We start from the raw sequence: 288,358 nt of genomic DNA, 5'->3' as shown, positions 1-288,358 counted from the left end.
GAATAGTCTCTTTATTTCTAACATCCCAACTTCAGTTGGCTTCCCAGAAATTTTTATAATATCAAAGTGTAGATAAATTAAGAGCAATTAGAAAATGAGTAATAATGGCCATTTTATTCAAGAAAAAAATTGGGGCAACTTTCTATTTTTATTAGATGTTTGGAATATTACTATTGTTTTCATCTGAAAAAATTTTCCGTTATCTTTTCAGGTTATGCAAAGTAGGTTCAAGTTCTATTTCACTGGGAAATTATCTGTTTAACAACTGTTGCCTTGCTGGTATTCATAGTGATTTTAGGGAAATATCATCAGAGAAATGAAATAATTCTGCAGTCTCTAACCTGTTTCTTTAAGATGTGCAACAAGGGCTAGAAGCAAAGAATCTGCAATATTCTTTATAATTTCATGGGGTCTTCTGAGGAAATGTGCCAATTTTATGGGGACTCGTAGGGAAAAATTTTGATTTCATGTGGATTCGAGTGAAAAGGTAAATTTCATGGGATTTCTAAAAATGGCTGGATTTCTCAGGATCCATGAAATCTATGACAGCCATAGAGAAAATGCACTGCTCTTGTCATGGAGTAAATTTCAGTGCAGTTTGGCAAACTTTATTTCTTATACACCTGCTATGACGTACATTATATATTTTAAGTCATTTTTGACCATTTACTCTTTTATAAATGTCTATGAATACTAAGGGTGGCACTTTGTATACCTAACAACAAATAGAAAAATGTAGTTGTTTTGTGAGTTGCTTAGAGCATGCTTGTGTGATCACTAACACATAAATGACTCATCTGGTGACTTATTTGGAGTCAAGTTCAGGATGGTGGTGCTCAGAGTTCTGGTGGGGCTAATCAGGAGACAGAGGGAAGCCTCTCACTCCCATGCTATAGTCTTCAAGGAATCATAGAATGTTAGGTTCAAGGAGACCTTAGACAGTGTTTTGGTTCTCCCAAGGTACTCCAAGATTTAATCATCTGCAACAGAGTTCCCTGGGGAACTTGTTAAAAATTTAAACTCCCTGGCCTCACCGCAGACTAGCTGACCCAGATTCTCAGAGAGTAGAACTTGAGAACCTGACTTTGTAATTCAACTACCTGAGTAATTCTGATGCTGATCCACACTCCAGTTTGAGAGCCATTGTTCAAATCCACTTTTCTTCCCAATTCAAATTGTCTACGATGTTGTCTCTCATGAATTCTAGATCTCTATTGAAGACCCCTCCTCACAGAGAGCAGGATTGAGACGCCACTAACTGGTCTTGTGGCTGGGACTGGGGCTGGGTCATAGGCAAGGCTGTTGGGGAAGAAAAGATGTCTAAACCAATTCTGGAAGCTTGTGCCTATGGAAGCACTGTGAATACAACAGCTACAAGAGCTGACTGATACAGGTGTGCTGTATTGGTAATAAACAATGTTTCCTTGGTGCATTTCTTTTTTTCTGAATGGGGTACAATTTTTGACAAAGTTTGAAGAAAAGCAAAATTTTATCTTAAATTATAAGGTACCTGCATTTATGTATAATTCAGTATATATTAAAACAGTGGAAAATGCTTTGTTTTAATAAGTAAATCAGTGTTAGATTCTAATCGAGATCATTAAAGAGGTTTTTCTATTCTTGAATGTGCAATGGAACATTAGAAAGCAATGCTAGACACACGAATAAGCTCTTCTTTCCTCTGGACAGCAAGATCTCCAGCATTCCTGGACCCCTGCATTCTGAATGCTCATAATGCCTTCTTATAATTGTGACAGCAAAAATTTTTCAAAATGCTTCCTGGTGTAGTATTTATTGCCCCTTAGAGAACCATTTCCCTGATTTTCTTAGTCACATCATATTCAGACCTTTCTAAAATGGAAGTATGCACATATGATTCCTCTGCATAAAGTCTTTCCATGTTTCCCCATTTCTTTCAAGGTGAAGTTCAACAACATAGTACTCAAGGATCACATTTTTGGTAAGGCCTCTTGGGCAGTTTGATTATGTTGTGTCTCTCCTGTGCTCTTGTAGCAGTAACCTATGCATATACTATACTGTAATGATTGCTTTATTCAATCTCTGAAAGTCAGGACTTCGATAGTTTTCTGAAAAGCGTTTATATTTCTCAGCCTGGTCTACCAAATCTTCAAGATATACTCGCACATGTTTCTAGCCTTATTGCTCAGGGTTTTCCACTGACACTCATCATTTCAGCTGCATCTAAAACATGGCTTACAATTTCAAAATCTCATGTTCTCTACCGTTTCTACTCCTGGGCATACCTGACACACCATTCCTTCCTCTCATCACCTATATAAATCCTGCTCATTGTGTAAAACTCAGTTCAGTTGTTATTAACTTCATTGAGACTCTATTAGGGAACAGGTATAGTGCCTGGTACAGAGGATATAGGATATAGATGTTATGGAGACATGACCTTTGTTTATATGGAGCAAGTAATCCAGTTACAAATCTTCCCTCTCCCCTGAGGTTGGATTAAGAGCTCTTCCTCTTGCCAATCTCTAGCACAGCACTTATCTCACAATATTGCATTATGGGCTGTAAGCTTGTTGAAGAAAGACAATGAACCATCTTTATGTTTGTGTGATCAGCACCCAATATAGTGCTTGACTCATAGTAGGCACATGAACAGTGGGGTGGAAACCTGGGGAGCTCACCAATTGTCAATACAGCCAATACAATATTTATTAGAAAGTTCTGGAGTGGCAATCTTGGGGGTACTTGTTTCATGTTTTGAATTCTGATTATTATCATGTACAATATTTTGAAATAGGTCCTCATATAGTTTTCTGGAGATTTTTCCTTATCTTAATTTCTCAGAGTTTTCCTATAGTTAACAGCCCCAGAGCTCTGACTTGGCACTCCTGATCCCATCTAATTCCTGGAAGGAGAGGCCAGGGAAGGGAGGTTAACGTTTGTCCAAATCACCGTGTATTAATCTTGGGTGCAAGTGATAGGGGCCAGCTGTAGGTCCCTTCCACTGCTTGCCAAATTAAACAGCAGAAAGAGAATGTCATTTCTTCAATCTCTATTTCCTAGTTAACTAAAATTTTAAAAGTAAAACAGAAATGCAGGCCTGGATCCTTTGCTATGTATATTTTCTTAATCCGTCGTAGAATACTGGTTTTCCAGCTATACAATATCTGATATTGTCTCTCTATACATAAATAGGCTTTTGATAAATATAAAATAGATGTATAAATTCTGAAAAAAATCATCTTCAGATATGTAATTTTTATTTCTAAATCACAAGACTATGTTTACAAGCAGATGCTCTTTTCCAAATGAGACAAACTGAACAATGGAATGTCTCATATTTTATTATTCTGCTTAGTTGAATGAAATAAAAAAACTCGGTCTTGTTTTAGCATAGTAAATGTCATTGGGAAAAATTATATACGGCTTTCCATTCTAAATATACAGGTAACTTTCAAAAAACAAACAAACAAACAAAAAAACAGAAACCACCTTTTGTGAAGAAATATACCTAATGTACATTTTAAAATACTATCTAAGTCCAGGCACAGTGGCTCACGCCTATAATCCCAGCACTTTGTGAGGCCGAGGCAGGTGGATCACCTGAGGTTGGGAGTTCAAGACCAGCCTGACCAGCATGGAGAAACCCCATCTCTACTAAAAATACAAAATTAACCAGGCGTAGTGACGCATGCCTGTAATCCCAGCTACTCGGGAGGCTGAGGCAGGAGAATCGCTTGAACCCGGAAGGTAGAGGTTGCAGCGAGCCAAGATCGCCCCATTGCACTCCAGCCTGGATAACAAGGGTGAAACTCCATCTCAAAAACCAAACAAACAGCAATAAAATACTATCTAAAACAGTTGTTATTTAAAATATAAAAACGTAATAAAGCTAAACAAATTGCAAGCTGTAAGATGTTTGGATAATGATTTGAAAACAATCTTATCAAATTCCCTTCCAGTAAACCTTTTTACTTTTGTCCCTGAATTATAAAATCAGAAATTTGAGACGTATGTTAACCTTATAGTATAAAGAAAAAAGGAAAATACTGACATAGGAGTATCATAGGTATGGGACAAAAATGGTTTAAAAAAAAAAATCATTTAGCCTGGGTACCTGGCTCATCCTCGTTGCCCGCTGGCCTAGACCATAACTCAAAGGGCCAGAGGAATTGCCAGCTGGCCCTGGCTTTACTATCTTCTAGCTATGTTTTTACTTGGTAAAGAACCTTTAGCTCTCTGGGCCCGAATTTCATCATCTGTTAAAAGAGGGAATTTTTTAAATAAACATGTTGTTATGTAAAAATGAGAAACTATATTGTCTGTAAAAAATATTTGAATGAGCTATAAGATACTATAAAACAGAAAAATATTATAATTATTGTTCATTTCTCATTCTTTCCCAATGTAACTTCTAATCCTTTGTATTTTAGGAAGATAAAAATTGCACAGATACATTTGTTATATGGAAATACACTAAGCTTTTTAGAAATCTTTCCGAATGCATTACTATTCCTCTTGCTAGATGCATTCTTAGGACACCTCCACGATATCATTAACAATTTTGGGTGCTTATACAGTAAGTGATTGTCACAAATCAAACCTTTACATTTCAATAGATAAGCAATGTGGATAAATAAAATTTCAAAATAGAGAATTTAAAATGAATTTCCTTAAAATTAGAGCCTAAAGTTATTTTGATGCCTTTAGACATATTTTAAATGAAATAAATTCAATAAAAGCTATGTGGTTTGTTAATATTTAGCTCTAGTTCCCTTTCAAAAGGACCATAGCATGATTTTAAGAAAATATTTATTTCATGCAGCTTCAGAGTTGTTGTTGTTCTCCTTCCTTGTATAATTGCATCCATCTTATTTTTTCCTCTTAGAATCAGAGTTGCTATTTTTGCTAGCTTGTGGTGCAGATTTTACTACTAAACACTGGGAATATCAAACTGGGCAATCAAATAAGCTTTCAAAGCTCCCACCCCCTTGAGACATGAGCAGGACGCAGGGCTAAATTTGGGGTTCCAATTCCTACCCCTCAAATGGTGGCAGGCTGAAGCCACACTTAGCCTTCATACAAGATTCATGATAATCCTGGGACTGGCTTGGCTCTGACACTGTATTAGATATGTGAAGATCCAAGCTGCTCTCTACATAACTCAGGGCAGAATAGGGATTGCTTTGTAGGCACCCTGGCTGTTTTAAAGTTTTCTTTTAACCAAGTGACTTTGAAATTTCTCAGTATTTTTTTGTGTGTCAGTGAAAAGAGAGTCAGACAGAGGAGAGCTGACGTTCCCCAGGGGCAAATCGTGTTTTCGGTTCCTCTTTATACCAAAGTTTTTCGTGCATTTTATCTTATGTCTCCTCCTAGAAGCTAAAGATTTGAGCAGTTCTTTTCTTACCAAATTTAAGGGATGAACACTGCAAGGACATGTACCAACCATTGGATCTTAAATGCTTTACTCAAGGTATAGAAGGTAAATGCAGAAGTTTTCATTAATCCCTAACCACATTATTTGACACCTAGGTCTTTTTTATTAGAGTTTTTTTGAGAAATATTTGAAATATTTACTTCAAAAACAAATAAGATGTTATTTTAACAGTTGCAGCCTTTATCAAGAGTTAGCTGAAGTACTTTTATGTTTTTGTTTTTGTTTTTATTAGGGGAGAAGGCAATAAAGAAGGAAACAGACCTTCACAGCTCAAGACCATTTAGGTGGTTTATGACATAACTTAATTGGAACCCTACAAAAGTCCTAGGGAGCAGATATTATAAATGCAATTTTAGATGGGCAGAAACAGGATCAGGAAAGTTAGGTGGTATATTCATATCACACAGCTAATACATAGTAGATCCAAAACTTAAAATCAATTTTGTCTGATTCTAAAGTTCACGCTTTTTCCACTGGCTACTAATGCCTCATAGAAAGGAAAGAGATTGAGGTACCTGACCTAGCCAGAAAACAGTGAGATTTATGTTCCAGTTCCCTGGTTTCTGAACAATTCTTCCATGAAATGATGATAACACCACGATATAAGGTCCTTCTGAAGCCTCTGCAAACACTTCCTCTCAGGAGAGTTCCACCATGCTTTGCACTGTGTTAGCATTTTCTTATTGAGACACCTGCCTCCTCACCTCATTTTTCCCATAGTGCTATGAAACAGAGGCAAATACATTTTTAGAGAAAAATAAAGTGAATAATAATAGTTAGGACCTACCTTCTTTTGGATGAAAAATGATGCACGAGGTATTTTTGTGATACGAGTACATTGCAACTTCTAGTGAAACAAACCTTCCCGGGAAGTAGATCACAGATAAAAAGAATCACATTCTACACATGCCTAAACTCTAATTCTTTTTTTATGCCTGGTTCGAATCAGGTAAATTTTAATCCTTTATATGCCACTGAAAACAAAGTTAGCTACTATCTGGGTGGAAGCAAAGGTAGGGACTCCTGTAGGTGAGAGACGTAGTTGGATATTGATTTGATCAGATTTACTTTACCTTATTTCACAATAGAGGACTATATTTGGGGTTCCTGAAAGGGTCTAAAGAAATGGAGTAAAAACATACTAACCCCCAATTTTTCACTGTAAACTGTTTCTTAGGAATCTTTAGGAAGTTTCCCTTGCTTTTTAACATGAGTTAAAAATCTATGAGGGCACAGAATCAATTTTTCATAAAACTTGCAAGTTTTGAGGCTTTTGCTGCATGTCATTCTAAGTATTGAGAGCAACAGCAGAAAGCAGAGTTTGGTTTAAGTAGCTCATATTCGTGTGTGTGTGTGTGTGCGTGCACACACATGTGGCGAGGGAGTGTTTATGTATGTGTGGTAGGAGGGACACAAATAAACAGACACATATTAAATATATAAGGTGGCAAAAATAAATCCCAATGATAATAAGTGCCACGAAAAAATAAACCCAGAAAGAGCTAGAAATTGGCTGGGGTTGGGGTGGGTAGTTTCTCTTTTATATTGAATAGTAAAAGAAGGAACCTCTGGTAGGTTATTCTTTGAGAAGAAACATGTTTCTGACATTTTTCGGAAACAGTAAGGAGGTCAGTATGACTTGAAAAGAGAAATGAGGTGACTGGTAGGGCAAGTAACAAAAAGTTAGACTGTACAGGACCTTTTAGGCCATAGCAAAGACACTGCATTCGACTTTGAATGAAATGAGAAGCATTAGTGGGTTCTGAGCAAAGGCTCACTCCAGCTGCTGTATTCAGAAAGAATAGAGGAGCAAGCATGGAACTTAGTTATCTTTATTAACTGCCTCTGGACACACTTAGAAGGTTGTAGAGGGGATTGAGTGGAATAATTCATACAAAGAGTTATTGCATGAGTTAATACATCCTAAGACCCTAGAATATGAAAATGCTCGGTGTCTTCGTTTGGAAGCCAGCATAATTAAATTGTTTAGAGATGGTCTTGGGCATTTCCCTGTCTAGATTCAATCCTTGCTCCATTTATTACTTGTTTGATTTTCTAAAAGTTACCTAACTCCTTCATTCCTTGAATTTCTCATCTGTAAATATGAATAATATAGTGTCTACCTCACAGGATCATTGTGAGGATTAAAATTAGTCTGTGTCTATAAAATATCTATGGCATTACTGTGCACATAGTAAACATTCAATAAATGTTATCAGTGTCACTATATAGCTTTTACATTTTACAAAGTGGCTTCAGGTTTTCCATCTCAAAACCTCCTTATGAAGTAAACCACATAAACACTTCTATTTCTGTTTTGTAAAAAAGGGTATTGTGGTTCAGAGAATTGAAATGACTTGCTCAAGATCACTTAGCCAGAAAGCAGTGGAGTGGAATCTAGCCCAGATCTTCCAAGTATTCTTTTCATTATATTTGGCTGCATTTGAATGTTTACGTACATGTTAGAAGAACTCAAGGTCAAGCCTCTGAGCTCTAAATTGATGAGTCTTTTTCTTTTATCATAGGTCTTAATAAAATATTTGTTTAATGAATGAATGTATGCATTAATAAAAGAAAGAAATGAAACGAGAAAGGAGAATCCTTTATAAAGAGGACAAGTTTAGGTTGCTAGAACGTGCAGCGTGGATTTAGGAGACTGGATACCAATCAGTTGTTGACACATTGTATAATTCTGAGAAAATTGCCTAACATCTTGAGTCTTTGGTTTCTTCATCTGCTAAATGAAATCTCAGTATATTCTCATATCTGCTGGCTAGATTTGTGAAAATATATGCCAAGATAAAGATGGAAACACTTAGGAAAAAATGCTCCATATACCACATGTGTTGCTACTATTAAACTTCTCTAAGAAAATTCAGATCTAGACACCTCTAAAATACCTTCTGGGGTTGGTTAGTAAGCATTTGCTCAAAAACTTGAATTTTTGCACTTTTTTTGGTGGGGGAGGGTGAGTATGGATTAAAAACTTTTTTCTACTGGCTTAAATTCATGGTAATTTTCCTAACTACCTTAGAAAACGTTGTCCAATCTCACCTTCTTCTTGATTTTTATGGTAAAAGTAATCGCCTGGTGTCTTAGTCCTTTCAGGATGCTATAACAAGATACCATAGACTGGGTAGCTTATAAACAACAGAGATATATTTTTCACAGTTCTGGAGGTGGGGAAGTCCAAGCTGGAGCTGCCAACAGATTTGGTGTCTGGTGAGGACTTTCTTCTGTCTTCATAGACAGCACCTTGCTATGTCCTCATGTGGTAGAAAGGGAAAGAGTTTCCTTGGGATCTCTTATAGAGTCAGTAATCGCATTCATGAGGACTCTGCCCTTGACTTGAGCATCTTCCAAAGGCCCCATGTCCAAGTATCTTCACATTGGAACTGTTTCCACATATGAATGTAGGGGTACAAATATTGAGACCTTAGTACCAGTAGGCTCTCTTTCCTAACCATCAGCAGCCACCCTTATTGGGAACAGTTAATACAACTTTATTGATTTTGATAAACATTTATTGAATGTCTATTATGTACCAGTCATTCTACTAAGGGAGGCCAAAATGATAAGACATCATTTCTGACCTTATGAAGTTCAGAATTGAATAGGAAAGGCAGTCTCACAAACCATACAGAGATCACATGTAATATAAACTCTAATGGATACTGTTAAAAAATGCTTTGGGCATGTAGTCCAAAATATGCTTAGCCATGACTAGTGTTGGATGGAGAGGATTGCATTGAGAAGGTACACCACAAATGATGTTCAAACTAAATCTTGAATAGAGGCTGGGGCCTAAATGAGTGCTGGGGACTTTGAAGAAGCAGAGTCTGTGAGTCTGTTCCTTTTATTTTTAAAAAATTTTATTAATTATTTATTTATTTTACCACAGAGAGAAGTTTTTTAGAGGGATGGGATATAGTTGTTACTACAGGAGGAGTTTTTTTCGGAGGTATTTTAAAACATTTACAGGTTGAAGGAAAAATGAGGTTGACATTTTCGAAGAAAATTAGCAAAGCAATATCTTGTGGATGCAGGAGGGTTGAATTAGTTTGAGGGGAGAAAGACTTTTTGTTGTGATACTGCCAACCTATGGCTGCACTGATGTGACACAAGCACCCACTGTGGGAAGGCTATTTTCTGAATTTCTATGCCTTTAATTTTTGGGGACAGTGTAATGTAGGGGCATATATTTTCATAGAGCATAGTAAGTATTGGTTTGACCCTGAATGATGAGACATTTGAGTGTCAAAATATTTTATAACAGTAGTAGGCAAAATTATGGTAAAACTGTGGCTTGTATAGATCGCTTTTAAAATTTCTCCTCTACCCTGAGCGAACGAGACCTAGTCAGGTGATTGAAGAAAGGTCACAGGCTTTATGGGACTGAGCAGTTTAGATAAGCAGTCAGTATTATCTGATATTTATCAAGACTGAACCTGAACTCCAAACATGGAGCTTTGCCCACCGGCACATCCTATCTGGCTTATGCTTTTTCCTATAGGCAACAAAGTCAGGATCAGATGGGTGGCAGATACCAGGCCATATGCATATTTATAATATTGCAAACTTGCCATCAAGCTGACTAAGCCAAATTAAGCTTATAAGAAATGAAAAGTTTAGATGGAAGCTGATGTTTTTAGGATTCCAGGATGTGGCTCTGCCAGATCAGTGTGTTAACTTAATGAGTGAGAGCAGCTCGCGTTTCAGGAAGGAAAGCAGCCATGTCGTCCTGATGAATCAATCCCTGTATGTAGGTTCTGTGCCTGATAGAGTATCCCCTCTCCCACCTCCGACCCACTACCCTCCCCACCGAGTCCCCCCTACTCCCACCTCTCACAGCCATAAACAAAACAAAACAAAAAGCAAACGAAAACAAACAAACAAAACCCTCCTCTGACTCATTGTAAAAATACACTCAGGGTTTGAATATTGCCCATCTGATATCAGTAGCCTTTTCTGCAGACCATAGTAATTACACTCTGCAAATACATTGCTTCTGAATTCCCTTTAATGCAGTCTTTTGTTCCTTTCTGCTCATGTTCTCTTTTGCTTTTAAGCCATTTCCTGTCTCTCCTTTCTCAGTAGACATCAGAGTTTTAGACACCTCAATAATTATCTCTTCTAATCTCTTCCTTTCTAATGAAAAAAACCTATTTTTTTCCTACATTTTTTCACAGTTATAAACATACATACATTTATCATTTTGTTGTCATTTCTGTACCTTTCAACTCTTTGATATTTTTCCTGTAATAAGATGTTGAAACTTTACACAGTATTTCAACGGCCTATCATACTGTGATTAGTGTCATTTGCTAATTTTTTATCATACTTCTAGTTTTATGTAACCTTGTGTTTTGAATATTATAGATGATATGAAAGCAATGGTTTTGAATTTCTGCTTCCTTTGGGCTCTTGATCTCTCTGTTGGTCCATATATGCTTAATAGTTAGTGAGCATTTTAGGTTTACTCTCTGTTGCTATTACATATATTTACTTTTCTATCTATATTACCATGTTAGTAGGTTGGAATTATACCTAAAGTACCCCATATTCCCATTTTTAGAAATTCGATCAATCACTTGTCCCAAGCTAAGTGAAAAGCGTGTGCCATATATATTCCATTTGTTTCTTTCTTATATAGCCATCTTTCTAAGAGCTCAGGCAGAAAATAAAAGAATTCCCTTGTCAAAGTATGAGGAGAAAGGGGAAATGTCAAAGCTCTTCCAGAGAATATATGGTTGGAGTCCATTATATCAAGAGTTTTCAAAGGGAAATGGGGTCTCTTTTAATCTGTTCCCCTTTACCCAGTAAGCTTAGAGCTCCTGTCTATTCTTGTTTCTTCCACCCTCAATTTATTAACACTGAAGTCAACACCAAGCTGCATAACTAGATGGGGGAAAATCTCTAACTACGTCAGATTACCATCTACCATCTATTACCATCTGGCACAGGTAGGAGTCTCTGATTTATTTTATCCCCATGTCCCTCTAAACTTACTGCATATTGAGAGACTTTGGCTTGGCAAAAGACTAAGAAATTGCCTGGCCTGTTCTAGAACCCCCATATTTTCATTGCTGGTATACAGCAGTTAAGTCCCCAAACAGATTTACTTCCTGTTAAAAGTATTAATAACGTTGTACTTCCCTTTCTGTCTGGGAAAGGAAGCTTTGTGTGGGGCTTTCCACTTGCACATTTGGTAAAACCAAGCTCCTTGGGAGACAGTAACATTTTGCCTTTGTCTCATTTGAGTGAGACAGGGAAGGAAAGAGGTCCAACAAAGGAATATTCTGGGAAGAAAGTCTATTCCCTAATAGTTCCAGTTTATATATAGAACCCCAAGAACCTCATGAATTTTAAAAGGAATTTAATTTGGAAGTATGTACATATTTTATCTTCCAAAGATATGGTGGTGTCTTTATGCAAAAACCCAAATAAAAGGATACTTTTAGGGCAGTAACTGTAGTGATTTACTCAAATTGTATCTTTTCCATTGCAGAGGAAGCCTTCCAACAGAAAGGGTCTAACTGGCTACAGGAAGACTCTGGGGGAGGCAGCAATCTGTCCATTTAGCTTGGGGACAGTGGAGGGTTGGTAGTGTGAACTTGCAAGGTAAAGAAAGATTGAAGTAGTTGAGGGACATTTGCTACTACTGCACAGAGAAATTTTGAGAAGCCCATTTTTGCGGGAAGAGGAGATACTTCCTAATTTAGTTAGGCCCATAGGAGAAGTGGAGACAGAAGAGGAGACATGCACTGCACTGCAGTTTGTCAAGAACACCAAGATACTGCATCTGGAGAAGGGTTCCCTGATAGCAGAGTCCTCACTGCCGTCCACTCTGTGCCCATGTGTGCTGAGAGGGAGGAGGAGGCGGTGGCTAAGGTAGCACCAGGTGCATCTGTGAAAATGAACCTCAAGGGAGCTTCATTCTTGTTTTTACCCATTAGTTTTCCCTTTACTGGTGCTCTGATAAGTATTATTAATTATACAGTTAGGCAGAGAAACTTAATCTTATGCAGGTCAATTTAATAAACACTTATTTGGCCACTCTTTTTAGCAAAACTTTGTTAGATGCTGGAAATACAGAGGAGCAGCACGCGGTTCCTGCCTTCAAGTTGCGTTTTGGAATTGTTTTGCTGACGTGAGGAGATAATTGTTTTTCATGAGGTGATGTGTAAGCCCGCACACAAATGGTCTCTAGCTAATTAAAATAACAAGTTTATACAAGATTCTGGTGAGGTACTATGTGTTCTATTTTCTGTCCAAACATCACAGATGGGGATTGTGTGTAATAGAATATATTCAACCTGGTCAAACCCTAAGAAAAACTTGACACCACAAGGCATATATAATCTGTTGCCTGAACTGGTTGTCTCCTTAAAGAATATATAACTGCATACCATTGTCATAACAAGAATAAAGGATAAGGCTGTTTAATTAGATCTTTCCAGTGACTTATTTATACCTGGAAAGCATTCAAGTTCAAAGGATATAGAGAGAAAACAAATAGAATTATGGCAGCATGAACAGAGTGTCAAATTTGTGACAGAAATTGATAGGAATATAACATTGTTACAGTTAAGGTAAAAATCTTGCTTTAAATCATACTGAGATGTCTGTGATTCTTCCAACTACCATTCCCCATTTCTACCACAATGAAGTACTTTTTTTTCAGTTCTTCTTTTCCATAAAGAGAAAAGAACAGACCCAAGGACATAGAACCCTGTATCGGAGCCAAGGTTAGAGCTGAGATATTTTTGGCTCCTAATTCTCTGCTGAGTCCATTAGACTATGTCTCCTCTTCTTTCTATTATTTGATTTTCTGTTCTCTGAGTGTTTACATACTCAAAGTGATAAAATACATTTTTGTTCTTATGTTACTAATGCAGTAGAGGTATTTGTTCAATTTTGCCAAACTGCAACACACTAAACATGGCAAATAACTGCTTTCAACAAAATGTTTTCAAGGCATGCCTTGAAATGAGAGTTAAAAATAGGAATGCAAATGCTAATAACAGTATTGATAAAAGAAACTCTGGCTTCAAAAGTGAGAAATTCAATTAGATAAAATGAAGGTGACAGTATTTGAGGAAAATACTCCACAATGTCTGAGAGTACTAATGGAAACCTTAATTCCATGGCATTATCACAAATTAGATAGAGTTTTTCTCAATGTAGTTACTTGCAGGTCAGCTAAGATAATAATGGGAGTGTTTCTGGGACTGGCCATCCTCCTTATTGTTGACCCTGAAGGTGATATGCCAAAATTTAGATTACTTTGATATCTGTAAATAATGAAAAGCAGAACTACTAAGTCAATGACCCACTGGACCCAGTCTAAGTAGCTTCTTCATGTTCAGACGCACATTCCAATCATAAACTTTATCTGTCTGCCTCTCAAAGAAGTTAGTGCTTCACTGACCATGTACTTTAAGGTCGTATAATTTACAAATGCTTACAGACGTAGACAAAAACATTATTATATGCAAGTACTTTATATTTTATATGATCTTACCCAAAGGAACTCAAGAAACTTACCAGACTGCCTGTCATTAATTTTCACAGCATCTCTGTGAAGGAGGGAACAAAAAGCATTCTGTTCACTGTTGCTATCAATATTTTTAGATGATGTTCTCTTAAGATACTTTGTAAAACTAAGAAAGCTGTTGTGTCTGTCCACAGGATGCTTACAACCTAAGAAAGCCTGATAAGGTCCACCTCACAGATGACAAAACCATTTTTAGCCATGAAAAGTCAGATGGTCTTCAGAGCCAAAGATTCTATCTCTCATCTGCCTCCTTAACACATTCCAGTTAATAACTGGAATCTTAATATTTTATGTTTTGATATAAAGCTGTTCACTCTGGATCTTTTATCAATGGACATGGAGATCAGTCCATCACTATACTTTGTAAAAGAGACCTGAATTTTTATCTCTAAAAACTGAGTGAGCAGGAAATGTGTGTATCAGATAGGAGTTTTGTAGAATCTGAACAATTTTCCGGAGTTGGAGTGGGGATGTCAAGGTAAAACTAGCCTTTTGAATACATATGAAAATTTGGAATTATATACTCTATACAAATAATATATATGTAGATAGTTGATTGAGGACTAGCTTTTAAGCCAGGATTTTCAAAAGTATCTATTATGTAACACTAGCTGTGTAAGATATTCTTGAAATAAAAGGTCAATGAATATGATCAACTCTTCATTATTACTCATTTTTAGATATTAAGCATATTTAATAGTATATTAAAGGCTCTGATAAGCATTGAAGTAAAGAAACATGCTTAACTTTGTACAAACCACCCAAACTTATTTTAATGCTAAATCCTTTTTCAGGTAACACTCATAAGAAACAAACATTGGGAACATAACTTTAACTCACTTCATCTGGGTATTTAACATGTTGGGGACATTCCCTCTTCACTAAGAGAGATCAGTAAGCCATGGTACTTTAACTCAACAAGATCACAATCTAGAAGAGCTATTGTATATGGTGTTTATAACATTAAGAAACTTAAAAGGCCAAATAAAATTGGGAATGTTAACTTCCAAATGACTGAGATAGACAGAAATGTGCCTTAGGAGTTAGGAGAAACATATAGGGAGTAGGAGTTTATAGAAGGTTGAGTACTTGGGATTTGCAGAAAGATCCAAAGCAGTCAGGGTATGTGATGTGCAGGTAGGGTGAAGTGGGAAAGGGGAGGCAGAGCATGGTATTCCATCTTAAAAGCATGAGCAAAGAATGTTTGATGAACTGTATGAAGGGTTAGTAATGATGGGTTAATGAATATAGACTTTATTCCTCAATCTTCTAACTTAAATTTATTGATAGATCTTCAAACTTTACCTCATAGACTCCATTGTGGCTGTTGCCACCACAATTGCTAAAGCTTCTGTCTCTATTCATGTCTTATCAGATTACTCAGGTTTCTTTCTAGGCTCATCCACTAGATTTTCAAGGGCGGGGCAGGAATACAATTGCATATTATACCTACATACATAAAATAACAAACTAGGAAAACAAACTGTTAAATATAATATGTTGCATTCTCCGACATTGACAAATATGTCCTCATAGTAACCTGCAAGACCAGGTTCAAATTTAGACTTCTAATGGTAAGTAGGATTCTAAAAATAACCCCTGTTGTTGGCTGAATAGTGTTGTTACAGTCTCTAGTTAAGCACTTTTGTAACCTCAAACACAGCAAGAGATCTCAACTGATTTTAAGTTAAGAAATTTTATTGTAACAAAAAAATAAGATTTTTTTCCTTTCAATCAGAGGAATAATATGCTACAAATGGAATTTAATTCTTTTAAATTTGAATATATTAATAAATTGGATTTGAGGTACAGAAGATTGAAGGAAGAATTACCTGATAGGAATACATTGCAGTAATCTGAACACAAGGTGAGGAGTACTCAGATATTGGTATTATCAATGGAAACGTGTTTTTAAAATACCAATAAAAATATTTTCATACAGTTGGGTTTGAAATTGCAATATCATTTTGAAGTAGAGATATGTTGTATGCAGTTAATGATATGAAACAAGGATTCAAGAAAAGATCCACATAGAAACAAAGAGGCACTTAGCCATAATTAGTATTATAGGATATCTGAAATTGTAAGAAAATAATTTTCAGGGGGGAATGCAGAGGGATCAGAATAAAACCTCGGAGTATTATGACAGATCAGGCACAGAACAAGGAAAATCTAGAGACAAAGAAAGCCAGAGAAAGGAAGTGCACAGAACAAAAAGCTTTTCCAGAAGGTCCCTGCTGAGTTGGACCTGAGTAAAAGGAGGGGTGAGGCTCTAAGTACAATCAGGTGAATATGAACATGGAACATCCTCTCTTTCCTTCCACAATCTGCTTCTCTCTTGTATTTCTCATCTTGGAACCAACTTCTTTTTCTCTGTCTGGTGTTCTGATGTGGTTTAACAAACTTGTTTGGTTTTCTTGGTCTCTGAGCTGGTTCCTGTTTGCTGACTTTGCTCCCATATAGGCAGATTAGGCTCGCTGCTTCTGATCTTGTCTTTACCTTCAGCTTGACTCCATTAGAGCAGATTGAATTGGAGGGTTTGGCTCCCTGGCTATGCAGGATGTTCTTCAAGGTTAAATGAAACAACAAGGAGAATAAAGATTAGGAAAAGGAGTAGAGATTAGGTGGTTATAAGTGGCCTTGAAGAGACCATCTCTTGTCAGAAAAGTTAAAAGAATATTAATTGATGAATCAATAATCTAACCTTAGTGTCATGACTTTGTATTACTGATTTTTCTAGGGAGTTTGAAGAGTACCTAATATGAAAATTTATTTGGTACTCATTATTTGAAGGAAGAAGTAGCACCAGAGTTCAGAGAGTTTTGTTATTACATTTCTTATTTGTCAGAATGTCAGAAATAAACCCGATTTCATTCGTCAGGACAGGAAACAAACAGCACATTAACACTTGGCTGAAGATGCTGCATAAACTATGAGGATTCCTCTAGTCAGGATCTCAAGCATATGCAATGCACAGTCATCCATCCCACACACATTTACTGAGTTCTTAGTCTATGCTGGGGACTATTCTATGTGCTGAGATTTGAGTGGTAACAAGAATATAAAATCCTTGCTGTGAAGAAATGTATGCTTTAGGGATGTGAAGTAGACAAAATTAAACATAAAAACAAATAAAATGCCTGTAAATACAAAAAATCACCTATATTGTAATTTCTTTTTTTTTTTTTTTTTTTAGATGGAGTCTCTGTCACCCATGCTGGAGGGCAGTGACGCAATCTTGGCTGACTGCAACCTCGGCCTCACAGATTCAAGCAATCTTCCTTTTCAGCCTCCTAAGTAGCTGGGATTACAGGTGCCCACCACCATGCCTGGCAACATTTTTGTATTTTTAATAGAGATGGGGTTTCACCATGTTGGCCAGGCTGGTCTTGAACTCCTGACCTCAGGTGATCTGCCCTCCTTGGCCTTCCAAAGTGCTGGGATTACAGGCGTGAGCCACTGTGCCAGGCCCTATGTTGTGATTTCAATTCAATTTGCTTTCTCATATGTTCTCCAAATTTATTCTAATCTTCACTGCAACAAAACTTTTTCATGAATTTTGAACCTAGGCTGATAATTAGATCTTTGTTAGATATTATTTATTTACTTCCTAATGACTACTGTATATCTTTAATCTCCATTATTGTCTTTGATTTTTCCACTAACCAAATCAGAGACCTGGAATCACTATAGAGTTCTTTCTTGGCAAGAAAATCTGTTGGTCTCCCTACTTTGTCATTTTACCTCTTCAGTACATTTAGAACCCTCCTTGTCTATGCCAATTCCATGGCTACTTAACTAAATAGCATTTATTGCTTTGGGTGATTTAAATTGTCTACTAACAGGTCTCTGCCTCATAATTTGAGTGAGTCTCTCCAATTTATCCCTTACCCGGAATGACCTTAAAACACAAATATGATCATGTCATGTCTTCATTTAATATCTTTCAAATACTTCTCATTAGTCAAGAATAAGTCATAAACACCCTAGCTTTGTTATCACAGCTTTTTGTGACCTGGACTCTGTTCTACTCAACAGCCTCAATTCTACCAGTTTTCCTCCCATCACCTCTGATCCTGCTATGCTAGTGACCCTAAGAATTTAGACAGGGCACAGACTTTGGGGATCCTTCAGACTTGGCTTCAAGTCAGGCTCTGATATGTCATAACTATAGTGGATTACTGAAACCTTACCTGGCCTTCATTTTGTCTTCTTTCAGAGGAAAGTAATGTTACTTACTTTGTTAGATTGTTGGGAGGTTCAATATGTTTTTATTTAATAGTTATGTACCTTGTACATTAGGTGTCTAACAGAGTAAATGCTATAAACTATAGCTATAATTGTAATTACTCACCCTCTGTCTAGAATGCTTTTTCTCCAATGTTTACCTAGGTGTTCATAAATGAGCCTTTAATTCTTTCTTCAAACTTTAACATAGATGTCACCCTTTCTGAGATACTTTCCTTAAGCTTACAAGGATTAAGTTCTGAAGATTGTTAGAACTGGGTTCCATCTTATTTCTGCTACATTCTACTTGTATAACTATTTTGCAGATCCTCAGTTTTCTCATTTGTTCAACGAGGATAAAAAAAAATCTTATCTTGTAAGTTTCTTATTAAACTATTCTTTTAAAGGACAAATAAGTCTACCCCTTCTTCCTCAACACATAAATATTCTCTTATTTCTACTTTTTCTCTCCATGTTATTGGTGTTCTCAATATTTCCAATATTAATGGAAAGGTACTGATCTTATTCTCCCAAATTATAGGTTTATTATGAGGTCCTTTAATCTTTCTTTGAAAGGCCTTGCCACGAGACAGAATCATTTGATTTTTTTTTCTACAGTCCTTTTAGAAACAGGAAGGCCTTTATTTATAAGTTTGGTAGAATCCAGGCATAAGCCCATATAAACTTATTTGTTTACATGTATCAGATATGAATGCATGATGTCGCATAACACTTGCACCGCTAGACCCCAACACCTGTGGAAATGTCCCTGAATAGCAGACAGAATCAATTAATGAAGAAGATTTGGTTTGTGTTGGGTATTGGCAAGTGGAGTGCAAGTCCTATTTAGGGTAAAAAACATGTTTTCCTGAAAAAAAAATATTGTTTAGTGGGGTAAAAGAGTTTCTTTAAAGGCAAACTTGCCAGTACTGGAAAAGACACATGGTCATGAGCACAATAAATTTTAAATAGGTACCTTTACAAAATTACTATATGGTTACTTCTGTAAACACGCACAAAATATTCATTTACCATTACCTTTTAAATACTAATGTAATAAGGTAAAATTCTCAATTTGTGGTATTCATGCATTTCATTTTTGTTTTTATCATCCTCTTCAATATTACAAATACACCCCATTGCAAATCTATCCACACAAAACTCCAAAATCTCTGTGCAACCATGTTATTTAAATAATACTATTTGAATGATCATATCAGAAGATGAACAGAATTGATAGCAATGTCTTCCTAGACATACAATAATAGGATAGGAGTGCTTACATTTCCTGGTATAGACATTTTTTTATAACACTTAACAAATGGTCACTAAATGAAATCTACAGTAGGCAACCCACAGTCTCATTTCCATCTGTCTCTCTCTTTCTAAACATAAGTGCCTTCAATCAGCTCTTGCTCTATGGGTTTTTTAAAACTGTGTAGAAGTGCTTCCTTGATGAATACAATATGGAATATCTCAGCTTTATTCCCAGAGATTGAGGCATATCTGTAAAAACCTTGAAAGTTTGTCGGTGTTATACTAGCAACTGATTGCTGGAAAGTTACTATTTACCGTACAGCCTTATAAAATGTTTAGCTTTCTCTTGAAATCTTTGCAAGCTATTTGGACCATGCTGAATGATTTCTTGAATGAGTTGACTCATCTTTTGCTGTTCACACACATATTCCTGAAAGGGATGAATCACCAAGAAGAGTGAACCTTGAGCACAGACTGAAGCTTGGCCAAAGTGAATACCAAGCCAAATAAATCAGCGTTTTCTTCAGCTGGGTCGCCCGTGAGGTAAGGAAGAATGGGCTACACATACACAGACCTCAGAGTTTCACTGAACAGAGAGTAGAGGGGAGTTCCAGGGATGAGGAGATCTTGACACAGCCAATCAAATCATTCTGGATTGGAAAGGCTCAGAGAAGCTAGGAGACAGAAAATGCCATAAAAATGCATCAAGTTAATTTCACGCTTTTCCACCTTCAACTTTAGCACAAATTAAATTTAATGCTCCTCAGCCTGAGTGGTCTGCATGCAAAATGGTACCACATGGTTGAGGCTGATGGAGATAAAAAGACTTTAGTGTTATATACAAAACAGTATGAAAATATTTGTTTTATGATTATGAGTTGCTTTACAGTAATTGAAATATCCCCTCCTCTTCTTCTGAAAGATACTGAAACTCTTGTAGCTTACACATGTTAAAATTAAACTGTTTACTGTCCCACAATATTAGATACCAAGTTAAAGTGCTTCAATTTCCACATAAAAATGAGTGGTCTCATTCATTAGATGATCTCTAAAACATCTTCTTGTACTAATGATTTAGAATCTAAATAGGGTCCATCTTTCTCTCAATGTAAATGTTAGAATAAAACTCCACAGGACAAAAAGACACCATGTGTGTATAGTCTTTATATCTGGGAAACAAGCACATTTCTAATATTCTGTAGAACTGCTGACACCAGCTTTCAAACCAAGATGAAACAAATCCAAGCTAACCCTGCTGACACACGATAGCCCTAAGCGGTAGCTAAGGATTAGGGTGTTTGACCTGTAAATATTTGTGAGAAAATAATACAAAATTTATCCTGCCTTTCTTTTCTTATTTTCTTGGTCTGGAATATAATATCAACCTACCAGGAACCCTGAAGAATTTTTGGGCTTACAGAATTTCTGCCTTCTTCCAGATCTGTTTCTTCAGGAATAAAGAGATGATACAAACCCACAGGAACTGGGTATTCGTTGTAAGAGCTAAGGAGAGGATCTGGGGACAAGGAAGAAACCTGAAAAATTAGTCAAAAGTTATGTTTTGGGTCATTTTTCACCACAATTAACATATTCTTCCTGCTCCTTATCAGTCTTAGGACATTTTTCTCTGTTTTATTTTATAGTATGGTTACCTTTCAGGGCCTAGGGTTGGAAGTTTCTGCTCAATAACTCTTGAGAGAAGCTTTTCCCAGCAACTCCTGTGTAACCCAGTGGTCTTGTGAATGAATGTGAAAGGGAGAAAGTTGTGTTTTTGTTGTTTCTCATTGGGTGGGACCTACTTTGCTATGTTTCTTTTTGATGGGGGCAAAAGAGGTGGTAAAAGTCTTTTAAACTTTTTATTTTTTTTTTTCAAAAGCTAAAAGAAATGTAAAGGCATTGCAGATGTAAATGGGGGACATCGGGTTGCCATGGTCATCTTTTTTCTTTTCACTATAATGACACTCATGAGAGAGTCTAGTGCAGTCTACATATTGCACCAAAGAAGGCAGAAAAAGAATAAAAATATGTTTTATGCAAGCTAAACTAAACCTTTCCCAAATGATGCCTAAAGATACCTTGATAATTTTTGTTCACCACTGCATTTCTATAAAGTATGACATGAATCTAAAACATTTCAATTTTCCAGTGGGAATTATGATGAACCTGTATGTTCTTGGGCAATCTTATGGAATGTTTTTCTTCTAATTTAAGCAAAATATCCTCGAGAAATATTATTTCATTTTTTTTCCTGAATTTAATTTTTTTTTTTTTTCTTAAACCTCCCCCTAAAATCCTGCAGTGAAGTTAAATGCCCATGCTTTTCTCTACTGGAACCCAACCACCCCGTTTCTGCTCAGTGCTTCAGTCTCTGGTAGTTTTCTTCTCTTTCTCTTTTCCTTCCCTATCCTCACCTTCGTCTCCTGGATTGGTAATCCCCTTACCCACCTTTCTAAAAGTTGCTCAGATACCTCTGTGAGACTTTCTCTGTCTGCCCCAGAAGTGTTAGTTGCTCCCGAAAGTGCCATGGAAACCTTCCATTAGCACTTACCTAATTGTACTGCAGTTATCTGCTTACATCTCCTTCTCCCACTGAACTGTGATATTCTTACGGACATGACTATGCCTTTGTCAACTTTGTATCCCTAGTGTCCAACCTAGTACATGGGCACTCAATAAATGTTTGATAAATGAATGAATCAAGAGCTGGATAAAAGAGATGCAAGCAGAGCAGAGCATAAAAGAATTAGAGCAAGCATATAAAGGGCAGCATAAAAGGCTGCTGACTGTCCCACTGTCCCTCCCCGCATCCCTTGGGAGAGATGGCAGCAGTAACAATGTGGACGTGAGGTAACTTTGAAGTGGAAGCTGGACCTGATCAACAGGATGCAGTAAAGCAAGTGAAATCCTTGATCTGGTAGACTCTAGCTAAGGGGTAGTGGTTGTCATGTACTTGTGTGCTAAAGGACGAGTGATTTTTAAAGCACTTAAGCATGCTTGTAACTTGTGGATAAGTGATAATCTGCAACAGGTGTTAATACTAATGATGAGTTACAATTTATGAACTACCTCCTATGTAGCAGGCACCTTCAAGGCTAGGCACTATTCTATGTTATCAGCAGTCATCACAAGGACCCTGTGTCCATTTTATAATTTTAAATATAACGGGGTAAAAACTAAGAAATTTTAAATATTTCAGACTAGGTCACACAACTGTTAAGTTTTCAAACAAACTGAACTGCCTCCATCAACTGAGGCCAAAATCCGCTCTTGCCAGCGATTCATACCAGGAAAATGTCCTGGAAACCAGTAAAACTGTCACCTGAACAGGGGTGGATTTCCACTGACATGTGACCAAATCAGTTCTTAGTTGATTCTAAGAGTCACCAGAGTCCTGTGATTTGCTGCTTTTTGCCAGAAGGACTTCAGAAAGTTCTTAATTATTTTGTAACAGTGTTCTGTTGGAACTTTGGCCAAGGGCTACATTTTGCTAAAAATCAACAAGGTTATAGTATGTCAGGATCTTTAGCCTGCGGGAGCATTAATACACCATTCCTCCTAGGTTTCCTTCAGAGTTTTAGGGACATAAAACACCTTGTTCCTCACATTTTCTTTTTCTTAACCAAAGTCCATAAGAAAGCCTCATGTCTGTTCCTCTCATGTGCGCTCATTCTAGTACTATTAATACTAGTAATATCATGCAGTGTTTCCCAGACTCGCTTTCCCACTTCTTTACTCCCTTCCAACTCTTTTCTTTCCTTCTTCTGGGACCTCTGTATCATGATAAACAAAGCTTCCCACACCCTCAGTTTCTTCACAGAAAGCTCCTTTCACCTTCTTACCTACTGGGCTGAGGCCTGAATCTCGCTTAAGAACGTGGACCTTTCTCTTGTGCCCTTCCATGGCGGCGGTTGATTATTTTCTCAGTCCTGAAGAGCTACAAGTGAGGGCTTCCCTCTCTCAGAGGTTCCCATCTCTACAACCGAGCTGTCGTCAGCCTTTGTTTATAAATCTGTGCTTCCAAAATTCTATACTCAACTTTTTTTTTTTTCAAAAAATAAAAATAATGGCCAAATTTTTCTTTTTTGAGACTTCTTTTTTCTCTCTCACTACCTGTGTCTCCTCCTCATTGATGTGGATGTAGTCTGTTGTTACTAACTTTTAAAAATAGTTGGTTTGTTTGTTTTTGTTTGTTTGCTTTTTTTGGTTTGCAATTTGTTTATAGCTTCTTGCATGTAAAACATTTAAGACAAAAATTTCCCTCAAAGACTTACTTGTATTGTGTTGCAAAGTTTTAATACGAAGTGATTTTATTAGTGTTCAATTCAAAATTCCTATTTCAGTATCTTATTTCAGATATCTTCTTTATTAATGAGTTTTGAATAATGTTTTTTTTAAAAAAACTTTAAAGTATATGATTTAAAATATATCTTTTGTTTTTGTTTTGTAGCAATTTCATCACAGTCAGAGTATATAATCTGGATGATATCTATTCTTTGAAATTAGTAGAGAATTACCTAGTATTTGCCCCTCACCTGTTTTAAAGATGGTTCATGTGTGCCTGAGAACAATGTGAAGTTTCTATTTGTCAGATCCAAGGATCTATGTATTTCCTCTAAATCGAGCTAGTATTCTCACCACCTTTTTATTGTCATCACTCTTTTTTTTTTTTTTTTTTTTTTTTTTTTTTTTTTTTTTTTTTTTTGGTCTCCTTTACCTAAGAATAATATAAAAAGGTGTGTTGAAACAATGCTGGGATATCTATTTCTCTCTGTAACTCTAGTGTGGCTTTTCTTTCTTTTTTTTTTTTTTTTTTTTTTTTTTGGTTAATTTTAAGCTATTTTACAAGTTTTGAATACCTAGATCTTCTATATTGAGCCTTATCATTAATTTGTGATTCCCACTCCCTTTTTTATCTCTATGAGTTTTTTGGCATAAAATTAAACAGATACCCTAGCTTTGTTTTGATTGGTAGTTGCTCAGTATATCTCTGCATCTTTTTACTTTTAGCCTTTTAACAGCTTGTGTTTTAGGTTTGCCACTTTGAAAACAGCATAAGACTGGATTTATTCCCTGAGCTGAGAATTCTTGTCTTCTTTGAAAGGGAGTCCAGTTCATTTATCCATTTTTGATTGCTGATATTTAAACTTGTTTCTACCATCTTACTTTGTGGTTTCTAATTCTCATTTTTCTGTGATTTTTTTTCCTTTGCCTTTTTTCGATTGTTTCAATGTATGGACAAAGGATATAAACTCATTCTTCTTTATGGCTGCATAGTATTCCATGGTGTATATGTGCCACATTTTCTTTATTCTGTCTATCATTGATGGGCATTTGGGTTGGTTCCAAGTTCTGATATGTTTTCATAATTAGATCAAGGTTACGCATTTTGGGGAAGAATGCCACAGGAGCTTCATGCCTTCTCAGGGTGTCAAATAAGAGACTAAATGATGTTATATGGATACATACGATGATAATTTTAATCAGTTAGCTAAAGTGGTATATGTGCTTTACCACATTGTAAACTAATTGTTTTACCATTTGTAATTAATAAATATTTGGAGGAACAGACTTTGAGAATCTATAAATATTTTTCCTCTGTTTAAATTTTCACTGCTAATTTTAGCATCCACAGGTGGATCTTGCTTGTATCAATTATTACCATGCTGTCCCAATTGTGATTTTCTGTTTTCCTCATTCCCTTCATTTATTAATTGAAATTTTTCTATAAGGAAGTATCATTCTTTTTATCTGATTTCTTTATTCACTTATTTTTATCATGGTATCAACTCATGGATATTTATTTTCTCAGTTACAGTATAATACCATCATCATTTATTTTGTTGCTCAAGTTTTCCTGATTTTAGTGATAAGAAGTCAATGGGAAGTGATACTCTCATCTTTAAACAACTTGTTTTATTGCATGCCTCTTTACTTTCTAGTACAGGATGCTTCAGGTTGTTCCTGTATTTTTCCAGCCTTGAAATCAACTACTTCTTCAAAGAACCCTGATTGCTTTTATTGGAGAATGGTATTTAGATGCCCAGAGATCTAGACAACAATTTTGCTCATTGCATGGAGATATCCCTGTGTTGAATTCCTTTCAGTGAAAAGAGCTAGGAAATATACCTATGTATACATACCCAGACATGAACACAAATCTCTGACATCTATCATCTCTATAACATTGTTCTATGTAATGTATCTAAAACAAAATCCATGAGACCATACTGATAACTTTGACTCTAGCAACCCAGTATTCACACCAACCTTCTTTCTTTCTTTGTAACTTCTTTCTTTGACAGTAAGCAATCTAGTTATCATGATCTATAATATATTTGCTTATTTGTTCAAGCCTAATATACATGTAATTTTATGAATGCTAAATGATATACTTAGGAAAGGTACATTTATCAACTACAGTTTAGTTTTTGTACAGATCTTTCTTCTTCAGCCTTATAGTATGAAAGTATTTTGCCGAAGGTTACTGAAGTCAACTACTTTCTTCCTGACTTCCTTCAGTGTGGTTATGTAATTTACATTTAATACAGTTAGATTCTTCCTTATAGTTTGCATTCCTTGAGTTTCTCTGACATTTTGGTTCATTTCTTAAATTTATGTATGGTAAATCTCACTCTTTTTGGTGTACACTTTTAGAGTTTTTGGCAAAGACATAGAGTCAGATATCTATCACCACATTTTCTTACAGAAGAGTTCCGTCACCCCCAAAATTTTCTTGTGCTGTCCCTTTGTAGTCAAAATGCAGTACTGATCTTTCCAATTAATCTATTTTCTATGTATCTGTTTTTGCTTTTTCCAGAGTACCATATAAATGTACTCAAGTTATGCGTAGTCTTTGGGGTCTGGTTTCTTTCACTTAGTAAAATACATTTAAGATTCAGCCATGCAGAAAATTTTTTCTTTTCTTTCTTTCTTTCTTTCTTTCTTTTTTTTTTTTTTTTTTTTTTGAGACAGAGTCTCAGCCTCGGCTCAGCTCACTGCAACCTCCACCTCCTGCGTGGAAGCGATTCTCCTGCCTCAGTCTCCTGAGTAGCTGGGTTGCTGCCACAACCAGCTAATTTCGTATTTTTAGTAGACACGGGGTTTCACCATGTTGGCCAGGCTGGTCTCAAACTCCTGACCTCAGGTGATCTGCCTGTTTTGGCCTCCTAAAGAGCTGGCATTAGAGGCATGAGCCACCATGCCCGGCCTTGTTTCTTTTTATATTGTATGTATGTATCACATTTTGTGTATAAACTTACCATTTAAAGGGCATGCATATGATTATGAGAAAGCTGCTATAAATATCTATATAGAGATTTTTGCATGAAGTTTCCAATTCTTTTTAGTCAATAAGCAGAAGTGAGATTGTGGAGTCATATTGTACATATATGTTTGACTTTATATGAAACCTCTAAACTGTCTTCCAAAGAGACTGTACCATTTTCAATTCCCACCAGCAATGTATGAGGGTTTCAGTTATTCTGCATCTTTGTCGAGACTTGGTAGTGCCATTTTCCTCCAACCGCCCTCCTTCTAATAGATGTGGGTTGTAGCACATAGTTTTAATTTGCAGTTTATTTATTAACCATCTCTTCAGGTATTTATAAGCTATTCATATACGCTGTTTGGTAAAGTGCCTCTTCAGATCTTTCAGCAATTTGTTTTATTGGGTTGTTTGTTTTATTTCTGCTGTGTTTAGATAATTTGTTTTATAATCTAGATACAAGATCTTTGTCAGAAATGTGATTTTCAAATATTTACCTCCAGTCTTTTTACTCTTGGATCAGTGTATTTAGCAGAGAAGATTTTAATTTTGATAGAATTCAGTTTATTTATATTTTCTTTACAGATTGTGTTTTTGGTGATGTCTCTAAAATCTCATCAAGCACAGGGTCATGCAGATTTTCTCCTATATTTTCTTCTAGAAGTTTTATAGTTTTGAGGTCAATGATGTATTCTGTGCTAATTTTTGCACAGAATAGATTGAGGAATAGATTGCCTACATATATCCAATTATTTTAACACCATTTGTTGAAAAGACTAACGTTTCCCATTAAATTGTTTTTATATATTTGTTACACATCAATTGACTATGTGCAAGGGCTTATTTCTGGGCTCTATTCTGTTTCACCTATCTATATATCTATCTTTCATCAGTATCACACTGTCTTGATTAATGTAGTTTTATAGTAAGTCCTAAAATCAGGTAGTGTGATTTCTCCAGTTTTGTTCTTATTTTTCAGAATTGTTTGGCTATTCTAGTTCCTTTAGAATCAATTTGTTGGTATCTACAAAAGGTCTGCTGGAATGTTCAGTTGCTTTATGTTAATCTGTGGATTAAATTGGAGAGAATTAACATGTTAGTAGTATTCACTCTTCTAGCACATGAACACAGTATATCTCCCCATTTATATAGATTTGATATTTCTTTCATCAGTGTTTTGTAATTTTTAGCATATAGACTTTGATATTGTGCTTTTAGATTTATATCAAAATATTTCATTTCAGGTGCTATTGTTAAAGGTATTTTGAAAATTTTTGAATTAATTGCAAGCATATAGAAAACAGTGAGTGGTGGCTAACTCCTGTAATCCCAGCACTTTGGGGGGCTGAGACAGGCAGATCACTTGAGGTCAGAAGTTCGAGACCAGCCTGGCCAGCTTAGTGACACTCTGTCTCTACTAAAAATACAAAAATTAGCCATGTGTGGTGGCACACGCCTGTAGTCCCAGCTACTCAGGACGCTGAGGCAGGAGAATCACCTGAACCTGGTAGGCAGAGGTTGCAGTGAGCCAAAATCGCTCCACTGCACTCCAGCCTGTGCAACAGAGCGAGACTCCATCTCAAACAAACAAACAAATAAAAATCTCTAAACAGAGACAATTTTATTTCATCTATTCTAAGCTGTATGTCTTTTAGTAAGATATAGAAAAGGAATTATGAGAAGGACATTCTTATGTTATCCCAGATCTTTAGGTGAATATATTAAGTTTTTCATAATTCTATATTATGTTAATTGGTTTTTTGTTTTGTTTTTTAAAGATGGCCTTTTACAGATTAAGGAAGTTCTCTCTATTACTAGATTGCTGGGGATTTTTAAAATCACATATGCATATTGAAATTTATCAAAAATGTTTTCTGTGTATATTAAAGTGATCATATGGTTTTCCCTATCTCTTAATGTGGAGAATTATATTGTTTGGTTTTTCAATATTGAACCAGGCTTGCATCCCTGGAAAGAAGAACCCACTTGATTGTGATATATTATTATTTTTATATATTGTTGGATTTAATTTTCTGATATTTTTGTTGATAATTTTTGAGTCTGTGTTCATATGAGATGTTGGTTGGTCTATAGTTTTCTTTTTCTGCAAAGTCTTTCTGTGGTTTTGAAATTGGGGTAATACTTGCCTCATAGAATGCCTTGTGAGTTGTTACCTTCTATTTTCTGAAAGACATTATGCAGAATGTAATCCTTTTTTTTCATTTTAAATGTATAGTAGAATTCTTCTGGGTCTTCATTTTTTTGAAAGATTTTAAGCTATGATCTCAATTCAATAGTTATAGATTATCTATTTCTTCTTGAGTCAGTTCTGATAGTTTGTGTATCAAGAATTTGGTCCATGAAATCTATTTTTTGATTTTAAAATATGCCGTTATTTCTAGTATCTGATTTTATTTTACAGTTTGTGGGATATGTAGTGATATCATCCCTTTTATTCCTGATATTTGTAATTTGCATTTTATCTCTCTCTTTTTTCTTTGTCAGACTGGTTAGAATTTGTCAATTTTGTTGATTTTTCAAAGCACTGGTTTTTGTTTTCATTGATTTTTTTGTATTTTTGTTTCTAACCTTATTGCTTTATGCTCTTTATTATTTACTTCATTCTGCTTAATTTGTATTCACTATGCTCTTCTTTTTCTCGTTTCCTAACATGGAAACTTCGATTATTGATTTGAGACCTTTATACTTTTCTAATATAGTATTTCATACTGTACATTTTCCTGTATTTCTTTAGCTGCCTCCTGCAAGTTTTGCTATGTTGTATTTTCATTTTCAGTCAATTCAAAATATTTCCTAATTTCCCTTGAAATTTTAGCTTTGACCCATTGGTTGCTTAGAAGTGTATTGTTTAAATTCCAAATACTTGATAATTTTCTAGATATCTTCTTGTTATCAGTTACTTCTTTAATTCCATTATAATCCAAGGACACATTTTGAATAAATGTTCAATGTGGAATTTAAAATAAATTTAAATATATAAATAAAATTATATTTATTAAATTTTATTTTTATTAAATATAAAATAAATTTATATTTATTTAAAATTAAATTTAAAATATAAATATATACACACACACATTTGTATCTATGAATAGTGCTATTGCTGGAATGGTGTTGAAGATGCTCAAGGTTCCATTACTAGACAACATTTTTAAATCTCATTCAAACTTTTGGCTTCAACTATCCAATTTGATAATTTCAAAATCGGTGTCTATAGCATAAATATCTACTTTTATGTCTAAAATTTTGTTTTGTGCAAACATTTTGTGCACATTTCCTTTATTGGAGGACATTAAGTATCTTCAAAATCAATAGGTCCCAAATTTTAACACACACCTACTGTTCCTACCTTGGTCAGTATTATTTTCATAATATACCCAGTTGCCCAACCCAGAAACCTGGGGTTTATCCCTGGTTCCTCCCTTACATATCTCCTATCCTAATAGGTCATCAAGTCCTGCTATTTTTCTCTTTATCTTCCTTAAAAGTCCTTCTTATTTCTTATCCAAACTTCTTCAGTAGTATTCCAATTTTTCCTTTCTCTCCAAACTTGAATATAATCCAGTTTAGTTTCCATAACCATATTGAACTATCCTTTTGGAAATATAAATTTAACAATTGCCATTGCCCACCTCTCCTTAAATTTCACTATGACTTTTCATTGCCTTAGCTATATTAAAACAAACAAATGAACCAACACCTTAGCCTAGACTAGTAGGTTGTTCATAAACCAGCTCTTCCTCCTATATCTCAGTTTTATTGCCATTCTTCCATTCTTCTTGTACGTCACAGTTTGGCCACACTGAACTACTTACAAAACATCTTCTACCCTCATCTGAAATAGTTTTGTCTCTTACGTATTATGTTTGCTCCATAAACTTGTATTTAATGACAATGTATTGTCATTGTTTGCTATTTTGTATATCTCCCCTATTAAAGTATTAGCTCTTTCAGGAGAGAGAATGTAATTTTATCATCTACACATACTTGCCTGTACCCAGCAGAGTGTCTGATACATAATAAATACTTAATAAATCTTGCTCTGAATGAATGACTAAATGAATGACTTATTGAATAAAATAATAAGCACTTGAGCCAGGACTGGAAACAACATATTCTGCTTCAAAATGACACACTGACTCTGTTTTCAGTAGAATATTAATTAGTTATTGCCTTATTATATACCATGGCAGCAAATGGAAAGTCTTACTTATAAAAAGGCAAAGTAATGTTTGCACTTTGACTTTTTTTTTTAAGTCTTTTTGGCTATAGAAACAATTGCTCTGATGTCTTAAATAAATACTACCAAAAGATACTCAGGTCTAGTCTTTTTAAGCAATATAACTGATAGCTAAATGTGTTGCTTTGCACTTTCTCCCTGAGGAGCCTGGCTACCACTTTTATACCAACTCATAGTCTCAGGTTATCTTGCTATGTTGTACTCTCATCCGTTTACCTCTTCACTAACTGGAAGAGCTTAGTGTTGTCTGCAACTTCTAAACCACCTCCAGTTAGTTTATGAAAGATTCAATAAAAATTATCCCATTCCAGGTTAAAAATGAACAGTTCTTAGTAAACTGATGCTTATCCTTTGTTTTGTAAACCTCAACTAGTTTCCAATCTACAAAACAGTGGCCTTAACCTTTGGGGTAAAGTTTTGCCAAAAGTATTTAGAATATTTACACTGAATCTAATGTTTATTCCTTATATATTAATAATCACATTTTTTCCTCAAACATATTTACGGTATTAGTCAAACCTAAAATCTCCTTATAGACATTGAGTTGACATAGTATGATGAAGCTGCAGAATTTAACACATAGATGTTATAGGTTACTCAGGCAGTACAATGAAGTGTGGTTCTTGGGTACCTCATTAAGGAATTTATATAATGATTGTGTGATATAAATGTCTTGAAATACTGTCTGTGTCAGTTGGCAAAAATGAATTGAGGTGTTTTCTAAGGCATAAGGATAATCCACTGAACATAAAGGTTAGCACACAGTAAGATTTTAATAGATGCCAGTGTTTTTGTAAATTATTCCTTTTTATTTCAACTAACTCTTCAGAAAGCTGTAAAGATGAATGAATTAATTTCTATAAAATTCTCACAAGTTCTAGAAATCATTAAAAATGAGATATTGTTGCTATTTTACTTCTTATTAAATGGTATACTTATTTTGGTTCCTGGACTGTATTCTACTGTATTCTAGATTATGAATATTGAGGAATTATTTTGTCTCAAAAAGACTGTTTGGGAAGCTTTATTTGGGACCTTCCTATTTACGTCTACCCCAACTCAACATTTTCAGCACAAATTTTTAGAAAGATTAGTGTTAAACATTAACTTTTATGATTTCATTGTGTTATTGAGAAAAGTACTGTGTGTATAATGCTCTCTTTCCTGAATGAGGATAAATAGAATGATACATTTTCATTCATTGAATATGGCACATTTCCTCTTAGGGATTGAGTTAATTTCCTCTCAAAATGTCCCTCTTCACCGTCTTGTGGTCTTCCCCTAATGTCAGATGCTCATTCACACAATAAGGCAATATTCTGCATGGAGTAATAAAAATGAAATATAACAAAGATAAAAAATCAGATCTGGCATTTAGGAGACAGTTTTAATATGCCACAAGTTCTCACATCCTTAGACCGCTTCAGAGTTAATAGACTTAGTGTCTATTAACAATAAGGACTATAAGGACTATTCCATGTCCTGTGGAACCATGGAATAGAAATAACTGATAAGAAAACAAATTAGTTAAAATATAGTTAAGACATTTCCTTTGTAGTGATTGATTAAAATTTGGTTCACGAAGCATTATTTGCGACTGATGCAAAACACGGAGTCAAACCAATTAAGGTGCTTAAAGAACCCAGATAACTTTACTGCAAAAATCATGTTTACCATTGTTTTCAACTTGAAATAATTGTTTTATGTTCACCTGCACTTTCCACTTCACTCACCTCATTCCTCAGAAACATCTCTCATTATTAACCTTGCTTTGCTCGCTCGCTCTCTTGTCCTGCTTCCCCATCTGCTCTCCTCACCTCACCTCCAACCCCAGCAGAACTTTTTAGCAGCACTTTTATTTAACTATTAATTTAGCACCTTTTCTAAAGATTGTCAGTTGCCAAGAAAATCATCCTCTCCATAGCTCTACTTCCCTTTTCCAAAAAAAAAAAAAAAATCTACTTTCATAAATATTCTCCAGTAATAGTCAGGTGGTAATCCTGGTTTTTTTTTTTTTTTTTTTTTTTTTTTTTTTTTTTTTTTTTTGAGACGGAGTCTGGCTCTGTCGCCCAGGCTGGAGTGCAGTGGCCGGATCTCAGCTCACTGAAAGCTCCGCCTCCCGGGTTCACGCCATTCTCCTGCCTCAGCCTCCCGAGTAGCTGGGACTACAGGCGCCCGCCACCGCGCCCGGCTAGTTTTTTGTATTTTTTTAGTAGAGGTAATCCTGGTTTTGACTCTTCAAACTATATTGTCCTACCACTACCTTCCTTTGTTAAGCATGCAATGCATATGCACTAGGCTGTATTAAAAGAAATGCAGTACACTCTGGAAGGAAATCGCCCCACTGGACTCCATAGATGTCAGGGAATGCCTGAAGTGCTTCATTCAGTTCTGGGCACCACATTTTAAAAGAGACGTTGCCAAAAAAGAAGATAATCAATGGGAGGTATCCAGGATATTCAGCAATGTTAAAAAGATATCAGAAGATAGTTGGAGGGAAGTAGGGCTTGTTAGTATGGAAATAGGGATATTTAAGAGAGGTCATGTGTCCTGCTTTTTAAAATCTGAAGGGATTAAATCTATTCTGTATATCCTCCAAGAACCAAACAAGGTCAGTGGCTAAGATTATGTGGAGACCATTGTAAGTCAATATAAGGAAGCGAACCCTGTTGACTTCACTTCTACAACATATTCTGATCTTTCATTTTCCCTTCACATAAACTGCAGTCCAAGACACAATCATCACTTATGTCAACTGCATTGATAACCTTCGATCTGGTTTTCCTATTTCCATTCTTTTTACTTCTCCAATCCATCCTTCAAAGAGAATCCAGAGAGAGATGATATGATGATGATGATGATGATGATGATGATGATCATTTAAGTTCTGGGATACAGGTGCAGAATGTGCAGGTATGTTACATAGGTATACATATGCCATGGTGGTTTTCTGCACCCATCAGCCCGTCATCCACATTAGGTATTTCTCCTAATGCTATCCCTCCCCTTGCCCCCATGCCCTGACAGGCCCCAATGTGTGATGTTCCCCTCCCTGTGCCCATATGTTCTCATTGTTCAAATCCCATTTATGAGCGAGAACATGCGGTATTTGGTTTACTGTTTCTGGGTTAATTTGCTGAGAATGATGGTTTCAAGCTTCATCCATGTCCCTGCAAAGGATGTGAAATTCATTTTATGACTGCACAGTATTCCATGGTGTATATGTGCCACATTTTCTTTAGCCAGTCTATCACTGATGGGCATTTGGACTGGTTCCAAATTTTTCCTATTGTGAATAGTGCTGCAATAAACATATATGAGCACCTGTCTTTATAGTAGAATGATTTATAATCCTTTGGGTATATACCCAGTAATGGGATTGCTGTGTCAAATGTTATTTCTGGGTTCTAGATTCTTCAGGAATCACCACAGTGTCTTCCACAACAATTTAACTAATTTACACTCCCACCAACAGTGTAAAAGCATTCCTATTTCTCCACAACCTCTTCAGCATCTGTTGTTTCCTGGCTTTTAAAGGATCACCATTCTAACTGGCATGAATTGGTATCTCATTCTGGTTTTGATTTGCATTTCTTTAATGACCGGTGATGATGAGCTTTTTTTCATATGTTTGTTGGCCACATAAATGTCTTTTTTTGAGAAGTGTCTGTTCATATCATTCACCCACTTTTTGATGGGGTCATTTGTTTTTTTTCTTGTAAATTTGTTTAAGTTCTTTGTAGATTCTGGATATTAGCCCTTGTCAGGTGGATACATTGCCAAAATTTTTTCCCATTATGTAGGTTGCCTGTTCACTCTGATGATAGTTTCTTTTGCTGTGCAGAAGCACTTTAGTTTAATTAGATCCCATTTGTCAATTTTAGCTTTTGTTACCATTGCTTTTGCTGTTTTAGTCATGAAGTCTTTGCCCATGCCTATGTCCTGAATGGTATTGCCTAGGTTTTCTTCTAGGGTTTTTATGGTTTTAGGTTTTATGTTTAAGTCTTTAATCCATCTTGAGTTAATTTTTGTATAAGGTGTAAGAAAGGCGTCCAGTTTCAGTTTTCTGCATATGGCTACCCAGTTTTCCCAACACCATTTATTAAAAAGGGAATCATTTCCCCATTTATTGTTTTTGTCAGGTTTGTCAAAGATCAGATGGTTGTAGACGTGTGGCATTATTTTTGAGGCCTCTGTTCTGTTCCATTGGTCTATATATCTGTTTTTGTACCAGTACCATGCTGTTTTGGTTATTGTAGCCTTGTAGTATAGTTCAAAGTCAGGTAGCATGATGCCTCCAGCTTTGTTCTTCTTCCTTAGTATTGTCTTGGCTATACGAGCTCTTTTTTGGTTCCATATGAAATTTAAAGTAGCTTTTTCTAATTCTGTGAAGAAAGTCAATGGTGGTTTGGTGGGAATAGCATTGAATCTATAAATTACTTTTGGCAGTATAGCCATTTTAACAATATTGATTCTTCCTATCCATGAGCTGGAATGTTTTTCCATTTGTTTGTGTCCGCTCTTATTTCCTTGAGCAGTGCTTTGTAGTTCTCCTTGAAGAGGTCCTTCACATCCCTTGTAAATTGTATTCCTAGGTATTTTATTCCCGTGTTAGCAATTGTGAATGGGAGTGCACTCATGATTTGTCTCTCTGTTTGTCTATTATTGGTGTATATGAATGCTTGTGATTTTTGCACATTGATTTTGATTTGAAACCAATGAGAATAAAGAAACAATGTACCAGAATCTCTGGGACACAGCTAAAGCAGCATTTAGATGGAAGTTTATAGCACTTAAAGCCTCCTCCTTAGGCCTTACCTAGCTACTTTGGCTAAAGGAATTCTTCCTTCTTATTGTTATAGCTCTTTGTTTTATTTTTTCCCCCATAGCCCTTGCCATTCTTTAAAAACATTCATTCTTCTTGTGTGCTTTCTAATTGCAATGTTAGATTCATAAAAGCAGAACTTTGTTTAACTACTATATCTACAATGGTGAGGACAATGTTGGGCCCATGATAAGAGTCAGCAAAAATGTGTTAGACTTGTATGACTATAGCACATTACATTCTAAGATTTTATTATTGTAAGTCTCATCATTCTTAAACTCATCATGTCCATAAACAATTGCAGTGTGGCTTATTTTTTACATGAATGCTTATTTGCATTTAAATATTGTATCAACAGCATATTTTATCTACAACATGCTAGCATGGTGGTTTAAAGTATGGTCCCGAAGTCCCTCAGATTGTGTGGATTTCTATCCACGCTCTGTTGTGTGACATTGTGCTAGTTATACAGACTCTTTACACTTAGTATTTTAAAATATTTTTATACACAAATTATGGATAATAACATTGCCCCTGCCCTATAGTATGTTTGGCTGAGAAAATCAGAAGAAATATGTATACTACTTAATACAGTGCCTGGCATATGCTAAATCCTCAAATGTTAGCTATTAGTAATAGTACTAGTATTTAATGTTTTTACACAATGTGCAACTGTTAAGCCAGTACTTTTACATGAAAATAAGTCAATAGCAAGGTGAACTGAATATGACCAAGAATTTAAATGTATCTTCAACGTTGTTTAGTCCAGAAAAATAAATGTATACCATTTTCATGCTATTTTTTCCTAACCTTATGTGTTCATACTGACAAGTGATAAGCTTTCTGATAACTTCAGAGGGAGAGAGGAGAAAATAAGAGGGATTCAATAAAAGTGCATGTTCATCTTTGCATCCTAGTATAACTCAGAATTTTCTTATCCTAAAATATCCTAATGCAAAAATTAGAATTCAGAGTGATGGCAAATGACTGTATCCATATTGTATATATATTCTAAGTTGTTTCACTTGTATGTATCGTTCTTGGGATAGAAAAGGAAAAATATTACAATGATGTTCAATATCAAGTGAAATACATATTTTTAAAAATACCAGTAATGATGTAATCAACATTACTTGGCAGAAGAAACAAACTTTACATGCTCTTATCTGCTTTAATAAGGATATATAAAGTCAATACAATAGACACATAATTATGCATATCTACTGAACATTAAAATTCACCTTAAGTATTAATTCTTCATTCATATGAATAATTAAAATTTGCTTTATTTAAGTTTTTAAAAGTATTTTTGAGAACCAGCTTATTTCTAAGGACTGAATACCCTTGATATATGCTTTTGATCCTGATTCAATGAAATTGTTTTTCTATTTTTCTTTGTTCAGCATATAAAACAGGCAAGCCCACAGTTTGTACTTCATGACTATCCTTAACTCTTGTTGAAGTATAACAAAATTATAGTCCTGTCAAAACATATTAGTAGCTGTGGACAATCTTTGGCTACCTCTAGTTTTCATGCATATTTATAATCTTAATAATTATCTATGCAATGCTTTGTTGAAAGTTTCATTGGTCTGATTTCTATTTAGAAAAGCTTTCTTCTTTTAAGAATACATGATTACCCAAATAGTCTACCCTAAATGTTGTATTTCTTTGGCATAGTAAGTCTGATTTCCTTAGCATGGCAAATCTTCTCTGACTTGTGAGAAAAGTAAATTGAAAAATGAACCAAATTATTTCAATGAGAACTCAAGCAAATGTGCTTGTAGGAATTTCAACAAGTGCCCTATCAGTTAAAGAAAAATGATTTGAAGGCTGAGTGTCTAGCTAAGTGCCTGATTTCTCTGTGCATATTTATCATTAATTAATCTATAAATGTAGTTACCCATGTTTATGGTACATGTAGTGGTTATTGTTACAGAAGTCACGTGTTTCATCAAATATACTCATTTAGCACAAAACAAATATAGTGTCGGCCTCTTTCATTGAACTCTCAGCAACTAAAGCTAAAGTCAAGTATGCATGTTCCAAAATGTAATGAAATCCCCATCAAAACAGAATGTTACAGTGCCAGCTATCTCCTGTTTGGTTTTCTAAAGCTTTATTTGTTGATTAAGTGACCTGCATCTCTCCAAGGCCACCACTCACTTTTCTAAGGCCTTGATCACAGACAATTCAATAGGTTGGCTGTTAAATTTTCAGCAGTCACTGACTATTTGAATATTTTCTACTAAAAGTCAGATTTTCTGATAGAAACCACAGTAATTCAGTGGATAGATACTTAACCCTCCAGAACTCAACCTAAGGGAAACAGTTCTTATGCTTGAGGAGTTGTAACAACATCTGAGAATTGTTGCCGGGAGAGCAGAATATGCCTGTACATGGGTTATTTAAGCTTTGAATAAGTAAGAGTTTTATGCTGAAGATACCCATGAACCATGAGTTACATACAAAACAATACTACTAACCTATCCCACTGGTACCCTGCCAGGGAATTATTTTCTAGTAGGAGATGTTACATTTATGCTGATTCAAACACATCTGGAAGTTTCTTATATATTTGAGGCTTTCTGGCAGTGACATCTAGTACTTGACAGATGGGCAGTTCTGGATCACATAGTTGCTAGAACAGTGTCCCCTCCCTTCTTCCTGGCTGCATGGGCATTGCTTCATTAGCTGTCATCTCCTTTCAGGGTACCTTTATTTTGAACAATGGCAAGCATTTGGGACATGATTAACTGTGGTTGTAGGATTAGGGATAAAGAATTGAGGTGTTCCGTGAGTTGGTAAGGAGGGCCCATTGGAGTATACATACCCTGGTCTCTCATACTAATAAGGATGTATGCAACAAGGCACTGGCATTTCTTCTAACCCTAGTATCTTAGTGACATCAGTTTAATTTCTGCTCCAGCTAGGTAACAGAAGATGTGGGAATGGAAGAAAATGGAAGAAACCCAGAGAGAGAAATAAAAGGATATAAGCTATGGTGCATGTAAAACCTTCAGAAGAGAATATAGTTTTAGTCTTTTATCATGATTTAAAATAATAACGTTTACTATTTACCAAGAATGCAAATTACCATGGCTGAAATTTTGTGGGAAATAAATTTGTATGCAGAACAATGCAAAGATATTCAAGCACCAACATAAATAGTCAAATTCATGGGGACAGGCAGGTAAAATGGGGAGTCAGTAGAGGTAGCATAGTGACAATATCACCAGGATGAATACTATTAAAAGTGTTTGATTTTATTTACCATATTGATTTTTAAAATTGTCATTTCTACTATGGCAGAAAAATCCACCCTTGAATGACATTTCACAACTTATGGAACTGATTTAGTATCCAAATTTAACCCCTGTATCTTCTAGTTCCAATACCTTCTTTCCCTTTGGGGAATGGTTTGTAGTGCTATGGGTATGTTCATTTGCCCATAATCCCTTGCCACACTCTCAATTGCAGGTAAGACATGCACTGCAACTTAGAACTATGAAGCAATCTAACTGGTCCCAGTTACATGCTTTAAATCAGGTAAATATACACAGATATGATCAGATAACACTGACATATTGAATATTTGGGACATCTGAGTCATTAATGGAGATTCCCTATTCCACTAATGCATTCTAAAAAAATAAGACTTATTGTCTAAATAAAAGTAGGCTATCAAAATAGAGATTATAATCATCTATTGAAAATTTCATGATCAGTATACTATTAAGTGGCATGTGTTCACTGCAAAGCTGACAAATGCACCCTTTCAATACATGATCAAGATCTTCATGTTTGGCTTTGTGCAGTGATTTTTTTTTCTTTTTTTTCTTGTTAACTTCTGTTCATCACTTTCAGTATAGAACTTAACAGTTTATCCTCTGTTTATTCAGGTAGAATGTGGAGGTCATTCCAACTCCATATTCTTCTGTAAGACTTTTCACACTTACACTGCTATCCAGTTTCTCCAACAGCTTGACTTGCTCTGCAATAAACATAAATGCTTCTTCTTTTTCTTACCACTATTATCATAGGGATATCTGCAGATATTTTTGACATTTTCAACATCTTGATACCACAGAGCAGAGAATAAGCAAAAAAAAAAAAAAAAAAAAAGAATAATGCACATAGGTCTTGGTCCCATGGGAACCTTGTGGGGAACCTACCATAAGCAAGTCCAGCCTACACACATGCCATTCTACACACATGCCATTTGATTACCCTTTGTGGGCATGCTTGCATGGAAGAATATGGGTGTATGCTGAAAGGATATATCAGCTGAAAAGGACTGGGAAGGTCTTTTGTCCCTTGGGACACTGAGTAACTATGTGGTGTGCACCTGTGTTTTTGACTGTGAATGATTATATGAAGTTAGGTGTGGAATTTTCATTTCTGGTGTCACATCCACACTCAAAGTTTTGGATATTGGAACATTTTGGACTTCAAATTTTTGGATTAGGAATAATCAACTTGTATATAATATTTGACCAACTTTGACCAATATATATGTATTAGCATGTCTCTTTTAGACTTCATGTATATTTTAGCACATTTTAGCAGAGTCAAGAGCATACTGTACATAGAGTGCTATATCCTAGTTTTTGATTACCTTTTACTTTTAAACAAGTCCTTATATCATTAAAAGTCTCAAAACATAATTTTATGCTTATATACTATTGCAATTATATTTGTCCACTATGATTTATTTAATAGTCATAGGATTTTTTCTAACACTTCATTGTTTTAAATAACACTATCCTATATATCTTCCTTCTTTTCTTTATTTGCTCATTCATCAGATTTATATTAAACGGTTTTTCTCGGTCAGGTACTGTGTACCAGCCACTATGCTAGGCCTTGAAGTTATCAAAGTCAGTAAGTGGAGAAGATAGGCTATAAAAACAAATAATTATGATAAAGTATAATAAATGCTAATATAAAATATTAATATAAATATGTGTTTATATTTCTGATCACTAACTAAGGTTATATTATAGAAAGGGAATTATTGGGCCAATGTGGATAAGAATTTTGAAGGCTATAGGTATGTGGTACCAAACTGCTCTCCAGAATTATTCCATTAATTTATGAACACATAGGCAATGTGTTAATATATTTCTCACCACTATCAGCATATTATTAATATTCTATAAATGCTTGCTAATTTGGTAAGTAGAAATGATATTTTATAATTGACCTATATCACATTTCCTTTGTTACTGGCAAAGCTAAACTTTTTCATATACTAATCAGCTTTTTCTATGTCTTTCTTTTGTGAACCGTTAGTCCACTTTCTTTGCATATTATCTCACTGAAGCATTAGTGTTTTTATTATAATTATGTTTGTTTTCTTTATTAATTTATTAACCTTTTTGTGATGTAGTTTTAGTCAATATTCACTCTCATTGTGCGTGCACTTCAATTTATATTTTTGACATCCATTAAATTTTAAAATTTTAAATGGTTAATTTAATATTTAATTGTATGATTTTTCCCATATATAATTATATATTTATATTTGTAAATATATATTTGTAAATGTATATAATTATATATATATTTACAAACATTAGGTTGAAGGACATATTTTAAATGCTTTTCTTTCATGTATATTTTTTTCAGTTGTAAAAAGATGGCTACTCATTTAGGCCTCTGTAAGATATAGAAGGCTTATTTATAAGTTAGCAAGATAAAGAGGGCTTAATGATAAAAATTAGTACTGGAATAAATCAACATAGACATCAGGATTTCAGGAAGCTCTAGCAATCTTTTCACGATCTTCCCCTGGTAGAATCTTATTTATCTCTAGGTATTAGTTCCCCCTTATAACTTTGACTCATCATAGTCCCTCATGGCTTACTTAGATTTAATTCGGTCTTGTTCTCTTTACATATACTTTTAATATCAGATCCTATTGCTAACTGGCCATGGGCCTATGTTTCTCTATTTAGATTTCAAAGAGTATGGTCATGTTAATCTTTATATACAAGGCCTCAGTGCAGATTCTTGGTCAACATGTGGATTTGCTGTCCATTAGTTGGAATCCTCTCTTTGGGTGACTGGCTGGAGCAAGAAGGAAAGAAGTGGTGGTGTCAATGAGTCAAACTGAACAACAGTTGTCATTGGCTGGCCAGTATCTCTCAGAATGAAATATGGATATTGGAGTCCTATGACTGACCTTGCTGTGAAAAAGCTTTTGCAGGTAAGAATGTAATTAGGCATTCGGGAGCTTATAGTACTAACCTTAGCTCTGCTGCCAAGTAGCTCTGGATCCTCATACTAATGTCTTAACCTCCCTTAAAGCATAGTTGGCTCAGCTGACGAGTGTGATGGTTTTGTAGTCTTTAAGGTCCATTCCAATACCAAAATGTCTACAATTCTTATATGTAATATTTGATGATTTAACAAAGAGGTAAGGTAGTTCTCTCTGCTCTGTAAAGCTTCTGGCTTTGATGAGTAATCAGAGAGTATTACCATCACTTAGCTGTGAACTAAATGAAGTAATGTATTTCAGAACACTTAAGACCGGATGTATTTTAAAGAGCTAACATCCAAGAGAAACATGTGCAGAGTTGACAGTCCTTGGTTGATTACAAGGCAGTTTAGTTAATAATGTTGTATGAGCAACCTATTTTTATTTTAGTTATTTCTTTTGAACTCAATACTAAAATTGTCTAACTTGCAAACACCATCTTAAATTAAAAAATTAATAATGTCAACAGAAAACCTTTTAAGGGCCAGGTTGTCATTTGAGGTTATTAATGCTAGCTTTACATAAAAACAACTTCCTAATTTCACTAACTTAGCAAAATTACTGTTCATTTATGGGTAATACCACAGTTTATATATTTAGTGGATGGCCTTTTGCATGACGGTTGAGGAATCCTGGCTTTTTTCATGTCGTGACACTGCTGTCTCCTAGGCCTCCTTCAAATTCCCACATAGGCTTCTTTGCTTTTAATTGGCAATAGGCAAACAGCAAGTGAAGGGGGACTCTTGGCCAGTCCTGGAAGAAGATATGAAATACTTCCACTCCTATTCTTTGACAGAGCACAGGAATATGGCCCTGTCCAAATTACAAGGGAGGCTGGAATATGTAATCTTCCAGTGTGGCAAGAGGAGGATGCAGGGTTGCTAACATCTACACAGTCTTTGCCATAATTGGCAAAATGTGAAATATATACTAAAATGAAAAATCAAGGAACCAAATAAAATGAAATTTCTATTTTATCTGACTGAATCAATAATAGTTAAATTGTCAAAACAAATTTTCATATAGAAATACAACAATTAAGATAGTTTTGGGTAAGTTATTAATCACAAAAAAGTCAAGAAAGTTTATATCAAATAATTACACTTAGCAGCAGATTTTGGTGTTATTTTTCCCAAAGTAAATTATTTTTTCATTTATTCTTTACAACTGAATTTTCAGTTTCAGGCAAATTAAGGTAACAAATGGCTCAGTAGAACACTAAGAATTTTTACATAATATTACTTTTGTACACAGATATCAGTCACATTTTCAAAGATTCTTTTCTTTGTTTCACATAAGAAACCTAACAATAAACTATTTCTTTTATCTTCTAGCTTCATTGAAAGGACCACACTAAATGAATCATGCCATTCCTCAAGTCTGATTTTCCCCTTTTCTTCTCCTTATACTCATCTTCCATTTACTCTCCTGTATAAACTAGTCTTCCTTGTTTCTATTTTCCTCTTCTGCCTTTATGAATATTTTGAAGATTTTCAGTAAACTCAGTAACATCTTTTCCTTCAGATATATTTCTGTTCCCAGTACTGTTGTGACGTTACTATCAGTTATACTTACCCAATAATTCAGAGTATATTGAAAACTAGAACTTTCATTAGTGTTAATTAGACAACCTATACACATTCTTTCATGCACAGAAAATATTGTTGCTTGAACACAGGAGTACGTTCTAAACAGATTCAGTTGTGTCATGTTCTGCCATGTTAACCAACAACAACAACAAAAATGACTAAAATTCTACTAATTTGAAATGATTTTGATTTTTTACAGTGTTTTATTTTCTGACTGACAGACCAATATATGTATTAAATTCCTTTGTATTCTGAGATACAACTGTTTGGGTTCTGAAGACAACATTCTTTTACTTCAAATGCTTGACAAAGTGCTTTCCTTGAGCTGGATAGCCTAGAAATAGTAGCTTGTATCTCTTTTTTCTTCAGATACAACCATCACCTTGTTTCAAAAGTAAAATATAAAGCTGCTTTTCCGTCAGCATGGTTAGAAATTAATTTACCGATAGATAGTCTTGCTTAAGTTCTCCTCATTCTGTCACAATAAATCATCAACTATTTTAAAGAATGTTGCTATTCAAATATTTTAAAAATAATAATGGTTGTTATGGATACTGCTAAGTGCTCTACATTGTGGAATAGTGTATTATTGTGAGACTATCAACCTTTAACCCTATTAAGACTCTATTTGGAAAAAATATTATAAAATTTGCATTTCAATATGAGTTGTAAAATTCTGGATAATATAATCAAATAGTTTATAATGGAGTAATTTTTAATTGAACTTTTTTTTTTTTTTTTTTTTTTTTTTTTTTGAGACAGAGTCTCACTCTGTTGCTCAGGCTGGAGTGCAGTGGCAAGATCTCAGCTCACTGCCAACCTCTGCTTCCTGAGTTCAAGTGATTCGCCTGCCTCAGCATCTCCAGTAGCTGGGACTACAGGCACATACCACCACACCTGGCTAATTTTTTTGTATTTTTAGTACAGACGGGGTTTCGCCATGTTGGCCGGGCTGTTCTTGAACTCTTTATCTCAGGTGATCCACCTGCCTTGTCCTCCCAAAGTGCTGGGATTGCAGGCATGAGACATCATGCCCAGCCTTGAATTGAACTTTTGGTGAAAGAAAATATCGGTATAAAATTTACAAAGTTTTGTTATAACAATAAATAAATCCACTGGCTTATTCTCTCTTCAATTTAAAATCAGTGATGTAATGATTTTTACAAAGGACTCACACTAAATGAACACCAACTAAGAAGCATTGTTTATCATGCCTATGAGATCACAGGCAATAATATACACATTGCCACCATATTGTTATATATAGTATGTATAAATAAGTATGGACAGCCATATGATGAAATGCTAATTAACCAATAAATAATAATTGGTAAATTGGCTTGCTAATGTGGGAAATATACAATATATCTGTAATATAGGCAGTAATTACAGGTGATTATTTCTTTGTGGTTTTCTGTATTTTCATGATTTCTGTTTTAACTATGTCACATGTTTGTAATAACACAAAATGATAAGTGTAGTTGGAAAACATACCTGGTCACAGAAATGGTATAAATGTAAATAAGTATAATACTTTAAAGAGCTACAGATCTATTAAAGTGTACTGTTTCAGAGACTTTAGGCTAAGTGCTAGGGATGCATTATCCCTAGCCTCAAGAAGCCTGTTGATTTGTAGATAAAACGTTAGGGTAATTCAAAGAAGGACAGATTATTTTTGTTAGTATCCCAGACACCAGGTTCTTTTGAAACCAGAAAGCCTGGAAGGTCATAATACACTTAAAAAACCTCAACTCCCTGTAAATGACATCAAAGAGGCATCTGAAAAGTATTATAACTGGAGAAAAAGACTCAATTTGAGAATTTAGAAAATGATTAGACCAATAGAAAACCCATTTTTCTGTATTATAAATATAATGCTTGAAGAAGAAAATGAGGCAACTGGTACTATTTCAAAGACTTGTTTTAAATAATGGAAGTTTATAGTTAATAAATATTGATTTTCTCCTACACTTTAATGTAGTGTATTCTCTTGGATATAGACCATTCATTATAGGGCATGTTCCCATGTTTCCAATTTCATTAGAAGCAAAGAGGACTTCCTGTGTTCTATGGCTGTACCAGGTCAAGGTGGTAGAGGCTGGAGCAGTGTTAGCTGTCATTGTTCTCCCTTGGTGGTGATGTAGACTAGATGAAGGTTTCTTCTTTAGTGGCCACTGGAAGGCTGGGAATGTGAATGAAGGATGTCAACTTTTGGTGCAATAGTAGAATATTAACTTGGAATTTCTAAGTTTTTAAAACAAAATCAGTTTTCACAGAAGAGTAAAAGGGGGTATATAGCTCATCCCCTGTTATTCTAATTTATTATCCAGCTGGCAGGGATTTGTGTAAAATTATAATTTTATAGTTTCATGAAGACCTAGAAACTTCTATTTCCTGCCTAAAAATAGACTTCTTCATATCTTCTATGGCAAAAGTTTTTAAACATGGCAATTAAACATCAATTAAAGTGATTCAAGATTGCAAAATGACTGACTTAAAAACAATATTAGCGCATACAACTGGGATGCTAGCTTACCCAAAGACAGAGCCATGGCATCTATGATTTTGAAGTTCAGTGATTCAATAAAATAGATTTCATTTACTTGGTAATTTCAAAAGTTTTAATTGTTTTGATGTTTATAGACTTTTACAATATTTTGTTGCTTCTCTCAGTGATATGACCTGAATTTATCTTTTTCATGTAGATGCATAATCAATTTAATTTCCAGATGAAAATGGATAGTCTTTTGGATTTTCCGCCTAACATACAGGTTGGTAAAATTTCTGTCGGAGCATATGAGGATCAATATAAACTTCTAAGTGTTGTAGTGTGAATAAGAAATGACTCACTTGCTTTTAAACTAAACTCTTTGTAATTGGACTTTTTCTCTATGTTTTTTAAGGACTACAGTGAACCACCCAATAATGGTGCTTCAATATGAGCTTCATATAGGTTATAGTTTTCAGAAGGGATAGTAATATATGGTTGGAGATAGAAAGAAAAGGACTTGCCAAATTATACCAAAAGCTCTGTGTTTCTAGCAGAAAAAAAGGAAAGAAAAAGTTACCACAAAAAATAAATTGGAACATGTGATGGTAGTTGGTCAAAAATTTAACAGTAGCACAGACATGGTATGAGAAAACACTTATGAGTAATTGGGTGTTCAAACATTTGGCTAAAGATCAACATAGAGAAGCAGTCTGATTAGACGTTTTGCTATCAGTATGACAGCAAACAAATGTTCTTACCAAACACTCTTTTTAGCATTGTAGAATTGATATATCCTATATTGTCCATTTTAGGTTACATTTACTATGTGTATTTGAGAGAGAGAGAGAGTGTGTGTGTGTGTGTGTGTGTGTGTGTGTGTGTGTGTGTGTGTATTGTAAGGTAGATTATATAGATAGATGGATAGTTAGATAAATAAATAGATCAATAGATAAATAGATAAAAAATCAGGCTGTGAAGTTGACGACATTGAGACAGGACTCCAGCACACTGGTCTGGGCAATGATTTCTTGAGTAAGACCTCAACAGTGCAGGCAGCCCAGGCAAAAATGGACAAATGGGATCACATCAAGCTAAAAATCTTCTACACAGCAAAGGAAATGATCAATAAGCAAAGAGACAACTTACAGAGTCGGAGAAAATATTTGCAAACTACCCATCTGGAAAAGAATTAATAATCAGAATATATAAGGAACTCAAACAAATCAATAATGATAAAAACAAATAATATGATTAAAAAATGAGCAAAAGATCTGAATAGACATTTCTCAAAATGAGCCATAAGTGTTTTCCTTTTTCTCATTGAACATTTTTTCATGATAAACATATCGGGAAATGGTGAACAGGTATATGAAAAAATGCTCAACATCATTAGTCATCAGATGAAAATCAAAACTGCAATAAAATATCATCTCATATTGGTTAAAATGGCTTTTATTAATAGACAAAAAATAATGAATGCTGGCAAGTCAGGGGACCTCTAGTGATCTAGTGTTCAGTAGCATAAGAGGGCAACTATAGTCAACAATAATTTATTGCATATTTTAAGGTAACTAAACTAGTGGATTTGGAATATTTTTAACTCAAAGAAATGATAGCATTTTTCTATCACCTCTAGCTTGAGGTGATGGATATATCAGTTACCCAGATTTGATCATTACACATTGTATGCTTACATCAAAATACTACATGTACCCCATAAATATGTATAACTATTATGTATTTATAACAATTCAATATTTTTTAAGTTAAAAATATTTTTTATATTTAAGACTAAGCAGAATAACTATCATTTTTCTGGGTTTGTTGGAGGGTCTCCCTGAATCAAATGATATTCCTAATTTTTTAGGTTCTAAAAATGTATGTCTTAGTGATTTATTTCTCAGACCTAATATTCTTTTTTCCTAGAAATTTCACACCTCACTGTAAATCAATTTACTGTTAAGTTTTTTCTGCTTTGCACATCCAGTTAATTCTCATGAAGTGCCCTTTCCCTTACCCCTGTCTCCCATACCCAATGTTTCTAGACCTGATTCAAATGTGTTTTTCAATTCAAAACCTTCCCTGAACTATCTAAATGAAGTTGATAACTTACTTCTTTGATTGTGTTTATACAGAGTATTTAACCCTAATTATTGTGTTCGTCACATTAAATTGCATTTATTTTGTACCTTTCTCTCCGTTAGACTGTGAATTAAGGATATACCTTCTGCCTTATGTGTCTTGATAACTCTAGCATCTGGTATTTGGTCTTACAAATTGTTCATTGAATGAATACACGATAAAATGACTTCGTGTTGGCAGTGAAGGGGGAAGCTTTGAACCCTGAATGTCTGAGGGAGAATTCAAGGGGAGCGAGTTGAAGGAGAAAGATACCACTGTGTACACTACTGGGGTCCGTGCTGGGGGTGGTGGAGAATGAACAGACACAAAAGACAAAGACAAACAGAGAACATGGCGGCCGCGCTCAGAGCCTCCGCCTCACTTTATTTATACTCCATAAACCCCATGTCAGCAGAAAGAACACAATGCAAAACAAACTTTCTTTACCCAGATGTAACCTTCTACTCAGTTCCTTGTCTCTATGCTCTTCCTTATCTGCCCGCTTTCTTGGCGCCTACGGGAGTTCATTAAAAGTTCAATTGGAGATACTGTCCTTGAGCCCTATCTATTCTCAGCATACTGTTTTCAAAGGCCCCTGCATTTCCCCCTTTTTGTTTTGCCTCAGTCCTAAAAGGGTAGCCCATATTTGTTCCTGTGTTTTCTTTTGTTTTTGGAGGCGACGGAGGGAGCATCGAATCACCAAGAGAAGTAGACCCAATCCGAGTGCCCAAAGCAATATACTTCCAGAGATTGTAGAAATCCATGTTTTCATCTGGGTCCATGGGTTAAGGGCAGCAAGGCGTTGACCCAGCTCCTGCAGGGTTGCAGTTCCGAACAACACATGTAATTGTTGTCGAAATGCTTCGGAAATGTTCTGAGTGAGCTCTTGGATGTCCAAACTAATATTTTTATGGCCTACTAATAATTTTCGGATTTCGGTCCAATTCTAAGAGATATTAAAAGGCACAGGCATTACACAAAATTGAGTGGAGTTCCAATCACATTGTAATGTTATCCGAGTACTGAGGACAGTGAGCTGATCTCCAAGCCATGTCAATGCTTGCTCCATGTTGTCCAATCTTTCAGCAAGTTGAGAATCAATGTTTCGTTGTTGAAGCCATAACCGGTGAGATTGTTCGTGCCATTGCTGCACAAATTCAGCATTTTGTATGCTTTGATGAAGAGCGAGCCCTGCTACGGCCGCAGTGGAGGCGATGGCGACAAGGCTCATCACCAAGACAATTATAAGTCCAAGGGCACGGCAGGTTCGCTGGAGAGAAGTCCAAATATAAGTCTCAAGAGGTGATGCCCCCCACGGTCACGTAAGGTTAACAGGTAGCCAAATTTCCTAATGAGCCCTGAGGATACAAATATCCCCAGTAAAGTTGTGCCACCAGGAATGATTGAGGCAAGACAAAAATGTACACATATCTGTACAATTAACAATCCCCGTATCATTATCCCATGTCAAATTCCCCACTAATAATAGGTAGGGCTTACGGACACAAGCAATAATATATCGGGAGGTATTCCGATATAACTGAATATGAAAGGAGTTATTCGGGTTAGAAAGATTAAGGGACATATTCCCCACAAAAGTGCTAATGGCATCGCCTGCAGCTAACAACTTCCAAAGATGACTCTGTACTTGTAAAGAGTGTCTAAGATGAGGCATAGGTGGTGACAGGCCTCCTTCACGCCATACCAAGATTTCATTACCATTAGCGGCAATACTTTTATTTACCCGGTGCCATTTCAAAGGTATGTGACTAAATTTTGTTTGAAAATCACCGTGCACACTCCAATCAGTTATTTGCATCCCATTGTATTCTAATAAAATCCGGGGTTTAGTTCCCCGACATTGTTGCCACTCCAGCACCTCAATATTAGGGGAAACCTCTGGGATAGGACAAAAAGGTAAAGAACTAGGAATAGTCTCATTACTATATACAGTATGATTATACTGAAAGCTTCTAGTTACAATAATAACAGTATTAGCAGCCACATGACTATGATTATAGCGAACAGCCCAGGCTTCATGCAATTTTCGGAGACAATGAGGACTATTTCCCATGCATATTGGAAGTCCTTCCACTCCAAATTGGTATGTGTTGTTTATGATTCCCATTTTCCATTCTATGTTGTCCTTGTCTATATAGGGGGACGGCATCCAAGTAGTGTCATTGGTGAAAACCTTAATTTCCGCCTCCCCCCAGGTGACTCCCTGATACAAGGGTGGAAAGGGAATATAAGTCCAATATTCATACAAAGCCTCACTAAGGGAAATAAGTCCCCCGCCGAGGCACATCCAACAAAGGAAGAAATGCATGCTGAATCCAGTTTTCTTTTCAACAGGGTTTCGATCGTCTTGTAGGAAACCACTCAGGTCCGCTACCTGTAAGGACAAGAGCATAGCCCCGTCCCTGTTTTAGAACTTGCCCTTGAACATACTTACCTTCTTCATTAGGCTATCAAACCCTTAAATTGTCAGCGGGGACTATCACCGAGGGAGGTGAGGAAAGATGGGTTACGGCAGCGGAGTCTTGCAATTGTCTCCATTGATTCAAAAAATTTAAGGTAAAAACAACCTTCAGAATCTGGTTTCTGGGGGACTCATTTCCCCCCTTTTTTTTTTGCAGTTGAGTTTTTAAGGTTAAATTTGCACGCTCAATGATGGCTTGACCTTGACTGTTGCCCGGGATACCGGTGATATGTTGAATATTGTATTGCTGTAAGAAAACTTGTAATTTACGAGAGACATAGGCAGGTGCATTATCAGTTTTAAGTATAAGAGGAATGCCCATGATGGCGAAACAAGCTAAGAGATGTGTAATAACAGAATCAGCTTTCTCAGATGGCAACGGAGTGGCCCATTGAAAATGAGAAAAGGTATCAATGGTATGATGAACATACTTTAATTGTCCAAAAGAAGGGACATGTGTGACATCCATTTGCCAAATCTGATTAACTTGAGTACCTCGTGGATTAACCCCAGGATGGAAGGATGGAATGCTCAAAGGAGCACAGGAAGGACAAGCTCAAATAAGAGAACGAGCTTGTTTACGAGTTAAATGAAACCGTCATTGAAGGCCAGAACTATTAGTGTGATGTAGAGCATGTTCTTATTCTGCAGCCTGCAGGTGGCCAATTAAAAGCAAATCAATCTGAGTATTACCATGAACTAATGGTCCAGGAAGTTGAGAATGAGAATGAAGATGAGTGATGAATAAAGGAGTTCGACGTTGGCTCAAAGTAGAGGATAACAAAGAAAAGAGTTTTTGAAGAGAAGAAGTAGCACAAAGAGGTAAAGTGGTCTGAGAAATATAAGAAGTAACATAAATGGCGTATTGAGAATCACTAACAATATTACAACTAGTAGTAGGGAAATCAAGTAAGACCATGAGAATAGCAAACAATTCTCCCTGTTGCACCGAGGGATAAGGATAAACTGTAACTCGAGATTGATGAACACTCCAATATCCAGCCTTACCATTGCTACTAGCATCAGTAAAAAAGGTAGGACCTTGAACAGGAAATACAGAAATTGGTGAGAAAGGCAACACAGAATGTTGCCTAAAAAATGAAAAGATTGGAGACTTAGGATATTGGGTAGAAAATTGTCCAACAAATGAAGCGCAAGCAACTTGCCAAGAATCAGAAGTTGCAAGAAGATAAGTGATCTGACTATGAGTGAATTGAGAAATAATTAAGGAAGGATCTCCTCCCCAAAGTTGTCAACAACGATGCCGTCCTTTGATGATCAGTTCAGCTAAACGGTCGATATAAGTAGTCAAGCGTTTAGATGTTTTATTGGACAAAAACATCCATTCTAGCGGCCGATTGGTTTGATGAATCCTTCCTGTAGGAGAATGTAAAGTATGAAATAAACAAAGGGAAAGGGGAACGTCGGGAAGGATATAATGTAAATGGGCCTTTTGAAGTTGCTCTTCTACAAGCTGGAGTTCCTGTAAAGCCAAAGGAGTTAAATGACGTGAGCTGTCCAAGTGACTGTCTCCTTCTAGAATAGAAAAAAGATGTTGTAACTGATATGTTGGTATTCCTAAAACAGGACGCATCCAATTAATGTCTCCTAAAAGCTTTTGAAAATCATTTAATGTTTTTAAATGATCACGTCGAATTTGAATTTTTTGGGGTCGAATATTTCGTGCTCCCAAGGTATAACCTAAATATTGAATAGGAAAATCCACTTGAATTTTTTCTGGGGCAATATTAAGTGAGTAGAAAGAAAGCTGAGTTTGTAATGATGCAAAAGCATCTTGCTGCTTGTCTCTGGTGGGTGCAGCAAGAAGAATGTCATCCATATAATGATATAAAAGAACAGAAGGATGACGCTTTTGAACAGGATCCAAGGCCCGATGGACAAATTCTTGACACAAGGTAGGGCTGTTTAACATACCTTGAGGTAAAACTTTCCATTGTTATCGAGAAAGTGGCTGAGAATTATTAAAAACAGGGACAGAGAAGGCAAAACGCTCACAATCCTTTTGATCCAAAGGAATAGAAAAAAAACAATCCTTTAAATCAGTAACCATGAGCACCCAATCTTGAGGAATCATAGAAGGATTAGGAAGGCCAGGTTGTAAGGATCCCATGGGTTGAATACATGCATTAATAGCACGAAGATCTGTTAATAATCTCCATTTACCATTCTTTTTCTTTATCACAAAAACAGGGGAGTTCCATGGAGAAGTACTAGGTTCTATATGACCTAAGGATAATTGTTCCTGAACTAAGTTTTCCAAGGCCTCAAGCTTCTCACGTGTTAAAGGCCACTGTTCAACCCATACAGGAATATTAGTTTTCCACTTTAAGGGAAGGGCTTGAGGCTGCTGAACAGTGGCTACATGTTTAAAGACTTTTCAAGGGGATTGTAGCCCATGCGGAACATCATATTCTTGGCAGAATTAGAAACATGAGGAATAGAAACAAAAGCTCCAAATTGTTGCAATAAATCTCACCCCCACAAATTTAGGGCAATAGGAACAATATAAAATTGGACTTGGGCCATTTGACCATCCGGCCCTCGACAACTCAAGGATTGAGAACTTTAATACACCTCTGAGGCAGAACCTAATCCAGTAAGAGACACAGCAACAGGCTGTTTAGGCCATTGTAAAGGCCATTGGTTGGAGGCAATAATGGAAACGTCAGCTCCTGTATCAACCAAGCCCTGAAAAATTTGTCCCTCTACTTCGAGAGGAAACAAGGGTTTTTGTTGAGTTACTAAAGTTTCTCAAAAAATATGTTTACCTGTGCTTCCAAAACCTCCGGTTCTTTCTTGCCTCCGTGAAGGAAACTGGAAATAGGGTAGTAAAAGGAGTTGTGCAATCCGTTGCCCCTCTTTAAGGGATATGGGTTTATGAGCCTGTGCCATAATTTGAATTTCCCCTTTATAATCAGAATCTATAACACCCAAATGAACTTGTAAACCCTTTAGAATACTACTACTACGTCCTATAAGCAATCCAACAGTATGTGGAGGTAATGGACCAAAAACACCTGTAGGCAATTTAACAACTCCCATTTCTGGAGTGAGTTCGACGGCCTGCAAAATTGACACATCAGCAGCGGCGCTACCAGAAGTAGCAGAGAAAAGTTGAGTTAGTGAAAATTGGGGGTTAACATTGACTGATTGGCCTGCTGATGCTGGACCCCCGAGCTGATTGGAAATTGCAAATGAAGAGGGCTTGTATTGTTGCTGGGGCCCCAAGCTGAAGGGCCCCTCTGCAAGTTTCCCAATCCAGAGGTTAGAGGGTTACCATATTTGTTCACTTTAGAGTGACATTGATTAGTCCAGTGTCGCCCTTTGCCACAACGACGACAGGGCTCAGTGGGAAGCCTTTTAGATCCTATTTTGGGGGAGTCATTCTTATTAGATAACTTACGACACTCCTTTTTAAAATGACCGGTCTTTCCACATTGAAAGCAAACCCCCTTTTTTCCCATGAGTGCCTTAGATAGAGCTCCAGCAAACAATTGTGCGTTATAGGCAGCCCCTCCCACTCTGGCACAGGATCTAATAAAATCTTCTATTTGTAAGTTTCCAGCAGCCTTTAGAGGGCGCAACAACCTCTGACATTCTTGATTAGCATTCTCGAAAGCTTATGTGGTTATCAGGATTTTGCCTGCTGCCCCATTACCCACAGTCTTCATTACAGCAACTTGGAGCCGAGCAACAAAATCAGGATAAGGTTCATTAGCACCCTGCAAAATCTTAACGAAAGACAAAGCAGTTTTTCCCGATGGTTCTACTTTACACCAAGCTTTTAAAAAAAGTCCTTTAACTTGTGATAATGCTATATCATCGAGCCCAGATTGAGCCGCTACGGTAGCAAACTGACCAGTACCTGTTAATTGCTCCTCTGTTGGTCCTGGAGGATTTCTAGCGGCATTGTGGCGGGCCTGTTCTTTGGCATCTTCCAGCCACCAACTGCGTAACTGGAGCCACTGAGAGCAGTCCAAAACAGCCTTCCCCAAAGTCTCCCAGTCAAGAGGCAAAAACAAATTCTCAGAGGAGAAAGAATCTAAAAGCCCCATGACAAAAGGAGATTGAGGGCCATAATTAGCAACAGCTGCCTTCATTTCTTTAAGGAACTTAAATTGAAGGACATTATACTGCACATTCACACCTCCTTGAGGAAATTGATCATTAGGGCCAAAAGGTTGCCTAGTAATGGGGAACAATTGTAGAGGATCCTCATCCTCTTGAGAATCCAAACCTCAATTACAGCTTTAGCAGTAGAAGCAGGGACAGTAAAAACCATGCCTGAACGAGGCAGCATTTCCACCGGCGGTGGTTGTGGTGGAAAACTATCCTCCTTCTCCGCCTTGGGTGCTGACGGGGGTGGATGAGCCACGGGAAAAGTAAAAACAGGAGTGGGTGGAGGAGAAGGGTGAGGGGGAGATAACTGCAATTGTAAAATTTGTTGTAACAATTGAACAACGGGCTGAAGCTCCTTTTGAATTTCTGATTCCCTTTCCTGAGACACATCATTATGCAAAGGACCTTCCCCATCAGTTACAGGATTATCTAAAGGAGGGGAAATGGCTATTGGAGACTTCAAAGATTCCTCATCTCCACCCTCCTCTTTTTCAGAGTCTGTCTCTAAGAGCTCCAAAGCCTGAGTAATAGAGGCACAGAGGGCCCACAAAGGTGCCAACATTACATCGCCGCGCTAATGCGCTTGACGAAGGGTCTTAACAACCTGTTGCCAATCTCGTTTATTTAATTGCACTTTAGTTTGATATTGAAACCAATAGCAATGTTGTTCCACATGAGCAAACAATTTCCATAAAGTTCTCTCTTTGGTATCAACTCCAATTGAAAGTAAAAGCCTTTGTAATAATCTTAAATATTCTGAGGCCAAGGACCTGGAATTCCCCATAATGAAAGCTTAAGAAGGTTCCCCTTAACAATATCCGGGCTTTACCCGCTCCTAGGGGGTTCCCCTTCTTGTTCTCCCCTACTCACCCGTGCGAACCCTGCCCGCTGTGCCACTTATTGGGGTCCGTGCCGGGGGTGGTGGAGAATGAACAGACACAAAAGACAAAGACAAACAGAGAACATGGCGGCCGCGCTCAGAGCCTCCGCCTCACTTTATTAATACTCCATAAATCCCATGTCAGCAGAAAGAACACAATGCAAAACAAACTTTCTTTACCCAGATGTAACCTTCTACTCAGTTCCTTGTCTCTATGCTCTTCCTTATCTGCTCGCCTTCTTGGCGCCTACGAGAGTTCATTAAAAGTTCAATTGGAGATACTTTCCTTGAGCCCTATCTATTCTCAGCATACTGTTTTCAAAGGCCCCTGCAGTACACTGAAATGGAATTCACTTATTTAGAGTTTCATTTAGAGCTGACCCTTTGTGCCAGCGACAACCTGAGCTGAGCTTCATGTACCTAAAGCCAGTTCCTGGATTTGCAACTGGGGCTGCTGTTTGCAAAGCCCATGGGAGATTTTGACCCTTAGAGTCCTCTGAAAGCCTTTTCTTAGGAGCTTTTTTGCTTGTTACAACCACCTATTATGATCTATCTCTTGTGGTAATTTCACAGAAGTCTTCACCAAATTGTTTGTTCTATTAATCCTGGAAGAATTTTTTTTTTTTTTCGTGGACAAATAGATGGTTTCAAAATATTGAGGAGCTAAAAGAAATAGTGTTGCATGTAAGAGGAAGAAAATTACATTTTAGACATATAGATCTGAATGGAGAGGTAATTTACAGCACTTCTTCAATTTAATACCAGTCAATGTCAATAGATACAACTGTGCTGTCATATTGGAATGATCAAGGTAAAAGTCTCAAAGTGGATTTAAAAATGCGTATTTGTAAACATATAAAAATAAATCTGACATAATTTTTTTTCTTTTGGAATACTTCATGTGGAATTAAAAACTTACCTGAGAGAGAGAAGTAATTTTAAACCTATTTAAGTTAATTTACAAATGGACTCTGGAAAACTAGAAAGCAGTTCAAGGTGAGTGTTAAGATTGTCCTTCATCCTCAAAGAAGACGTTGTGAAGCTGTGAACTACTTCACAACATTTGTATGAAATAAAGGCACAGAAAGTCTCATGATGCTGTGTCTTACTTATCTATCCCTATTTATTCATAGAAAGCATTAGTTGGGCCCCTTAATTATTTCTTATCTACTTACTGCCTATATAAGTCATATTGAAGAATTTTAGCATTATATTTAGGATTTTTTTATTTGCAATTTAGACAAGTGTATTATTCCACAGAGTAAAATATGTGTGCAAATTTAGTAATAGATTTATGAAAATTGGCCTCCCCAGAAATATAGAAGTTAGGAATTATTGAAAACACTTTTGCCCATGACACTGAGCTAGGTACATAGAATCCTGTGGAAATGAATTAATTCGTAATAGCCAAAAACTGAGTCTTGAAGGAGATACAGCAATAATGTTGATCTTAGTTATAAGGGTAAAATAAGATCACTGGAAAAACCTCTCCCGGTTTTTGACAAATTAATGAGTATGGCTGTCTTCTTCCCCTTAATATAATTCTGTAGATGTGAAACAAATGCTAGTCTGGTTGATTCTGAGAAACAAAAAATGAAATACTGAGTACTCTTAGAAAGACACAAGCTGATTCATCATATATATGGAAGGAAGAACAATTTAGATATGAAAACAACTGGCTGCAAAAACAGCAGGAACTTGGAAAAGAACTTTTAAGTTGTAATTTCTGCCTTTCTTCACATTGCCCTGCGAGAATTATTTCCTACAGTAAGGAGAAAAAACAGTAGCACCAACCCAGCATCAGTGACAAATGGAGGAAACAGCAGAAAGGCACTCCAACCTAGCTGGGTTGGAGGGTGAATAACAACAGGTTCCCAGATATTTTGGGTGGATTCTGATTTTCTCTTCTCCATCTTCCCTATCAGGACTAGTGAGGAGAAAACAAGAGTCCTCAAAGTACATAATTGCTTACTGTGGGGCAGTGAGCACAGAGAGTGATTCTGTACAGATTGCAAAGTTAGAAAATCTCAGACTTGAGGTGGATTCCTTCACCTTATACCAGATAGAAGAGAATTGTGGAACAGAAACTTAAAATAAATATAAATAAAATGTTAAAATAAATATAAGTAAGAATTAAATATTCTCAAAGAGATAAGGGAGAATAATGGAAAAGATGAGTAGAATAATACATTTTGAAAAAATAAAAAATAACTCAATAGGTAAATTAAAATAGAATAAATACAATTGGGTAACAAACTAATAAGTTTGAAGATTAAGTAGAGGAAATTTTTTAAATGTCACAAGAAAAAGATAAAGAAAAAGAAGAAAAAACAAAATTTTGGAGAGAGGAAGGATGGATATATAATTGTTAACCTTCACATTGAAGGTATTCCAGGAAACTATATTTTTAAAAAATGAAAGAGAGGAAATATTTGGAGAAAGAGTGGCCTAATATTTGTAAGAATTAAAAAAGAAAAATATTGCAAAGTTTCACAGTGCCAAACCTTTCACATGATTTAAAAAGACAATACAAACATATTAAAGTGAATTTTAAAACATCAAACATAAAGAAGAGATTATTAAAATTTTCTAATAGAAAACAGAGTATTTATTTAAAAAACAAAAATAACAAGAAATGAAACACTAATATAATTATTGTTAATGTTATATGCATAATAGAGGAGAACAACGTTTTTCAAGAGTCATAACAAAGGGACTTTAAATCTGAAATACTATATGCAACTAACAATAATTTACATGCAAAGGAAACATAATTACATATTCTCAGGCAAACAAGAACTCAAGTTTCATCAAGCAAATGACTCTTGAAAATACTTTCAGGTAGCAAAATAGTAAGTTGAAACTAGAAAAATCTATGAAATATATGAAATATACAGGTAAGAAAACAGCATAGTAAATTTTCTTGTTGCTAAAACAAACTTAAAATCTATAAAAGATCCATAAAGCTCAGAGTTAAAAATGTAGAAAATGCAAACGTGGTGGCAGGGGAGAAGAAAATAAGAGACAAGGTAGAGAGAGAAGATATGAATATGGATAAGCTAAGAAATGGGTAGAAGAAAAAATTAATGTAGATATGCATCATTGTTTTACTGGTAACCAAACAATAAATAAAATACAATATTAACTTTCATATGAGAAGAAGAAACTTCTTGTATGAAATTGAATGGAAAGTATGACAGGCAAATTAAACTAATACACAGAAATATGCAATAAAAAATCAAATATAAAGAAATAAATGAATCCTAGTAACAATTACAATAAATGTAAATGTATTAAACTCACTGACAAAAGACAGAGACCTTCAGAATGGATTAGAAGAAACATTATCCAACAAAATATAAAATACAAAAGAAAACTTCAAAGAAAAGATGATAAAAGTTGAGAATAAAGGTAAAACTTTCAATTAAAAATATTGTTGGATTAGTTTAATACAACAAGTGTCTCACTGAGGACAACTATAAGAAGGGCAAAATTTTGACATTATTTTTATGCACATTGAAGAGTTTATGAGACCAGGCCAAAATTAAAGGGAACCAAGAAAAAAATAAACAAGTATGAAAGCAATTTTGACTATTATCTGGCAAATTGCAACTATGCCTCTTCTTTGAGAATGGTACTTTTTCTATGGGGGTTTTTAATCCACATATACAGAAATCTAGAAGTCCCTGAGAATTTACTCCTTCCACACAGCCCTTGACCAATGTCCCACAGAAGTAGGAGTACAGCAAGTTACCTTCTTTGCCTTGGGCAACTCTGAGGTTAACTTACTCCAACATTCTCCGGCAAGATCAGGCCAAAGCTGTATTTGCAGGACTTTATCTGAGACTGCACCCTGGCATGACTTTCTTCTCTTCCCCCTTCTGCTTTCCATGCTACCTTGCTGATCTCTACAGGGAGTATTGCGTTTCTAAATCACTTGTCCATGAATCCTTGCCTCAGGGTCTGCTTCTGGGAAAACTGACCTAAGATACCATCTCTCATATTGTCCCTTCCTCATTTTTTTCTAGTTTTTTTTTTTTTAATGTAGTACTCCAATGACATGTGTATTAAAAATTTTATGTTATTCTGTATGTATTTTAACTTCTCTTTAATATTTTCCAACTACTTGTGTTTACATGTTACATTATAGACAATTTCTTCAGCACTGAGTCTAGTCATTACATTTCCCATTAACTGTATCTAATTTGCTGTTTACTCATCCATTGAAATTTTTTACTTCAGTTACACATAATCTTATTTCCAGAAGTTCCATTTGGCTCTTTTGCAATATGATTTGCATTTGTATAGTTTTACTCTTTTATAATGTTTTATATATATATATCTTTTATTTATTTAGACAGATTGAAATATAATTTTATATTCTACATCTAAAGTCTTTCTGTCATCTGTTGTTTCTGTTGGACTCTATCAAGTGATTTATTGTGGGTATTATCTTATAAATTTTGACTGTAAATTCATGTTTCTTGGAACTTTATCTGTAGAAATCCTTTGAAGCCTGGATAGAATGTGTATTCCCTCAAAGATAATTTGCCTAGGTTTATCTGAGATCTCTGAAGTAACTACTATTTGGGACCACTTTAAACAGATTGTTGGATTTAGGTTTGTTAGGCCACTAGGTCAATGTGGATTCAGTGTACAAATCAGCATGAGGAGTGTTCTTTGGCTATGAATGTTCAGGGGAGATACTTTGTCTGAATTTAGCACAAAAATCATAGCAAAGAATTTCCCTCTCTTGTGCTGTGGGGTGGATTTATTACTGGTACACACCATACACAGGGTAGAGTCATTTAGGATCCCAGCATTATGTAGGTATGCGCTACTGGATTTATCACTTTGGTGAGCCATAGGCTTTGTCTTCTGTGCCTTCTGTCCTGTGGGACAGAAAAAAAAAATGGAAACTAAGATTTGATAAGATTAACTACATAGTCTAAAGTCAAAATAATTTCAGTGCTTTCTTAACTTTCTAAATAAGAATTTTAATTTAATTTTTGACCTTGAAAAGTTCTGTCCTGAGAGAGCAAGGATATAGTTATTAAATTTAAGAAATATATTTTTACTTAAATATAAAAATATATTTAAGTTACAATATATTTTTAAGTTAAAATATATTTTTATATTTATTTTAATATAAATTTTATATTTTATTTTAATATAAAATATATTTTTATATTTAATTTTACATATTTATTTAATTGATTTTATATTTTTTAAATGTATGTATTAAAACACACATTAAATGTATCAACACATATTTAGATATGTTTAACACATGACATTGGGAAAACACATGTGTGTTTCCCCCAGTGTCAAGTAAAGACCATGTTTCCTGATATGCCATACATTTATTTGTTTGTTTGTTTGTTTATTTATTTATTGGAGAGGTTATGGGGGGTTGTCCATGCATATTAAACATGCTGCTGACTTAAAATTCTATTATCCAGAAAGCAGCATAATTCAGTCTAGTCCATTTAAATTTGATAAAAATTATATGTATTAAACAATAATGAATTGATCAACATCAATGAACAGACTTAACAGGAAAGACAAATGTCAGTTAATACTCTCGCTTTGTGAACAAGTATTTGTATAATTTACCACAATAAATTGTATTCATGGCTTTTTAGTGAAGACTATATAACAGAGAATGCCAGTGAAATCAATAATAACAACAATATTGGAGCCTAGTATCAACTCAGCTATAAGCAAAATAAAGAATGAGTACGGTTGTTATGGAATCAGGAACATATTCAGGGAAAAGTTAGAGGAAATAGCACTAAGTTGTCATACGTTACTTCAAAAAATGAAAAAAAAATTTTACTTTCTTCCTTACATAAGGAGAAGGACTAACAATTTTCCTTAAGGATAAAGGGAAAAAACTTTTCTACCTTTTACCATCTGATCAGGACCTCTCGTTCTAGATGGAATAAAATATACCTCACCCTCGGAATCAATCATTGTGAAAAGAGGAGTTATGGAGGCAAATATAGCTTTAAATGAAATAAAATTGAGTTTATATGAAATTAGTGATAACCACTAATATCTTATAAGTAAGATAATTTTTATTGATTTCTTCAATTTGTTAGTTGAGATTTTAGGATAAGGGATTGTCACAGGTAGGATCATATCACATAAAATGATGAAAGTAATAGACAACAATCCCTGTGAAAAAGCTTTAGAATTCCTCATAGCTGCAATAGAGTCACTGAAAAGGATTTATGGTACTTGTATAGGTAGATGTATTTCCATTTTTCTATTATTTTCTAATATTAATGCTACCAAGCATCATTTTTATTAATACCCATGACTTGCTCTGGGTATTAAAAAATATTTTACTCCTCAAATTACATTGAAAAAGTAATTGTTAATTCACTTTTTTTTCTTTTTTCTTTTTTTCTTTTCTTTTTTTTTTTTTTTTTTTTGAGATGGAGTCTGCCTCTATTGCCCAGGCTGGAATGCAATGGTGTGATCTCAGCTCACTGCAACCTCTGCCTCCCGGGTTGAAGTGATTCTCTTGCCTCAGTCTCCGGAGTAGCTGAGATTACAGGCGTGCACCACCATGCCCAGCTAATTTTTGTATTTTTAGTAGAAATGGGGTTTCACCATGCTGGTCAGGATGGTCTCGAACTCCTGACCTCATGATCTGCCTGCCTTGGTCTCCCAAAGTGCTGGAATTACAGGCATGAGCCACTGTGCCTGGACTAATTCATTTTTAAATAGTCACAAGCACATATAATTGGAAATCAGATCAGCAAGAAATAACCAGTAGACAACAGAGTTGATATAAAGTGCAGATCAACCTACTGCTCTAATTTTTATTCATTCATTCATTCATTCTTTCATTTACTTTTTCATTTATTCTCTTATTCATTTCATACTTTATTATTAACTAGTTTTTATGTATCAGAAACTATGTGGAGCTTATGAGTTTTTATTGTAGTTAAGTACAAAGTTCCCAAGAGCTTTATTAAATATTAAAAGTAACTCAAGGCCCCCCTACTACAAACTTTGTAGATTTTAATTTTTTGAGGGGTTACTACTTATGCATAGAAAACATTGAGACCTAGAGAGTTTAAATGATTTGTCATAGATTGTACAGATAATTAATGGTGTCTCAGCACTAGAAGGCCAATCTTCTTAATTCTACTGAAAGTAGATAATATGATGACTTATATTTATTATGGAAATATTATAATTTATATAAACATGACAGTTCGTATTTACAATGACAATTAACATGAGGTATAAAATATTATGTGTTAGTGTTACACTGTTGTTGCCATTATATTGTATTACATTGTAGATATTCTCTCTCTTGGTGGCTGCATACAAATGAATTATAACTATATTAATAATATTTTTCTTTAAAAAATTTAAAGATGACATTTTTAAGTCCTCTCTCTTGAAATCTGTCATTACACTTGGCTAAAAAGTAGCTACAGATTATTTGTACTGTATCTTTCGACTGTACCAATTGGCAACAATTTTTCTCTTTAAACCCTAATCAATGAAAATAATACTTCTGACTCTCAGTCAATCACAGTTGCTTGTAAATGACCTTTGACTGATAAGTTTAATTGAAAACTGTGGTCAGGAAAGTCTGTCATCAAACATGTCATATAACACAAGATAGTTTGAAAAAAATGCAACGATGCATTCAATCTGTGGCAGTAGATTAGGAAAATTACTGCATATCCAGTGCTGAACAGAAGAAAAAGTAATAGGGTGTTTTCTATTGATGACCTCCTTAAGAACCAACCTGGATCAAATCTACTTGAATTTTAAAATCAGAGGAAATCAAGTGCATTCCATCTCTTTGTAGCTAAACTTCTTAAGTCCCTCACTTTTAGTAGCAGCAGACTGTGTTTTCATTACTTATTCATCCCCGGATGCACTTATAAATATAAAATATCATCATTTGAGTTTGTTATACCATTAGCTTTAAAATTTTATAAACTACTGAACAGGTGACAAATTGAATAAGTTAAGGAGATTTATTGTTGTAAGAAAAATGTATCAGTAGGAAATACCATGGGTAAATAGAAAAACTAAAGATTGTAAAATTTACTGAGTGCATTTGATAAAAAATATAGTTTTCAAGCTTTCAAAATATTAAAGTTGTCTTAATGACTGAAATGTGTTTTTTTTAAATCTTGTGTTTAAAAAAATTCTAGTGAAATTTGTTTCATTTTGTCTCTACAAAAATAGTCATCTCACTTTTATTTTCATGTTTCCATTTGTGGAGTATACTCCATGCACCTCAAACATTTCTGATGAGCATATTTTCTGATCCAGTATATATGTATAGTAGAAGATTTTTTCCTTTTATCATAAGAAACATTATTTTAAGCTTCCCCAAAAATTAATACCTCAGAGGTTCGACAAGGAAGATTTTTACTGAAAAAAAAAAAAAAGTATGAAGAAATCATTATTCTAGATTTACTTTCAACCACCAAGGAAACTTGATGTGGCAGTAAAATAAATCTTGGAAGAAAATATAAGAAAGAAAACAATGCTCAAAGTTAACCAAAAGGACCTTTACAGGTTTAATTCATTGAACAATTATTAATATTAAGCACCTATTTGGTGCCAAGAACTATGAAAATCTCTGCAGAAGAGAACAAGGAAAGATCCTTATCCTCTAACCACTGATAGTCAAATGGGGAATGCAGACATGCTAACGGACATTTACAATATAATCTACTAAATTCCACCAAAGGGCTATCATAAGGTATCATAAGATATAGGAGGGGCATCTAATTTAGCTTCGCAGGATAAATGAAGACTCCTCAGAGAGATTATTGCTAAGACTTGATGGATGAACAAAAGTTAGATTACAGAAAGTTTCAGAACAGGAAGAGTGTTCCCAGCAGAGAAAAGTACTTCTGCAAAAGCTAGGAATCATAATTATGAGAATATAGTGCATCAGCCCACTGTTTAGAAAAGATGATGAGAGGCTAACAAATACAGGCAGGAGGCAGAATTACTCTGCTCCTATTTTGAATCTGTCCTTGCCACTATGAAGAAGTTATCATCAAAATAGAACAGCTAGAAAAACACCATTAACAATGAATTGAAGTCCCAGAAAAAGTAAAAAGAAGAGATGATAGGAAGCCACCCAGACATTCTAAATGAATTCAAGTTTGCAGTCATAGACAAATTACATTCCAAGGTGTCGAAAGGACTTACAGTTGTAATCACAGAATGATTGGCAGTAATCCACAGAAATCACAGAGAAGGGGAGTACTGCTAGAAGATGCGATCTAAGCAAATATCACACCAATTCTCTCAAAGGGTTAAAAGGTAGATTCTGGAAACTATTAGATCAGCAACGTTGATCTTTAATAGCATTTTAGAATGGATTACTTTAACAAGGAATTGAAATCACTTAGAAAATAATGAGACAACCTCTAAGATCCAGTTTGAGTGCACTAAAAGCATTCCTGCCAAATTAGCCTTATTTAATTTTCTGTAGGTTGAGTAGCCTGGGAGATTTTAGAGGGTTGGGAGGTTGCAATATTTGTGTTTAGGCAGGGATTTTGATGAAATCACTCATATGTCCTTGGGAACAAGGGTGGAAATATGACTGAATAATAGTGAATGTAAGCAGATGTGTAAAGCTGATTGAACAACTGCATGTAATTATTAATATGATATTAGCTTGCAGGAAGGTTTCCCACAGTATGTCTCATGGCTTTGTCTTTGGCTTTGTCTTGGTCACATATAAAAATCCAGTCTGGGTGAAGAGGCATCTGTCTGCAAAGGGTAAACTAACGTATTGACTTTTAGAAACATAATTTGAAGTGTTTTAGTAGATAGAACAATGCATAAAAAAACAGAACACGGAGATTGAGGAGCCGAATTAATGTACTGTTTTGGTTTTTGCAAACAGTTCCATAAGAATGCACTTGGTGGGGAGGTTTTAAAAGTTCAACTCAAAAGCAGTATAAACTGAAATTTAAAAAAGCACTTTAGGTACTTCAGTAACCACAAACTCTAACAATTACACCTGCTTTAAAAAAGAAAATGAATTCAAGGTAAGACTATGTTAATAGAAGAACATTTTCAAAATGAAGGAAATGGCCATAAGACTAATTTCTAATATTTCACTGAACTTGAACATTTGTCAGACCCATCCTGAGTGTTACATACAGGTATACATGCATGGTGGACAGAAGCTATGGTTTTTTCCTCAACATCCATTACACCTTCTCTGTTGATACCAGTGATAAGGTTTGAGTGAACTTGACCTCACCCCAGCTTCAACAGTAAGCTATGCTCAGCTAAGGCCAATCAGGAAAATTCCATCTTCCTTTGCACTGTAATTGGTTTAATTAATACAGGCCTAAGCTTATCAGTGTGTGGCATTCCCCTGGTTTTACGGATTGGTTCAGGGGTGGCCAATTGATGTAAATCTCAGTGTTTTCTTTTTTTCAGCAGTTAATGGGTAGCAACCTGCCTTTCTTGCTGAATGAGGCATCATGCAGCACTAATTACTGCTGGCAGGCATCCAACAACCAGGAGGGAAGTCAGGCTGGGGAGAAAGTTAACACTGATTAAAGAGGAGCAGAGCAAACCACAGGAAAATGGACCCAGCGCTCTGATGGAACTATGCCTAAATTACCCTGGAGTTTTTAGTTATTCTTTAAGCCAACTTGAGTTTGATTTTTTTGTCGCCTTTAATTGAGAACATTCTAAGATTCAAGAACAAAATTCTAATAAGATTTTTGTCAAAACAGAGGGAAGTCATGCCATAAAAAGGAAGTTCAGAGGAACTTGGGAGGACAAAATCTTAAGGGTTGTATAAATTGTTCAGTTCAGTCCCATGGAAGAGGGAGCGGATTGTTGCTACTGTTTGAGAATTCAAAACTAGGGCTGTTGCTGCAAAGTTCTGGGAAGACAAATTTTGATTCAACATAAGTCACTGAGAAATACTCTTTTGAGAACATTTCTAATTTTTCGAGGCATTCCATTGTAGAAAGAGTTGTTTGCCAATTACTGGAAGTGCTAAAACAAAGAATAATGAACCATCTGTAAGTTCTATTCAGCCCCGAGATTTCATGGTATTTTGCCATCCTTCATTATTTAAATGTAGGTAAGGCAGTTACTTGTTTAAAAGAGTTTGATTTCTGTCTTGGCCCGCCCCATCTAACCTGAGAGATGTTTTCCTCATCTGAAGAGTGAATGGGTTGGAATACATGGTTTCTAATACTGTTTCTACAGCTCTAAAGTGTTTTGCTACCCAAGAGAAATGGCTGGTAGTATGGAAGTAAGGATCTTGGCCTGCTATTTCTCAAGATAATAGTAAAAACCTAAAATAAGATAATAGTAAAAATCTAAAAATGAAAAATTAGAATAGCAGCTTCAAATTAATCACATTCCTTCTCAAAGTTAGAATGAGGGATTGCCTTGGGAAATGCTACTCAGGTCTAATTCCTGAAGATATTATGTGCATATTTCAGAAATAGAAGGTTCTATTGAGTGAATTATCAAAAATTCAATCACTTAACAAGAATTTATTGAGCAGTTATATTCCCCAGCTTGTGCTAAACACTATGATGAAGAAAATCTTACCTGTCTGGCTTTGTCTAAGGTGGAAAGTATATCATAAGTTTTCAGTATAGAACAGTCTCTGTTATACAGAGGCCACATAACATCTTCCTTATCTTTTGCTTTTAGTACTAAATTCAGGATATTGCCAAGGTTCTCTGTATAGAAAAGAAAAGAAAGTGAGAAGAAATAAAAGTATCATTCTAAGTGCTTATTAGTTTGTTTTGAGAGTCCTGGAAACCTTTCTTAAATAGAGGTTATAAATCTATTTCATACTATACATGTATGTAATATTTTACTGAAATAAATGAAAGGTAAATATTTTATATTAATTATGTATTTATTTTTTAGAAAATATAAATAGGCAAAAAGGGGGTTCATAAACCTTCTGAGTGTCTATCTAATAAATTCCCATTATATGTTCATTACTGTGCGAGTGCCATGGAGCCTGTGTGAAATGCAGTTCCTGCCTCCTAGGAGGTAATGCTGGAAAAACCAAGATAAAATGAATGAGCTTTTGAATACTTTTGTGGACATGTGTTGATCTATGTGGAACATGCCATGAGTGCTACAGGACCATAGAGGGGAGAAGAAAAAAAAATGCAGATTGGGAAGTTAATATGGAGAGAGTAGGTCTTAGCCTTCAAGGATAGACTGAAACTTAAAAGGAAGCAGAGATGAAAACTGCTGCTTAGGTGACGGGAAAATACTTGAAAATGTTCAGAAGCAACAGATTTTTAAATAGCCATGAAGACACTGACCTTATTAGGCAAAAGAGTTTGTGGGAAACACGGATAGGCATTCTGACATGTCTTAAAAATTAAGCAAATAAATTTACATTGCACAGAATTTTAAGCAGGGAGATCTGGATTGTTTTCGAGCAGAGACTAACATAAGCAATGTTTAGGGAAATGTATATTGGCAGTAAGCATAGCATGAATTGGAGGATCAAGAGGCTTGCTAGGAAGTGATTAAAGTAATCCCTGTGTGAGTGATGATGTCAAGACATGGGTAGTTTCATGTAACAAACCAGCATATGTACTCCCTCAACCTAAAAAAAAAGTTGAAATTATTTTAAAAAGAGCAATTGCAACAAAAAGAAAAGTTGACATATGGGACTTAATTAAACTAAAGTGTTTCTACACAGCAAAAGAAACTATCATCAACAGAGTGAACAGACAACCTACAGAATGGGAGAAAATATTCACAAACTATGAATCCAACAAAGGTCTAATAACTAGAATCTATAAGAAACGTAATGCAACGAGCAAAATCTAATACCCCCTTTAAAAGGTGGGCAAAGAACATGAACAGACAGTTCTCAAAAGAAGACATACAAGCAGACAATAAACACTTTTAAAAATGCTCAGCGTCACTAATGATCAGAGAACTGCAAATCAAAATCCTGATGGTATACTATCTCACACCAGTCAGAATCACCATTATTGAAAGGCCAAAAAATGACAGATGTCGATAAAGCTACAAAGAAAAGGGAATGCACATATACTGTTGGTGGAAAAATAAATTAGTTCAGGCACTGTGGAAAGAAGTTTGAAGATTTCTCACAAACTTAAAATAGAACTACCATTTGACCCAGCAATCCCATTACTGGGTATATACTCAAAGGAAAATAAAACATTCTACCATTAAAACACATGTATTTGTATGTTCATCGCAGCACTATTCACAATAGCAGAGACATGGAATCAACCAAGGTACCTATCAATGGTGGATTCGATAAAGAAAATGTGGCACGTATACACCATGGAATACTAGACAGCCAGAAAAAAGAATGAAACCATGTTCATGGCAGCAATGTGGATGCAGTTGGAGGCCGTTATCCTAACCAAATTAATGCAGGAACAGAACATCAAATACAACATGTTCTCACTTATAAGTGGAAGCTAAACATGGGGTACCTATAGATAGAAAGATGGGAAAAATAGACACTGGGGTCTATTCCACTGACAGGACTAGATAGGTCATCAACACGAAAGTCAACAAAGAAGCATTGGACTTACACTATACCCTACAACAAATGGACTTAACAGATATTTACAGAACATTCTACCCAACAACTGCAGAATATACGTTATTTTCGTCAGCACATGGAACATTCTCCAAGATAGACTATATAATAGGCCATAAAACAAGTCTCAATACATTTTAGAAAACCAAAATTATATAAAATACTTCTCAGACCACAGTGAAAATCAACTTTAAAAGGAATCCACAAAACTATGCAAATACATGGAAATTAAATAACCTGCTCCTGAATGATCACTGGTCAACAATGAAATCCAGATAGAAATTAGAAAATTCTTTGAACAATAATAGTGATACAACCTATCAAAACCTCTGGGATACAGCAAACATGGTGTAAGAGGTAAGTTCATAGCATTAAATGCCTACATCAAAAGGTCTGAAAGAGCACAAATAAACAATCTAACATCACAACTCAAGGAACTAGAGAAACAAGAACAAACCAATCCCAAACCCAGCAAAGAAAAGAAACAACAAAGATCTGAGCAGAACTAAATGAAATTGAAGCAAAAACAATACAAAAGATAAATGAAACAAAAAGCTGCTTCTTTGAAAAGATAAACAAAATTGATAGACCATTAGTGAGATTAGCCAAGAAAAGAAGAGAGAAGATCCAAATAAGCTGAATTAGAAATGAAATGAGAGACATTACAACCAATACTGCAGAAATACAAAAGACCATTCAAGGCTACTATGAACACCTTTACGCACACAAACTAGAAAGCCTAGAGGAGATGGATAAATTCCTGGAAATATACAATCCTCCTAGATTAAACTAGCAAGAAATAGAAACTCTGAACAGACCAATAAAAAGCAGTCAGATGGAAATGGTAACTAAAAAATGCCAAAAAAAAAAAAAAAAAAAAAAAATCCAGGATCAGACGAATTCACAGCTGAATTCTATCAGACATTTAAAAGAGAATTGGTACCAATCCTATTGACACTATTCCAAAAGATAGAGAAAGAGGAAATACTCCTTAAATCATTCTATGAATTTAGTATCACTGTAATACCAAAACCAGGAAAGCACATAACAAAAATAAAACCACAGGCCAATATCCCTGATGAATATGAATATAGATGCAAAAATGCTCAATAAAATATTAGCTAAATGAATCTAACAACATATCAAAAAGATAGTCCATCATGATCAAGTGGGTTTAATACCAGGGATACAGGGATGTTTTAACATATGCAAGTCAATAAATGTGATACATCATATAAACAGAATTAAAAACAAAAATGACATGATCATCTCAATAGACACAGAAAAGACATTTGACAGAATCCAGATCCCTTTATGATTCAAACCCTCAGCAAAATTGGCACGGAAGGTACATACTTCAAGGTAATAAAAGCCATCTATGAAAAACCCACAGTAAGTATTATACTAGATGGGGAAAAGTTGAAAGCATTCCCTCTGAGAACTGGAAAACTGGAAAGGATGCCCACTTTCACCACTTCTATTCAACATAATACTCGAAATCCTAGGCAGAGCAATCAGACAAAAGTAAGAAATAAAGGACATCCAAATCAGTAATGAGGAAGCCAAACTATCGCTGTTTGCCGAAGGATATGATTGTATACCTAGAAAACCCTAAAAACTCATCCCAAAAGCTCCTACAACTGATAAATGAATTCAGTAAAGTTTCAGGATACAAAATTCATGTACACAAATCAGTAGCAATGCTATACACCAATAGTGACCATGCTGAGAATCAAATCAAGGACTTAACCCCTTTTACAATTGCTGTAAAAAATAAAAAATAAAATACTTAGGAATATACCCTACCAAGGAGGTGACAGCCCTCTACACGGAAAACTACAAAACCCTGTTGAAAGAAACAATAGATGACACAAACAATGAACAGACATTTCTCAAAAGAAGACATTCATACAGCCAACAGACACATGAAAAAATGCTCATCATCACTGGCCATCAGAGAAATGCAAATCAAAACCACCATGAGATACCATCTCACACCAGTTAGAATGGCAATCATTAAAAAGTCAGGAAACAACAGGTGCTGGAGAGGATGTGGAGAAATAGGAACACTTTTACACTGTTGGTGGGATTGTAAACTAGTTCAACCATTATGGAAAACAGTATGGCGATTCCTCAAGGATCTAGAACTAGATGTACCATATGACCCAGCCATCCCATTACTGGGTATATACCCAAAGGATTACAAATTATGCTGCTATAAAGACACATGCACACGTATGTTTATTGCAGCACTATTCACAATAGCAAAGACTTGGAATCAACCCAAATGTCCATCAGTGACAGATTGGATTAAGAAAATGTGGCACATATACACCATGGAATACTATGCAGCCATAAAAAAGGATGAGTTTGAGTCCTTTGTAGGGACTTGGATGCAGCTGGAATCCATCATTCTTAGCAAACTATCACAAGAACAGAAAACCAAACACCGCATGTTCTCACTCATAGGTGGGAACTGAACAATGAGATCACTCGGACTCAGGAAGGGGAACATCACACACCGGGGCCTATCATGGGGAGGGGGGAGGGGGGAGGGATTGCATTGGGAGTTATACCTGATGTAAATGACGAGTTGATGGGTGCAGCACAGCAACATGGCACAAGTATACATATGTAACAAACCTGCACGTTATGCACATGTACCCTACAACTTAAAGTATAATAATAATAAATAAATTTAAAAAAAAAAAAAATTAAAAAAAAAAAAAAAAAAAAAAAAAGAAAACACATAGTGGATGTGTAGAATCAATATTGTGAAAGTGACCATATTGCCAAAAGTCATCTACAAATTCAATGCAATTCCAATCAAAATACCATCATCATTCTTCACAGAACTAGAGAAAACTATCTTAAAATTCATGTGAAACCAAAAAGGAGCATACATAACCAAAGCAAGACTAAGCAAAAAGAATAAATCTGGAGGCATCATATTACCTGATTTCAAACTGTACTACAAGGCCATAGTCACGAAACAACATGGTACTGTTATAAAACTAGGCACAAAGACCAATGGAACAGAATAGAGAACCCAGAAATAAACCCAAATACTTATAGCCAACTCATCTTTGAGAAAGCAAACAAAAACATAAAGTGAGGAAAGAACACTCTATTCAACAAATGGTGCTGGGATAATTGGCAAGTCACATGAAGAAGAATAAAACTGGATCCTCATCTTCCACCTTACATAAAAATCAACTCAAGATGGATCAAAGAGTTAAATCCAAGATCTGAAAGCTAAAAATTCTAGAAGATAACATCAGAAAAACCCTTCTAGACATTGACTTAGGCAAAGACTTTACCAAATACCCAAAAGCAAATGCAACAACAACAAAGATAAATAGGTGGGACTTAATTAAACTAAAGGCTGTTGCACAGCAAAAGAAATAATCAGCAGAGTAAAAAGACAACCAACCCACAGACTGGGAGAAAATTTTAGCAAACTATGCATCTGACAAAGGACTAATGTCCAGAATCTACAAGGAGGTCAAACAAATCAGCAAGAAAAAAACAAATCCCATCAAAAAGTGGGCTAAGGACATGAATAAACAATTCTCAAAAAAAGATATATGAATGACCAACAAACATATGAAAAAATGCTCAACATCACTAATTATCAGGGAAATATAAATCAAAACCACAAGGTGATACCACCTTACTCCTGCAAAAATGGCAATAATCAAAAAATAAAAAAAAAAATAGATGTTGGTGTGGATGGAGTGGAAAGGGAACACTATTACACTGCTGGGGGGAATGTAAACTAGTACAACCACTGTGGAAAACAGTATGGTGATTCTTAAAGAACTAATAGTAGGTCTACCATTTGATCCAACAATCCCACTCCTGGGTATCTACCCAGAGGAAAATAAGTCATTATATGAAAAAGACACTTGCATACACATGTTTATAGCAGCACAATTTGCAAAAATATGGAACCAGCCCAAATGCCCATCCATTAACGAGTGGATAAAGAAAATGTGTATGTATATACACCATGGAATACTGCTTAGCCATAAAAAGGAACAAAACAAAGGCATTTGCAGCAACCTGAATGGAACCGCGGACTATTATTCTAAGTGAAGTAACTCTTCACTTTTGAGTGAGAACATGTGATGTTTGGTTTTTGGAATAAAATACCAAACATCATATGTTCTCATAAGTGGGAGCTAAGCTATGAGGATGCAAAGGTATAAGAATGATACAATGGACTTTGTAGGCTTGGGGGGAAGGGTGGGAGGGGCGTGAGGGATACAAGACTTCACACTGGGTATGGTGTACACTAAATCACCACCAAAGAACTTATTCATGTAACCAAACACCACTCATACAAAAAAACCTATTGAAATAAAAAATAAAAACCAAAAATAAATAGAAAAAAAGAATTGGACAGAAAATTGAAATAAATTATTTGATATTGTTTATATCAAACTATCTAGGAGATAAGCAGATAAAAGTTTGCTTAAGTTGCTCTTACATTTAAATGTTTTTTCATCTTTTTGTGTTGGTGATATGCAAACAGTTCCAGCTTTTCTCTTCTGGTTTGTGTTGTCACAAACACTGGACACCAGAGTATAGTTTGTTCTCTCTATAGTATATGTTCTATGTTATGAATGTGTTTTTGGACTATGTATAAGATTAATAATTTAGAAGCTCAATATGCTGAGAAATGCTGAATTCATTATGAGAATCCAATAAGAAAGTGATGATGCTACATCTATTACTTATTTCCACAATCAATCGTGTTGATAGGTGCACAATTACTTTGGGGAAAAGCAAAATAAAACCACAGGGATACATCCTGAGAGAAAAACAGTACTGAAGCTAGAAAAAAAAACCTCAAAAAAATTTGATATAGGTTCATTTGGTTTTCTTTGTTTACATTTTTGTAATACATTGCTGGATTTCTACATAGTAAAGTTAATTATATTGTGAAATTTTTAAAACAATGATTTTGGAAATGGGCTTGGAATACCATCCCTTTTGAAGGGAGGAGAGACAGAGTACAAATTCATGAATGCAGGTAGGTTGGAAGTTTGAAGGTGGAAGGATGAGGATGGTCACTGATTTATATTTGCTCAGACAATATTAGGCAAAATTATCACTTATACAAGATTAAATATGTGATGTTTCAGGTTTGTAGAGAAAGGAAAGTAAGTAAAATTCAGTTATGTTGTAGACTAGGAAAGATAACTGATTAGTAAAAGGTAGAGTTACTAGGTGGTGCTGACGTTTGCTTTTATAAATTTAAAATTATCATGACTTCATTTTCACTTCATGTTCAGCTGCGCAGAATTATGAGTGTAGGTGAAGAGCTAGATTCAACCTGGATTAGAATCCTGTCAAGAAAGAAGGATTGAGAAAGAAAAGGAAAAGGAAAGAGGAGAGTGCAAGGACATGATTGTAATCAGGCATGGAATGCAAGTGAGTGAGGAAGAAACGAAGTATGGTGTGGTAGAACAATCGTAGGAGTGGAGGTGCTAGAGTCTATAAGTGGAAGCATGAAAGGTATTATTTGAGTATTTGAGAGTGGGATTTGGGAGATGGAACAGTTATTGGCAATGACAAGATCAAGAGGACATCCAGGAGAGTGCATGATTGGGGGAATGGCATTAAGGAACCACGAGGCCTACGTGTTGAATTTTCTCCCCATCTATTGAAGTCACCAAGGTTGATCACAGGACCAGTAACAGAGGGAAAAACCATGGTTTCAGAGTGATATGGTTTGACTGTGTCCCTATCCAAATCTCATCTTGAATTTCCAAGTCTTGTGGGAGGGACCTGGTGGTAGGTAACTGAACCATGGGGGCAGGTCTTTCCCATGCTGTTCTCATGATAGTGAATAAGCCTCATGAGATAGGATGGTTTTTAAAAAGGGGAATTTCTCCTGCACAAGCTCTTTTCTCTTGTCTGCCACCATGTGAGATGTGCCTTTCACCTTCCACCATTATTGTGAGGACTCCCCAGCCACGTGGAACTCCAGTAAACCTCTTTGTGTGTGTGTGTGTGTGTGTGTGTGTGTGTGTGTAAATTGCCCAGTCTTGGGTATGTCTTTATCAGCAGCAGGAAAGCAGACTAATACAGTAAATTGGCACCAGTAGAGTGGAGTGCTGCTGAAAAGATGCCCAAAAAAAGGGCGAAGCAACTTTAGATCTGTGTAACAGGCAGAGTTTGGAATAGTTTGGAGGGCTCAGAAGAAGATAGGAAAATGTGGGAAAGTGTAGAACTCCTTAGAAACTTGTTGAATGGCTTTGACCAAAATGCTGATAATGACATGGATAATGAAATCCAGTCTGAGGTGGTCTCAGATGGAAATGAGGAACTTGTTGGGAACTGGAGCAAAGGTGACTCTTATTATGTTATAGCAAAGAAACTGACAGCATTTTGCCCCTGCCCTAGAGATGTGTGGACCTTTGAACTTGAGACAGATGATTTAGGATATTTGGTGGAAGAAATTTCTAAGCAGCAAAGCATTCAAGAGGTAACTTGGGTGTTGTTAAAGGCTTCAGTTTTATAAGGGAAGCAAGGTATAAATATTTGGAAAATTTGCAGCCTGACAATGCGATAGAAAAGAAAATCCCATTTTCTGAGGAGAAATCCAAGCTGGCTGCAGAAATTTGCATAAATAATGAGGAACTGAAAGTTAATCCCAAAGACAGTGGGCAAAATGTCTCCAGGGCATATCAGAGTTCTTCAAGGTAGCCCCTTCCATCATAGGCCTAGAGGCCTAGGAGGCACAAGTGGTTTCGTGGACTGGGCCCATGGTCCCTGTGCTGTCTGCAGCCTAAGGACTTGGTGCCCTGTGCCCTGTGCCCCAGCCGCTCCAGCCATGGCTGAAAGGTGCCAACGTAGAGCTCAGGCTGTGGCTTCAGAGGGTCCAAGCCTCAAGGCTTGACAGCTTCCATGTGGTGTTGAGCCTGCCAGTGCACAGAAGTCAAGAATTGGAGTTTGGGAACCTCCACCTAGATTTCCGAGGATGTATGGAAATGCCTGGATGTCTAGGCACAAGTTTGCTGCAGGGGCAGGGTTCTCAGGGAGAACCTCTGCTAGGACAGTGTGAAAAGGAAATGTGGGGTTGGAGCCCCTACACAGAGTCCCTACTGGGGTAATTCCTAGTAGAGCTGTGAGAAGAAGGCCATCATCCTCCAGACCCCAGAATGGTATATCCACTGACAGTTGCATTGTGTGCCTGCAAAAGCTGCAGACACTCAATGCCAGCCCATGAAAGCAGTCAAGACAGAGGTCATACCCTAACAAACCACAGGGGTGGAACTGCCCAAGACCATGGGAACTCACCTTTTGCATCAGTGTGACCTGGATGTGAGACATGGAGTCAAAGGAAATCATTTTGGAACTTTGAAAGATTTGACTGTCCTGCTGGATTTCAGACTTTCATGGGGCCTGTAGCCCCTTTGTTTTGGCCAATTTCTCCTATTTGGAATGGCTGTATTTACTCAATGCCTATAATCCCATTGTATCTAGGAAGTAACTAACTTGCTTTTGATTTTACAGGCTCATAGGTGGAAGAGACTTGCCTTGTCTCAGATGATATTTTGGACTGTGGACTTTTGAGTTAATGCAGAAATGAGTTAAGACTTTGGGTACTGTTAGGAAGGCATGATTGGTTTTTGAAATGTGAGGACATGTGATTTGGGAGGGGCCAGGAGTGGAATGACATGGTTTGACTGTGTCCCCACCCAGATCTCATCTTGAATTCTCATGTGTTGTGTAAGGGACCTGGTGGGAGGTAACTGAATCATAGCGGCAGGTCTTTCCTGTGCTATCCTCATGGTAGTGAGTAAGTAGTACAAGATCTGATGGTTTTTAAAAAGGGGAGTTTCCCTGCACAAGCTCTCTTCTCTTGTCTGCCACCATGTGAGATGTGCCTTTCACCTTCTGCCATGATTGTGAGGCCTTCCCACCATGTGGAACTATAAGTCCAATAAACCTCTTTCTTTTGTCTTGGGTATGTCTTTATCAGCAGCATGAAAACAGACTAATACACAGAACTAAGATCATCACTGCATCACAGGCCAGCAAGTGATGGGAGGCAAATATGACATAGTTTTTAAGAAGATGAACTCTGGAGCCACACTTCCAGGGTACAAATCCCCACTCTAACACCTCCTAGCTGTTTAACTGTGAATATTTCATCCAATGTCCCAGTACCTCAAGTGCATCAGTAGAATAAGGATAGGAACATATGTAACTCAGTGTTTTTGTGTATATTAAGTCAGATCGGTGCCTGGAACAAGGTAATCATTTTGAGCCCTGCCATGCTTGAATTTTCAGATTGAGTGAACAACAGGCATGTATATGCGAATATTCCAAAATCTGAAAAAATCTGAAATAGGAAACACTTCTGGTCCTTAGGATGAGATAAGGGATGTTCAACCTATGTAAATGTTAGTTGCTGTCAACTGGTAGTGTCATCAGACAGGGGAGTATTTTCAGTGTGTGTATGTGTGTGCATGAGTATGTATTTATTAGGAAGCATATAGAAATTAGCAAGGAAGGGCAAGTACCAGCAAGACATAAGGTATGGTAGAGAAAAGAGCAACCACTTGAGAAGGCTTCAGGGGAAGCTGTGACCTTGGGGAGGGCCAAGTTTCAGTGAGAGCCCAAAGGTAACAAGAATGACCAGAAAAAAGACAGAGATAAAAGGGTTAGCTGCAAGCAGACTATGAGTTTCAAAAGCCACAAAACAAGAATTTAGAGTGGTGTGGAGGGGAGGTAGAACTTGGTCAGATTTAAGGGCATATATAGAACTGTATAGAGATAAGTGTCCTCATCCTGATGGATAACTGGGAGGGCAGCGCTGGTCCTGCTGAGACAGGTAAACTAAAGAGATTAGGTATGAGGACCTTGGTCCTGGTTATCTTTCCTCCTGAGATCACTGTCATGTAGTTTTTCAGAAGATGGACTGTGGAACTTACGAAATATGAACAAAGTTCTTCTGTGGCCTGTGTAGAGTTTAGCAGAGTCACTACCTAACAGGGAAGCCAGACCACTTCTAAGTAAAAGAGGGCAAGTTTATTTATTATTATTAGTGCTAAAATCGAATCCTAACAGCCAATTCAGGTCTCCAAGACTAGGTCAAAGCCTCATTATAAGTTTTCAAAGCACTTAATTTCTTCTTCAAAGCACATATCATAATAGTGATCATATAATAAATTGCATATTTATTTAATGACTATTTCCCCTCACCTCTTTTATTCACTGATAGAGCATCAGAACTTTGCATGTAGTAGTCACTATATCTAATGCATATCTATGTATCTATATCTCTATTTACATATATACCTATATCATCTTTTAGTGGGTGTTATATTAGGGGTTAAGTTGCCAAATAGATTTATTGGCAATGATAATATATAATTTCAAAGGTTTGCTCTCTAAGCCTGGTGCCTCCATGTTACTTATCCATGGTTAATGAAGGCTGTTTTTGGAAGAGCAGCCCAGGAGGAATGGAATTCAGCTCTACAGCTTTCTTACGGGCTTTACTTGCAGCATCTTTATAGACTTTCTTCAGGAGAAAAACAATGGAGACAGCTTGAGAAATGAATCAGTCCGAATTGTTGAAACTTGAGTAACACAGTATTCTTGAGCTAGTATGAATAAGAGTTCGCTTGGGATGTCCTTTTCACAGTTGAATTCAATAGAGATTATTTTTACATTGTCTGGAATTGTTCAGTGGTTATTTCATTTTTCGTTTCTCAACTAGATCATAACTCTCTAGTGACAGGAGGGCGTGTCACTTGGGCTGCAGGCAGCTGAGCCTCGTTTGGCCAAAGCCAAGTGGTTTTTTGTTATACTGTGCGAGCTATGTTTGGGAAAATCAGACTGGCATTATGTAATAATACATAAAAAAGGCCATCTTGTGGTCAGGGTGCTGTGGTTAATGGGTGAGAAAACAAGGTTGCAAACCACTTGCCACCCTTTTAATAGGGCCTCCTTGAATTAATGAGGCCATGTTGTCAGGGCATAGGGGCATAAATGCAGACACCAGTTCATTTATTGCTGCATTCCCCATAGTACATAACTGTCTACAGCAGCTATGGTGTACACTTTAATAATTATTTTACTCAGTGACTGGAAATAGTATATATTTTTTTCACTGTCATACTCTCAGATAGCTGCCGTAGCATTGCTTTTTTGCACATGTAGTAGCACACTTGGTTGGGAAAGCTATCAGGGAACTGCTGAAATGAGGCGGCTTGTGGTCTTCCCCCCGCTCCTTACCCCTAGTTGAATTAATACCCAATTTAACAATTTAAACAAGTGTCTGAGAACCTAGGAGAGAATTTCAGGAAAAGGCAATAGTGCTTTGCAAACAGCTGGGGTCCAGCAAAGTTGAATCAGTGAGCTGAGCAAGAAGAGGGCAACAACACAGATTCAGAGCAAATACAGGAAGGTGGGGAAGAAAGATAGTGGGGGGAGGTAGGGTGGCAGCAAAAGAGTAAGGAATTTGACTTAGCGTCCCCATATTTTCATCCTAGCTTGGTCTGTTATTTGGCTGAAATCTGTGTCCTGAAGCAAACATTTTAGGTGGGGTTGATATTAGGATCCCAGAAAATCTTTACATAGAAGCTGGATTTAAATCCACTCCACTCTCTTATTCCCATCCATTTAATATTGTCACACTTTCTGACACGTTATACGGGCAGGGACTGAAAAGGAAGACTGACCTGCTCTTGGCCTTTTCCTCCCACATCCACTTTTTATCTGCACAAATAGTACATAAACATAATGCTTGAGAATTGCAAAATGTTCAAGGTGATTTTTAAAATATGGCTATCAGATGGAAATATCCAAAAGCATTTTATGTTGTCTTAGTTAGACTCTCGAGTAACTTGTGCTGTGTGATAACATTCTTGACTGTCATTACTCTTGGAACACAATAGCCTTCTTTCTGGTCTCCTTCCTGCCACTTGTACCTCTCTCCACACAGCAACCAGCGACTGGTATGGACTGAAGGTGTGTGTCCCCCCCATTCATATGTTGAAGTCCTAATTCCCAATGGGATAGTATTTGGAGATGGAGACTTTGGGAGTTAATTATAATAAATGAAGTCATAAAGGTGGAGCCTTCATGATGAGATCAGTGTTTTTATAAGAAAACACACCAAAGCGCTCTTGTGCGCTGTCTCCACTGTCTCTTTTTCTGTCTCTCTCTCGTATCTGCCATGAAAAAACACACTGAGAGTGAAGGGATGGCCGTCTGCAACCTGGGAGACAGTCCTCCTCACCAGAATCTGACCATGTTGACACCCTGATCTCAGAATTCCAAGCTTTCAGAATATGAGAAAAATATGTTTCCGGTTACACCACCCAGTTTACAGTTTTATGTTATGGCATCCCAAGCTAACTAGTATAGCCATCTCTCAAAAATGTACATTATATCTGAAACTTTCCTGCTGCAAACCTTTTAAGGACTTCTTATTTCTCCTGGAATAAAATTAAAATCCTTATCATAGTCTACAAGGTGCTGAATAGTCTTTTCTTCAACCTCATCTCATATTGTCCCATGAAAAGCCATTTTCCACCACAGAAACTTGGCACTACTCATCCCTGCCTGCAACGCTCATCTTCCACTGCTTATTTTATTTATTCACCTTATAAATATTTCTAGTTACTATGCCAATTATATACATGATAACTTTCTGCATACTTTTTTATTGTTTGTCTCTCTATATACTGTTATGTAATGAAGAACATAAACTGCATGAGGACAGATATGTTGTCATTTCCTTTCATTGATGTGTTCCCTGCACATAGTACAGCATTGGAGACATAACAGGTACCTATAAAACATTCATGCAATGAGTGATTACTAGCCTAGTATTCTCAGAGTATTTTCATTGACATGAAAAAACTCACTTCCTTCTTTGATTCTTTGTTATAATTTTGTTTTCTCTAGCTTGGGGTTCATTATAAAACATATTTACTTTTCAATTCCACATTTTTAATTAAACATGGGCTGGTTCATGGCTGGGAATAATCCTGTTTATATAATATCTATTATTTCCTCACATGTATCTAGATGGCTTCTCCACAATAATAACTTTTAACCTGGAAGACCGAGACCCAGCTTTAAGCCCTGAACTTAGAGGGGCCTACCCTGGCTCTCCAGGACCTCACCTCTTCAATGGGTCAGGAGTCCATGGGGCCAAGAGGATGCACTCACCCAGGACCTGCCCACTGATTTTATGATCAGATGCCATGACACACAGAAATCTAGAATCCCACACTCAAATCACCCAAGCCTGCTTCTAGGTCCTACAGTACCTCTTTTTCCAAGACTGGGTCCAGCATGTACCGCACACCTTGGCCTGAGGAATAGTTATTACCATAGGTGTGAGCAGAGTCTAGACAAGTATACTGGGGTGTCTACATGCCTCTGTGCAAGGCAGGACAGACCAAGTGTGGAGATGGGAAGAGAAATCAGCCTGACAATCAGTAATTCCAGAATCTGTCAGACAGACTTGGCCCCAAGAGTAAAGAGGCCTTGGGTTCAGGCATTCACCCCAAGACATTTGCTGAGTTGTTGTACAAGCTTGGAGTTGGAATAAAAAAGACTAGTCATAGAAAATTAAGAAAAGAATAAAATAAAGAAAATTTACTGTTAATAAAGAAGTTTTAAGAGTTAAAGAAACCCTAAAGTAAAAATTAAATTACTAGGAAAGTTTGTTTATCTATTAAGTTTTTTTTTTTTTTGGCTACAGTATGAAGATTTTTAAAACACTACAAGTTTCATATATTACCTTTTCTCACGAGCCAATTCTCGCAAAGGTAAAGAAAGTTAGTTACTTCCTGTTTCTTCATAAGTATTTTTGAAGAATTTAATATAGACTAGAAAGTGATTTTTAAAATGCTTTGTGCCAATCTTCCAGAAGTTCTGCACAGTTGTACTGATTGCCTCTGTAGCTATAAAATGGCAAAGTTTGTGACTTGAAAGCAAAACACAGACGTGTTCTGATCCTTCCCTGAACCCACCTTAGTGTTAATGGTCAGGGTAGAAGGATGGCTATGGATCAATTTTCATGGAGTAGCTTTGCTCCCTGCCTGAGGTGACATGAAAGCAGCCTTTTACCCTGAATTAAAAGAGCAACTATCTAGATTTATATCCACTCCTTTATTTTATTCTGGTTTATGCTCATAAGTAAGGAATTTAAGCTATATAAAATATGTATTCCCCAAAAAACAGAACCACATAAAAAAGAGAGCATATAACTAAATTATTATGACATTTGCATTTTTTAACAGACCCTAATGTGATTAATCTTAAAATTTTGTTATGGGTAACAACTATCACTGCACATATTTAAAATTGTCTAACTAGAGACAATTGGCTTTGATATTACACAATTGCCAGTTAGAAGTCCTTAGAAGTTTTATAAGCATAGAGAGGTAAAGTAATTCTTAAAAACCTGAATGAAATAAGCAAAGATGAGATCAGAAAGGTAAAAGTGAATTCAAAAAATAAAGGGGTTAAACAGAAATACAATTGGATCTATTGATGAGGGCAATAAAAGTAAACAATGAAAATTATTTTTGACCAGGCTAGTGGGATTCTAAGTGTTAAAAAGTACCTCTTCTTTTCTTTTTCTTAAAACAAAGAAAACAGTTTCCTTTCTCTGTCTATAAACTTATATGTGATCAGGTAGGAAAGAGATTTTGACAGTCAAAATATAGATTGGGGCGAGGACAATATGGTTCATAGATTTTATTAATAGAATTTTTAAAAATCAAAGTCTTCAATGAACATTCCATGCACATTCATTGTTCTCAAAGTTGCCCAAGTAAAACTATACGAAACCACATATTAGATTCATCCAGCTACGCTGCAAATTACATATTAAGTATTGGCTTGTATAATTTTCTTGTAAGATATGGTATTTACTTTATCTTCAATTAGTAAATACAGAGCTTATAAATATCTAGTGAATTCTGTTTATAGGGGGCACAAAAATCTAAACATTAAAAACTTGAATTATTACATGGTAGGGTTTGGACTAAGATGAAATGGTAGTGAAATGAGTATCTTTGATAGTGTTATAAGAAGCATAGAGTCCAACATTTTTCATAGTGAAAAGCTATTTTCAGGTGCTTTATTGCCAATCTGGTGCCTTCTCTCTGCCAAAAATTTAGGTACTTGTGTGAACACATATACAACACCAAAGTACAGATTGGAGAACGCACAAGGAATGTCATCCCCAAGAAATAAGCAACCATGGTTGGCATTTTGCAGAGCATATTGAAACAAAGTACACCTTAAATTTCAGTATCACATAGATATCAGCATAAAACTATAGGACCATAGAAAGACTGTTGGTGAAATCTGAAGTTTGAGCCTTTCTAGTAGAGATACTGAAATTAGGCACCATTTAATACAAATTGGCATGGCACACACATATAGATTATAGACTCAGAATATGAACATTCAGACAAGACTAATTTTGAGATACCAGTTATCTAATGTGAATGGCCTGGAAGTAAATACAAGAATCACTCTGGATATTGCTTGTAGTTTTGAAAATCCAGCCAGATGTATTATCATTCCTAATAAATTGTGCATAGTTCTTATTTCATGTTGTGGAATTATTCTTCTCATGTAATTTTGAGTTTAATAAAAAATAAAGTCCTGAAGAAAAGGATCTCAAAAAGCAGGTATTTATAAAGAGATTTATTTATCTGGGTAAACCCACTAAAATTTTAGTGAGTATTTGGGTGCTCAGATTTTAAAATCAGGCAAGAATTATTCCAGCTGAATGGTGTTTAAATAGAATAAGGCTTATTATTTTCTGAATGAGTTTTACCTAATCCTGGAATGCATGTAAGATAGGCTGTAGTCTACAGTTTTTGCACGTAAAATCATTCAGACTTTTACACAATGAAGTTGCCTTTTCATTCTTGATGAATATCCATTAAATACAGAGTCACAGAACAAGACAATATCAGAAAGAAGTGACTGGGCGTGGTGGCTTATGCCTGTGATTCCAGCATTTTGGGAGGCCAAGGTGAGTGGATCATGAGGTCAGATCGAGACCATCCTGGCTAACCTGGTGAAACCGGGTTTCTAATTTGGCTAATTCCTGCTCACCTGTTAAAACTCAACTCACCCATCACATTCTCCAGGCATCCTTCCTTATCATCCTTCTGCCCATTTCAGTTATTCTGGTTTGGACATTCTCTTTCTGTGTTTCCATAACCTGCCAGGTTTTGTCTGTCATAACACTTATCCTCCAATGTTATGTTCATCTTTTTGTTTTTCTCCTTTAACAGAGAATACCAAATGTATCTATTAATTTTAAATTATCAGTGTAAGCAGTGTCAGATAGATAATAGGTGCTCAATACTAGGTGCCTAAAAAATTAAAGTTAGTATAAGACATTTTGCAGCATATGGAGTGATGTCAGACTGCAAGGGATTCAGTTTTTGATAGACTTTGATGTGTCAGAAAGGAGAAACATCAACTGCCATCAGTGAAAATGTCTTATTACTAGTCATCTGGAACAGTTCACATTTTGTGAACCTAATGAGTATAGAAGCCGCCTAAAGAGCCCTCTATCACATGAAATGGACAGCCCTCTTCAACCAGTGACATTGTTGATCTCAGGGCTATTCAACCTAAAAAGGTCATAAAATAAAAGACTGTTGATGTGAGATTCTGAAACACTCTATCACTATCATAATTTTCCCAGTTAACATATTTTTAGTGCCTATTCTGCATCAGGTATTAGTCCATTTTCACACTGCTATAAAGAACTACCTGAAACTGGGTGATTTATGCAGAAAAGAGGTTTAATTTACTCACAGTTCCACAGGATTAACAGGAAGTATGACACTTGGAGGACTTAGGTAATTTACCATCAGGGCTGAAGGTGAAGGGTAAGTAAGGACCTTTTTCACATGGTGGCAGGAGAGAGAGAGAGAGAGTGAAGGGGGACATGTCATACACTTTAAAACCATCAGATCTCCTGAGAGCTCACTATTCATGAAACAGTAAGGGGAAATGTGCCACTATGATCTAATCACCTTCCACCTGGCCCCTCCCCTGACACATGGGGATTACATTTGGACATGAGATTTGGGTGGGGACACAGAGCCAAACTATATCAGGTATCCATAAGCATTTTATGTACATTATTTTTATTTAATCATTACAACTTAATTGAAATAGGCATTGGTATTTCATACATACTGCAGATGGGAAAATTGAGAATTTGGGGAATAAGTAAGTTGCTCAAAGTCAGACAGTAATAGAATTTCAATGCTGGTCTATCTCTAATGACCATGATCTCTACTGTTCAGCTATTCCGTTTCCATTAGATACAGCCTGGAATATTCACTGGTGTTTCATTTCCCTACTTATTGTCACCATCAGTTATTTTCTGACTCTTCCCCTTCACAACAGTTGACCCTATAACTGACCGTGACTCCTCAAGCACCCTCTTCCAGTGTTAATCTAGCAGCAGGACTAATTTATCAAGACTGGGGAGAATAAGAGGAAAGTTTGATCTTCTCACTTAAAACTCCTACTCTCCTCCATTTCCTTCTGCTAAAGTATTCATTATGCAGAATGGAACACAGAATTAAAACAGGAGGAAATGGGTGGGTGACATGACTTTGCTCTGTGCTCCCACCCAAATCTCATCTTGAATTGTAATCATCTCCACATGTCAAAGGCAGGGCCAGGTGGAGATAATTGAATCATGGGGGCAGTTTCCCCCATGCTGTTCTCGTGATAGTGAGTTCTCACAAGATCTGATGGTTTTGTAAGGGGCTTCCCTCTTCACTCCGCACTCATTCTCTCTCGCCACCCTGTGAAGAGGTGCCTTCCACTGTGATTGTGAGTTTCCTGAGACCTCCCCAGCCATGTGGAACTGTGAGTCAATTAAACCTCTTTTCTTTTTGAATTACCCAGTCTCGGGTATTTCTTCATAGCAGTGTGAGAATAGACTAATACAACAGAGAAGGGAATAACCTTAATTTTGCTTTTTCCATCCCTAATCCTAACACCATCACCACACTTCTTCTACTGAAACACTTACAATGTGATTATGTGATGAGAAGAAAAGAGACAAAGATGAGAAAAGGAAATCATGTGGAAAATATGAGGGTAAATACTGTCAACATTTTTTCTTCCATATTTACCAGTCAAATCCCCCCAACTCCCAAACTCACTTATCCCTTGTATGAATAAACATTTCTATTTAAGTATAATACATAGAGTGTACAAATCATAAATTGTATTTTAATAATTTTTTACAAAATGGACAAATTTATAATCACCACCCATGTCAACAAACAGAACAGTATCAACACATTGTGAATTTAAATTGCATTTTCCTGGTGATTAATAAGTTGCAACAACTCAGATATTTAATAGTCATTTGAGTATTTTATTTAGTGATCTGTCTTTTCAAGTCTTGCCTATTTTTAAAATTGTGTTGCCTGTCATCTTTTATTAACTTGTAAGAGTGATAAACACACGCACACAAACACACACATACATAACATATATATGTTGTATGTATTGCAAATATTTTCTTTCCCTTATTTGTTTGCCTTTGAAGAGTATTGTCTTTGATGAAATTAGGATTTTTTAAATTTTAATATAGTTTTACATAATTCTATATAATTTTTTAGTCTTCTGTAATCCATGAATTGTAATGTAATCCAACTTATCAATATTTTTTTCTAATGATTAGTACATTTTGTGGTCTGTTGAAGAAATCTTCGCTGCAAAATTATGAAGATATTCTCTTATGTTATCTTCCAGAAGCTATGTTTTATCTCATGTAAATTTTGATCTATAATCCATCTGGAAGTGATTTTTGAGTGTAGAGTGAACTCTGTGTTAAGAATCATTTTTTCTTCTGAATATGCAATTAACTCATTATTATTTTTTTGAAAAGCCCTCCTTTCTCCACAGCATTGTGTCACCTTTGCCCTAAGTCAATTGTTAGTAGTGGTGACAATCTGCTGTTGGACTCTCTTTTGCCCTGATTTAATTGTCTATTCAAGTGCCAATGCCATACTCTCTTAATTTATGTAATGTCTTCAAATTTTGTTCTTTTTAGAATAGCTTGGCTTCTTGAGACTCTTTGCATTCCATTAGTCCTAAAATCTGATTGCCCATTTTTACAAAAATATAAACAACACAAAATACTTGCTAGAATTTTTACAGGAATTGCATTAAACACATAAGCCAATTTGCAGAAAATTGAAATCTATTGAATACTGAGTCTTCCAGTCTAAAACTTGGTATATTGGTAACATCTCAGTTTTTTCAGGTCTCTTTAATGCTTCTCACAATAACTTATTGATTTGCATGTTTAGAACTTTTACATACTTTGTCATTTCCTACATATTTTATTTATTATGTTTTTTTAAATGTGAGTTTTTAGTTTTATCTCTAATTGGTGGTACATATAAATACATTTGCTTTTTAAATACTGTTCATCTGTGCAAAGACATTGCTTAAGTTGTACTGCTTTTAGTAAGTTATCTGTATTTACTTTGGAATTTTAAATGTATAAACATGTAAACCATAAATAAAAGTTTTATTTCTTTATTTACCATTCTTCTACTTTCTTCCTTCCTTTTTCTTTCCTTACCTCCTTCTCCCCATCTCCTGTCACTTTTCCATCTCTCTTCATCTCTCTTCTCCTTGTTCTTCCTCTTCTCTTGTTCTCTTTTTTTCTCTCTCTGTATCTCTCTCCCTGTCCCGTCCTTCTTTTACTTTTGTTTTGTTTTTTGCCATATTGTACTAGTAGAAACCTTCAAAATGGTAATGAATACAAATGGTAATACAGTACATTCTTATCTTATTCCCAGTCCCATGATGAAAACTTTTAATACTATAGCATTAAATATAATGTTTATTGTAGATATTATGTTATAGATACCTTCTATCAGATAAGAAACTTTTCTTCTAATCATAATTTTCTAAGATAATTTAATTATGGTCTTTAATCATTTCCAATGCTTTTCCTGCATCTTTTGAGGTCTTTGTAGAATTTCCCTTTTTATTTTGCTAATGTGATGAATTACTTTAATTTTATAATATTAAAGAAACCTTGCTTTCTAGAGTAAGTTCAAGTTTGTTGTAATATAGTTTTTAAAGTATATACATTTGAATTTTATTTGTTCATAATTTCACAAACATTGCATTCTATTTATAAAATATATTGACTTGTAATTTTCCGTTCTTATAATGAACTAGTCAAGTTTTAGTATCGAGCTTTCATTAGCCTTAAAAAATAATTAGAGAACTTTTACTTGTGTGTTTTAGACTAGTTTATATGGATGGTACTATTTTTCTTAAACAGCTTTGAAGAAATAACTATTACATTGTCTGATTCTTACCTGTCTTTGATATTGTTGGAAATTTTTAGTTCCAGTTTCAATTTGTTGTAAGCTCTTTATAGTATTTTTATATTTTATAATAAATTCTGTAAAATAAATCTACCTGTTTGTTTCTGATGTTAGTAGTTAGTACCTTCTTCCATGTATAATTTCAATTGTTTATTTTTATATGTAGGATATCAGTTGACTTTTGTATATTGACTTTGTATCTTGTGAAATTTCAATGCTCACGTTTTAATTCCAGAAATTTTTTTGTTGTTGTTGATTCTATAGAATGCTTTTACCTAGGCAATCATGTCATCTATGAATAAAGACAGCTTTATTTTTTTCTTCTCAACTAACATGTATTTATTTCATTTTCTTGTCTTATTGCATTAGCTATGACTTTCACTACAATGTTGAATAGAAGCGGCAAGAAAGGACATCCTTGTCTTGTTCCTGATCTCAGGAGAAAGGCATTCAGTTTCTTACTAGTAAGTATGATGTTAGTTTTTCTGTAGCTATTCTTTATAAAGTTTAGTGAGTTCCTTCTATTTCCAGTTTGCCGAGGGCTTTCTTTTTTTTTTCTTTCTTTTTTTTTTTTTTTTTTAAATCATGATTAGGTGTTGGATTTTGTCAAATGCTTTCTCTGCAACAATTAACAGGATCATATGATTTTTCTTCTTAAACCTGTTGATGTGGTGGGTTGTACTGATTGTTTCTGATATACCACCTAAATCCCACTTAGCTATTGCTCTGGTTTGAATGTTTGTTTCCTCTAAAACTCATGTTGAAATTTAATTGCCAGTGTAATGGTATTGGGAGGTGGAATCTTTAAAATATTGTTAGGCCACAACAGATATACCCTCATAGGAGTTTCAATGCCTTAAATAAAAAAGTCTTCAGGAGTGAGCTCTCTCTCTTACCCTCTCACCTCTTGGTATGTAATAATGCAGCAAGAAGGCCTTCATCAAAAGCAAGCAGCTTGGTATTGAACTTTCCAGTCTCCAGAACTGTATGCCAATAAACGTCTGTTTATTATAAATTATAGAGTCTTTGGTATTCTGTTGTAGCAGCACAAAAGAGACTGAAACAGCTACGGTGTAGTTGTTTTTTTTTTTTTTTTTTTTTTTTTTTTTTAATACATTGCTGAATTCAATTTGCTTTGTTGAAGATTTTTGCATCTAAGTTCATGACAGATGTTGAGCTGTAGTTTTCCTTTCTTGTAATGTCTTTATCTGGTTTTGGAAATATGATAATGTTGACCTCATAGCATAATTTAGAAAATGTTAGTGCTCTGTTTTATTGAAAATATTGTAACAAATTGGCATTATTTCTTTCTTAAATGTTTAGTAAAATGTACCAGTGTAACCATCTGGAACTGGGTTTCCTTTTTTTGAAAGATTGTTTATTAAAGTTTTTAAATAAACATATAAATATTTACATTGTTTCCCCTTGTGTGGGTTTTGATAGTTTGTGTCTTTCAAGGAAATTCATGGGCATAGCATTGTTCATAGCATTCCTTTGTCATCCTATTATTGTTCCTGTGACGAGTAAGGATGCTCTCTCTTTTATTTCTGATAAATTGCATGTTCTTTCATTTTTTTCTTGATTAACATGGCTAGAATTTTTTAATTTTATAATTATTTTTAAACAATCAAATATTAAATGTATTGAATTTGTCTATTGTTTCTATTTTCAAATTTTAATCATTTCTGTTTAATTTTTATTGGTTTCTTTTCTTGTGCTTGCCTTAGGTTAAATTTCTATTCTTCTTCTAGCTTCTTAAAATGGAAGCTTATATTATTGATTTTAGATAGTTTTTCTTTTCTGATATATGTATTTAGTGTTTTAACTAAAAATTTCCCTCTTAATACTTTCACTGCATCCCACAAATTGTGATTTGTATTTTTTATTTCGCTTAGTCCAAAATGTATTTTATTCATTTTGAGACTTCTTCTTTGACCCATGTGTTATTTAGAAGTGTTATTGCTTAATCTCCAGATATTTGATAATTTGCTTGTTATTGATTTATATTTTAATTTCATTGTCATCTGAGGACATACTTTGTATGATTTTTATCCCTTTAAATTTAAGGTATATTTTATGGCCAAAAATGTGGCCTATTTTAATGAATGTTCTATATGAGTTTGAAGAGAATGTGTGTTCTGCTTTTGTTTAAGGAACTATTCTTTAAATATCAATTAGTTGGAACTGATCAATAGTGCTGTTCAGAACAACTATATACTTATTGATTTTCTGCCTGCTGAATCTATCAACTACTGAAAGAGGGCTTTTGAAATCTCTAACTATAATAGTGGACTTGTCCATTTCTTTTTATAGTTTTAACAGTTTTTCTCTCGCATTTTGATGCTCTATTGTTAGGTGCCTACACGTTAAAAATTGTTATGTCTTCATAGAGTATTGACCTTTCTGTCATTATGTAGCGCTCCTGTTTATCCCTGATAATTTTCCCTATTCTAAAATCTGCTTTTGTCTGAAATTAATATAGCTACTCCAACTTTCCATTAATTAGTGTTAGCATGATATATAATTGTTCTTCCTTTTACTTTTAATTTATTTGAATGTTTATATTTAAAATATATTCCTTGTAACAACATTGCTGTCATTACTTTCACTTGTTCATGATATAATTATCCAATACAATGTTGCTATTATTTACTTTTTAAATGTTTTTAAAAATTTATTTTTTATTTTTGACATATTGCAATTGAATATATTTACAGGGTACAATGTGATGTTTTGATATGTATCTATGTTGTATCATGATCTAATCAGGGCAATTAGTGTAACCATCATCTCATGCATTTTCTGTGATGAGAATATTCAAAAGCCTCTTTTCTAAGTGTTTTGTGATATGGAATATTTTAATATTAACCATAGTCATCCTATTTGACAATAGAACAATCCAATTCATTTTTTTATTTAATTAACAATTTGTACTAATTGATCAACTTCTTACCATTCTATTATTCCTCCTCCCTTTCCCAGTCTCTAGTAACCACTGTTTTACTCTGGTTTTATATCAAGTTTTTAAAAAAAGATTCCACATATGAGTGAGATTATACAGTATCTGTCATTTAGTCTCTGGCTTATTTCACTCAACATGATATTCTCCAGGTTCATCCCTGTTGTCACAAATGACAGGATTTTATTCTTTTTCATAGCTGAGTAATATTCCATTGTGCGTGCGTGTGTGTGTGTGTGTGTGTGTGTGTGTGTGTATCTCACAATTCCCTTATCCATTCATCTGTTGTTAAACTTTTAGGTTGATTCCATATGTTGGCTATTGTAACTAGTGCTGCAATAAACACGAGAGTGCAAATATCTTTTTGACATACTGATTTCCTTTCCTTTGGATATACATGTAGTAGTGGCATTTCTGAATCATATAGTAATTCTGTGTTTAATTTATTGAGGAACCTACATACTGTTTTCCATTATGGCTGTACTAGTTTACAATCCCACCAAGAGTGTGTAAGTGTTTCCTTTTCTCACCATTTTAGCCTATACTTGATTTCTTTTATATTTTTGGTATTAGCCATTCCAACTGGAGTAAGGTGGTATCTCATTGTGGGTTTACTTTGTGTTAATGACACTGAGCATTTTTCATATACCAGTTGGCTATTTGCATGTCTTCTTTTGAAAAATATCTATTAAAGTTTGCCCATTTTTTTATTGTGTTATTTTTTCTATTTCTACTGAGCTGTTTAAGTTTCATATATTCTGGATATTAACCTCTTGTCAGACATAAAGTTTTTGTCTATTTTCTTTCCTTCTGTAGGTTGTCTCTTTACTGTGTCAATGTTTTCTTTGCTGTACAAAAGCTTTTGAGTTTGATTTAATTCCATTTGTCTATTTTTATTTTTGTTGCCTGTGACTTTGCAGCCTTATTAAAAAAATAAAACACTTTCCCAGCCCAATTTCATAAAGCTTCCTCTCTATGTTTTCTCCTAGTTGTTTCATAGTTTTTAGTTTTACATTTAAGTCTAATTTATATTGAGTTGATTTTGTATATGTTGAGAGGTAGTGGTCTAGTCATAGTCTTCCACATGTAGATATTCAATTTTTCCAACACTTATTTATTGAAGAGATTGTCTTTCCCTCAATGTATGTTCTTGGTACCTTTGTTGAAAATTAGTTGGCTGTGGATGTGTTAATTTATTTCTGGGCAGGCTATTTGGTTCCATTAGTCTATGTGTCTGTTTTTATGACAGTACCATGCTGTTTTGTTTACTATAGCTTTGTAGTATATTTTGAAGTCAGGTAGTGTAATGCATCCAGCTTTGTTCTTTTTGCTTAGGACTGTTTTGGTTATTCAGGGTCTTTGTAGTTTCATATGAATTTTACAAGAACAATTTGAACCCTCCTTTGCAATTTGGATGCCTTCTTTTTGTTTCTTTCGTCTAATTGCTCTGGCTAAGACTTACAGTATTATGCTGAACAGCAGTAGTGAAAGTGGGCATCCTTGTCCTGCTCAGCTAAATATCCACATCCTCATCTCAGATGCTGGGGCAGTGGAAGGGATTACTCAGCAGGGGATACTTGGCATAGAGACATGGTTCTCCTCAGTTAATTGGCAGTACCAGTGTGTGGGGGCTTACTTGTGAGGATAAGGCTGACCTTCTCCTTATCAGTAGATCAGTCCAGTTTGTTAAAATTCTTCCACAGTTATCCTGTCCCCAAAAAGATTACAAATCAATTATACAGAGTATGACTAACAGAAATAAAGTGTGCTGGCTGCAGCTTCTGTATCCATGGATTCCGTATTAAGGGGAACCATATTCTTAGTGTGTTGCCAAGGGCTTACAGTTGCTGTTGTTTCTCACATTGGCCATGTTCCTCTATAACCCCTGAACCAGAATATACAAAGCCTGGACTTAGATAACCATCTGACTTTTTTTTCTTTTTGAGCTGGGGTCTCACTCTGTCACCTGCCTGGAGTGTTGTGGCGTGATCTCGGCTCACTGCAACCTCTGCCTCCCTGGGCTCAAATCATCCTCTCACCTCAGCCTGCTGAGTAGCTGGTACCACAGGTGTGCCACCAAGCCCAGCTAATTGTTTTTGCATTTTTGGCAAAGACAAGGTTTCACCATTTGCTCAGGCTCATCTTGAACTCCTGAGCTCAAGGAATCCACCTGCCTCAGCCTCCCAAAGTGCTGGGATTACAGGCGTGAGCCTATGTGACCAGCCTATCTGACTTCTTAAAAACTGTAGAGCTTCACTTCAGTTATTTATTGTAGTCTTGTATGCCTATCTGTAAAATTTTAATAAACAAAATGTCCTATTTTTGTAGAAAATTTGTATTAAGTGCTCTGTGACTTTAATTCATGTATGTAGTTATCCAGATGTTCCAAGCACTATAGAATAAACATTCTCATCACTGAACTGTACTGAGTAAAATGCATGAGAAGAATTAAATAAATAATAGAAATTTTAGCTTATCACAGCAGAAAAAGATCCTCCTGATCATAGAGGAAAACTTGTTCAGCTCTTGCTCATTAGGCATGATATTAGCTGTGAGTTTGGCATATATGGCCTTTATTTTGTTGAAGTGTTTAATACATACTTTCTATATCTAGACATAGATAGATGTTTGTTGAGAGTTTTTAACATGAAGGGATATTGAATTTTGTCAAATGATTTTTTTATTGTAATTATTATATGTTCTTTGTCTTTTTTGTATTATATGTTCTTTTGTCTGTTAAAGTGGTGGATTATACTTATTAACTTGCATCCCTGGGATGAATCCCACTACATCATAGTAAATGATCTTTTTAATGAGAATTTTTGCATCTTTGTTCATCAGGAATATGAGTCTGTGGTATTTTTTTTCTGTTGTGTCCTATTTCAATTTTGGAATCAGGGTAATGATGAGCTCATAAATTGAATTTTGAAGTATTCTCTCCTATTTTTTGGAATAGTTTGGGTATAATTCATATTAGTTCTTTAAAAGTTTGACGGAATTTGACAGTGAAGCCATCATGTTCTAAGGTTTTCTCTGATGGAGATTTTTTATTACTCTTTCAATTTCCTCACTCATTGATCTGTCCAGATATTCTACTTTATAATTTAATCTCGGTAGCTTGTATGTGTAGAGGAATTTACCCATTTTTTATATGTTATTAAATTTGTTGACTTACAGTCATTCATAATAATTTCATGATTCTTTGTTTTTCTATGGTATCAGTTGTAATGTCTCCTTTTTAATTATTTTATTTGAGTCTTCTCTCCTTTTTCCAAGTTAATCTAACTGATGGTTCGTCCATTTGGTTTATCTTTTTTAAAAACCTAATCTTTGTTTCATTGTTCTTTTAAATTGTTTTAAGTCTCTATTTCATTTATTTGTGCTCTGAGTTTTATTCTTTCCTTTCTTCTACCAGTTTGGGGTTTTGTTTGTTCTTGTTTTTCTAGTTCCTTGAGGTGCATTGGTAGGTTGTTTATTAGAAGTCTTTATTTTTTTCTGATATAGGTGTTTTTGCTATAAACTTCCATCTTAGAACTGCTTTTGCTGTGTCCCATAGGTTTTGATATGATCTGCTTCCATTCTTGTTTGTCTCAGTAAAAATTTTAATCTTTCTTTTAACATTTTTATTGACCCATTGGTTGTATAGACCCATGTTGTTTAATTTCCATGTATTTGTAAAGTTTCTGAGGGGTTTGTTTATTTATTTATTTATTTATTTATTTATTTTGGTTGTTGATTTCTAGATTTATACCATTTTGCTCAGAAAAGATATTTGATATAATCCCTATTGTCTTAAATTTGTTAAGATTTGTTTTATGGACTACTGTGATTTCCTTCCTTTGTTTACGTAAATTTGAGATTCTATATTATATCACTTTCCTTCTCCTGCAAAACGTGTTTTAACATGTTGTAGTGGAAGTCTACTGAAAATGGATTACCTCAGTTTTTGTTTGTCTGAGAAAGTTCTTTCTTTTTTACTTTGGGAGGTTAATTTTACTGGATACAGAAGTTTAGGTTGGTGGGGTTTTTTTTAACAATTCAAATATTTAACTTTAATTTCTTCTCGCTTGCATGATTTCTGATGAAATTTTGCTATAGTTCTCATCCTTGTTCCTTTATAGGAAAGGTTTCCTTACCCCTTTTAGCTTCTTACAAGATTTTCTCTTTTGTGAAACTTACCCAGAAACATTAATGTTTATATAATTATTACTAAAACTCCTAAATATCATGACAATTTTTTCTCATGTACCTTACTTCATATTCGGTTTTTACCCCTATCTTAAAGATATTCAAACAAACACTGAGATAGTAACCAGTCTCATTTTAGATCCAGTGCTCTTTATTACAATGCAATTTTATATTGGCTCACACCGATAGTATCATATCTCTACTAAAAAGCTCTAGTAATAACATACGTTGAGTAATCAGTTTCATCATTTAGTGATGAGTTTCATCAAATCAAATTCTTGCCTTTCACTATATTTACTTCTTATTTCCTGTGTTCCATTTTGAATTCACCTTGGGTCCACCTCCTTGCAGCAAGGAAGAAATCAATGCCAAGCAGTGTGTACTTGCCATCAACAATATCTTACTTAATACATAGGTTGCATGTCTAAAAACAAAAAGAATATTAATTTCCTTCTTTTCCACTTGTAGCAAAATTCCGATTATATCTTCTGCTCTCTATTAACAGATGTAATGTTGCTTCAATTACACGAGCGCAGACAATTTCCCATTTAAAGAATACCCAGGTATAATTTATCTAATAACAAGAAAAGGCACAAAAAGAACTTACACAATAGAAATACTATTTGCTAAGTATACCTACCATTCATGACCCAATAACCTTACTGTCTGATTAGTGAATGAAAAAATGACATATAACTTCAACAAGTTTCCCAAAGAGATTCATCAATAATGTATAACTTTCATTTGTCTTAAATTTTCCCATGGTTAATGTCAAATTCATAGTTACAACATTTGTTTTTACATACCTTTCGACAGGGAGGCCACATGAGGTCATCCTCCATGCTGGAATATTTAGTTCTGATCTAGAATAATACATGTGCTCCCCTCCCAGGGGTTTCCAGGCTTCAGAGAGTTCCTTCATTTCTCCATGGAAATGATGTATTTCTCCTTACAAAAGACAGAAATATGTTCTTTTCTATTTAATAACTTCACCTGATTATCATGGTAACACTTGTAATGCATCTTGTTTAATAGTTACTCCAGTGAAGTCCATCCACACTGGAGTTAGAAATTCTGACTCTTAATCGGTGCTCTCTCACAGACAAATTTAGAAAAGAGCAAGGAAGTTTAGAATGTGCTCCTTCTCCCCACCTCTTACACACCAATATAACATGTAATTATTTCATTTAGCTAAATTTGGTAGAGTTTGGATTTTTTTAAAATTAAGCATATATTAGCAATGTAATAAAGCATTTTGCAGCTATTTTGAGAGCTCAAAATGTATGAACAAAAAGAGAAAAATAAGACTAACGAAAAACTTTATTTCGTCACCTACCTCTCCCACTGCCTCATTTAATATATTTTAAATCTGAGTGCTTTTGTCTAATTCTAATGCAGAGGTTAAAGAAGGAGTTAGAGCTCAGAATTCTAAAATGTGAAATATTTATTTATATGTTTAATGGTACATCAGGTTTTCAGTATAATGTAATATATTCATCAAAGACATATCATTTATCAAATGATAAACACAACTATGTGTAGATTAGTACATAGAAAGAAACCATGGATTTTAAATTCTTACATACAGAAGAAAAATTTATAGCAGTAGAATGGACAATGAAATCATTTACAAAAATATATAACAGAATAACTATTTATATTTAATAATCAGTCTTTAAAAATGACCCACCAATTTCTTCTCTTTAATGCACATCAGGTCAACAGGAGTGTTTATTTCTCCTCTTTTGAATCTGCAATGGCCTTTGAGCAACTGAATGCACAGAAAGGAGGCCTTAAGAGACTTTTAGCTTCTGCTTCCTTCCCTTCAAACGTTCACCCTTTGGGTACTCCTTCTCAGAAACCAGCCACATGGAAAGGTCATATCAAGGAAAACTTAGGAGATCTGCTTATTAGCATCTCTCAACCAACAGCTTACATCAGTTGCCAGTTATAGGAGGCAGCCATCTTGGATGTTGTAGGCCACCCATGACCTCAGATGACTATAGCCCTTGCTGACATCATAAGAAGCAGAAAAACCGTCCAGCTGAGTCCAAACAACTCAGAGATGGTGAAGAAATGTTAAAACACCATTTTGGGATTAGGTTGCTATGCAGCTAACAGATACTGAACTATCTATATAGGAAATAGTTAAGCCATATGTGAAATGGATAGACCAAAGTCCAGTATAAAAATAAACATGTTAGACTGAGGAGGAAAAAGGAAATTTAAGATAAATAATTGACTAATGTATTTTTGCTAAACAAAATATATTATACTATTGGACAGACATCTTTTACTGTATATATTTGAGTGAAGAGGATAACATTTTAGAAGGTAATTTATTTATTTATATTTTTGAGACAGAGTCTTGCTCTGTTGCCCAGGCTAGAGTGCAGTGGCATGATCTTGGCTCACTTCAACCTCCACCTCCTGGTTTCAAGCAATTCTCCCACCTCAGCCTACACAGTAGATAGGATTACAGGCACGCGCCACCAGGCCTGGCTAATATTTGTATTTTAGTAGAGAGGGGGTTTTGCCATGTTGGCCAAGCTGGCCTTGAACTCCTGGCCTCAAGTGATCTGCATGCCTTGGCCTCCCAAAGTGCTGAAATTACAGGCATGAGCCATCACACCTAGCCAGAAGGTAATTTTTTATACAACAGTTTTATACTTATATGGAAAAACAGAGTATGGCCTTTATCAGTTTTATACTTATATGGAAAAACAGAGTATGGCCTTTATCAGATATACCTATGTAATTTTATGGAGTGTTCTAATTCTCTTGGCCTGAGATTCAAAAAAAAAAAAAATACTGGAAAATTTTCTTTTCTAAAGATCCCAAGAGATTGACCAAAAATACATATTTGAAAAATCAATAAATATATATTCTGAAACCAAAGTTTTACCATACCTCTTAAAATTTCAAAGGAAGTAATTCTCAATGTCTCTAAATCACTTCCAGTAATTGTCCACTGACTATATGCTAAGCATTTGGTCTGAAGATATGAAGGTAAATACTACATAGTCTCTGCTCTGAAGAGGCCATGAGACATTGTGCAAAATTGAAATGTAAGGAGAAGGGAGACAGTAAGGAAGCAAAATTTTCTAAGTGCCCAATATGTGCAAGGATTATTCTAAATTCCTTTAATTTTATCATCATTTTAAAAAATCACTTATTGAAGAGTAGTTTTATTCCGATTTTTAGGTAAAAAAATTATGAATAGAGATATTCTGTATCTTGTTTAAGCAAACTGGTAAAATAAGATAGCTGATATTTAGAAATCTTTTCTTTTTTTAGCTCCCAATCTAGAAACCCAATACAATGCATTGAATGTATTGACGTAAAAGTTAATGAGGACAAGGGCAAAGCTCTCCTGGAAGGAGGAACCTCTGCATACATGAGATCCAATGACAGGCTCCCATCGTGACTGCACTCCCGTTCTCTATTGCTCTCCACTGGTGTGCTTATTTTACAATAGGACTGAATGGATAAGAGCTTTTAGAGTCAGACCAATTTGGGTTATAACTCTGGTAAATGTGGTAAATACGTGACTTTAGACAAGTTATTTATCAGAGACTTTTCTCTCTAAAAAATAGGAATAAGGACATGTACCTCACAGAGCTATTATAAGGATCACACAATGAGATATTGTGTTATATACTTAGTACAGTGTTTTGTATAAATACCCTTTTAGCAAATTATGGGAGTTAGTCTAATGAATTTTTCATTATTACTACTCTGAGTTGTCATTAATTGGTCTGGGTCAGTTGGTCTGAATGGGATTTTTTTCCCAGGCATACAATTTTTGCAGATCTCTTCATATTTATTAAAATAAGACTCTAGGAATAAATGTTGTGACTTGACCATCGATTTTGACCCTTTCATTTTAGACCACATCTCCAGGAATGAGGTATTACATGTCCTTTAGAGACCCTAATCCCACACTTTATGACATGTTTCTGTGCGTTTGGAGAGAGAGAAACATTCAGGGATAAATGCGATGATGCCTTATCTCATGGAGCAGTTTCTCCTCAGCCTTCTCCTTTGTTAGTCAGCTTCTACGTGTTGCTTCAGTGAAGCAAGCAGCATGGACCCTATCTGCAGATATGAAAACCAATTCCTAAATGTGTATTCTTCATAACATTCAAAAATAGAGAATATTTGATCAGTAATGGATAGGCACACCTATTGGCTCATACTTTCAGTCAGTCCCTGAACCTGAACAGAAATAGTTAATTTTCAGAGACTGTAAGTAAAATATATATATATATATATATCAGTGCTTACTTGTACTCCAATGCTGGCCTCCTCTCAGCCAAAGCTGGGACTTCAAAATTTAGAATATTTGAGGTCTGAGGGTCTGTCTGCAATTCTCCTCAGGCAACATGACAAGGAGGGAGGTCAGAGCTCAGAATCCTGACTCCAGATACAAAGGGCGGCACAGGAAAAATAGGAGAAAAGACATGAATTCATTATAGAATAACAGCCTGAGCAGGTACTTACCAAGTGAATTGGGAAGGAAATTTCTTAGAAGACCTTAAGAACGTGGAGGAAAAGGAGCAGTTAATCTGAAATACAAAATTGAAAGGCATGACAGATGCATGATTCTAGTCTTCCAGATAAGATTCCTTCTGGAATTCAAAAGCACCTAAAAGAAGTAAGACAATTGGCTGCTGGGTTCAATATGTAAACACAGTGCTGGTTGACACAGTGAAGATGTTTATTACAAAAGTTAATGCAATGTCAGGGCGGAAGATCAATGTTTAACCCGATTTTGTTGCAATCTGTTGGTCTGCCTTGGAATACAGAATGGAAAATTAGCAAAGCACAGAAAAGACTTTTTCACAAGCAAACTCAAATCACTGACACTGATATTTGTAATAATAAAAACAAATCAAGATTTACTTGTATTTGTAATTAATACATGCCCCTTACATTGCATATTCACAGTTTTTATTATTTTGAGTAATACCTTATAATTTTTATTTGCCTCAATATCCAGATAGTCACAGATTATTAGAGATTCTCTATGTCCAGTCCCCTGATTTTATAGAATAAATCCTAAAGAACAGAGTTGAAGTTACTTAGATCAGGAAGAAGTATGGGCAGGAAAGAACAATGGCTTTCATTTCACAGGTAAGAAAAGACAAGCATGAGACCCCTAGGAAGAATTTTGCCTATGCCGTGAATCTGGTATTGTATTACTAACAAATGAGCCTGAGCTTGATATATTAGGCATGCTCACTATAAAAATATCTTTAGGATTCTGTGATGTAAAATATTCTGCAAGCATCTAATATTCATTATACTGTAGAAAAAATAAAGATCATTCTTTATGCTATAGAAATAAAAATAAATACTTGGTTGCTGGACAGAGAAGTGAGTTGAAACAGCTTTTGATGCCATCACATGACCTCTAGCTTCCTTATAATTTGGGTAATATCTGCTGAGATTATTGCAATCTTCTTCCACAAGTATTATTAAAGGCATTTTTTCAGTTTGTATTTAAGAAATTATTACTTGAACAAAAAATAAATTATTACATGGAAAACAAACTAAAAAATGACTTTTTTTACCATTGTATTATACTTCAGAAAAAGAAGCTCTCAGAAAAAAAAAAAAAATGCTGTGTGTTTTCTGGGAGTGAGGAAGCCTGTTAAAAGACCCTGGGGAGAGTGAAGCATGGGTTTCTGTCCAGCAGCAAAGGGATGACCTCACAAAGGCTCTAGCTGCTGCAGTGGGGCTGTGGAGCTCGCTCCTGTCAAAGGCATGATTAGTACAACCCCCACCCCCCACCAGTGCAGCTGTCCATTAAGGATGACCAATTTAAAAAGAAGGAGTCAAGCAGTTAATTACTTTGTCAGTAATAAATAAAACAATGGGCCGTGGTGGCAGCCCAATTCAGTGATGCATGCAGGCAGCCATCTGTACATTTTCCCAATCTACTTGGCACTTGTTGCTGCAGAATTGGTTTGGACAAGTGGCTTACAGTCACATAACAGACAGGAGCTGTCTCCTCTTCTCTGGGAGGCTGTGTACATTAAGTGTCATTGTTTCAGAGGAATCAACTTTGGGTATAAATTGGGTACTCAGCAATAGCCCTGGCCCTGATGATAAATAAGGAGATTATTTATGCAATCTTGTTTTTACACATTCACTAACATTTCTTGAGAGATTTCTGTTTGCCGGCATATATCAGACAAATATGGGAAGAGAACTGAGTCTGTCTATATAGCAGAAATTAATATACAACAACAACAACATCCCTAGTAATTTTCTGTGTATTTTAGGGCCAGTGCACTGGATAGTTCTAACTGAGACAAATCCACTGTTATAATCCACATGGACAATTAAAGTTGCTAAGTTGACTGGCTCTTCCCTGTTTTTCTTTCTTTTTTGTCTGTTTATCCAACTCTTTCTGCAACTTTTTCTTCTTTAAACTCTTTGAATAATTTTTGAAGGTACTTATGTGAAAATAAAAGGCAGCACAGATAAGCTGTATCTAATACTTGTCCACTTAAATTAAGAACAATGGAAACTATTAATTTATGTTATTAACACCTGACTTATTATTCCTTTAAGTAAAGATAGTGAATTGCTGGTTTGATAGCCATATTTTAATTTCAGTTAGATTTTGTCAAACTCCAGAGGGATATCATTCCAGTCCTGTTCCTCAGTATTAGAGAATACTTTAGGATCCTGTAGACCTTTCTTCTCCTCATACCCAGAGGGGGATATTTAGAATTTAGGATTAAAACAGAAGTGCTATGAAGACACATTACTCTAAAGTTTCTTGTATTCCTTCTTTCCTTTGTATTGTCTACTTTTTAATCAATTTCTCCATTTTTTATCTTCCTCTTTTTTACCCATTGTTAACCAGATCTAGACTTGTTATCTCTAATTCCTATCCAGAAATATAAAGCACAAATAAATATTTTAAATAAATAATTACTTAAATTTCTTGTTCTTAATTTTAAAAAAGTAGATGAGATAAATATTCTATATTTGTTTCTTGCTGGAGGGTTTTTAGTGAAGAAGAAGAGCCTTTTTCTAAAATGAGCAAGAAGGAGAATAAGGAAGAAAAGAATAGAAATCCACCTTACTCTATTCATTCCATTTTGTCTCAAATAGGTTTTATGATGAGTTGGTGTTTTTAAATAGCCTGTTACTCTGATGCGTGGAAGAGAACACACTGACATGTGATTTCAAACAAAATGTAGATTTAGATGGAAAATGAGTTTTGATGATGTTATAGTAATTGTCTTGCTCTTTTAACATTCTCTTCTGAAAAGCAAAAAAACAAAAGTAACCTTTTTCTTTCTTTCCTCCCTTCTCTCTCCTCCCCCGACCCCCCTTATTCTCTTTCTTCTTTCTTCTTTTTTATTCTTTTATCTTATATCTTTAAGTGCTTAATATGTGCCAAGACTGTGCTAGGTCCTGGTGAAAAGGATGAACACAGTCTATGCTCTCTCGCTGTCTCTCTGCCCTTGTTCTCTTCCTTTCTTTCTTCGTTTTTATTCTTTTATCTTATACTTTTAAGTGATTAATATGTGCCAGGACTGTTCCAGGTTCTAGTGAAAGTGATGAACACAGTCTATGCCTTCAAATAACTTACAGTACAGTTTTAAAAATGGACAAGTCAAAAAGCAGTTTTAAGTGCCCTCAATCACGAATTTATGAAAGCTCTTTATAAGAGGGATGTTCAGCTTAGCCTTGAAGAGTCTGGGAAAGCTTCTCCAGGGTCAGTGTCCTCTAAGTAGAAATTTGAAGATGGTTCAGCATTAGTTAGGTGAATAGGAATAGAAATTGTTTGGGGGGCATTGGAAACATCAAGTAGATGACCAGAAAGCAGAGAGAAAACACAGAGTTCTTAAGATCACTTTTTCCTGTTCCCCACCTATTTATGGAAAACCCTGCAAGAGGTGTGTGTGTGCGCGTGCATGTCTGTGTGTGTGTTTCTGTCTATCTGGAAGAATTATATTTGGCTAGAGAAGGATAAGATGGTCTGAGAAGTTTGTTTAGAAATTTCTGGAGAGGAGAAAGGAACATTTAAAATATTAAAAATATAATAAAAGCTGCTATTTACTGGGTATTTTATGATGTGACAATCACTGCCAAATGATTATTGTAATTAATTTTAGTTGATGAATGTATTATTAGTAATAATATTATTCTTATAAATAAATAAGTTAATGCTTTGAGGGTTTAAGCAGTTTGCCCAAGACCCGATGATAATAAGAGTTTGAGGCAGTTTCTGAAATCAGTAGTTTGATTTGATAATACACCCTCTTAATATCTTATACTACCATGAAAATGTCAAAAACTGAAGAACTAAAAGAACAAAAACAAAGACATAAACAAAATATACTTGGGAGGCATGCTAACAGCAGCAACGTTAATACTTCTTCAGTACCTACTTGGTATAAGGCATCATGTAGGGCATTTTGGCAAATATAAGAAATATAATTATCTCTTATCTAATTATCTAATGATTCTATTTCTCATATAATAGTTTATCTCTCTCATATTTAAAATTTAGATAAGGAAACAAGAAATGGATACAAATTCATAATACTGAGTAGCAATAATCAAATATCATTTGTATTGCATTTTGTAATTTCTGAAATCATCTTCACTTACATCTATCATTTGTCTCACAAAAATATGTGAGATAGTCATATCAGTTAGCTTGTCCTGGAAAAGGGCTATATAAGAACCTCAAATATTAGTGGCTTATAACTACTACTTCTCTTTTTTTCTTCTGGTCTTTGATCTGTAGGTTCGCATTGGTTTCTTAATCTTGTCTGTTTGACTTGGATGGGTCGTACTTGACTCCAAGCTTCGAGTTGGAGTGGTTTCACTTCATACGTCTTTATTCCAAGGCACAGGATAAAGAAGCAATGACTTCCTCAGGTATGTCAACCTCAGAGTGACTTACAGAAGCACAAATAGACAAACTAAATCAGGGATGCCCATTTAAAGCCTCTGTTATGTTATGTTTCTTAACCTCTTATTAACTAAACCAAGTCACGTAGCTGAGGCCAACATCCATCAGAAACGAAGTTATATTTCATCCACAGTGACAGATACTACAAAGTTACAAGGGAAAGGATGTAGATGTATTATCCTACTATAGGAATAAAAATAAATTAGAGAAATAATTCCATTTACAAATAAAACTTCCCAAGAATTTAAGAGGTCTTTGCATGATCACGTAGTTATTAAGTAGAGGAGACAGGATTCAGCTCTTTGTCTTAGGATGTTGACTTTTATATGATTTACTATGACACAACAGTGCTCTAAAAGAAAAAATGATCACCAAAACTAAAGGCCATGAGTCTGAAAATTTTAGAAGAGGTGAGATTTGATATAGATGTTGAAAGTATGTGGGTATTAAGTAGGTTAATTGTACATGCCAGTTTACCTTGGGCAGTCTCTGAGTAATCATCCTTCCCCTCTTCTTTCTCCCCCACAAAAAGAATGCTAGTTTGATAGATAAATAGTACGGACACTTTAGACTTTAATAAGTAGATAGGAATAAGGAATGTGTTCCAATAAAGCCAAATCTTACACATAATTTCTGAAAAGGGACACAGATACACATGGTATATTCAAATGCAATGAAGAGATTAATTTGTTTGGGTGTAGAGGCTACATGTTAGGGAGCATTTTACTGGAGACATAGATTGAGGCCAATTAGTGGATTTTATTGGTTGCCAGACAGAGAAAATTGGGCTTATTTTTATAGTCAGTAGGAAGCCATTGAAAATGTTAGAGCAGGATAGTGATAGTATTACAGGAAGTGATTTAGAAAGATAAATGTAGGACAAATTGAATTATTAAAAAAGTATGGGTTAAAGGACCAAATCATTAAACAAATTCAGTAGCCTTGCTATGATATGAGGGCATGCTAAGCTAGACCCAAATTGAAGACAATGAACTATAAGGGATAGGTATGAAAGCTGTCACAAAAGAAGAGTATTAAACACTCAAATGGAAATGTAGAGAAAGTAGTTGGGTATATGGGAGTGGAACTCAGGGAGAGGTCTGTGTTAGAACTATAAATTTGAGAGTCTGGTCTTGACATTTACTCTGACTTTAGACAACTTACTTAACCACTTGAATTTCAGTGCTTTTTTCTAATTAAAAAATTGAAGAACAAAATAGCACATACTTCCATGCAACACTGAGAAGCTACCCTTCCAAAAAAGTTAGCTATGATTATTAATTTGTACATTAAGTAAATATACAAATTTGCTTAATTGTATGTTATTGGCACTGGAGTATTTTCTCTGATAAATGCAATGTTAATTAGACATAGATTTACCCTTTGGAGTTTATGGTCTAGTAGGAGAGATGCTCTTAGTCAAAATATACAATACACAAAGGCATAGAAAAACACTATTGAATTTTGGAGTGGGAATTATTTCCAGTTGTGGGAGGCATTTATAAAGAAGGAAGAAAATGAGTTGGAGCTTGACAAATTACTATAATTTGAATATATAAAGATGATAAATAAAATATATTTACCAGAATGATCAACATAATAATAACAGAAACAACATAATAATAATAACAATAACAATAAAATCTAACTTCCAACATTATATCCTAGCAAATAACAATCCAGTGGTTAAGTTTAGCTTAATTTATGGTTCTATAAAAAGAATTAGTGTGAAATAAGCTTGGGAGTGAGGTCATGGAGATTTGGATGCTTTAAATGTTAGGCCGAGGAATATAAAACAGCCACATTGACAGATATGAGGAAAGAGGAAGAAATGCATGACAATATCAGAGCAGTTCTTTGTTTAGAAATATTTTTACCATATTTTAAATGAATTGGTGCAAAAAAAGGACTTCAGTTAAGATGCTCTCATAATAACTCAAGAGAAAAGTAATGAGGACCTGAACTGGGACATAGGCAATGAGATTGGAGATAAGAAGGTGAATGAAGGAAACATTAAAAATGTAGATACAAAAGTACTAAGAAAGTGGTTGGATCAGAATGTGGGGGTACATGGAGCAAGAGAAATAAAACAATCATTGAGAGTGCTGAAGTTTCAAACCCAGGAAAAATGTTCACACCTTGGACAGAAACAGTGGTAACTGAGTCTGCATGAGAAAAACAGTAGTTTCCATTTTGGCTCATTGGATTTTAGGTGTAAGTAGAATAGCCAAGTAGTTGTATTTAGCAGACAGTTCGAAATATAGGGCAAAAATGTAAAAGGGAAATCGAATCTGAAGATATTAACCTATCAATTGCATAGAATTAAATTAATTAGACTGTTAAGGAAGAAAGTATAAAAATAAGAAAAATAAATTTAAGGGCAGAGATGGAGAATAATAATCTTGAAGCAGGAAAATGAGATCTAAGAGACAGAAAAGAAATAGGGAAGTAGAAGGAAAGCCAAAAGAGGTAGTGCTATGTACATGGAAGAGGAATATTAGCACTTTCTAAGAAAATCATTCATGAGGCTGCTGTGGGGACAGGAGAATTCACCCATTTTGGTATTTGTAGAATAAACTGAACTTTACCTGAGAGTGGAATGATTAGAGAGTGATGTACAGCATCAGAATGAAGTTGGCACTGTAGAGGGAAACACGTGGGTCTTGTTACCAGAAGGATCAGATAAAGCTGGAGGAAACAGGGAGTTGAGGAGAGTTAAACTAATTAGAGCAGAACACTGAGGCCTGAACTTAAGGACAAAAGGAAGAATATCCAAAAGGAAGTGCATCTTCCAAAAGGAGGTACATCTATTCTGTGGTTGTTTCAGGGATAAATAGGTTTATCCAGTACCTTGGATATAGTGAAGTAGTCGTATTTAGCAGAGAATTAGAAATATGGGCAAAAAACTGTCTACTGAGGTTTACTAGTTTTGTTTTGTTTTTGAGACAAGGACTTGGTCTATGTAACCCAGGCTGGAGTGCAGTGGTGCAATCAAAGCTCATTGTAACCTTGAACTCTTGGGCTCAATCATCCTTCCTCAGTTACCAAGAGCTGTACCAACTACAGGCGGGCACCATCATGTCCACCTAATTTTAATGTTTTCTGTTGAGACTAAGTCTCGCTATGTTGCCCAGGCTGTTCTCAAACTCCTGGGCTCAAGTGATCCTGCTGCCTCGGCCTCCCGAAGTGCTAGGATTATAGATGTGAGCCACTGTGCCAGCTACAGTTCACCAGTCTCACCCATGGCAGGTATTTAGTCTCACAGATATCCCTGGATCTGTGGATCAAAATATGTTATTTAAATGCTTCTGCTCTTCTCCACTTTATTTTTACAGCAATAAATGCTTTCAATCAACCTTTATTTTCTCTTAAGAGGCCATTTTTATGTCAATATTCTAAATAACAAATCTTCATAATTGTACTTTTTCATTAAATTCACTCAAAGCTCGGGTCCTTTTCCTTAGACTAAACTAGCCCTGTTTTTTGTTGTTGTTGTTGTTGTTGTCATTTTTGTTTGTTTGTTTTGTCAAGCCTGCATGTATTGATGGCTCAACTTTCATTTAGAGATGAGAGCTCAGTATCTGCACCAGTCCCACGGAGCAGGTGTGAGAAAGACATGACATCTGCCTCAGGACAATGTGAAGTGAACAACACATGCTCCGTCTTGGGCACACTTGTGCTCAGTTAATGCTAATTGGTTGCTCATTCCGTGTCCCTTGCTATAATATGTACTACTGGGAATTCTATGGCTTAGGAAAAATCTATTCTGTCCCTCCAAGGGATCTTTGAAGGGATCTGAAATCATCTGTAAGAATAGATACAATTGTATCAAGCTGTAAAAGAGGGTTCTGGATCTTCTGCCAAAATATTTAATGTTATAGAAGATATTAGATGTTCTTAAGAGGAGGAAAGCACAGAGTAGTGCCTTTACATCTTCCGGATTTTCCCAGAAGATACTATTGCTGAATCGTGTCGGTTTATTTTGTTCAGTTTTCTTCATTGTGTGCTGGCTTTAGAAGGTATTTTACTCCCAACTGCTCTGTTGGTGATAAGCAAGATGTTAGGCTGGTTGTAGCTTCTTCTAGATGTGTTTCTGAGGAGCTGCTCTTATTTATTCCTACCCCATCCTTTTAGTCAATTTAACATAAGTGACTTTTCCTAAACTAAAGCTTACCTTGTGTGGTGGCATTCTATAAAATTCTAAACATTCACATTCTTGTGGAAAATGACATGATATCATGGATATTTCTATGCATATGGAACTTCTCTGTTCTCCTAACTCTTAATTCTTTATTATTATAGTGACATATATTCTTAAGTCTCAATTCTGACTCTTCTACATGTGCAGATCTCCCCATTCCCTATAGGCTTTGGTAAATTTAAGGGAGGAAAATGTATTGTATAGTAGAAAGAAGTCAGGAGTGATAAATCAGACCTGGTTTCTGGTTTTAAGTTTTTGAATTTGAGTACATTTTGGTTTTCTGAATTTTAGTTTTCTCATCCACAAGATGAAAATGTTGAGTTAGATCATCTCTAAGGGTGCAAGCTAGATCAAGACTTGGAGTTCCTAGTTGTCAAATGACTTGGCAGTCCTTCAAACTGATAAACCTCAAACAGTTGTTCACCATGTATTTACTACAGCCAAGGTCAATAAGGTCAATGCTTCAAGGATTTTTCCCCTCACTTGAGATCCCTGACCACGTTGGCAGCAATGAGATCAATTCATATTTTGGCAGCTATACAAGGACTCTCCTCCTTGTGTTAACTGGCTCTCTATTTTTTCTGAACACCTGCCCTGTTTCAGCACCCTTTACAAATAAGTGCTCAAGAGTGCTCCTTACTCTATATCTGATATGGCCCCTTTGATTGTCTATCATTTTTATGATATGATGTTAATGTCTGATTTAATATTATATGGTATTAACATGGTTAATGTCTGATTTAACCAGCTGTGTTGTTTCCTGTTTGTATTCTCCTGCCTGAAATGTTCTCACTGTCTCTTTCCCCAAGATCCAAATGTTTCAGTATTGTTTCTTCTATGGACAATTTTCTCGTGACCTCTCAAGACAGAATGAGGCATTTTCAGCTATATACTCCCATATGCTTCTTCATACTTCTTTGCAAAATTTATTTTATTGCAATAGTGTATTTTTTAAATACACTATTGCAATAAATAAAAATACATATATTTTTATTAATAAACTGTGAGTCTAAATAGTAAGTCTATTTTAAAAGTTAAAAACTCTGTATTTGGTTTTAGGCCTGATGTCCTTATCTAAATGCCTATATTACTCAGCTTTGTGAAAATGATATCTACAGTGCATAATAAACAAGCCCAAACTCAATGGTTTTATTTATTTATTTTTCATTCACACATCTGTGGTTCACCTGGGAGGGCACTGCTTCAGTGCAGATGTGTGAGTTGGCTGGAGCATCTCTGTACAATGTACCATATACTGAGGCTCATTGGATAATGGGATAGCAGCTATTCTTGTCATGGCAATGATAAAAGAACAAGGACAATTCAAGCCCTTACTTAAGGCAGGTATGCTATATCCCATCGTTAAAAAAAAGATACATGGAGAAGTCTAAAGACAAGGAGCTTTATGTACACTCCTCTGACCATGAAGCCATGAAAAGAATGAGAATGTACATTATGCTACAGGGGAGTGAAGAATTAAAACCACTAATTCACGAACTCAGTCACCATAGTACTCGACGACATGTTTGCTGTTGAATGTTGTTGAATGAATACATATACATGAGTAAATTCCAAAATCACAGGTGGCTCAACAAGGATATTGTTTAAAAAGGGGGGAAAAATAAAGACAAAGTGCCAATCTGAGCTGCAGCTTGTGCTACTTTCTGAAACTGTTCATTGATTAATAAAATAGAAGCCAAATGGTATGACCCGGCCTTGCCCAGTGACAAGAGGCTCTAGAAAATAGCAGTTGTGATTCATTCCTTAATCCAGACTTAAGCTCATGCATAAAATCAGCCTTTTTCTTATCCTCACAGCAATTGTCTATAAGGGAGAAAAGTAAAGAAGAGATAATTCCTGTTAAATCCCTGACACTAAGGGTAGGAAGTGATGCCTTTCTAATTTCACCAGGCTCTTTAGTTTCCTGAGAAGCTTTCCTTCCCCATCCCCCCAAATTCTCATTGGGATTAGTTAGCAACAAATGATTCTTCTCTTTATTAAAGAAAAACCTGACACCTATCTTAAACCTATAATTATATTTGTTCTAAAATGGGAGGAAAGACATTGGGTCAGTAAGTAAACCATGAGTTGAGATAGAGGGATAACCTCAGATAAAGAAGAGCAAGTTAATCAGGAAAAAATCACCATGTAGGGTTTTCATATTTTACGTGTTCATAAAAGACCATAAGAACCTCCCACACAAAAATTTGTTTCATAGCTATGTGAGACCTGAAGTGAAGTCCTATGTGAGATTTTCAGAAAGCTGGTGTTCCATGAGAGCAAGAGCAGAGGAGGGAGCAGATGTGAGAATCCTGGAAGAATTAATCAGGAGAGAGCAAGCTATGAAATCAGCTACCAAAGGAATCTAAATAGAAGGCAGAAGAGTGAATCTAGGGGAGAATGTAAACCTGCAGAAAGTGCACCCCACCATTCTGCCAAGTTAGTGTGGGGGAGCAGGTGACAGCACCCACAGCTTCAGCCAGAAGCCAAAGGAGGTTCACCTACGAAAGAACACTGCTATGAACTGAATGTGTCCCCCAAAATTCATATGTTGAGACAATTGCCAATGTGGTAGTATTAAGAAGTGGGGCCTTTAGGAAGTGATTAATTCCTGAGGGCAGAGCCCTCATGGATGGGATGAAGGCCTTTATAAATGAGCTTGAGGACATGGGTTCACTCTCTTCTGCCTTCCACCATGAGAAGAAGCAAGAAGGCCCCCATCAGATACCAAATGCCAACTCCGTGGTCTTGAACGTAGCCTCTAAACAGTACAAAACAGAATTTTGCTCCTAGTAAATTCTCAAGTCTCAGGTATTTTGTTACAGCAGGACCAACACGATAGAACAGCACTATTTTTCCAGAAAATAAAAACAAGTGAGAGGTCTCGATTTGGAGAGTAGAAAGAGGCCAGATTAGCAGACTCTGTAGTCCTGGGCACCTCTAAGCTCCTGTGATTTAGGCAGAAGAAATAGAATAGAGAAGCCTATGATGGGTGTACCACTTTAAAACCTGAGCAGTGGGAGGCACGTTTGTGATTTTTCCTTCCTTATTTATGGTTTGTATATCAATATGCCCTGGTGTTCTGGAAAGTCATGAACCAAGTGGGGAATCCAAAGCCAGAGAAGCCAAAATGAAAGAAGGTAGTGAGCACTGAGAATGTAAGCCTCCTTCTCTTTCTTCCTTTCTTCTTTTATATTTTGTTATTTAAAAAAATAGCCATAATACTTATACCCTCCCCCTCAGGATTTTTTAAAAAGTGACTTATAAATTATTGCAAAGCACTTGGAAAGGGTAAAGCACTTAATAACGTTCCAAACCAGGCCAAGCACGGCAAATTTGCTGACTGTTGTTGGGAATTCCTTTAAGTTTTCAAGCCCCTGTGAGACTGTGAAAAGACCGATAGTTTGTTCCTTTATGTGAACTTCAAGTTAGTATGTACATAAATAAGTAAAGTAATGTTATTTGACTTTATCCAGACAGAGGAATAGAAACTCAGAATTTTACAGTTTTTATGGTCTTAACTGCACATCTCTTTCAGTCTCTATTTTACAGTATGCTTACTCATAGATGAAACAACAAAACAACAACAACAAAGCAAAAAGCAAAGGTACCTGAACAAACTTTTATATTAAATTTACTTATCTTTCTCTGTATTCCTTTGTTGAAATAAGCAAAAAAGAAAAGCCAGGAACAACGGGCAAGGATGCCAGAGTCAATCAGCACACATTCTGAATGCGTGTCTGTTCAGTAGTGTTCTAGGAACCTTGGAGCAGACATCAGTATAAGTAAAGGCCCGGGTCTTCACAGAGCTTACAACTCAGTGGTGAGACAGATAGATACAGGGGTAATAAAAATATAAAGAGATTTTAAAACTTAAAAAATATGGTGTGTTATTGTGTGTGTGTGTGTGTGTATGTGTGTGCGTGAAGCAAGTTTCTGATATAAGACACACCTGAGGAAGTTTTTATTTTGTTTTGTTTTGTTTTTAACAGTTATAGTAGCTGTAGATAGAAAGGAAAGAGATTTACGTATCAGGAAATTCTTTACAAAGCTGTTTTAGTTATAGTATTTGAAGCAAGAATGGCTTGGATTATGAAGATGGAAATGCGTGTTAGGTAACATCGGAAATGGAGAAGCCATATCAAAACAAACATTAATAAGATTTTATAAATGACTTAGTCATTTTTAGCAGCAGCCAGGCTGCAAGTATATCATGATTTTCCACATCAGTACTAAAGAAGACTTAAGGAAAATTTAGTATCTGCCTTTCTAGACTTCTTAAAATGCCATTAAACGAGTGAGGGTTAGTTGAAAGAATTTTAAACTAGGTTTTCCTCTTTACCTAGAATTTTTCAACTGCTTCAAAATGTGGAAACATACAGTAAGAAATAAGTATTAAAAATGAAGCATAATTGTGGACCCAATCTTTTGCCTTTCTAGGCTTGTCTTGTCTCATTCCATCTGCCTTGCCTGCCTGCTTTCTCTGTCCCACATAAATGTCCTGTTTCTTAACATCCCCAGACATGCACATCTTTATATCCATGTCTTTGCCCTTTTGCTTATGCAAGTTCTTATACCTGAAATGTTTTCCTCCCCCAACCACAACTGAATATTCACAATATGTTTTCCAAGGACCAACCCTGACAACAACCTCTTTGTGAATCAATTCCTGATGCCTCTTTGCCACCCAAATTTGCCCCCTTCTGGGATCCCCCAGCACATTAAACAGGTTTCCATTTTACCACCTACCAGATTGTTCTAGGTCTATACAATTAGGTGTTTATATGGTTTTGCCTACTACCTAGACCTGAGTTCTTTGAGATCTGACATGCTGTTTATTCCAACTTTTTATTCTCAGAGCATAGTATAGTATCTGGTAGTTAGCTGAGATTCAATAAACAATAAAGGACTGAAAGAATTTTTTTTTTTTGTGAGGCATTAATAGTCTAGAAAGAAAAAAAGGAGAGACAGGTCATCCCAGATTAGTATTCATACCAGTTTGAAAATTCACTTTCTATTTTAATCTTTTTTTCTTTGAAACTTCAAGCTAAAAAAGCAGAAATTTTCTAGGTCATGGGATTGGCAGACTGGCTATAACTGCCTGATGTTTTCTGAAAAATAGTTAGCAAGTATGTATTTGTACAAACATTAAGAAAATGAATAAAATGCAATTTTTAAATTAAACAAATGATAAAAATATAAATCTATAAGAAATATATCAATGTTCATCTACATACGAAAAATGAAAGCACAAAAATAATATAATCTTCATTTGCACAGGAGCAATCTAGATCATTCATTCTCTGGATCTTTGACTTTCTCACCTTTCTCCTTCTGCTGGCCGCATTTTGATAGTTTTACAATTTAGTACATATCAGAAGATAACACTAGAAAGGAAAAAAAAACAGAAAATGTTGAAATTAGTTGATGAGGTTTTCTTAAAAAAGAATTCGGTCTAGACAAATATTGAGAGTTTTAAATTCACTGATTAATTATGATGTCCACAGTTTCATAATCTCTCTGGTAATAGTTAGCTATAATTTAAACAATATATTTCAGTCATTTAGTTCTGAAATTATTGAAGTTGGGCACTTTTATTTTTCATAAGGTGTATAGACCTAGATGAACTAGAAATACTGCATTTCCTGCTTTTTCAGGTATTTCAAAAAATCCCAATCCTGCTGGTCTGGTGGGGTACTTAATCCTTAGTAGAGTAAAACTGAGGCTTCACTGTGATTTTATCAAACTTCCAGAATCATATACAGTGACAAGGCATTGGAGGTTCAGAGAGGCAGCCTTCCAGTGTGGTATCTCTTCTTACAGTTTATCATACTGACGTAGTCCATTCAGTTCCAACTTCAGCTGCTTCTGTACCATGCATAGAGAGTAGGTATCTTGGTAGAGACTAGAAAAAGACTCTCCAAAGAGTAACCAGCTACAATAAATGTAAGAATTGCTAAGTGAAAATATGAATTTATATTGTTCTCAGAATCACTAATCGTCGGTTGCAGACTCTAAACACAACCTGTATCCCCCTGAAAATGCAACAATTTGGCTCCCATGAAGAAATTAAGGAAACAACTGAAGCTGTATCAATGTTATTACTTCCATTTGTTTAAAATACAACCAATGATGTGTGAAATTATACAATTATTATATAAATATAATTTGTTAATTAACATTTTCACTAATAGTTAATTGGAAAGTTCTTGCTTGTCAAACATTTAATATTACTTTCCCTCCTTTAGGCAACATATGTGTCCCACTATTGATCATGTTTTTGGCCAGAATTATGCTTGTTTTGGCCAATAAGGCAGCTATAAACCTCATGATCAATTTTGTGTCATCATTGTTCCTTTCTATTAGGAATATTAGTCTTTGAAAAAAGTTATTAAAAAAATAAGAATTTTGAAGTGAAATATTATAATAAAAGTATCTCTTTTAAGATGAACTCAGAGGGGTGGAAGTGGTCTCATAATTTTACAGACAAGTATGAAGAGGCTAAATAAGTTTTTGAGTCAGATAACTTGTGATGGTTAATTTTATGTGTCAACCTGACTGGGGTAAGGGATGGTCACATAGCTAATAATTCATTATTTTTGGCTATGTCTGTGATGGTTTGCAGAATAGATTTTAGCATTTGAATCAGTTGACTGAGTAAGGAAGTTCTGCCTTCACCAGTGCATGTGGGCATCATTCAATCCATTGAATTGAACAAAAGAATGGAGGCAAGGTGAATCTGCTCTCTGCTTGAGCTGGAACAGACATTTTCTCCAACTTTTAGTCATAGGCATTCCTGGGCCTTTGGACTCAGACTAAGGCTTACACTATTGGCCCTCCTGGCTTTCAAGTCTTCTGGCTTGGACTTGGAATACACCATTGGCCTTCTTGGGCCTTTATCTTGCAGATGGAACATCATGGGACTTCTCAGCCTCTAAAATTGTGTAAGCCAATCCCTCATAATAAATGTCTTTCCATATATCTGTATATATCCTCTTGGTTCTGTTTCTCTGGAGAACTCTGACTGTTTGATGGAGAAAAAGGAATAAAACCTCTCTAATTTACTAACATCAGTGACATTTTAAGATTTATAAATCACTTTCCTATGTTGTGCATTTTCCATAAACTTCATAATTGTCTGAATTACGTCTTATTTTATTCTGATTCCATACATTTAAAAAAAACTGAGAATCATTTACTAAACAAGAAGCTAAAACCTAATAGCTAGAAAGAACAATAGGACTCTCTCAAATACTGTATTTGCAGTAAAGCAATAGAGTTTTTTCTAGATTATAGATTATAACTAGAGTATGTGACTGTCCCTTTTGAATACTATAATATAAAAAAAATTACTGATTTACCCAATGCCTACTTTGGTTATCCCATCTTCTACCACATTTACCCACACACGTCCTTCTTCAGCAGGACAATCAGGATGGATGGCATTTTCATGTGTGACCTAGAGTTATGCAGAATTATCAGTTGATACACCCTGATTTACTCTTTTCTATTCCCAACAAGAAAGTACACACAGTTAGCCATACTGTGAAGTTAAAGGTATAAGCCTCCAGATGGCCAAGTCTGCCCACAACTTCTGACAACAACTGCAAGGAATTAGAGTTCAACTACAAAACTAGAAGCAAGAGTCCACACAAGAACACCCTTAATTCTGACACCAACTGATGTTCAGGGGTATTCTTAAAACACCCTCAGATTTGAAAATCTGCTTTAAAGACTCACAGAACTCATTTGATCTTATTACATTCACAGTTATGGCTTATTACAAGAATAGGATATAAACTAGAGCCAGCCAAAGGAGGAAACTAATAGGGACGAGTCTGGGAGGATTTCAAATGCAAAGTTTTTATTGAACAGAATGCACTACCCTCCCAGCATTGACGTGATAATATACAGACAGTATTACCAACTTGGAAAGCTCATCTGTGAGTCCAGAAATTTTATTCAAGTTTCATAATTTAGCAGTGAGTGACTGAATAAGCTGCCACATAGTTGAGCTCAGTCTTTACTCCCCCTTCTCTAGAGGTTGGGCTAATATGATGTGAACCAAGGAGACTACCATGAGTTACCTCATTAGCACAATCTACCAAGTATGGTCTAAGGGGCCCATCATGAATAATAAACATACTCCTATCACTCAGGAAATTCCAATGGTTTGGAGGTAATCTTTTAAGAACCAGAGACAAAGGCTTGACTTCACTTTGGGCAAGACCGAAGTCTACTGTACAAAAGATATCAGAACTCAATTAGGGACTGATGTTATTTGAGAGAGAGCTTTGAATCCTTTTTATTTCAATGAGTGAATCATTCACAAACCTTAGTATGCTAATATTATTAGTAAGAAGTTACTCATCTGACACCTCACAAGCAATTTTCATTCAGCATAATCAGGTTGCCTCTATAAAAAAAGAGCACACAATTGCTTCAGTCATTCAGGAAACTCTGTGCATTCCCTTTCATTTGTACCCAGATTCATGCTAATCTTTATATGCAAAGACCTCTCAACACTTTCCACTACTTAAACTTTTATTCTTACATTCTTTCAGACCAGGTTCAATTGTCATCCCCCTTTTGAGGCCCTTCCTAATTTCTTCAGGTATAATTGTTTTCTATGAGCTGGACTAATACAAATATTGGCAAAGTAAGGTTCTCTTCTAAGATGTAATTAGTTCATTTGTTCACCTAGCAAACTATGAGAATTTGAAGGTAAGTACCATTTCTTATTGATGTTTGTGTCTTCAGTCTTTGACTCAGTGACTATACTCAATTAATATTTATCAAACTGACCTGTAATAATAAGCAGTCTTAATGTTGTGGGCATTAAATAACTGCATTATTTTGCTAGGGCTGCATAATAAGATACCACAGAATGAGTGGCTTAAACCATAGTAATTTATTCTCACAGTTCTGAAAGCTAAAAGTCTATGATTAAGGTGTTGGCAGGTTTGGTTTTTCCTTTCCTGGGCTTTCAGATGGCTTCCTTCTGCACAGGCTCATCCCTGGTATCTCTTCCTCTTCTTACAAGGACCCTAGTTATATTGGATCAGAGCCCACTCATATGACCTTGTTTAACCTTAATTATGTCTTTAGTGGCCATACCTCCCAAAACAGTCACGTTCTGAGGTACTGTGGGGTTAGGACTTCAACACATACAGTTTGGGTGTACATAATTCAGATCACCACAACAAATATTATAGATTCCTAAAGAGAAAAGTGACATGGTAAAAATGCAGCTTAAAGAGATCCATGTCACAAAGTATACAAGATGAACTTGAGGAGAATAATACTAAAGGAAGCAAAGTAGGAGGCTCCTGCAGGTTTGGTGGGCCATAGTCCTGACGAATGACATTTCAATGCAAGACCTCAGCCTGACTTGTGCAAATTGACAAAGCTAATTTATTAAATCAATATCAGTCAATCATTGGCCAAGATCTGCCCTCACTCATGTGGAACATAGATCCAGGATATCTTAGCTCCTGTTTTACCAAACACTATTCCCTGAGAGTTGTGAGTTGTTATTAGCCAACACTCACAGCAGCTGTGGGATGGGAGCAGTGGCTATTGAGGTGTGTCACCAAGAACATTTACTACAATCCACCAAACACTCAGATCCACTTGCTTCCTAATTAAGTTTACTAAATCCAGGCACAGCTTCTCTAAATTTTCTGGTTAGTCACAATTTCTGGGAAAACTTATAAGAATAAGAAGAAGAAAAACTGTCATTCTCACTGCAAAGTTTGTCCTGAGTTCAATATTGATACTCATCGTCTTCCTCATCATGTTGGTCTGTGTGGCATGCCTGGTCATTTGACCTTCAGCACTGACAGTTCTGAGCACTGGTTACCTTTTCAGATCATAACTGGGCATGGGCTCATCAAAAGATGCTGCAGTGGATGACCTGAGCATCAAATATATTCCTTCCTGTTATTATTATGTAATGTCAGTCCTACTTCCTCAAGATGATCAGGATCAATTCTTTCTGGCAGAGATATTAAATTTTTCTTTTCTTATCAGTTTACAGGCATGAAGAGCCCAAAATATTAAGATGGTAACTATACCTAAAGTTCAGTGGCACTAAGAGCCCTTTGATGGAAGCATTTCCCCACTTAGAACCAAGAATTCTAGATCTACAGAGCCTAAAGTTGAAGAGACAGGAAGCGCAAATTCCCCAAGTGGGTAAGCAGAATGGATAGTAAGCAGGACCACTTCTACTTCCACTCTTTGTTTCCTAGACCCATACATTGTATGTATTGGGTAAATGACACAATATAATGGCTTGGTTTAAGGTATATACCACAGCTCAAAGAATACTACCCCATCCTTGTGCCTCTGCTAGGTCTTGAGACCATTCTAGCACTCTATCAGGATGGCAGCTTCTAGATCAAGTTTGTTCGACCCACAGCCCGTGGGCTGCATGTGGCCTAGGATGGCTTTGAATGTGGCCCAACACAAATTCATAAACTTTCTTAAAGCGTTAGAGATTTTTTTTGTAATATTTTTTAGCTCATCAGCTATCATTAGTGTTAGTGTATTTTGTCTGTGGCCCAAGACAATTCTTGCTCTTCCCATGTGGCCTAGGGAAGCCAAAGGATTGGACATCCCTGTTCTTGATGATGTGGTATAAATGACAGAACCCATGAAATTATAGTCATGTGCCTATTGCCATGCTTCTTTTGCCATAGAATGAGTTCTCTGATTCAATGTATTATAAGGGATCCCCTGGCAATTGCTGAGATACTCTGTGAGTCTTTGGAGGGTGACAGCATGACACACTAGGCCAGAAAGACAAACTCATGTCCAAATACATGTCAATAAAGGTCATGATGAAACATGGCCCTTTCTAGCATGTAAAGGCCCTAATGTGATCAACTTGCCACGAGGTTTCTGATCAGCCTCCTTAAGAAAGTATATTATTATACACTTTCTTATATGGTTAATTCAGCATTGCATTCTGTTACTGGCAGGTTGGATATTTATAAGCATCAGTAGCTAGGTCAGTCTTTGTGAGAAGAAGCCTGTGCTTTTATACCCATGCATGGCCTCCATCTCTTCCACCATGCTTTCTTTATTTACTGGGGTGCCCAGTGAGAGAGACTGGGTGACATCTGCTGACTAAATCATCCTGTAGCTCTGTTATTTATTTTTTCTTCTTCAGTGGATATCTCTTATAAACATTAATGTGTGACACAGAGATCCTAACACATTGTACCTTTATCCATATGTCCCATCACTTGCTTCTTTCCATGAACGCCTTTCTGTCATCTTGGAATCTTGCCCATTCCATGGCCCTGACCAGCAAGCTAAGTCATTCACTACTGTCCATGAGACTGGAACTTTCCTTACCTTTCAAAGTAACTTTTCTTACCACTACTTTGTTCGAAGAAGATGAATAGATGTATAGCCCAAAAAATCCATCCTTTGGGAAGATAGTCTCTCATGGCCGTTTCAGGTTTACTCTTGAGTAGAAGCTATAGTGCAAGAGAAATCCATTTTGTGTTTGTACCTACATACCATCCCATTCATGAACCATGCTCAGGCTCTTTTCTCTGTGTATGATTACTTGAGTAAATGACTGTAAGTCTTTTTAAGAAAGAAAGAAGAAAACACTTCCAAATACTTCAGTGTTCAATATGCTATGGTGATATGGTTTCGCTGTGTCCCTTCCCAAATCTCATCTTGAATTCCCACGTGTTGTGGGAGAGACCTGGTGGGAGGTAATTGAATCATGGGGGCAGGTCTTTCCCATGCTGTTCTTATGATAGTGAATTAGTCTCATGAGATCTGATTGTTTATAAAAGGTAATTTTCTCTGCACAAACCCTCTGCTCTTGTCCATCACCATGTGAGATGTGCCTTTCACCTTCTGCCATGATTGTGAGGCCTCCCCAGCCATGTGGAACTGTAAGTCCATTAAAACCTCTTTTGTTCCCAGTCTCAGGTATGTCTTTATCAGCAGCGTGAAAATGGACTAGTACAGTAAATTGGTAGCAGCAGAGTGGGGCACTGCTGAAAAGATACCTGAAAATGTGGAAGTGACTTTGGAACTGTGTAACAGGCAGCAGTTGGAACAGTTTGGAGGGCTCAAAAGATAGGAAAATTTGGAACACACTAGAGACTTGTGGGATGGCTTTGACCAAAATGCTGATAATGGTATGGACAATGAAATCCAGGCTGAAGCGGTCTCTGATAGACATCAGGAACTTGTTGGGAACTGGAGCAAAGGTGACTCTTGTTATGTTTTAGCAAAGAGACTGGTGGCATTTTGCCCCTACCCTAGAGATTTGTGGAACTTTGAACTTGAGAGATATGATTTAGGATATCTAGAAGAGAAATTTCTACTGTTAAAAGCATTACATTTTTAAAAAGAAACAGAGCATAAAAATTTGGAAAGTTTGCAGCCTGACAATGTGATAGAAAAGAAAATCCCATTTTCTGAGGATAAATTCAAGCTGGTTGCAGGAATTTGCATAAGATACAAGGAGCCAAATGTTAATCACCAAGATGATGAAGAGGAAAATACCTCCAGGACATGTCAGAGGTCTTCAAGGCAGCCTCTCCCATCACACACCCAGAGGCCTAAGACAAAATGGTTTCATAGGCTGGGCCCAGGGCCCCTCTGCTGTGTGCAGCCAGCCTAGGGACTTGGTGCCCCGCATCTCAGCCATTCCAATTGTGACTAAAAGGGCCAAGGTACAGCTCAGGCCATGGTTTCAGAGGGTACAAGCCCCAAGCCTTGGCAGCTTCTATGTAGTGCTGAGCTGCGGGTACATGGAAGTCAAGAATTGAGGTTTGGGAACCTCCACCTAGATATCAGAGGATATATGGAAAACTTTAACTTGGATCCCCAAGCTAAAGTTTGCTGCAGGTGCAGAGCTCTAATGGAGAACCTCTACTAGGGCAGTGAAGAAGGGAAATGTGAGGTCAAAGGCCCCACATAGAGTCCCTACTGGGCACTGCCTAGTGGAGCTGTGAGAAGAGGGCTCCCATCTTCTAGACCCCAGCATGGTAGATCCACCAACAGCTTGCACCATGCACCTGGAAAAGCCACAGACAATACCACCCTGTGAAAGCAGCCAGACAGAAGCAATGCCCTGCAAAGCCACAAGGGCAGAGCTGCGCAAGACCATGGGAGCCCACCTCTTGCATCAGTGTGACCTCGATGTGAGACATGGAGTCAAAGGAGATCATTTTGGAGCTTTAACATGTGACGATCCTGTTGGATTTTGGACTTGCATGGGTATTGTAGCCCCTTTGTTTCAGCCAATTTCTCCCCTTTGGAATGGCTTTATTTACCCAATGCCTGTACTCGCATTGTATCTAGGAAGTAACTAACTTGCTTTTGATTTTACAGGCTCATAAGTGAAAGGGACTTGCTTTGTCTCAGATGAGACTTTGGACTGTGAACTTCTGAGTTAATGCTGAAATGAGCCAAGACTTTGGGGGACTGTCGGGAAGGCATGATTGGTTTTGAAATGTGAGCACATGAGACTTGAGAGGGGCCAGTTGTGGTGGGAGGGGCCAGTTGTGGAATGATATAGTTTGGCTGTGTCCCCACTCAACTCTCATTTTGAATTCCCATGTGTTGTGGGAGGGACCTAGTGGGAGGAAATTGAGTCACGGGGGCAGATCTTTCCTGTGCTGTTCTCTTGATGGTGAATAAGTCTCATGAGAGCTGATGGTTTTTAAAAGGGGAGTTTCCCTGCACAAGCCCTCTTCTCTTGTCTGCCACCATGTGAGACATGCCTTTTACCTTCTGCCATGATTGTGAGGCCTCCCCAGCCATGTGGAACTCTGAGTCAATTAAAACCTCTTTTTCTTCCCAGCCCTGGTATGTCTTTATCAACAGTGTGAAAATAGACTAATACATGTGGTGTTTCAGGATCCTTCTTCACAAAGATCTTGTTTCTCCTTTAGTTGATATGTTCAGGGTCTTAGAGCTAGTACAAGTCTGGAAACTAAGTGAGATGTCATGATTTTCCATTGGAACAGCTGATGGGAGTCTTCTGCTCAATCATTCTTGATCTCTTTTGAATATATATTAAGCAGTACTCTTGTTGGTGGTTCATCTTGTTCTAGAAACATCATGTTTTAGACCCACCTCAGTAGATTCTTAAGGGGCAACTCCATACACCATACCCCTGCTCCCACCCCCAGTTCTACCCTTGCAGCTATTTAAAGTAATTCCATTTGCTTTACTTCTGAAGCTAAGAGCTGCTGCCTAGTCTCTGACATTTTAGGTCCTATCATTCCTATTACTAGTAGACAGCCCAGTTTTATAACAGTATCTCCTTCTATTAGTCCAAGCCTGCAAAAGACAACCACTACTGAGTTTCCAATGTGTTAATACCCCTCCTCACTAGCACATTCTTTGTCACCTTGGTAAAATTTTGTCTGGCATGAGGTAATGGTTTTGGTGGCTGATAAATACTTGTTATTTGAGAAATTGGATTGAATTTATTCAGCATTTTTACAGAGAAGAAGAGAAAGACTCTGTACATTCCAATTATTAGAAATGTTCTCTCTATAATTGGACAGGGATAATTCATGAGGCTTTTTCCATGACTCAAGGGAAAAATTTTATAATAATATGTAATTTTATTTTCTATTATTCTAAGTTTAGAAGTCATCCTTCTGATTATTTATTCAGCTTTCAGAAACCTGGATATGAAAAAATAGTGCACAGAATACAAGTATATGGTTTTCTTTTTTGAAGTTCCCTAGTGAGAGGATAAATTCAGGTGTCTAGTCCTGAAAAACCTAGGGCACCAGCAACAAAAAGCTATTATATCAATATGAGACTGAACGGAGTTCTTTACTCCTGAAAGCATTCAAACAAGGTGAAAACCCATATTTCATGGGTGTGATAGTGGAGACTTTAACACTGGGTGGAAGGAGATTATGCCTTATGAGTAGTGTTTGCTGTTTACTCTGGAGCCTATGCCATTTGACAGGATTAAACAACCAGAATTGTAACTAGTATTTACAAAGTTGTGTGCTACTGCTAAATGTTCTGTCTTCTTTCGCTAAACATTCAAGAGTTCCCTGAAGCCTTCCCTGAGAGATTCCTAAGGTTCCACTTTGACACCAGAAGCCTCCTAAATGTTGCATCTGCATCATGTGTGGATTCTGCTGAATATAACGGATATCTGACTATGAGAATCTGGAGCCCAGCTGCCTTCCCAGCATTATAAGGAAGTGTGCTGCACTGTTTTCCATCAGGAAAAATTTGTGCAAAATGTAAATCATAGCTCTAAGACTGGATGTTTACTTACTATGTGGGTATAAGCATGTGGACAGTGTAAATGCTTTGAACACGTTAAAATTATGCACCAAGAAACAGAGCAGCTAATGGTGGCCCAGAAACAATAGCAGAAAGGCTAGGACATAGTTTTCAGGGAAGATGCCAAAATGTCAGTGAGCAGGGAGAAAGTCACTAAGAGCAGGGATGTTAGAGTCAGATAGGCCTTGATTCCATCCCTGGTTCTAGCACAGCCAGCACTGCAGGGTTGGTCAACAAATGTAACAGCTTCAAAGTTCAGTATCTTCATCTGTCAGTGAAGACAACAAACTCATTTTGTCCTGGAGATGACTAAATTAGATGATATAGAGGCATGCCTCATATTATTGTGCTTCACCTTATTATACTTCACAGATACTGCATTTATTACAAACTGAAATTTGTGGCAACTCTGCGTTAAGCAAGTCTATTGGTATCTTTTTTTTTTTTTTTTCAACAGCGTGTACTCACCTCATATCTCTGTCACATTTTGGCAATCATTGTAACATTTCAAACTTTTCATTATTCATATCTGATATGGTGATCTGTGATCACTGATATTTGATGTGACTATAATTATTTTGGAGCAGCATGGACCGTGCTCACATAAGATGGCAAATTTAGTCGACAGATATTTCTGTGTTCTGCGTCTTCACCAAGTAGCCTTTCCTCCATATCTCTCCCCTACCTGGGCCTTCCTATTTACTGAGAAACAACAATACTGAAGTTAGGCCTGTTAATAAACCTACAATGGTTTCTGAGTGTTTGAGTGAAAGGAAGAGTCACATATCTATTCCTTCTTAAATTAAAAGCTATAAACGATTAAGCTTGGTGAAGAAGGCTTGTGAAAAGTCAAGAAGATAGGCTGAAAGCTAGGCATCTTGTACCAAACAGCCAAATGGTGAATTCAAAGTAAACGTTCTTGAAAGAAATTAAAAGTGCTACTCTAGGAAACACACAAATGGTAAGAAAGTGACACAACCTTATTGCTGATATGAAGAAAGGGTGAGTGATCTGGATGGACAATCAAACCATCCAAAACATTCCCTTAAACAAAAGCCTAATCCAGAGCAAGGCCCTAACTCTCTTCAATTCTGTGAAGGCAGAGAGAGGTGAGGAAGCTCCAGAAGAAAAGTTTGAGGCTAACAAAAGTTGGTTCACAAGGGTTAAGTAAAGAAGCCATCCTCATAATATAAAAGTACAAATTGGAGCAGCAAGTGCTGATGTAGAAGCTGCAGCAAGTTATCCAGAAGATCTAACTAAGATCATTGATGAAGGTGGATATGCTAAACAATAGTTTTTTTTAATGTAGACAAAACAGTGTTTTATTGGAGGAAAATACCAATCTAGGATGTTCATAGCTAGAGAGGAAAGTCAAAGCCTGGCTTCAGATCTTCAAGGACAGGCTGACTCTCTAGTTAGGACTTCATGCAGCTGGTGACTAAGTTGAAGCCAGTGTTTGTTTATCATTCTGAAAATTCTAGGGCCCTTAAACATTATGCTAATTCTACTCTTCTTGTGCTCTATAAATAGAACAACAAAGCCTGAATGATAGCACATCTGATTACAGCAGATTTTGCTACATATTTAAGCTCACTATTGAGGCCTACTGCTCAGAAAAAAAAAAAAAAAAAAAAAAAAGAAAGAAAGATTCACAATATTTACTAGTGATTGACAATATCCATTTTGTAGCCCATGGATCAAGGTATAATTTAGACTTTCATGTTTTATTATTTAAGAAATACATTTTATAAGGCTATAGTTGCCATAATGATTCTTGTGATGAATGTGGGCAAAGTAAATTGAAAACCTTATGGAAAAGAGTCACCATACTAAATGCCATTTGTAGGAGGGAGACAAAGCAGGATGGCCAAATAGAAGCTTCCACCTATCACCCCCCAATACCACCCAGCACAGGAACAACAAATTTAATAACTATCTATACAGGAAAACCACTTTCATTAGAACCAAAAATCAGTTGAGCGCTCACAGTATCTGGTTTTAAATTCATGTTGCTGCACTGAAGATGGTAGAAAACAGTCTTAAATGTCTAACACCTCCTAACACCCATCCCCTGGCAGCAACTGCATGGCACAGAGAGAGGATCTGTGTGCTTGTGGGGAGACAGTGTGCAGTGATTGTGAGACGTTGCGTTCAACTCTATGCTGCCCTGTCAGAGTAGAAAGCAAAACTGGGCTGAACTCAGCCAATCCCTGCCCACAGAGGGAGCATTTAGAGAAGCCCTCACCAGAGAGGAATTGCCAATCCTAGCAAATCCTAGCAGTCAGAACCTCAGTTTCAGCAAGCCTCACCACCATGGGCTAATGTGTGCTGGAGTACACACAAACTTGAAATGCAGTGTAGGCCACAAGACTGCAATTCATTGGCAAGTCCGAAGGCTATGCTGGGCTCAGAGCCAATGTACCTGGGGGGCATGTGACAGTGAGACACCAGCCATAGAGGTTGAGGGAGTGCTTGCACCACCCCTCCCCCAACCTCAGGCAGCACAGTTCACAGCAACAAAATTGACTTTTGACTCCACTTGAGGAGCGGGGAGGGAAAAGTAAAGAGAACTTTGCCACAAGAGTGGCAATACTTCCTATGGGCCAGGAGTGATGGTGGCCATGGAGAGAAGCTCCTCTGCCTCTGGAAAAGCAAAAGAAGAGTGGCCAGAGCTGTGTCATGTGACTTGAGGATGAGCTCAGATGCAGTAGAATAGAATATCAGGTAGATTTCTAATTATTTTGATTCCAGTCCCTGGCTCCTGGACAGTATCTCTGGACCTGTCCAGGGCCTGGAGGAACTTTCCACCCTGAAGGGTAGGACAAAAACTTGGCTGGCTTTGCCACCTGCTGATTGTGAAGTCCTAGGGCCTTACATGACCATAAACAATAGCCAGATAGTGGTTACAGTGGGCCTTTGGTGAGACACAGTTCTGTGCTGGCTTCAGTTCTGATCCAGCACAGCCCCAGTGGTGGTGGCCATAGGATGCTCATGTCACCCCTCCCCCAGCTCTGCATGGCTCAGCACACAAAGAGAGACTTCATTGGTTTGGGAGAAAAAATGAGAACGAGACTCTCTCTCTGGTAATCCACAGGATTCCTCCAGATTTTATCCAAGGCTGCCAATGTAGTACTTCTACATTACATGTATGCAGGAATCACAGTGTTACTGGGCTTGGAGTGTCCCTAATGCAGATATGGCTTACATCACAACACCCAAGTCCTTTAGAATACCTAGAAAGCATTCCCAAGGAGGACAGGTACAAACATGCCCAGACAGCACAGACTAAAATAAATACCTAACTCTTTAATCCCCAGACACTGATGAACAATCATAAGCATCAACACCATTCAGGAAACCATCACCTACCAAACAAATTAAATAAGGCACAAGGAACCAATTCTGGAGAAAGAGAAATACGTGATCCTTCAGACAGAGAATCCAAAATAGCTGTTTTGAGGAAACTTAAAGAAATTAAACATAACACAGACAAGGAAATCAAAATTCTATCAAATAAATTCAATAAAGAGATTGAAATAATTAAAAAGAATCAAGCAAAATTCTGGAGCTGAAATATGCAACTGACATACTAAATACATTGGAGTCTCTTAGTGGCAGAATTGATTAAGCAGAAGAAAGAATTTCTGAGTTTGAAGACAGGCTATTTGAAAATACACACTCAGAGGAGATAAAATAAAAAGGAATAAAAGACAATGAAGCACACTTATAAGATCTAGAATATAGCCTCAAAAGGGCAAATCTAAGAGTTATTGGCCTTAAAGCAGAGAAACAGGGATATAAAGTTTATTCAAGAAGATAATATCACAGAACTTCCCAAACCTAGAGAAAAATATCAAAATTCAAATACAAGAAGGTTACAGAACACCAAACAGATTTAACATAAAGAAGATCACCACAAGGCATTTAATAATCAAACTCCCAAAGATAAAGCATAAAGGATTATAGAAGCAGCAAGAGAAAAGAAACAAACAACACAATGGAGCTCCAATGTGTCTGGTAGCAGACTATTCAATGGAAACCTTACAGGTCAGGAGAGAGGGGCGTGACATACTTAAAGTGCTGAAAGAAAAAATCTTTTATCCTAGAATAATGTATCTGGTGAAAATATCCTTCAAATACTAAGGAGAAATGAAGAATTTCCCAGACAAACAGAAGCTGAGGAATTTCACTCACACTAGATGTGTCTTGAAAGAAATGCTAAAGGGAGTACTTCAATCAGAAAAAAAGAAATCATTTGAAGGTACAAAACTCATTGGTAATAAATAGCAAGTACATAGAAAAACACAGACTACTATAATACTCTAACTGTGATAGATAAACTACTCATATCTTAAGTAAAGACTAAAAGATGAACCAATCAAAAATAAGAACTATGCCAGCGTTTCAAGACATGGACTATACAATAAGATATAAATATGAAAAAAAGTTAAAAAGTAGGGGGAGAAAGTCGAAGTGTAGAATTTTTATTAGTTTTCTTTTTGCTTGCTAGTTTATGCAAGCAGTTTAAATTTGTTATCAGCTTAAAATAATGAGTTATATTTGCAAGCCTCATTGTAATCTCAAATCAAAAGCATATGACCAATACACAAAAAAGAAAAACCAAGAAATTAAATCATACCACCAGAGAAAATCATCTTCACAAAAAGGACGATGAGAAGGATGGAAAGAAGGAAGAGAAGACCACAAAACAACCAGAAAACAAATAGCAAAATGGCATATTTTCATATGTCAAAAGCTCATATTAATCAATAATAACATTGAATATAAATGAACTAAAATTCTCAGTAAAAAGATGTAGAGTGGCTAATTGAATAAAAAGCAAGACACAGTGATCTGTTGGCTACAAGATACATGCTTCACCAATGAAGACACACATGGACTTAAAATAAAGGGATGGAAAAAGATATTCCATGCCAATGGAAACCAAAAAAGAACAGAAAAAATAGTTTTCAAGACAAAAACTACAAGAAGAGACAAAAAGGTCACTATATAATGATAAATGGTCAATTGAGCAAGGAGATGAAACACTTGTAAATATATATGCACCCAACCCTGGAGCACCCAGATATATAAATCAAATATTATTAGTGCCAAAGAGAGAAATAGATAACATTACAATGATAACTGGAGAATTCAACGCCCCATTTTCAGCACTGAACAGGTCTTCTAGACAGAAAATAGATTAAAAAATTGTTCTTAATCTGCACTGTAGATAGACCTAATTGACCTAATAGATATTTACCAAAGATTTCATCTAACAGCTGCAGAATACAAATTCTTTTTCTCAGCACGTGGAGTATTCTCAAGGACAGACCATATTTTAGGTCACAAAACAAGTCTTAAAACATTTTTTAAAAACCCTGAAATAATATCAATCATCTTCTCTGACCACAAGAGAAAAAAACTAGAAATCAAGGACAAGAGGAATTTTGGAAACCATACAAACACATGAAAATTAAGCAATATGCTCCTGAATGACCAGTGGTCAATGAAGAAATTAAGACAGAAACTGAAATATTTCTTGAAACAAATGATAATGAAGAAACAATATGCCAAAACTTATGGGTCACAGCAAAACAGTACTAACAGGGAACTTTATAGCTCTAAGTGCCTACATAAAAAATGAAGAAAAGCTTCAAATAAATAACCTAATAATACATCTTAAAAAACTAGAAAAATAGGAGCAAACCAAACCCAAAATTAGAAAAAACAAAGATCAGAGCAGAAACAAATGAAATTGAAATGAAGAAAACAATGCAAAAGATCAATGAAACAAAAAGTTGTTTTTTGGCTGGGTGCGGTGGCTCAAGCCTGTAATCCCAGCACTTTGGGAGGCCAAGACGGGCGGATCAGGAGGTCAGGAGATCGAGACCATCCTGGCTAACACAATGAAACCCCGTCTCTACTAAAAATACAAAAAAATTAGCCAGGCGTGGTGGCGGCGCCTGTAGTCCCAGCTACTCGGGAGGCTGAGGTAGGAGAATGGCGGGAACCTGGGAGGCGGAGCTTGCAGTGAGCCGAGATTGCGCCCCTGCACTCCAGCCTGGGCGACAGAGGAGACTCCGCCTCAAAAAAAAAAAAAAGTTGTTTTTTTTTTTTGGAAAAGATAAAGTGACAAACCTTTAGTCAAACTAATGGAAAAAGAGAGAGGACCCAAATAAATAAAATCAGAGGTAAAAAAGGAGATATTAAAACTGATACCACAGAAATTCAAAGGATCATTACTGGCTACTATGAGCAACTATATGCCAATAAATTTGAAAATCTACAGAAAATTGATAAATTCCTAGACACAAGCAACCTACCAAAATTGAATTGTGAAGAAATTCATAACCCAGACACAATAATGACAAGCAACCATATCAAAGCCATAATAAAAAGTCTCCTAGCAAGGAAAAGTCCAGGACCTGATGGCTTCATTGCTGATTTCTACCAAACATATAGGAAGAAATAATACCAGTCCTACTCAAACTATTGCAGAGAATAGAGGAGGAGGGAATACTTCCAAACTTTTTCTATGAAGCCAGTATTAGCAGATACCAAAACCAGAAAATGACATATCAAATAAAGAAGCTACAGGCCAATTTCCCTAATGAATATTAATATAGAAATCCTCATCAAAATACTAGCAAACCAAGTTCAACAACACATTAAAAACTCTTTTCATAATGAGTAAGCAGGATTTATCCCAGGAGTGCAAGAGGGTTCAACACAAACAAACCCATCCATGTAATACATCATAGCAACAGAATGAAAGACACAAACTAATCATTTTACGTGATGCTTAAAAGCATTTGATAAAATTCAACATCCCTTCATGATAAATCCCTGGAAAAACTTTGTATAGAAAGAACCTACTTCAACATAATAAAAGCCATATACTACAGGCCCACAGGTAGAATCATACTGAATGGGTGGCAGTGGAGGGGCAGGAGAAAGAAAGCCTTTCCTCTAAAATCAGGAATATGACACAGATGCCACTCTTACCACTGTTACTCAACATAGCACTTGAAGTCCTAGCTAGAGTAATCAGACAAGAAAATAAAATAAAATCATCCAAACTAGAAAGGAGGTTGTCAAATTATCTTTGTTTACAGATGATATGATTTCATATTTGGAAAAACCTAGACTCCACAATAAAACTATTAAAAATGATAAATTTAGTAAAGTTGCTGGATACAAAATCAACACATAAAAATCACTAGCACTGCTATATGTCAACACTGAACAATCTGAAAAATAATTTAAGAGACTAATCCCATTTACGATAGCTACAAATAAAATAATACACCTAAGAATAAACTTAAAAAGTTAAAGATTTCTACAATGAAAACTATAAAACATTAAAGTAAGAAATTGAAGGGACACCAAAAAATGAAAAATATATTCCATGTTCATGGATTGGAAGAATCAATATTGTTAAAATGTCCATACTATCCAAAGCAATCTATAGATTCAATACAATCTCTATAAAAATACAGATGATATTGTTCACAGAAATAGAAAAAAAAAAAATCCTAAAATGTATATGGAACCACAAAGCACCCAGAATAGCTAAAGCTATCCTAAGCAAAAATAACAAAGTTGAAATAATCACATTACCTGGCTTCAAATTATACTATATAGTATAGAGCTATAGTAACCAAAACGGCATAATACTGGCATAAAAACAGACACATGGGTCAACAGAATAGAATAGAGATTCCAGAAAAAAAAATTCATATGTCTACAGTGAATTCATTTTGACAAAGTTGCCAAAACCATACATTGGAGAAAGGATAGTATCTTCAATAAATGGTGCTGGGGAAACTGGATATTCATATGCAGAAGAATGAAGCTAGAACCCTATCTCTTGCCATACACAAAAATCAAACTAAAATGAATGAAAGACTTAAATTTAAGACCTTAAGCTATGAAACGATTACAAAAATACATTGGGAAAACACTCTAGGATATTGAACTGGGCAAAGATTTCTTGAGTAATACTCGACAAGCACAGACAACTAAAGAAAAGTGGACAAATGGGATCACATCGAGTTAAAAAGCTTCTGCACAGCAAAGGAAGCAACAAAGTGAAGAGTCAATCCACATAATGGGAGAAAATATTTGCTAACTACCCATATGATAATGGACTAATAACCATAATATATAAGGGGCTCAAACAACTCTATAGGAAAAAATATAATAACCTGATTTTAAAATGGACAAATGATCTTAATAGACATTTCTTAAATAAAGGCAAACAAATGACAAACAGATATATGAAAAGGTGTTTGTCATTTATAATAATGCCATATAATAAAAAATTAAATGATATTCAACATAGTTTAATATCAGAAAAATGCAAATCAAAACTACAATGATATATGTTTATATGGCTTTTACCCAAAAGACAGGCAATAACAAATTCTGTCATGGATGGGGAGAAAAGATAACCCTGGCACACTATTGGTGGAAATGTAAATTATTACAACCACTATGGAGAGCAGTCTGGATATTCCTCAAATAACTAAAAATAGAGCTAGCATACAATCCAGCAACCAAACTACTAGGTATACATGCAAAGGAACAGAAGTCAATATATGAAAGAGATATCTGCACTCTCATGTGTACTGCAGAACTATTCCTTATAGCCAAGATTTGGAAGCAACGTAAGTGTACGTGAACAGATGAATGGATTAAACAATGTGGTACATATATGCAATGGTATACTAATCAGCCAAAAACATGAATGAGCGCATGCCATTTGCCACAACATGGATGGAACTGGCAGTCATTATGCTACGTGAACTCAGCCAGGCACAGAAAGACAAATTTTGCATGTTCTCACTTATTTGTGGGAACTAAAATAGAAAAGAACTGAACTCATGAAGATAGAGAGTAGAAGGATGGTTACCAGAGGCTGATAGTGATGGGGGCTATTAAGGAGAAAGTGGGGATTACTAATGAGTACAAAAAATAGTTATAAAATATGAATAAGACCTAGTATTTGATAGCCCAGTAGGGCAGCTATAGTCAATAACAATTTAATTGTAGATTTCAAAAATAACTAAAAGTGTATAATTTGCTTGTAATAAAAAGGATAAATGTTTGAGGTGATTGATACCCCATTTACCCTGATGTCATTATTACACATTGTATGCCTGTATTAAAATGTCTCATGTGCCCCATAAATATATATACCTAGTATGTACCTTCCAAAATTTTTAAAATGTAAACAATGAACATTTCTGATTCATTACAGGAATTCAAAATATCAACATTAACAAGATTTTGGAAGAAGCAATTTTTAGTCTCATGGGGTTTGTAATTATTTATGCTTCTGAAATTTATTAACAATAATAATGACACTGTTGAGTGCCATTGAGGGGTTCAAGACTTTAGTGGAGGAAGTAACTGCAGATGGCATGAAAATAGCAAGATAACTAAAATTAGAAGTAGAGCCTAAATATGTGACTGGTTCACTACAATCTCATAATAAAACTTCAATGGATGAAGGGTTGCTTGTTATGAACAAAAAAGCAATGGTTTCTTGGGAAGGAATATTCTCATGGTTAAGATGCTGTGAACGTTGTTGAAATTATAGCAAAGGATTTAGAATATTACATAAAGCTAGTTCAGAAAGCAAGTCAGTGTATGAGAGGGTTGATTCTAATTTGGAAAGCATATCTACTGTGGGTAAAATAGTATCAAACAGCTTTGCAAGCTGCAGTGAAATCTTTCATGAAAGGAAGAAGTAATCAATGCAACAAACTTCAGTGTGGTCTTATTTTATAAAATTGCCACAGCCACCCCAACCTTAAGGAACCACCACCCTGATCAGTCTGCAACCACCAACGTGGTGGCAAGACCTTCCCACAGCAAAAATATTATGACACCCTGAAGGCTCAGGCTCAGATGATTGTTAGATTTTTTTTTAAGGAATAGTGTTTTTAAATTAAGATACATATATCATTATTTAATATATAATGCCATTGCATATTTATTAGACTAACATAGTATAAATAAAAATTTTATATGCATTAGGTAACCAAAATATTCATGCAATTCATTTTCTTGTGATATTAACTTTATTGTTTGAAAATGTGAAACGAAATTGCAATATCTTCAAGTTATGTGTATACTTAACACTTGAAAGAGTACCAGATAATAGTACAACTATATTATTAACATTCACAGTGCCATTATTATTGTTAATAAATCTCAGAAGCATAAGTAATTACAAATGCTAGCAGATGTCAGTAACATCTATAAGTCAGGGGTCTGATTGCACATTTTTGTATATATGTCAATAGGTGATCTATTTGTTGTATTTTTATTATTTTTAATGTATACTACCTGCTTGCAGATCTACCTTACTATCACTTTTGCTTTTAAATAGGAAATATTATATGTACATATATCTCTCACATGTCATACATATCATGTCATATATTATGTATGTGCATTATAGAGAGATGGAGATCTATAGATGTGTATATATACCACATAAATATATATGAGGTTTGTAAAAACAATGACCTTCACATCCATAGAATCAGCTTCCTAATCATTCCTATATCATAGCAGACTTAAAAAACTGATTTATTCAGCTGCCTGGGATCAGCTGGGTATTTGCTAAGCTGACTGAGTATGCACAAGAAGTTGGGGCACTCTGGGTATTCTGAGCACTCAGATATATTTGCAACCTGACCATATCTAGAATGTGGTGGAAACCCATAGAAAACATAATCTGAGGCAGAATCCCTACCTCAACAGAAAGATAGAATAATAGAAATTTTGAGTTAAACTGCAGCTTTTTTCTACAGTACTCTTTTCTCATGGTCATATAGCATTCACTAAAGTCCAGTAGGAGCAGGGAGCTTGCAACTTTCTAGAGCATTTATTTTATTATTTAATAAGTGTATTCTGTGGAAAGTTTCTTATTTTCAAATCTGCAACCGTCCTATATTTAACTTTCTACTTCACCTTTCTGTTGTAACAACTCAGATAAACTCTGCTTTCTCTTCCACTTATGTAGTGGATATTTTGTATACTTTCTTGACTGTTCAACATCTGAATTCTTCCTGTGTTTAGAGAATTCACTGAATTGTGAGTTTTGTAGGGGGTTGGGGAGAGGCACAGACAGAAATATTTATTCTCAGTCTTTCATAGCTCAACCAAACAGATGTAGTGGCTCTGAACTTTAAATCTGGTGCTGGTCACCCAAGAAAAGACACACCACAGACTATGCACTGTAGCAGGAAACAGTGGAGAGAGAGGTTATAGGGTTGTGTTTCTAGGGATAGCAGTACAATAGAGCAGTGATAGTATTCAGAGTTCAGCCCCAGGATGAGGGCAGTACAAGCTGAGAGATCAGATGTCCACTGTGGTGGTAGTAATGTATGCTCATTGGACTGGTTTTGTGGGATGATTTGGGATACAATCCTGGCTATACTAAGCCTTTCCAAGCTTGTTTCTGCATCCTTGCCAGTGATTTTGTGAGCTCTCCAAAACCTTCATAATTTGTTTTTCTGTTTAAATTATTCAAAGCCCATTTCTGTTGCTTGCAACTAGCAACCCTGACTGATGCAGCATTACAGCCATTCAAATAGTTGGAGATAGCTACAGTGTCTTCTTTTGTCAGGTGTTCACTCTTCTCCAGAAATATAAATAGCTAATACCTGTATTCTCAGCAACATGTATTGTTTGCATTGATATTAAAGTTTGGATGATATATTTTTAGGAAACTTTATAAATTGGAGAGTTTTGGAATTATTTCCAATCTGGTCATGTGTGTACATGAAAGGAGTTGGCTAACCTTAAAGATGAAATATATACTATGCTACGGTTTTAATGCTTTGGTCCTCTCCAAAACACATGTTGAAAATTAATCCCCAATGCAACAGTGTTGAGAATTGGGACCTACTATGAGGTGTTTAATTCGTAAGTGCTGTATCCTTATGAATAAATTAATGCCACTATAAAAAACTTGAGAGAGTGAGTTCAGCTTCTTCTACACTTCTGCCATGTGAGGAACAGTGCTCTTCTCCTCTGAAGGATGCAATGTTCAAGGCACCATCTTGGAAACAAAGACCAGCCCCTTACCAGACACCAAACCTATCAATGCCTTGATCTTGGACTTTGCAGCCTCTTGAACTGTGAGAAATAAATTTCTGTTCTAAATTACACAGTCTGTGTTATATTGTTGTATCAACACAAAATAGACTAATAGATAGTGTATTCTCTTTCTGAAAGTTCCTACTCTTCTCAAAGGAGAGCAGAATTTCACTGATAATTACTCTTTCATGGGGTATGCAGCTATGAAATAAGATGATACTGAAAATTGTTTTCCTAACAGTTAGCAATTAGGTGAGTAAAAATGGAAGAAAATTATAGGTTTATTGGAGTTCTCTGAAATTTTTTTAAAAATTGCTTATAAATTCTCTATGTAAACATTAAAAATAAGCTACAATAAATTATCTCAGAGCAAGATGGCAGAATAAGAGACTCCCTCACTCCTTTCCCTTCACAGTAACACAGCCATTTATAGACAAAAGTGTCTTTGTGGGAGCGTTGGGATTCACATAGGAGGTTATAAAACCCTGGTAGGGCCAAAGTCATAAGATGATCATTTTGAGAGAACAGGATTATGCCCAGGTGGCAAGCATGCTGAACTGGGGATCAGTTCCATACAGGTAAATGAAATCATCTCCTGTTGGTTCAGTTACCACCCCATTTGGCCTTTGTCTTGCTGCCAAATTACCTATGAGGAGACATTTCCACATGTGCCTCAGATGACAGACCCAGCAACCTTAGTCTCTGCTATCAACCCTAAAATATCCCTGTAACTCAGCTCCAGCCCTTTGTATCTGTTGTCTGAGAGCAGTTTTGCCTATCTAGGGACACACCAGGAGATCTCCTTATCCACGTCCCCACAAGAAGAGGTGAGCCAACATTGATATTGGCTATGAACCTTGATGCAGCCCTGTGACTCAGTTCTAGCCTGTCTCAACCATGGTCCAGGGTAGGTACTGCCTGATCTAGGACTCACCACTGACCCAGTGGGAGCCTTCCCAGGGACCTGGAGGAAGCCACATCTATGTGAACCTGGTAACAGGACCATGAAATGAACACTCCTCCTAGTGGTAGCTCTACTGACCAAGGTTCTGGAGTCAGTCTAGTCCACCTGTGGACCAGATAGGATCCAAGTCCATTTGAGTCCTTGTCAACAGGTTTTCAAACTGTGGTCTTCACCAAAGACAGAGCAGCAGCCAGATGACCTGGCTCCAACTTCACATGACCACAATCTTAGAGGCAATCCTAAGCCCAGGGACCCAACGGAAGAAGGTGTTACATACTGAAACTAGTCTGTAAAGTCCATAAGAGATGTTTGCTCCTTCCAATGCACAGACACCAGGCAGGGCTATGTGGATAATGAAGAATTAGGAAAACATGACACTACTAAAGGAAACTAACAAAGCTCAAATCAGTGACCTCAAAGAAATGATTATCTACCAATTGCCTATAAAATAACTCAAAATTATTATCTTAAAGAAGCTTAATGGGGCACAACAAAAACATAAACAACTAAACAAAATTGGGAAAATAATGCATGAGCAAAACGAGAAGTTTAATTAAAAAAAAGAAAACCATAAAATAGAACCGAACAGAAATCTTCTAACAGAAGAATACAATGATAAGACTGAAAAATTCGACAGAGAACTCCAATAGCAGACTTGATCATGCAGAAGAAAAAATTAACACAGTTGAAGACAGATTAAAGGAACAAAAAATAGAATTAAAGAGTGAAAAGAGCATAAGGAGCCTATGGGACAATATAAAGCACATAAATATATAGATTATGGAAGTTCCAGGAAGAAAAGAGAGAAAGTGGCAAAAAAATTAAATACTTTATGAAAAAATTTAAAACTTTGTAAGGGTATATAGAAATTCAGATTCATTAATCTCCCCAAGCAAGATCAACCCAAAGAAAAATAATCAGAGACACATTATAATCAAATCGCCAAAAGTCAAAGACAGAGAATCTTGAAAGAAGCAAGGAAAAATAGATTAATCACATATAATGAAACTCCCATAAGGCACTAGCAGACTTCCCGAAAGAAATAGCAAGCTGAGAGTACAGTGTGATGATATATTCAAAGGGCTAATAGAAAAAACCCTATCAACCAAGAATACTACACTTACCAAAAATGTCCTTCAAAAATAAGCAGAAATACACACATTATCAGACAAATAAAAGCTGAGGAGTTCATTTTGATGAGACACAACTTATAAGAAATACTACAAGGGGTGTGTGTGTGTGTGTGTGTGTGTGTGTGTGTGTGTATGCACCCAATATTGGAGCACCTTAAATATATAAAGCAAATATTAATAGATCTGAAGGGAGAAATAGACCATAATACAATAATACTAGGGGACTTCAATATGTTACCTTCAACAATGGATAGATCATCCCCGAAAGAAAATCAGTAAAGAAGCAGTATTCTTTTTTTTTTTTTTTTTTTTTTTTGAGACGGAGTCTCACTCTGTCACCCAGGCTGGAATGCAGTGGTGTGATCTTGGCTCACTGCAACCTCCGTCTGCTGGGTTCATACCATTCTCCTGCCTCAGCCTCCCGAGTAGCTGGGACTACAGACCCGCTGCCATGCCCGGCTAATTTTTTTGTATTTTTTAGTAGAGATGGTGTTTCACCATGTTAGCCAGGATGGTCTCGATCTCCTGGTCTTGTGATCCGCCCACCTTGGCCTTCCAAAGTGCTGGGATTACAGGCGTGAGCCACCGTACCTGGCCAAAGAAGCAATATTCTTAACTAATACTACAGACCAAATCGACCTAACAGACACAAAAAGAACATTCCATCCAACAGCGGCAGAATACATGTTCTTCTCAAGTGCACACAGAACATTCTCCAGATAGATCACATATCATGCCACAAGTCTTAACATATTTAATAAGACAAAAATCGTATCGAGTATCTTTTCTGAAAACAGTGGTATAAAACTAGAAATCAATAACAGGAGGAATTTTGGAAAATTTGCAAATAGGTGGAAAGGTAAAAACACACTAGTGAACAATGAATGAGTCAAAGAAGATATCAAAAGGAAAATTTAAAAGTAGGTTGAGGCAAATGAAAATGAAAATGCAACATACCAAAACTTACGGGGCACAGCAAAAAAATATTTCTAAAGAGTAAGTTTATAGTGATAAATGCTTCCATTAAGAAAAAAGTAGATCTTACCAAACACCACCTTTTCCCCCAGAAACTTTTGAAATTTAAAAAAAGAATTACAACTTAAATGATCAACTTGGACACAAAAATCAAAAAAGAAGTAAAATATCTCAAATAATCTAACTTCACACTTGAAGGAATTAGACAAAGAAGAACAAACTAAGCCCAAAGTCAGCAGAAGGAAGAAAATAAAAAAATCTCAGTATTAATAAATTTTACAGAGAATAGAAAGACAGTAGAAAGATCAATAAGTTGAAGAGTTTATTTTTTGGAAAAATTATCAAAATGGACAAACCTGTAGCTAGACTAACAAAAATAGACAGGGGACTCAAACAAATAAAATTGTAAACTAAAGAAGACACTACAACTGATACCAAATAAATAAAAATGATCATGAGATTACTATGAAGAATTCTATGCTGAAAAAGTGGATAACCTAGGGAAAAAAGATAAATTCCTAGAAAAATACAATTTATGTAGGCCAAATCACAATGACATAAGAAAATATGAAAAGACCAGTAACAAGTCAGAAGTCAAATCAATAAAAAAAAGGCTTTCATCAATGAAAAGCTCAGGACCAGAAGATTTTGTGGGTGAATTCTACTAAAGATTTAAAGAAGAATTAATGTCGATCCTTTTCAAACTCTTGCAAAAATTTGAAGAGGAGGTAACACCTTCAAACTCCTTTCATGAGACCAGCATTACCCTTACACCAGAGACAGATAAGGACACCACAAGAAAAAAAATTACAGACTAATATTCCTGATGAACACTGATGCAACAATCCTCAATAAAGTACTAGCAAATCTAATCCAGTGCCGCATTAAAAGGATTATATACCCAATAATCAAGTGGGATTTATTCCTGGGATGTAAGCATGGTTCAACATATGGAAATCGAAAAATGTCATTCTCCACATTAACAGAATGAAAGGCCAAAACCATATGATTATCTCAGTAGAAGATAAAGTGTTCGACAAAGTTCAATATCCTTTCAAGATTAAAAAGAAGCCTCTCAACAAATTAGGTACAGAGGGAGTGTATCTCAATGCAATAAAGGCCCTATAACACAAGCCCACAGCTAAAATACTCAAAGCGAATAGTTGAAACTTTTCCTCTAAGATCAGGAAAAAGATGAGAGTATCAATTTTTGGCTGTTCACGTTGGCTTATGCCTATAATCCCAGCACTTTGGAAACCCAAGGCAGAAGGATTGTTTGAGGCCAGGAGTTTGAGCCCAGGCTGGGCAACATAGTGAGACCATATCTCTACAAAAAAAATTAAAAATTATCTGGGTGTGGTGGCACGTGCCCATAGTCTCATCTACTTGGAAGGCTGAGGTAGGAATATCACATGAGCCCAGGAGTTTAAGGTTTCAGTGAGCTATGATTTTGCCACTACATTCCAGCCTGGGTGACAAAGTGAGACCCTGCCTATAAAAAGAGGCAAGGGGAGGCGAGGTAAGGCAAGGTAAGGCAGGGCGGGGCGGAAGGAAAGGAAGGAGAAGAAAGAAAGAAAAAAGAAAAGAAAGAGAAGAAAGGAAAGAAAGAAAGAAAGAAAGAAAGAAAGAAAGAAAGAAAGAAAGAAAGAAAGAAAGAAAGAAAGAAAGAGAGAAAAGAAAGAAAGAAAGAAAGAGAAAGGAAGAAAAGAAAGGGAAAGAAAGAAAAGGGAGGGAGGGAGGAAGTAATGAAGGGAAGGAAAAGAAAGAGAGAAAGAAAAAGAAAGAAGAAAAAAAGAAAGAAAAAAAGAAAGAAAGAAGAAAGGAAGAAAGGGAAAGAAGAAAAAGAGAAGGAAGGAGGGAAGGAAGGAAGGAAGGAAGGAAGGAAGGAAGGAAGGAAGGAAGGAGGGAAGGAAGAAAAGAAGGAAGGAAGGAAGGAAAAGAGTAGCAACTATTGACATTTCTATTCAACATAGTACTGGAAGTCCTAGTCAGGACAGTTAGATAAGTGAAAAAAATAAAAGGTATCAAATAGGAAAGGAAGAGGTTAAATTATTTCTGTTTGCAGATGACATAATCTTGTGTGCAGAAAACTCTAGACTGAAATGATTAGAACTAATGAACAAAATCAGTCACGTTACAGGATCTGAAATCAAGATACAAAAATCTGCAGCGTTTCTACATACTAAGAATGAACTAGCTAAAAAAAGAAGTTAAGAAAACCAACATGTTTAGAATGGCATCAAAAGAATAAATGACTTGGGAATTAAGCTAACCAAGGAAGTTAAAGATCTGTACACTAAAATCTATAGAATATTGATGAAACAAATTGAAGAAGATATAAACAAATTGAAAGAAATCTGTGTTAGGACTAAAATAATTACTATTGTTAAAAAGTCTATGCTGTCAAAAGTGATCTACTGATGAAGTTCAATTCTTATCAAAATTTTGATGTAAATACAAAAAAAACTAAAATTTATATAACATCACAAAAGATCCCAAATAGCCAAAGCAATCTTGAGAAAAAAGAACAATGCTTAAGATCACACTCCTCGATATTAAATTATATGATACAACAATAGTAATCAAAACAGTATGGTAATAGCATAAAAACTGACACATAGACCAATGGAACAGAAGAGAGATCCCATAAATAGGCCCATGTATATATGGTCAACTAATCTTTGACAAAAGTGCCAAGAATACACAGTGGAAAAGTGATCATCTCTTCAATAAATGGTGCTGGGAAAACTGAATGTTCATTGCAACTGAATACAAAAAAGTATAAAATGTTTGTCTTATACCATATAGAAAAATTCACTCAAAATTAATTAAATGATTAAGTGTAAAATCTGAAATCATAAAAATTCTAAAAGAAGACATAGAGTGAAAGCATTTTGACATTAGTTTTGGCAATTATTTATTTATTTATTTTGAGTATAATCCCCAAAGCATGGCAACAAAAGCAAAAAGAGACAAGTGCGATTACATCAAACTAAACAGCTACTGCACAGCAAAGGAATCAATCAACAGAGTAAAGAAACAGCTTATGGAATAGAAGAAAATATTTATAAACTGTAAATGGGGTAAAAGCTAATATCCAAAATATTTAAAGAACTACACAACTCAGTAGCAAAACAAAAAATAATAATCCAAAATAAAAATTGGCAAAGGGGCCAGACACAGTGGCTCACACCTGTAATCCCAGCACTTTGGGAGGCCGAGGCAGGTGAATCACTTGAGGTCAGGAGTTCAAGATCAGCCTGGCCAACATAGTGAAACCCTGTCTCTACTAAAAATACAAAAATTAGCTGGGCGTGGTGGCACATGCCTGTAATCCCAGCTACTCAGGAGACTGAGGCTGGAGAATCACGTAACCCCGGGAGGCAGAGGTTGCAGTGAGCTGGGATCACATCGCTGCACTCAGGCCTGGGTGACAGAGTGAGACTCTGTCTTAAAAAACAAAAGACAAAAACAAAACAGAGAAATGGGCAAAGGATCTGAATAAACATTTCTTCAAAGATATAAAAATGGCAGTAGCTAAATGGAAAGGTGTTCAACATCACTAATCATCAGGACATGCACATTGAAACAACAATGAGATATCTCATATCTGTTAGGATGATATTATAAAAAAGATAAGGGATCAGTGTTGGTGAGGATGTAGAGAAAAGACAATTCTAGTATACTGTTAATGGGAATGTGAATTGATATAGATGTTATGTAAAACAGTATGGAGTTTCCTCAAAAACATCAACATAGAACTATAGTATGATTCATCAATCCCACTTCTGTGTACACTGTACAACCATAGGAAATGAAACTGGTATCTGGAAAATTATCTTCACCCCCATATTTATTGCAGCACTATTCACAGTAGCCAAGATATGAAAACAATCTAAGTGTCTATCAATGGATGAATGTGTAAAGAAAATGTGGTGTATACATACCTTGAAATATTATTCAATCATAAAACGAAGGAAATCTTGCCATTTGCAATAGCATTGATGAACCTGTAGGACACTATCCTAAGTGAAATAATCTAGACACAGAAAGACAAACGCTGTATGATGTCATTCATACGTAGAATCTTCAAAAGTCAAACCCATAGAACAGAAAGTAAAGTGGTGATTTCCAGCTTCTGGGGTGGCTGGAAGTGGGTAATGGGGAGATTCTAGGAATGGGAATACTACAACCTTTCAGTTATAAAATGTGTAAGTTCCGAGGATCTAATGTACTGAATGGTAACTAGAGTTAATAATATTGTAATATGTTTACTTCAAATTTTAGAAAAGAGCAGATTTTAAGTATCTTACTACACCACCCCCCCAAAAAAATGTATTAGTCTGTTTTCACACTGCTATAAAGATAGTACCCAAGAGTGAGTAATGTATAAACAAAGGAGGTTTAATTGACCCACAGTTCTGCGTGACTGGGGAGGCCTCAGGAAACTTGAAATCATGGCAGAAGGGGAAGCAGGCACTGTCTTCACAAGGTGGCAGAAGAGAGTGTTAGTATGTGAGGGAGGAACTGTCAAACACTTATAAACTCATCAGATCTCGTGAGACTCACTCACTGTCATGAGAACAGCATGGGGGAAACTGCGCCTACCTTCCTCGACACATGGGAACTACAGGTCCCTCTCTCAACACGTGATGATTACCATGAGAGATGGGATTTGAGTGGGGACACAGAGCCAAACCATATCACCAAGTAATGATGGGTGGTGATGGATGTGTTAATTCGACTGTGGTAATCATTACACAATATATATCTATATAAAATCATGATGTTATATACCTTGAATATAACATCCTCCTATGCAACATTGCTTCCTAAATGTGATAAACTTTTAAAATTTTTGCTCATATAGAACATGAACTAAAATAGATTCTCATAATCGATATCTTTTCTTAACAAAACAAGCTAAATATACCATTATAACTGTATATGTATGTCTACGTGTAACACTAAGATATTTTGGAACTGTTTATATGTATAATTGTCAGACATACGAATTTACGCACAGGCATGATAAGGCATGAAAAGGCATGAAATCTTTAAATTGCCCCTGAAAATTCAACAAATCAACAAAATGGAATGAGAACACAAGATCAAAACCTTTTTGCAGACACAGCTTTATATATAACATATATTTTTACAACCATGAGTGCCTTAAATTGCTTTAAAGGAAGCCACATTTATTAAAAAGATATTTTTAAGTTTTAAAGGGATAAATCATGTCCTTTAAAATTAAAGTTACCTTTACAATTTCAAATGATGTAAAGCAAAGAATTTCAGAAAAAGAAGTAAACACTATGTGGCTCTTTTATATAAACTATGACCTTAAATGCTCACAATACTCATAACACTGACTGTTAGGGACTAAATGAGTGAGCTTGGGTAGTTTATTAATTTAATTCAAGTATCTTTGAACTTCAGCATTTTTATCTGCAAAATTAATGGGTTAAGCTCACCGTAACCTTAAACTCCAGGGCTCAAGCAATCCTCCTACCTCAGCCTCCAGAATAACTAGGACTGCAGGCATGCACCAACACACGTGGCTAATTGTTTTAATTTTTTTGTGTGTAAAGACAGGATCCCCTTATGTTGCCCAGGCTGATCTCAAACTCCTAGTTTCAAGTAATATTCTTGCCTGGGCCTCCCATATAGTATTTTGTTATAGCAGCGGAAGGAAATAAAACATTACCTCTTAGATCCTTCTTTAACCTTCCTTATTCTGAGGGTCTTTCTGAGACTGGACATATGTGAAAATTAAACTTCTCATGTGAAGGTATATTTTTAAAGACTTCAGACATCTAAAAAGACAAAAGTGATACACAGTCTGAAAAATGTGATGTAACTTTAGATTTAGAGTTTACAAAGTGAGTCCTATGGAGTCTCATTCAAAGTACTCATAGATATTATAACTAAATACAGTTCACTATATATTCTATAGAGATTCAACTGTACTACGTCAGCAGTGTATATTTAATTTCAAAGCTGTTCTAACAACAATATCACACACAAATTAAAATCAGGTTTAACATAGTATGACACACAACTCTTTGTGTGTGTGTGTGTGTGAATGGACTTATGTGTGTGTGTGTGTGTGTGTGTGTGTGCGTGGATGGACTTAAAATCAATTTTCACTCACATTAAAGGGCTTAATATCAACTCTAGACCATATTTTTTCATCTCTTCTAGACTATTCCTAGCAATTTTTTTAAAAATATGGCTGATTTATTTTTCTACTAGAAATTAGAGCTTATTTTTCCTCAGTCTGTTTTCGTAACAATTGACATTTGGAAGTAGAAGTTGAAGACAGACTCTCTCTATCTATCTCTCTACAGCCAAATACTAAAAATTATGAATAATTTATATACTTTTTAAAAATATTGTTTCAAAAACAGTTTTGAAAAATTGAAAAAATAGTTTTGAAATATGTATAAAGCATTTTTTATTTACCTAGATTTAACCTTTGAACAAATCACTTCTTTTTTGTGATATACAAATATTGTTCCATTTCTAAAAATAAAGTATTGTTGCTTGACAAAATTATAGTTAAATATCCAGTATCTCTATGTAGAAAGAAAGTGTACATGAAATTGGAAAAAGATCATGAAATGATCTCTTGATGAAAAACCATATTTTGAAAACCATATTTTGAAGAAACCAACATACATATAGTGAGGCATCACTCTGGATTTGCCCTTAGCAGCAGCAGTGATGGCCAGGGTTGCAAACAAGGGAGAGATGTAAGAGAGATGTTGACAATAGGTGACAACTTTTCTCTTATTATAGGATCTTTTCTTTCAGAAACCATGCCAGAATTTGTATCACTATCTCAAATATTTTTACTTTAGTAGTTTGGATTTAGACTTCATTCATTCCAAGGAAGACTCTTTTTAGTTAATTTATTAGAGTACAGTAGTGCGCTACTCCATGTGCAGGGGACATGTTTCAAGACCTCCCCAGGTGATTCCCTGAAACTGAGGATAACATCTATCTGAATGTTTTTCCTATACATACATATCTATGATAAAATGTAATTTATAAATTAGGCACATTAAGAGATTAACAATTATAACTAATAAACTAGAATAATTATAACAACATAGTGTAATCAAAGTTATGTAAATAGGGTCTCTCTCAAAATATCTTGCAATGTTTTCAGACCAAGGTTGACCACAAGTAACTGAAACTGTAGAAAGTGAAACTGTGGATAAGGAGAGACTACCGTATTGTTTCCAGAAATGTTCATGTGTCTCACAAGAATATATATCACTGATTTAAAGTAATACTATTTATATGGTGCTTATTTCAAAGTTATTTTTAATGTTTATCTCTTACCTTTGAGCAATTGTTTGGAGAACAAGAAATTCTTATTTCTATTTTTAGAGGTGTGGAAAACAAATAGACATGGATCTTAATTGATTTGCCAAAGGTCAGAAAGCAAGTCAAAGGCAGTTCTTGGCCCAGAATTCTAATTTGCTGAAATCAGCTGTTATTAATTACATATAACTATTGATCAATTGATAACTATATTCTTCTATTACCTCTGATAATTTAAGCAACACTTAGATCTTATTTTATTTGCAAATGGTCAATCAATTAATCATTCAATAAATATTTAATAAAATTTAGTATTTTGTTATAACCAACTTCTGGCTGTGCAATTACACAGGTAAGCATAGAAATAATTATAGGTGGGATACAAAAAGAACTTTTCCTTTCAGTAGAGACCCTACTTGCAGAGTCAGCTAGATGAAATAAGTCACTTTTAAGTATTAATATTTACAAATATGGACATCCCGTGATCCAGCAACTAAAATGTAAACACTGGCCAATGTGCCGCAGTCTGCACTCCAGCATTATGGCCAATCAGGTACCAGATGTTCAGTATTTCTAATATATTTACAGAGCCCCTATAGACTTCATTGCATCCCCTTCCTTGTTCCCACCTTTTCTTTAGGCAAATCTGTCTCCTCTGTCCCAGTGTTTCTAAAATTCCTCTCTCTGAAGACTAAAGATTTTTCTCCTATAATTAGTGACAGCATAATAGAAAATAACTTGCATAAATTTGCCACACCACATACTAGGAATAAATTATTATTAGAGGCATTTTCCCCAAATATCAGAGTTAGATGCATTGTAGCAGGGAAAATAGAGCAATATTAAGCAAAAAATGTGGAGGAGGTAAAAAAATAAAATAAAATAAAAGACCTGGGGATACTAAAGATGTGTTTTCCATTTTCTGGGAGTACTGCTTGGTGATGTTCACTGAGATTGAGGAACATGAATTAGTACAGTGACTCGTGGATTCAGGTGAAGAAGGTAAGTAAAGAAGAAAGTGAAAGCCAGCAGAACCAGCTTCCCAGCCAGGACTCCACAGTAGGCATAGGAAGAGGAACAGTGGATGCACATTCAAGTCTTGAGTTGCAACACAGCTTTAGAAATAGAGGTGATTTGAGTGATTTTTAGAACATCTGCAAGAATAATTTCATTGGTTTCTAATGACATGGCTTGATAAGAAAAAAATTAGATAGTATTATTTTTATGATGATCTTCATATAATTATCTCCATGTTTGTACTCTGGTTCATATTACCTACTGTGCTCTTTATGAAATATGGTTATGGCTAGCCTAGCAATATGATTTCCCACTTTCCTGCATGAGTTACACATGTTCTGTCCGGGTCCACGGAACCTAATATATTCAGTCATGTAATGCTGCCACCTTTCTTCACCACCCTTATTTCTTTTATCTTATTTTTTTGGTAAGCAACAGAAATTTCACTTTTGCATTATATGACTCCCCCCAACCCCAGGTAATTAATTAAAAAGTTAAACAAAAATGTATATATTTCTGAAATTCATGAACACTTTTAGTATGTCCTTTTCCTAAATCACCCACCTCTTATTCACTGTGTTTCATTTCCTGCTTTTACTCTTTTGTTTTTAAGAAAATATAAGAAATTAAATCTAATGATAAATGCAGTTCAGTTAGTGTGGTAGGGTTTGACAGAAAAGAAGTACAAAAATTAAAAATTAGGGAAACAATCTGGTCAAGTCATTTTGAAGTTTACTTCATTGTTCCACCTCTAAACTCTTGTAAGTATACTCCTTATATTTGAAATATCTGTCCTCCTTCACTTGATCAACAGCTGTTGTCTTCTATGCCCCATTCACTCCTTGACTTGACCATGGCTGTGTTATGTACTTCCTTCAGTAGTTCTGGACACCCTGGGCTTTACACTATTTTAGCCTCAATCACACTGTTGTCATTGCCATTAGATTGGGGATTACTTCAGGGCAGTAGTAACACGTTTGCATGTTTTTATTGTTAAATCTTACAGTCTGGTCTAGGAAATTCAACGGACATTTGTAGGAAGCAAAGAAAGAAGATAGAGAGAGGTGGGAATGGCAAAAGGAAAAGAAAATGTAGTTTCTAAGTGGTTAAAAAACATTAAGTAATAATGTTTTTCCCTTAGATTTTAACTCCACAATCTTGTGACTATTTACATTGTTTTTATTGGTTCATAGAAATGTAGCTGGAAGTTGGTGGAAGAAGCAGTTGCTTATTCTAAGCGCTTCCTCAGAAAGTGGAGTGTTTTTAATTTTTGTTTTTAAAAATGATGCTCTGACATGATAGTTGGTAAGACAGTGATGAAAAGGTCTGAGCTGAATCAGTGTGAAATCCAGACCTTGAGACAGGAGAGAGTGACTCCTCTATCAGCCTTCTGTCTTGCTAGCATGTCGGATGCAGTATGTGTTTCATAATTGCAGCTCGATGATGGCAGGGATAATAAAAGTAATCATCAGGACAATAATTTCCAAAAATCTTTCCTTTCCATTTCACAATACACATTCCCTTGTATTTAGGGGCAGTTTCGTTTTATTTTTGTTTACTCTTCCACTATTTCACTTAATGCAGACAAATTATAGAGGAACTGTCTCTAATAAATAACGTTAGAAACTCAGAAGCAGTAAGTGAATTCCATTTTCACCTGTGTAGAATAGCTCAAAAAAGCTCTATTTCTGTGAAAATGTCAATTATTTTTGAATTATCAAGCTTATGTTAACTTACCAAATTATGTATTTCTATAAAAGCAAAATGATGGTCTGATGGTAGGCACTATCTGCTTTTCAACCATGACTCAGATTATTGCTGGCTAGATTTCTAAAGATCCCAAAGATTTATTTAAAACAACTAGTCCCAGAACAGCTACCAGCCCGGATTCGATTCTTCAGTCTGCTTCTGAGCAAGCTATCAAGAAATGCTGCTGAAGGCATTTCCTGTTTCCTTTACACTTCTTTCAGATTTCTATGACATACTTAATCTGGGTCTTGTGCCCTGTCAACTTTTAATAGTTCTAATTGCTCAACTATCTGCTCTTGTGTGATCATAAAATCCTTTTAACATTCCACTTTTCCCCTCAAGAAAATGTATCCAGTTTCCGGGACGTGACCTTCAGCTTCTTTGGTAAATACGCAGGCAGAGAATTCATTCAGGCTTTCGACTACTGCAGCCTCATCCGTCCCTGACTTCCCACTCATCCCCTTAATGGCCCTGTGGATGCCTGCCTACGCTGTATGCTTTTACAGTATAAAAGAAGTTTGCCCTCCAATTTGGTAATTTCGGTGCCTCTTTTTCTCCCCTGGGTCCTTTTTAGAGTTCCCTTTCAAGTATTGAGGATTTGATTTTCTATTCCTTTAAAAATGTGGATCCTGATAAAGGAAGGGGGAGCTTTTTCTGTGCTGCCTCCTTCTAGAAGCTTTACTTTTCTACTTTGGTCTTGTAAAATGCTAAACAAATTTATCACTTATTAGTGGGAATGGCGTTTTGGGTGGTACTGTGTTTTTAAAAACCACTTCCCTGCTATTTACCCTGAACTTAATTCAGTGGCTTGTCTTTTTCTGAATTAATGATTATATGCTGTATTTTATTTTCTGTCTTCCTACACTTCCCTCTTGTCTCTAAACACCTCTAGCTTCTATTTGGGATTAAATCATATGCTTAATGAGATTTAATCACGGCTTCCTATACTCTCCTTTGAACCCTAAATATTATTTAATTCTAAACCTAGCATTCTTTCCTCCCTTTTCGGGTGATGTACATATTAAATTAGAAATCAGCTTTGCACCAGATCCAGCCTCACTTCCTCCACTTGATGTAATCCTGTGCTATGGCTAGATAATTAAAATCTTCCACTATTACCACCCTGCCCTTTTCTTGCTCTGTCCATGCGTGTGTGTGTGTGTGTGTGTGTGTGTGTGTGAGATATTTGTAGTTCATTTCTGCCAAGACAGCCTATAACATTACTGTTATCACATTTTCAACCAATTTATAATACATTACTCCTGTTCTTCATCATAGCTTATTTCGGAAACCTATCATTCAGGAATTATCAAGTTTTCCCCACAAACAAAGAAGCATCTTTTCTGGTTTTTGTTGATTCTCACAAATATGAGTACCTAATACAAGGTAGTCATTAAAAGGTTTATAAAAACCTCAGAATTAATGTACTGACATTAACAAGGTTTTGTTAAGCAATAATTGACCACTTTATGTACGCAATTACACATGGTGGCTACGAAATTATTATGATATATGCATGTGTCGCATGTGTGCTGATGACCTTATAAAATGGCCGCATATTTTAAAAAGAAGCAGAGCCCTGCATAGAAAGGAAATTTTGAAAATCTAGGAGCAGTCTTTGGATTGTTTGCTGCCACTGCTTCTAGGCAACAGGCAAGAGATGTTTACAATCTGGGCTCTCCCCTGCCCCCACCTCTAGGAGCTTTTCATCTGCTGCTGCTGCTGCTGCTGTTGATAGAACTACAAGACCCAGAGCCTCAGAGTGCCCCTCCTCCACCTCGCTTCAATCTCCTGGAGCCCAGCTGTTAAGGCCTATCTAGCTAATCACCCCCTTTACCACAAGGCTCTTTTGTGGAAGTTAATGTCATGTTCAGAGAGGACAGTGCTGCAGGGAGAGCAGAGGATTTGATTTCTCACTTTACCTGTGAGAAAAACAGCATGTGGAATAAGGTGCCTCTGTTGTCCTTGATGCTTGACTTCATTGTCACTCACCTTCTGCTGCCTTGGCATAGCCCAGAGAAGTGGGATCGCAGTTCTCCAGCTGAGAGATGAACTTAGAATAGGGACCTTTGACCCTGGCTTCACAAATAGTCTTTCTTAAAGAGGATGCCCACATTTTCCAAAAAGAAAAACAGAAAGGAACATGATTTTAATTTACTTTCTAAAAACACATGCAACCTTCATTTGTTTAAGAAATGGAGGGGGTAGAAATTTAAGAAAACAAAAATAATAAAAGAATATCAAATTCTAAAGCTAACTTATTTTTGGCCTTAGGAAACAAGCTTTAATTTTTCTTTTATCTGGTGAAAGGCAAGAGGAAGGTATTTGCAAAAGGAAGGAAAGATACGTATACGCGTATTGAGAGAAATACAATTTGGGGACTGGGGCTGTTAGGCCAAGGTTACTGTTTCAGTGGCCAGGAAACCTCTTATATCTTGTTTTGATACGACCCAGAGCTGGCTGAGGCTGATCCAGTAGAATAGCAGCTGAATTTCGAACATGTCAGCCCGGCAAAAGCTGAGTGACAGTCTTTAGGGATGTTGTAGAAAGCCTGAATTTCTCCACTTGAGGGGAGGATAAACTAGATTCTCTCTTAGAGTACTTTTAATCCAACTTTCTCTGATTAACAGTGACCTCAGCGTATCATGCTCAGTCAAATGGAGAGGTCTTCTAGTCTATTTATCATGAATCCAGACTCCAGGATCTGATGCTTTTGTTCTAACCCTGGCTCTATTGCTTTTCTTCAGTTTCTTTATCAGTAAAGTGGAGATGATACCTCATAGAGCTATTATAATGATTTAATGAGATAATACTCATAAATCAGAACACAGCTTGGAACACAGTAAGCACTTGAGAAGTGGTAGCTATTATAATTAATACCTTTTTGATGAATTAAAGGAAATGGTAATTAAAATCATCTTCATGCTATTTCCTATATCACTATCACCTATATTACTATATATTACTATATTTCTGATATTACCATATTACTATACTATATTCCTATATTAGTAATATAGGAAATACTAACAAAAATTGGCTAGTATTTAATATTATTGGATCAAACATTTTCCAAATTCTATCTATAAATTAGAAGTGAATCCAACTTAAAAATTATTCTAAAAATATTGTGTTTAAATGTAGACGTCTATGTTCCTTAATGAGGTCAGGTTGGTAACTTCAATTCATGTGTCTGTGGATCCTTGTTTCCTTCAGACTCTCAAAAGAATATTAATAACATCTGTTTAGTACAAGATGAGTTAGCGAATATAATCACATTTGATCCTCAACCTAGACCTTAGAGTAATACCGTGGTTATCCTCATTTTACATAGTGGAAATCAGACTCACTGGGGTTAAATGATTTTTCTGATTTTCCTTTTTTAAATCATGTTCTTTTCTCACTATGTGCTTGTGTTTCTACCATGGGAGATGGGGCATTGAGTAGAGATAGATGGAAAAGATGGGGAGAATGAATGAGAGGTGAGAGAGGAAGAAAGAAAAAAATAAGTGTGCAGAATAATAAGTTATTCATATTTGTGTTGCTGACAGAAAACCACCCCAGACCCTAACATCTATGAAGCATACAGCATCAGGGCCTCAGTTCTCTTTCAAGACACTCCATGAAAAGGCATAAACTCTGACTCCTAGCCCTCACCCACCAGCCTAGGTACAAACAGAAGTCCCTTTCTCAAAGACCCTTTGTCTTTTCTATCTGAACTTCTTTGATATTTCAAACATTTACTTACCCAATTGTAAGCAAAAGCTTTAGCTGGCAGAACCAAATAAGAATTTGGCTGGAAGTATTGAACTGTGATGCTCTGAATGCAGTTTGTTTGATTAAGGCTGGTCATAGAGAATATGGAACACCTGTACTTTCAGAGCCAGTCCTGGATACCATTTCATTTGAATGTAAATGTGTTGACTTCAATCTGTAAGACTTTATTTGACTTGGACCCTTTTACCTTAGAGATCATTTGTCTTCTTTTACACTTGCATAGCAACTGGGAGCTACTAAAGTGTATTTTGTCATAATTTAACTGCTAAAGACAGGTGTGTATGCGTGTGTGTGTGTGTGTGTGTGTGTGTGTGTGTGTGAAAGAGAGAGAGAGAGAGAGAGAGAGAGAAAGAGAGAGAGCGCGCGCTTCCTATTTCCCAATCACTTACCTTTAATACATTCATGAGTTGTTTATCTCCATGCAGCATTTGAATTGCTTTCTTAAAGAACACTTTAAATGGCCGGAAAGAATACCAGAAGCCATGGTATATATTATTTAACTACATCAAGAATCTAATCCTAGAGGAGAGACCTCAGGAAGAAAGATGGGTTAAGATTTGCCCACCCCTCTGCTTGAAGACCTTCCAAGAAATAGAATTTAGGTGATTATAAAATATACTTAACCTTGCCGGGAAAGGATGCTGCAGTGGGCCTGGGCTGAGTATTGTCCTGTCTCGAAGATGAGAAAGATTTTTGTCCTCTGGTTCTGAGTACTGCTGGATTTTTCTGCTTTAAGCATATTAGTAAATTTAATACCAAAAGAGAGCACAGAAACATTTCCTCATTAAGATGGAAATAATGAGAGAGAGGAAGAGTTGATATTGCCTGGGAGATTTTTAAAAAAGCTATATCTAGGAGGGATATTAAATGATTTAGCAGTAAGGAACCAAGTGTGAACCTCTAAAACCACTGAAGTTATAGAAATTGAGTACCTAGATGAGGCAGACACACAGAGATCATAAAAACAGATTTACAAGGGAATGATCCTAATTATGTAGGATAATTTTTCAAGAATCTGACAGTTTGTGACTTGATCTCCCTTGCATTTTATAGTCCCCAAATTTCCTGATATGTTAATTTAGCAACTTTTCTAGCATGTTGTGGTATAAGTGCTTGAAAGTAAACAATGCTGAACTGTTCACGAAAATTATCTTCACAGTTGGTGGATTGAGTCTTTTGTAATTCTGCTTGAAAATACCTTACTCCTATGTGGACAGTATTTCTGTTACAAGGGTTATAACACACTTTACATTCCCATCTCTAGAAGCCAAACCACATAATATTCTGTAGAATGGTTGAAAACCAACGATTTAATCTCTTGTGAATGTATACAAAAGAAACACACAGCTGATGGTGGAGACTGCTATGCCAAAAATTGAGATTAAATGAAAAATCTACATTCTGAATAATGAGACTCCTGGCCCCTTTCCCTACTCAAATTTAAGAACAGCATCAGTCAGGCCTGCATCTCCCAGGTAGAAGAGTAGAGCATAAGTTTGGTAGATAATGTCCCAGAAGTATTGAGCTTTTGGGGTCCTCTTAAAATTGTTCAGCCTGATAACCTCACACTGCAGAGAAACAGCCCATGGTCACAGAGCATCCAAGCAGCATCTTAACACCCAATTTAAGCATGAATGGACCGCCAAGAAGCCCAGATATATGAAGAATAAAAAAAAAAAAAAAAAGCTGGGACATGGAAGGTAGAGCACAAATAAGCAAAGCATAAAAGACCTTTGAAGACATTTTAAAAATTCAGAGAGCAGAAGATTTTTTTAAAAAAAGGTTTTATAATTCATATCTTTATATAAATGGTGAAGCTGCTGCAACCTAGAAATAAGAAGAAGAGAACATAAAAAAGAAAGCAGTACTTTTAAGTGCTTTTGGAAATATAGGAGGAATGAAGAATTCATCTGAAGGATTAAATTACAAGTTTGAGGAAATCTACCCCACAGTAAGCAAAGATACAGAAAATAGCAAGAAAGTTAATAAAATTAGGTCACTGTATGAGGTTAACATTTTTAAAAATCAGAGATTTTTAAAGAGATCATGGAAAAAAATGAAGTGCAGAAAATCATCAAGTAAATTATTTACAAACATTTTTCAGAATTTAAGGAGTTTGTTTTCAGTCTACGGGATATCCTTTTCCCCCAAAATATGATTCTAAAACCTTAGGAGGAAAAAATAAATAAATTTCATTAAAAGGATTGGGAATCAAACCAGCATCAGACTTCTCAAAACTAACCCTAATAACTAGAAAAAAAAATAGAAATGTGTTCAAAATTATGAGGAAAATCATTCTGAGAAGACATATAGAATTTTTATAGTCCAGTTGAAGTTTTAATCAAATATAAGTGTACAACATTGGACATGCAAGATCTTAAGAAACGTGCCTCCCGTTTAGTCTTTTTGAAGAAATCACTGGAATCTGTGTTTACCAAAAGAAGTGTGTAAACTGAGGAGAAGGCTTATCTGGGGTCCAGGAAACCAGAAATCCTTAATAGGAGAGCGGTAAGGAGAGAAAGAAATGTAAAAAACAACGACAACAACTAAAACGAAAGAGACAGTGAATATGATTATGGAATATTATACAACTAAACTATGATGCTATTTACAGTTTTCATAACGCTAAAAGTGAATATTAATCTAACCAAAAATTATTATATGGCCATTGTTAGGAAAATGGATGTGAGTGCGTGTGTGTGTGTGTGTGTGTGTGTGTCAGACACACATAGAAAGGAGTTGGAGGAAATATAAAAGCATACTTTTCTTCGTCCAAAGTAACAAGTCAACAGATAATAGCTAAAACTATAAACTCAAGAGGTTTCTGAATGTATATTTAGGCATATGGAAGAAAATATCAAAAAAAGTGTGAAAATAATTGAAATCAGTTGCCTTTAGGGAATTGGGAGACTGCTTTTTTTGTTGTTTTTGTTATCATAAACCTTGTGCAACTATTTATCTTTTTGTCTTTATAAGTTTGATAGGGAAAATTTGAAGCAGGAAATTTACATACTACTAGAATGGTGAGAGGAAATCATATGAATGGTGGATACACATAGGTCTAGTTAACCCTTAATGTAGACCTAGGAAAGTTCTTAGAAAGCTATTAAAACAAGGAGGGCAATATTAATCAGCATCTGTAAAGTAGGCAGCATATGGCAGGCATTTGGTTTAATATTTATACCTATGCCGGAAGGTGAAAGAAAATGATTAAAGAGGTAAAGAAATATAAAAAACAGTCACAAATGCCTCTATTACTGCACAAGCATCATAATTATTTCATAAAACCTCACTGCTACATTTTGTTCAACCAGAAAATAAAAAATTCAAATATTATTGGTAGCTGATGGCAAATCAAAATGTAAAAATTCAAATATTATTAGTAGCTGATGGGAAATCAAAATGTTTGAGATATTATTAAGAAAAGTTATGGGAATTTTTCTATAATTCTGAAAATGTGTTTTCTATGAATAATTTGCTATTATGGTGGGCAAAACTTGATCCAAATGGAATCCATATTTGTAGCCAATATACAAATAACTTACACATGAATTTATGAAAATTATGTAGAGAAACCAGGTGTCTCAAAGAAAGAGAACATATCAAACTACAGATTTTACAGACTTGTTCTGAGAGAAAAAAATGTCAGTTGTAGAAGTATGAGTTGTAGAAGTATGATTTTACTAATGTAAATCAGGAAAAGTTGTTACACTTTCTTCTTGAAATCTCAGTGATCAAATCTCCCTTTTTTTTTTTCTTCTGACATCTAGCAGATGGTGGTATATGGTGGATATTCAATAAACATCTTCTAAATGGATAATTAAATAAGTAAATGAATAAAATTTTGGAGGTTATTTGAGAAGTCTAAAATCACAATTAAAGTAAACCTGAAAGGGCCTATTCTATTTAAAAAGACTCATGTCATATATATTCTATAGCTCTCATTCTATCTCTTAAAAGTCTCATTATCATATGTCTTGTTATCCCTAAATTAAACCTTCAGTTTCAGAGTTTAAAAATATTTTCTCTGTTTCACCCATCCATTTTTCAAAATGGAAGCTCTCCTTGTAGAATGGATCATGGGCAAGCCTCAAGTCTGGGTAAGCTAGGGATGCGACGAGCCTGGAAAAATTCAAGTCAGCCATGTGCTGTGGTTTTTACAAATGTCTTGAACCTATTGAAGAGTCAAACACCTAGCCAAAGTTTCAAGAAGAGCTAGAATTAGCAGGAGGTTACAAAATCTTTGAGACTAACAAACCAAGGTTGTTTGAAGGATGTGACACAATTCTCACTCAGATTAGCTCAAGGGGATTTCATGAAGACTTGAAGGGTTAGGGGACTTGGCTTGCCTCTCTGACTGGGTGTGCTGGAGTGTTGCCTGGCTTGTATAGCTGTCTGTGAGTAGTAAATTATGCATCTTTTACTGCACTAAGGGAACGTGTTTCATTTGCCTGTACATATTGGTGTCTTTCTGTCAATCACATAATCATCATCTTTTTGACAACCATGCAATCCTACAAGTAAGAAAGGTTCAGATATATGGAAACCACCCTACCTTTCAACTTTCCCTTCTCTGGATGGAATGCCTTTTAAAAATGAATTATTTTCAAGCCATCTAATCGTCAATGCTTCTGCATATTTGCCACAAACATGTTCAAGTTTGTAGAAAGTTCTCAATATATATATTTTTAAATATTTTAAACAATGATGTTTGTTTCTCACATACTACAGTAGGTAGTAAGTACTCTTTAACATGTGGAACCCCCATGCTTAGATCTAAGTTTTGCAATATATTCTGGGTCTTTTGGAAATTACTTAACCTCTGAACCTAATTTTTAAATAAAAATACTAGAAAATTAGAGAAAAAATTACAATGCAATTGTGAGGATTATTATAATAAAGTGAAATGTGTCAGGAAATATACCTGGTACCTAATAAGCATTTAATAATGTAAATTTCTCTTTTATGCATTTATTTATCAAGATATGATAGTTCTTAATGTCTCAAACTCACACAAAGCATTTATTCTTATATGTTTACCACAAGATTTAATGTTCAAAGTATAAACAGGATGATAAATTAACACAGGAGTTCAGATTGGTCTTACTGAAAAATATTGAACTCTATTGACTTTTATGCATTGTTGCTGGTTTACAGACTCACTTTGTTGACAGTAGGCAGCAGCTGTGTCCAAAGCTCCAGAACTCTTACTGGATGGTCTCCTTCAGCTTCTCTGAGTCATGGACCAGGCACAAATACAGTTTTTAGGTCAAGCATGCCAGCTTTAAATGCAGGTCATCCATACTGTCAGGTTTAGATGCATTGAGAGATAACTGCAGGCAGTTTCCAGTTTGTCTTTGTGGGTTTCTGTTTATTCTTGTGGATTACAATTTACCTTTGCTTTCACCCATTTCATGCCCACCTTTTTTATCTCTAATGAATGCCCTGCTTACATATCATGAATTCAGATCCACCACCAGTAACAGAGAAAACAGTTTTTCAGAGATGTCATTATCAGCTCCCACAACTGCATAACTTCTGTAAGAAATCCCTTGTTTCTTATTTGTTATAGTGGTTCCTTTAGCCCGATTGAATCCTAACTGATATGTCATAGGTTAAGTAGCTTGCTTCCTCCCAATATAGTGTTTTGATTTGCATAGATGACCTTTTCTATATCTGAGATCCAGTAACTGATCATGTTTAATTATTTCAGATGATACAGTGTTGTGTTAGCTACAAAAGCACTGTTTGCATCACATTGACATCTATTATCCCTCTTTTTTCCTTTAGATAGTTCATATTTGTTGAGTCCTCAGTATGTACTAGGGACTAGTCTAAGTAGCTTGCATTATCTCATCTAACCTTGACATAATTCTATTAAGTAGGCTCTTTAGAAATGGGTAAAGAAAATTTCAGAGATGGCCAAGTTTTGATATGGGCTCTATGTTACTGGACCATAGTTGGTGGCCCATTTGAAAAACTACCAAAACATCAGTTTACAGAAAGCCAAAAGTGTTATTTACAAAGTATGGTGACATCAAAATACAGAAGAAGCAAATGTCAGTAGTTAGGAAGATCAGTGACTAGTAAAACTTTATTTGGATAAAGGTCAAGCATTGAGATAGAAAATGGTAGAGTCAAGTGTCTGAGTCTAGAATCTGAATATTAACCAATACTCTACACTAAATCACATTTTAGCACTATACTATTTGAATCAGCTTGTCATGTCACATAAGCCTTCTGGAATTTTGGTTGGAATTGCATTAAATATATTGATACATTTGAGGAGAACTGACATCATTAAAATATTGTTTTTCAGCCCATAAATCTAGTATATTTCTCCTTTTGTTTCCATTGTCTTTACTTTCAACAAATTTGTATTGTTTTAAGTGTAGAAGTTTGAAACAACTTTTGATAAATTTATTCTTGCATATTTTACTCTTATTATTATTATAAGAATATTTTATTCCTATAATTCCCTTTCCCAATATACCCAAACTATTGAATGGCCTAATTGGGGTTCTCAGATGAAGGCTGGAGAAAGTTCTGTGACAACAGAAAGATACAGTGCTTTTTATTCTCAAAATTTGGGGGATTTATGAGGGATGACCTGATACTTAATATAAGCTTCTGTTGAAGTGATTGCAGACAAGACGAACATTTTGAGAATCTAGGTGCAGTTCCAACATTATGACAATGAGAAGAAAGTAGGTGGTAACTTTCACCATGAGCCTTAATTTTCCATTTATTCAAATTAGAATTTCTACATGAAAATTGAAGGTTTATTTATTTATTTAGTTAGTTAGTTAGTTAGTTAGTTTTTGAGACGGAGTCTCACTCTGTTGCCAGGCTGGAGTGCAATGGCACGATCTCAGCTCACTGCAACCTCTGCCTCCTGGGTTTAAGCAATTCCCCTGCCTCTGCCTCTCAAGTAGCTGGGACTATAGGCACATGCCACCACGCCCAGCTAATTTTTTTTTTTTTTTTTTTTTGTATTTTAGTAGAGATGGGGTTTCACCATGTTGGCAGGGATGGTCTCGATCTCCTGATCTCATGATCTACCGTCTTTGGCCTCCCAAAGTGCTGGGATTACAGGCATGAGCCACCGTGCCCAGCCGAAAATTGAAGGCATTTTTAAGAGCAAATAGGCAGCAACATATACTTGTTCACCAGAGCCACACTATAAAATATAGAATAATAATGAGTGAATGCGTTGACTGATTATGATTCTAGTATTCAGGATTTAACCAAAAACAAAACAAAACAAAACAAAACAAAAAAAACAAAAAAACACTGGCCTCCTTTATAAATTCTTAAAGCTATCTGCAAGGTGGCAGCCAAGGTTATTTGGGACTCTAAAAAGGTGGTAGATTTACTTCTTGGTTCTCCCTCCCTACATAGATATTTGCTATGACCCCATCAATGGTGTTGTATACTTTTCTCCAACTGGGGACTTTGAGCTTAGCTATGGGACTTACCTGGTCAAAAAACATTTAGGGGAAGAAGTGTCAAAGAGCCAGTTCCAAGCCTAGGTGTTAAGAGCAGCAAGGATTTCTACTAATTCTCTTTGCAGTTCTGCCACTTTTATAAGAAAAATTGTGCATCCAACCTGACTGATGAACCAGGGATCGCTGAACCTACAGCTTAACACAGAGCAAACCAGCCAAGCCTCACCTTCAATATCAACCTTGGATCTCTGAAAATAAATGATTAATTTGGGGTTGTTTGTTCATCAGCCTCATTGTGTGTGGCAATAATCAACTGATACTGAAATTGGTACTGGAAGTTGGATACACATAAAATATATACCATGAGATTTGGGACTGAGCAATGGATGAAGGTTGAGAAAATGGGAAGAAAGTTAATATATTTTTTAAAATAATAACATTGTGTAGAGGTAAAATATTTACTAAAACTTTTGCCTGCTCTAACTAGGAAAATAAAAATTGTATCTCACAAACTTGTGGGCTTGGACAGGATGGTTTCTAGGCAATATGGGAAAAATGTGAGCTCGTCTCTTTTAGATGTATATAATGTATTTCTATAAAAATATACATAAAGAGATAGATATACAGAAAGAGATCAGAAAATAATTAACAAGTTTATAAGCAGAATGTTATAAATCCAGAAATTGCTGGCTTGGGAAATTAAACTATTCCTCATCTTTAGTTTCTATAGCCAGGAAAAGATTCTCAGATTAAGATACAAGATGAGAACAAAGATGAAATCAATATTAGTATACAGCCTTGGGGCATAGAACAACCCAGGGTTCAGCCCTCACACCATTTATTAACATCTCTGAAAGAATTAAGGTAGTTTCCAGTAGATTTCTTCCAAATATAGAAAGAGATCTAAAGAAGGGCTTTCTAAATAAAATAACCTGCTTTGATTTAACTATATATGATATAGAAAATTCTAACATTGTAACAGTTTTATACAAACCAGGCAAGTTTAATTTTAAACATATTCATCTTGAATTATATAAAACAACCAGATTTTATATTTTAGAAAGTTAACATTTTATTTTGGTAGGATATTTTGTTTTTTGACTCTCAGAAGCAACTTTTATCATGAAAATAAAGTATTTCCTATATAAGAATATAATCCTATTACAAAAGTTTATTGGCATAATCCCATAGAAGCCTAATATGTCCAAGATTAAGAGTAGAGAGAGAAGCATACATCAGAGAAAATTGTAGGTATGGTTTTTGGCCCATGAAGTGTTCTAAAAAATATATATAGAAGGTCCACAATATTTTGAGAGATTTGAATGGCAAAAAGCAATGAAAGCCAGGACTAAGATGGACTGGGCCTGCTGAAAATATAAGACCTTCCAACTGTCTCCCAAAAAGAAGCAGTCTAAGGAGATTACTCAGCTTCTATAAAGAACATTTCAGACAAAGTCCTCTGCAGAAATGGACAAGAAGGATGATTGCGGAAAAGGGACATCCAAACTAGTAGACAATGCAGGAGAATAAAAAACTGGGGACCACTCCCTGGAAGCAGAATTGGGAATTTTACCAAGGACCATTGTCTAATCCTAGAGAAGGGAGACTTAGTAATATTTTCCAAATGGGACTTCAAAATTACTGTCTACCAAGGCTTGCTAGGTGCCTGTATTCCATTCTACTCTCTTTGGCTTTCCAAATGGAAGAGCTTATTGCTATTATTCTTTCTCTGTTCTAGAAGTGTATTATGTTTGGGTGAAATAACTGGCCATTTTAGTTTATAGGTTTCCAAATCAAAAAGAACCTCATCTGGACTAACATTGATTACACGATCCTGAACCTTGAGCTTAATGTCATGTGACATGAGACTTTTAAAGATTCTGGGATGAGGGTGTTTGTTTCAGTTTAGTTTTGGTTTGGTTTTGCATGGGGCGGTCTTGTAAATTAGTAATTGTGGCCAAGAGTATAGATTAGAGTAGATTGAAATATTGTCCCCAGTTTTCATCCTTTCTGCATCTACATACTTGTCATGATCTCATCCAGAGCATAAAGTTTATTTTATGCCTTGATTTTGACCTTAGCCTTGTGTCTTGCATTGTCCGACTACATGTGGATGGAAGTGGTAGTGTGCCAGTTCTTAGCCTAGACCTTAAGTGGCATTATTATTTTTCTACTTGCCCTCTGTTTATCTGCGCCTTCTCCACAAGGAATGTTTCCCTGATGACCGTTCAGCCAAAATGGACTGAGTGAACCATGCCCAATCAGACCCACAGCTTGAAGCAGAGGCACCTATTTAGGTCCAATCTAGATTGATTGACCCCTAGCTGATCTTCAGATTTGTGAGAAGAGACTACTGTTGTTTTAAACCACTCAGTTTTGGAGCAGTTTGGTTTGCTAAATAGAGTTACTGTGGCAATATGTAACTGGTAAATAATGTATCAATATTCACAAAGGAGAAGGAGAAAAGTGTAGCATCAGAAGGAAAGAATAGATCTGCTAGTTCAGCCACCCACTTGGCCAACTAAACTGCCCATTTTAGTCACCCTTATCCTAATCCATTCTAACCCTACTAAACCTCTTTTCATATTCAGATGACTGCAGTTAGCTATGTTAGGTGCTACAGAGGTCTCGAATAAAGGAGGCCAACAATGTCTCCCAGATAAGAAGACACTGCTTATCTTCCAGAAAGTATTCTCAATGAATGGCAACGACAGGTTTTTTAAATTGCTATTTGAAAATTATTTTAAAATGAGGCATTACATGGCTAGAATGTATTTATTGTGGCCACACTGTGAGTATATATTTTGTTTGGCCATCCAGCTCTACTCTCCCTCCTTTCCCACCTTGCTCTCTGTACCCGGGAGACTGAACTATAGACCTGTATGGACTAGTCCATGGGATTGCTAACTCTGACTGCTGATGGTGCTCTGCCTATAAGGAGCCCGGCAAGAGATCAGAGATGGATAAGAAACTGATGTCAGCGTGTTTATTCTCCTGCATCTCCTGGATTCTTCCCTTTAGTGTTACCATAGGACAGTTATTTCTCTAAATGAATCACTGCTTCTCTCTAGATAACATTCCTTACAGACCTTTTCCTGCTGGGTTAAGGTAAGGGCCACCTCTACTCAGGTCCTGGGTGGTAAAATCTCCACTATTAGCCCCAGGGGACCACCCTTTCAATTGTGATGTTCCCACATCTTTCCCTTTATGGTCATCCCAATTTATTTTGTTGGAATCTTGATGGAGACACAAATAATCAGATCCACAGAATATAAATTATGGCCATTTAATCTGAAATAACCAGAAAATGATAAAATACAAAGAAAACACATTTTTAAAAATTGTGACTACTCAGCATTTACATACATACTGACAGGACATAACTATTAATTAGATACACTCACTGTCTCAAATTCTAATTTATGATATATAAAACTCAAATATACTCTAGCATTAATGACAGTTTTATAAAAATCAGGCATATTTAATTTTCAACACATGTTTTAAACTATACAAAAGAAATCAAGTTCCATATTTTAGAGAACTAATATTTTTATTTGTGATAGCATGCTGTGACTTTTAACCTTCAAGAGCAATTTTTCTTTTTATTAAAGAACTAAAATATTTTTATATATAAAGTTAGTCATATTATCTTGGAAATATGTATCAGTTTAGGAAGTAGTGAATGCATTAAAACATTAGCAGAATTTATCCCACTGTTTGGGGTCAGAATTTAAGTTTTTCATTATTAATATTCAAGTCAGATTCTTTATAGACTCCCATTTTCAGGCAATACTGTAAAAATGTAGGTGTATATTATCACCAGTAACCTGTGACTTAAATTGAAGCCATGGCAATCTGGCCATGTTAGAGCATGAAGTTGGATGTGCACAACTGAAATGGATCCACCTAACTTTTTAAGGGAGGCAGTTGAAATCCCCTTAGGGTATTCTTACAAAATGTAAATTCACTGATGTGGAGACCTCAGCAGAAAAATCCCATATTTTACTTGATGGCACTTTAACACTATCCTTTCCTAAAGAAAGGATAAAGCAGGATGAAACTGAACTGTAAACTTTAGAAAGAAATATTTATACAGAATATGGTGTCCCTTTAAGATCAACTGGTGATGGCTACCCTTCAGCATTAGATAAACTTTTATGCTTTTTTTTTTTCTTTTTTGAGAAAAAAGAAGCCAAAATTTTTTTGTTGAATAAATTATGGTCTCTCACACACACACCCATACACACATACACACATGAAAGCATGGTAGTTATATTTTCACAAGACATAAGTTATTCTGTTTTTCCCATTGAAATATTTGGTTAAATTTATTTGAGAAGCCTGAACAAGAATTTAGCTCTATAACTGGGCATAATATGTTTGGAGGCAAGTAAGACACTGATTTCAGTAAGCTAAGACAGAAGGGAATGGTCACAGTGAAACACCAGAAAGCACAGGACGGGGGAAGCTGAGCTGGATTTTATTCCCTTTCCTGTAGACCCTCACAGAGTCTGACTTAGAGAGCACACTATTCCAACCAGACCTCATACTGGACAAAATAAGACCCTTGTATCTCGAGATCACATCTTTATCCCGGAAAAGAGATTTGTATTCAGATCATCGAAAGTAAGGCCCATGCTGTAATAAAAAATACCCCAAATCCTAAAGTATGCATTAAAGATGACACAGGAATGTTTTAAAAATCATGCAGAAGGTTGTTCAGTCACCAAATAAACCTACCAGTTTAGCTTAGACATGAGGGTGTAATTCAGAATAAATCCATTTTCCCAAGGACACAGGTTCCAAGCCACATAGTTACCTCTGACTCTTTCTTTGTTGTCATTTATGTTCAATCAGTCATCAGTAACTAACATTTTTAGCAGCCTAAATGTATCATCGAAGTGCCCCTTCCTTTCCATTTCCATGGTAGTGACCATGAAATGACCACTATTCAGCTTTTTGACCAAGTACCTGAGTAGTTGGAAATAAACTCCTAAATTAATGCTATAATCCTAGTATTTCCTCTCTCCACCCCTACATCATTATTAGATTAATTATTAATAAATCTCAGCTTTCAACCTGTCACAACCATGCTCTAAATGTTTAAGGATGTCAAAAAGTAAAACCCAATCATTTTTACTAAGCACTCAAATCCAGTACAACTTTAAACTCTAATGGAATCATACATACAAATAATATCATTACAATCACTAAAAATTTAGATCTACTTAACAGTTTTATTAATTGTGTTTATATACCTAGTCTCATTATATTCTCTAAACAATCTTGTAGAAAGGTGGTATTTACTATGAATATAATTATTACCATGCTTAATAATGCTGGCTTGAGGAAAGGAATGTAACAGACAAGAAGAGGACAGAGAAAAGCTTTGCGAAGTAGCCTGAGGTCTAAGTCAGGGCTGGTCTGTGTGGACAAAGGAGCCAACTTCTTGACATCTTGGAAAATCAAGGGGAGCAAGTGCTTATATTTCTTAGGACAAGTTGGCCCTTCAGAGAAGAGTGCCTTTGCTACCAGGGACGATTAAATCTATCAGAAAGAAGTTGGCACTGTAAGGTTTTAATGTTTATAGTTTGTTGCTCTGGTACATGGTAGAAGATACGAATTACAACAAGAGAAATGGGAATTAGAGAGAGGAAGTAGGAAAGTAACTTTCCAGCCTGAGAACTTGTTTCTACTCTTCTGAACTTTCTTATCACCAGCCCTGTCTCCTGTAACTCCTGGAGAAAAAAGACCCCTGACCATTTATATTGAGCCCATAGCTGACCCCTCCAAATATCTTGCTGCTTTAAGTCTTTTTGTCTTTGTTATTATGTTACATAAAGGATTATGGTTAGTGTTAGATTATAGTATTACTCTGGATTCCTAGAGAAGGATACTCATAAATAGAAATAAGAACTAGCCAAAAAATACGAATAAGAGGTATAGGGGAAAGTTTGTCTTTTTAAAAGTTTTCCTTATATTGTATTTGCCTTTTCCTATATGTCTGCTCCATTATCCTCTTGCTGATACCCACTGATAATTCCTCCTCCACAGTCCATGGTGCAAATCTAAATAATTGACTTCATTACCAGTATTAATCATTAGCAGAACACTTCATGCAAAGCCTCTGTTTGCATTGCTCACTAGACTGCAGATGGCCTACCTTTGTATCAAGTGCCCACCCTTAGTCTGATAAGTAAACCTAACCAAGAGTTTTGGGTGACATAATTATAGCTACAATGGGAAGATGAATATGGCAACCATCATGCATGACATGTTCAGTAAGTGTTCTCTCCTATCATGTTTCCATTCTTCTTTCTTCTGACCTGTATTTAACCAATCTTTCAAAGAACAGTTCTTATATTTAATTCCTTCCAAACTTCTCCAACTAGCCCAGGTCACAGCATGGTGCAGTGGCAATAATATGAGGTTTAACATTACACAGATCTCACAATTACCACAAATTCATACCTTAAGTAGGTACTTCTCAAACTTCAATGTGCACAAGAATCACATAGAAAACTGATTGGAACACACATTTCTGTGCATCAGTCCCAGAGATCTGATTGAACAGGTCTGGGGTAGACCTTAAATTTGCATTTTTGACAACCTCTCAGGTGATTTTCACGCTGCCTGTCCATGAAGCATACTTTGAGTACAACTTCCTAGCTACATGGGTTTGGGCATGTTATTTAGTCTCTATCTCTAAAATAGGAAGACTTGCAGTATCTATTTCACTGGACTGTCATGCAATTTATAAAGATCAAAATATATTCCATATTTGGTATACACTGGCAATAAAAATTAATTGGTTCACCTTCCCATTCTCTGATCTTTCTTACTTATTCAATCAGCACTAATAATTCAGTACCTCTTGTATGGTACTTCCTTAAAATTTATTTAAGACCAACATAAACTTGTGTGGTGGTATGTTACAACTCTCCAATTAGATTCCAAGACACTCAGGAGTGGTAGCATAGCCCCTGCAATATTTTGCATACAGTAAGCACTTCTATTGCTTTATGAAGAAACAGTGAGGTACCAGGGTTAATTGCTTAGGCGTGGTGCCCAATACCTCAGTTTGAATCACAGCTCTGCAACTTAGAATCTATGTGGCCTTACACAAATTATTTAACCTCTTTCTTACTCAGTTACTTCTTCTGTGTGATGGTTAATATTGAGAGTCAATATTGAAGGATATTGTCAATATTGAAGGTTTGAAGGATGCAAAATATTGTTGCTGGGTGTATCTGCGAGGGTGTTGTCAAAGGAGATTAACATTTGAGTCAGTGGACTGAGAGAGGTAGACCTACCCTCCATCTGGGTAGGCACAATCTAATCAGCTGCCAGCATGGCTAGAATAAAGCAGGCAGAATAAGATGGAAGGAGTGAACTTGCTGAGTCTTCTGACCTTCATCTTTCTCCCATGCTGGATGCTTCCTGCCCTCCAACATCAGACTCCAAGTTCTTCAGCTTTTGGACTCTTGGACTTACACCAGTAGTTTGACAGGTGCTCTCAGGCCTTTGGCCACAGAATGAAGACTGCACTGTCAGCTTTCCTACTTTTGAGGTTTTGGGACTTGGATTGATCCACTACTGGTTTCCTTGCCCCTCAACTTGCAGATGGCCTATCATAGGACTTCACCTTGTGATCCTGTGAGTCAATTCTCCTTAAAAAACTTCCTTTCATATATACATATATCCTATTATTGATAGTTCTGTTCCTCTAGAGAACCCTGACGAAAACGCCCTGCACAATGGGGACAATAATATTAGCCTCCTACTAGGGTTGTTGTATTAAATAAGATCCTACAGAGTAAGAACTACATAAGTGTTAGTTACTGTTACTAAATTCATTTTGTAATGTCTCCCAGTGAAAACATTGAACATTTAAAAAGAGAACGGAAACTGAATGTTAAGATAGTATAAAATGCTTTACTACAATACAATTATTTTTATTGTCAAGTATTACAAAGTAAAGTTTAGTGTTCAATTAATTGTGGGTTCTTTGTTCACAAATAACTTATATGCTAACTATTGCCACACATTTAAATACAGTTATAAATACTTACACCTCTTTCAAATGTACATTAGCTGCAAGTATCAAAGATGATCTCATTATCCTTCCTTCACCTATGGTACACAACTATTTTGTTAAACAGCTTTTCTGAACAAATGCTTTCTACAAATTATAGAAAGTGTCTTGGGGTATGATCAAGAAAGAAAACTGTGTGTAAAGTTGTGAACAATTGAGTCACCTACTGTGCCAATATAATGAATGGAGCATTAAAATATACCCACAAACATAACATTCCCTTCATTGCTTTATAGCTACTTGCTTATCTCTCCTCCCTGCTAGCGTGTAACTTACTTGATCATGAGCATTTTATGTTTTCTGTAATCCAGGAAGACTATGCATATCACTGCAGAAAGAGCATAATTTTTAGAGTCCAACTATGGATTTCAGTGAGCTCTCCTTCAAACCAGTTATGTAAACTTGGAAAGTTCATTGTTTTCTCTGAGTCACAGCTTTCAAAAACTGAAAATAAAACAAAACTTATGGGTAATGACCATTAAGTATCATAGCAAAGATGATGTTTTATTATGTATCTAAAAGTATTTTTATCAAACTAGATAATTAATAGTAGTTAACTATTAGCTAATCTTTCTTGTATTCTAGGCATTTACCTTGGTGAGTAATACAATGTAGACACTTGAAAACGTTTCTTGAAATAACAATTGTATAAATTAAGAAAGTTGGTAGTGTTTCATTCTCAATGTTGACTAATTCCAGCGTACAAATCAGCATGTTCAATAACACTAAACCACTAAGTCAGTCACAGCTCTCCTCACATCTTCCTAGAAAATCATGACAATTGCAGGTCACATCATAGTTCAGCATTTCTTGAAAATTTGGAGGATTTGACCATATGGTACCCATATTCCTAAAATGCATCAGTTAGTCACAGGTGAGTATCAGATGACCAGAAGGTTCTCACCACTTCGTGAAATCCTGTCAATTTTACTTGTGTCAACATTTACAGATTGTATCAGTCAGTCAGGGTCTAACCAGGAATACAGAAGCCAATACTGTAGCATAGGCAACTAGTTATACAGGTGATACAGAAAATGTGAGACTCATAAGGGATTCTCACATTCACAATAACATAAACCAGAGATTGACACAGCAAGAAGATACTACTAATACTTGGCTAGAGAGAAAAAGGAGGAGCTAGTGTTGTAGGAGCCCATGGCCATGGTTACGTGAAGGGTACACTGGAACACATAGAGATGAAGCCATTGCTGGAGAAACAGCCAGACAGAGCGAATAAGAAGGGGTGGGGAGAATGGAGTTAACTTGATAGAGTGTCCTACTAGTCCCCTACCCTCAAGTCTCCTGCCAGGGCTTGCCATTGTCTTCACCCTGCTGGAGGCAGCTGACTCAGAAACCTGAGGAATGCATCTTGCATGGGTGAGTCCTTCCGTGATACAGAACAGAGCAAGGCAAGGAGGAGATAGATACCTGAAGGCAAACAAGCCTAGAACCTTGATACTTCTCTGCTTTATCATTTGTATTGTCTGCTTGATCCCTTGGTCAATATTTCAGTTTGTCATGTTTGTTACAGGGCAAGAGGTCCTGTATCATTTCTTTGCAGAGGAGTAGCAACTATCTCACTTCTTTTACTCTTGTACTTTAATGCACTAAGACTGATGAAACTACTTTATTTGGTTTCTTATTTTAAGCTGTCTTTTTATATATCATGCAAATACTTTCCCTAACCTTAAGAGTTACATCAGGGCAAACTCAATAAGACATATGATAATGGCTGTTGTTCTCTAAACACCCACTATGTGTCAGGCTCTGCATTGTGTGGCTAATTATAACAACAATTTTGTGAAGTTAGTATTACTCCTCAGTTTACTTAAGATAAACTACAATCCAAGGTAGGTTAAGGAAATTTCCAAGGTTGCCTGGCTGAAAAATGGCAGAACAGAATTCCAATCCAGGTTAGCAAGACTACTTCAGACACTATTTAATTGTTTCCATTATTCATTCTGTTTCTCAATGTAATTTTATTTTATTTTTCCCTGTGGCATTCTAGGTACACTTCTCCTAAGTGCTTGAAAACCACTTGCCTTATTGTTTAGATGACAGAGTGATATGATTGCACAACACAACTCCTTGACTGTACATAGAATAACAAATCAATGGTTTGGGTTAGCAACCTTCCCTAATGAGGCTACATATACTTGTATGTAAGAAAAGTTTGGCTGGAATGTTTTGTTAAGAAAAATATGGATTCCAGTACAGGACCTATTAATAGATTCCTTCCAACATGTGTATACTTACTAGATAGATAGATATATATGTAGATAGATAACAGCTAGATAACCACATATAGATAGATAGATATAGATAGATAGACAGATAAATGACAGATAGACAGATTAAATAGATTTAGGTTGGTGCAAAAGTAATTGCAGTTTTTGCCATTAAAATGTCATTGCTTAATTAAAACCATGGTGAGATACGGTCTCACACCAGTTAGAATGGTAATCATTAAAAAATCAGGAAACAACAGGTGCTGGAGAGGATGTGGAGAAATAAGAACACTTTTACACTGTTGGTGGGACTGTAAACTAGTTCAACCATTGTGGAAAACAGTGTGGTGATTCCTCAAGGATCTAGAACTAGAAACACCATTTGACCCAGCCATCCCATTACTGGGTATATACGCAAAGGATTATAAATCACGCTGCTATAAAGACACATGCACACGTATGTTTATTTCAGCACTATTCACAATAGCAAAGACTTGGAATCAACCAAAATGTCCATCAGTGACAGATTGGATTAAGAAAATGTGGCACATATACACCATGGAATACTATGCAGCTATAATAAAGGATGAATTCGTGTCCTTTGTAGGGACATGAATGCAGCTGGAAACCATCATTCTCAGCAAACTATCACAAGAACAGAAAACCAAACACCGCATGTTCTCACTTTTAGGTGGGAATTGAACGATGAGATCACTTGGACACAGGAAGGGGAACATCACACACCGGGTCCTATTGTGGGGAGGGGTTAGTGGGGAGGGATAGCATTAGGAGATATATCTAATGTAAATGATGAGTTAATGGGTGCAGCACACCAACATGGCACATGTATACGTATGTAACAAACCTGCACATTGTGCACATGTACCCTAGAACTTAAAGTATAATAATAATAATAATGTCATTGCTTTTAATTGCAAAAACCATAATTACTTTTGCACTAACTTAATAGACACTAAGAGACGCAAAAGGGTTTCAAGAGGACACATATTTTTGGAGAACACATGGAGAAGATTTAGGGATGAAAAGACTCCATGTTGGGTTTGTGATATAGATAAAATAATAATAATAACAGTCATACCAGTATTAGTAACCTCAAAAATTAAATACATAATACATTTACTTTTCTCCTCTTTTAATTTATTATTTAAATTACTACTCCCAGATTAGCAGCCCAGCAGGTACTAGAGTACCTGGCTTTTCAAAATCCAGCATTAGGTAAAATTCAATTCATATGAAGGCTTAATTTAAGATCTTTTCATATTTGATTTTTCTGTTGCGTTGCACATTTCTGATCACTCTGTTTTCTTTGTGACACTCTGTCCTCTCTGTCTCTCTCTCCTTCTCGCTCTCTCTTTTTTTTTTGGACACTACTAGTTTTTGGTTCTGCTCCATCTTGAGCATGCTTGTCGAAATCCCTGCAGTGTCCTCGCTCATTTGCTGGTTAAAAGCACAGGCTCTGCAGCCGGACTGCCTTGGGATAAATTCTGACTCTTCAACTGACTAGCTCTGTAACCTTTGACTGTTTTCAAAATCTTCTTTTAATAGACATTATGATGCAGAATATACATTAAGTTTGAAAAGTTTGATTTTGATATCCAATCTAAACAAGAATCTGCATGATTACTAAACCAATACAAACATGTTCCTATTTGGTTAGCTTGAGCTTACAAAGTGTGTGCTCAATGACTAATTAGGATGCTTTTGGCTCCATGTAACAAATCCTCTTTGGACCGACTTATAGAGAAAGGGCATTTGTGTGTTTGTAAATGAGCAGGCAACAGTGTGCTTCAGGGTGGGTCCCAGGTTTTTCTGCTGGCTTAGTGAGGTGAGGAAGACAGGCTCTTTGCATCTACTTGGTTCCCTACACTCCGGCTTCAGTCTTAGATGGTTCCCCTCATGGTGGCAGGTTTGCTGCCAGTGGCAGTCTGGGCTTTGTGGCTGTGCTTTGGTAGGAAATATCAGAAAATGGTCAGAAGAGATCAAGAAGTAGAGAGAGAAAAGATATAGAATTATTGAGAAGGAGTTCCTTTTCCAGAACACCCAGCAAATCTCTCTTGCTCTCTCATTGACCCACATTGTCTTAATGTTCCTCATCCCTAACAAGGGATGACAGTAACATAATCAATCAGCCAAATCCGTTTGGGGAGAAGGAATGAGACACAGGAAAATATACAGTGCCAAACTTCTTCATTTGTAATGCTAAAATCTTCGCAGGAAACTAGAGTCTTTGTTACGTAAAATATATTTTGTTGTCATGGGGATTACCTCATAATTACGTGGTTCAAGTTATGTGCTGAAAACTTCTTGGCAGCTATGTAGGAGACAGTCTCATTGAAATTATCATTTTGATGTGACCTGTGATTAGATTGTTTTAATCTCTGGATTGTAGGGGAGATAGAAAAAATTATTTATCAATTGCCTATTTATAGGTGACCAATAAAAATGGAGGCCAACTTCAAACAAAAATTCTATAAGTAACTAATACACAATTCACCTTTTCCATACACATCAACTGGAAGAAATACTTTATATAATCATTTACATTAGAAGGCAAGTAAAATTAAAATAAAGTAAATACCCAACTGAATTCTACGAGGTAATCCCAGATACTCAGGAGGCTGAGGCAGGAGGATCGCTTGAACCCAGGAGGCAGAGATTGCAGTGAGCTGAGATTGTGCCATTGCACTCCAGCCTGGGCAACAAGAACACGACTCTGTCTCAAAAAAAAAAAAAAAGAAACAAAAACAAGAGGGTGGGTGGCTGGTAAGATGGCCAAACAGGATCAGCTCTGGTCTGCAGCTCCCAGGGAGATCAACACAGAAGGTGGGTGATTTCTGTATTTCCAACTGAGGTAACTGGAGGTACCTGGTTCATCTCACTGGGACTGGTTAGACAGTGGGTGCAGCCCACAGAGGGTGAGCGGAAGCAGGGTGGGGTTTCACCTCAGCTGGGAAGTCCAAGAGGTCGTGAAACTCCCACCCCTAGCCAAGGGAAGCCCTGAGGGATCCTGCCTTCAGGAACAGTGTACTCCAGTGCAGATACTAAGCTTTCTCACAGTCTTCACAACCTGCAAACCAGGAGAATCTCTCAGGTGCCTACACCACCAGGGCCCTAGGTTTCAGGCACAAAACTGGATGGCTATTTGAGCAGACACCAAGCTATCTGCGGGAGTTATTTTATACCCTAGTGGCACCTGGAACACCAGTGAGACAGAACCATTCATGCCCCTGGAAAAGGTGCTGAAGCCAGGGAGCCAAGTGGTCTAGCTGAGTGGATTCCACCCCACAGAGCCCAGCAAGCTAAGATCCACTGGCTTAAAATTCTTGCTGCCAGCACAGCAGTCTGAAGTCATCCTGGGACACTTGAGCTTGGTGGGGAGAGGGGCATCTGCCACTACTGAGGCTTGAGTAGGCTTATAGAAAAACCTCCCATCTCCCTGGGACAGAGTACCTAGGGGACAGGGTGGCTGTGGATGCAGCTTCAGTAGACCTAAATGTTCCTGCCTGCAGGCTCTGAAGAGAGCAGCGGATCTCCTAGCACAGCACTCAAGCTCTGCTAAGGGACACACTGCCTCCTCAAGTGGGTCCCTGACCCCCGTGCCTCCCAGCAGGGGTCAAGAGACACCTCATACAGAGAGCTCTGGCTGGATTTCTGGTGGGTGCCCCTCTGTGATGAAGCTTCCAGAAAAAAGAGCAGGCAGCAATCTTCGCTATTCTGCAGCCTCTGCTGGTGATACCCCGGCAAACAGGGTCTGGAGAGAACCTCTAGCAAACTCCAGCAAACCTGCAGAAGAGGGGCCTGACTGTCAGAAGGAAAACTAACTAACAGAAAGCAGTAACATCAACATCAACAAAAAAGACGCCCACACAAAAACCTTTTTCAAAGGTCCTCAGCATCAAAATCCAAAGATAGATAAATCCACAATGAGGAGAAAAGAAAGCTGAAAATTCCAAAAACCAGAACGCCTCTTCTCCAGTGGATCACAACTCCTTGCCAGCAAGGGAAGAAAACTGGATGGAGAATGAGTTTGACAAATTGACAGAAGTAGGCTTCAGAAGGTGAGTAATAACAAACTCCTCTGAACTAAAGGAGCATGTTCTAATCCAATGCAAGGAAGCTAAGAACCTCGATAAAATGTTACAGGAAGAGCTAACTAGAATAATCAGTTGAGAGAAGAACACAAATGACCTGATGGAGCTGAAAAACACAGCATGAGAACATTGTGAAGCATACACAAGTATCAATAGCTGAATTGATTAAGCTGAAGAAAGGATATCTGAGATTGAAGATCAAGTTAAAGAAATAATGTGTGAAGACAAGATTAGAGAAAAAACAATGAAAAGGAACAAACAAAACCTCCAAGAAATACAGGACTATGTGAAAAGACCAAATCTACATCTGATTGGCATACCTGAAAATAATGGGGAGAATGGGACCAAGTTGGAAAACACTCTTCATTATATTATCCAGGAGAACTTCCCCAACCTAGCAAGACAGGCCAACATTCAAATTCAGGAAATATAGAGAAAACACCACAAAGATACTTCTCAAGAAGAGCAACCCCACGACACATAACTGTCAGATTCACCAAGGTTGAAATGAAGGAAAAAATGTTAAGGGCAGCCAGAGAGAAAGGTCAAGTTAGTTACCCAAAAAGGGAAGCCCATTAGACTAACAGTGGATCTCTCTGCAGAAACCCTACAAGCCAGAAGACAGTGGGGGACAATATTCAACATTCTTAAAGAAAAGAATTTTCAACCCAGAATTTCATATCCAGCCAAACTAAGCTTCATAAGTGTGGAAGGAGAAATAAAATCCTTTAAAGACAAGCAAGTGCTGAGAGATTTTGTCACCACCGGCCCTGCCTTGTTCCTGAAGAAAGCACTAAACATGGAAAGGAAAAACCTGTACAAGCCACTGCAAAGACATACAAATTTTAAAGACCATTGACACTATGAAGAAACTGCATCAACTAATAGGCAAAATCACCAACTAGCATCATAAAGACAGGAACAACTCCACACATAACAATATTAATATTAAATGTAAATGGGCTAAGTACCACAATTAAAAGACACAGCCTGGCAAATTGGATAAAGGGTCAAGACCCATCAGTGTGCTGTATTCAGGAGACCTGTCTTATGTGCAAAGACACACATAGGCTTAAAATAGAGGGATAGAGAAATATTTACCAAGCAAATGGAAAGCAAAAGAAAGCAGGGCTTGCAATCCTAGTCTCTGATAAAACAGACTTTAAACCAACAAAGATCAGAAAAGACAAAAAGGGCATTACATGATGGTCAAGGGATAAATGCAACAAGAAGAGCTAACTAGCCTAAATATATATGCACCCAATACAGAAGTACCCAGATACATAAAACAAGTTCTTATAGACCTACAAAGAGACTTAGATTCCCACACAATAATAGTGGGAGATTTTACACCCCACTGTCAATATTAGACAGATCAACGAGAAATAAAATTAACAAAGATATTCGGGACTTGAACTCAGCTCTAGACCAAGTGGACCTAATAGACACGTATAGAACTTTCCACCAAAAATTAGAATAATACACGTTCTTCTCAGCACCACATTGCACTTATTCTAAAATTGACCACATAATTGGAAGTAAAGCACTCCTCAGCAAATGTAAAGAACAGAAATCATAACAAACACTCTCACAGACCACAGTGAAATCAAATTAGAACTCAGGATTAAGAAACTCATTCAGAACCACACAACTACATGGAAACTGAACAATCTGCTCTTGAATGACTACTGGGTAAATAATGAACTTAAAGCAGAAATAAATAAGTTCTTTGAAACCAATGAGAGCAAAGACAAAACATACCAGAATCTCTGGGACACAGCTAAAGCAATGTTTAGAGGGAAATTTATAGTGCTAAATGTCCACAGTAGCAAGTGGGAAAGAACTAAAATTAACACCCTAATATCACAATTAAAATAACTAGAGAAGCAAGAGCAAACAAATTCAAAAGCTAGAAGAAGAAAAGAAATAAGATCAGAACAGAAAAGAAGGCAATAGAGACACAAAAAAACCCTTCAAAAAAAAAATCAATGAATCCAGGAGCTCGTTTTTTGAAAAGATTAACAAAATAGACCACTAGCCAGAATAATAAAGAAGAAAAGAGAGAGGAATCAAATAGACACAATAAAAAATGACAAAAGGGATATCACCACTGATCCCACAGAAATACAAACTACCATCAGAGAATGCTATAAACACCTCTATGCAAATAAACTAGAAAATCTAGAAGTAATGGATAAATTCCTGGACACATACACCCTTCTAAGACTAAACCAGGAAGAAGTCAAATCCCTGAATAGACCAATAAAAAGTTCTGAAATTGAGCCAGTAATTAATAGCCTACCAATCAAAGTCATCTCAAGATCAGAAGGATTCACAGCCGAATTCTAACAGAGGTAAAAGGAGGAGATGATACCATTCCTTCTGAAACTATTCCAAACAATAGAAAAAGAGGGACTCCTCCCTAACTCATTTAATGAGGTCAGCCTCATTGTGATACCAAAACCTGGCAGAGAAACAACAAAAGAGTAAATTTCAGGCCAATATCCCTGATGAACCTGGATGTGAAATCCTCAGTAAACCACTGGCAAACCAAATCCAGCAGCACTTCAAAAAGCTTATCTACCATGATAAAGTCAGCCTCATCCCTGGGATGCAAGGTTGGTTCAACATATGCAAATCAATAAGCGTAATCTGTCACACAGATAGAAACAATGAAAAAAAACACATGATTTTTCTCAACAGATACAGAAAAGGCCTTTGATAAAATTCAACACACCTTCATAATAAAAACTATAAATAAACTAGGTATTGATGAAAGGTATCACAAAATGATAAGAGCTATTTATGACAAATCCATAGCCAATATCACACTGAATGTGCAAAAGCTGGAAGCATTCCTTTGAAAACCAGCACAAGAAAGGATGTCCTCTCTCACCACTCCTATTCAGCATAGCACTGGAAGTTCTGATCAGGGCAATCAGGCAAAAGAAAGAAATAAAACATGTTCTAATAGGAAGAGAGGAAGTCAAATTGTCTCTGTTTGCAGATGACATGATTGTATACCTAGAAAACCCCATCGTCTCAGCCCCAAATCTCCTTAAGCTGATAAGCAACTTCAGCAAAGTCTCAGGATGAAAAATCAATGTGTGAAAATCACAAGCATTCCTATACACTAATAATAGACAAACAGCCAAATCATGAGTGAACTCCCATTCACAATTGCTACAAAGAGAATAAAATACCTAGGAATACAAATTACAAGGAACTTGAAGGACCTCTTCAAGGAGAACTACAAACCACAGCTCAAGGAAATAAGAGAGGACACAAACAAATGGAAGAACATTGCATGCTCATGGACAGGAAGAATCAATATCGTGAAAATGGCCATACCGCCCAAGTAATTTATAGATTCAATGCTATCCCCATCAAGCTACCATTGACTTTCTTCACAGAATTAGAAAAAACTACTTTAAATTTCATTTGAAACCAAAGAAGTGCCTGTATAGTCAAGACAATCCTAAGCAAAAAGAACAAAGCTGGAGGCATCACACTACCTGACTTCAAACAATATTACAAAGTTACTGTAATGAAAGCACCATGGTACTGATATCAAAACAGATATATAGACCAATGGAACAGATCAGAGGCCTCAGAAATAACGCCACACATCTACAACTATCTGACCTTTGACAAACCTGACAAAAACAAGTAACGGGGAAAGGACTCCCTATTTAATAAATGATGCTGGGAAAATGGGCTAGCCATATGCAGAAAACCGAAACTGTACCCCTTCCTTACACCTTATACAAAAATTTACTCAAGATGGATTAAAGACTTAAACATAAGACCTAAAACCATAAAAACCCTGGAAGAAAACCTAGGCAATACCATCCAGGACATAGGCATGGGCAAAGACTTCATGACTAAAACACCAAAAGCAATGGTAATACAAGCCAAAAGTGACAAATGGGATCTCATTAAACTAAAGAGCTTCTGCATATCTAAAGAAACTACCATCAGAGTGAACAGGCAACCTACAGAATGGGAGGGAAATTTTGCAAGCTATCCATCTGACAAAGGGATAATATCCTGAATCTACAAGGAACTTAAAACAAATTTACAAGAAAAAACCCCATCAAAAAGTAGGCAAAGGATATGAACAGACGTTTCTCAAAAGAAGACATTTATGCATCCAACAAACATATGAAAAAAAGCTCGTCATCACTGGTCATTAGAGAAATGCAAATCAAAACCACAGTGAGATACCATCTCACACCAAGTAGAATGGCAATCATTAAAAAGTTATGAAGCAACAGATACTAGAGACGATATGGAGAAATAGGAATGCTGTTATACTGTTGGTGGGAGTGCAAATTAGTTCAACCTTTGTGGAAGACAGTGTGGCAATTCCTCAAGGATCTAGAATCAGAAATACCATTTGACCCAGCAATCCCATTACTGGGTATATACACAAAGGATTATAAATCATTCTACCATAAAGCACATGCACACGTATGTTTATTGCGGCACTATTCACAATAGCAAAGACTTGGAGCCAACCCAAATGCCCAACAATGATAGACTGGATAAAGAAAATGTGGCACATATACACCATGGAATACTATGCAGTAATAAAAAGAGAGGAGTTCATGTCCTTTGTAGGGACATGGATGAAGCTGGAAACCACCATTCTCAGCAAACTAACACAGGAACAGAGAACTAAACATTGCATATCATCACTCCTAAGTGGGGTTGAACAATGAGACCACAGGGACACAGGGAGGGGAACATCACACATCGGGGCCTGTCGGAGGATGTGGGGCTAGGGGAGGGGTAGCATTAGGAGAAATATCTAATGTAGATGACAGATTAATAGGTGCAGCAAACTACCATGCCACATGTATACCCATGTAACAAACCTGCACATTCTGCATATGTATCCCAGAACTTAAAGTATATTTAAAAAAAACCAAGAATACCTTAGTTTCATAGGAATTAACATTTCCAAATGAAATATAAATGGAATCTCTCAGAAGACCAGCAATATTGTAAAGCCCTAGAGAAATTCTATAGACATTTAAGTCTCCCAAAGATGATCGTGTCATGTTTCAGAGATAACTTGGATTTATAAATTACTTTTATGGGTTAATGAAGTTGCCTACAATTTTTACAGAATTGGAATCACTTAACGTGAGAAATACAGAAAGCAGAACATGTTTTATTTTAGCAATCTGAGACAGACTTTCAAAAGTTAAAATTAAGTTTCATTGGACATTCTCATACCGTTAGAAAACAAAATTGATCGAAGAACTACAAATTAGGACTAATACTAAAAATGCTATTTTATTTTGAAGAAATTTCTAATCAAGTTAGGAAGAGACTGATGTTAACTATAGTTGTATTTAGTATCTACATCAATCACCTGGAAAGGAAGTAAACAATACGTTAATGAAATTTGCAGATAATACTGAATTGAAGGGTGTTTTTAGCATGCATTATGACAAGGTAGATGAATGATTTTGAAGGAGTATATGTAAGTAAAAATGACCTTATACTTGAAAAATCAGGCTAGTACAATTGTTATAAATAATTTTTAAAAATTCACTCGGTGGAAGCAAAAGCAAGGCATATATAATGGACAGAAAGAATGTACCTTTCATTTACGGCAGATTTGACTTTATTAGAAATGTAATGGAGTCAAAAACGAAAACAGTATTTGAGAACTGGACATGTTAAATATTCACTTTACAATGACAGGAAAACACTGTTTATATAATTCTGATGAGACAAATATTTGAATATTAAAAATAATTTGGTATTTACCAATGTACTCAAATATAGGAAAATTAGATTTAATATAACTGAGATGAGACGGGCAATAAAAATGATTAAACAGTTAGCCTGATGAACTTCTAAGAAAAAAATTAAAATAATTCATCTTGTTGTCTGCAAACCTAAGCAAAGGAAGCACAAAGAACCATATGTAATAACTTTCTTCGCTAAGGAATTGTACAGCAAAACTCCATTCACTCAAAGGAACAGAAGGCATTCCTTTGAATAATCTAGATTAAGATTATTTGGTAAATTTCATTAAAACAATAGTAACAGTGATATTTCTGATGGAATGCTAAATAAACAATTGTATACAATTATCTGCTATGTGATCATTTGTATATTCCAGGGGGTCACATGAGAAAAGAAAGTGATGAGAATCGGCTACAATAGCATTAACTGCTGAAGAATCAAATAGTTGTTCAAAAGGTGTCTTGACTATACTATATGTTAGCAATGAGAGCAAATGGAGGTTCCCCCAATTGGCTTTTAGATAAGGCTACAAAATCATTGTAGTTGGATTTGTCCTTCTGACTAAAGACCAAATGAAATAATAGCATTTTGTTTTTCTATTTCTTCATCCTTCAAAAACTTTTAGGCTTATTTTACTTAGTAATTGTCCCCAGAAGTAATATCTTTTTGGCGAAGTATTTATTTACTTATTGGTGTGCTTTTGTTTCATTTTGTTTTAGTGCTGGGAAAGTGAGACATCAGATGGTTTCAAACAAGTGTATACAATATTTATATAAACAAGAATTTTGTCATTCACACACTCAAAGACACATACATAGACACACACATACTTTAATTCTTCACAGGGAGAATTAAATTTAACAACAATCAAAAAATGGGTTCTTCAACCCAGCAATCTTATTAATGGGTATAAATTTAAAAAATCATTCTACCAAAAAGACACATGTATTTGTATGTTCATAGCTATGCTATTTACACTAGCAAAGACATGAAATCATCCCAGGTGATAATCAATAGTAGATTGGATAAAGCAAATGTGGACATATACACCATGAAATACCATGCAGCCATAAAAAGAATGATATAATGTCTTGCAGCAACGTGTTTAGAGCTGGAGGCCATAATCCTAAGCAAATTAACACAGGAACAGAAAACCAAATACTACATGTTCTCACTAATAAGTGGGAACTAAGCACTGAGCACACATGGACATAAATATGAGAACAATAGATGCCGTGGCCTACTAGAGGGTGGGAGTGTGTGGGTTAAAACACTACCTATCAGTTACTATGCTCACTACTAGGGTAACAGGACCTGTGCTCCAAACATCAGCATCATGCAATAGTATCATGTAACAAATCTGCACATGTATTCCCTGTATCTAAACTAAAGGTCGAAATTGAAAAAAAAAAAAAAAAACAAAACAAAACAAAAAAAAAAAGGGTTCTTATCTAAATGTTGAGCAATGGGGCTTTGCCATTTTATATCTGGGTCAAAAGTAGAGTGGGTGACCAGTAAAGGCAACAGTTCCAACAAGTCATTAAATGGAATATTTCTGTCACATTTATTCTTCATCATCCATTTCTAACACTGGCTGATTTGCTCATGAATTGTAGATGGATAGAGTTACACATAGTAACTCTAGAGTAAAATGAAACTGAAAGTTTGGCTAGCTGTTCAACACCATATAATTGTCTTATAAAGCAGTATTACTGTGTTTTAAAATATTTAGAAGGAAGAAAAGGAAACATTCCATTAAAAAACTAGTTTAGAGGGATCCAAAAAACTGCTGAGTTAGTTATCACATAACGTTTCATATTTTTTGTGTTTAGGGCTAAATTCAATTACTTGCAAGATTTTCACGATTTGTGTTCTTCAAATCTTTATAGTGTCATCTGCAGTCACTCTCAACACATACACACACACAAACACACACACACACACACATGATTTATCCAAACCAACAAAAACTTGATATTTTCCAAATATGTCATGCACATGTTTTCTCTATTTAGAATGCATTTCTTCTCTGTGTCTGTCTGAAAAATGATGATCCTTCAAGGTGCAGTTCAAATGCCATCTTTTATGCCAAGCCTCACAATATCTTTCCTCAGCCACCTCCCCTCTTCAGACAGAATCAGTCACTATTCCTTTGTGTCCCTACAGTACTTACGTACAACATCACAATGATAACAATAGCAAGAACAACTACCACTATTCAATTATAAGCATCATTTATTAAATATCTAATATGCCAGGCACTGTGGTAGGTATTTTCTATACAGTCTTTCTTATCTTTAGAATAACACCTGAATATATGTATTGTCCTCCCCATGAATAACTTAAGGCCCAGAAAGATTGAAAAGTGTGTTAAAAGTCATATGACAGTCAACATAATCCCACTTACTCTACTCACTGCAAGTCTTTACTCTTTTCATGTGGCCATTTTCCTTTTCTGTATGTCTCAATTCTTGCTCTGATAATTGTACTCAATACTTTTTTATTTATGAGAAGGCAGTATGTCATCTTCACAAGACAGGCCTGGGGCCATATTGTTTGGTTTAGAATTCTGGGTTCCAACTCTTATTAGTTGAGTGATCCTGAGTGATTTATTTAGCCCCTCTGTGCATGAGTATCTTCATCTATAAAGTGAAGATAAGACTCCTACCTTATGGGGTAGATTTGAGGATTAAATGAGCTAATATGTATAATAAGTATAATAGCATCTGCCTTGCTATAAGTGCTCCATATCTGTTAGTTATGATTACTGGTTTATGCATGTCTCTCTCCCATCTAGACTGTGAGCTCCTCAAAGGCAGGAATTATATCTCTTTCATCTTTTCATCTCCTCCACCTAGAAGAGCATCTTGCAATGTAGAATTACAAAAGTAGATTTATGCCAATGGTGAGTTAGTATATTGGGGGTGGTGCTGAAGGGCAGGGAGGGGAAGAGTTATGTATATGACACCAATATATGATTGCCATGAGTCACTTTTTCCTGACAGGGGAAAAAAGAAAGAACCCATCAGCTGTGGTGGACTCCAGCAATCCATAATCACACTCTTTCAGCTGGTAAGCTATGATATATGCTGCAGAACTAATTTCCCCTTGCAAAAGGGACTGAACAGATAGTGAAACTCAAGCACTAAGAAGGCATGCTAAGGTGTCAGGAGTTGCTCACCAGCAGCTGCCACTGATCCCCTGCCCCGGTTAGCTTGGAGCCGCCAATTCTGCTTCTTCATGCTGTTCCCAGACCTGCAATTGAAAATTCCTATATGCAATGACCAAAAAAAAAAAAAAAAAAATATCCCACCAGAAGGGATCTGCTCTGGTGATTAAGGTCAATGGGCACTATCATGTGCTCTGCTCTCTGGCTTGCTATCGTTCTGATCTTTTTTGTTCTTCTATAGTCCCCGATTTCTGGCTACTGTCCAAAATTTCAAATTGCCTTTACCCTCAGTACCCCCAAATTGCCCCATACCCTTAGTTCCTTCTGCCCTGTTATCTGCTCTCTTGCCTTGTGACTGAATCCTGAACACATGGACACAAGATATTCATCTTTGTCTTGTTTTATGCTTGATGGAATTTCCTAATCCTAACCCTATATCCAGCCCAGCAAAACTGGTGACTGGCCTAGCTGTAAGGAAACAACATTGTACCTCTTCTCAAGTTATGGATCTTTTACACACAAATGTCTTATAAAAGGAAGTATGTTCAATAAGAGACAACGGTTCCAGGCATGGGAATCAGTGAGCCAGACCTGATCCATAGCCTCAACTCTATCATGCCCATCTCTGTGCCCTTGGGCAAGTTACTTACCTGTATAAACCTCAGTTTCCTCATTTTGGATAAAGAGGCACATAATGATTCTTACCTTGTAGAAATGTTATTGATTATTTAGCTAACTAATCCATGAAGTCAGTTAGTAATTAATATTGTTATTATTAAAAATACATTCCAAATTACTAGTTCAGAGATTAATCATAGCTGAACATAAGACTCAAAATGTTAAGTCATCATATTATCAAAGTATTTTATTTTAGACCTGGAAATGACCTTAAATATCCAATCATTTTATTTAAGATATGAGGAAATTGGGAAACAGACAGCAAGATTCAGAATGTTGTCACTAATAAAGTTCTCATTTCCATATCCCAAATGCAGATTTTTGTCCTAAACTTAATAATCGCATTTTGAAGGGTTTCATTCAATTAATTCACATCTCCATCCACTCACCCATCCATCCATCCATCCATCCATCCATCCATCCATCCATCCACTCCTTTGAAAAATATTTATTGTAGAGTATCTGCTATGTTTTAATCTCCCTCCTGAGTTCTGGGAATTTGCAAAATAGTCATAGTCTCTATCTTCATGGTACTTTAATTCTACTTCCTTCTGCTGTTTTTTTTTTTTTTTATGTCACCCTAAGTTTCCGCTTCTGTAATTAGAAAATGAATTAATGTCCCTCTGCATATAAAAAGTAGTCCTTTTAAAGAGATGTAAGCAGAAGCAGATTTTGAGGAAAGAAAGTTCTCATTGACAGAAGTGGATCTCATAAACTGTTTTTATCAAAATGTCTCTTAGAAGCCTTTAGGTAAACACATTCTTCATGTAAACTTAGGGAAGCAACTTTTTTTTAAAAAATCTGTTTATCATCTCCTGCTTTTGGATTTCTCACTCTCCCCTTAGTACAGTTAAGTATGCACTAGAACCTTGAGCACATGTACACACCTGAAAAAATTGTGTATATTTTAATGGACTGTAAACGACACATGAGCAGTTGCTGTGTTTTATACCATTTTTGGAATCTTAGTACTTGATAGGTGCTCAATAAATGTATTGTCAATAACAATAAAATGTCAATGAATAATTAAAAACTCTTCTGGAAGATGATTAATTAATGATATTGTTAACAGCTGAAACTGTCGGCTTTTTGCATATTACCTTTGCTTTTCTCTAAGCTAAGCATTGCTTTTGGATTAGTTAGCAGGTGGGGTAAGTACGACCTGATTGGCAGTTGATAATAATCAATGAAATTAAAGGGAAGTTGTCCCTCTCATCATTTATATCTCAAAGTGCTCCATTTATGACAATGCTAAACTCACCCAGAGAACTTTGTGACATATTAAAACTCTAGCTATTTGGAAACTCAAAATATTCAAGGTAAAATAAATAAGAAGCTACATGGAAATTTTAGCTATGTGGAAATCATTAAGGAGAGAACTGCTGAAGTATTGGAAAAAGTCAACCAGCCTGAATAGCTCCTGACCAGCCTGGCTTGATATAGTGCTGGGTGACCAGTGCTGTCCATAATGGAGACTCTGATCTAGAGTATAACACAACTACGTTTGCAGTAGAATTTTCCTAACATTGACATAGCACTTCATCCAATCCTCCCCATAATGCTGGGAAATCAAACACATTTCAAACTCAGTGAAATATTTCACCAGTATTAACGAGCAAACTAAACCTTGGAAAAGTTGAGTATAATTGTTTAACATTACTTGATCAATAACCAGTAACGTTTAAGTGAAGACTCATTTTAAATCATGCTTTTTGACCAAAAGTCCAGTTCTGTTTTTATGAAATCACAAATGCATCAGTGCATGTGATGAATTCCTTCTCAGCATGGGATATGTTGCCTCCCAAAAATTGGTTTATAATTTAAACAGAAAGGGAAACCTAACACAAAAAAAATGAGAGAATAAAAAGTGATTGTTATAAAAATAAGTGTTATCTAGACTGGTAAGATAACTCTTTATGGAAGATAAAGATCTTGAAATGAGTCTTCAGGCATAGAGAGAATTTCAACTAAGTAAAGAGCAAAGGGAATGACACTCACCCTGAAGGTTCGGCAAGAGCAAATGTGTGTATATCTAGGGCTGCCATTCAGAGAATCCACAAGTTATCCATTAGATGGACTGTGAAACCATTCCCCCCACCCCACAAAAAAAAAGGACAAGTAAAAAGCAAGAGAATGTGCTTTTACCTTTAGCTTTAAGAACTAACAATAGCACTATTTTGATATTTTGGGACACAAAGTATTAAAGATTGTTTTAATGACTGATCTTAGACTCACTGAGCCTAGCATAACAAAAGCTAGTTTATTAGACAAAGAATTGGGAGTTCTTAAATGCTTTTTCTAGGTTCTCTCATTTCTCACTGAGTATAATTCATTTATCAATGCCACAAACAAATAAAGAAACAAATAACCCACAGTTGTTCTTGGTTTTGCAAAGAAGAATCAATTTGTATACCAGCTGATCCTCTTAAAACACAGCAGAATATTTAGGCACCAAGTTTTCTTCCTGCCTTCATATCTTCTCAACTTCATCTTTCCAGCAAATCCATCAAATAGTTCAAACCAAAAATGTTGGCATTATTCTTGACTTTTTTTTCCCTTACAGTCCACATTCAATACCTCAATGGGTCCTGTTGTCCCTACCTTCAAAATGTATGTAGGATCAGGCTACTTCTTGTCACCACCACTGCTACCACCTTAGCCCATTTAATCTGCATTAATTCAATCATTTCTTACCCACTTTCCCTGCTCCGTCCGTTCCTCTTTACTCTGTTCTCAACAAAGGAGCCAAAGTCATTTTGTCTAAAGGGAAATTTGTTCATTTCACTCATAAACTAAAAGCCCATTAGTAGCTTCCTATTTCATTCAGAGTGAATATCTAATTACTAACCAATAGCTTTCTACATGACCTGCCCCTCATTACCACTGCAACCTCATTTCTTCCCACTTGCTCCCTCCATTGCCATAATTTCAATACAACTTTTTACCTGCTACAGAGTTATCTAGGTATCTTCTACCTGGAGTTCTCTTCCCCTGAAATCTACATGGCTGACTCTCACACCATTTTTGGGTCTTTACTAAAATATATTCTCAATGAGAACTTCCTAATAATGATACCTAAACTTGTAATCCACCACATACACCTTCTATCTTCTTCCTTGTGCTTTTTCCCCCCTTCTTTTCACACACTACTATCTAATATACTATATATTTTGCTTATTACTTATTATTCTGATCCCATGATAAGAATGTAAAACACTATGAGAATAGAATGTCTTTCTTATTCACTGTTTTTTATCTAGTACCTAGAACTGTACCTGGAACATAAAAAACACTATAAATATTTGTCCAAAGAGTGAGTCAATAACTTTTTAAGAGTGTGTGGTAGATTAATCAGGTTTATATCCCACTCAGTTAACCCCATGGTTTCCCTCTATGGCAGGTTATGTTTTCCAAAGATGATAACACCAATATCTCCTAAATCACATGTCCTTTTATAATATAATATTTTGACTTCTCCATCAAGAGGCAGAGTGGGCTCATAACTGTTTCCGCTAGTAGGGTCAAGATAAAACTGATGACCTGACAATCCTTTGCTAACACCTCAGAAAGATTAACAATGATACTTCATAAACCCTTTCACACAGATGAAAGTCATTCTAAGTACTCAAGGCCATGCCTCCCAAAACTTTTCAGTTAAATATTAGGTCTCCTAAGACTCTTGAGGGCGTTTTTCCATAGCAGCCTGACAGGGGGCTTCTTTACTTGACAGATCCTCGGAATTAGAGAAAACTAGAGAAACTTTAGGAATCTAACTTAACGAATCATATTCAAGGAGCCTCATCCACACCTGGACCTTATTTAAATAATGAACTGTTGGTCTTTAAGTTGATATCATAATAGAGGTTTTGCGGGGAGGTGGGAGTGTATTTTGTGTATAAAAGGAATGTAAATTGGTGAGGCTAAAATGCGGATTACAGCAGACTGTATTTTTTTTAAGATGACTGCAACAGTATCTCCTGCCCCACACAATTTCTACAACATGGTTTTGACATTCTATTCAATGGAGGCTAGTTCTTGTCTTTTTCAATCTAAGTGGGCTTGTATTGCCTTGATTAATTAAGTATGATGGAATTGGTGCTGTATGACTTCTAAAGACATGTTATAACAGGCAATGCAGCTTCTGTCATGGAGTCCTGGGCTTGGAGCCCTGAACTACCCCATAAGAAGTCTGAGTGCCTTGTGACCACTATACTATGTGGAAGCCAAACTACATGGAGAGGCCATCTGGAGGCTACCCATTCAGGACTACTCATCTTTGAACCTCCACAACCCAGGTCCCAGACATGTGAATGAATGAGCCTTCAGATGATTCTAGCCTCCAGCTGCCAAGCTACTCCTAAGCTTCAAGTCTTCCTAAAAACAGTAAAGGATAGCGACTGCATTCTTGTCTAAATTCCTGATTCCCAGAATCTGTGAGAAAAATAGATTGTTTTTAGCCATTATGTTTTGGAATATATTATTATTCATAATAGTAACTGGAGTAAATCTCCTTGTGATACATTTTGCAGCTTCTTCCAACAATAAGTGGAGTCCATCTTCCACCACTTAAATCTAGGCCAAGAATGAGACAAAAGCGAAAGTATGCCTGTTCTGAGCCTAGGCCTGAAGAGACCTTGTGCACTTGTGCTCTTGCCTCCTCCTTGAGCTTGGGCTAGGCTAATGGAGAATTATTGACTTACACATGCTTATGGCTAATTAGTCATGTGAAAGAGATCTGCCTGGATTATCGGAGGTACCTACTTAATCTGCAGCTGACCACAGGTGTATGACTGAGTGAGCCCATCTAAGACCACAAAACAACAACAACAACAAAAAACACTCAGATGACTTATAGACTCATGCAAAATAATAAATGCTTACTATTTTAAGCCACTGAGATATTCTTGGGGGAAGGAGACTGGATGAGGAGGATTATTACATAACAATAGCTAAATGATACCAGGGGAGAAAGATCACAAGTGGTAAAAGATCTCCCAGGTTGTAGAACTCTTGCATATTTTGAGTGGAAAAAGCTATGGTTGGAATGTTGGAAATAAGAATCACTGTTTATTTGTGGTCAACTAGTTATTTTTGATTTTCTCATATCTATGCTTCTATGCTCATGGTATATAGGCCAAGAGGACATGCAGGAGAGTCTATTTTCTCTGTTATTCATGAATGGAATAAAATAATCATTCTCCTTCTCTCTCTACCATTCTAATTCTTATATCAAATCCAATGAACATACTTTGATTTTATAACAGCTCACTTCCTCTGTAGAATTAGACTTAACACACATAATGACATAAAGTGCTTCATGAACAGCATTACCCTACTCCTAAGCCTAGAGAGGGGAAAAAAAAAGAATAACTTTTAAAGTGTAGCTCAGAATTCAAATTTTATCAAAGCCAAATTGGAATATGGAAAAGATTTTTTAAAATTCTAAATTTAGGTGCAATGGTTTTCATGTGTGTTTGGAATCTGGCAACCCAGCTCTTCCCTTCCTACTTTAGAAAGGTTGCATATAAGAGGGAGAAGGAAGTTTTGTATAGTTGTTGATGAATCCTTTATGATACCCCTCAAATAATTATCAAATAAGAATACGTGAATGTTTATATCATCCAAATATCAGTACAAAAATAAAACATATCCTTTATAAGAGCATCTATTTTAAAATTAAGATGCATTGTTTTCCTTGAAAGACCAAACCTGAAATTTTATACATAGAAATAATCAGTAATTTCCTAATGTAGGAAGATGGCCTTTACAGACCACAAACTTTTTATCCTTAAAATATGAATGATACAAGAAAGAAAATTGAGTGTGTAAACTTTTTGACATAATTAACATAAGAATAATGCAATATAAAGATAATAATTCAGTAAGAAAATGAACACTCAGAATTTGAAATGGCCCTTTTAATCCTTTTTTAAAGATGATGTTTCATTGGAGATTTTATAAGAATTCAAGTAACCTGTAATCAAATTGCCTTCCTTGTTGCTACAAACACTATAGCTGGTTAACTATACTCAACTGATTTCCAACACATCACTGAACATAGAGCATGAAGTTGGGAAGGAATTTATAATCCAGTATAGATGACTCATGTTTTCTGGTTCTATTTTTTGAGCTCATGCCTTCTGGAGGACAAGGTTAGATTAGGCATAGAAAGCAATGGCAGTTTTGTCGAATTTGTTTTGTTGAATGTCGTATAGAGGAGATATTTGGTCTGGGACTCAGGGTTAAAGGACTGCATCTGGTGTTTGTTTTGGTCATGAAAGTAAGTGAGATTGCTCTAAAAGGCAGCAGAGAGTAAGAAGAAAAAAGGAACTATAAGGAATTCCCATGTTTTAAAGGAATCAAAGAGGAATGACACAAAGGAGAAGACAGAGAATGTAATAAGGATGAATTTGTCAAAGGAGGAAAATACAAGAGAGGCTAATAGGATGAGGTATGACACAAGAAGTCCATCAAATTTGACGACTAAAACACCTTCCTAAATAAGGACATTAGCAAGGATAGCGCTGGTGGGATGGTGGGGGTGGTAGTCAATTTTGAGAGGTCCAAGATGTGAATATAATTTAGGAAACACAGTCATGGATATAGCAACTTTGTTAGGAATGATTGTATGCGAAGGGAAAGGAAGAGTCAGTGTAAGAAAGATCAAGGGCAATAGCGAAAGAAAAATGAGGGACCAGTTGAAGAACTGAAAAGTCTAAACCAGTTATTAGGATTTCTGTCCACCTTGTTCCTAGTGCAGATATATCAACTTGCATCCATGGTCCCATCCAAGTCACTGGTAAACATGTCCATTAAGAGAGACAATAAAAGGATTCTTGAAACACACTACTGAAATCCTCTTCCCAGAGGTTCCCTATCACTAGTTAAAACATCTTTGCATGTCTTATTTCAACACATTTTTTTTTTGCTCTCTGAAATTTTCTCAGTCTAAGTGGGTGACCTATAGTACATTTATATCTATGTCTCCTTTGTCCTTCATTTAAATTCCCCCTCCCCGTGGGCTTCTCCACAGTTATGGAGCTCCATGGCATTCTGTGCTACTATGCTTTTTTTTCCCCCCTATCTTTATCTTTTAAACCAAGAATCATTTTACTTCCACTTTTCACATATGGCCTCACAAAAGTTCAGTTCTGTTGGGAGGGCTCATTTAGTTTCTTAGTTTAAAATCTCAAGTTAACTAAGTTTACTTGATATACCAGACAGTTATAGATGAGGCTGCAAGTTTTGCTTGTCACATCATTCCCAGTGTATTTTCCTGTAAATTAGAATTCACCTTCACCACCAATAGTCCTTACTCTATGTGGCAGCAGACAAATGACAGTATATGTAGATATTACATTTGGAAAATTTTCTCTTTCTTTCTCGGATTAGAATTTTCCTCTCCTCTCTCTCGTAACTTTTAAAAATATCACTTGGTTCTCAGATTGTATCATTAAGAGATTAATTAATTCTGATTATTTACTTAATTGTGAAAATTGGTGATATTTCTCACAGGCAATGGGACATGGAACAGGAGGAGGAACAGCAGGCAAGAACCTGGGAGCATTTCTACAGAGCAGGAGGAGGTAGGAGAGAATCAGTGTTTAAAATTTCTCTACGGTTACCTGACTAAATCAGTGTTCTCTTGAGCCCTGCACTCACTGTGAAAATATTTCTCTGGAACTGGCTAATCAAGTGCAAGTTATCAAAACCTAGTCACAACTTATCAGTTCTGAGACCATAAAAAACAGGACTCTTATCCTCATTATTTCAATGATTTACAATTACTCCACTTATCTCATTTCCAAAGCTGGCTTCTTCATAGTGTTCTATTGAAATATCTAATTTGACTAAAGACTTGCCATAAGATTCCTTGACCTTCCAACTTACTTGCTTCTTTTTTTAAAACTCAATAATGCTTACAGAATTTTTGTTATAATTATTTTTATTTTCTTTTTTCATACAATTAGAGTGACAAATATTTTTCTGGACTTGTTTTATTGAGCACTGGAGTGACATCATTTTAACAGAAGCCTCTGAGAAGTATAATTGTGTTTGAGTTAAACTAGGCAAGTTGTCTGTATTGACTGAAAGAAGGAACTTGAAAAAGGCTAAAGTTTGGAAAGACTTCTGAATAATTAAAAGGAATGAATGCTAAGCCAAGTACCATATTCTTACTTGTACAGTCTATAGAAATTGAGAGTGGGAAACAGATGGAAGTTGAGGTATAGACTCAATATCACTGGGATGTCAGATCAGAAATTATTTTTGGAAGTGTAAAAGGAGCTTTGTGTGTAGGAGGAGCTAAAGAGCTGGGATACAAATCTTGGGAGGTACCAGACAAAGAATGAAAAATTATGTCTTGAGTGGTAAGTAGGGCTTACCTGCTTTGTGAAAGAGATATATGATATTTTCCTAAGTACTGATTACACATATCAAATCCTGTATCTTTTGCATTTTTAAATTTGAGCACCAACCCCAATGAGTTATAACTATTTTCTAGCAAGAACAGGGAGTTTTACATGACTTTTATTTTCAGTTATGCCTTTCCTTCCTTCCACCCTGGTGTTCTAGAGGTATCACATTTATCTAGATATAATTCTCATGTGGATTATAAGATTCTAGAGATCATGAAATAGATGGAACAGCTAAATGGGTAGGCAAAATAATGAAAGGATTATACCAGACTTAAGGACTAGTCTAAGATTGAATGCAAGAAAAGCTGCTATATGTGCATGCTTGACAGGACTCGTAGGGCTCATTCAATCTTGGGGAGGAACAAAGGGCTGGCAGGTGAAAGAGAGAAGCAAACACTGTAAGGCCAGGTGTCCAGCATTAAAGCTCGGTTGTACAGAGGATCCCAGATGGCTTAAAAGAGAGGTGCGAATGAAACGACCCAGAGAAGTCAGGAAATAGGAAAGGAAGGCAATAAGCTACGTTTAGGGTACTTGCAATTAGAAGGATTTCAATTGCTTGGCAGTTATTTGAGTGATAATGTAAGTTTGACTCATTTTTGAATAGTGGATAGATTTATTTATTTTTGAAGAAGTATTTTCTAGCCTCTTTCACCTCTATTTCTCTCCAACCCCTCCCAATTGTTTTCACTTTAAAGGAGCAGCAATATATTTAAGAACATCTAAAACTAGAATGAAAAGCATGAATTTAATTAATTATACACTAGATAATTATATGTATTACCAAAATATGATAATCTAAGATAATATTAAAAATAAGTTGTTTATATTGAAATATATATATAATCTGTGTATTATAAATAGTGTATATATTACTTAATATATATGATCATATACTGTGTATATTATATATGTACATGTTGTGTATATGTATAATATATACAGTATGTATTAGAAACTACATATTACATACAGTATACATTACATGTGTACACATATACATATATGCATGTCCAATGTATACATGTAATATATACTGTACATATTCTACATATATAGTATACATGTATATGCATATATGTACACTACATATGTACATATATAATATTTACTTTCTAATATATACTCTATATAAAAATATATTGATGAGCTGCATTAGTTTTATAGTGGAATACTGGAGGGATTTCTCTTTTTGGAAGATGTAAGCATTCTCAATAATAATATTTAGTATATAGACATATGTATATAGGTGCATATCAGTTACAAATATTTTAATACATATGAACTTGAATTTTGCTTAACAAACAATAATTTCCATGATTTTCATAAGTTATCATACTATAATTTTATGTACGGTTTCATATAATGATGGAAAAAGAGAATTTAAAAAAATGTTTAAATATACATTTAGTGAACATAATACCACTTTTCCCAAGCAATGTTTTCTTACGTCTTCTTTTCTTTTGCATTCTGATTGAGGTAAATGCTAGTCAGTGGCAAGATAAAAAAAGACATAAGTTAACTTTAATAATGGTCAAAACTAATTCAGGCATCATATAGCTATTTACTTTGTATATTTGGGAAGTTGAAGAATAGATTCCTAATCTTGAACCACACAGACATTGTTACCAGACATAAACTATTAAAGCTGTAAAGGAAAGGCAAGGTCATATATCTCAACAATGCTAATATGAATATGTATTTATTTTATATAGTCAGAAATTATCACAAAGTTCTAACTGTATTTCATATGACTTTGGGGAGACAATTTTTCATGGGTACCTTGTGCTTCTGCACATCTTAAGCGTGAAGTACTAACTTTCCTTTGTTCTGAGCTATTTGTTAAAGATTATTGTATAGCAAACATCCTTGGAAGATAGAGATAGTGTTTTCCTCCAGAGCAAAGGTCAGGCATCACCTCTGTCCCTAAGAGAGGATTCGTAAGTTCTGAGTTCTTCTTCCGTAATATAATGCATTGAGTGTGGGATTGTCACCTGGCCCCTTTAGCATGAATCTGTGGAAAATGGGGCCTAAAAAACCAGCACAAGTAAATGCAAAAAGTGCAAGTAAAATATCCTGAAAGTAAACAACCCTTTTACTGCAATACTATTTAATCATAATGGGTATATTGTAGTAATCAAATAGCAAGTGTATCAACTTTCATGTGGTACAAAACTTACACACTTGTTACAATATAGTGTGTCCTAATTTTTAATACCTTAAAATATATATATTATATATATTCTAATTTTTAGCAATGCTATGAAGTATTTAATATGAAAATCTGCTTTTATATATATATATATTTGGGGGATTTATAGTGTAGTGCCTATGAAATTTAAAATATTTTGTATTTAAATTATGAAGAAACTACTTTATATCAAGTGACAATTCAAAACATGTGAATTATAAGATATTTAGAGTATTAAAGAATCTTCAAGTAGAATTGATACAAGAGGTATCTAATGAAGTAGAAATATATATATATATATATATATATATAGGCCTATTCTCTTTCAATAATTACTTCCTTCCTTTTTTGTTTGTTTGTTTGTTTTTTTGGTCAACATACATTTCTTGCACTAGTTGTTATTCTTTTTGCCTACTAACATATGCTCCCTTAAAAAAATAAGGTATAATTTTTTTTGAAAATTTGTGTTTTATATGGGCTTTCTGAAGAAAAATAAGTTCTTTAAGGGCCTGTATAATCAAGCCAGGATGGTGAAATTGCAGGTGGATAGGATGAAACCTATCAGCACATACTGAGAATCACACTCATTCTTGCTACAGTCCACAGGGGCTCCTTTGCTGTCTTTTGGGCTCATAATTATACAAATCATGTAAAAAATCCAAAATAATGGGAATAACAAACTGTTTGGAAACAAATACCTGGTTGCAAATCTTACTCCGAGACTTAGTAGTTGGACAAAGTTGGGAAAGCAACTGAATTGCTTTGGGGATCATTTCTCTTATTTATAAAATAGGGAAGTAATCAAACTTCCCTCTCATAGTTGTGAGGAGAATCAAATTAAATGATGTTCTTGCAGTTTCCTATAAATCATTAAGTCATATATAAACATATTATAACTAGGAAACATAAAAATGAGCAAATAAATGATTTTTGGATCAGAGTTGAATTATGTATGTATCTTCATATTTGTCAAGGTCTCTGTAAGTATAAATTGCTACATAAGTCCGAAGAATGTTTGTTAGCGTCTATATATTTAATAATACTGTTATTTGGTGGTCAGCCAGTTCTGCATTAAGAAAATCCTGGTTTTATGACTTTAGAAAAAGATGTCAATGCTGATGACTCTTCACTGCTGGCTCTTGATGAAGTTACTCTACCAGGGTTAATTTTGGATAATCAATCCAGACATAGCCTAGTAAATATTGTTAAGTTCATAAGTAAATAAAAGTTTTTATAAGCAAACAGATGGGAAGAAAAAATATTCCCATAAAAATGAAAACATAGTGACTAGATATTTCTGCTTCACTATACTAAATTTCAGAGCATAGTCTGAAATATCAAGTTTTCATAGGGCAAAAATATGACTTAAGAATTCTGTGCCAAGCGAAGAGTTAACTATTTGTGAGAAGAAAAACAGAAATACATTCTCTAGTTGTGTTTGGGAAAAAAACACTCTCTTTCCTTTATTGAAAAGAGAAGGAATTTACATTTATTATGACAATAAATGTGAATTAAACTCTACTGTTAAAAAAGTAAAATTTTTATTTTGAGTTAAAAATAAATATATATGGAAGCAAGTTAAATGTCAGTAAGGAAGGCAGAATGCTTAAGTAAACCATCACAAATTTATAAAATGTTATCTAGCTATAAAAATCACATTTTCAAGAAATATTTAATATTATTAGAAATTTTATAAAATAGTACTTAATGAAAAAAGTAGAAAACAAAACTAAATATGAATATAATTTCATTTCTGTTAAGCACTGTTAGGCATAAAAAGGCAGAGAATATAATCAGTATGTGATACCAGTAATTGATAGGTGGCATGATTATACATAATTTTAAGTTTTGCATTGATTTCAAGATAATGTTTAATTTCTAATATTCTATGATGGCCGTATTTTACTTTTATAACCAGAGAAATGAATGAAAGAAAGGGATGTAAAAGAGCCATTGACAAATCCTGAGAAAAATAAGTAAATAGGAAGAGAAGGCCTGCAGGAGACTGAGGAAAGCAAAACAAACAAACAAACAAACAAAAAAACGCAGCACTGTAGAAGGAATTATCAAGAAAGGAGACATTTTGAAGAGGAAGAAAACAGCCAACCATCTAAAATACTACTGAAATCAAACAAGATGGGGATGAATAGAACCCATTAGTAAGTCTAATTGAAAGGCTCATGGGTGAACTTTTCAACAGCAGTTCCAGGCCTTGGCCAGAATTACTTATTTGTCAGAACTTTGGCTGCTGCAACTTGCAGAGTGAATGGAGGGAGAAATCATAGTACATTATTTTGAGAAGCTTAACTTTGAAAAGAAGAAAACTTAGGGTTTGGCTAGAGGGTATTATAAAACTAAAGGTTTTTGTTGTTGTTGTCCTTTGTTTGTTTTAAGGTATGAAAAATTAGGCAAGAATTGAATAATGTTACCATAGTGGTAAAAAGCAAAGGATTTGGAGTCAGATGAATCAGCATTTAATTATACAGTAGTGCCATTCTATCCAAGATTACAAACTTTTGTTAATCTGTTAATCTAAAATATAGATTTAAAGGGAATCATAAAATATAACATATTTTAAAAGGTTATTTTAACTGAAAGAATATAAAGGCACATTTATTCACCAAATTCTTATAGGCAAAGCCTTTTACTTAGTTACTTGCTCTCCTTTTTGAATAAATTACAATCACAACACATCGGTTACAATTTTCAATAGTGAATTCTGTAAAAGTGGAGTTAAAATTAAAGCCCTTAGAAGACAAAAACATTTCTTAAATTTTTAGATTTTTTTCTACACCTAATTCAACTTCAATTTATGATTTAACTTTCTCAAGACTTTTCAAAGCATTCCATTTAATTTTCCTAGAAACGTATTTTGTTTTCTTTTTTCTTTCATACATACTTAATAATTTATGGAATATTTATTTAAATTTAAAATGAAAACAAGTGAAGTGAATGAAACAACTTTGAGGGCAAATCCAACTGCTTCTTGGTAAACCTGTAATTTAACGAGTGACATAGGCATACTCAAGACTATAGAAGGATGATTGGCCAGCTGAGAATATTGGGTGTGTGACAGCATTATTTAATGTGTTTTAGAGGAATGGAATCTTGATTTCCAGTGGGTTGGGTAAGTGGAGGTGGGTTGACATTCTACTGTGAAACTCATATTTTTACTGAAGTGAACGAACAATTGATCAAATTCCTAATTCTAAAACACACTATACATTGAAATGTATATGACAAAGAAGAAATATTTCTTATCAGAGGTCCAATAGTTAAAGAACATCATTATAACAAACTTAAATTATATACCTTAGTGATATACAATGTGAGATATTTCAAAGTATCAAGTGATTTTAAAACACTGGAACCACATTAAACAGATATTGAAATATTATTTATAAAAATATGTAAATTTATATAAATAAATTTATATAAATAAATATCAAATGGAATTTTGAATCCTTTCTTTGGCTGGAGGTTGAAGAGGTATAATTTCAGCAGTAATCTTTAAAGAGAACAATTGAGTGCATATATATTTATGCACTCAATTGGTAGCTCTTCATCTTGCATTGATCCCTTTACCATTATGTAATGAACTTCTTAGTCTTTTTTTAAATCTTAGTTGGTTTAAAGTCTGTTTTATCAGAGAATAGGATTGCAACCCTTGCTTTTTTTTTTTTTTTTTTTTTTTGCTTTCCATTTTCTTGGTAAATATTTCTCCATCCCTTTATTTTGAGCCTATGTGTGTCTTTGCACGTGAGATGGGTCTCCTGAATACAGCACACTGATGGGTCTTGACTCCTTATCCAATTTGCCAGTCTATGTCTTTTAATTAGGGTATTTAGCCCATTTACATTTAAGATTAATATAGTTATGTGTGAATTTGATCCTGTCATTATGATGTTAGCTGGTAATTTTGCCCATTAGTTGATGCAGTTTCTTCATAGTGTCAATGGTCTTTACAATTCGGTATGTTTTTGCAGTGGCTGGTACTGGTTTTTCCTTTCCATATTTAGGGCTTTCTTCAGGAGCTCTTATAAGTCAGGCCTGGTAGTGACAAAATCTCTCAGCATTTGCTTGTCTCTAAAGGATTTTATTTCTCCTTCCACACTTATGAAGCTTAGTTTGGCTGGATATGAAATTCTGGGTTGAAAATTCTTTTCTTTATGAATGTTGAATATTGGCCCCAACTCTTTTCTGGCTTGTAGGGTTTCTGCAGAGACATCCACTGTTAGTCTGATGGGCTTCCCTTTGTGGGTAACCAGACCTTTCTCTCTGGCTGCCCTTAACATTTTTTCCTTCAGTTCAACCTTGGTGAATCTGATAGTTATGTGTCTTGGGATTGCACTTCTCAAGAAGTATCTTTGTGATGTTCTCTGTATTTTCTGAATTTGAATGTCAGCCTGTCTTGCTAGATGGGGGAAGTTCTGCTGGATAATATCCTTTAGAGTGTTTTCCAACTTGGTTCCATTCTCCCCATCACATCATTTATCTTCTTCTCTCAACTGGTTATTCCAGTTAGCAGTTCCTGTAACCTTTTATCCTGTAACCTTAACCTCCTTGCATTGGGTTAGAACATGCTCCTTTAGCTAGGAGGAATTTTTTTATTACCCCCTATCTGAAGTCTACTTCTGTTAGTTCATCAAACTCATCTTTGTCCAGTTTTGTTCCCTTGCTTGAGAGGAGTGGTGATCCTTTGGAGCAGAAGAGGCATTCTGGTGTTTGGAATTTTCAGCCTTTTGCAATGGCAAACAGAATCTAGCAGCAAATCAAAAAGCTTATCCACCACGATAAAGTTGGCTTCATACCTGTGATGCAAGACTCATTTGACATATGCAAATTAATAAACATAATCCATCACATAAACAGTACCAATGAAAAAAGCCACATGATTATCTCAATAGTTGCAGAAAAGGCCTTTGATAAAATTCAACACTCCTTTCTGCTAAAAAAAAAAAAAAAAACAAAAAAAAAAACAAAAAAAAAAAAACTCAATAAACTATGTATTGATGGAACATATCTCAAAATAATAAAAGCTATTTATGACAAACCCACAGCCAATATCATATTGAATGGACAAAAGCTGGAAGCATTCCCTTTGAGAACTGGCACAAGGCAAGGATGCCCTCTGTCATCACTCCTATTCAACATAATATTGGAAATTCTGGCCAGGGTAATCAGGAAAGAGAAAGAAATAAAGAGTATTCAAATAGGAAGAGAGGAAGTCAAATTGTCTCTGTTTGCAGATGACATGATTCCGTATTTAGAAACCCCCACCATCTCAACCTAAAAACTCCTTAAACTGATAGGCAACTTCAGCAAATTCTCAGGATAAAAAAATCAATGTGCAAAAATCACGAGCATTCCTATACACCAGTAACAGATAAACAGAGAGCCAAATCATGAGTGAACTCCCATTCACAATTGCTAGAATAAAATACCTAGGAATACAACTTATAAGGGAAGAACCTCTTCAAGGAAAGCTATACACCATCATTCAAGGAAATGAAAGAGGACACAAACAAATGGAAAAACGTTCCATGCTCATGGATGGGAAGAGTCAATATCATGAAAATGGCCATACTGCCCAAGTAATTTATAGATTCAATGCTATCCCCATCAAGCTACCATTGACTTTCTTCACAGAATTAGAAAAAACTACTTTAAATTTCATATGGAATCAAAAAAAGAGCCCGTATACCCAAGACAAGCCTAAGCAAAAAGAACAAAGCTGGAGGCATCACACTACCTGACTTTAAACTATACTACAAAGCTACCATAACCAAATCAGCATGGTACTGGTACTAAAACAGATATATAGACCAATGGGATGGAACAGAGGCCTCAGAAATAACACCACACATCTACAACCATGTGATCTTTGCAAACCTTACAAAAACAAGAAATGGAGAAAGGATTCCCTATTTAATAAATGGTGTTGGGAAAGCTGGTTAGTCATATGCAGAAAACTGAAACTGGACCCCTTCCTTACACCTCATGCAAAAATTAACTCAAGATGAATAAAGACTTAAACTTAAGACCTAAAACCATAAATACCCTAGAAGAAAACCTAGGCAACACCATTCAGGACATAGGCATCGGCAAAGACTTCATGACTGAAACACCAAAAGCAATGACCACAAAAGTCAAAATTGATAAATGGGATCGAATTAAAGTAAAGAGCTTCTGCACAGCAAAAGAAACTATCATCAGAGTGATCAGGCAACCTACAGAATGGGAGAAAATTTTTGCAATCTACCCATCTGACAAAGGACTGATATTCAGAATCTACGAAGAACTTAAACAAATTAAAAAAAAAATCAAAAAGTGGGCAAAGGATATAAACAGATACTTCTCAAAAGAAAACATTTATGTGGCCAACATACATAGAAAAAAATGCCCATCATCACTGGTCATTAGAAAAATGCAAATCAAAACCACAATGAGATACCATCTCACACCAGTTAGAATGGCAATCATTAAAAAGTCAGGAAACAATAGATGCTGGAGAGGATGTGGAGAAATAGGAATGCTTTTACACTGTTGGTGGGAATGTAATTAGTTCAACCATTTTGGAAGACAGTGTGGTGATCCTGAAGGATCTAGAACAAGTAATACCATTTGACCCAGCAATCCCATTCCTGGGCATATACCCAAAGGATTATAAATAATTCTGCTATAAAGACAGGTGCTCATGTATGTTTATTGCAGCAAAAACTGGAACCAGCCCAAATGCCCATCAGTGATAGACTGGCTAAAGAAAATGTGGCATATACACACCATGGAATACTATGCAGCCATAAAAAGGGATGAGTTTATGTCCTTTGCAGGGACACAGATTAAACTGGAAACCACCATTCTCAGCAAACTAACACAGGAACAGAAAACCAAACACTGCATATTCTCATTCATAAGTGGGAGTTTAACAGTGAGAACACAGGGACAGAGGGAGGGTAACATCACACACCAGGGCCTGTTGGGGGTTTGGGGGATAGGGGAAGGATAGCATTAGGAGAAATATCTGATGTAGATGATAGGTTGATGGGTGCAGCAAACCACCATGGCACATGTATACCTATGTAACAAACCTACATGTTCTTCACATGTATCCCAAAACTTAGAGTATAATTAAAAAAAAAAAGAGAGAGAGAGAGAGAGAGAGAGAGAATGATTGAGAATCAGGGTCCTTGGTGATTTTTATTTCTGAGAATCTGGTATAGAAATTTAGTTTTTTGCTGCTTTCAATCTCACTATAAATTTCAATGAAAACGAAATGGGCAGTAGAGATCAAGTTATATAACTTTCTACTGTGATTGAAATCAAGATCAGTTTTTTTTTTTTTTTTTTAATCAGCCCATTAGGGTGCTTTCTTGCTATAAGTGTTTAGTCAAAGAAGGAAGAATGTACGTCCCATGATTCCTGTACACACCTTACAGGACTAACTGCCTAGCCATGCACAAGAAGCAAATCTTAGTCAAGACAAAGAGGTCAGTTACCAGAAGCATTTTCCAAAACAAGTGCTAGGCCAGAGGGAAAATTAAGCCATCATATGGGGGATGAAGAGAAACACTAAAGAGCCAGAGAAACTGAACGGTTGGTTTGCCAAACTGGGAAATCTAGAGCAGGCAGCAGATTGCTGAGACAAAAAGAGATCAGGCTGAGACAGATGGAGTTATGGGAGCTCAAGGGCCAGGTTCCAGTCTCATGAACATTTAGCATCATTACTACTTTTCTGTTTTCTGTAGTTTGTGCTTCCTTTATTGGGGATTATTCCACTGAGCCTGGGGGTGGAGTTTGTGATCATTGCTGCTTGCCGGCAAATTTCCCTTTCTCGTTCCTGAAGAGTCTCATTTCATCACAGAATATCATCTTCTTTCTCTCATTTTTCTGTCATCTGCTGTTCCCCAAGACATTCTTTCTCATATTCAAGTATATCTCCTAGTTCGTTGTTATTCTATCCAATAATACTGCCTTCCTATCTTGGACCATTTCAATATTCATGTAGACCGTAGGGTTAGAACTAGGAAGAGGCAAGTACAAAGTTTAAGAAGGTACTCACCCCCAGAGGCATGCCAGTGTCTTGTCACTATGAAAAACTGCAACCCCATGATAACCTCAATGTCCCAACTTTTCAGCTCAGTTCTTCTAGTACTGCTACTCCAATAATTCTTCACTTACACCAATGGATTATTCCTATAAACTTAATTGTCCCTTACCCCTTTGATACCTTCACACTCTTTGTTACCATTTTTAATTCCATGGACTGTCATCATAATCATTCCCTAGTATATACACCCTTTACTCCCTTGCTTCTCTCTGGTTTACTGATGCTCACTTGGAAAATACACAAACCCGAGTAAATTCAACTCTCTGCCCACTTCATACTGAAAGCTATGCAGCTGAATGGAGCTGGAGAAAAACATACACTCATGCTGAATAATTAATGATCACTAAGTTCAAATGGGATCTCCAGGCTGCCAGGAAATCATACTATATTTTCCTAGTACCTCTATTCTGCCATCCTCCTACATGACAATTTGTACCTTCTCCTCTCCCCTCAAACTGATCCTCTCCAATCTAATAGTAGTTGATTTTGCTTCCTACTTCATTGAGAACATAAACATATATATAGAAAAAGAAACATGGGTGTGGGTGGAGGGGTGGTGCAGTGTATGTGTTTATATCTATCTACCTAACAGCATCTCTGTCTCCCTCTGGCTAGAACTTAAGTTCTTAGGGCAACTTTGTCTGCTTTGTTCACTGACATCCTAAGAGCTTAATGTAGAGTATAACACTAAATAATTATGTATAAAATGAATGAATAAATGGGGTATATAAAAAGTACTTTAGAAATTATATTTCATACCATAATAGGTTTTAGCTTTAAATAGTTAAACTTTTTTTTTTCTTAATCAAAGTTTGAAAAACCATAACAAAATAGAAATGCATATGTTTTGACTCTGGGTCTAGGCAATAATTTTCTAAACTCAAAATTATTGAATTTAAAGGCAATGAAGGGAAAATCACAAAGACAACAGGTAGATTAGATCACACAAAAATTTAAAACTTAGAGGGCATAAATATTACAAATACAATTTTAAAACAAGCACATGTGCATTATTCTGATGATGGATACACTAAAAGCCTTGATTTCATCCCTATACTCTACATCCATATAATAAAACTACACTTGTACCCCATAAATTTATACAAATAAAAAAGCAAAAAATTATACAGAGTAAATGTTACTTGGCACAAGTAGAGCTGCAAGGACTTAATGTTGATACCATGAAATTATAAAGTGACTGAACAGATAGGACATGAAGATTATAAAAAGCTTATAAATTTAGAGAATATGCTAATTTCTATTAAGAAATACGAATTGACACATTAAGATCTTCTTTCAAATTAACAGTGAAATAATAAATTTAAAAGTTAATGTTAAATTGTATTAAGCTCAATAACTAGATGTTAAAATAGACTAATAAATATAATAAAATTGAATTTTAAATTTAACATAACAATTTTAAAACTAGGGCTGTATAAGCGGGAAAGTCATATTTTCCCCAAGGCAATTTAAAAATATGTGCTAAATTTTAAAAGAAGTGCTTCTCTCTTTTTGGTCCAGTAGTTTAAGTTCTGGTAGTCATTTGAATTTTTTTAAAAAGTAGCAGTTGTAAATACATAGAATACATATAATTTTATAATAGCAATTCTCCTAAATGCAAAATTTGGTACAGGGGAAACCTAATTTTACAAAAATAGAGGAAATAAGACAGAAAAAATGTCTGTATCCATGGCATGGAGAATCATGCATGCATTAGAAATGTTATTTTTAAAAACAGGCTTTAGTGGGAAAACTCTAAAAACTAAAAAATAAACTTAGTAATGTTGCAGAATGCAAAACAAACATCCAAAAAATAAGTAGGATTTGTATATGACAATAGCAAACTTCCTGAAAAAACAAATCAGAAAAGCAATTGCATTTATAATAGCTACAAAAAAAAAAAAATAGATGTAATCCCAGTGCTTTGAGAGGCCAAGTTGGGTGAATCACCTGAGGTCAGGAGTTCAAGACCAGACTGACTAACATGGTGAAACCCATCTCTACTAAAAATAGAAAAATTAGCTAGGCATGGTGGTGGGTACCTGTAGTCCCAGATACTCAGAAGGCTGAGGCAGGAGAATCGCTTGAACCCAGGAGGGTGGAGGTTGCAGTGAGCTGAGATCACACCACCACACTCCAGCCTGAGTGACAGAGTGAGATTCCATCTCAAAAAAAAAAAAAAAAAGATACCTAGGAATATACTTAAATAAGGAGGTGAAAGATCTTTACAATGAAAAGTCAAAAACATTGATAAACTAAATTGAAGAGTATACAAAGAAATGAAAATGTATCCCATGTTCACAGATTGGAACAATTAATATTGTTAAAATGTCCATATAACCCAAAGCAACTGTTGATTCAATGTAATTTTTATCAATCACCCCTTGAAATTCTTCACAGAAATAGATGAAACAAACTTAAATTTTGTATAGAAATACAAAAGTCCCCAGACACACAAAGCAATCTTGAACAAAAGAAAAAAGCTGGAGGCATCACACTATCTGACTTTAAAATATGATACAAAGCTATAATTACCAAAACAGCATGGTGCTGGCATAAAAAGAGACACACAGGTCAGTGGAACAGAATAGAGAACCAATAAATAAATCCAAGCATTTATAGCCAAGTTTTTGTTGTTGTTGTTGTTGGTTTTTTTTTTTGTTTGTTTTTTGTTTTTATAAAGGCGCCACTGACACATTGGGGAAAGGAATCTGGATGCGGGGAAAGCTTTATTTCCACATGCAGAAAAATAAAACTAGACTAATCTCTCACCATATTAAAAAAATCAACTCTAAATGGATTAAGGAATTCAATGTAAGACCTGAAACTATAAAACTATTAGAAGAAAACATTAGGGAAATGCTTCATGAAATTTTACTGGGCAATAATTTTTTGGATGAGACCTTAAAAGCACAAGCAATAAAAGCAAAAATAGACACACATAATTACAGCAAACTAGAAAGCTTCTGCTCAGCAAAGGAAATAATTAATAAAGTGAAAAGACAACCTACATAATGGAGAAAAGTATTCCATAAGCCAGTTTTAAAATGGGCAGAAAATAACAAATAAGCCAATTTTTAAATGGGCAAAAGATTTGAATAGACATTTCTCAAAAATAGACATACAAGCAGTCAATAAATGTGTGAAAAATGCTCAATATCACTAAATATCTGAGAAACAGAAATTTAAAAAACACAATGAGATATCACTTCACCTCAGTTAGAATGGCTATTGTCAGAAAGACAAAAAAATTACAAATGTTGGCAAGGGTATGAAGAAAGGAAAGCTCATATAAACTGTTTGTGGAAATGTAAATTGGTATAGCCATTATGAACAACAGTATGGATGTTCCTTAAAAAATTAAAAATAGAACTACTATATGATCCAACAATCCCACTACTGGGAATGTATCCAAAGAAAATGAAATCAATTATGTCTAAGAGATATATGCAGCCCGTGTTCATTGCAGCATTATTCACAATAGCCAAGACATGGTATCAACCTAAGTGTCCATCAACAGATGAATGAATTTTAAAATGTGGTATATATACCCAATGGAATACTATTTAACCATTAAAAGAATGGAATCTGGTCATCTGTGACAATCTGGATAGACCTAGAGGACACTACATTAAGTGAAATAAGCCAAGCACAGGACAAATACTGCATTATCTCACTTGTGTGGAATCTAAAATGTTTATCTCATAGAAGTAGAGAGTAGAGTAGTAGTTAGCAGTGGCTGGAGAGTGTAGGAGAGATGGAGGGATTGGGAGAAGTTAGTCAGCAGGTACAAAGCTACACTTAGGATGAATAAGTTATTGTGTTCTATTAGGCAGTAGTTTAACTATAGCTAATAATGTATTGTATATTAATAGCTAGAAGACAGAATTGTAAATATTCTTTATGCTGCATGTGAGTATCTAGCTTTCCAATAGCATTTATTGAAGGAACTGTCCTTTCCCCATTGTGTGTTCTTGGCCCCTTTTTCAAAAATCAATTGACCATAGATGTGTTTATTTGTGGTCTTTCTATCCTACTCCACTTGTCGATGTGACTGTTTTTAAGTCACTGCCATGTTGTTTAGATTACTATAAATTTATACCATATTTTGAAACCTGGTAGTGTGATTCCTCCAACTTTGTTTATTTTTTTTATCAAGATGGCTTTGGCTTCACCAAGAGCAGAATATCTGATATATTAATTAAAATAATAATATACTTGTTTGTTATCAAACTTCTGATGATATATCAAATGACTACTTTTTTTTGAGACAAAGTCTCATTCTGTCACCCAAGCTGGACTGCAGTGGCACAATCTTGTCTCACTGCAGCCTCTGCCTCCCAGGCTCAAGTGATTCTCATTCCTCAGCCTCCTGAGTATCTGGGATTACAGGCATGTACCACCATTCCCATTATAGCTACTACTTTAACAATTCTGTTTGTACTTATGCCATGCTTACACATAGTTTTATTCCAACTTTCAACATGGAAACAAACATACAATCTTCATAACACCAAAAAATTCACCAGTGCATTTTTCTAACATAAGGAACTATAGTTTTTATCATCCAGTTATATATTTTAATAGTTAATAAGTATTATTTTCTTCAATTGTGCTTGCCATCAATTATCTTTCCAAACAATCTATTTTAAATTGCCAGAGCCTCTCTGCAAAAAATCCATGTTTGGACTCTTAAATATTCCATGATATAGGAATAGGACAGAAGCAGAAATCTGGCACATGCAACATAATATTCAGATAAGCCATGGACAAAAGAGGTCAATTCATGAAACAGAAGGAGACTAAAGAGTAGGCAGAAAGAAGAGGCTGCCAGGATCCTTTTCAAGCAATTTCCCCATACCACTTAATATAATAGGGACCGGAGATCAGTGGATGAAGAAAAAGCAATTATTAGAAGCTAGGTTCTACATATCATTCTTCTCACCCTAGCACATTTTTGGTGTTCCACACTATATAGAACTTTTTTAAAAAGGCACCACATATGGATTTTTAAAGGTGCAACTCTGCTTCTGAGACTCACTTCTCTCTCCCTTGGTCATTAGAAAGCAGTGCTGGAGGTAAACACTGAGTCAGAGATGGTGCCCAGCACTGCAGCCAGGTCTCACACCCATATGTTAGATGAGCGCACCCCCTATTTCACTAGGCTCTAGAGGAATCTGTCCCAGCATTAGCTGCCATAAATCATGCTTCTGGTGTTTATGAAACTTTGTCAAATTCTTTTTGGAACAGATGAAAAACATTTTTCCATTTAGGACACTCTATCCATGGAAATGTTTGGTGCTCATAGGTGTTGGGCAGAGTTCCCTATGGAGTCAGGATCCGGCCTGGTCCTGCTTAGAGCACTGAGCAAGTCTTGTCAGATGCCAGCAGTTGTAGGTGAAAGCCACAGAATTAATAATTTTCTGTCACCAGAGTTTTTAATGTGGCTGAGTAAGCTAGAGGAGACACAAGAAAATTTCTCACTAAGAAAAGGTCTCCAGGGGTTCAACTCCTATTAATCACGGCTTTCACAGTCTTTAGTGTGATCTGAGGGTTGATCTGAACCATGTTCCTCTAGGTAATTATGTATAGAATTGCAGATGTGGGTAGGGTGAATTACATGGAGTGAAAAATCATAGAAACAATAGAAAGGAATATTTCGAGTAGAGGTATAGACTGTGTTGATAAAATAAAACCATGGTAGTTGGCAAAGTAGCCTAACCATACTGTCATTATAAAATACAGCACAATAGGAACTGTTCTTGCATGTTATTTATACAGTGAAGCTGGCCTTTATATGAAGATCGCTATTCAGATAGCAGAAATACTTTGATACGAGGGTTGTTGAAAAACAGAAATCACCAGAGGCCCAAGGTCCAGGATGCTTGGTCTTTGTCAGCTGATGTAGAGGGAAAGTAATTTTTTAAAGTGATATATTTCTTTGGTGTATGGTATTCCTTGAAACAGCTCTCCCCTGCTCCACCGCATTCAGGCTACACTCCATTTCCTTGCCCTGCTTTGCCCTGTGCTGGCTCCCGTCTTTTGAAGGATCCAACTCAAGCCTCACCTCCACCTCTTCCTCTTTATCTTAGTCCTCCAACCATCAACTTTTGTTTTATTATTATTCTTACTAAACCTCTGTCTTGTCTTTCAAATTCACTGCACACCATTGCTTTCTACTGGACAAACTTTGTTCTATACAATAAATTTATTTGCCCAAAAGCAAAGGCTAAAGTAGCTTCTTAGTGATCAGAAAAAAAGCACTGATGAAAAAACAGATGAAACTGCACTGTTGCACTGATGCATGATGAGGTACAAATTATTAATGGAAGCTCTAAAGCAATAGAAGTATAGGAAATAACTGTGATGAATAAGAGTGGAAGAAACTCTGAACTAGTTCAAAAGTGTGTGTGGGTGGGGGGAGGGAGAGAGAGAGAAAAAAACTCTACCGATTTGGAAATTTAAGCATCAAAATTTGTTTTACAAATGCAAATTCATCACTCAGTTTTATAATGTGCAAATGACCTAAAGTATCCAAAATATAAGTTACTCTGCCAGGATTCTTCCACATGAAGTTTTTTTCAAAAGGCACCTTTGAGCATTTGTTTTCACATCATTCATTTAAGTTTTTCACCAATGTGCTAAATTATGCAGTACTCCAATTAAAGTCAACTTGGAAAAATCTGAGTGCTTTGTTAAATTAGCACCAGTGGTATTCTTCCAGATAATTTTCCCTGTGTTCATTTGCCAGAAAGGATTTAGATTTCTTTTTTCTCAGTTCAGACTCAGATTAATCTAAGAAACATAGTTTTATCAAAGTAATTTGTTTTGGACTCAGAAGTTATTCTTTCTTCCCTGCTATAATTTTTGTTTATTTATAATTTGAGTAATAAATGTTTAAAATTTATTAAATTTAGACTAATAATTACCTATAACTTATGAGTAACAAAATAAAAGCCTACAGGATGCTAAAACAATAAGGTCTGGTGTTGAAGTTATATTGTCCCATGTTTCCTAGAGCATGAAAGATGAATGTGCATATGCATGGTTCTCAACAAAGTAACAGGATGAAACATCACTCACTTCCAAAACAGACAGGATAAACAGAGTGGCAGCTTTAAAGTCCAGAATGCTAAAAAACTCATTGCCAACACCTTATGACCCTACGTTCAGTACAACATATAAAGACCCTGAGCTTCCAGCCATGCTGAGCAGTTGAAGAGATTTGCTGGAAAAACGGCTTTCTGAAACATGTCTGAAAATTTAAGCACAAAATCCCTGCTCCACTAGAGAGCACTAATGACCAAACTCTTCCTGCTGGAACTTTGGCAGAGACAATTTCACTTTTTGTAAATCTCCTCAATACATTTTCACCACTTCAATGAACTTCCCTAAAGATCTAATAATATATATGGTGATGAATACAGAATCTTTAATAGAGAATGGCTTCAATGGTTTGTGTCATGACAGTATTTAACAACAACAACAACAAAAATAGAGGTAGATTGTAAACTCATTAGTATGACCTGTCTTTTTATTTTAAACTTCAATATAGTGCAAAATATTTCAAAGTTACAAACAATGTCAGTACCGAGACAGGGAAAGTGATAAATATGACTGTGTGGAATGTGACACCTTTTCAATGCTCATATTCTGGCACAATGTCATCTAGAATTATGCTACGCTCTCTCCTTTACCAAATAGCAATTGTGTGTTCCCTGAGGCTTGTAGTCAATCCTAAAGGGCTGTCCTAGTTTTTAGATGCAAAATGAATCCAGAAAGCAACACCCAGATTGTTATGTCATTATTGTCACAGAACCATGAAGCCATTGGGTGGAGGTGATGCTGGTGGGCATTAAATATATAACATTTCAGCAACACAAAACTAAAATAAAATAGTAATTTAAAAGTTTATTTTCTAACTAAAATGAAATATTTTTGAAGAATATATCTCAATTTTGCCATGGAAACTTTGAGAAATAGTGTTCTTTTGATAAATCTTATATATAAATTTATTTGGTTGCCAGCTTCTTCTGAGTCAAAATCCACAGATAATAGGAACTAAAAGTCCTTGTAGATGAGTATGGGATAAAAAACTTCTCAGACTTGGTTGTAAATATACTGACTCAGGATCTCTTTGTTGTGGTCTCTTTCCCCCTCCTCCATATCTCACACATATTTCATAGTTGGCTCCACACTTCCTTCTCAAATCTGTTCTCTCTCCCATATTTCCATTTTCATTGAGATACATCAATCCATTCAATCCATTCAGCTAGAAAACTGTGTGTCATCACTCTCCTCCCAGCCAAATGGCCAAGTCCTAGTGATTCTGTTTCTTAAACCTCCTTCGATTATTTCCTCTCATTTCCAGGCTCTCTATGACAGCTTTAGGTAGGCCCTCATTTATCTCACTTGGATTTATAAATTATTAGTTATCTCTCTGCTTCTACTCTCTCCCTTTCAAATTCACCCTCCCCATTAGCACAAGTGCTTTTACTTTCTCAACCCTACTTCAATACTTACATGCCTCTTTATTGCCAGCAAGAGTACTTCATATACTTTTTAATGTTACAAAACCGTGTAACAAGTGCTGTAGTTGACTTATGCAAGATACGTCTGTGTTTCAAAGGAGGACAAGATCAACACTGATCTATTTTAATGCAAAACCTACTCTGTCTTCCCCACCGCTTATAGGAGGGCTCACACCCTCAGACAGGAGACCTTTGACAAAGTGGTATATGTTTAATTAAATTGAGACTAGAACACAAGCTTTGGAGAGTAATATATTCAAATTTCTAACCCACCGGGTACAAGATGTGTATCTGCGCAAGTCTTTATATATTTTTTTAACTCTAAAATGGGAATAATTATGCCTACAATACAGAGTTTATGTGATGGCTCATTGAGACAATTGATTTTATGTTTCTAACACACTAGCTAGTGCATAGTAGGTATTCATAAATATTTGTACTTGTTCCTGTAAAGACGTGTAGGAAAACAAGAAGATGACTTACTACGAAAAGTCCCTTCAAGCAGGGAAAAACACAGAAAAGAACTTGTCCAAGTGTAACTGTATGGTGTATTTGAGGAACTCTAAGTGATTAAGCAGTTTGAAGGGGAGAACAAACAGGATGTAAAAACTGAGGGGAAAAAAGCAATGGTTTGTTCATAGAAGATCTTATGTTTTACCTTATATCCCTTCCTCTATACTAATCTATTTAAGCCTTTTCAACTTTCTGGTCACTTTCATTCCCTCTGTAACTAAGTTTATGAACTTAGGAGACCATATTCACTGTTTCTATTTTCTCAGACAACTTTGGTCTAGTTTCTAGTCCCATCATTCCGTTGATGTTATCATCGACATCACTAACAACTTCTTAATGGCCACATCAAGTGGACCCTTGACAGCCCACAATCTTCTCGAACTGTTTGGAGGATTTTGGTATATTACTCAACTTCTGGAAAATCACTTCTTCCTTGATTTCAGTTATTTCTTTCACTTTTATGGTTTTATTTTTATCTATTTGGCCCTTTCCTTACCATCTCTTTCAGGAGATCCTAATTCTTTACCATCTCTTAAATCTGTGATTCTGTCCTTGGTTCTTTTCTTTCTTTATTTTTTTTGTCTCTTTTAGAACTCATCTTCAAAAGTAACTTTAGGTATCTACAGGGTCCTTATAATTCTCAAATCTAATATGTGCTATAAGCCCATACCACTCTACTTATAATTTTAATCTCCCTACTAGACTGATTTCTATAAGAAGCAAAAACCTTGTCTTTCTTGTTCACTCCTTTGAACTGTCTAACTGTGGTAGACTGCATTTCTGTTTTTAATTCTTTGCTCCTTGCTGTATCCATTTACCATATGATTTTACATTCCCTCCTTTAGAGACAATACTCTTTCCTAACACATTGATGTTGGCCTTGGCCATATGACTTGCTTTGACCAATGCAACATGGGCAGAATGACAGAAATGCAGCACCAAACCTAGTCATAAGAGGTGCTATGTGCTCTACCCTTCCCTCTAGTGTTCTTGCCCTCCCTCTGTCATAGAGTTTCTACTGGAAAACTGATGCGCATTCATCATTCCCTCACTGGAATGATGGAACCAATTTATTCTAGTGATTCTGTAGTTGTGCAGAATGAAGCAGAACAGTCCCAGCCAACCCATAATCTTGTGGCTGGGATAATAAATAATTAATATTTCAAGCCGCTGAATTTGTTGTTTATTTTTGATGCAATATCTTTGTAATATAGCTAAGATACTAGTTGATACTGATGTGCAGTACATTTTGATAAACATTTGTTGATGAATGAAAATGGAGCCTTTGGGTTAAATGTGATCTTAGTCAAAACATAATTATAAACCAAACATAAATGTTGCAGTTCTTGTGAAATGGGCATGGTGAGAGCTGGCAGCCATGGAGTGGGTACTGTTTGGATCTCCTTCTAGAAAACCTGTTGGAGAATCATGGTTGACTGTGGATCCACCATATTTGTACTGAGGCCATCTTTCTACCAGTCTAGTTACAGCCAATGAGTAAGCACAGCGTGCATACTAGTGCTGTCCCATTCCTAAAAATGCAGAGTCCCTCTCTTTGGCAACTTTGGCTAAGTGATACTTCATAGGTGAGGTAAGACTTTCTCGCAGTTTTGCAGTTTGGCTCTTCCTATTCAATTCTTCTTTCCTCTCTCTTTTCACAGACCAGCATTGAGGTCTAAATATCTCCCCCTGCCTGCTCCTGCTATCTTCCCTTCATCCTTCATAGCTCCCGAAGAACATCTCTTTTATGTCTAAACTTGTCTTGAAATTTGATTCTCAGAGGACCAGAACTGACAAGGACCAAGTGCTTAGTCTATTTTAAGCTGCTCTAAAGTGATGTTCCCCCTGAGAGACACCTAATTGCTCATGAGAGCACAGTTGAAAATGACTGGACTTATGAGTAATATCCAAATTTCTCATTACAGCACATGTGATTCTTTAAACAATGCTCTCTACTTTATTTTCTGCTGCTTCTCCCTAGAAATGCTAGTCTCCACCAACTTGAAGTGTTACGTATATCTATATGATCACTTTTAACAAGCAATGTGATGCTTATCACATAGAAATACTATCTGCCAATGAGATACTATCTCACACCAGTCAGAATGGCGATTATTAAAAAGTAAAAAAAAAAAAAAAAAAAAAAAAAAAAAAAAAAAGGTTGCTGGTGAGGATGTACAGTTACAGGAACACTTACACTATTGGTGGGAGTGTAAATTAGTTCAATCATCGTGAAAGACAGTGTGGCAACTCCTTAGTGACATAGAGGCAGAAATACTATTTGACTCAGCAATCCCATTACTGAGTATATACCCAAAGGAATAGAAATAATTCTATTATGAAGATACATGCATGCGTATGTTCACTGAAGCACTAGTCATGATAGCAAAGACATGGAATCTACCTAAATGTCCATCAGTGATAAACTAGATTAAAAAAATGTGGTACATAAACACCATGGAATACTACACAGTCACAAAAAGCAAGATCATGTCTGTTGCAGGAACATGGATGGAGTTGGAAGCCATTATACTTAGGAAACTAACACAGGAACAGAAAAACCAAACACGGTATATTCTCACTTAGAAGTGGGAGCTGAATGATGAGAACACATGGACACATCAGGGGAACAACACACACTAGGGTCTGTCAGAGTCAAGGTAGGGGAAGAGCATTAGGAAGAATAGCAAATGGATGCTGGGCTTAATACCTAGGTGATGGGATGATCTGTGAGTAAACTACCATGGCACATGTACCCCTGAATTTAAAATGAAAGTTGAAGAAAAAATAAAAGGAAATACTATCCCTAACAAAGTGTAAGCAATTTGGGACAATAACCATTTATTTTTTGCTGTTAATCACCAGACTAGTAATTATTCTAAAAATACATTTTAATAAATTTAAAAACAAAGCAGGGATTCTACAAAAAAAATTATTGATTTAATCCAAACTTTTTCTCTACTTGCAGATCAAGCCACCAGCAAATGCACCATTAACCTGACCATTCAAGGCAGTTACCCCACATCTTGCAAAAATAGTATAATATGATAACTGGCTACACTAACTAACGTATTGTCTTTACAATGATAATCAATAGTTTTAAAAGATATAATTTCCTGGTAGAACTCTATTTGTTTTGTTTTCTACAAATTTGGTGGTAATGATACAAAAGTAATTGAACATTACTTTAGAAATAATATGTATATTATATATATACACACACACACATAATATTTTTAGGAAAATTATAATTCTGCTCTTGCAGCTTACAGTTCAACTTTTCATTTTCCTTTACATACACAATAACAATGACATCTCAAAATATGGCATACAAAGTTGTCATTTTTTCTAGATTTCTGTACTCTCATGGACTTAACTGGATCCAGTTAAATCTATGTAACAGTACAGAAATCTGTAGTATCGAACTGGAAAAATTTAGTAATCCTCTCCTCAATACCATAGTCCATAAATTTATTGAGTCCTCCATTTTTTAAGGTTTTACTTTTTTCTATTAAAATGACACATGGCCAGATGTAGTGGGTCATGCCTGTAATCCCAGCGCTTTAGGAGGTGAAGGCAGGAGAATGGCTTGAAACCAGGAGTTCAAGATCAGCCTAAGCAACATCGTGAGACCCTATCTCTAAAAAAGTAAAAAAGACAGTTAGCCAGGCATGGTGGCACACACCTGGAGTTGTAGCTTCTCAGGAGGCTGAGATGGGAGAATTGCTTGAGCCCAAGAGTTCAAGGCTGTGGTGAGCTATGACTGGGCACTGTACTCCAGCCTAGGGGACAGAGAGAGACCTTGTATCAAATAAATAAATAAACTTTTAAAAAAATAAGAGACCATAGAAACAAACAAAACAAAATCCTAGGGGGAAAAAACAATATAAACACATATTTTTTATACTCTGAAGTATACATAATTACTCTGAATCCCACAAGCCCAGGGAAATAAAATCATTATGAACACTTTGGTATATTTTATTTAAAATATAGATAGATAGTTGCATATAAATACAGACCCATAAATGCATATTGCAGCATATGTAACTTTAATATAATGGGATATATATGTGTGTGTGTTTAATATACATACACAAAAATATGTTTTTTTCTAGGTTTCGTCTTATGCATCTTAGAGGAGAAGGGGAATTAGGAACTAAATGTATTGGTGGGGATTTAAATAAAAAATTCTGTGTCAAATCTGTGGAGTTTGTGTCTATGAGATTCCCAAGTAAAAATACTGAGGAAGCAGTTTGTATGTATGTGGAGCTCAGGGGAGAAGTCAGTTATATGATGTTGTAATGCTACATTTAAGGTTTTATGTCAAACTTTCAAATGGTAGCTCGTTAGCTTCTTCCTGTGGTATCTGAAGTGATTTCAACTCACTAATTTATTCAACAAATATATATTGCATTCTCTGGTAGCTAATACAAAGTGATACATAAAATAGTAAATATGTAGCCAATCAGAAGCTTATAATCTAGTACAAGAGATGATAAACAAGTAAGCAAAGAACACTGTAAACAAATATTCCAGATAGTAATGAAGAAAAAAATGTTGAAAAACAACGGCTTGTTTTGAGTTGGGGCATTTTAAATGGGTAGTCTGAGAAGATTCTTTCCGAGGAAGTAACTTAGATCCAAAGTCTAAAGAAAGAACCACATGTTTGATCTTATGATTGGGGGACCTGTCAGGCAGAGATGAACTTAAGAGTCAAGGTCCTCAGAACAACAAAGTTAATATTTAGGAAATGCAAAAAGGCCAATGAGGCCAAAGTATAATTAGCAGGAGAAAATCCTGTGACATAAGGTTAGTATGATAGAAAAGGATGGGTCATATGGAGCCTTGCAGGCCTTAGTGCAGTGGTCAGATCTTATTAGATGTACAACTAGAGGACATTGGAGAGTTTTATGTGTTATACTTTCTGGCTGTTGGGTTGAAAGTAGAAAAGAGTGGTTCAAGTGACAGTAGAAAGACAAAGTAGAAGACTATAGCTATGCACCTTATAAGACATGATGGTGCTTCTATTTTTGAAATATTTTGAATTTAAAAAAATCTGACTCACTTTGGATTTCCTATAGGAGTTATGGATGCAAAGATGTCAAAGATGACTCAGTCCTAGGTTTTGTCTTGAATAGTCTGATGGCTGATGATGTCATTTACCGAGATGGGAAAACTGTGGAAGAAACAGGCAGTGAGACACACCAAAATAAGAAGTTTGGATGGAATCTTTTATGTCTGAGGTTCTATGGAATATAAAAGTAAAGATATGAATTGACAGGTAGATAGATGAATTCAGAGAGCTTGGAGTTGTCAGCACTTTGATAAAATTCAAAGCCATGAATGAGACTATGCAAGATCATCTAGAGAAGCAGACCAAAAAAAGAAGAAGTCTAGGACAAAACTCTGAGAAACTGTGATATTTAGATCAAGTTCAAAAAGGAGGAGCCAGCACAGGAGACTGAAATTAATCAGACAGCAAGTAGCCTGGAAACTAGATGAATGGGGTATCCCCGATCCAAGAGAAATAAATTTTTCAGGAGTCATCACTGGGAGGAATGCTGCTGAGAGAGCTAGTAAAATGGGACAGAGAAGTGGTTATTAGAATAGTGAACTACATTTGGTCAGTGGAGTTGACAATAGCAATTTCTGTGGAGATGTGGGTTCAGACACTGACTTGCAGCAAGTGGAAGAAAAAACAAGCAAGGAGGAAGGAATACAGCCAGAGCAGATCATTTGTGCATGATGTCTAGTGGTTACTAAAGGCAAGAAAATTTTGGCAATAGATTTTCTTTGCTTTTTGGATGTGAGGTGTATATATATATATATATATATATATATATATATATATATATATATGAATAATTCTGGAGAGAAAGACCCTTGATTACACAGGAATGAGAAGGGGTATCTTGTAGATGCCCTTGAAAAGATAAGGATATGTGGGATTCAGAAAACAAGTACAGGGTTTGTCTGGATCTTGCAATAGCTACAGTTTAACTCTTGTACTAGGAAGATAGAAAATACAGGAACAAATGCAAGTAGACATATAGATTCACCGCTGTGAATTTTTGCCTGATTATTTCTACTTCTCAATAGAGAATGAAGAGACATAATTAAGAATTGGACTGGGTGCAAAAGAAAGGGTGGCCGATGATGATTGAGAAGAAATTAAAGTTACAAAAGAAAAGTCTCAAGATATAGGGAAGTAGAGTATAGGAAAAGAAAAATGGTAGGTTTTTTAAGGCAGTCTAGTGCATTTATTCAGAAGTTTATTCAGGATTTAAAATTTGACTTTAATAAATCACTTTTTTGTCTTATTTACCTTTCTATGGTGTGAGTGTTTCTTTTGAATTTGTGTGAGTTTTTTATATATGAAGATATTATGCTCTGGAATGTTTCTTATAAATTTTTTTTTCCATTTGGGAAGTTACCTCATACTTTTTCTCATAATTTTTGGCATAGAAAATATTTCATTCTATTTAGGTAGCATAGAGAATGTTTTATTTTATTTAGGTTATTAAAACTATGAGTGTTTTCTACTGTTTTATTTTCCAGGCTTCCATTGCAACTTCTATAAAAAGTTCAGGAAAATAAAGACTTTCAACATTATAAAATTTCAAATTATAAGTGATCATTTTCAACTGATGAATCTCATTGAGGATTTTCAATTGATAAATCTCATTGAGGAAGACCAGGAATCAAGAGGTAGAAGACTAACTCAGCAGGTGGTACAGCTTAGGCTAGAGAGCAAGTCTGCCCGACTCCTGAGCAGTTTGTGACATTCATGGTCCCAATCAATATCTCTTTTAATAGTATCTAATATTCCAAAGCTAGGGAACCTCGGATTTTACCTATGCATCATAGAGTACTAGTTACCACATGGAGATGTGGAGATGATATAAATGGAAAGATATCTTGCTCTACAGGTAGTCTAGAGGATTAGAGTCTCTGGGCTGGTACCTCTTCCCTGGTACTGCTGGACTACAATTTTTGGGACATCTGTACTTGGTTACTTTTTGTGTCTCGCAAAAGTGTCCTGTGGATTCTTTTTAAGTTGAATCTCAAACTGGACCAAAGATATTAGATGTTTGTTTAGGCATGGGATAGAATTCAAACATTACTAAAAATCTAAAGCATGTAAAGTGGGGTTACACGCTATAAATCTGATTTTAGTGTTTTGAGCTCTATTAAAGAAATTCTATGCAGTTTGTACTTTTGAATGGAATCTCCTCTGTATGATAGTGTTTTCCTTCAGTTTCTAGTGCAGAGGGAAAAGAGGGAGGGGAGAATTTTTGAGAAGTTTTAGCATGTTAAAACTAGCATATAGAGGTTAGAATATGATCCTAGAAGCAAAAGAAGCACTTTTATTTATTTACACAATTTTCAAAGTAAGTACTGCCCTTCAAAACCTTCCTTGATGAAAACTATTCAAATACTAAGTACGTTTTCTAATTAACTAGTCACTATCATCTTGTTTCAAATATCTTGAAACTAAATCTTTATGAGAACTGTTGAATCAAAGGTTATAAAGAAAAATTTTTGTACCTTTACTAAAATATGCACATCAAAAAGAAGATAAGGTCACTCTAATTGCCTAGATTGTTATATTCTACACAAGGCTAATCAGAAAAGTTATGTTGCAGCTGTTAATCCAGTCAGGTATAACTTTCCCCACATGATGATATGAATGTCCAAACCTCCGTCCCACTATCAAAGAGCACATTAGCACTTTTGCAAATAATTAAAAACATTTTCAACGGAATAAAGGGAAGTTTTTAGCAGCTTGGGAAATTTTCACTAGTTTTTCTATTTACACTGTGGTAATGATAATTCATCTCTTACCTATCAGTATCTTGAGGATGTTTAATATCATTCCTGTGGATTATCATGTACATTTTTAATTAAAATTCTCCTCAGACAACTTTTTTTAAATAAACACAGCATAACTGTCTTAGTCCTTACTGATTTGAATAACAAGCTGTATATGCCTATCTGTGTGTTTGTATGCACAGATATATCTGTGTAATACCTAAAAACCTTTTGGCCTAGGTGGGGCTTGGTTCTCCAAGTCTGGCTAGTTTGTTTTCTCGGATGCCTGTATTTTGTTGAAAACAAGCATGCTCAGCTGATGAGGCAGTAGAAATGGCAGATTCTTTCTGCTAGGCATTTTTATTTTTTTCTGATTTTTCATCCCAAGGGACCATTTTGACTTTCTAGCCTTGATACTGAATTGACCATTTTGAAAACTGTAGACTTCATTTACATAGAATTAGAGGTGATGGGTGCAGGAGTAACTGCTGCATTATAGACCGAGTTATACTAGGTAACATATACAACAGTGTGGTTATGATTAGCCTGGCAGTATAATTGTGTCTATGTCACTGTATTTCTTGGAGTATTGATGACTTTTTTTTAAAGCAGTTCTTTATTGGCCGGATTTCCAGGAGTACCCACCAGACGTTTATAGTTTTGGACATTGCCAACAAAATGCAAGTAATGCCTCTCAGACATTCTGGTAATCAAAAATGTCCCTTTGTATTTCCAAATACTCCAAAGAGGAATAGGTAACACCCCAGGTTATGGACTACTAAATAAATGATTTCATAAAGGTCACACTAATAAAATTTTCCAAGTGTACCCTTGTTTTACTCTTAGATCTTGTTTTACACTAGATCTTCTAAAGCCCAGCCGAAAATGCTACTTTTTAGATACTACCTAAACTCTAGTACAGCTCTGCTCTGTAAGATTTCACGAAGGGCAACATCAAAATTAGGTTTGTTTTTGTTCTCAGTGCTAGTTCCATCTTGGGTTCACTCTCTCCTGCCACAAACTTTGGATAAAAATGTAGAGTGATTTCTCTGAAAGGTAATACTTTGCCCCTTTTGTGTTTTCTTTTGGAGGCTCTCTATTTCTTCCACTCTATTTGCTGCTTTCCAACCTATGGTTTAAGGATCTAATCTCCAACACGTGAGAGATTCTGGGGTGAGTTGAATCACTGTTCACCTAGAGAAGAGATGAAAGATCATAAGCAATGTTTGTATATACCTGGGTTAGTAGAGTTACTAGACAGAGTGGATGGAATATTCCAAAAAGAAAGCTAGGAGATCAAAGGGGATAAAAAAAAACAGTAAAATGTTGCCAAATTAATAATACGTCACAAAATCAAGGGGAAAATAAAAATTTGAATCACTGGAACTGTGTAACAGGTTGCATATTACCTATAAGGTAAATCAGAATCATCTGAAAACAAAAAGCAGCTTCTGGTTCACAAGCTGTTTCTACCCACTTCTGCTTTTTTCATGTGGGTGAGGAATTATATACTCTGTTGACTTGGGAAATTTTATAAGGAGGTAAGTGCATCTAATTAGGTATCACAAAGCTCACATAAGATAAGATAAAAGATAAGACAAGATAAGGTTGGTACAAAAGTAATTGCAGTTTTTGCATTGTTGAAATTTGCCTTTTGATATTAGAATAAGTTTTAAACAAATGTGGTTATGTTATGCATCATTTTAATACATTTCTCGCTTTATTTTTTTTTTTTTTTGCTAATGACGTATTACTTGCTGTTCATTTTATATTTAGTTTAGACAATGGAAATGATGTCAGACAAAAAGCAAATTCAAGTGATTTTCTTTTTTTATTATTATTATTATACTTTAAGTTCTAGGGTACATGTGCATAACGTGCAGGTTTGTTACATATGTACACTTATGCCATATTGGTGTGCTGCACCTATCAACTCGTCAGCATCCATCAACTCATCATTTACATCAGGTATAACTCCCAGTGCAATCCGTCCCCGCTCCCTCTTCCCCATAATAGGGCCTAGTGTGTGATGTTCCCCTTCCTGAGTCCAAGTGATCTCATTGTTCAGTTCCCACCTATGAATGAGAACATACAGTGTTTGGTTTTCTGTTCTTGCGATAGTTTGCTGAGAATGATGGTTTCCAGCTGCATCCATGTCCCTACAAAGGACACAAACTCATCCTTTTTTATGGCTGCATAGTATTCCATGGTGTATACGTGCCACATTTTCTTAATCCAGTCTGTCACTAATGGACATTTGGGTTGATTCCAAGTGTTTGCTATTGTGAATAGTGCAGCAATGAACATACGTGTGCATGTGTCTTTATAGCAGCATGATTTATAATCTTTTGGCTATATACCCAGTAATGGGATGGCTGGGTCATATGGTACTTTTAGTTCTAGATCGTTGAGGAATCGCCATACTGTTTTCTATAATGGATGAACTAGTTTACCATCCCACCAACAGTGTAAAAGTGTTCCTATTTCTCCACATCCTCTCCAGCACTTGTTCTTTCCTGACTTTTTAATGATTGCCATTCTAATTGTTGTGAGATAGTATCTCATTGTGGTTTTGATTTGCATTTCTCTGATGGCCAGTGATGACGAGCATTTTTCATGTGTCTGTTGGCTGTATGAATGTCTTCTTTTGAGAACTGTCTGTTCATATCCTTTGCCCACTTTTGATGGGGTTGTTTGTTTTTTTCTTGTAAATTTGTTTGAGTTCTTTGTAGGTTCTGGATATTAGCCCTTTGTCAGATGAGTAGATTGCAAAAATGTTCTCCCATTCTGTAGGTTGCCTGTTCACTCTGATGGTAGTTTCTTTTGCTGTGCAGAAGCTCTTTAGTTTAATTAGATCCCATTTGTCAATTTTGGCTTTTGTTGCCGTTGCTTTTGGTGTTTCAGACATGAAGTCCTTGCCCATGCCTATGTCCTGAATGGTATTACCTAGGTTTTCTTCTAGGGTTTTTATGGTTTTAGGTCTAACATTTAAGTCTCTAATCCATCTTGAATTAATTTTCGTATAAGGAGTAAGGAAGGGATCCAGTTTCAGCTTTCTACTTATGGCTAGCCAATTTTCCCAGCACCATTTATTAAATAGGGAATCTTTTCCCCATTTCTTGTGTCTCTCAGGTTTGTCAAAGATCAGATGGCTGTAGATGTGTGGTATTATTTCTGAGGACTCTGTTCTTTTCCATTGGTCTATATCTCTGTTTTGGTACCAGAACCATGCTGTTTTGGTTACCCTAGCCTTGTAGCATAGTTTAAAGTCAGGTAGCGTGATGCCTCCAGCTTTGTTCTTTTGGCTTAGGATTGTCTTGGCAATGCGGGCTCTTTCTTGGTTCCGCATGAACTTTATACCAGTTTTTTCCAATTCTGTGAAGAAATTCATTGGTAGCTTAATGAGGATGGCATTGAATCTATAAATTACCTTGAGCAGTATGGCCATTTTCATGATATTGATTCTTCCTATCCATGAACATGGAATATTCTTCCATTTGTTTGTGTCCTCTTTTATTTCACTGAGCAGTGGTTTGTAGTTCTCCTTGAAGAGGTCCTTTACATCCCTTGTAAGTTGGATTCCTAGGTATTTTATTCTCTTTGAAGCAATTGTGAATGGAAGTTCATTCATGATTTGACTTTCTGTTTGTCTGTTTTTGGTGTATAAGAATGCTTGTGATTTTTGCACATTAATTTTGTATCCTGAGACTTTGCTAAAGTTGCTTATCAGCTTAAGAAGATTTTGGGCTGAGATGATGGGGTTTTCTAAATATACAATCATGTCATCTGCAAAGAGGGACAATTTGACTTCTTCTTTTCCTAACTGAATACCCTTGATTTCTTTCTCTTGCCTAATTGCCCTAGCCAGAACTTCCAACACTATGTTAAATAGGAGTGGTGAGAGAGGGCATCCCTGTCTTGTGCCTCTTTTCAAAGGGAATGCTTCCAGTTTTTGCCCATTCAGTACGATATTGGCTGTGGGTTTGTCATAAATAGCTCTTATTATTTTGAGATATGTTCCATCAATACCGAATTTATTGAGAGTTTTTAGCATGAAGGGCTGTTGAATTTTGTCAAAGGCCTTTTCTGCATCTATTGAGATAATCATGTGGTTTTTGTCTTTGGTTCTGTTTATATACTGGATTACATTTAATGATTTGCGTATGTTGAACCAGCCTTGCATCCCAGGGATGAAGCCCACTTCATCATGGTGGATAAGCTTTTTGAGGTGCTGCTGGATTCGGTTTGCCAGTATTTTATTGAGGATTTTTGCATCAATATTCATCAGGGATATTGGTCTAAAATTCTCTTTTTTTATTGTGTCTCTGCCAGGGTTTGGTATCAGGATGATGTTGGCCTCATAAAATGAGTTAGGGAGGATTCCCTCTTTTTCTATTGATTGGAATAGTTTCAGAAGGAATGGTACCAGCTCCTCCTTGTACCTCTGGTAGAATTCAGCTGTGAATCCATCTGGTCCTGGACTTTTTTTGGTTGGTAGGCTATTAATTATTGCCTCAATTTCAGAGCCTGCTATTGGTCTATTCAGGGATTCAACTTCTTCCTGGTTTAGTCTTGGGAGAGTGTAAGTGTCCAGGAAATTATCCATTTCTTCTAGATTTTCTGGTTTATTTGCGTAGAGGTGTTTATAGTATTCTCTGATGGTAGTTTGTATTTCTGTGGGGTTGGTGGTGATATCCGCTTCATCATTTTTTATTGCATCTATTTGATTCTTCTCTCTTTTCTTCTTTATTAGTCTTACTAGCAGTCTATCAATTTTGTTGATCTTTTCAAAAAACCAACTCCTGGATTCATTGATTTTTTGGAGGGTTTTTTGTGTCTCTATCTCCTTCATTTCTGCTCTCATCTTAGTTATTTCTTGCCTTCTGCTAGCTTTTGGATATGTTTGCTCTTGCTTCTCTAGTTCTTTTAATTGTGATGTTAGAGTGTCAATTTTAGATCTTTCCAGCTTTCTCTTTTGGGCATTTAGTGCTATAAATTTCCCTCTACACACTGCTTTAAATGTGTCCCAGAGATTCTGGTATTTGTCTCTTTGTTCTCATTGGTTTCAAAGAACATCTTTATATCTGCCTTCATTTTGTTATGTACCCAGTAGTCATTCAGGAGCAGGTTGTTCAGTTTCCATGTAGTTGAGTGGTTTTGATTGAGTTTCTTAGTCCTGAGTTCTAGTTTGATTGCACTGTGGTCTAAGAGACAGTTTGTTATAATTTCTGTTCTTCTACATTTGCTGAGGAGTGCTTTACTTCCAATTATATGGTCAATTTTGGCATAAGTGCGATGTGATGCTGAGAAGAATGTATATTCTGTTGATTTGGGGTGGAGAGTTCTGTAGATGTCTATTAGGTCTGCTTGGTGCAGAGATGAGTTCAATAATTGGATATCCTTCTTAACTTTGTCTCATTGATCTGTCTAATGTTGACAGTGGGGTGTTGAAGTCTTCCATTATTATTATACGGGAGTCTAAGTCTCTTTTTAAGTCTCTAAGGACTTGCTTTATGAATCTGGGTGCTCCTGTATTGGGTGCATATATATTTAGGATAGTTAGCTCTTCATGTTGAATTGATCCCTTTACCATTATGTAATGGCCTTCTTTGTCTCTTTTGATCCTTGATGGTTTAAAGACTGTTTTATCAGAGACTAGGTTTGCAACCCTTGCTTTAATTTGTTCTCCATTTGCTTGGTAGATCTTCCTCCATCCCTTTATTTTGAGCCTATGTGTGTCTCTGCATGTGAGATGGGTCTCCTGAATACAGCAAACTGATGGGTCTTGAGTCTTTATCCAGTGTGCCAGTCTCTTTCTTTTAATTGGAGCATTTAGTCCATTTACATTTAAGGTTAATATTGTTATGTGTGAACTTGATCTTGTCATTATGATATTAACTGGTTATTTTGCTCATTAGTTGATGCAGTTGCTTCCTAGCATCGATGGTCTTTACATTTTGTCATGGTTTTGCAATGGCTGGTACCGGTTGTTCCTTTCCATGTTTAGTGCTTCCTTCAGGGTCTCTTGTAAGGCAGGCCTGGTGGTGACAAAATAAGCATTTGCTTATCTGTAAAGGATTTTATTTCTCCTTCACTTATGAAACTTAGTTTTGCTGGATATGAAATTCTGGGTTGAAAATTCTTTTCTTTAAGAATGTTGAATATTGGCCCCCACTCTCTTCTGGCTTGGAGAGTTTCTGCTGAGAGATCTGCTGTTAGTCTGACGGGCTTCCCTTTGTGAGTAACCCGACCTTTCTCTCTGGCTGCCCTTAACAGTTTTTCGTTCATTTCAACTTTGGTGAATCTGACAATTATGTGTCTTGGAGTTGCTCTTCTTGAGGAGTATCTTTGTGGCGTTCTCTGTATTTCCTAAATTTGAATGTTGGTCTGCCTTACTAGGTTGGGGAAGTTCTCCCGGATGATATCCTGAAGAGTATTTTCCAACTTGGTTCCATTTTCCCCCTCACTTTCAGGTACCCCAGTCAGACATAGATTTGGTCTTTTTACATAATCCCATACTTCTTGCAGGCTTTGTTCATTTCTTTTTCCTCTTTTTTCTTTAGCCTTCTCTTCTTGCTTCATTTCATTCATTTGATCCTCAATCGCTGATACTCTTTCTTCCAGTTGATCGAGTTGGTTACTGAACCTTGTGCATTTGTCACGTATTTCTTGTGTCATGGTTTTTATCTCTGTCAGTTCGTTTATGGCCTTCTCTGCATTGATTATTCTAGTTATCCATTCTTCCACTCTTTTTTCAAGATTTTTAGTTTATTTGCACTGGGTACGTAATTCCTCCTTTAGCTCTGAGAAGTTTGATGGACTGATGCCTTCTCTTATCTCGTCAAAGTCATTCTCCGTCCAGCTTTGATCCATTGCTGGTGATGAGCTGCATTCCTTTGGAGGGGGAGATGTGCTCTTATTTTTTGAATTTCCATCTTTTCTGCCCTGCTTTTTCCCTATCTTTGTGGTTTTATCTGCCTCTGGTGTTTGATGATGGTGACATACTGATGGGGTTTTGGTGTGGGTGTCCTTCCTGTTTGTTAGTTTTCCTTCTAACAGTCAGGACCCTCAGCTGTAGGTCTGTTGGAGATTGCTTGAGGTCCACTCCAGACCCTGTTTGCCTGGGTATCAGCAGCAGAGGCTGCGGAAGATAGAATATTGCTGAACAGCAAGTGTTCCTGTCTTGTTCTTACTTTGGAAGCTTCATCTCAGGGGTGTACCCCACTGTGTGAAGTGTGGGGTGTCGGTCTGCCCCTAGTGGAAGATGTCTCCCAGTTAGGCTACTCAGGGGTCAGGGACTCACTTGAGCAGGCAATCTGTCCATTCTCAGATCTCAACCTCTGTGCTGGGAGATCCACTGTTCTCTTCAAAGCTGTCAGACAGGGTCATTTGCATCTGCAGAGGTTTCTGTTGCTTTTCTTTGTTTGTTTAGCTGTGCCCTGTCTCCAGAGGTGGAGTCTACAGAGACAGGCAGGACTCCTTGAGCTGCTGTGGGCTCCACCCAGTTCGAGCTTCCCAGGGGCTTTGTTTACCTACTTAAGCCTCAGCAATGGCAGGTGCCCCTCCCCCAGCCTCACTGCTGGCTTGCAGTTAGATCACAGACTGCTGTACCAGCAATGAGGGAGGCTCCATGGGCATGGGACCCTCCCGGCCAGGTGTGGGATATAATCTCCTGGTGTGCCGTTTGCTAAGACCGTTGGTAAAGCACAGTATTGGGGTGAGAGTTACCCGATTTTCCAGGTGTTGTGTGTCTCAGTTCCCCTGACTAGGAGAAGGGATTCCCTTCCTCTTTTCGCTTCCCAGGTGAGGCGATGCCTCGCCCTGCTTCAGCTCTCGCTGGTCGGGCTGCAGCAGCTGACCAGCACCGATTGTCCGGCACTACCTAGTGAGATGAACCCGGTACCTCAGTTGCAAATGCAGAAATCACCCATCTTCTGTGTTGCTCGCGCTGGGAGCTGGAGACTGGAGCTGTTCTTATTCGGCCATCTTGCTCCGCCCACATGATTTTCTTATTCAATTTAAAAATGGGTTATAAAGCAGCAGAGACAACTTTCTGTATCAACAACGCATTTGGCCCAGGAACTGCTAATGAACGTACAGTGATAGTTAAAGAAGTTTTGCAAAGGAGACGAGAGCCTTGAAGATGAGGAGCGTAGTGACCAACCATTGGAAGTTAACAACCGCCAACTGAGAGCAATCATCGAAGCTGATCCTCTTACAAGCACACAAGAAAAGTTGCCGAAGAACTCAATGTCAACCATTCCAGGGTCGCACAGCATTTGAAGCAAATGAAAAAGTGAAAAAGCTCAATAAGTGGGTGCTTCATGAGCTGAATGAAAATTTTAAAAATCATCATTTTGAAGTGTTGTCTTCTCTTATTCTATGCAACAACGATGGACCATGTCTTGATAGGATTGTGACGTGTGATGAAAGTGGGTTTTATATGACAACCAGTGATGACCAGCCTTGTGGTTGGACTGGGAAGAAGCTCCAAAGCACTTCCTAAATCCAATCTTGCACCAAAAAAAGGTCGTGGTCACTATTTGTTGATCTGCTGATGGTCTGATACACTACAGCTTTCTGAATCCCGGTGAAACCATTACATCTGAGGACGATGCTCAGCAAGTCGATGAGATGCACCAAAAACTGCAATGCCTGTAACTGGCACTAGTCAACAGAGAGGACTACAGTAACCTAAACAGCATGGTACTGGTACCAAAACAGAGATATAGACCAATGGAACAGAACAGAACCCTCAGAAATAATACCACACATCTACAGCCATCTGATCTTTGACAAACCTGAGAGACCCAAGAAATGGGGAAAGGATTCCCTGTTTAATAAATGGTGCTGGGAAAATTGGGTAGCTATAAGTAGAAAGCTGAAACTGGATCCTTTCCTTACTCCCTATACGAAAATTAATTCAAGATGGATTAGAGACTTAATGTTAGACCTAATACCATAAAAACCCTAGAAGAAAACCTAGGTAATACCATTCAGGACATAGGCATGGGCAAGGACTTCATGTCTGAAACACCAAAAGCAATGGCAACAAAAGCCAAAATTGACAAATGGGATCTAATTAAACTAAAGAGCTTCTGCACAGCAAAAGAAACTACCATCAGAGTGAACAGGCAACCTACAAAATGGGAGAAAATTTTTGCAATCTACTCATCTGACAAAGTGCTAATATCCAGAACCTATAAAGAACTCAATCAAATTTACAAGAAAAAAACAACCCCATCAAAAGTGGGCAAAGGATATGAACAGACACTTCTCAAAAGAAGACATTCATACAGCCAACAGACACATGAAAAAATGCTCATCATCACTTGCTATCAGAGAAATGCAAATCAAAACCATAAGATACCATCTCACACCAGTTAGAATGGCAATCATGAAAAAATCAGGAAAGAACAAGTGCTGGAGAAGATGTGGAGAAATAGGAACACGTTTACATTGTTGGTGGGACTGTAAACTAGTTCAACCATTGTGGAAAAGTGTGGTGATTCCTCAAGAATCTAGAACTAGAAATACTATTTTACCCAGCCATCCCATTATTGGGGATATACCCAAGGGGTTATAAGTCATGCTGCTATAAAGATACATGCACACGTATGTTTATTGTGGCACTATTCACAATAGCAAAGACTTGGAATCAACCCAAATGTCCATCAGTGACAGACTGGATTAAGAAAATGTGGCACATATACACCATGGAATACTATGCAGCCACAAAAAAGGATGAGTTTCATGTTCTTTGTAGGGACATGAATGCAGCTGGAAACCATCATTCTCAGCAAACTATCACAAGAACAGAAAACCAAATACCTCATGTTCTCACTCATAGGTGGGAATTGAACAATGAGATCATTTGCACACAGGAAGGGGATCATCACACACCAGGTCCTATTGTGGGAAGGGAGTGGGGAGGGATAGCATTACCTAAATAATAACGAGTTAATGGGTGCAGCACACCAACATGGCACATGTATACATATGTAACAAACCTGCACGTTGCGCCCATGTACCCTAGAACTTATAGTAAAAAAAACAAAAAGGCCCAATTCTTCTCCACGACAACGTCCAACCACACATCACACAACCGACGCTTCAAAAGTTGAACGCATTGGGCCACCAAGTTTTGGCTCATCCTTCACATTCACCTGACTTCTCATCAACCAACTACCACTTCTTCAAGCATCTGTACAACTGTTTGCACATAAAACACTTCCACAGCCAGGAGGATGCAGAAAATTCTTTCCAAGAGTTTGTCAAATCCTGAAGTATGGATTTTTATGCTACAGGAATAAGCAAAGTTATTTCTCATTGGCAAAAATGTGTTGATCATAATGGTTCCTATTTTGATTAATAAAGATATGTTTGAACCTAGTCATAAGGATTTAAATTTCATGGTCCAAAACTGCAATTATTTTTGCACCAACCTAAGTACCTAAAGTATTCTTTACTTCCATAAAGCAGAACAAATGTGGGTTTCTTTAAGAGAAAAAAAAAAAAAAACACTATTAGAAAAAAATTTGAGTATAGCATTGATACATATACACACACACATGCACACACACACCCCTGTGTGAAAATCCAAGAACATGAAAAAAAAAAAATAATGATTTATAGACTACCTTCTCTATGCAAAGCACTTTGCCAGATAATGAACCTACAAAATCTCTAGTTCTCACTAAAACCCAGCAAGGCATTCACATTTTACACATGAGAAAACTGAAATTGAGAGAGTTTGAGTAAGTTGGATATTGCACATGTAATGTTTTGTATAGCCAGGATTCCAACCTAGTGTTTGTGATTTCAAATTTTACAGTTTTTAATATTTTTTCATTGCATATAAATTAGATTGAGAGGATTAAATGCAGCCTTGTTACTTTTGTGTGAGCGATTTATCCCAGTTAAAGAATACTGATAGTACTTTTTTCATATATTTCACAAAATTAGGAAAAGAGGAATGACCAAAAAATTGTGGAAGACTTTAATTCTATAGAAATTAGCCATGGATTTTAAAAATTATTGACTTGTGTTGATAACATTGGAACTCTCAAAAAGTACATAAAGATAAGGGGAGTAATGTGAACTTCATTTTTTTAAAAAAGAACTAACTAGTGAAAAAAATGTAATAGCAACTTTGGAAGCAAGTAATCATGTAATTTTGAGTTTAAATTGATCTGTGACAGGGACATTTATTTCAGAACTTTTTGTATGTTTAAAAATAAAATTTGGAAACTACTAGAATGTTCCCTAGTATGGAAAGTTGAACAAATTGTGGTGCATGAAAATGCTGGAAAATTACATAGTCATTCAAAAGAAAGCCTTAGTTCTATGTCAATCGTCTGGGTCAGAGTCTGTGATTATAGTGAGAAAGGAAAGCAGAAGCAGAAATGAATACATGGTATGATCCCTTACACAGGTTAGATTTTCCAGGAAGCAGAATCTAAGATGAAGTTTAAGATATTTATTTGGAAGTGTCTTGCAATTAACATTTATAAACAGGGGAGGAAAAAAGCAAAATTGGGCAGAGGGTGAAATTGAGTTGTGAAGCAAGCCTGATGAGAATCTTGGCTGACCCAGTGGGGAGGTCTAGAGCTAAAACGGCCATCAGAGTGTCCCTGCATCAGGTCCAAACGGCCAGTCAGTCACACTCTTAACTAGATTAGTCATTTGATGTGGGCTGCTTAGGAAATAGTGTGACCATGGGTGAGGCAGTTCTCTGAAGCTAGTAATCAGTGAAGGGACTAAGGCATCTATTGATAGCACCCCCACCGCCCAGCTTTTAGTCCTTCATTGAGGAGCAATCTGGGTGGTGCCTCTGTCCCTCACAATACCTAAAACAAAGTATACCAAAACCCAAAAGGTATAACCATATTTGTAAATGATTACATATGCATGGAGAAAAGTAGAATATAACCTTGATCATGGGGAAAGCAATTGGGCTGGAGGTAGTATAAGTAACGAAACAGAACAAAAGGGAAAGATATTAATAACAAGAATCCATAATATTTTATACTGGTAAACTTTAAAATGCATCAATATAATACTTAGAAGTATTAAAGAATAGTCATCCAATAGTATTTATCTCTAAGTTGTGACTACCTTTCCATTATGTGTCTCTATGTTCTTTGAGTAAAAATAAACATGTATTGTTTAGATAATTTTAAAGATTATAAAACTATTAATTTTTATTTTTGAAACAGAGCCTCACTCTGTCATTCAGGCACTTGATCTCTGCTCAGTGCAACCTCCACCTTCTGGGTTCAAGCGATTATCCTGCTTCAGACTCATGAGTACCTGGAATTACAGGTGTCCGCTACCATGCTGAACTAATTTTTGTATTTTAAGTAGAGACAGGGTTTCACCATGTTACCCAGACTGGTCTCGAACTCCTGAGCTCAGGCAATCTATACCTCTTGACCTCCCAAAGTGTTAGGATTACAGGCGTGAGCCACTGCACCCAGCCAAAACTAAAAATTAATCGCAAATGACAAGGTCACTTGATTAAAGCAAAGCCTTAAGTTTTCAAAGAGCAGATTTCCAAAGGTTTAAATCATGTAGCAAGATGCTCTAAAAGACAAATGGTTGGCCGGGCGCGGTGGCTCAAGCCTATAATCCCAGCACTTTGGGAGGCCGAGGCGGGTGGATCACGAGGTCAGGAGATCGAGACCATCCTGGCTAACACGGTGAAACCCCGTCTCTACTAAAAATACAAAAAAAAAACTAGCTGGGCGAGGTGGCAGGCGCCTGTAGTCCCAGCTACTCGGAGGCTGAGGCAGGAGAATGGCGTGAACCCGGGAGGCGGAGCTTGCAGTGAGCCGAGATCGCGCCACTGCACTCCAGCCTGGGCGACACAGCGAGACTCCGTCTCAAAAAAAAAAAAAAAAAAAAAAAAAAAAAAAAAAAAAAAAAAGACAAATGGTTTTCAGAGGCATCAGTTGTGACACCAGTCGTAATATCCAAAAGTTAATGTTAATAAGTTAAGCTTCTTTATGCAATATACATTTAGTCAAATGTTTCTTGAGTGTATTTAATGAGCCAGAATCTGTTGTAGGTGTAGAGTTACATCCGGATGGAAAGCAAAGAAAAATTCTCACCCTCATGGACCTCACATTCTACAGGAGGGAAAGAGAAAATAAACAATAAGAGCAATAAGTGAGTTAAATACTATGGTAGGTTAAAAGTTGGTGAAGCCCAGTTCCTGAGAAATCAGGCTGTCAGACTCAGTGATTTGCATTCAGGAGTGTTTTAGAGGATGCTCTTGGAAAGAACAACTAAGCGAACAGTAGGAAATAGGTACAAGTAGCCCAAAATGATAGCTTGATGACTAAGTTTAATGACTAAGAGATGCTCATTGTGCCCCCTGTTGGAAGTTTTCTCACTCTAAGAATATGACAAGTAGGCCAATAGAATCTGCATTTGGATACTTTCAGACTACTTCTTGATTCAGGACAGGAGTGTTAAGGTAGTGCTTATGAAAACTGAAAAGTATACTCTTGTCCATTCAGAGTGAATACGAATGGTATCTTGCCCTCCTTTTCTGAAGAGGTGGAAGAGAATACCCTGGCTAGATCACTTACTACATACCATGGATGGCAAGCATTGTTAACTGGTTCTAGTAGAAATAGCCTATCTAGCAAAGCAACTGCACCTGGGGTTTCCTTTTAATTGAGTTACGGTAAGCCATAAACCCAGGATCCATCTGGGTTTTCTAGAGAACTGTTTGGAAAATTAAATGAAAACATAATGCAAGTCACTAATCTTGAATCTATTATGTCTTTAATAGTGGCAATAATTTGCTTACTCTCCCCTGGTTTCAATAGCAATTAATCCATGACCACTGTGAGGGGCAAGTTCCAGTGACTTTGACTTTTTGCTTTTCCCACCATGATAGCTCTTAGCCTGTGGCCAAAGAACAAATGTGGGGTATTTTCAAAACCTAATTATGTCTATTTCAATTGTTCATTCAGAAACCAAGTGAGTCTGCAAATCCAGTGGTCCCAGTGAGTCCACCATGAGCCACACCTGGGACTTGACTCCATTTAATAAGTACCGCCCTCTCCCAAGCAGGAGAGTGTTGCTGCTTTGGGCCTCCCAGGTATCTAGGTCAGCTTGGACCTTGTGTCTAGCAAATCTTGAAGTATGTTTTTCTTTCTCCCTTACTTCACTGTACAATTACCCAAGTAAATGGCAAGGTCCGATTGGGATGAACTGGGAGAATCATTACTGTGTACTTTCTGTGGTGTGGCAGGTTTCTTCCTTCTGAGGCAAAAGTCTAGCCTGCAAGCAGCAATTTCAAGGTCTGCAAAACTGGCTCAGCATAGGAATCTGGAAAAGGGATTGAAACATTTTACTTGGGTGACTTCCCTCAGCCTCCTCATCTTCCATCCTTTATTTTGGTTGTATACATTGTGCCTTTGTTGGCTGCACATATGTCTTACTGTACCTAGACATGCTGTATTCTGTTAACCACCTCTATAGCTCTCCGCAGGTTCTCTCTCCTGGCTGCCACTCTGATGTTGCTGCTCATTATAATAATTGCCCCAACTGGTGTCTGACAGTTCAGCACTGCCACCTGGTCTCTATTAATTAGGGATCCTATGAGTCCCATTGTTATCAGTGAGCCCAGTTATTAAGAGCATCTCTTACCCTCATCCCTGGCTGATAGAAGACAGCCACCACCGAGCTTCTCAGTAATGCCCATGCCCTTCTCACCAGCATATGCCTTTTTCCTTTGGTAAATGAAATTTCCTCTCATGGATCATAGTGGTCTGGTAGGTTTTCTGACCTAGTTAGTGTAACCACTCTAGCATGCCCACTTCTATGAGCCCTTTGATCCCTCTACATCTGTAAGATAAAGTAGTTCTGGCACTTCAACCTCACAGAGTGCAGTCCATTACTTTCTGTAAGCGTCTAGGAGTCATCCTAGTACCTTGTTTGCTCCACATCCCAGAGACCTTGCATAGGTTTTAAATCGTGTAACCTGTAGAGTGTTCTCACATCAATAAACTCTCTTTTATCCAGCATCCTCAGAATCCAGTCCCATGTATACTCTCCTGGATGCTGCCACTATACACTGGCTAGTTTTTCCTTCAGGTTATAATCCCTTTGCTACTTCAGCACTTCCCTTGATGGATTAGGTTATGACTTAACCCAGTTATTGGCTTACTGTTTGGGACATGGGGGATGGAGAGTGGTGGCATATCCTAAAGGGAGCACAACTGGTCTCGCAAGGAAGACATCTCAAGCAAAGGTAGGCTAGCCTATTAATTAGCAAAGAGGAGTGTATCACTGTGACAGTCTCAAAGAGTTCAAGAGAATCTGGAGATTTAAAGTTTGGAAGTGCTTCAATCCAGATATCCGCATCCCAGTTTTCAAAGTTCTACTCTTTCCAAATCAGGGACCTAATCTTGGCATGGCAGATCCTGGAGTTGAGGATTCCACTTTTTAAAGAGTGTGCTGCTCTTTAATTAGGTGTTGAATCTCTAGCTTTTGCTCTCCTCTGGCCACAGGAGACCCTTTTTATATTAGTTGTTAAAAACACTCACATTTTTCTTGCCATTCTCCAGGTATCATTGGCCTGAAGAAATAGCCATCTAATTCCAAATTTCTTAAAATTACTATTATCCCTGAAAAATTCAAACTCCTAGGACAGCTTACCTGCCAGTGAATTGCTCTTAATGCCTATCTGTTCCCAGTTCCACATCACTGAAAATTTTAATAATTTCACTGCAACCAAATATCTGGACCTAACAATGTTCCATCTACCTCCATTGAAGGAGTTTTTATTGGCAGCTGACCAAATAAAATCATGAACCTACAGACATCCCATTTTAGATTCTGCTTTCTAGGATCAGTTCTAGTACAAAAGTCATAGGTCAATTTCCAAAGAACTCTGATACCAAGAAAAGGTGTGTACACAAGGAGTATTGGATAGAGATCTCAGAAACAATTGTGAGGTATGAGAGGAGAAGAACTGGTCAGAAGCAGAAGCTGAACTGTGATGCAGTTGCAACAGAAGATTCAGCTGATCCTACAGGAAGTTCTAGAGTTTGGCTGGCCCATTATAGTTATTGCAACGTTAGGCATGGGGGACAGATAATCAAGTCTCTTGCAAAGGCTAATCATTGTATGCAGGCTGCCCCATAGGAGGGACATAACCTTCAGTGAGGCTGCTCTCTTAGTTCAGGGCAATTATTGGAGGGGAACTCAGTTTAGCTTTATAAGTCACCACCAGCAATAGGGGAATGAGTGACTCTCCCAGGGGAGCAAAGGAAAAATCTAGGCAGTGCAGCACATTTTAACTGAAATGTTGATAAAATCTATAGGGAAAAAATAATTATGTGTGGAAGATCACAATGCCTGAACTGGGGTGAGAAGAGGTGAAGTAGTGGGTTGGACTTTCAATAAAGAGTGGGAAAATGTAGGTCTTATTGAAAAACAACATTTGAGAAAAGACTTGAAGTTAGCCATGCTGAAACCTGAAGGAAAGAAATATGCTCCTGGAACAGGGAATAACCAATGTTAATCTCAAAAAATGAACCTGTTAAGTGTGTTGGAAAATTTGAAGATGGAAAAACCCTAAAATCACAAGCTGCAGAATTATGGTCACCATATAATAGTATTGCTACATATATGTAAAGAATATGTACAGAATCATGTACCCAACAAGAGAGAGAGAGAGTGTGTGAATATAAAAAGGCTTTCAAATCTACCTGTAACTTTTGTTTCACTTACTTTTCAAAATTCTGAAGAAATGGAAAGAAATTGATGTTTTAAAATATATGTAAAGATTATATGATATTAATTATATTATTCCCTATTATTTTTAATATACCTGTTATATTTCATAACAAAAAGGAGAAAAATCAATAGGGGTGCCAGAAACAGACATGAGCAGTATATATTATTAGATAAGTGAAATAAAATATCCTGACTGACCAAGAATTATTTATATATAGACAGTGCTGAGCATAGTGATAATTTGTGTAACTAAACTTCATCTTTTTATCATCAATTTTGGCCCTACTCTACCCTGTTCTTCTGACCTACCAGCCACATCCTGGCTTATATATATTTTCAAATACATTCTTTGTAAGATTTTTTAAAAGATAATATCAGATTATTATGGAACATAATTCATTTTATATTTATAAAACTTCAAAATATTTAAAAAAGTTGTGAAGATTAAATAGGGTATATTTTAAATGCCAAAATTACCACAGAATAAATTTAAGATTTTGAACCCAAAGCCTATAGCTAACATATTATGAATAAAGAGAATTTTGATTCATCTCCTCGAAGTTCAGAAGTTCAGAACCAGAAAAGCATACCAAATGTCAACAGAGTTTAAAACACTGGAGAATCTCAGCTACACTTGAGGGAGTTATTTAATCTTATTTTCCTTATCTGGAAAATGGGGGTTGTTAAGTAAGGTATGCATCAAGTAAGGCTATTGTGAACATGAAGAGATGGGTACAGATGGAATCTTTGCCCAAGAGCTCACTAAGCATTTGCTGTTACTGTTAGCAGCAGATCAACATATACTAATTCTCTCATCTTCATGAAGTTTGACCACACTCATAATGCCTATCATCTACTCTGCATGAATCCAAGAACACATTTCTTAGCATTCTGCTCCTGAGCAGCTGAAAATCCACTGCAAAGGTATGCATTCATTTCTTTCATATTGAACTATCAATATTGCTTTCAACCAGCTTACCCTTCTTTTGTTTACTTAATTGAATTCAAGCCAACACATACTCATTGAGCATTTAATATGCTACATATATTATATTAAGTCCTAGACTTCCCTCCTTGCTTTCCAAAGCTAATGTTTCAGATATTTACCACTGATTTTATGCATTGAATTTGCCCTTACATTTACCAGATACTCCTCACCTCTTGCTTCAATGAAACAATACAGGTAATCATAGGTAATCAGAATTCAATTCTGTTTTTCATCACTGCACCTCAAAATTTGCCTTTTTATTCCCTCATTTTCTCGTTGCTTCTTTAGCTTCCATTTTTGTTCCCTTTTTAGAGATAGAGGAGAGAGAGAGATTTGTTATAAGAAATTGTCTCTTGCGATCATGGAGGCTGAGAAATCCTGTGATCTGCCATCTGCAAGCTGGAGGCCCAGGAAAGCTGGTGGTATAGTTCCAGTCCAGGCCCCAAAGTCTCAGAACTAGGGAAGCCAATGGTATAACTCCCAGTCCAAGTCCAGAAAACCAAGTAACAGAAGCATAGATGTCTGAGGGCAGGAGAAAGTGTATGTCCCAGGTCCCAGTTCAAGAAGAGAGAGAATTCTACCTTCTGCCGCTTTTTGTTCAATTCAGCAGTGGATTGGATGATGCCTTCTTGCACTGGTGAGGGCAATCTTTACTCAGCTTACTGATTCAAATGCGAATCTCTTCCAGAAACACCCTCAAAGACACACCCAGATGTAATGTTTTACCAGCTATCTATTAGCTTAGTCATTCTGACACATAAAATTAACCATCACATAGATAAAGAGTAACAAGAATGACCCCAAGATTTCTGATCTGAGCAACTAGAATGATGGAGTTGCCATTACCTAAGAGTGCATTTTAGGGTAGTTAAGGGAGAGAGGTGTTTAATTGTAGATAATTTAAGCGGAATTTTAAAGTAGTTAGATATAAAAGTCCTGACTGGAGATTTACATTTTGGAGTGTCTAGGGCACAGATGAAGTTTAAAGCCATGAGACTGGATAAGATCAGAAAGATAGTGAGTGTAAACAGATAAGAAAAAGTAGTCTAAAGTCTAAACCCTGGGTCACTTCAGTGTTAGGAGGGTAGCAGGGTAGGAGATAAATCAGGGTCTGGTTTTCTAAAAGCCCTGGAAAGAGAACATCAAATGTTGCTGATGGGTAAAATAAGAGGAAGACTGAAGTTGATCTTTGAATTTAACAAGGTACAGTCACTGGAAACCTTGAAAAGAGATGGACTAATGTGAGTTTAATAGATAAAGGAAAAAAGCAAATTATGACATTGGTATATACCATTCTTTTAAAAAAATTAACTAAGGAGTGAATGGGTGATTGGTAGAGGGAGAAAGTATGGTTTAAATTGTTTAAAAATGTATTCCAATGGTAATACTACAGTTGAGAGGAATAGTTTGATGATGACAAACAGGGGAGAATTGCTGGAGTGAGACTCTATGTGTGGTCCAGTGAGAATGGGAGAGTGTGTCTTTGAAGAGAAACATGCAGAATGTATTCCAGTGGGAGGAAAGGAAGAATGTCTATATACAGATATTAGAAGGTAAGTAGACATGACAGCAGGAGGTCATGGAAACTGCTATTCTAGTAGTTTCTATGAACTCAGTGAAGGAGAAACTTGTATAAAGAACAGGGAGATGGTGTTAGAGGTTTGAGAAAAGAAGATATAAAACAGAAAGGAAAAGGAAGAGTAAATGTAATATAATTGCTCTGCAACATTAAAGGCCCACTTGAGTAACTACCATGAAGCTAACATGAGACTTAGATTTGTAAATATTTTTCCAGCCATATGTAGCTATTCAGGGAAGGGAATGGAGCAGGCATTCCTTTACTGTGTTTACTTTGGTTAAACACAGCTTACAAATCCCAAAGTAAGGGTTTAGCCAAGAGATAGCTAAATAAATTGAGGTTTAGGAAAGAGAGTGTTCAAAATGATTGATCATGGAAAATTTAGAGTGTTTGAAAGGGAGTGTTTATAATGATTGACCAAGCTGAGTATGTAGGGAAACAGAGGCATGGGAAGATGACGGTAACAGTGGCAGGATCAATGGATTGTAGGTTCAGTGGGAGAGACCACTGAAGGATATTTGAGAGCCAATGATTTGAGGAAGTGATCTAGAAATACAGGAAGCGATGAGTAGACAGTGGTTCCAGAGTGTGACCACAGAGTTTAGTGACAGAAGGGAGGTGGGAGAAAAAAATAATCGAAGGAAGGTGATCAAGGAGGCAAGAGGACTTGAAGAATTGTATGGCTAAATACTGAAAATACTCAGAATCAAGGAAAGAGTTGTGGTGGTGTGAACCAAGAGTTACAGCTAAAGTTTTCATGGATTGAAGAAAGCCCTTCAGTCCTTTAGATGATTTAAACAAGAAACAGAAGTAGGGAGCGTAGTCTTATGACATTACTGTTACAGCAGTGGAGAACAGAGTTTGAATAGCATGGAACAGTCTGGAAATGACAATGACGAGCAAGAAGGAACCTTCCCCAGGATCACAATTTGACAGCACTAACAGGCCATGCAAGTGCTTCCCAAAGAACCACATTTCAACAAGAGCAAGATGAAGGGGATTTTCAGAGAAGCTATTGAGAACACAGGGGGCTTTGCTGATGGCAGACACTCAGTCTCAAAAACCAACAATGTCAGGAGATGGCTACTAGAAGGTGGATATACAGAGCTATGTATAGAAACTGGAATGTGAAAAATCAACAATGCTCTGGGAAGCCAGGGTTTATGGCTGTGACTGATACAACAGTAATAAAGTATATAAAGAGATGAGTCCTAATGGTCCTTGGCCAGTAGTGGAGGAGGTAAGTGTTGGGGAGTATGCAAAGGTTAGAATTTATGGGATTCTCTTCTCCCATAAATCATCTTGATGGCAGTATGAAGACCAGAAAAGGAATGATCTTGACTGCACATTTATCCATGTAAACACTAGGTCTTTGAAATTGTTTACTGACAAGTTTTTCTTATTGCCACATTTATTGGTTTCAATCTGGGGCAAGCTCAAATATGTAGCAAAAGCCTCTAGTTTTTCAGTTTTTCCATGCAAAATAAATAATAATTTCCCATAAAATAAATCATGAAATAACCATAGTTTTGGCACACAAATGAGCAGAAGCCAATTTTGGCATTGTACTCCAAGCAGCAGTAGAAATAGGAGTTTCCCATCTCTTCCCAAACCAACTAGTGGTTAAAAACTGCTCTGAGCACAACTCTAGAATTGCCCCTAGAAACTTCTTTCAAGCCTTTGTAGACCTTTCAGCATCAATGGTTCACTCACTTTAGGAATATCCTTTCTTTCGGGAATCTTTTTTTTGGTTAACATCTCCCTTCCAGATGACTTTTTGTGAATCACCCTTCTTGTCCTCTGAAGTTCGTCTTTCCTTCAAACAAACTGTAGGTTTTCCTCAAATTGTCTGCATTGTCTCCTTCCTCTTCCATCCTCTTGCTGGGATCTTTATCTAAAATGCTGCTAAGGGACAAAATGTCTCACGTCCTTTAAATCATCTTCTCCAATGTAAGTCAGAGGGATACTTTAAAACAAAAATAAACAAAAACACACAAGGGAATACAGATATATTGAAATAAACAACATATATTGGCCTCTTTTTACTCCTAAGCAAGTCTTTTTCCTCAGCATAACCTTAAAGGCTGTATGCAATTTAACAGTATTCTTCTTTCTGGGTCTCATTTCCCATCACTTGTCTCTTCTTGATGTCTCATTACTGCAGCCACAATCAACAACATACCATTTCTGGGCTCTGCTATGCACTTGTGTTTCCCCAGCTTTTGCTTACACCCTGTCCTTTATGCCAAATATTATTTCTCCCCTTCTCCAGTTGTTAGTCATTCCACTTCAAAGACTTCTCTTGTGAGGTTTTCCTCTGGAGCATCCCAGACCTCCAAATTATCCAGGCTTTCCTCATTGCTTTTATTACACTATATTGATACTTACAATACAGAGATTTTTAGGGTCTGGTTTTTATTACACTCTACTTACTTAAATTCTTCTTTTTATAGAAGAGGTGAGATAATTATAATATTAGACCTGTCTTTGTGTGTTTCCTGTCTGAGTACCCTCTATTAAATTGTTAGTTTTTCAAGGAAGTTTCTCATTCCTTCAGTACTTGCCATTATGCCATGCACATAACGTGTTCAAAAAATACTTATTCAATTAAAATGTGATAGAGAATAATCTAGGCTGGAAAGAAAGAGTAAATGGCTATTAGTTGAATTAAGACATGGCAGTAGAATATAAGTTCCATAAGGATAGGGATTTTAACATGTTTTGTCTTTTAAGAATGCTATAAAAATATATTGAATAAAAAAGATTAATTTAGGAGATTTCATACTTAATATTTAACACTTAATCTTGAGCAACATACAGGTATTACATGAATAGTGGGGTTGGCTACCTCCCAATTAAAATGCACTTTTGAATAAAATGGCGGCTATTTTTCTCACAGTCAACGTTTAAAAAAACAGAACAGACATAAAGGAGAAAAATGTTTTCCCAAGTATAATACTAGAAAAAATAGCCATTCTTTCTGTTACAGAACTTTAAATTTTAAAGAATGCCTATGTTCCTTAATTCTATTCAATTTTTAAAATCAATCACTCTCGTGCTGAATATTTTTAAATGAATATGACACTTTGCATGGATCCCATAAATAAACAAAACGTGCACAGCTTTGTTTATGTTAGGAACCTTCTGCTAAGTGTTGCTTCTATTTATTTACTTTTAAATTATGCCAGATTTTTGCAAATTTGAGTCAGTTTGGGGATCAACTTGAAATTTTAAGGACTGGCTATTTACTTTGCTTCTGATTACTTGCAAATATGTTAAGGTAATAGTTTTAACGGCCAGTAGAAGGTATAAGAGGAAAATATTCAAGATATACTTAATTATGGAAATAGATGTACCTTGCCATTTTTAAATTGTTTCTCTTAATTTCTTTTAACTTCCTCATTCTCTTTGCTTTCTCCTCACATCCTATAGCCCTATACCTTATAGATCAAGTTCAGATACTCCCTGATTTATGTAACACAGTATAAAATGTCTGCAATGATGAACATGAGATAAGTTTCAATAAAGATAGGTCAGTAAATCAAAACTTTGCTGGGAAAGCCATGCTGCTAAAAATAAATCCTGCTTATAGGCATTCATAGCTGAAATTATAATTCACTAATTAACCCATAATAAAGAGCTGGCATCCATAAACTGACTTTCTCTTGTTATATATAATCTGACATGCTTCATGTGATTTAGGGATGGTTAGTTTTTCTAAGACAATAGAAATCAAGTGATAATAGACTTATATAAGACAACAGACACTGATACTGGTCTCACCAACAACCATCCAATTCCCTATCTTCTTCTTCCTTCTTAACCAAATCATGGCTATGTTCAGAAATTTCCTATCCTTCACACTGTCACGTGTTTCAGAATGATTCCACCTCTAGTTCCAGGGCTGGTAGATACTTATGAGGAATAAGACAATCTCATTCTGTTTGAAAATGGTTGGTTTATGTGTCGTCACATAACCCAATTTTGGGTAATTGGATCTTAGCAGAAGTCAGTGGTGGTGCTTCTAGGAAAGTTCCTCTCTCTAAACACACAAACACATAAAAAAAAAAAAAAAAAGAAAGTCCTTTTCTTTTCCTGAATGCTTTTTAATGCGTGGAATATGATGTTGGAGCAGTAACTGTGAGGGAACTACTTGAAGGAAAAAATAAGATAATGGGAATAATGAACAAAGAGATGGAAGAAACCTATATTATGTGTGACATCTATAAGCCACACAGGTTGTTCCTTGCCTGGAGTCTGCCCTACAAGAGACCTCATCATTTAAGCCAGCCAGCTTGAGTAATTTTCTCTTACATGTACTCAGAATTCTCAAAACCTTCTTTCTATGTATTCTTTATTAAAGAATGAAGTTATTTTGTTTTCTCTAATGAATGAATATACCTGTCTGATTTCCTCTGCAAGGAGATTAGCATGCAGTAAAATATCTAGAGGCTAGCTTTTTTTGGACATTGTTCAAATGTTGGACTCTTGATACTTGGTAAAGAAAGGTATGTAAATCAATCAGTGTTCCCATTAGGTAACAGAGTTATTTCTTTTTCACTAATATAAAGTAGCCAAGAATTACAGGAATAGGATATCTTTTAAAATAGAAACATTTTAAAGGAAATGCCATCATATCATCATGCATTTTAAAAGAGCAAAGTAACAAATAGGTAAAAACGACTGCTCTTTCAAGCAGTCCTACCACTATAAAATGTTAGCAGATAACAGAAAGGAACTGGGGTCTGAACAGTGTCGCCCTCTTTTTAAAGAGTAGTTGTTCCCAAAGAAAGAAATACAATGTTATTACGACTATCCAATTCACATTACTAGTCATTTTGTTGATATTCAATGAAATATAACTCCTGATTCAGTGGTAATGAGTTCATACAATTGAAAATTTCACATTATTTACATTCTATTTGAAAATTAGTTCATATTGGAATATGTTTTAGGTGAAATTGGTTCACAAAAAAGGGATACAGATAAAATTGAATATGATTTTAATATTAATCTAAATATAATCTTGTGGGATATAATTTCAAAGAGGAAATGCTAACTTTTAATATAAATAAAGGTGGCTGCAATGTTCATTGCTTTACTTAACTGACCTATAATGGGGATACTGATAAGGCCATTTCTAGCCCCTAGAATGCCTTTTTGCAAATTAGACCCACCAGAACATGGCTTGGCAAGCAGAGCAATGGGCTGGATTCCAGCTCCTACTTGCCCATTTGGCCAGGCATTGTTGTGCAGTGAACAGCTAGCACAAGTGTACTTAGTTGCCTTAAGTTACAAATTCCAATGCTTAGGTGGGCAAGTGTTAGACAGCAGGGAATGCTAAAAGTGCCAGCAAACTAGAGACTCCATAACTAATAATAGCTACAGCTACTATTTCCAGGATGGAATGCAGACACAATACTTACAGAACTTCCAACTTTCAATAAAAAACTGGAAGTCTAATTCAGTTTGCTTTAACACCATGGATACAAACACAAGGTGTTTGAGAATCAAATTCAGATTATTAACTGGCAGTTTCTAACTGGAATTAAAGGAAGTATGTAGCCACAGCTACTTGCTCAGATACTACTGTTAATCCCAATCCAGTTAGATTCAGAAATGTTGAGCTCCTGGAGGTGATAGTGCAATCTAACAAAAGTGGGACAGAGGCTATGTTTTACATCCAAAGTAAGTCTCAAGTAGCAAAGACCATAGACATAGATATGGAGGGGACAGAAAAAAGAAGCAATAAATGTTAAATTAACTCTGAAGGAAAAAGAAAAGAAGTGTGTAAAATTAAGTACTATGTAGGGAGAACATAGTTGTGATTTTCAGGTAGTTTGCTTTTTATATTACTGTTCTACTAAATAGCTCCAACACTTTGCTAACATTAATTAAACCTCATGAACCCTGTGAGATAGGTAATTACTATAATTAAACTGATATTCCAGATCGGTAAAATGAGAGGTAGAATGCCTAAGGTCATAATGATTGTATGACCCAGGTTGGCAGAAAAACTACGTGTTCTTACATCATGTTACTCCCCTTCTAGGGGGGTAACTCTCTTTCTCTCTCTTTGCTCTCTTCCTGTTTTGATTAAGAAGATATAATGATAGGATAAATAAACTTGGTCACTGAGAAGTTAAACTGCAAGTTGATCAGTGAAGTTCAAAGACTAACTAGAAAAATGCCTAAATAAGTGATCTGTATTCCATAAATAACATATATAATGTGCAAATTCCATTTCAATTAATTGCATTTATTTTAAAAATTTCCATTCAAATTGCTGGTTTAGCTAAATGCATCAGTAAATCAAGAAATCAATGCATGTAAAGCATTCCCCATACTACACAACAGCATATAAAAGACTGTCATTAGTTTGGAAAGAGAACACAACAGACAGACAGAAGGAACTCTTCTTGTTGCTATAACTACGGCATAACAAAGGTCAGCACTGGGAAGGAAAAAAACCTTTCTGGACTGAACATTAACAACTAGGGGATAGTATCTTGAATTCTTCCTCTCAACAAAGAAAAATAGAATTCTTTTTTAAAAAAGGGAGTTAATTGAAGATAAACTAAATGGAAACACACTTTAAAAAAACAAGCATAAAGAGTGGCTTTGATTTCAAATAAAATATTGAGACTAATATTAAGAAACCTGTACTTTTGCAAATACAGATATTAAGGTTACACTGGAAGTCTAAAATCTCCAGGGAAAAAAATATAATTTTTGTGTTCACAACCATTTTGTAAACATTTCTTTATTCTACTTAAAAATGGCAAATTCAAAAAGGGTGACATTATAGAATAGGAAATGGTTTAAGACAGATTTAATTTTGGAGTTTCACAGAGCTTAACAATATGACTTTTATAAACCTAATTTTATGTCTTCACAAGGTACATTCTTGAAGTAACTCTGTTATTAAAAATTGAAGATTATTTTTTCTAACTGGGTAAGTCCTGTCTAGCAATTTGAAGATTCAGAGGCCTCTTAATAAAATGTCCAGTGCCTGTATGTAAGCTTGCCTTAAATAAAAGGTCCACTTCTTCCTGTTGAGAGGAGTATTAATAGAACATTGGTTACCTAAGTTATTGAATTTGGAGTTTTGATAGAGAATAGGAAGAATTGAGATAGGGGACTATGTTATTGACTTCCAGTGTCCTGTGTGCAGAAGAGAATGGGCGAGAGCAGAAGGAAGTGACACCATCACATTCTGGACTGCTGTCAGGGGAACACGGACTATTGGCACACTGAGCACTGTGGACAAAGTGTTTCCTGGTTAGCTCTTAACTACAAATTTCACCACAGGATTTCCTCACTTTGTATTACTTTACCATTACTTAGCTATCTGAAGAGATTTATGTTCCAGAAGGCACACAGGTAGTTCTGTGATTAAGGAGAATTTTGCTGGGACAAAGGCCAGCACGGGATGCTTTGATTCTGTCAGGCAAAGGAAAAGGGAGACCCCAAAGAACAGCTTGGGGCCCACGTTACAAATCTGTGTTTAGATTTGTTAGTGCCTGGAAGCTATTTACCATCACTTGGTGTTTTGTAGCAAAAGTGATCCATTGTTTCCTTCATGAGTAACTACTTTGACAAAATCTGGAATGTTATTGTTTATATTTTCTAATAATCCAATGAACAAAGGATAACAAATATTTATGGGAAAGTACAAGGAAAACAACAGCTAATAAAAATCAAGCTATGTCAGTGAGCCTATGGAAGAAAAAACATTCTTCTGGAGTTTTCCCTTTCTAGCCTATCATTGAAAGTTTGGATTTCTGTGTTTGGGGATAGCACTTTCCATGGAGTATCAGAGCTATAGTTTTATAGAAATGGAATTTATATGATGAGAAAAAATATCATGAGTAAATTAAAATGGGGCTATACCAGATTTGGTCTGGCAAAGAACAATTCTAAAAATTAATGCCCAGAATAATACTTGATACATATTTGTCTAGTGTCCAAACTGTATATGAAAATATGTGAATATGTGGTACTTGATTAGCTTAGTTGATTTGAATATGATGTTAATGAGGCCAACGTAATGGGTTTAACCCTGTGAACCCATTATTTTCATTATCCTCAATTGTCACAGTTTTTATCCTTAACAGTGGCCAGCCATTCCATAAGTACCTCCTATTAGTCATTAGAAAGACAAGGTAAGAGAGTAAAGATAGCTGGAAAAACAGCTCAAAGCACGTGACCTACTGTGTTGGCAGGTTAAAAGTACCAGCTTTGAATATGAAGGTCAGCATTGTGATAACAATGTATCAATATTTAATTAGAAGTGAAAGAAAACAACAGGTGTGCAGAATATTGATTTTAAGAAGTAGCTTCATCAAATCCCAATCGTTAAGACACCAAGACAACTTCCCAAAACGTTCTGAAAATGTTAAATCAAGGTATTTAAAAATATTATTTCATTATGCTATAATAATTTTTTATATGCAAAAATTTATTTTATGGAAATAATAGTACTTCAGTTTAGCTCACAGTTCATTATTAATTAAAGATTTTCTCCCCCTCTGGTCATAAGGCAAATGAAGTTTTCTGAGCTAAGTGGATCTGCTGGGATAGTGGGTTCTTAGAAGGAATAATAGTAGATTAGATTCAAAAGATGGAACCAGTTGGAGAAGGGCTTCATGAAATTAATTTTATAAATTTTGCACTTTTATCCTATAGGCAATGGGGAATTTACTTCCATACATCTCATGTATACTACATTATTTCAATATGCATGACCCAGAATGTTTGGAACCTGCCATGTGGTAGGCATAGTAGGTATGAGGTGGGACACAAAGCTGAATAAGACACAATTCCCAATGTCAACCAACTCAAATTCTGGTAAAGGAGCCAGGTAAATAAAAATCCTAGGTAGATCTTTGGCCAGTCAAAAGAGTTAAAGAAATTATTCCCTATTTGTTTTAAGGGAATATTCCTTCCATAATGAGTGTGATTATTTACTATATTCATAGTGAATTACTGTGGCAAAAGAGGTGGTCCACAGAGCCCATGAACATGAGTTGAGATGTGAGTCCTTGGATATTAGGTAAGAAAGCTCCACACACCTTTTCTGACCTTCATGTTGTGTATTTTCTTATGACTAATAGTAAACATCTCATTAGTGGGAGGTTAAAAATTACCTCTTGGTTTGAAAACACCAGCAGACAAGTTGCATGTTCCCAAGATTTATCTCAGTTAATTTTTTATTTATGCTATTTCCTCTGATTGTGTTACTTCTGCTGTCTTTTTTCTTCAGTAAATTCTTGTTTGAATATTCTAACCTTGCCTTGGCTATCCTACAAGTATTTAAGAAAGCTTAGTTCTTTCACAGTTGCCAAACTTTCCCTAAAGTCATTAAGACTGTTTTCAGTGGTAATCAGCAAAATAACTTCCAGGGAGCAGAGGAATTTCAAGGTCACATTCAGGGCTGTGTGGTCTACTTAATCTCTTCATCAGATTATTCACCTTCTGTGTTACTCTATGTGGAAGACAGCCAGCTGTCCCTCAGAATTGTTTCTCTACGCCACAGTAATAAAGCTGCATCTTGGAGTTGGCTGCCCAGTAATCTTTGCAGCTAGGTGTGGCATGTAATGAGTTTTTGACAACTGCATGTGAGCCACAGTGCTATGTTCCACTTCAAGACCAAGACCTTTAAGAAGCCATCATAGCTCCTTCATGCCCTTCTGCCAGCTTCATGTAGTTGATGAGCTGTCCTTTGGAGATGAAAAACGTCCCAAGATAAAAGGAATCTTAATCTATGGATCACTCATAGAGAAGAATGGTCTCTGATCTGAAATTCCCACCCTGGACTGTTCTATGAGAAAACATATACTTCTGTGGATTTTGCATTGCTAAATTTTGAGGTCTATTTATTTCAACAGAATATGCTACCTTTTTGAAGATTCTGGATAATGATGAGGATATTGATAATGATTATGATGGAAAGTAGCAGTATTTTAAAGATATTTCAGAGCAGAACAAAAAATGTATGCCGAGTGGGGATACTTTTTTCGGGTGATGCTCAAGATGGGCTTTAAAAAAATTCCCATCAGGTTATCTATGAAAGCTTGGAACTCTCTCCTAGTTAAGATTTTTAAAAAATCATAAATCAGGGTAAAGGCACAAACCACTTCCAGGTAATTGGAAGCTGTCATGGGCATTTTGCAGAGAAAACAACTTCACTTTTTGGTGTTTCACACAAAAATGTGGACTTAGAGAGAGTTATCGGAGAACTGAGTGTTCTCAGGTATTATTATTAAAACCCTGATATGTCATTTTAAAGAAGACAGACATAGACTAGTGAGAGGCATGGTGCATATACGTGTCTACACTGGTATAAAAAATTAATGGATATGAGATAGATGAGAAAAAATATTTCCCCTGATCATATTTGGCTAAGTATGCAATCAATTCCCTAGTGGAAAGGCAATAGAATGCTATATCAAAGCCATGAGGTATATTGTTTATAATTTATTTTATAAATTTAATTGATGCCATATCAACTAGGGGCCTACAATCATAATTAAATCTGAGGTTCTAGTATCAAGAGAAGGTTTATTGATTGATTAATTATTGATAGTGAGAATAGGGTAGAGGTTATAAACATAAGGCTTTGGAATAGACTGGATTGGGTACAAATTTCAAACTTTTTACATACTAACTTTATGACTTAATCCAGGTTACCTAATTTCTCTGGGCCCCAATTTCCTTGTTTGTAAAATGGAAATAATAGCCACTTCACAGGATTATTGCAAGGACAAAATAGAATATCTGCAAATTACTTAGCGCAGGATCTGACACTCATGGATCATTAATAGGGGCTATTATTATTAATTATTAAGACCAAACATTCTATAGTTTTCCTTTATCAGCTAGAAAGTAAAATTCATTGGAATTTAGAACATATTTTCTCTCATGTGTTTAAGATTTCATTTTGAAAGTAAGCTTAAAGAGTCTCAAAAAGGAAAGCATGAGAAAAGGAATTTCCAAAAAGGAAAATTTCCAGAAAAGAAAATTTGGCAAAAGAAAGCATGATGTCTTTATTTGATTAAAAACATTGCTTATTTATAAACTTCAAAATTTCTAACATTGGACTGATATTTTAAATATTGTGAAAAGATGTTTAAGAATCTATCATTTTTCTAGCATGTTTTCACTCATTAAAAAGTGACTATATTTTCCTGATAAACTTCCTATGAAGCGTAGCTAAAACAACAACAAAAAAAACCAAACGGAAAATTTCCTTTTTTGTTTTTATAAGGCGTTAGCACAAGTATAAAAATATCTTATTAACTTGAATAATTAATAGCCATCCAGTTATTTTGTCTATGTCAAATAACTAGTAATAATCAAACAGCTTATGATTTAAAAAATTACAAAACATGTATATTAATCAATGAGTCACAAAATACACCTGTTTCCTATTGCAATAGTAGCCCACTCTTGAAATAACACCTTCATTTAGGCATACACACACCACAGTTTTAAACTTGCTATCAACAATTTATCCTCCATAGTTGGTAATGTCTTGATATGGTCAAAGTCTATCTTTTGAAATTCAAATACAAAATGGTTTAAAATGTCTTTTCAGCATTTTTTTTCTTATTAAAGAAAGAAAACATTATATTTTCCTCACTTATCTGAAAAACTAATATTGCATTACTATAAACACTTTTAATACAAAACTTTCACTCTGCTTGATAACACCAATTTAAATAATCTTAAGTTTTTTCTTTCCTACTCTATGACTTACCTTAGCCACTGTTTTTCTCTTAGAAAAAAAATTGTTCAAAAGTATTCATAATTCTGTATCTTATTTTTATAACTATTTCCACTAGAGTATACTTTAATAGTAGGATAGCATGTGTCCACAAATATTTTATTTGAGGCAGCAGTGAAGAGGTTAATTTACAGCTGCATTTATGAACGAGCTTTATTTGTATTTGACCTGCAGTAAAATATTTATATTTCAATTCATAAACTATGTTTTCCCAAGTGGCAAGAAGTGAAATGTTAATCACTTACTATTCTAAAATAGACTGAAATACAAAAGTTTTTGTTTAAGTAAAGTTTGAAATTAAAAAATAGGGCAGTGAGTTACAAATCGGATTTATTCTTTGTAACTACCAGTAGGAATAGTAAAAGAGGAGTTTGGGAGGAGAGAGAGAAGAGAAGAGTAGAGGAGAAGAGAGACAGAGATTGAGATGGATTTTGAGATTGGCCAAGCATCATATCACCGATTTTTTACATTCTGGAATAATAGTATTTCTAGTATTTCGAGGGTCTGAAGAACCACACCAGTCCGTTTTCCCTTACTTTAAAGATCTAAATGGTATTTTTTTTTTTTTAAGTCTTCCTGGGTACACTAGGAAATTTATTTAAAACCACGCCATTGGGTACGAACTAAGAGCATTCTTCAAACAAACATGACCTTTTCTGTTTCTTGTATTGCTCTTCTCAACCCAGCCAAAAAATCCCAGACAAGTTTATTTACACACACACACACCCGCACAGCACACACACCCCACACGCAGAGTGTCGGAAACGCCCTCTTTCCAACCCTTCCAAACAATTATCTCCGAGAGCAAAAGAAAATAATCAACAGCCCTGTGTGCTGGGCTGAGCCGGAGAGCCGGGCGCGAGGAGGGAGGGCGATCCGCAGGCGAGCAGGGAAAACGTGGCTCCTCTGCCGAGGAGAGGGTTTGTGAAAAGGAGCGCTGGCCCGCGTGCGCCTCTTGTTCCCCGTGTAATTTGCAGCCAATCATCAGTAGGTGTCCACGTCCCTGCGTCCTCCTCACCTCGGCGCCAATCACCCCCACCCCCGCGCCCCCGCCCCCAGCCTCCACACCTCCTCCCTCGCCTTTCTCTCTCGCTCCCCTCCCCCAGCAACCGCACACTCGCACACACACAAACAGAGAGAGAAGGGGGGAGGGTGAGAGAGAGGGAGAGAGAGAGAGAGAGAGAGAGAGAGAGGAGAGAGAGAGAGAGAGGAGAGACTCCCCGGCTCCCTCCCTCCCTCGCACACAGCGACTGGAGACGGACGGAGAGCAACGCGCTGGGAGAGGAGAGACCACCGACAACAGCCCCGCGCTCTCACACATACACTCACACTCGACTCTTTCCTCTCCCCCCACCTCCTCCTCCTTCCACCCCCACCACTAACACCATCTCCTCCTCCTTCTCTCTGCAACAAGAAAAAAAAAGCCATTTACAGGTATTTTTTTTGATCCGCATATTTATTTATCCCCCCTCCCCAACAGTTTGTTTACAAGTATTAAAGTTGTAATTGGGAGCTGCCAAGACACATCTGGATTTGTGTTTCTTTGTGTTAGGGGGTGATGTGCAACTAATTAAAGGCAGACTGGCAGCGTCTGCAAATTCTAAGGCTCCCCAAATAAAAAGAGACTGGTAAGTGATTGTTCTTTCTCTTTCTCTGGCTTTTTTTTCTCTTAAATGTTTGCTGTCCGTTGGGATTGTGAAAGTAGATTATTAATGCTGGACTCCAGCAAGAAAAAGCGTCGCTGTATTAATTTATTAATTAATCTGCACCCGCCCCTCCTCCTGAATGTTAAATATGACCTTTGATCTCTATGTCTCTGGTAGACCAGACATACAATATTAGGCATGTACAGTCACATTGTTTAAAGGCAAAACAGGATCATGAAGTATGCATCTCTAATTTAGCTTTGGCATAGAACTATAGTTATTTGTGTGTGTTTTATTTTGTTTTTTAATAAAATCCAAACAATAGCTGTGGCTTAGATACCTTTTTCATGCTCCAGAGATGCATTGATTAAACAATAATGACCTGGATACTGGGCATAATCATTTTCTCCAGTTTCTGGTGGTATTAAACCTTGAGGTAGGAAAGGGGGTGGTGATGGCAATCAGAAAAGCAAGGAAAGCTTGTGTTTGGAAACACCACTCTAAGACTCTAAAAAAGGGACATTAAATTATTTCTTTATTTGGAACAAGGTCAAAAGACTAAAACGTTGAAAATTTTCCCTCCACTCAATGTGATGATATCTAATGCATGGTTGACATAACTAGTTTTTACTGAGTAGCAGTTATTATGGTCTTGCAGTTACAATGTGATTCGCAGAAACTGAAGCTATATGCATATTCTTGCTGTGTCTTCCCCCACCCCTTCCAAGCATCAAGAATATTTAGCCAAGAGCATTTTGGGGGCACCTTTTGTATTGCCCCCAGACCTCAGAAGGGAGCAGTTTTCCCTAATGCGAAACCACAGAGGTGGTTCCTGAGTGATTAGGGACTTGCTGTGATTGAAAGACGCCTGCAAGCTTCTAATCCAGCCTGGGGTGAGGTTCCTTATCTTGATTTACTTTGCCTAATAGGGATTTGTTTACATAAACCCCTCTTTTTAGAGCACCTCATCAGTAGGTCTTGAAGTTTTTGCACTTGGAGTTTGGGCAAAACTGGTTCATTAACCTAATTATAAGCATAATTACTATAATTGATAACCATTTTGAACTCTGAATATTTGAGACTGAGACTATTGGGCCCCCATGTAGAATTCCCTGAACTCTACATTCTAGACCAATCTATGGGCTTCAAAAGATGTCACAAAAAGATATTCTGGCCAAAAAATCTGGAAACAAAGAAACTGGTTTTTTAGGTGAATATACACTTTATGCTTTTGCTTTACTTCTTAAAAGGTTGTGATGTACTTCTCCCTCTGTAATAAACAACTAAAATACCTCTTCCTAAAGCATAATAATGGCCTGTAAGCAAGGAGATGAATGCAAACACCCAGTTAACATTAAACTTTCCTCTTAAAAAGAGCACAATTTAAAAATAATTTTAATGGTTATTTTTCTCTGGCAAAGAACACCTTAAGGGCTCCCCCCCCCCCTTTTACTCAATGCAAAAATCAGTGATTGTGAGAGATCCTTTTCAAAAAGTGCCATGCTTTCTTCTTGTCTTGGGAAGAGACAGCAATCTCTATTAGGAATGATTAGGAATATTCTTAAAGAGGCTGCAGGCACTTGGTTTAAAACCTGAGACATTGCTGATACAAATATGTATCTATGTAATTATGTGGCTTATCTTTATTTTCTACCTTAAAAAAAAAAAATCAAGTAGAACATCACCCTCTTACCCCCACCAAGCCCCACCACCAAATGGCTTGTACAATTGAGACCTGTCCTTGGTCCATTGAATTAAGACCCTAACAGAGCCAGCTGTGCTGGGATTCAAACTAATGACCGCAGACACAGAAGGACACCGTGGCAGCTGGTAGTTCTTTTTTCCCTGCCTCTTTAGTTCAGATTGTATGTGGGCAGTCTCTTAGCTCTCAGTTGTATTGTGTTTGCTTACAGTTTATACTCGGATGTATTGTAGACTTTCTCAGTACTTCATTTGCTAATTTCCTGTTCATTTTCCTCATAGGGCCATTGCTGTTTTCTACTTTACAGCATTTGCATGCCCAGGCAGCACTTGTTCACACATTTCATAATGTTTAAATGCCCTCTGCTTCTAGGTAGTATCGCCCTCCCACCCATGATTTGCATGTCTTTAGCACTCCAATTGCCCTTTTCCTTAGGCGTTTGTCACCCCCGTCTTCCCTCTTTCCCTGGGTATCCTGGCTATTAATACATTTTCTCAGGAGGGTTATAAGAATAGGGGGGAGGAGCTGTGGTTTGCTGTGGGGAGGGAGGGAGGGGGGTTGGGAGCGTTGGGGGGATGGGCTGGGGGGGGTCACATCTTGGTGATTCTTATGCAAAGGACCTGATGGAAGAATGTGGGAGCTTTTGCTGTCTGCGGTGGGTTAGTGAGGGAGGTTGTTTATTTATTTTTAATCTTTTTCCTCGTGCAGCTCGTTGGAATGACTTTCTTTATTTTAGTTGTAACAGTTGGAGGATAATGCAAAGGAAGACGCTGCCTGGGAATTCACCGTCTGTGGAAATGAGCCCCAGAGAGGAATAAAGCAGCCCTCACCTTGCTCTCCCCACCCGAACCCACTTTCCCCTCCCGCCTCGGCCCCCACCCCAACACCACCATCACTCCCTTCCCTCCCCCCCACCTTTCCCCCTTTTCCACCCAGGTGTCGGACCAGGCGGTCCCCACTTCCACCCTGCACCCCTTCTTCCCCCCCTGCACCATGAACACCAATGTCTGCGTGGAGCCCGGGCCGAGCCCGGAGGCCCCGGGCTTGCCCAAGGAAAGCCACTTGCCCGAAGGGGCTCTGAACAGCCTTGTGGATTACAACTCGGAAATGGAGCGCTACCGCTCCTTTGCCACCTCCTTCTACAAGACCAACGGGGGCGCCTTCCCACAGGCGGCCAAGATCGCGCGCATCACCACCCCCATCTTCCCCAGCAGCGCCGCCGCCGCCGCGGCCGCCGCGCGCATCGGCATGTCCCCCTGGAACTGCGACAACGCGGCCACCGCCGCCGCCGCCACCGCCATGCTCTGGGGCAGCGGCGGGGGTGGGGGCGGCGGCGGGGGTGGCGGCGGGGGTGGCGGCGGCGGCGGCGGCGGCGGGGGCGGGGGCGGGGGCGGTGGGGGCGGCAGGAAATCCTCCTCCGCCGCCGCCTCCTCCTCCGCCTCCTCCTCCTCGGCGATCCTCCCCGCCGGCGGTGGCGGCGGCGGCGGCGGCGGCAGCAGGACCAGCATGCACCACCGAAACGACTCCCAGAGGCTGGGGAAAGCTGGCTGCCCGCCAGAGCCGTCGTTGCAAATGGCAAATACTAATTTCCTCTCCACCTTATCCCCTGAACACTGCAGACCTTTGGCGGGGGAATGCATGAACAAGCTCAAATGCGGCGCTGCTGAAGCAGAGATAATGAATCTCCCCGAGCGCGTGGGGACTTTTTCCGCTATCCCGGCTTTAGGGGGCATCTCATTACCTCCAGGGGTCATCGTCATGACAGCCCTTCACTCCCCCGCAGCAGCCTCAGCAGCCGTCACAGACAGTGCGTTTCAAATTGCCAATCTGGCAGACTGCCCGCAGAATCATTCCTCCTCCTCCTCGTCCTCCTCAGGGGGAGCTGGCGGAGCCAACCCAGCCAAGAAGAAGAGGAAAAGGTGTGGGGTCTGCGTGCCCTGCAAGAGGCTCATCAACTGTGGCGTTTGCAGCAGTTGCAGGAATCGCAAAACGGGACACCAGATCTGCAAATTTAGAAAATGTGAAGAGCTAAAGAAAAAACCTGGCACTTCACTAGAGGTCAGAGGAGATGATTTCTTGTTTCCCAGTCTCCCCCCTTCCCTCCTCACTCCCTCTCCCCTTCAGGGATTCTTGTCTGGCTTCAAGATGCAGTACCCCTTCTCAGAAGCTTCATTCAGGTGGTAAGAGTTGTAGGTGGTTTGCGAAAGGCTTGGCCTCTCCACCACCCGCCCCAGCTGCACTTCACGTGACACCGCCCTTCTGATAGAGAGAGTGCCCTCCTTTTTATCCCTGGGGGGGAAATAATGTAATTGGTTTGAAGAATCAGAAGTTTCACATTCAGTATGCTCAATGTTTTCCCTTGGTGGTTTAAAATGCCTCCTGCTCCTTATTAAAAAGGGTGGGGCATCTTTGACCAAAGGACTGGACATATCACATCCTATGCAAGTTTACAGGCTAAGTTAGTGGCCCAGTTATAACAGTGAGGACACAGTTTGTGGCACACAAGCCTGTTCTCATTGAAAAAACAATAACAAACCACACAACGGTATTCATTGAAGCTGAAACACCTGGATTCAGAAGGGGATTTCCTACCCCCTTCTAGAATCGTTTTTCTACTCATCAAGGCAGAATGTTTGTTTCCTATTTCATTTTCTGCATATCTGATATTTTTGGAGAAAGTTGAAACTGTGTAGAAAGCGGATTTCCACCTGCAAATTTTAAGGAGATGTGACATAGAATAAAGGGATGCAATTAGTTAATTTCAGGGCAGATGAGAGTGATTTTGTTTAAAAAGTTCTTTTATATAGTTTCAGAATGAATAATTTCTAAAACTCAGTTACAAAAAAAGTATTTCCCTTGGGCTCTGCATTGGACAAAGTAACCATTTTGTGGTTACAAAGTTGGTCTATACACCAAGCACGGTTTTGGTTGATACCTTATATGGTCAATAATAGTTTCTTTTACCTATAGGTCTTTAAAACAGATATTGTACAGATGCTCACTAAAGTAATTGTTAAATTAGGCTATGAATTATGCTACATACAGAGATTGATACGTTGGATACAAATTTTGTATTGTGTCCTGATCAAAACAAAAAAGGGGAAAAATGAAAAATCACAGGTAAATGACTTTGATGGTATATTAAGCAAAGAAATGTGGACAAGTAGTTATAGTCTCTTGATAAAATTTACAGGGTAGATAATTAGATGTTCATATATATATGAGACTGTAGGTGGTGGATTTAGCATTCTGTGCTTTAACATTTTAACATTCTGTGGGGTGAATTGCAGGATGAGAGTGGCTCTCACAAGGTATCTTAGGGGTATCTGTAAATTATTTTAAAAATTGTGAGTACTGCTTAAAGGAGTTTTCTTTATGAACTGGGAAGCAGTCTTTAAAATAATGAAGAGAAGAGTTAAAGATCTTTGGTACAGATTTGAACACAAAGAAGATACAGGGTTTTTTAAAAAAACTTTAATGGTGTAAATCAAACTAGATAGCACTCTAGGATTCTAAAAATATCAGAATTATGTTGATGCTCACTATTGGGTATGATCAGTTTCATCAAAATATTGCATTTGCATTTATTTTTCTTTATAAGATGCATCAGCTCTTTTTGGAAAGTTTAACTTTACTCCTGGATGGTTTATTGTATTTTCTTTGGCAACTTTCTTTGTGCAAAGAGAATAGCAACTATAATTCAGGTCCATGTATTTTCTTAGGTGGCAAAAAATAGCTTTTGAATCTTCCTTTCTGGATTAATTTATTGTAACTTCTAAGGACTACGGGAAATTAAAATTCAGTTCATACTGAAATACTCTATTCCCAAATGATAAGGACAACATGGCTTTTATTTTTCCTCCTGAAATGTAGTATCTAGAATTATAAGTTTGGTTCTGCTGTTAGGCCTCATCTTTAGCTAGACTCGTGGCACTACTTGCATCCCAATTTAGGATATGTAGTAACTGAGTAATTCTGAGTTATTTAGTAAATAATGACCCTGGAGGAGTTTGATATGAGTACCAGTAGGTTTTCTGCACAAATTTCTATGCTGGTGTAATTTTTTTTATGTGATGGTTTTCCTACAAGCTTGATGTGATATTTAAATTCTTCAGGCATTTTGAGGACAAAATCCCACAAAATTCCATTTTCTTCTTTTTAAAAATTACCACGCACAAAAATTCTGTTAATCTTCACGAGGTGAGGTATGGATGGAAGAGGAAGCTGGTTTTTTCCTTTGAACTCTCAAGGTGATCTTCTAACTTCAGACCCCTTCTATCAGAGCCTGGGTCGTGTTTCAAGGCTAAGATTATTAGCGAAATACTATTTGGCGAAAATAAATAAAAACTTTAAAAAATTGTGTAAGATTCAATCTAGATCATTAAAAAAGACAATGCCATCATGACTGCCTTAAACTGCAAATACAGTTATGGTTGTAGGAAACCAGCTGAGCACACGTCAGAGTGACAGGGCTTCCATGACTGAACTAAAGCTGGAAGAGGAATTGCAGGGAGGTGAAAATCCCCTTGCTGACCTGGTTTCTCTCTTAAATTTGGTTCATCCTCATCTGAGAAAATGTTTTAGAGATTGGATGGGTTCCTGGCTGAGGGCAGTGACTTGGGGACTCATTGTGGATATTACCTGTGGGTTCCAGATGTAAACTCCATAGCTAATATTTGTTGGCTTTGAATTATGGATGCCATTAACATCTGGATCATAATAATAACATATATTCTTATTTATCACTTCAAGCCTCATGTGCCACTCTTCCCATTGACTTGTTCTCATCCCAAAGACTGGAGATAGTCATTTTTTTTTTTTTTTTCAGGGTGAGAAAACTGAAATTAAGACAGATTCGCATGGATATGTTGGGACTGTCATCCAGATTTTTTTCAAAGCCTCCTCTCTAGTGTTCCTTTTAAAACTGCCTTCTATTTTTCTGCTTAGTCTCACCTTAAGAGCATCTTATGATGCCCTAGTAATGTGTTTATAAAATCACCCCTTGATCACATTTGATATGATAATGCACACAAAACATTTAGTTTTTCTGTTATACTGTGCACCATGTATTTGCATAACCACTGTTCAGTAAGTCAATTACTCTGTTAAAAAATAGCCACTAATTGTTCAAAGCAGTCCTTACAAATGCTGTCTGCCCCTTGTGTGACAAAAACTGTTTTAAAAATTTGTATCCTAAATGAAAAATATTAAGTTCCTAGATGTTTTAATAAACGTGATCATATAGGAGATCCTTATAAGTTACATGATAACACTTTGTCTCTTGCAAAGATAATCCTTCAGTTTTTATATTTGCAACAGTTACATTTCTGCTACTTCTAACTTTTCCCAATCTGATATGGCTCAAGAGATAAAATTGTCCCATGGGCAACCCCAGCCTCTTAGTCTCTGAACATTGTTCAGGTGACATGATTGATCTCTGTGGGACAGCATTAGAGACCACACAGATCTGGTTTCTCTCCCATTAGTTGATTTATGGAATTACATTAGTAAGCAGTGCCTCAGGAGGTTTCCCTGCCCCCAATCTTGGTTCTCTTTGCGGTAAGTTTCACACTGCCACCGCTGAGGCTTTCCTCCAGCTGGTGAAGAAACTAGAGAGGGCAGGTTGTAGTGAAGACATTGAGAAACTGGAAAGTCAGGAAGAAGGATGGTGCCATCCTTTTTTTCTTTACTTTCTTTTATCTCTTAAAAATCTATCTGCCGAATGTACAGGCCAGCCGTAATTTTTCTACAAGTTAGGTTAAGCTTCTAAGGGGGTTGGTGGAAAAAAATTCGAATACTGTCTCAAACTTGATAACTTACTTCAGAAGAGTGTAATAGGGGAGGAGGGACATGTTGTATATGCTGATAAGTTCTAAGAGCCCCAACCATAAATGGCAATTGTAAAACTCTGGACAAAGCACCGTCTGTAATGGGTGCAGGAAGGTGGCACCTGCCTCCTGAGGAAATTAACTTGTAGACCAGATGTAAAATAGGTGTGTCACTCAGACTAAGAGCTTTTAGTCAATAATTGAACATATACATTTCTGAGGTTTGTTGACTTAAAAAAATCTATGGATAAAATGCAAATGTTTTGTGTCTTAAATGGAAACTTCCACCAATTTTTCTTTTATGTCATAATTTGTTTTAAAAATGAGTCCTCAATTTTTCATCTCAAGATTAAGAAAATTACCAGTAGAAAAATATTTTTATTTTAGCCAAAAAATGCAAATATATAATTAAGTATGAAAGGGAAAGAGGAATTTTTTCAATAAAATTCAAACAAAATGATAGTATATTAACATTAGAATGTAACATATAAATAATATAGGAAAAAGCACCTCAATTTTGTAAATAATAAGAAAAAGCTTGGAAAATTTTGTCTTTGACTAAAGCTACAAATGAATTTGTGGCCAAGGCATCAAACCGCAATACAAGTTCAATGAGATTATTTTTCCATCACTGGATTTAATACAAGGGAGTTAAAGTTGTTTTTTTATATACTTCCAAATATCATGTTGTACACACAGTAAATACGTGTAATTTTAACTGTCAGTTTAAAAACTTACAAAGCGTACATTTTTAATACTTCCTTATTGAAAACAGTACCCTCACCCATCCAACCATCATGTAAATTCTAAGCCATGTTTTAGATGGCAATTAGGAATAGTAAAATAAAGCAATTAAAATTAATTTGTAAATTATGCCATAAGAATGTTTGAAATTCAACCATCATCAAACAAAATATAAACAAGCAAACACAAGGCACATAAGAGCAAATTAAAAAAAAAAACAAAAAAACAAAAAAACTTTAGGTTTCCATTTAATCCGAGAAAAATATTTGGATATTTTAAGAATGAAAAGTGTTTCTAGTGATAAAAGAAATACAAGTTGTCTGGCTTTTCAAATTCTTAAATAATAGATTGCTGAAGTATTTCTCTATATTTTGTTTAGTCTCAGTCATCTACTTTTCTGAATTAATAGTTAAGTTTTGCATAGTCAGACTTATAGATTGATAAGTACAGAACAATTTAATAAAATAGCCTGTGAGATTGAAAATTGAAAGGCATGCAAAAAGAACAGGCATTTGATCCATGTTTGCTCCAGTTGGAACATTGTTTAACAGGTTCTAGACTGAAGATCCATGGTGGGGTGGAAACATTGTTGGAATATTCTGGATACAAAGTATCTTTCTGGATACAAAGTAAAACATTATACTATTTGAGTATTTCTCAGGCATAGGTTGAAAGTGTGCTTTTCAGAAAGTTGTCTAAAGTTGTTGGTGCTCTTAGAATTTACTGCTCAACCTCAATTGGACAGATTGTCTGAATATGCAGGAAACATTTCACTTTAATTTGCTCTGAAAAAGCTTGACCTAATGTCCTACTGTTCAATATGAGTGGATATGCTTTAATTTCTCAAATTTATTTTTACTCACATTATGCAAAATACCAAAAATAAATGCTTGCATTTGTCATATAGAAATATCTAGTTAAAGTCATGAGTTAAATTCAAGATTTATTTGAAGGGCCATGTAAATATACAAATTGGAGAAAGGACTAATTCTTTTATAGTTTCTCTCATATTCCCAGATTAGTTTGTAAAAAAGCAAAAATGAACTGAAAATAATATCTAAATTTTATTAGTAATGTGACTTTTAGTCACTGATTAACATGTCAGATGACCTTAGGTGGGGAAGCAGGGTGTTCTAGGAAGCATAATCTTTTATAAAAAATTGTTTTCAAGAAAGTATATATTTTTTGTAATCCATGTAAATTTTGAGAATTTTGTGCATGTGTAATTTTGTTCCTTCATTTGTGCTTCAGTGTTTCTGCCCATTTTTAACATACTTTTAAATCTAGCATTTTGCTATTAGTCTTAGGATTTTCAAAATATTGGAGGAGGGGCGTAAGAGTGATTTTATCCTTGAGTCATATCTTGTTCCATCACATGCAAACACCTGTCCTGAAATTGAATTATTCTTTGGGGTAATCGAAAAGCCTCCCTCCATTCAGCATCTTATGTTTTCTGTTGTTTATTGAGTTATGTTGTACCATACTTCAGATGCGACAGCCATTTAATAATGTTGAAGACTTAGCTCTGCAGGGGCTAAAAGGGTCCCAGCAGGCTTGTTAACTTCTACTGTAAAATGTTATGAGAAATATTTTTTCCTCTGTGAAATTTCTGGGCTTTCTCTTAATTTATTTTAAGAACATGAGAATCCATAGCTAGGTATGAAATCAAGCCTGCTGAATTTTTTGGCTTCCTCTTTCTTAATCTTTAACCCATTTATTTCCCACTACATTTTTTACTAAAGAGACTGTGGCAAAGCAAGCAATTACTTTTTCAAAGACCTCATATTCAAGATGTATTTCTTTGGTTTATAATAAACGACATAAATTATATTCAGGAAATAGATGACTAAGCTCCTAGATTTTAATTTCTTTTTATTTAAAATTATATGTGCTCCATGTGACCAGATAGATACAAAATTGTAAAAAGAGCCACTAGTATCAAGTAACTTAACAGTTGAACAATGTTAGGTACATCAGCATAACTTCTCTGAACTTTATTTCCTCATCAATAAGATGAAAGTAATATCAACCTACCTTATAACGTTTTAATATGATATGTAGCTTGATACTGTTGGCAAACTAAAAGATGCTATATAATTTCTCAGTCCAGTTTTAAAACCATCAATAAAAATGGAGAATAAGGCAACTGTATTTATAGATAACAAACCAACAGGTTACTTATAGTTTTCAGACATTAAAGTCCAGATGTCCATTAGTGGTGTGTGGTTTTTGAATATTTGTTTTAATCACGCAGTTGGCAAAGATATGGCTTGAGTTTACTTGGAAAGAGATAAATCTAATTGAACATGTTTTCCTTGTTCCTGTACTTGCATTGTCAAATGTCTTAGGAAACTGAGCATATTATCCAGCGAAGTCAGTCAATGTGGTGAGCCAATTTCAATTATTTAGTGCTCTTTCTCCTTCCTTACCACAGACATATCACCACTATTAATTTTTATATATTTCAATAGATGTGTGTTTATGTTTCACATTACTAACCCAATACTTTTATTTGACTATTATATTTCCAAGACACAGAGATATTCTAAATGTGAATTTGTGAAGTCAAGAGAATTTTTGTAAGAAAGAAATGAATTCCAGTTGGAAAACTTGTGTAACAAATATTGGAAAGTGAACATATTTAACATATTTGGAAAATTGGAAAATATATACATATAAGTATACATAGGAAATAAAACAGGTAGATAATCATTTTACATAAAAAGTAAAGTAGCTATATGAAGTTTTTCTGTTTGTTTTTGGCTAAAAACAGAATATTTTTAAAAATGAGGACAGTTACTAAGCATTAATAGGAATAGCTGGTGTTTTTCTGGGGAAAAATAGTGATAAGCCCTAAAAGATTTGTAATGCTGACCAAGAAAGATGAGAAACAAAGGAGAAAGGAATATTTAAGCCAGAATCCAATGCAGTGTATAGAAAGAACTTTGACAAGATGGAATTATGGATTTATGCTTTGCTTCAGCTGTTATAAAAGTTTTTTCAGATGATAGAAAATATTTTTTAAAAAGATATATTTTTTTAATGACGACCCAATACTTTTGGTATGAGAGTCAGCTGAGGCTTGAGTGGAGTGGCAGATGAGTTAGAGATAAGGAAAAACAGATTGTGTTATAGCTGATGTTATTATTTTTACTTATGCATTTGAAACATTTGGTAGAATAATTCCAAAGTGTAACTAAAAGAGAATACTTCCAAGATGGGTGGAAAATGGTATCCCATTTGTGTCTCTTCTGCATTAAAATTCATATTTTAGAAAACATTCTTGAGAAAGTAAAGTGTCAGACTATGGGAAAGACGGTGCTGAAAGTGCTGTTTCTTGCCCAAAGACTAAAAGACAAAAGTCGAAAAACCCACACCAAACCACAACTGGATTATTGGTAATAATATAATGACAGGGATCAAGAAGGATGAGAAGCGAAAGGGATATATGTTTGTAGATTAGGAAAAATTATGGACATTTCTATTTCAGCAAATCTGGCAAATGCCAGAGAAGATATATTTTCTCCAAAATTTAGAGAATGAGACAAGATTAAATACATTTTTAAGTGAATAGAAGACCATATGAATTTAATCATTTGGAAATGGCAAGAACTAGTGTGGGTGAATCGGGGTAGAAAAATAACTATGCTTGGGAATAACTTCTCTATTGGCAATGCTTTTTTTTAAAAAAACTAGGATAAATTAGAGAAGTGATTATCTTAATGGAGTGAAGATAAGAAAAAAAGGATAAAATTAACAGTCATATGTAGATGTATAAGAAGTGAAAAGCTGTGGAGTCTTCCATTAAACATGAAATATTTTGTATGCTCTACCTTTAGTCCATGAAAAACAAGAGAGAGAATATTGGCTTGTTTCCATCATAGGAAAAATACATTAGCTCTTCTTTGTAATGCTGCTATATGTAGAGTTAAATTCATCATGAAGTGGAGTGGTTTTAGATTTTCCTCATGTAATTCTTTTCACATGAATTCATTTTTCTATAGTATAGAGGTATGTTTATCAAACTGCTGGTGACAGTATGTTGGTGGTCCATGAAACCAATGTTTTAACTTACCATCATGATTTTTTAGAAAGTAGATTAGAATAGAATGGAGCACAAAATGTATGAGCTTATCACATGTAGTAATAGCAAGTACTGTTCAACTTCTGTTTCAGTTATGTACACTTAAAGAAATGTATGTGTGTCTATGTGCTGAGTTGCTATGTAAAATGTATTTAAACTTTTGGTTGCAGTCAAGTTTGAAAAACACTAATCTGGCAACAGCAGCATCACTATTGAACAAGTCTGTAGAAGGAAAGAAATTATATTTGAACAATGTTAACAAGATACAGAGTAAAATTGAAATGTTTCTACAAATAGTGTACTTTTACTTATTCCAGGCAGGTCTATACCTATGCTGCCTATTCGTGAATATATGGTATTAATTAGCACATAGTAAACCCTTGATAAATTCAATTCAATTTAACAAATGTTTAGGTGGAACTGTTATCTTCCAAGACTTTAGTTCCATGTATACATATGTGTATACCAATATATATGTACATGCATATATACACACATACACACATCCTGGCTTAAAGAACCTTAAATGTTCTTTATTCCTGCTCTGTTTACAATACGCATGTAATTCTCTAGCTCTAGGTCTTAGTCCTTAGTCCATATATGTGTGTATATATATATATATGAAACTATATATATGTATATATATTTTTTTTCCTTGAGACAGGGTCTTGGTCTGTTGCCCAGTCTGGAGTGCAGTGGCATGATCTCAGCTCACTGCAACTTCTACTTCCTGGATTCTAGCTATTCTCATGCCTCAGCCTCCTGAGCAGCTGGGATTACAGGCGTGCACCATGATGCCTGGCTAATTTTTGTATTTTTTAAGTAGAGATGGGGTTTCACCATGTTGGTCAGGCTGGTCTTGAACTCCTGACCTCATGCAATCCACCCACCCCAGCCTCCCACAGTGCTGGGATTATAGGCATGAGCCACCACACCCGGCCTCCCTATTTATATTTTAAATTTTCAGTCCAAGAAATGGATAAATGGCCACATTTAAACTAACATTGAAATTTTAGAAAATTCTGTAAGCAATCTCACACCTATTTAAAAGCCTTAGAATTCCTTGACTCATCCTTGGTTTAGTTCTCCACATCTAGATAAGTAACACAGACTAATATGATCTCTGCCTTGCTACCTCATGTGATTCTGTAGTATTATATTTTCTGTTTTATTTCAAGGCATATTTTACAGAGTGCTGGAAAACTTTGTTTTACCTGAATAAGAGAAAAGATTATATTGGAAGAGAGAAAGAAGGGAAGGAAGGAAGGAAGGAAGGAAGGAAGGAAGGAAGGAAGGAAGGAAGGAAGGGAGGGAGGGAGGGAGGGAGGGAGGGAGGGAGGGAGGGAGGGAGGGAGGGAGGGAGGGAGGGATAGAGGGAAGATAAAAGCAAGGAAGAGAGGAAGGAAATACAGGAAGGTTACAGGATTGCTACTATTTAAGGGAAATCAGAAAGGGGCATATTGGCAAAAAGAAATGGCATACTTAAGGTCATCTTGAGTCTGGTTTAAATAAGAAATGAGAAGCAATAGTTAATGTCTCAGAATTTATGGAAAGGTGTCATGGGTCTGGGTTTAGATCCACTAGAACCACTAAGCATTGTTTTTTTGTTTTGTTTTGTTTGTTTGTTTTTGTTTTTGTTTTTTCATTTACCATGATGGAAAATCTAGTTTCAGGAAAACTAAGTATGTTTTCAGGATTTTTAAAAAATATTTTTAAAAGTAATTTTCAAGTCTGCAATCTGCAATTAGAAACATAGAAAGGCCAAGATGGGAAAATGAGCGCTCGAAACTAATGACGGTGTTTAGGGAGCTCGAGGCTATCCAACTCCTATAATAAACTGATAGTACAAAATATCAGTGTACTTTTTAAGTAATCATAAGGAGAATTTCTAAGAAAATACAGAATCGTGTATATAAAAAAGGCTACCGAAGAATGATGATGTGAACGATATCAATCACTACATCTTATAAATCCTATGGTGAAAAATTAAACGTATTAATTTCCTTTGTTAGTTATTCTGAATGTGGCTGTGTTCTACATAGATTTATATACTCTGGATGGAGCACATGATACTTACAGAAAAAGAGGTAGTTCATGAAAACTTCCTGAGGATAAATTAGAATCTAAATACTTGAGAATTTGTTCCAGCATAAGAGCAAATGCCTACCATGATGTTATGGTAGTGGAAAATGCTTAATAGTATTTATCTTCTTGATGAGATAGATGTACCAAAGTATATTTCTAAACAGTTAAGAAACATGTAAAGACTTGATAAAAATTAAATTATTATTGACCGTATATTTTTCAATTTTATTATTTTAAAAGATAATTAACAGAAAAGACCGAAAGTCAAAGTCAGAGTGATTGTGAATTTGAGCATTCCATATGATGGCAATTGAAAGGAAGGAATAAAGGGAGGGAGGGAAAGTGGGAGGGAGGGAAGGAAGGAAGGAAGGAGGGAAGGAAGGAAGGAAGGAAGGGAGGGAGGGAGGGAGGAAGGAAGGAGAAAAGGAGAGAGGGAGGGACAACAAAAGCTACATGTTATTCTTAGAACTATAGTTTTAATCAAAGTAAATTATTTTGGTGATAGCATCTAGTTGACAGAAATATTTAGAATTAATGTTTTCTAAATTCCTTTCAGTAGTTCATAAACGTAAAACATGCTGTGAATTTTAGGCGGAGCCTGTCCCAGTGGTTGTATGGTTCATAACAGATTCTGAGCCACATGAAGTTCAGTGACTACATCCAAAATGCTACTTGACTTAGCCTAACAGGAAATTTTCTATTAAACTTATTTTCGCTTTTATGTAATTAAAAAATAAATATTTCTCAGATCTCAGAACTGTAATAATAAAAGAGATACACCATATTGATTTGCTTATGGAGGTTAAGTGTAACTACTTTATTTTCATATAAATTAGAGGGTGTCCAAATCATAGCTTTGATAGTCAGGTTAAACATTGCCTCCGAAGATAAAGTGACTTCTCATTTTCTAGTATTTTATATGAATATTTACACTGACTGCTTTAAAATTAACCAGATCTTCAAAAGTGTCCAACCACTTGGTCTGGAAAAGACTACTCATTGTTTTTCAATGGCTAATTCACAGTGAACTCACCTAATGCTATATTGCTGCATTCAACAGGAATTACTTGAGAAGAAGTTGAATTGTTGAACTTTTATACACACATATATATTCATATATATGCACACATATTTATTTAGAGTCTATAACCGCATATATTTATTCATATGTATACATGCAAATGAAATATGAACATAGGAATATATATAAATATTTTCAACCATTCTTGAAGGTATAGTATTGATTTTATTAACCTAATTTTTACTTTATAAATCTTAATTTTACTTCTAATTTTCTTTCACATTCTCTCTTACACATAAGGTTAAATATATAAAATTGTTTTGATAAATACCTTTTAAATTTGTGAATTATTGAAAGATTTTCCTCTTTCTGTTTACCATGGTACCACCATGCTATGTTTTATTTTTATATGGGTGAGAACATTTTAACCACTAAAGTACCCATTTATAATACACTAAATTTACTTATTTGTTAGAATGATGTGGTTTGAAGTATTTTTACCAAATTTAACTGAAATAGAATTATACACACATAGAATTATCAAGAGACTTGCTTAACTAGTTACATTAGATCTATGGCCAAAATTGGGTATATTTTTTGTTCACTTCTGGACCAGTGTGAATCGTGGTGTTAATCTGTCTATCATTTTACCTCCCACCAACCCACTCCCACCCTGTACACACATTCTCCTTTAGACATCTGTTTTCATGACAAGCTTTATCACCATATGGACTTGACTTAGTGCCTTTACAACATAATATATAAAGTCCTCTTTCCATTTTCAAAAGTTAGCTAGGTTTACCTCCTAAAGTCACACTGTCACAGTCTAAAATCATGTTGTCACAGTGGTGATGGTGACTGTGGTGGTTGCAGTGTAGGAGTGCAAGGCAAAGAGAGCAACAGGAGTAACAGCCAAGGGAGAATCAATTATCAATGAAAAGGCCATCTCTAGTTCTCCATCATTAATTGGAGAAATCTTGGTCACAAATGGCAATTTGGAAACCAAAATATGGAATGTTTCCTATAATAATATTTAAAGCCTCCAAAAGTTATGTCATAAAAATTATCTAGTTATTTGGTACTTCCCCCTTTTTAAATAGGGTTCTAATATTCCAGTTAGTGGATGATGTTGAAAGTTGTTTTTAGTTTATATTTGGGTAATGACCAAAATAAGGTGTGATTATACCAAAGACATACAGTTATGTAATAAATGAATCTGGATTATGGGAAAAATTAATCTGCTATACATTAAATACATAATATGGATTTATTATAACACAGAAGAAAAAAGTGAGGTATAATTTAAAAAATGGAAACAGTATATACTTACATTACTCCAAATATTAAATTTAGATATTATTAATAAAATCTTGTCTTGTTTATAATAGCAGTAAATTATTGGACTGTGTGATTATCATTAATGGTTCTCTTATATTATTAGCCTATACTTTACCAGTGTTTTCTAATAACTCTATTTTAGTTACTAGACTATGATTTCTAAAATTTATCACTTACAAATGGAATATAGAAACATCTTTCTGCTAAAAACTTGTTGGGGGGGTGTTCACCTTTGCTTGGTATTATTTTATATCATAATTATTAATTATTCAAAGATTCATATTACTATGCATTAACTTGTGTCAGTCTGATTGTTCATATTCACAATACTGTATATGTAATACAACTTTCCATTTCTCCAAGTAGATTTTGAAATTTTGTCAGTAACATAATCAAGAACCTGTATAACAATGTTTTAGCATTCTTCATGAATCAAATCAGAAAAAAAAGGTAGTTTTTTTCACCATAAGGAACCTTCTTGCATTTGTTCATCCAGAAATTTCTGAAGTTTGAAAGTTTTATATATAGCCACAAATGAAATCTATATAATTGAATAACTAAAGGCAAACAATGGGGTCCATTATTATGTTTTGTCATATTTATTTGCATACTTTCTACTGCAGAATTTCAGTGATTCATTAAGGTCTTTGCATTCTAGCGTGAAATGATAGACTTGAATACAGTGAAGGTTTCCAGTAGCAAGGCCTCAGATGCCCAGGAGTCTAAGAAACTTATAGTGGGCCTCCTCATAGTGAAAACAGTATTTCAAAAGGTTATACAATAGGTGGTGTTGGCTAACTACAGCCTAAAATAACCCTAAGTTTGGTTGGGATAAAAGCATGCTTCACGATTATATGGGAATCATAAAATGATTTCATGACTTTTGTTTCTTTAATAAGAAATGGGAAAACAGGAAATTATTTTTGATTAGTATAGAAATAATGGTATCCCCAAATAGTGACCTCCAGTTGGAAATCATGAGAGCCGTCTTGTTCCACAGTAGAATTTTGAAGGCCTAGGTGAGTCACTGAAATTTTTGATTTGAAAGTATATGAATAAATATTGGAAAGATAGGTTTAACTCTAGTTCTAGACATTTCTAGGGTCATAATCATGATCTCAATTTAAAATTGTATGTAAGGTGAATTTCAGCATCAAAAGTTATTAATTTCCTTTTTGAAATCTCAGGTCTAATATTGTTAAAAGTTTTAAGTGCAATTTTGTAAATATTGCTACATTTTACACACTGTACCTAGATATGAATGGCCAATCCACATATCCTCATATGTACAGAGTTAGAGATACCCCATTTTCAGCTTTTAGGAGCTGATGTTTTATTAGACTTGACATATTTATAACAAGAATATGTAGATGCATTCTTCACCTGATGATACCACTTTCCATGTGACTTCTTCACAGGTATGAAAAGAGAAACATGCTAAAATCCTTAAGGTGAAAGCCTTTCGTATTCTTTATTATTTTAGGTTGTTTAATTATTTCTTCACTGCTGATTTAATGAAAATCAAACTGAAATATATATCTTCCAGGAACATTATTAATTTTTAAATTTATTTTTAAAAGTAAATATAAAATGTACTTGGACTTGGATTTTATTATTCTTTTATTCAAGGAAATTCCCTTATTTTTCATGTAATTTAGGGAGAAACCGAAGACTCCTTTAGACTTGAGGGTAGTGTTGTACCTGGCCTGTGTAGGGATGAGTTCTGTGGAACACTGTGCTTTACAGCAGTACCAGAAAGAGAGCTGGAGCTGCAGGTTTCTCCACAGGCCTCCTGGGAGCAAGATGGCTGTGTGTCAGTGTTTGCACCTGCATGAACAGTGAAGGCTGCCTTAAACAATGCTGATCAACTCAATTCTATTCTTTACCTCCCCACCCCCTTCTCTTCAGGGGAATCTGGCTTTCCTGTCACTCAGGATAAAGATCCCCTGCAAGCAACACTGAGATCCAGAAAGTCACTGTAATCTCATCAAGAGTGTGAATCCCTAGCTGGGACTTTGAATTTATATAATCCAAAGGTAGCTAGCTGGTCAGGGTATTTAATCTCCCACATTGGTGTGCTGAGCCCCTGCACCATTTAAAAACAAGTCTTCTTACAAGGATAACCTCATTAGTTGACAGAATGAAAAAATACGTGTCCTCAAATTAGTATAAACTTAGTTAGACACCTATAGTTTTAACTCCACATTTTATCTATGAAAACATTGTTGCTTCACCCAGCTTGGCTGAAACAAACTCATGCTTCACCCAGCTTGGCTGAAACAAACTCAATCAGTCCTAAAGTACATTTCCATTGTTCCTGATGAAAAGTGGGCAGGAGATTAAATATACATCTGTTTTGGGTAGACTACAGGCCCCTAAAGAGTTTTGACACTTAAAATCCTGAAATACAACTGTTAGTTACAGAAACCTTACTACAAATTTCTGGTGTGTGCCTTGATTATTTTCTAATTACTGCACCAGTAATTTTCCTAATTTTTCTCACATATTTTATTTGGTGATTTCCCAACTAATCATTTTTAGGCTTCTTGACCTCAAGGATCTTAACATAAGGAAGAAATAATTTTTAAAAGAGGCTTCCCTGCTTACCTTCTCACTTCTCCTGCAATAAACTGTCCATATTCTTACATCTGGGGATGCATACTGGTCTCAATGTATGCATAGTAATATCACGATGCACAGTAACATCAAGTAAGTGTAGAAAACCTTTGCTCTGCTTTTCTCATGTTTGCATTGTTTAATTAATTTTTACTGCTAACAGGTATTGAGAAATGATTATCTTTTTTTCCCACAACAATGACCTTTGACCCTAAGTGGCATTTGATGAGCTTGCTTTTTCTAAATGTTGCAAATAAAATTGAATAACTGAAAGGGGCACAGGAGGAGCAAGAATTGGAAAAGAGATTTAAAAGTATATCTAAGACATAAGGACTTCATCTCATTTAAAAAATGTACTCCATATATTTTTGCTGTTTATCTTCGTAAACATATATGTTTATCAAGATACAAGATTACATAAGTATATATTTATAATCTTGTTTCCAGTTGGCATCTGAGAGTAAGTTGGCATCTCTGTGTCATACATATACACATAAATGTGAATATATATGAATATATATGCACATGTTTATTTTTCATATGTGAATCTGTAACCATAGATCTATAATTGCATGAATATGCTTGGATCTAACTTATCTCGTTAGAAATGACTACATTTATATAAGTGTGCATACTTATATAAAATTTATTCTTAGTTGGCATCAGCCAGTGAGTTAGCATCTGGTATAAACTTTTAAGTTTTCATTTATTGCTTTTGTGTGTGTATAAGGCATGAATATTAGAATGGGAATGTTCTTTCTTATTACTTCATATAGCTTCCTAATAATGATTAAATTAATGTAATCAAAGCATATAATTATTAACTTTATTCAAAAGTTAACTTTAGAGAGTAGTGAAGAGGTTTTCCTTACCAACTAAATCAAATGATAGAGATTCAGGTATGCATACTGAGCTGGAAAGGAGAAAACCGACGAAACCATCAGGAGTAAGGCATAACATATTAATAAGATCAGTACAATTTCCATGGGAATAGTGAACTTTTTTGTTTTTGCTTTTAGGAAACTCTGCTCGGGTAGATTTGTTCTGTATACGTATATGCAAACTTGGAGTAGGTAGATAGTCATTTGTCAATGATTTGTTCTTAATACAGTCATTTTGAAATTTATTGTGTTTGTTGTTAGGACAGTCTTTTTAACACTTATTTTAGTACAGATAGTGAAAAGCAGGTTTGCTTTCCAAAATATTTTATTGATTTCTAATTGACATCCTAATCAATACTTTTATTACTAGATGACATAATTACAATAGGACAATGTCAACCAAATAACATGTGTGAGAAAGTAAATAAAAGCTAACCTCAATTATTAGAGGGTTTTTAGTAGAATTTTGTATTTATTTTCTGAAATCCAAAAGTCAAGTGCTATTAACAATGTTTTAAGATGCATTACAAGAAATGTGTGTATATGTATGTGTTCATGTGTTTTTGTTTACCTAGTAAATATATTGGCACTTACATTCAGCACATCAATTTATATACTTATTTATCCTTAGCAGCCATTTTACGATTTATACAGGCTTGTTGGGCTGGTCTAAGGAATAAAATCAACTTTCTTTTACAGGAGAATGTATTCTTAGCTTGTTGTTTCTTGCATATCTTCACTGTATATTCATGTGATTGTTTTATGTATACCATTAGAATACATTTTAAAGAAGGATATGGCATGAGGAATTATTGGATGTTAATGTACATAGAAAATTCAAGCTTAATTACCATTTACCTCACAAGAAAACCTCGTAGTAACTATAAGCTTTTTGTTAGGAGGATTGTTTATACTTTGGTGCTAGCTTGATACTTCTTTGGAGAAACCATTTATAGTATGTTTACAATTCAATAGGGTGGTTATTCTTCATTGAATATCATTGGTTAGTAATCAATGTGCTTTTTATATATATTAATTTGTTGAAAATAGAAACTCACTTTGAAACAGTGATATGTTTTATCAGTATAGTTCTCATTTGACTATAAAATGTGTTTAGAATTTAATAATTGATAAGTATTGCAGGTAATATTGATATTTGTTAGTATTCTGTCATTTAAGAAAATCTTCAGAATAAATTACTTAACTGAATTTTGAACATCAGCTTTACATAATTGGATATGTATGTATATATTGTGATTTTTGTACATAAAACAGTGGCCTAAATTTCAGTTTCAGTTTTTGGTTGCATTTTTGTTAGGGTGGTTAGAAGCACAGTAATTTAATCATAGTCATTTTAACTGCATAGAATGCTTACATGTCTCACTCATGTTTAAGACCATGTGCATAGCTGATTGTGTCTTTAGAAATACAAAAATACAAAATAAATAGCTATCATTAGAAATGACTAATGTAGAAAGTTAACTAGCAAAAGTGAATCCTTTCATTTTTCATGATGTGATTGTGCCTTCTGTGTGCATGTTATCGTGACAGTAAGATGATCCACTCAAAATGATGTAGGCATTCTGCAAGGCAGATAAAGATTTTAAGTACCTGTGCTGACTGGTCTTCCTAATATTGGTTAAGAGGTTGAACTTTCCCTTTATTCTGCTTCCTATGTGTGTTTCAGGCTACATTTCCTATATTTTTAAACCAATGTGTTTTAATCAGTATATTCAGCAAGTTAGCATTAAATTCAATATTCTAATTATTGTCATAAGATTGAGCATTTCTTCTTTTTATTAAATGTTGAAATATACAAGTCATTATGTTGTATATTGGTAGCTAAAAATATTGTTGAAGTGTAAAAGAGAAAAATCTAATTTTATATTGGCATAGAAAGAAAGCTTAACTTGTTTTCTTGCTCTTTTTTTTATAGAGAACACCTGTTCCCAGCGCTGAAGCATTCCGATGGTTCTTTTAAAGCAGTAGTATATCTTATTTTCAAGGCATTTGGAAATGAAGGGCAAACTAATGTCTTGTTTTAAGAAACTGCTTAGTCCACCACTGAAGAAAATATCCAGAAATTATTTTCACTTTACATATAGGGGTTTCTTCAAAAAAAAAAAAAAAAAAAAAAAAAAAGAAAAAAAAAAAGGAAAAGAAAAAAAAGACATAAAAATAATGTGGGAGCTTGGAGAATTGGCCAGTCTATTTACTTTCAATACCCTGATTCTTTCTTTGATGTAATTTAGCTATAGTAGTGAAGTTGTTGTCTATTTTGAAAGTGGCTGTAAAAAATAAGTTTGGGTAAACCCCTGCTGTAAAATCATGTAAATTTGCAAAGTACATATCTATACTTCATTTTCAAATATATGTGTTTCAGTACTGTAAACTGTACAGATAGCAGCTTGTATTTTGTGTGTTTAGACACAAGGAGACAATCATGTCTGAGCATCTATGGAGATTAACAGTTTGTACACAACAGTATGGTTCTGCAAGTTAAATCTGGAGCAATAAATTTTAGCTTTAACTATTTTTTGCCAGTGGTTTAGAAGCAGCAGCAGCACTGGCACCATTTTGCCATGCATCTTTCCATAGAGACTTGATGCCAAGTTTTACAAGACTAAAAGATGATGATGCATCCACCAGTTACCTTCAGTTTTATTGTTATAAGAGGGGAAGATGTTATGAAAGTTTCAATTAATCTTTTGAGCACTATATTAGAGTAGTGGTTATGCACTTGCATTGCTTACAAACGAGCTGTACAGAAGGGTATACCTCCCAAATACTTAGTGTAGTTGACTTGTCCTGGGTTGCACTGTAAGGCGGAGTACTCAGAGTAGTTGGAAAATGCAGAATCAGTTGTATAATTTTTTTTTTTATAAAAACAGTGTTTTTTAGGCTAAAGAATAAAGTATCATATCTTAGGAGGGGGAAATTTATAACTGACTTTTTTTCCCCAGCCCAACATGGGCTGTATACGTTTTATTGTTTCTTAATTGTTTTCTTATTTTTTCTGTAGGAAAAAAATCTTAATAAAAACTACCCCAATGTTTTCATTTCATGTATGATATTAAATGGGTAGTTTTAACACTTGAATATGTTGAAGGCTTCTGCCTTGAGGCAGGACTTGATATATTTTTAATTTACAAAGAATTAAACATATTCATAAAAGTGAGGCATTTTATCTCTTTTTATTTTCTTTTCTCATAGCCACCCAGTTGGACTAGTGGTCTTCCCCTAGTCCCTCAGTAAAATGCTCCATTGCTGCCATTTCCATTCTTGTCACTTGACGCTTTCATCCTGAGAAGGCAGGGCTGCAGTCTGTGGAATTTCATAAATGCAAGACATACTCCTCCCCCTACAATCTACACACAAAGGATCTAATGCTTCATAGAACCTGTGCTACCTTTTCATGTAGGAGTTGGTTTTCTTATCACAGTCAGGGTTCTTAAGACCATCCCATCAGGACAAATATTTACATTTCATTTTATTTTTGTTTGTCTCAATTATAAATACTATTTTCAGTTTCAGGAGTAGAACAGGGTTAAGCAAAAATATGTAGAGTATAAAAGTTGCCTACTGCAACTTTTTGTTCTTTGTCCGCTAGCCAGTTGATTTAACCCACTACATCCATTAGCTTGCTGAAAAATGTTAGCAAAGTAAATCATGCGAAGAAAGATAATTTGAGAAGAGAATGGGTATGGTACAATGAAAGAGGCTGTAAAGATTAGGTAAGACTAGTAAGTGAATATTTTTAAAAATTTAGTTGTAGATTTGAATGGGATATGATAGGACAGAAAAGATTTTTTAAAAAGCAGAAAGAGTGTTTCATGGTGAAAGTACTGGGGGAGGGTGGACAAAGCATGCACATATGCCAATTTGAAAATCAAGTGTGACTTACCTCACGTAGAGTATGAATACATGGTCCACAGTTATGGTCAACAAGCATTTTCAAGAAAAACTCATGATGTGTTACACCCATCCATGTTTAGAGACGAGAATTAACTGATTACAAGCTAAAATGTGCTATATACTGTATTAATTTTGAGATAGCTTTCTACTTGATGTATATTTCTTTCAGGGTTTCAATCTAGTTAGAATTTCAGCTTCTGCTGTGGGACCAATGAGAGCTGTATGAGTTTTTTTTTTTCTTTATCCATTAGTTTATTTTATTTTTCTTTGTTTTTTGTTTACCAATTTGCTAATTAATTACAAGTAAGTGAAAACTTACTTTCACACTTGAATAAGCTTGCCTTGCTCTTTGGAAAATGATGATTGTTATTAATGAAGTGAAACAAACTTCTAGTCAGGCTATATTAGGCATACAATAACATAAAGATCTCATAGCAGTATACTGAGAGTCTAAAATACATTCTAGTATTGCATGTCTTGGTGTTCTTTTGTTTGTTTGCTTTTTAAAGGAACTAATGAATCTGTATATTGTAAACTGTGGTGTTTTACATGTCAATTCATTTTTTAATGAAAGAAAATTTGTTGATTACTTAAATGAGAAAGTTTAGCGTTTCATTCATTCTCTGATGTTTTTTATTCTTGATATTGTTCTTTTATACCACCCACTTTTTAATGTTTTTGGTTAAACTCCATTTATATAATGTAGGGTGCATATAAAGTTCTCATTGGTGATGTTGAAGAAAGAGATGACTCTTCTGGCCTTTCTCTAGTTTTCTTTTTCATATGTCCATGTACTGAGAACTTGTAAAGCTTATCATTATAAACCTAAGGCAGTGATTTGAAGGTTTACATTTTTCATGATTTTAAAATACCAATGAAATGTAACTTTTAAAAATTCCTCGCTGTATGCTTTATATTCACTGTCAAGAAAATTCAGAATGTAGATTGTGTGGACAACTATACACAACTTAATAATTATATATCAGATAAACTGAATAAAAAACTTTGTAAGAGTGGTTTACGCACACAGGATCTTGTCCTCCCTAGGCGTGGATAGAGAGATGCCATAATCTGCCAGCATTTGGGGAGAGCATGGTAAATACTTGAGGCATTGATACATAGTGCAGTGAGCCAATTTCCTTTTCAGTTGTCACTCAGCACCGTAACATCACGAAGAACATCATTAATGCAAACCTCTCACTAGGCCTTCAGACCAAAGTGGCTTTCCAATGGACTCTGCCTGTCTGTCTACAAGTGGAGTCAGATTCAAAGTAGAAATGTTTCCATCCTTGGGAGAGAAAATAGGAAGTCTTCCCCCACTGTAGGAGTATGTAAAGATGTCTCCTGGTTGCTTAATTCCCAACACTCAATTTCCTTCTTCTAAACACATTTATAGGGAGCGAGGGATGGTGGGCTTATTATGAATTAATATTAAGCAATCACTAAAAGAAAGGAATGTTCTGTTCCTTTCAATCAGAAACCCTGATATGTAAGTTGTGCAATTAATGCTAAAGCATATAAAGTCTTTAAGCTGATAAGTATCTGTAATCAAATAATGAAAAAAGGAAAGCCATTAAATGAACACAGTATTCAGGGTCAAATATGTTCAGCAAAAAGCCGTAGTGGGTCTTTGATCATGGTTAGATTCACAGTGATATCAAACAGTTGGTTCTCATGTAACAGCTAAATGTTTCAGATTTTTTTTTTTATTAAATTTGGCATTTCACACTGAGATCTGTATTCCTAGTGAATAAAAGACAGCTACTATATTAGGAGGGATTCCATTTTCACAATTGCAAAACAGATATTTCAGGAACATGGGCCACAAAATGTACTCCTTTCACAGTGTTCTCCTCTTCTGAACTGTGCAGTTATCTATTAAATTTTCTAATAGATATTTGTGTAAGGTGTATGTATGCTTGTGCAATTATTTAAAAAGCGGTTTTGGAAAACAGTGTATTTATTAAAGAAAATTACTTATGGGGCATGTACAAAACTGTAAAAAAAAAAAAAAAAAGTAGAAAAAAATCACATTCAATTTGCCCAGTAAAGTTGTTTTTGTGAAATTTCTGTGTTGTTGAATAAAGGATTTTAGTATTCAAAATATCTCTATTTTTCCATGATAAATTTTCATTTGTGGGATTTTAAGCAATGAGCATATGATCATAAAAATTTAATTTTGTTTATGATAAAAAAGTTTATAATCCTACACTTGCCCTTATGTCAGTAGAATGAGTGCTTTGTATAAGTCTTTCATAAAATACTCCAGGGATTTTTCTTTTTTTTTTCTCTTTATATATTTTTTTCTCATATACTGAAAGAAAAGAAAAAAGAACATGATTCCTTATCCTAGTTTCTAGAGAATATATTTTTGTTGAAAACTCAAAACGTGTAAATAGAGGAAGAACTGAATGCACCCAAACATTTCTCCTTCCTTCTGCATCATAAGTGTGTTGGGAGAAAACATCTCAGGCATTTTTTTTTTTTAAATACCATGAATGCAGTCTTGGTGATGCTACTTGAAAGCATTAATGTGCATGAAGAAATATGAAACACTGGAATTCTGTCTTCAGCCACTCTCAGCAATACTCTGAGATGAAATTTTTATTGTGTTACTTTTTTTATTATGGAATATTGTGGTCCACACAGGTTAGTTGATAGTGAATGTGCTTAACACTTATTTCACTGCTTCTCAGTACAAGGTCCAGTTTTTTTGATGCCTTATAAACTACAAAAATACGTAGAACATGGTTTTATATCTTGGAAGTATTTAATATGGTTTCAAACACAGAACTTCATACAATTGAAAGAGTTCATATCTATAGAATATAACACTGTATTAGAACATTTTTATACATTTATTAAACATTAGCATGTGTTCTGTTAGTGTAATGTCAAAAATATAAAATATCAGGGCTAAGGCAACAGAATTGGAATATACATGGTGAGAAAAGATAGATACTTTTTATTATGCGGGTTCCTGAATACTCAGTAATTTTCAGGTAAGTCACTATGCTTCTGTATCATATTTTGGTATAAGCAACAACATTATGACAAATAGATTTAAATGGATTTTCAAGGTAATACTTATTTTTTAATTTAAATCATCAAAGATACAAATACTTGGATGTTCATATGTAATGATAAAACACTAATATTTCAAGAGAGTTTGAATAAACCAAAAAGACAAGTGGGGCAAGGAATATCTGTAACTTATTTAGATACTGTGTCTGATAATAATTTCATATGAACTTTGCACAAACATGTATTTTTTTCAAGTGTTTATTGGTGAAAGTTGTTTTTGTTTCTGTATTTTCTGCAGAAACTGCTTTCCATTTTTTTCCACTCTTGTCTTGTCTTCTTTCTTTTTCTTTTTTAACTTTTAAGTTCCAGGGTATGTGTGCAGGTTTGTTACATAAACTTGTGTCATGGGGGTTTGTTGTATAGATTATTTCATCAATCAGGTATTAAGCCTAGTACCCATTAGTTATTTTTTCTGATCCTCTCTCTTCTCCCACTCTCCACCCTCTGAAAGGTCCCAGTGTGTGTTGTTCCCCTCTATGTGTCCAAGTATTCTCATCATTTAGCTCCCACTCATAAATGAAAACGTGATATTTGGTTTTCTGTTCCTGTGTGTGTTAAGGATACTATGTCTTTTTTAGTGGAGAAGAAAATATTATTTGAAGTAAACACAATGAGCACAAATTTAAGGTTATATTTGCATATGCTACATAAGTAGCATAGTTATACATAAAATTTTTGCTTATTTCAAAATTTGGTTTTTAATCTTTTATTCTAATAGCTTGTGATCTATCTTTGTGCTTTTTAAAATTCAGATTTTTGAGGCCAGTTTATAAGTCAATGTTTCTTAATTTCAATGTATTTATATAAAATGCAGTATCAACCAAATTATCTTTTTAGGTAGGTCTGTGCTTTGTTTACAATATGTTACTTATGACAAAAAATCATTCTGGTTAACAGGTGTTATACTTTCACAAATTGGAAGCAATGTATGTATCTCTTTCCAAGAACACTACTTTAAAAACTATTCTTATGTCTAACATAAGTATAAAGTATTTTTAATACTGAACTGAGTTGCATTACTTCTTTAACAGTTAGATAGTAGGAGTGTATGTTTGCCTGGCTGGAGTTATGATCTTCTCTTTACAACTTTTCTGAAAGGTAATCTTCTATTTAAAATCTTACAGCTTCCAGAAAACTGCATAGTTGTAAGGGAAATTGGTAAAGAACATTTAAATGGTACTAGTTAACTGTTGATACTATCCTAAAACAAATGTAACTAAAAATCCTTATTCATTTTATCTTTTAACAACTTTTTCAAAAAGTTGTTTCCACGACTTGCCTTATACTTTTATTTAAAACATTAATATTGAATTAATGTGCGTATGTGCATATATAGACATACACACAAATGTGTGTTTTCGTGTAGGTAGATCAATCTGTGTATATATGTGTGTGTTTTATTCAACAGAGTTTAGGCCATGCTCTAGAATAGCTGAGGGCTGGCCTAGGTTATTAAGAATCTCTAGGGGAAAGGATTCTGTCGCTATTGTACAGTTGAAATTAAATTAGATGATTCAACATTTTATGATGCTTGACCTATTCCTTGGGAATTAGAAAATTTGGTGAGGCCACATAAACTCTTTTGGGCTTGTTAGGTATGCTTTAATGAGTTGCCACTTTAGTTCACTGTATGCTATTTTTAGCCTCTTGAGGAATTTTGTTGAAAATTATGTGTATAATTTATTTCCCTAATACTTTCTTTATCTTCATATAATTTGAACATTTGGGGCATATTTATATTCTGTTGGGCTGTTTGTATAGTTGAACATTGAGTGCACATCCAACACTAACATATAACTTTATCTGGAGCATATATGCTTTGACTATACAGAAAAAACCTTTATCTCAAAGGAATTTATGATATCTACAGAGCAGTACTGAGAAGAACATTAGGAACATTTTGTTGTGTTGGCAGACTACCAATTGACATAATTTCTCATTTATTCAACAAATATTATCGTGTGTCTTCAATGAAGCAGCTACTGAGGATATCAAGATGAACAAAATATGATTCCCAACACTCTACCATCACCATGGAACTCAACCAAATGGCTAAAACAAATATACAAATACATAATAACTGTGGAAAGCATTTGTTATGAAAAGAGCAGGCAACATGTGGAGGAGTGGTAGAAAATAGTAGAGTGAAGCTCTTTGATTTCAACACTTTCCAACTGAGAGAAGGAGGTAAGACCTGAATACTCCTAGAAGTAAAGACAAAGAGATTAGGAATGGCGGGGAAGAAGAGGATAAGTGCAAAGTGCTGAGAAATACTTAGTCCGAGCTGCTATCGTGTCTCATGGAGATTACTTTCATAGCTACCACAATATTCTCCTTCCATTTATTCTTATCTGTCTTCAACATATTCTCTATGCTTCAGCTTGAGTTAACCTTTTACAACAAACACAACACACACACGTTTATGTGATTCCATGTTTATAATCAATGACTTCCCATTGTTATTAGAATAAAACCCAAAATGTGATCTATAAGGCCATTTGTGGTCTGGCTCTGCAATCTTATTGCGTATCATGTCACTCCTTTCTCTCTAAGTTCCAGCCACTTGGACTTTCTTCCAGTCTCTGCAAGACCTATTTATACATATAAATAAAAACGAGTTTCCCACATTTGCAAGATGGGCTTTCCCTCCCACCTCAGAATATTCTGTTCACGGTGCTCTTTTTTGCCATCCAGGCTGGCGTGCAGTGATGCAATATAGCTCACTGCACCGTCAACTCCTGGTCTTAAGCAATCCTTTTGCCTCAGCCTCCTGAGTAGCTGGGATTACAGACATGAGCTACCACCCCTGGCTACTCATGTTGTTCTTAATACCTAGAATTCCCTTTCCTTTTCTCTCCTCCTGGATAATGCCTCTTCATTCTTCAGAACTCTTTGATTCCTTTTTAGAAGAAATCCCTTCCTAATTATTGTGACTGCCAAAACTCATCTAATTTTTTTATTTTTATTTTTGTTCACTTTTATTTATATTTATTTATTTATTTATTTATTGTTACATAGAGTCTTGCTTTGTCACCTAGGCTGGAGTGCAGTGGCATGATCTAGGCTCATTGCAAGCTCCGCCTCCCGGGTTCACGTCCTTCTCCTGCCTCAGTCTCCGGAGTAGCTGGGACTACAGGCGCCAGTTACCATGCCTGGCGAATTTTTTTTTTTTTTTTTTTGTATTTTTAGTAGACACGGGGTTTCACTGTGTTAGCCAGGATGGTCTCAATCTCTTGACCTCATAATCCGCCCATGTTGGCCTCCCAAAGTGCTGGGATTACAGGCGTGAGCCACCATGCTCGGCCAAAACTTATTGTAGGCTCTCGAAGTACCTTATACCTCTTCATAGCAATTATTGATGAATTATTTCATTCAATAAATATTTACCATGTGCTCTCCATTTATCTAGGCAACTCATAGTTTCCTTTCTAGTGGAAGAAAAGATGTTATTAAGTAGTAAGTAAATATACATGCACACATATAAATGCATATATGCATATATAAAAATATATATACATACAAATGTCACATGGTAATATGTGCTATGAATGCAGTTTAGGAGGGGACATGAGATTGATTAGGAATACCTGTAAGCTGAGAAAGTAAGGAAGATGATTGGAATTTTAAAGGAGTAGTTAGGAAAAACCTAGCTGAGAAGATGACATTGGAAATAAGACACGAAAGAAGCACGGAAGTAAGCCACATGGATACCTTAGAAATAGCCTAACTGGCAAAGGGAATTAACAAATATGAAGACCTCGTGACAAGAATGGGTCTGGAATTTTCAGGGTCCGGAAAGAACCCATTGTGTCTGAAGTGCAGTGAGTAAGAGAATAGCAAAAAATATGGTTAAAAAAGAGACAAGATTGTGTAGTGCCATGTTAAACACTTTGACTTATACTCAGTGTGAGAAAGGAAATCTTTGGAGGGTTTGATTAGAAGAAGACATAATCTGATGTATATTATGAAAGGACACCCTTGGCTACTGTGTTAAGAATAGGCTATCAAAGGTCAAGGGGAAAAGAGGGAGACCAGTTTGGGGAAGCTAATTCTGTAATCCAAGTGAAAGAAGATAGTGGAAATAGGGTGTTAGCAGTGGAAGTTGTAGAAAACAAAAAAGAGGTTGAGTTCAGCATATAATTTGAAATAAAGGCAACAGGATTTGTAGACAAATCAGGATTTACATATGTAAAGAACAGAATAATCGATAATGACTTCAGGTTTTTGACATGGACAACTATAAAAATGCAGTTGCCATCTACTGAGATGGGGAAGACGAAATTTTGTTTATGGCCATACACAATTTAAACTGCTTCTAACACACTCAAGTGAAGATACCAAGTATACAACTGAATATATGGACTTAGAGTTAAAGGTACATTTATAAACTGGAGATACGGATGGTATTTAAAAATAATGAGCCTGGATGAGATTATTAAATAAGTGATTGTGGATACATACAAGGGAGAAAGGTCAAAGTCAGACCTGGGGCTCACCTACAACAATTGTACTTTCACCCTCCCTATAATCATCACATGGTTGCTGCCCATCTCCCCTATTGAACAAAGTAGAGAATAAGTGGAAACTCAAGGAAAAGTTCTGCAAGTGAATTATTTCAGTTCCTTCTTTTCCTGGTAACACATATTCCTTTAACTATTAGTTACTCTAATTCACAGGTGGTTAACTATTCATCCCCCTCAATTTATCCCTTTTCCACTGCATGTAAAAGCATGTAGTTGTTTATTTATGTTTATCCATACACAACATTCTGATGCAATAATTACATTGTACATGACAATATTTTTCTCTCAACGCATATATAAATACATGAGTTAAAAGTTTGATGCTGAGTGTAATTTGTGTATTTAAAAAATTAAGCACAATTCTACTAAAATTTGTGTAACACAATCTACCTGTCCTTATATTCTTTGTTGGCAATTGCATTAAAGGAGATGAGATTATTATTGCTATTTAACATCTCTGGGCGCTGAAATGCTTGAACAGAAAAGTGGATAGATGTTAAAAACTACAAATTGAGAATTGAGATGAATTTGGGTGTGCTCCCAATCACAATAAAGGCATAATATGATTTTCAGTTTCGCCTAAACTTTCCTTTACAAGGGAAGAAGTTGGTTCATGACTATTGAAATATTCGAATGCAGTGTTTTCACTAATTACTGTTCTTGTTCTTTTACCCTCTAGACTTTACACAGTTTATCATAAACATTTTCACTAATAGCCAAAATGCATTCCAGGGGAAATGGTTAGTCCATAATTATTTCTTTATATTTTACATGGGAAGAGAAAGTATTTTGCATCAGAATTTTCTTAGACTTAAGTTTCATTTTAAAACCTGCTATTGGACAGAATCTCTACATAGCACAAGATGTCAGTTGAATCCTTACCACTTGAGTTCTGAGGACTAAAGAGTGACTAGCTCCAAATCCCAAAGAACTGAATAGTAATTGCTGCAGCCCATTAAAATCCCAAGGACCTCAATATATCCAGAACAAGAAAAGAAGCAATGACTACAACAAAAACTGAAATGGTTGATTTCACAACTTGGTAGAAAATGTTAAGAATGTTACAAAAATATCAAGAATGAAAAAATTTGAGTTGTAAAATAACTTAGGAATAAAACTACAATCTACACTTTCTTTAGGAGCTTGGGCCATATTGTCACCATGGATGACTACAGAACTTCTGAGGCTTATCAACAGATCCCATAACTAACAAATACATAAATATCCACAGCAATATATCACTTGTATAAGTAAGGGTTAATTTACAAGCAGAATTATTAAATGCAATTCTCACACTGACATTATAACAAAATTGTGAACCTGAGAACATAGAGTACTTCTCAGTTTATGAAGTCTATCGTGGACCAAGTTCTTAAATAGCTAATTTAAAGGAAGCTGGCACACAATTTAAAGATGTAATTTGAGTCATAGTTGATGATATACTTTTACTTGTTTAGCCTTTTATGCAGCTTGTTTGCATTCCTTGAACAGATTTGCTGTTTCTATTCTAACTGCATTGTGTATGGCATGAGAAATGCTGATTAATTCTTGTGGGTAATCATCATACACGCTGCCAATGTTGTACATTTATATCTTTCATTTCATAATCTATGTATACATTCCTTATGTTATTAGTGGAAGTGGCATATAATAGGTAAATAAACCTGCTCTTGATTTAGATAAAAAATGACTGCTGATCCTTTCTATCTTTAAAAGAAATTTCATTCGATGGGGAAATCTGGTATAGCTGTTATTTGCTTGAAGTAGCTTTAAATAGAATTCTTTAATTGTCTCTACAGCTGCCACCCACAGTAAACTCTAAAATATCAATTGTAATTGAAAGATAAATTTGCATTTTTAATGACATTAAGTTAATATATCTTACTTTATGAACTCTAAGAAAGTAAAGCTGTTCAATGCTACTGGAGTGTCCCTTGAACAGACCTTTTGGATCATTTTCATACGTATATTGTAGATGAGTATTCCATCTACTTTTAAATAGAGAAGTAATATATGACTTCCAGGTGAACCTAATTTAGTAGAGTACTTAAAGGTTTGTTTAGAGAATAGTGAGTGAGTAAATAGGTTTTTAAATGATGGGCTATAGTTTGAAAAGGCATTTCACTACAGGTCCTAAAGTATTTAAAAGGAAATAAAGTGCATCACTCATTACTTTGAGGTTTATAGTCAGATTACAATTTACATCAGAGTTATGTAGTGAAAGAATGAAAGAAAAAACAGATAATATAAAAAGCAAATTTTTCCTTATCTTTATAACCTTATTCCTAACTTTACCAGTCTTTTGTTGATGTGCTAAAATAGAACCACTAAATCAGATGGTTCGACTCCATATATCCAGCCTTCCTGTTGTGTAGAAGAGTAAATGGTTTCTATGAGAATGAAGCTGTTTAGAATATCTTATTTCATACTAAGTTATTCTGTTAAAAAGGTAGAAAGTGTAACTACTCACAATGGATGAAACAATAAAGGGGACTGCGTCTCAGATGACTGAAATGTCCTGAGGAAAGACTAAAGTAAAACTCATGTTATTTTATCCTATTTTCTTTGTCTTTTCAGTACTCTCAGTTGGCTTTATTCTGAGGCTTTATTTATGTCTTTTGTGGCCTTTAGCACTTTGACAGTTTATTTTCCATTGCTAGTGATTTCTGTATAGGGAACAATTTTTGTTCCTGACAAGTTCAGAAAAAAATCTCAGAATTAATACTGAATGGATCCATTTGGCTGAATTGGATCATGTGCTCAACCCATAACTAGCTGCAAAGGAGGCTAAGCAAAGATTTGGTTTATCTTAGCCTATCCCTAAAATTGGGCCAGGGGGTACTGCCTCTTCCTATGACATTTACTGAGAATGAAAGAAAAGTAGTTCTCCAGGGAAAACCAGGGTTTGTTTATTAGAAACAGAAATAAAAATTGATAGTGGGCAGGAAAAAATGAATGAAATGAAGCAAAGAAGGAAGAAAGAACTAAAAGGGATAAACAGAAGAAAGAGAAAACAAAGGAAAGAGAAGGAAGAGAGACGGAGAGAGAGCAGGAGGGAAGAAAAGACAGAAGGAAGGAAAGAGAAATAATATGTGGCTCCTATATCACGTTTTACTGAAGGGTTAATAGACAAGGACGCAGCAGGAGGGAGGAGGCAGAGAACTGAGATCTTAGCTGGAATTCTAATAGGTTCATTAATTTCTGTATAATTGTATGATAACTCTATTTGGTTAACTTGAAAGATCTATTTTTATTAATTAGTCATGTATATGCATAAACA

The 288,358-nt window shown here is 35.9% G+C and overlaps 2 protein-coding genes and 2 long non-coding RNA genes across 6 annotated transcripts; 1 reads left to right on the top strand and 3 right to left on the bottom strand.

Moving 5' to 3' along the window:
* Positions 1-48,611: 48,611 nt before the first annotated feature.
* Positions 48,612-54,777, bottom strand: LOC144340990 (endogenous retrovirus group K member 25 Env polyprotein-like). Its single transcript, XM_078002691.1, has 2 exons — positions 54,639-54,777; positions 48,612-52,288 (listed from the first exon to the last, which is right to left on the bottom strand). Exon 2 carries the CDS (start codon positions 50,681-50,683, stop codon positions 49,619-49,621), a length of 1,065 nt encoding a protein of 354 aa, XP_077858817.1. The 5' UTR covers positions 50,684-52,288; positions 54,639-54,777; the 3' UTR covers positions 48,612-49,618.
* Positions 54,778-96,046: 41,269 nt separating this feature from the next.
* On the bottom strand, positions 96,047-256,945 carry LOC106998442 (uncharacterized). 2 transcript variants are annotated; one of them, XR_013417529.1, is made up of 6 exons: positions 256,701-256,809; positions 184,259-184,332; positions 114,386-114,448; positions 100,417-100,481; positions 96,720-96,861; positions 96,047-96,337 (listed from the first exon to the last, which is right to left on the bottom strand). It is a non-coding gene; the product is annotated as an uncharacterized LOC106998442 (long non-coding RNA). The 2 variants fall into 2 exon arrangements; XR_003729732.2 differs by lacking the exons at positions 100,417-100,481; positions 114,386-114,448 and adding an exon at positions 100,201-100,329 and having other exon boundaries at positions 256,701-256,945.
* LOC114678368 (uncharacterized) lies at positions 215,560-238,896 on the bottom strand. Its single transcript, XR_003729733.2, has 3 exons — positions 238,826-238,896; positions 217,752-217,862; positions 215,560-216,465 (listed from the first exon to the last, which is right to left on the bottom strand). It is a non-coding gene; the product is annotated as an uncharacterized LOC114678368 (long non-coding RNA).
* CXXC4 (CXXC finger protein 4) lies at positions 252,851-279,577 on the top strand. Of its 2 annotated transcripts, XM_028848653.2 has the most exons (4): positions 252,851-253,045; positions 253,164-253,239; positions 255,696-257,017; positions 275,493-279,577. In XM_028848653.2, exons 3-4 carry the CDS (start codon positions 255,953-255,955, stop codon positions 275,535-275,537), a joined length of 1,110 nt encoding a protein of 369 aa, XP_028704486.2. In that variant the 5' UTR covers positions 252,851-253,045; positions 253,164-253,239; positions 255,696-255,952; the 3' UTR covers positions 275,538-279,577. The 2 variants fall into 2 exon arrangements, with proteins under 2 accessions (XP_028704486.2, XP_002804221.4); XM_002804175.4 differs by lacking the exon at positions 253,164-253,239.
* Positions 279,578-288,358: the final 8,781 nt, after the last annotated feature.

Source organism: Macaca mulatta, chromosome 5 (assembly GCF_049350105.2).
Source record: "Macaca mulatta isolate MMU2019108-1 chromosome 5, T2T-MMU8v2.0, whole genome shotgun sequence".
NCBI lineage: Eukaryota > Metazoa > Chordata > Mammalia > Primates > Cercopithecidae > Macaca > Macaca mulatta.
This window is presented reverse-complemented; position numbering and strand designations above follow the sequence as displayed.

What these genes read in the sequence shown, in the direction of transcription:
- LOC144340990 (XM_078002691.1), bottom strand. Translation starts at nt 50,683, where the DNA reads ATGCTCTTGTCCTTACAGGTAGCGGACCTGAGTGGTTTCCTACAAGAC.
- CXXC4 (XM_002804175.4), top strand. Translation starts at nt 255,953, where the DNA reads ATGAACACCAATGTCTGCGTGGAGCCCGGGCCGAGCCCGGAGGCCCCG. An exon ending in AACCTGGCACTTCACTAGAG is followed by an intron (nt 257,018 to 275,492) that starts GTCAGAGGAGAT and finishes TTTTTTTTATAG; the next exon opens with AGAACACCTGTTCCCAGCGC.